At 36.5% G+C, this 255,742-nt stretch overlaps 5 protein-coding genes across 10 annotated transcripts; 2 read left to right on the forward strand and 3 right to left on the reverse strand.

The window, feature by feature from the left end:
• Positions 1-557: 557 nt before the first annotated feature.
• On the reverse strand, positions 558-176,528 carry LOC102228039 (metabotropic glutamate receptor 4-like). 3 transcript variants are annotated; one of them, XM_023325581.1, is made up of 12 exons: positions 173,606-176,528; positions 135,066-136,088; positions 74,638-74,854; positions 44,506-44,641; positions 44,164-44,318; positions 43,101-43,241; positions 29,307-29,507; positions 20,710-20,846; positions 18,566-19,501; positions 6,850-7,096; positions 6,588-6,633; positions 558-3,516 (listed from the first exon to the last, which is right to left on the reverse strand). In XM_023325581.1, coding segments are annotated over exons 2-11 (2,721 nt in total). In that variant the 5' UTR covers positions 135,615-136,088; positions 173,606-176,528; the 3' UTR covers positions 558-3,516; positions 6,588-6,631. The 3 variants fall into 3 exon arrangements, with proteins under 3 accessions (XP_023181349.1, XP_005802285.2, XP_023181348.1); XM_005802228.3 differs by lacking the exon at positions 6,588-6,633 and having other exon boundaries at positions 173,606-176,269; XM_023325580.1 differs by lacking the exons at positions 6,588-6,633; positions 173,606-176,528 and adding an exon at positions 173,344-173,381.
• Positions 176,529-187,155: 10,627 nt separating this feature from the next.
• On the forward strand, positions 187,156-199,747 carry nudt3 (nudix hydrolase 3). Its single transcript, XM_005802202.2, has 5 exons — positions 187,156-187,761; positions 193,398-193,508; positions 195,929-195,973; positions 196,102-196,186; positions 196,454-199,747. The coding sequence occupies exons 1-5, from the start codon at positions 187,663-187,665 to the stop codon at positions 196,648-196,650; spliced, it is 537 nt and encodes a 178-aa protein (XP_005802259.1). The 5' UTR covers positions 187,156-187,662; the 3' UTR covers positions 196,651-199,747.
• A 660-nt stretch (positions 199,748-200,407) lies between these two features.
• On the reverse strand, positions 200,408-203,551 carry rps10 (ribosomal protein S10). Its single transcript, XM_005802201.2, has 6 exons — positions 203,461-203,551; positions 202,962-203,111; positions 201,949-202,123; positions 201,038-201,115; positions 200,596-200,651; positions 200,408-200,491 (listed from the first exon to the last, which is right to left on the reverse strand). The coding sequence occupies exons 2-6, from the start codon at positions 203,109-203,111 to the stop codon at positions 200,450-200,452; spliced, it is 501 nt and encodes a 166-aa protein (XP_005802258.1). The 5' UTR covers positions 203,461-203,551; the 3' UTR covers positions 200,408-200,449.
• A 737-nt stretch (positions 203,552-204,288) lies between these two features.
• On the forward strand, positions 204,289-231,669 carry LOC102220421 (protein kinase C and casein kinase substrate in neurons protein 1-like). Of its 4 annotated transcripts, none has more exons than XM_005802200.2 (10): positions 204,289-204,376; positions 218,815-218,940; positions 222,847-223,003; positions 223,137-223,372; positions 223,984-224,136; positions 224,575-224,750; positions 224,835-224,955; positions 225,363-225,487; positions 225,691-225,884; positions 228,638-231,669. In XM_005802200.2, the coding sequence occupies exons 2-10, from the start codon at positions 218,881-218,883 to the stop codon at positions 228,745-228,747; spliced, it is 1,332 nt and encodes a 443-aa protein (XP_005802257.1). In that variant the 5' UTR covers positions 204,289-204,376; positions 218,815-218,880; the 3' UTR covers positions 228,748-231,669. The 4 variants fall into 4 exon arrangements, with proteins under 4 accessions (XP_005802257.1, XP_023181150.1, XP_023181152.1 ...); XM_023325382.1 differs by lacking the exon at positions 204,289-204,376 and adding an exon at positions 211,324-211,435; XM_023325384.1 differs by lacking the exons at positions 204,289-204,376; positions 228,638-231,669 and adding exons at positions 211,325-211,435; positions 226,801-228,631.
• A 3,164-nt stretch (positions 231,670-234,833) lies between these two features.
• On the reverse strand, positions 234,834-243,036 carry spdef (SAM pointed domain containing ETS transcription factor). Its single transcript, XM_005802227.2, has 6 exons — positions 242,758-243,036; positions 238,371-238,812; positions 237,559-237,756; positions 237,381-237,428; positions 236,991-237,125; positions 234,834-235,974 (listed from the first exon to the last, which is right to left on the reverse strand). The coding sequence occupies exons 2-6, from the start codon at positions 238,810-238,812 to the stop codon at positions 235,796-235,798; spliced, it is 1,002 nt and encodes a 333-aa protein (XP_005802284.1). The 5' UTR covers positions 242,758-243,036; the 3' UTR covers positions 234,834-235,795.
• Positions 243,037-255,742: the final 12,706 nt, after the last annotated feature.

The following is a 255,742-nucleotide window of genomic DNA, read 5'->3' on the forward strand; positions in this document are numbered from 1 at the left end:
CAACCTGCTTTTATCTGATCACAGAATTGGAAATCCACTTACAACAAAGAACAGGAGTAAGGTTGGGTGTTTCAATTTCTTCTTCGGTTTTGACCAATATGTCTACTCTGATGTTCATGGGCTTGTACCATCACATTCCTCTAAACAGCTGTGTCACTAGAACATCCTTTTTTATATTACAGTCATTCAGCCATTGTGTGTCTTACTTTTTGCACATGAACAGCCTGTGCTTTACCGGGAGTATTGTTTGCACTACAGTGACATACAGTAGCTCAGGATTCTGTCTGCCACACCACTCAAGCTTTAGAAGTCTGTCTGTAGTTTCCTCGTCATTATTTCTTATTTGGCACCACAAACTTCCTTTGAGTTGATGCTGCAGACATTGTGATTACACCTGAAGTTAAATACTTATGTACAATAAGATGGCTGGTGTAGAAAAATGCTTTATCCTTCATTTGGCTCAGCCACAGTGAAAAGCAATTGATTTGCTGGTGTAGCTTTCTATCCAAAGAAGACGTGTGGAAAGAATATTTTGAGAGAACAGACAATGATTTATTTAACAATGCAATGTTTGGACATCAACATTTTGTGTTTGACAGAGGTCATGTAAAATGCACTTTGGACAGGCATTTAAGGATAAGGAAAAACCTAAAATATTTTCCTACCTGCTGAGTTTTTTGCTTTATCTTTGGTGGTTCTTATGTTCACTTCCTGTTTGAACTATCTGATTTAGTCGTTTTCAAGAACTGTGTTGCATTGCCACCCTTAAGATTTGGGTTGTTTTTTTCCCCTTAAATCCAAGATTCATATTATTTCATAATCCTAGGGCAAAATGTTTTTTTGTGAATAAAGATATTATTTGGAAGTTGGAAGAGATCCAACTTCTTTACCGGTTATGTTAGCTTCCACAGAGCTCACTCACATTTCCTGCATCCCTTTTTTGTGTTGCCTATGGACACATTCCTGTTTGAAAATAATTTTTTGTGCCCAGAAAAATCTGTTGTGTGAACATAACTATAGATACTGACATGCTTCTGGACAGATCAGTAATATATGTTAAGTCATCATTCACTTATAAATGTATCTGGTTTTGACAGTAATTTAAAAGGCTCTTTCTGTAAAAGGTCAAGTTTAATTGATTTGTTTCATACTATCTTTGTGTGTTTTCTAAAATATACGTAAGTTTTGACTGTTTTGACTTTATCAGGACAGATGATCTAGAGGTTTTATGCAGAATAGATGGTGTTGTCAAATTTGTTAAAACACATTGTTCAAAACACACAGAAAACAGGAGTCGTGATGGTGTATTATGTAAAATCCTGCAATCTCATGAGGTTACCCTTCACTGTCTCTCCATTGTGTGGTGGGAGGATAATGTACACTCCCCCATGTATATTGTTGTAATTGTGCACTGTGGACATGCATTTAGCACACTTGCTATGTAACAACTGTTATTTTCAATCCTTTTGTAAGGAAAGGCAGGAAGATGATGACGGCGGCAAGCATGCTGCCTTCAAAGACCTCAGATTTAAGCACGGCTAAGCCTTGAATTAAAATAATTTTATGTTTCTTTCCTCTGAGTCACCATTTTCTAGTGCCATTATCAGAGCTCCTGCTATAAAATATATTTTTCAGGCAATTGCTGACATAGTTTTCCTTTTTTTCTTATTGCAAAATGAAGAGACTTATTTAACCCAACTGATCAAATAAACAGAAACACGAACCAGTTTTTCATAGACAAAATCCTAAAATTGGACGCAGATGTTTTAAAACATTTTTAATAGAAATAATAAATTTTGTATAAAAAAAAACTAAACATGCTTCACACACTTCTTAAGTTCTCTTGAGGTTTTACAAATACATAGTCATATAGCCAGGCACTGCATCTTTTTGTAAATTTTCCTCAATTTTAGGATATGTCAGGACATAAAGCAGACATCATCAATCTATTTAATAACATACATTAACTTGCCATTTAATTTGGTCAGCACTCACATTTTATTCTGCAACACAAATGGTGTTGAAAGTAATAAAGAGGGAGGCATGAGAAGCAGCACTGAACTCACAACACAAATGACCCCACAACATTTTTCCCAAGACATCAGAGGGCTTTTATACTGCACAAAGGCAAATATTAATCTATTCAGCGAGCTGGGGGTGGATTTATAGAGATATAGCATATCTTTTGCAATTTGATTTTCATTTGTTGAAAAGCTTTACAACTTTCTTACCCCTCCCTCTTATCATGAGAGTGCCAGAAGAGGACATGTACAGTAATGAATTTTCTCTGTAGCCTGCCCATTATGGATATCATCCTCAGGGCAAGCTGTATGATCTCCACAAGGGCATACTTCATCTTAATTCCCTTGCTAATGGATCTGTACAGCTAAGCTTCAGCCGTACGTTTTCTCATGTGACCGGGAGGGTAACTGATGGCAGTGATGGAAGGGTCATCCTGGATGACGGCTCACAGTGAGATCCCCACGGCTAAAACACCGACCGTGGTCCACCGTTTCAAAGTACATACAAGTATGAGGAGGGCAGTGGCAGCCTTTTAGGCTAGCTGTTAATACAAATCATGATCTCACTTAAGCACAGATAAACAATCACTCACTAGACCTTTTCACCAATTGAGAACAGATTTTTGAACGTACAGTAGGCTCGTGCCAAAACAATTTCAACAACGCTGCAACAAAGTTTAAAAGCATTCCAAAGATATTGTAGTTTTTTCTTCATAATTTTTTCCTTATTTTATTTGGTAAACAACACAATACAGGATGTTGAAACTGGCATGCTCAAAAACGGCAAATATCCTCTTATATAAGCGTGGTCCTTCTTAACTCAGTTGGACCTTGACAGAGGACAGAAAAACACATGTAGTCTGGTACAGATCTGCTGCATTGTTGAGATGATCCCCGTTCCCAGTCATCTGAGTCATAAGACTGGAATGTATTATGAATAAAAACAAACAGAAGCCTGTTTTAGAAGTCCATGGATCATGTCTTCATGCCTTTTGGTGTTGATTAATCCCTTGTGATGCCTTTAAAGTACTTGAAGATAACACTAAGAACATTTGGATTCAGTTCCAGTCAGCAGTGCGTAAGATGACAGGAGTCTCTAAAAGACGGCATAACTGAAATGTAAACACTAAAGAAAAACTCCATCTTTCAGTCTCCAGGCCTCTGTCCTGTTAGTATTTTTCTTTTTTTGTCGGCGTGTGTGTACTCTTGGTTGACAGAAGATGGAACCTTAAAATTGTACATTTATCTGTCCCTTCGTCTCTTTTGTCCATCTCCGCCCCTCTTTGTGGATTCTCCTCAGCGTGTCATGTCTTTGGGCAATGCTTGTGCGATCTCCCTCTACACAATGACACTTCTTTTTTTTTTTCTGCTGTGAAATTCCACTGCTTGTATTTTTTTTCTCCGCCGGGGTGGAAATCTTGAGTTGAGATAAGAACCTTTGTCCCTTAGATTGCATGGTTGCTGTAGCTGATGTAGGTTTGCTTTGTGGAGAAGGCTGAAAGAGAAGAAATAAGAGAGGGAACTGAGACTCAAATACAGGGAAAGAGGAATATCTACCATGTGAAGGTTTTTCTTTTGGCTGTTTGTCTGATGTAACAACTATCACATGAAATGTCCAAAAAAAAATGGATAAAAATAAAAGCTAAATAGTTTTCAGCCACCACACAACAGTAATGAAATATCAGTAATTCCTAATATTTCTCTTCTGTTTTTTTATTTATGCGGTACTGTATACATGCGTTGCTTACAGCGACCTCGCCACCTTCTTTTCTTGCAACTGTCAAAAGTCAGCTATCCAGTTGTGTCCCCATACCATGTTAGCTGATTCACTGAGGTGGAGCAGATAAATCCTGACATATTGCAACCAGATCTCGGCTGTTGTGGGAGCTGCCCTAGACAGGAATTTTTCAATTTCATCCACACCAGCGTTGACAATGACAAATGGTTCTTATTGAAATAGCCAAGCACTGTACAGCCTATGGAAACTGAAATCCCATCTGGATAAATTGTATCCAGCTATCAATTCTGTGTCTTTTGCCTTTGCACCACTTATGGTAACAAAAGGCCCAATTAAACCCTAAAGGAACCTTGAATCTTGAACAGAAATACATGTACACTTTCTACTGTAAACTGAGCATTGTGCTTTTGTTACTGTGTTGCATTGTCATCCATTTTTTATACAGTTAAGTTTTTAAGGTAAAAAAACAAACAGCGTCAGCTCTTTTTCTGTATGCACAAGAAAACACTTCCATTCTTGGTGTTAAAATAATAGAAGGGACTGAAGCTTTAATATGTGCAACAAAAGCCCTGATTCCATCTTCAGGCCAGGTTCAGACCAGACTGAGTGAATTGATTTCTGTTGACAGAGAAAACTGATTAAAATTGCTTCCTGCCCAAGGCAAGCAGAAGAAGAGTGCTTTGAACGCAACATAAGTATTTTTGCTCCCTCAGTTGTCATTATGTACCTTTCTTGAATAAATCCTGGTTGTGTCACTGATACCACAGTACACTTTTATGGATATTAGGAATAATCAGAGGACAACTTGCTACTTGTTGAAATCTTCGACTGCTTCTTAAAGGAGATTTTTCCACAAATGCAGATCCAGGGCTAACCAGAGCTGATGGTAGAGCCAGTTCTTTGCTCCGTTGGTTTTCCACAGAACGATTGCTCCATCACTGAAATCTCTTTTTCAATAAATGTTTGATCTGGTCTATGGTTATCTATCTTTCTGTAAGAAAATACCATTTTAATACACCAACTACATTTACCTCACATTTCCATTTTTTAATAATAAGCTTAATTTTTCAGGGTGTTTTAAACAACTGGCTGAATTTGTGAATGCTTTGCACTAATTTCCAATCGGTAGCAGGAGCATTACAAATGGCAGTTAATTTCTGTTTTGTATGTATATTTGAAGCAGGTCACTCTTGAACTCTTCTGTCTCATGAGATTTAATTAAGAGTAAACATAATGTGTTACAAGAAAAAAATCTTTAAACTACCAGGTGATGTTAAAAAACTACAAATAGGTGCAATATCTCAGATCTCCCTGTCTGTTCTTAAGATGGTCAAGAGAAAGTTGGCTTGTTTGTTTTGGATTGCTGTAGAAGCATACTTGATAAAATGGTAAAGAAACTGAATTAAGCACTAAACATTTGATCTAAATTAACATAAAAGGAGAAGCTTCTCCTTTTCCCCATTTGACTAGAAGTGCAAACCGAGGCGGCCTTCCTGCTGTGTTCAGATATTCAGAATTTGTGCTTGTCTCAATTCCTTTGAGATATGTTTGGAAACTTGGAAATAGGCTGTGCATGTAGGAAAATGACTAAAATTGGTTACCAAAGAACAATAATTACATTTCTGATTAATGATTGTGTTTGCTCTTCAAAAACTAAGTTTAATGGCAATTTAATGGGAGTGGGCTAATAGTTTTTTAGGCTTATGAAAACAATCAGTCTTGTTTTAATTTTTGGAGAAAAAATATATACAGTATATATAGTTTTTGGTTGTTATTATCCTATATATGCTTAACTATTTTGATGTGGCAGCTTTTGTGATGCAACCATTGATGATTTCATTCAAAACAAGGCTTTTACAAGATAAACTGTGTCCAGCTTGGAAAGTGGACAAAAGGAACCAGCAGCATTCAAAGACAACAAATAATTGTAAAGCCAGATCAGCCGTTAGTTTTCAGGAAATCTCATCCAAAAAGATTAGGTGTTATTTTTGCAACCAGTCTACAGCAGGGTTTACAAGCTTAGACAAGACTCAAAAATAATTATTTAGAAGAATAATAAGAAGGTGAGAAATATAAATGAAGTAACTGCACTAAGTTAGCCTGCAATTTTGTTTTGAAAAGAGTGACATGCAAGGACTCCTTTCAAATTTAATGCATAGTGTTGACGGTGATGCCGCACAATACCTGCTATCATCCTAAACTGCCTCATTGCTTTTTTTAAATTATAACGTGCATGGTGAGGCCATATATCATAATTTATGAATGGGCAGGGTTAGTTTTTTTGGAAGATGTATGTGGTTTAAAAAGGCATATTAAAGCCATCTCTCAGTTTATTAACTGAAAACATCATTAGTTACTAATATGTACAAAAATAGTAGATTTAATGATAGACTTGTGTTGTTTGTCTAAACATCTAAATGTGTAGTTTAGCAATGTGTTCTGTACACACTGAACATTTACAATTAGACAATAAATGGATGCAACAACAAAATTAAATATTTTAGAAAAAAAATGACTTGTGTGGAGGCGAAACGAATTAATTGAGGTAGATGGTGGAAAGCAACTGAAAGATGAGACTGGGATGGGGTGCAAACAGGACTGTTGTATTTAACTGGTAATCAATCAGCATCATGTTAATAAAGGGAATAATTCATTATTGAGGCATGAACACAAACAGTATAAACAGAGACGTATGAAAAGATGCTTTTTGGAAGTGAAATGTTAAATGGGATAAGATGTAGTTTAGTAAAACGGTAAGAGACGTGAAATGTACAGACATCAGAAAACACCATATTTCTAATTGATAATATAGCAATAGCAAAACACACCTTAAACTCCCAAAGATATTTCTTAACACCAATACCCTCTTGGCCTCTGCATCAAAACAGCAAGAGTGACACATTTACTGGATTCAGTGAAGCTTCAAGTTTCTTGCTACTCAATTTTTTAAAAGTAATCTTTTTTACTTTCTGATTTATATCATAGCATAAATTGAGTTTGATTTGCATACAAAAGGACAGAACACTTCTGGAAAACAAACCATTGTTGGTCTTCAGTCAAAGGGTATCTGATTTGCATTTGTGTTCTTACATTGTGTTTCCAGGCTTTCGCATAGTTCAGTCTTGGCCTCTCCGTTGGGTCTGAGTCCAGCCTTAGGGTTGAACTTGTTGGACATGGTGGCGGCGGTAACCACAGCCTTCAGGCTGCGAGTGCGCTTTGGCACATTCTGCTCTGGGTGTAAAAGAATCACATAGACCTTGGGCATGTAGAGCAACCCGAGGGACACCGAAGCACTCAGGCTCACAGAGATGGTTAGTGTGGTTGTTTGGATGTACATCTGCGGAAGACAAACACCAGAAAAATAGCTAAAACAAACAGATTTTTCTAAATAACCACCATAAAGAACAAGTGACATCTGCTTTAAGTCATTAGAATGAAAGCATCCAATGAGCCAGGCTGCTATTTGAGTAGTTCCTGTTTTCTTCTTTGCCAGTTGAAAATTCTGTAACACAACCAATGTGATAAAAGCTGCTTTAAATCAGCATCTCTTCTTTTATGAAGTCTGTGCTGAGCAACTCAAGGCCAGCATATTTGCTAAATTCCCTGCAATGATAGTTTTAATATGACCATCACGTAAAGCTGGAAACCGATTTCATAACTTCAAGTGAATTGGACGCTGCTATTATTCATAACAAGCAGACTCATAAAAAGAAACAAGCTCATGAAAATTTTACGCATGGTCAAATCCTGCGAACCAGGAGGGAGGGTATCTCTGAATATCAGCCTCACTCATTCCATTTTAATCGTCTGCAAAGCTGCAGCAAATTAATGAGTCATGTTAACGGAAGATTCGAGGAAGAGGAGAAGATTGTCATTTCTATACATCAGCTACACCATGAGGAATTGATTCAGTTTTGAAGTAATTCACTTTTCACTTCTGAGTTCCAACTGTTTATTGACTGTTCATGACAGAAACATAACTCACAATTGAGCCATTAAAAGAAGATATTTTACCTTGGGAAAGTTGCATTTTAGCTTCTACAGACTTGTAATACTGTGGATATCAGGACTAACAAAAAAATAACATTTTATGCAACATAACCATGGACGTTACGGGTGGACGGAAAAGTATTAAATTCATATCAAAATTCTCACGACTGGTTTAAACTGTAGGGTGCAGGTCAGATAGATAGGTGCCCTTAAAGGAATAACTTACATAATTTATGAAAAAAGTTATTTATTTTTTAATATATTTGTGAATAAGGTAAAAAAAATCTTTGGAAAAAGCACATGAACTCATGGCTTTCAGTCAAAGCAGATTTCTGCTAACTACTCCAGTCACAAAATTATATTCAAACAATATTTTAGAAACCCTAGAACTCTATTTTTTGTTTATGTAAATGTGTTTTACATGATAACTGACCCTGCATCAACTCAGTCAACTGAAAAGTAAACGTTTAGAGTCTTGTCCTGTTGGACACTTATTTTGTTAAAATTAATTATTTCTCTCTAATACTTTCTGCTGTTAGTACTTATACTAAAATACTTTTGTCTACAACTGCTACTCAGTGGTGGTTGTTGTTGTGTCTTGTCTCTATGCTGCAACTGCGAAGTAATTTCCCTGCTGGGATGAATAAAGTAATTCTATTCTATTCTATTAAGACTATGGGTTGAACTGAGAGGCTTTTTTGATATATCTTTCATCATTGTTTTACAAACTAGGATATTTTTGTAGTCTCTTAAGTATCTGACCATTTTTGTGTTAAATTGATGTATGGTGTGGAAAAAGTAAAAAAATCAAACAACTCAGATTCCACAGCTTTGTCTTTTAGGAAATTTAATAATTTATTTAAATTGCATCGTTAATGCTAAGTATGTGATAGTTGTTATGATATACACTGTATTCTAATGTTGCAAAAAATCGGGTAATGGTCGGTTTGGGTTGTTTATTTTATCTTGTTTATTTATTCAGTGACATTGCAAACTAGCTAATTTTCAGATGCCATATTTGAATAATCTCAACAAGTTCAAAGAAGCATCATACAATGAGCTTTCGCTACAGCCACGAAAATAAGCCCTCACACCTAAGGTGAGGGCAGAAGAAAAGGTTGGATCTCGAATCTCAAAATAATGTCATTTGAGTTATAATATTGAGAGAATAAAACCATTAGGATTTCCTAAGTGTTGTGTTCAGTGCCCAGCACTATTAGCAAAGAAAGTCAATAAAATACATATCTATTTATTTCCAGCATTTAACCTCACAGATAGAGATGTGTTGGGCTGTGGGCGCCTCTGGTTTAATGAGCTACAAACTGTCAGAAGTGCAAATAAACAATTTATTCCAACACCTTTTAGCTACTCTTCAGATATGCAGCTATATTGAACCAGAACCTAGGGATAATTAGAGGATAATTAGGGAAAATGACGACTTTCAAAGTCGTCATTTACATTTCAAGAGGTTTTGTTTGATTTTCCAAATGTGTAACTTGGAAATTACAACTTCCAAATTCAAAGAAAAGTAAAATTGGTACATGATAAGAACCACACAGATTGTTTTAGAAAATCACTAAGCAGCATTGAATATCATGTAAACAACCTTTTTGTACGATACAAGTAACTGTTTTTGTTGATCTACTCATCTGCAGAATTATCTTGTAAACTCAGAATTACATATTCTAGTTTAACTGGCTGAATGTACTTTACTTATATACCTTTTTATTTGTATACACTAAATGTTCCTTTTTAGGTTATGGTGGAATTACAGATGTTTCTTTTTTTTAAAAAAAAAACGTTTAACAAACTGTACAATGAGTACAGTTCCAACTAAAGTTAAGTTGGCTGTTTCATCTGGTTTTGGTTCAGTCACATTAACAAATGCTGCAGTAAAAACTTGATGAAACTCTCTGGCAAGTGCTCTGATAAGCAAGGTTAATGCTAATGCTAAACTGAGATGTTTAAAGTGGTTGAAGATAGGTTGAACTGCCTGACAGCAGACAAGAAGTACAGCCACTGATGCAGCTAATGAGCCCCAGGATTACAGACATGAACTTTAAAACTAAACTTATGAAAACTATAGTGACTTTTTAACTGTGGTACTGACATCTGAAAGACCTCCTAAAATGATTTCCAGCTGAAACATAGTCTCATACTGGGATGGTAATGTACTTTATTTCCTTTTCAAAATCAAATCCATAAAACCAACAGAACTAAACTGTTTGTGTATGTGCATAAGATGGAGTCCAATTTAAAACTTGTAAAAAGATGAGAGAAAAAGATCTTCGAAATTTTGTCTTATCAGGTTTATTTCTGTGTTGCTTGTATAAGTGGATTTCAATTCATCAGAAGTGTTAATTTGTTACAGTAAATTGATTTTAAAAATAAAAGAAAACCTGACTCAAAAGAAAACCTGCAATGTGTATAGACTCATTGCACAAAGTTATATTTTAAGCATTTATATTTAAGATTATTTCTTCCTGTGTTCACGTGATATAAAAACAAAAACTTCAGATTTTCAGAGAATGAGAATGTTCGATAAAATGAGTTTAAAGCAAACATTTTAAAACTGCACTGTTATGGACAACACTGTTGATTTAACTGTTGTCCAGCAGACAGTCAGTAACAGTTTAATTGCTAAAGAATCAGTTTTTCACAGGGGGTTGTATCCAATATTAAGAAGATGTGGAAGGAAATGTATGATAGAAAAAGGAGTTTTGCTTTTTGAATTATTTAAATGAATTATCTTATCATTGATATCTTAATTTATCCAAATGCATCTGTATCAGATCCAATCATTTAACTGTGTAAATATCCACTGTATTTTGTCCTAATGATTGTGTGAAATAGTTTGGAAATTGTTTCTATATATCAAGTTTAAGTTTAGAAGTGGTAGGTGATAGATTATTTCTGTTTACATGAGGCATTTTGGGATTACAACACAATTTTCAATCTTGAGCTACATCACTGGGCCGATCAATGGAGCAGTAGTTAGCTCTGTCACCTCAGAACACTTCTCTGCAGGTCTGACTCAGCACTGAGCTGTACTACAATGCAAAGGGAATACAATCCGACATTCTCCATGTCTTTACAAAAGGCAAAGCTCCACACAGAGATGATGGTTATCAGAACAGCCGTTAAAAGGTTTTCTTGCAAACCCACGTTTCATTCATTGTGTCCGATGCATAGTTTCATTGGGGGCCGCATGATGCATAATTGGACGCCTGTGCTTAAAGACGTCAGTTACACCAGTGGAGAGGGAAAGTAAAAAAAAAAAAAAGAGGACGGCTGCGGAAAGTTTTGGACAAAGTTGCTGACAATCAGGAAGAAGATGTCAGCATGTTGTTCATGCTGTCAATTTGTAAGTTGGATGATTCAGTTTACCCTCCTGTCAGGCAATGTCTTGTAATGAAGACATTAGCTAAATCACATTTTTTGCTCCAACACCATCTTTATTTGTTTAATCAGTGATATGTTTTCATTTACACTTGTGTTAGCAGTTTATTTACAGGTCTGATGCGAATCAGTTTTTTTATGAGCAAATTCACGGGGTATCCGAGCTCCATTCACTGTATTTTCCCATGCAAGTTTCTAATCAAGCACTGACAAGTGGGCTTCTCACTTTAAGATATGGATTTTTGTTTTTTGTTTAATCAGGGTTGTTAATTTAAAAGTTCATTTTATTTATAAAGAATCCAGGAACAGTTTTGCTTCATGCAACTCTGCCTGAAGGAAAATGTGGTGTGAATCTCAGCTTGAGCAACTGATACTGTTCTTAGGTTACCATGAAAACTGATTTAGAACTAATTAAAGCACGGCTGGCTGAAATAGTCATATAAATGATTTGAGCACACACACCAGCAAGTCAGAATCAGTAATTTCCACGTGGCATGGAATTAGAATCAGCTCATAAAATCCTTCATGCACAGGATTTAATTGTTTTTTTCTATGACGTTACATTTATTCAGAGCTCCTTCTAGTAACTGGATGGAGAGTAGCGTTTAGACTCCCAGATGTGACCTTGGCCTGAATATCTAGTTTGTTTTTATTATTATTTGTAAGTCTCCAGGGCACTCTCCCCCCAGACCGACTGCATCTCATCAGACGCCAACCAAGGTACTTTGTGAGTCTGTTGGCTGGAGAGCAGACTGGAAGAATGGTGGCAGTATGAAAGAAAGAACAGCTGCAGTGGTCCCCTCCCAGCTGCAGAGAGTATTAACCAGTGTACTGCTCAAGGCTTGGTTTTCTTAAGGATTGACCAGTCAAACAAATCTACTCACATTAACAAATATAAAGGACACAAGAAACACACACTGAAATCTGTTACTTTATTCAGTGGTTATCTGATAGATTGAAAGTGAACATTGAAACATGGACAGTATGGTTAGAATAAATTAAAAAAGGAGCCAACAAATAAATCTGAAGTAAGTCTCAAAACCATTAGAATATCTCTCAAAAATCTGTTTTGTGATATTTGGATTTTATAATGTGCAGATTTTCTCTTCCTAGTGCTAACATTCAAAGCCAGGAGTGTAAGATTATGTGTGACAGAAAATGTCTGTATGAGCTGTTCTGTCCAGTTCCCATGTATGCCAAATAACAGGAACATTGTTATAAATATGCACAAAAGGCTACAAAATTATACCTTTGAAAAGGTTGCACATGAAGCAAGACAACAATGAAACAGACTGGACAATACAAACAGGAAGAACACACCCTCACTATTATTAAAGCCTGCTGTGTATGAACATTGATTCTCTATGAGACTGAGATCAGGGCTGTCCTAAACATTGTCCTTTTGATCCCTAAGCTACAATGTTATTAATCTGACACTATGTTTAGGGTTGCTGTTTGTTTGGAAGATCCACTTGTGTGCCAAGTATGACTTTGTGGCTGATGTGTTGGCATGATATGCAAATATAACAAAATGAGGTTCTTTGCTTTTGAGGCCATCCCTTTCGTAAAATACACCAGACCTTCATGCAACATAACCCCCCAAATACCTAATTTTATATTATCATTGCATGATTTGTATCGGTTAAATTACTGCAAAGGTGTTTGAGTCAGTATATTTCTGTCTGGTATTTCATCAGGTGCGGTAAATGTGCCATTAGAAGAGAAATGCCCATCCCCAGTCTGCCTCATGAGGCTGCATTTGCATGGAGTCCTGTTTTTACTGTCAGGCTAAATTCTATACTCAATCCATTAATTTGTTTTCCCGGATTGCAGTGCACCTGAGCATTCGCTGAGTGGAGATCGTAAACGAGGGCTGCTGTATATCTTCTGTTTCTGTCATCATACCACCATCAGCAGATCATGCTCGAAGCAAAACACGACAGAGACGAAGCAGCTCATAGCATCATTAATCACTGAAGTGCATGCAAGAAAAACAACACAAGTCCATCAGTACTTGTGGTGGAGGTGACTGTTTAGAGAAAGAGCAACCCAACTGGTATTTTAAAAAAGTACTAACTCTCAGTGGAGTTTATTTTCAATCAGTGACCCAGGGAGGACCTTTGCTTCACAGTTTACATTATGAGATTAATTTAAACTATGTAATCTCACTTTGCATTTTAGCCACTGTGATTTTTCTCAGCATGCTATGGAAATGTTCAACAGAAGGGCTTGCTGCATGAGAAGTCACTATAATTGCGCTCTAATTAAGCCAATAAACAAATAGAAGCCTAAGGGGACACAATAATGTGTGCTTCACGGGACAGTGTCATTTATAAAGATCACAATTCTTTGGCCTTGATTTGCTTCACGGCCTGTTCGCATTATTGGATTGCCCAGAGGTCAGCAGTTGAGGCCCAGAGGGTGTTGCACATTGCACTGTAGGCCTAATGAATGCAAAACCTGCACTGTGTGAAGTCCAGGATGTCACTCAGCTCCTTCTGCTCCATTGCATTAATCTTTATTATTCATTATTAGGCCTGTGGGACATTAGTGCGAATAATGCTGTTATTGTAACAGATGAGAAGAGAGAACTGGCTTTTTTTCATTGCATGAAGCTTCTTGATTTACAAACTTGATTTTCAGTTGTTTTGCCTTTGAATGCAGATGCTGAAGCCTTCAATATACTTCTTAGATAAATCAGCTGAATTTCTACCAAGTTAAAATGCTGTGATTGAAGAATACAGATTTTTCTCTTACGTTTTAAGTGGAAATTGAATTAACAAATCTCGCAGCAATGTCTGATCGAAGATTGCCATATAAGCATACATGGAAGCTACTAATGTTGCTGTGCTCTCATGACAATTCACAACCTGGTGTTTTTTGTTCCATTCATATTCCTTTATTTAATCAGGTAAACCCCGTTGAGATCTAGATCTCATTTTCAAGAGGGACCTGAGCAAAAATTTGCATTACCTATCTACATCTATATAAACAGATTTCTGATCCAGGCACACATTTGCAAATATGTTTCTCCAGAGAACAAGTTGAGTGCAATAGTTTAAGTTGCTAGAGAGACTTTGTAACATCAACATGTGATGAATCTCAGTGGTCTGCAGTGTTTCAAAATCGCTGTCTAGTATCAGCTTAGCTTGCTTGAAACTTCAACCCAAGTACAAAGTGTTATCTCTAGAGGACAAACAAAGAAAAGAGAGTCGAGTTGAGCTCTACCATGCAGAGACACTGAAAGCACTGGGAATTGGGGGAGTAGAAGCAGGTAGCAGAAATCCACACTGAGTAACACACACATAGCACACACACACACCGCACAAGCACACCCCTGTTTGACTTTTTTAGTCTTGCTGAACTCACTGTAACTCCCACTCTTTGTCTGCCTGGTGTGCTAACAGCATTTTTGTTGACAGTGCCAATAGTGTGGTGGAGGCTTCATGAGGGAAATAAATAACACCACTCAATTAATCAGGCCATTCATGCACTGTAATGGCAGGACCTGTTTGTGTGGGCTGATTGAATTCGAACTGAGCCCATTGTGCTGGAGCCTCATTCCAATGCATGACCATTGTCTGACGCCCCTCCTCTTGCTTCAGTGTTACAGACAGCCACTGATTTAGACTGTTTCTCCAGGTAAGCAGGTGTCACATCTATTCCTGAAGGTAGTATAAAGCCTGATGATGAACCCCCATAGATAGACCAGATGTCCTCATTTGAATGACAGAGAAAGCCTCCTATGGCACTCGTTACATCAATCCCTACACCAGATGACACAGAAATGATAGTGCTTGTAGTGCTGCTGCAGAGAAGCATTATAAACTGGTGATTAGAACGATGAGGCGGTAAGATAAGGTAAATTAGGAAGATGTGAATCATTTTATTGTTCAGAAAGACATGTCGATGTGGGCTGTGAGGCTTTATGGAGCCTGTCATTTATAATGTGATGAAGATAAAGTGTGTTTGCTTTGGCATGTTCCGTCCTTACAGCTAGGGGTGCACAAGTCAATAGGCTAGTAATTGAAATTAAGCAGTATTCCTTTGATTACCAGCAGGTCAAATAATAACTGACCTGCTGGTAATCAGGTCAGATTACCAGCAGGTAATACCTGCAGATTACCTGCTGGTAATCTGGTCAATAATACTAAAAATATTTTTTTAGTATTATTGCCCAAATAATACTAAAAAAATACTGATATTTTGTCCAATTTCATGATACAATATAGTCCAAATAAAATGTTTTGCATCTATTCAATATTTACTTATAGCCTATGATTGTATAAAATTTAGATTTCTAGGAAGTAATAATGCAATTTTGCAATTGCTATTTGTATAATTTCTATAGGATAGCAGATAAATTGATTATTTGTGTTTGAAGTTGAGTGTAATTTAGAATAAGGAAACAGAACCTGTCTAAATACACCTGCAGCGCTCTTCGCCGCTCACTCGAGGAATCGTTTCAGCCCTAATGTGGAAACAACATGACTGTTTATTCAACATTTCGTACAGGGAATATCAACAGTAATGATAACGAGAGGAACTGGAGTGAAATTGGTACCGCGGTTGATAAATCTGGTAACTTTCCAGCTATCATTGACCTGCACAGTTACAATATATACATTATATACTTTTGCAAGCCACTGTACAGAGTATTAAAAAATGTGAGCTTTTTTTTTGTTCTTCATGCCATATTTATTTTTTTGGTTGCATTTGAACTGGTAACCTTGGTGGTGTTAAACATAAGTTATGAAGATAGTTTCTGACGTTAAATGTGGAATACCTTCTTAAGCATAGTTTGACACGCAGCAACCAATTACTGAGCAAGTTCAATTGAGTTTTTTGGTCTTGACACTTAAAATTTGTAGGAACCTGGTTAGATATTGCACATGCTTATTTTCTCTCCAAGGAGAACAGAATAAGGAAAAAATAAACTTTTCCCTAAAGCTAAACTTCCATTTTGTGTTCCATTATGGGTCTTACCTTAAGATTGCTCAGGGCAATGTCAGAACATTTCGAAAATGATAAAAGTAAAACTATCTTCTAGCCATTGTGTACAGTTGTCTACAGAAACTAATAGGTGACAAGCATCTTATATAATTTGGAGCAAGAAAGGGAGAGCAATTTAAATGATCCTGTACCTAGAATTTTTTTTGAGGGTTTGGAAATAAGTTTCATCTGATGGATAATGCACAAAACAAAATATAAGACTTCATTAACCCTTCAAAGAGTTTCCCTTCATTTTCTGTTTATCAATTCAAAGCCATGCTGGCTAATGGATTACCTCATCCTCAAAAAAAGCTGTTTCGTCTCTCTGTGACTGTATAATTCTCTTTCATCTTCAGAGAGACTAGATGGAATGATTAAACAAAGAACTCGCTGATATCCATGGCTCCTGTTGACATGCGACTTAAGATGTGCATCACTCGCATTAAAAAATAATGTGGGGCTTAGCACTTGGACTGCTTCCCCTCAGTCATGCCACTTCTGTTATCATGAAGAATGAGAAGTGATGCTGACTCTTTAGTGTATTTATCCAAGATGTATTCAATGGATACATCCATGTTTACATCCATGATGTAACAAAATGTAACAAAATGCCACCAGAATGTAATCAGCTTGCTTGCTGATTTTAAACATTGCCGTTTTTTTTTTTACAAACTATTTTCAACATTTTGCTCAAAAAATATTTTTTGAAGATGGGACTTAGCACTATCAATTTCATTGTAAAACATCATCATTAAAACCAAAGAACACAATAGATAAGACAGGGATAAAGTTGTGGAGAAGTTTAAATCAGGGTTAGATTATAAAATATTATCCCAAGCTTTGAACTTTTCACGGTTCAATCCCTGCAAAAAACTGCAAACCTACAAAGACATGGCTGTCTACCTAGCAGGATGTGGTAGAAGCTCATTATTCAGACAAGCAGCCTGGGTCCACAATAACTAACTCATGAAAAGCTGCAAAGATCCTCAGCTCAGAAAGGAACATTTGTTGACAAGTAAATTATTCATGCCCTCTAGAACGCCAAAATAGAATAAAAAAAATGTCATAAGAAGTCCCCTCGTAAGTTTGCCAAAAGCCATGTCGGAGACACAGTAAACATTTGTGTCTCCAACATTGGCTGTCAACAATAACAAAAGTGATGTTCTTTTATAGAGGACAATGAAACTGATCAGAGTAGATGGGAAGATGTATAGAGCTAAACATGAAGTTATAAAAACTACAATCATTATCACTCCACTTATCAATTATGCAAAGGTTTGTGATGGCTTATCAGATAATACATTAAAATTTGAAGTCAAAATGTGAAAAAGGTTTAAGAGAAATTTATACTTTTGCAAGTCATTATGTCATTATGCTGACTAAAAATGGAATTTCTGATTGCCACATATAGCTTTATTAATTGGCTGGAATTACATACAAACTTTATGCAATGCTTCACATTTTAGATTTTGTTTTTGGTGTTTTTTGAGAAAAGATTGCATACTCTAGGTCTCTCAAGAATGTTTTTTTTCCCAGAGCTTACTGTCAGAGCCGGTTTTCCAAACCAGCTTTTTGAGGCATTGTTTTGTTAAATCCCAAGAGGAAGGAGGTAAGGATTAATGTGCTGCATCTGTCAGTGTTCATGCCAGTATGAGTCTTTCCATCACCACCGTCCTCTGTTGTAACCACTGAGACCCTTTTGTTACTCTGCCAAAACAACCCTTTCAACTGGATTGACACATTTCTTCTTTGTCATTGTTGTACCCTGTTAGCTTTTTACCCGGACTGTCTCCTCTGAGTGTGAGGTCTACACTCGGCCTTGAGTTTCCCGGGCCTTTTTGAATCCCTTTTGACCTGCGGACTTCCAGAGCTTCCACTGGATATGATCCAGACTCATGGTTCATGAGGCTGGGCACATTGATTTGGCATGGAAATATGAGAGTGAGCTTGTGTTTGTGAAAACAGCTCATGGCCCTCTAATGCAATGTGGCATACAGCCGTCATATATATATGAGTCACAAGCTTTCGTGCAGCCTTCAGAGTCATTAGAGAATGATTTTGTTTATTACTCCGTTTTCATTTAGTAGCTTGTGCAGTTGAAGTCTAAAAATGTCAGATGACATCCCCTCAAAGTTTTGTTTTAAGATAATTTAAGATTCATTTAGAAAGTTCTTGTTACCATAAAATAAACTGTAACAACATATATGATCGGTAAGATCTCAGAAAATAAGTATCCCATGTTATCTGTACATTTTGGTTTTTTTTTTTTACAATTTTTATAGTATATATATATTTATATTTATATATTCAGTATTCTTCTTTTGAGGTTATTTTTTTAGATTATTTAATGAATGTCTAAGACTTCCATCACAGTATTGTCTGTTACCAAAAACCTTGACAGAAAATAAGTTGGACTCAAGCTTACCTTTTCTGTTGATTGTGACGTGCCAAAGAAGATTGGGATGAATGCAAGCCAAATAATGCAGGTTGTGTACATTGTGAAACCAATGGGTTTGGCCTCATTGAATGTCTCAGGTACTCCTCTTGTTTTGATGGCGTAGACAGTACAGGTAACCATGAGCAACATACTGTAGCCCAGCAAGCAGATAAGGGATAGGTCAGAGATGTCACACTTGAGCACACCACGAGCCAGCACAGGGTTGGATGTCCTCTGGTCTTCATAGTCGATTATGGCCTTGGAGGGATCCACACCAAACCAGATGCACACCCCGAGCAGCTGCACTGAAGCCAGTGTGAACGTGATGACAAGCTGAGAGGCTGGAGAAATGAACCTGGGTGCACTTACAGACATGGTGCCCTGCTCAAAGATCCGGTAAATACGGTTGGTTTTGGTGAGCAGAGCGGCATAGCTAATGCTCATCCCCAGGCCCAGGAAGATCCGACGGAGGGAACAAATTCCTACGTCAGGGGTAGAAATCATCAGGAATGTTGTGGCATAACAGAGAAAGATTCCAGTTAGCAGCACATAGCTCAGCTCTCTCCCTGATGCCTTCACAATTGGAGTATCATTGTAGCGGACGAACGTGACCACCACAAACAAAGTGGCCATGATGCCAAGGACTGCGATGAGCACAGGGATGACAGCCCAGGGGGAGCTCCACTCCAGCTTAACAATGGGGATTGGAACACAACCTGTGTGATTCTCATTGGGACGCAAATCAAAGCGACACATTTTACATGTGTAGGTGTCTGCCTGATACTGATATCCATCACAACGCTCGCAATGCCAGCAGCAAGGAATGCCCTTCACAATCTTCTTGCGCTCGCCTGGCTGACAGGGCTGACTGCAGATTGAGGTCGGAACCTGACGGACTCCGCCCGGCCACTGCATTGAACGCACCTGCAGAGAAGAGAGGAACAAAAAAAGAGATAGTTGGAAACATAGAGCAAGATAAAAGCTGAGAAGAGTTTCTAACATTGGAGAAGGTGGATAGTCTCTCTCCTGTAATTAGAGGCATATGGAGGTTGTGAGGCTTTATTGATCCAGAAAGACCCTGAGAACTTTGCAGACCAAGGAGAATCTAGAAGGCAGTTACTTAATGTTCGAGTGTTTGACCTTCGGCTGCTGTAAACTTAGTTGTGAGCATTTATTTTAGGACTAAGTGGAAAAGGTCAGACTAGGCTTCACATCAGCATTCGCTCTAGATTCAGCAAAATGTTTCAGTGGAAGGTGAAATTATCTGAAGGACAAAACGTTAGATGAAAAAGAAAACCTGTTGTTTTCTCCACAGGGATTTGACAACAGTGTCTCTCTTTTTTTTGAGGTTTATAGAGAAAATAACTGTGTAAAAAATCAATCAGAGAAATAAAACACAAATTTCGTTTCCAGATATTGCTCTCCTTTGTGGATTTCCTCTTTTGCAAACATGCTTAAAAAGAAGAATTAAATCCCTGATTTCAGACGAGGACTTTCCTCTTTACTGTTATCAGTTTTATTCAATTGTGGCTGTTTGTTCAAAGCCGGTAAATTTCTCTTTAAATGTGCATTTAATTAAGACCTCAAAGAACACTAATTAAATACTGCCTTAAGAATCAGTACATCCAAGTAGCACAGCAGGTACCAGCTTCAAACCTCAAAGTATTTCTTTTCTCTACAACATGTCAGCGAGTAAGAAATAAAAAAATCTCTTAAGCTGCTGTTCAGTTGCCCTCCTGCCTGTTAAAGTCCCTTTCCTTTGCTTTTAAAAAACATTAACATTTCCATTTCTATTTGTAAATCACCGTTATTTTATGACATTGTCTCCCCACAATGTTCTTTTTTTTAAGTCACTGAATGCGTCTGGAGAGATTTGATTAAATATGTCTGTCCTTAAGCCCTTACGGCTCTCTTTTCATCACTGTCTGCCCTGTTAATCATTCAAAGCCCCCTCTGGATATTTATACCTTTGAAGATGGGACTTAGCACTATCAAATGATTTGGGAGCAGTTCTAACAAGCTGTTTCAGTGCTAAAAAAATGTTTTTCATAGATTTTCATTAGAAACACGGACACAAACGTTCCGCAGAGTGTAAGTGAAGAATAAATTGAAGGGGAAAGAAAAGTACTTACATTCAGATGTAGCTGGTCTGTCCAGTGACCAATGACTTTGTATTCAGGTGTTCGGTTTCTGATCTGATATTGGTAGATCTCGTAGCGTCCCGGGGCATCTCCATTTTCATTGAAGAGCACTGGGTTGCCAGCTATGCCTAGATGAGAGAAAGACAGTTATAATTTACAACACATTTGTTGGTTTCTGTGTACTGAGCAGTGATCTGTGAAAGGAAGACGTGCCATTGCTCTTGTTACACCAGTTGTCATTCTACTACATTAGAACATAATCTGAATCTGAAAGGTTTTCCAACAAATGTGGATATGACTATTGAGCACTCTTGGTGCAAAAAAGTCTTTCCTTTTAAGACCTTAAACACAATCCTGACTTTCATTTTTACCTTATTTATGTTGGAAAGCAGAATGTGATGCTGTGTAGGAGATAGCACATTAACTGTTGGAAAAAAAAACTTTTACTGCAGCCACAATTTATCTAGCCTGGCTCTATATTTCTATATCACAGCCCATATCTCCAATCAGTGCAGTGACTGAAAGGTCTGTTCCATTGTGCAAACTGATACGTAGCTGTTTCTGTCAACTGAAAGGTCACTCCGAAAATGTCTTTTAGGTTAGATAGAACTGTGAAAGGAGACAAAAACTGCTGTAAATGAAGAAACAACCGTGAGAAAACTGACATAATGTTTAAGATCATATATATTGATAAAATATAATAAACAGTGTTTTTAGAATTTAGTAGATTATATGAATAAGGCCTAGTCAGTGGAAAAAATTACTTTATTTTAACAATGATCTTACTTCCTTATTTTAAGACTGTCAAATTGTCTTATGTATAGCTTTGACATTCTTAAAGCTATACATAACAAAATATTTTACCACATTTAAGGCAATACATAATTATGAGTCACAATAAACAATAACCAAGTTCTCTACCAGAATCTGGAGGAGAACTTTATACATAGTTCTCAGAGGAAAAACACAGAAACTTCTTTTCACTTCTGCTTTTAACAACTACCTGACTTCAAGCACCCCCTCCTTCTGTTTTAGGCCACTGATGTGTCATTATTAAGTGTCCCAAACACAATGCACATCCTGTTTAAGACCAGGCGGATAAACATGTTCACTTGCAGCCAAAGTATTTCTGCTGATGAGCATTGTTTTTCCTGCTCTTTGTTTCGACTCCGGAGAATACTGCCCTAATCCATATCTCGATGAGTCAGCCCTACTGGATTACAAGCATTACTGTTTTACCCAGTCTCTGCCTATGTGACAATACCGCCCACACTAAAGCATTGAGTGATCACTGCAGGATTACAGTGACTTTATCAAGCTGAGGGGAAACATGTCTGCATAAACACATTAAGCTATTACCCCACTTCTAAACAGTCACATGTTTTGTCAAAGATTTTAATAGTGATGTGCTTTTTTTTCTCAAACTTCCATGGTTGCAAAGGGATTTTATGGTTTATCTTCAGATCTCAAACTAGAGCCTTGAAGTCTTTGAGTTAACCCATCTCCTGAAGTCTTTCTGGACACAACTGCACCAAAAGAGGAAAAAAAAACTTAGAAATTCAGTTAAAGCTGTCTTCTTCTCCAACTACAACTTTAAGCCACCAAATATGTATATTTATAATTTACAAACATTAAATATGTAAAGGCTTTGAAGTAACAAAGAAGCAGATATTTTCTAAAATATTTTTTGTTTGTTTTTCTTATGTGCAACAAGGTATTTCCATTTATGTCAAAAAATACTTTACAATTCTGTAATCATTGGCACAGAAGAAAAAAAAGGAAAATATTTGTCTTATTTCCTCTGCTTTTTGTAGTAACATATAAGAAGAGAAGTCAGAAGAAAGAGAAACGCTGTTGTAGACAGCATGGCCAGTATTTGAGTTAATGATGAGAAATTAAGGCTGTCATTTTCCATAAAGTGCTTGTCTAAACAGTCCACTCAAAAGTTAGAGGCATAATGAGTTCCACTGAGGCCCCTGCCACTACTGCACTCTCCTGTGCATAACCTGGGGTCACACATATGTACTATGGGCCACTCATCTGCTCTTTTATTTTGTGCTCTTAAAGAAACAGCTGGGGTTAATGACGTGCATGTAATTATATGTAATATTTAATGATGGTGGCCCTCTCTCGTCTTCACCACTGTATACATACACTCTCTAATTATTACTGGGGGAAATAATTAATCCAACCTGTGCTTTTCCTGCATCATTAAACAACCAAAACAATTTGGTGATTGACAAATACATGACAGCTAATCATTAAGCTCTAATAACCCATGTGCAGAATTTGCGTAAACCTCACTTCACATTTTAAGAGTTTTGTTGTAAGTTGTGAATATGTTGTTGATGTAAAGAAGACTTTGAAGAAGAATTTGAATTTTTTTCTCCCCTATCTCCTAAAAAAAATAAAAATTGTAGAGTCCACAAAGAATAGAAGGGCCTTGCAAAACATTCACAGTTATTAAATTTTCACATTTTGTTGCAATATAATTAGTGTTCAAAGTGTAACTATCCCCTGTGTGAAACAGGAAAATTCTTTTGAAACTTTTGAATAATTCAAACAAAGCAGGTGGCGCCAACTGAGAGTGTGGGGCACAGCCAAGTGCAGGAATGAGCGGAGGGGATGTAGCAGTGGTCAGCATGAAAGAAACACTGCTGCCTGCTTGGCACTTTATCAGTCTATTTTTAGGCCCCTCTAGCAACTTTTCAAAAAAGCGATGAGCAACAACTGTATTACGTTTTTTTTTTCTGTATTTTTGGAGACTCTTATGGTGACATGTGAAGCACCAATTGCTCTGCAACTCTGCTACAGTACCACTCTGTTTTGAGTGCTAACATGGGCCTCTCCCTCTTCCTAAGCACTGTAAACAGTGTCACAAAGTTTTCCGTTATGCAGCATACCGCCAGCAGTCAGAGCAGAGGAGATTCCTTCCACTCCATTTATGCTTTATTACCTTTAAGGAAAATCAATCAAAATTAAGTCAATCCATTGCTTTCAGAAGGGACCTACTTAGTAGAGTAGTGGTGTGTAATTTAATTTATCTATAAATTTAGTTGTTCTGATGTACTTTATTAATCCCAGAGGGAAATTCACATTTCAGTATAACCTGTCCAAAGAATAAACACAAACTTTGTACATGACATGATAGACAGGTGCCTAAGGCTGCAGCCCTGGTTGGGAGGGGTGTACCACCCTTTTGTTAGATGAAAATGGCAACATTAGGTAGGATGAGGGGGAAAAACAATCATAAAATATATGACCTCCTAATGTTTGAAAATCTTATTCTGGAAAAACAGAGGCACTAGTGGACAACTGCAAACCTAACAAGATATATCTATCTAGCTAAACTGACAGGCTGGGAAAGTACAGCATTGATGAGAAAAGCAGCCAATAAGAAGCCCGTGGGAACTGTCTAGTTTCATGTCTCCAGTGAGAGAATCTGTCGACAGGAGAACTATTGGTTGTCAAAAATGTTGCCTTTAAGAGAGACAAAAAGAAAGCCATTGTTGAAAGAAAGACAAAGGAAGTCCTTTTTGTAGTTTGCCAAAAGCAATGTAGGCAACACAACCAACATGAGAGGCGTAATATTCTGGTCAGATGAGTCCAAGACTGAACTCTTTGGCTCATATGCAAATTCTGCATGTGGAGGAAAACTAATACTGTGCATAATCGCCATTCCCCCTGTAGTATATGGGGATGAGTGCATCATCTTGCAAAGCTGGTTTTTTATGACACTTCTTTATAGCAAAATAAGTGTTTGCTATAATTTTTTGATTTTTACTTGTAAACATTTTAAAACACCTTGTGAACATATATATTTTTTCTGCTCCAAAATTATAAGGCAAACCTTATACCTTATATAAGGTATGCCTGTGTTGGTCTATCATAAATATACCAATAAAATACATAGAAATCTGTAATGTAGAGAAAATAAAGATCTGAATATTCCACGACTTTGTCTATATCTAGAACCAAAATAAATGCATGTGTCAAACTCATGACTGACTAACACACTCATATACAGACTGTTGAATTATCACAAACATGTCAGCTGGAACAATCCCTTTAGCTACACAACAACTAACACCAAAATCTTTTAGAGAGTGAGGGACGTGTAAAAGAAGGAGCTCTAAAAGATTTCTTTTATTGCAGACACTGTGACGTATGTCCTCCGTGAGAACAAAAGTGGATAAGGTACTGATTTTTTGGTGTGTGATGGAACAGGAACACCACGCTTTCTATGATGTGATTGCCAGAGACATAAAATCTGACAGAAAAGTTCATTCAGCTGTGGCCCAATAAAATTTGAACAACTACCAGACATTCACTGAGGGAAGGATGGTCTAAATGTGGTCGTTCTGTTGTTTTTTGTGGCCATGGCTTAGGTTGCTCCAAAGAAAAGCTGCAGCTCAAGACAGAAAATGTCTCCACAATTGCAGGCACATACAGTATGTGACAATGCTGTACAATCACAGTTGAAAAAAAATATGATTTCTGCTTTTTTCTTAAGGGTTTCAGTATGAGCCAGCTTGATCCTGGCAGATATTATGTGAATAATATTTGTGTATTGTTTGAATGTTTCTTCATCCAACCAGCTGTTTGTGTAGTTTCAATAGATGCAGTTCAAACAAATCTTTTTGCAGATGTCAGCGAAAAACTGTGACATAAAACATAACAATACATCACTCTCATTGCTTGTAAATTATTCATCACAACAAAAGGAAAATAACTGACCTACTTTTGTAAGCATTTTTTTCGATTGCTGATTTGAGAGAAAAAAAGGCAGAACAACAATTTGTTTCCTGAAGTGTAACACATAATTTACACAATACAAAGATAAATATCATCTTTGAAAATGTGACACGTAGCAAATCTACTCTCAGCAGTTTGCTGGTTTATGGATCCACGCCAGATCGATATACAGCTGTGAGCTGATGCAATTATATGGAGTGTCGTGTAACCTCAAAGCAACCCTCCTGGACAGTGTGTGTGAATAGTGTCTGCCTGGTAGAAACAAAAATCAACCAAAAAGTGCTTACTGCACAAGAGCTTCATGTTACTGCTTGCAGGCATCTTAAAAAAAAAATACCCTGTAGGAAACACAACACCACCTCCTGGTCTCCACATTGTACAAACTGCTTTGAATGAACCTACATGTCATGCAACACCTGTGTTCTAAAATAAAAATTGGAATTTTTCATTCAGTTACTGTTTCTTTTATTTATTTTATTTGTGCTAAAATATTTCACAACTCTTGTGATTCGATCTGAACGTGCAGATCTCACAGGAGTACTTTAGATAAAAATCAAGTATACACCACTAATCTAAACACCTACTTATCAAAATGCTTGTCTAGGACTAACAGGAGAACACAGAAGCTGTTGTATGGCATTAATACAACAATGAGGCATGTTGTGAACAACATCCCATCTCCAGTTTTTTCCTGCTCTGTGCTGTGGGACTCTGAGCTGCTCAGCTGGTACATCTGGGACATTAAGGGGATCTCAATAGTTTATTTTGAAGGACACTATTTACTCTGTGTGATTTTTTTCTCACCAAGCTCATACAGCTAAGTCACATGTGATGGTAAGAAATCAACCTATATTGAATATTATTTCAGAAATACATCAATTACCATACTAATTGACAAATATAAAATGCTTTACCATTCACAAAATGAATTTATTTTGCAATTTTCATGTGTTAGTATGATATTTCCTTTGTGATAATGCAAGTAATTCATAACTCATTCAATTTAGGTCTGTGGTGAAATCATTGCTCAACAGGCTTGAAAATAAAACTTAAAAATCAAAGTTAATTTCTGCTTGTGAAAACAGGATCACATTGGAAGATGTCTCTAATTGGCAGTAACCTGTGTTATGCTTGAGCAGCAGCAGCTGGATGAGTCCAGGTGACATCAAGTATTATTATTTTAAACAAGAAAAATTACATGAAAATGTCTGATATATGAAAGCATTTATTACCATAATAAAGTGTGCCTGATCTTTTGTAATGTGAAAGACAGCACAATGACTCACTCAGTTATTTGAAGGAAAATGTTTCCCTTCACCTCTCAAATGTGAATTAAACATTGAACTGACATTCTGTAATAAGTAGATATTAGAATGACAAATTAGCTTGAAGAGCAGGAGTTCAAATGAATAATTTATCTGTATAAACAGTGCATACTCAAGTCTCTGTAAGGAATTTTAATTGTCTTGAGTCCCGTAGCATTATAAAACAGTGTCTACATAATGGAACTCTGGATCAGTGCGTTTTGTGTGAAAGCAGTCAATTATTAACATGCCAGTCATGAAAGTGAACTTGACTGATAAGTGGGTATAATGTAATGCTGCAGGAAGGGAGGGAAATTAGGCCAAAAAATAAAGGGAATGAAGTCAGTAGAGTTGTACATTGGTGCTTGTGTATGCTGGAGGAGAAGGTTAGTAAACTGTGTGCTTGTGAAAGGATATCGTTTCCAACAATGTCACCATAAAGTAGATTATATGAAGCACTTCAAACAGCTGAAATAATAGATTTTTTTTCAACTGGTTTCTTCCCACGTACAGACTCAAGGCCTCGTTTTTCAGGAAGCTATGATAAATTATATTACGTCTAAACTTTACTCTCAAGAACAGGACAGTCTAGAACCTGTGATGGAAATCTGCTTGTGAATTTTTATGAATAAGGTCAAGCAAAACATTCAAAATCTGGCATCTTTTATCCATTAAATGAAAGGGTTTTGAATATGGATTTTCTTTTCATCACCAATAGCCTTCATAATCACAAGCTACAGTGCTTTATGAAGTTACAACTAAGGGAATTTATATTTTACCCAGTTTTTGATAGTCTTTGGTTGCAAAAATTCATTTTAATTTAAGTTTGCAGTTTGTGAATCTAATACTAGAAGTTAGATTTTTCTTTCCATCTATATGAGGCCAGTGGGCTATAAACAAAGTTCTTTGAGCCATCAAGCATCTTAACAATTGCCTTTGGAGCTAAACATAAAATGTTTGCCAGAGGTTGAATCTTAATCCAAATTAGTTGACTTTTTCATTCACAATGCATCAAGGGTGACATTTTAAAATGGATAATCATGAAATTCAGCCATGACTTTCATGGTGCCCGACTGAGTAACTCCTGGTAATTCTTTATACAGAGCGATTTCATCTAACACTTTCATCATGTCAAGGTTAACATAATAAGACCTCCCTGGCTTAATATGTGTATGTTGCAATTCCTATCCGGTAGCGGGTCTTAGCTTTATTTGGGTTTATAGGGTAGGGTTATCACAAACACCATCTTTTTTTTTATCTGAAATTACCGGTAGAACATACAGTATTTATGGAAACACAATGATATCGACCAAAACGTGTAAAAACTAGGTCTACTCTGGGATTGTGATTGTGTTCTAAATGTAAGTGTTTAAATTTAGGCATAATATATCATTGATATTGAAATAGTACTTAACTCAATGTGGTAACACTTGCCAGAGAGTTTGAGGATTTTTTTTTCATGTAAACAGTCATCGACTCAAGGAGAAAATCCAATAAGGTCATAAATGCACCAGCTGGTTCACATTGCACTAAAACTGGCTTAACTCCTGCGCTGTGTTTTCTAGGAAGTGTGATAATACACTAACTTGTTTTCTTAGATCATTGTAAATGTTTACATTTGAGACAGTGGCAGCTTTTACACCAAGAGGTTCTGACTAATTAATATGAAAACTCTAATAGACAGCCCTGAAATTCTTGATGCAGTGGTACTTTGCTTTACATCATGACACACATATTTGACAGTCATAGTGGCAGTGTGTAGAGAATCTGAACAGCTTTATCAAAGGAAGTCTGAAAACGAGAGAGAAAAAACTGTGAAGAAACCAGAAAAAACACTAAAATTGTTATTACTCGCTGGAGAAAGTTCAGAAAAAACAGGTTGCAAGGCACATGGTGACTTAACCTGGTTTCCATCAGCATAGTAAATAACAGCATGCTTTCTCTGGGTTTGCGTTTCTTAGGTTTTGCTGCTTTTCCAAGCATCTCTAATCAGACAATCATGATAATCTTGAGATAATTTCACCTACTTGTTTCAAATCAAGGAAGTTTTTGAGCAAGCAGGATATTAATTTGTGTGAATCAATAGGTTGGAGATCACAGACATATATACAAATATTTGGCTCTATAGCACTGCTGCTTCAGTTATTTGTAACTGCAAAATTGTACTCCAAGCAATTTTGAAAACCTTCAGTAGTTTTCTTGTTTCAGCTTGCAATGTTGCAATATGTTTTACCTAAATTTTATGAAATATGTATTGGTTTCACTCATTTACCGCTTTCACGTTAATTGAAAAAAGTATTTTAGGTGACTATTTATAGGTATGTGATTGTTTGCCAATATGTGCCAATATATAAAATGAACATGTTTATGAGTTTGGCTTTGAAAATGCAGAGTTAAGATATGAAAAAGCATTTCAGCAAATATTGTTTACATGTTAGAATTGGTCATAGAACAAAATGAAAAAAAGTTTTTTTCTTTTTCATTGTTGTCGTTGAGCAGAGAAAGACATTTTTGTTTGAAGGAACTGACCTGAGAAGTTTAGCCGACGAATATGCTTGAGGAGATGGGTACCATTGATGGGATCCATTTTTGTGCAGAGACCCACCTTCCCAGGGCAGAGTTCTTTGTGCATGTTGTGCAAGCCATGAGCCATCGAATATACAGCATCTATAACAAACTGAACCTTTCCTTCTTGCTCAAAATCCGAGTCCTTTCCTATTCGCTCCTGATCTGTAAGACACAAGGACATTTGCAAATTCAAACCATTTATTCCAGTATCTACAGTCATGTTTGATTCATGTTGGATTTGTTTTCAATTACTTATTTGAAGTATTTTTCATCTTGGTGTTGTTTTCCTAGGGAGGACTGACAGCACAAAATACAATTTTGATCATATTTAAACATATAGTGGATTTTCTCCTGTCTCCAAGAGACAAAAGTATAATCCAGTTTTACATATATGCATAAGTCTATCTCTCGCTCTCTCTCTCTGTCAAAATTAAAATGACATAAAACATAAAATTTTAAAATTAGAATTGAAATGCACAGTTACAAAAGAAAAAAAAGAGACCTCATGAAATCTGAAATGAACCCTGTTTCAAGATGCAAATTTTGTGCAATAATAGGAAGGAAAATGTTCATCTTGAGACTTGTTTACTCAGCAACTTAACGATGCTCTTCAAGTGTGCCAACATTTGGTAAAACTTCTCTTTTAACTCATTGTAGAGCAGCTCAAGTTGGACTAATCTGGGCAAGCTATTTGGAATGAACCACCTGTATGAAGGATGTGGCTATAATCCAAAAGACGTAGAAGAAAATGCATTTCTCCTCTGTGAGTCCTATTCTTTCACCACTGAATGGGTTCTGCCTCTTGCAATTAGCTAGAAGGTAAACATTGGGATCGCTGCAGAGGAGCAAATCAATTTTAATATCTGGAGGGAAAGTTTTTCCTCTTCTGGGAAATCTCATCAGTTAAAAAAAAACTAAAACTAATTCCCTCTTAGCTTCTCTGTAACCATTGAATATTGGGCTGACATTCTTTTGCCATTAACTATTAACATCATGTCATGTGGCGTCAGCAGGTTAAATAACCTCATGTTAGTTCAAATTTGAGTGAATTCTGACCTGGCAGGTTCCAATTAAGCACAGACTAAAAGTAGAAATGGAGCCATGCATCCTTAGGACAGGGATAATCTCCTTATAGTCTCAATGTAATAACTGGTGATAAGAGTTGATTAATGTTTTGGCCAAGTTGTTCCATAGCTTTTGTGATAGTTAATTGCTGGAAGAAGGTAATGCTGGTGAAGAAGACACAATATGTCAATCCTAACTCACCCTTTCTCTCCCTAAGCCTCAAATCATGAAGCATTCACATTGTAACTCTGCTGTGCATAAGAGATTATAAACAAACAAAAAATAATAATAAATCAGGTGTGTTCAATTCAGATTAACAATAGACTAATTACTGTGGATGAGCTAATGATAGAGCAGCATAAAACTGCTAAATGGAATCCAATTAGGCTTTGCAAGTTAATAAGACTCTAACAAGGGATATGCTGCTAAAATTTCTGCAATTATGATTGTAATGTTCGGCAAAAAAGACCAACTGTCTAATGCTGTGCAACTGAATTGTCATTGGAATATTTACAAAAACTGTTAAGTGAAACCAACAGTGATTAAAATAGTTTCCTATCTGAGTGTGTTAAATATGACATAATTTAAAATAACAAAGTACCTTGATAAAATGTTAACATATCAAAGAAGCTTATATTATATAGAAAACTATGTAATAAAAGCTTATATCTATTTTCTGATGTAATTATTAATAAACATAAATTGCTTGATAAATGAATTCATTTGACAAATATTGCATCCAACAATTAGAAAATAAGAACTCTTGCACTGTATTTGATTATACAGTGTAACATAAATTAATATATGATTATACAGGAGGGGAGGTGGAGCCTGGCGGGCAGCTTCTCTCCTAATGGTCAACATCAAGATCCAAGCTCTGTGTGCTGAGCCTGAGAAAGGCAGGCTTTCAGAGCTGCTTTCTGAAGTTTGCAAAGCAGGCATTAACACAGCACAGCAGTCTGATTTGAAACAGGCTGCCCATAGATTGGAAGAGTTAAAGGAAAGTGAGTTTTGTGAATGTACAAATGTATCCCTCAGACAATCTCAGAAAAATGTTACACTTTATATGTTTAAAAACAACATTTTGTTTTATTTTGAAGAATTCTTCTCCATTCAGTAGTAATCGTAAAGAGAGACTGGCTCATGGTGTAAATAATATCATTCCGTAACAAAGCATTTCGTAGCAGATTTTTTATCATCATTCAACAGACCCTTTCCTATTGTTCAGGCGATTTTCATTGGCCACTTTAATCTGAGAGAGTCCTGGACCCTGAATCTGAGAAGGTTGCTTTCTGTCAGCTGTCTTTCATTCCCGGTGTCTCCAGCTCCTCGCTTCACACCAGAGGGGGTTTAATGTCCCCTATTATCTCATGAGCTTTTGAAATGCATGAATTATTGTTGGAGGTTACGACTCGGTAATTAGGAGCCACAGGCCCCTGATTGGACAGAGATTGCCACAGTTTTGGCCGCCACACTGATGCCATGGGGAATCCTGTGAGCCACAGTGGGTGTGAGAGTGATATTTCCCTTGGAGGCTTGGCAGGCCACCCACACTAACTTTCTGTTGTGTATTTTCCATAAGACCATTTTCCTTTTTTTACCCCCCTGTTTCTCTCTTTAGCTCCCTCTCATCAGCATTTTGGCTCTCTTACACACATTTCCCCGGCTGGCATTTCAGAGAAACCCTTTTAGATTACATAAAACACAGGCAAAGTGTGGGTGTTCTCCACTGAGAAGTCACACGAGACTTCATGTGACAGAGAGTGTGGGCTAAAGACTTTTGACCTTTTTATTCAGCTTGTGATGAGCCAGAGGCAAGCTAGTCTTTCCCTGCCAAGACAGTTGTGTATCCTCTCTAATAAATCTGACACTACTGCTATATGTCCCACATGTACCTTTTTAAAATCCTATATTTTTCCTTTGAATCTTCTATGTGGAAATTTATATCTGGTGTGAAAAATAAGATCTATCTATCTATAGTATATAAATCATTTGTATTGCTGAGCAGCTTAAGCCTCACTTTGATGAAAAGTCTCAATGGAAATACAAATATTACATTAATGGTAAATCACACGTTTTCAGGAAGATTTAAGTTACTGATGTTTATATTTGAAAAGCTAAAAAAACATATATATACTTTTTGCTTTGGTGTATTGGCATATACATTTGATTACACTAAATCATAAAAAAACTATGTAATTAATTTATTTTAGAGCTTCCAGTATGTATTATGTATTCCTGAATAGATAAATTTGAACAAATTGGGGAATAAGCAAAAATATTTTCTGTAAGTGGAATCAAAGAATTTGGTTGGGCAATATGTCTTCAGATTTTAACCTGCAACCTTTTTGGTATTAAGATGCTGAAATCATTCTCAGTACATAATATCCAAGAGTTCATGCTAGCTAAAATTGTCCCTGAGTTACAGCTTGCTATTTGTCTGAGGAGCTGACTTTAGCATACGGCTTGATCTCTCTGAATTAGCTGCTGATAAAAAAGGTCTGACTTACTGAATCGTCATGGTGATAGTTTTGAATCAGATACCAACTTTGCCTTTGTTTTTACACATGAAAGAGTTGTATGCACTTTTTAGGACAGCCTTTTAGTATAAGTGGAGGGTTGTCAAACAGTATTTCAAATGTCATACATGTCTTGTTTATAATCACATTTTTGTTCCATTTCCATTTCCATTCCATTTAAATTATTATTTTTATTTTATTTTTTTAAACCAATATATCTCCCCCTGATTTTTATGGTATAATTTTTACCCAGAGCAAGACAACAAAAACCTACAGCCTCTTCAATTTGAAGATTTTACTATTTAGCACATTTAGCACGTTTTTATGCTTATGCCAGTTCTTAAAATTAAGTGAAGACAGAGTCATAGTAGCAACATGTGACAGTTATTGCCCCTTTTTATTTGAATGATGAAAAAACTAATTCCAAATGCAGAAGCACAGTTTGAAAACATAGAGATACCTTTGATTCTAATTAAGTGGGTAAGAAGAAGCTGCCTGCCAGTTATTGGTTTCACCTTATTAACTGATCATTAGTGTAAACTTGTTAGACTAATTATATAGATTGGTGTGTGTTAACACAAATACATCTTCTTTTAAAAAAGCATCTACTGAACAATATCAATCTGGGAAGAGAGTATCATTTGATTGGAATTTCATTTTCTTTTTTAAAACAGGATATCACTTAAGTCAATTACCAATATTTTCAGAAGCCAGTACATGTGTATGAATATAATGAGACAAAATCCTGTAAAATATTCTTTGTATTAATTCTTAATTTAAAACAATGATGAAGACATAGTCTTGTAACTTACTCCACTCCTCAGAGATCATGGAGGGATCCAACAGGGCTCGGCTAAGTTATACAAACTGGCTAGCCCTACTGGCTACTGTGCAGTCTTTGGAAACAAGCCGGACTACACAAAATAAGTTTTCTGAACTTTGAAAAAAGGATCAATAGCTAAATCCTATCCAGTCTGATCAGCTATTCCACTATGAAGCACATAACATCATGGATAGGCTGAGTTTATGTAATGATGCCTGTAGCCATGTTGTTGTGGTCTGCGCCCATTACTGGTGACGTTTAATATTATCAAGTGTCTGCCTTTCTGTCTACACAGGAAATTTGGGGATTCCTTCTATCCTTTCTCATGGTGTCTTCTGTCTGTTGCCATCTGGAAAAAGACTCCACAGTCTCTGGGCCAGAACCAGCATTCTTAGCGAAAGCTTTATCCAGAACTCTGTCAGAAATTTCAGCTCTCTCTCTGTTATGCCTTCCCATCTTGTCCTACTGCCCTACACATTTGAACTTTAGGCTCTTACTCCTTTGCTCATCTCTCTGTTTCCCCCTCAACAACAGGCCCCTGGCTTTCACAGGAGTCATTCAGTAATACTCATACACACAAACTGAACTCGGAGACCACACTTTCTACTTTATGCAACGTTGGACTCTCTTCTCCTCCTCTTGCGCTGTTCATCACTTTAAACTGACAGATGCCTTAAGTTACTGGTATGTTATACTTGAATCTTGTGTTCTTCTGTGGGTCTCAGAACCGCTGTGCAATGATTCAGATCCAGATTCAAATGAAAGTATATTCTGCATTTCATTTGGAAATTAAGATCCCAGTATGTGAAGAAAGACTGGAGAAGAACAGAATCCATGTTGCTAGAAGTCCAGTGTAAAGTTTGTACAGTCTCATGGTTTTGGGTGTCACATCATCTGCTGGTGTTGGTCCACTGTGTTTTCTGACATCTACAGTCAACATAGCCATCTGGCAGGAAATTCTAGAGCACTTCATGCTTCCTTCTGCTGACAAGCTGTTTGAAGATGCTGTTTTTATTTTTCAGCAGGACTTGGCATCTGCCCACACTGCCAAAGATACCGAAACCTGGTTCAATGACATTGCTGTTCCTGATTGGCCAGCAAACTTCCCTGACCTGAACCCCATAGAAAATCTATGGGCTGTTGTCAAGAGGAAGATGAGAGATACCAGATCCAACGAGGCAGATGACCTGAAAGCAGCTATGAAAGCAATCCAGGCTTCCATTACACCACAGGGTGATAGCCTCTATGTCACAGGCTTGGGTGCAACATACTAATAATTTAATGATTTACATAAGTTAATATTAGAGCATGCTTGCAAAAAACACCAGGTGCATTTTACTACCCTGATTTGCTGCAAAAACTTACATTTCAGTATCTCTGTTAAATAGATAAACCATGTTCTGTGCTGAATTTCATTTTTACAATACAAAAGAAAATCCTCCTGTTACAAATCCGACAAGCTTTCCAAAATATTTCCTATCTCTTGCCCACTGCATTCTGGGAAACATTCCAGCCACCCTGCAAGGCTCTTCAGGATAAGCGGTTTAAAAAATAGATGGTTGGATGGAAAAGCACATGTTCGCTTTGTCTGTGTTGCTTTGTTTTCTGCAGCTCTCCCACATCATTAATGCACCGGCAAAGCAGAGTCCACAGTTTGACTGGTTTCAGTTCCACCTTATTTCTGCTCTCTGCATTAATCAATATCAGTTTTACCTCTTCTTCACGTAGGGAAAAGAACGGCTTTCCCCTTCTTTCCATAGTGAGTCATGCGCATCTACATTGATCATGCTAAGAAGCAGAGTTACCTCCTCCGGACACAGATAACTCTGCAGGATAGGGCATGTGGCTCTTGCGCAGCTGCCTCAGGGACACTGCAGCGCTCTTCATCTCAGCAGAAACAACACATATGCTACAAAAGAAATCTGACTCACTCTCATTGCCCCAAAACCAAGCAAATAGGGAAACTCGGCATTAGAAGATCTGTATTGTGTGGGGTGAGCATTTGGCATTTCTAAAGAGTCTTTCACCTTCTCACCAAACAACTTGATAAAGTGGAAACGCCTAGATTATTGCTTTGCATAATTTACAGGCCTTTTCACTCTTAATGGAACTTTTAATAATAAAGAAGTGCAAATAGCCTTAAAATAAGATAATTTTTTTACCACATTAGCAAATAATGTTGAGAAAAACAAAAGTATAATCCAGTAGGGGCAAAGTTCAATTAATACTTAATTTTTTCGAATTGCTAAACTTTTGGCACCTCTCCCTTGAACAGTTTTTTTGTAAAGTGGACATTGTTTCACAAGGCTTTCGGTGCCTTAGTCCTTTATATTTCTTTCTCTTTAGCTCATCTCACAAGTTTTCTCTAAGGTTGAAGTGCAAGAGCTGAAATGGACATGGAGAGAAGCTGATAGTGTCTGTTGAACAATGTAATTTGAGATTTTCCAGATATTTAGAATTTTTCTGAAGACAACCTAATGACCATTCTTCTCACAAAAGCCATATTTATATTTGAAATATGTTGCTACTTTTAAAAGTTCATGATTCTATACAGAATAAAAAGGATCCCACAGCCTTTAACAAAGAGGCAGGCCCACACACACAGAGTTCATTACAGTCTGATCTGCAGACTTTTTAGACCTCGCAGACTTTCTTACGCTGGAGTGATATTCTTCTCAGTTGACAACTGAGTGTAAAAAATATGTTTCATCCATATTTATTTTAATAGAATTTGTTAGCAGAAACAGTCATTTTATTAAAAGCTATTATTTCCCTAAGTGGGAATTTTTATCCACTGAATAAAATGCTGGACTGTCCTACATTTTTCAGTTGTTTCCTGCTGCAATAAAAAATTTATTCATTTTCTGGCCCTTCACATATTTTTACCACAGGGCATTGTTTGTCTCCTAAATATTTAGTCTCTTACAGGTTATCCCTATGGGGCTACATTTTATACTTCGTTCCTCTTTTATTGGTTATATTTAACTTGTAATACAACAAACCATCAGAAGACTGAAAATGTTTCACATGCTCCGTAATATAGTATCTAAATTTTAGTTAACATATTTTTAGACACAATATGGGAGTGCTAATCTATTGTTTTAATGGGAAAACTATTTTTGGATGTCCTTAAAATGTATAAGTTTGTTGCTCATAAACAGTAAAAAGGAAATAGTTGAAGAGGAAATTACCTGCGGCCCTGCAACAGCTAACCTGAGTCAGAGTAATGTACATTTTCACAGCACAGATTCCATTAACTAGTGTCATGTAACACTCACCACCACTGTCGTTTTTTTATTTTAGTGAAACAAATATCATACAGGCTGTTGTGTTTTGGCAAAACCCTGATAATAAACTGCTGTAAAGCAAACATATTATGATGTTTAGTTTTGTCATTTAATTTTTCTTACATAGTACGCAGTCCCTGGGAGGTTTGGGTTTGCACTGTAAAAAGAATCAAATGTTTAATTTATTCCTACTCATATAAGCAAGACAGGACAGTGTGTGATTGACATTTTTGATCTAAAATTAAATTAGTTCCTGATCTTCTGTATACATTTACTTGAAAGTTATTACAAATGAGAAAAAATTCACATTTTCACAAATGCACGCATCTGGGAAAGCTACATCAAAGAGTTATCCTATGTTTTATTCCTTTTCATGCTGTTTTCTGGGATGATAAACTGATCTCAGTTTCTATGCTATAATTCCTATAAGGACACACTGCATGAATACTGTCATGACTCAGTCTTATTTAGAAATACCCATGACTGTGTATAGGATTATAGATTGTGTATTTGCAAATCTGGCTCCAGGTGGTGTAGTTATTCAGTGATTAGTGCCTTTAACTTACAGAAATAAGGTGTTGGGTTTTAGTTCCTTTTTGTTTTTCTGAAAGTAGTGCATTCTCTTCTAAAACAGAGCTTAAATATGCAAATACTCCAAGCCACAAAACTGCCCTTCAGTCGAAAGGTGACAGTAATTGTTCAACTTTGTGTCCATTAAAGATATTGATTTATTGTGCTGTTCCTCCTGGTCAATGGTAGTTATGCAACACTGTCAAATTATACTTTTAATATTTTTTGTGTTGCACGTTACTTTCCCCTTACTTTAAGGTAAGAAATGATTTTAGATTTTATTAACCTTTTAAATCAGCTCCAAGCAGGATCTTTGGGTGCAGATGTCAACAGTGTAAAACATCATGTTGCAGGTATGCTATGGTACCAACTTTTTAACACTGTACTTGATTAATTTAATCATTGTAAAAAACGGTTTGCATTTTTCTTTTTCCCTTTAATATACTGTAATACACATAAAATATTATTTTCAGTGATTGAACATAGATATATTCATGTTTACCACTAATTATGTAGGTTTAGTTCCAGTAATAGTTTGATCTTTTCCTTACATTTATGTTCTATATTGTGATTTAGGTTAGAACCCTGCAAGTATTATTTTAACAATACAGTACTCCACTTATTACATAGTCTTTCTTAAAATGTTAGAGGTTACCGCAGCAACTATGTTTCTTTCTTTCTCTATCCTTCTGCCCTTAGGTAGTGGCTCATTCCACTATGAAATATGTTACTCCTTAGAGAAGCTTTTACATCATCGGCTATTGCCCAATTTCTTGCATACATAGTATACCCATTTGCTGCATGTCATGTAACCATTATTAAGCCTGCAGACATTTCTTTATCCTTGTAAAAGGCAGGAATTTATCAATTTTCTTATACATGATACTGTTTTTTATTAACAAAGAAAACATTTTTGTGAATACAGTTTAATGCAAAGTGCATACTTTAATAACGTGGACCTAAAAAACATCTGCATTATTAAGGGGTAGAAATCTGTACCCCATCACCCGCCCCTTAAATCAAAGAAACATTCACAATACTGGTTTGGGGTTGAAAATGAATTGAAAGAATTCCAATGAGATTTAGTTATAGTCTCCGCTAAATCATCCATGTACCGCTATTCTCTGGGTGTGTTTCGTTTTCATGACTCTCTTAGCTGATCTAGAATATTGGTGATGAGGATTCTTTTCCTACATTCATCAGTTGAAAATACTTGGTGAATAAAAATAAATATAAAAATAAATAAATCAAAGAACCAGCATAGGTTCTTTGATATAATTTTATTTTTCATTGTCGTCTTCTCACAACTGTTATTTCGTCAGAGCTGAATCTTTTTAAGACTGAATTGCTATTCTAACACATCTAAAGCAGCCTTGTTGTTTCTAAGTGGGAGACTAAATACGTTTGGACCTCAGTCTCCTACCCACAATCACAGCTTTCTTTCCTTTGGGAGCAATTCTCATTCCAAGCTGCTCTGAAAAGCTGGCAGCCTTAGTTTTGTGTTTTCCAGTCCATATTGTGCTCTCCCTCAAAAACATTTGCAGTGCCACTAAAATCCCCCATTTTTAAAAGAATATTTTGAAATGAACATGTTTAATGTTAAGTGAATGATTGTAAAGTTTTCAGCCTTTAAGTGGCCAGATGTCCTGAACCTTTCAATGCTAGTTTTTAGTGCTTTTAATTCCTGTGCAGATTTTATGAGAATGTGTTGAATAATGTCAGCAAACAGGTTGCATATAGGTATGATTGATACAAATCAAAGACTCTGTCACAGTTCAATAAGAGAATTAAAGCTTAGTCTCCATCTCAAATGGAAACCTGGATTTTATCAAGCAGATCAAATCAGAAATTCCTCCACTGTGCATGACTTTAGAGATGAAGAACTCTGAGAATGATAGTCTAATGTATGCTTCAGGCAGGAGTTATCTTAATTGTATTGTGACACTCCTCAGGAGAACTGTGTTCATAAATATTTTCCATCGCAGAACATTTCCAGTATCAAAGCAATGTTGTAGTCATTAATTATTCAATGTGAGAGTGAGAACAAAGTAGGAGAAATAACTTTTTACCAAGTAACGTGTTGAGTTTAGTTTTTTTCTAAGCAGGTCCACACAATGCTTAGATATTTGGTTTTACCAATACATTCTAAAATTTTTCAGGCAATTTTTTCTCATGTCATCATGATAAGTTTTAGTTCTGCACTTCCCAGGACAACTAATAATTAGATTTTTTCATGGAAAAAAAAATATATTTTTGGGGGTAAATAAAGTTGCACATCACCCTGATCACACAATCCAGAGCTGAAATGTTTTTGTATTGGCAGCATCATGCCCTGGCAATGTTTTTTTGTTTGTTTTTTTTTTAACAAGGACCAGTTAATCAATCAGATTTCATATGAAAACGGATGGAGCAGTCCTAGAAGAAAACTTGATGGGGTGGAGCATGGGAGTTGCAATAATTATGTGTGAAAGGGACGTGCGCCCCTCGCGTTTAAAAAAGGCATTTGTTTGGACACAATATAATGTTACTTTCTCCAACACTGTTTATATTGCTTTGCGAAAGGATCCATACCACTTAATTGATAAGTGGTATGGATTCCTTAGATAAAGAACATATTTGTGTGCTGTTATATTATTAATAAATAAGCATATATTATAATTAATAATAATTGTAAAATACATTGACATTTTTTGCTTTAACATAACCAAAGGGGAGAAAACATTAAGCTTCATGAATACTTTTATTGTATGTACAAGCACATCTTTAATTCTTTATTTTTAAATGTTATATTTTAACCATAGAAATTTTTGTTGTTGGTGGTGGATGAAGATATGTTGTTAAAATTTCACTTTGTCTCTATTTTTATAAGCGTTTTGTGTTTTACCCTCCTTGAGGACTGCAGGTGGAAATTAGCCTATGGCTAAATCCGATGCAGTGCATATGCTTTATAGTGGGATTAATGTTCGTGTACATACTCCCAAATGAATAAGCTTGAACTCAAAATCATCAGCGTAACATCAGAATTGTCTTTTTTTTTTCTTATGCTATGCACAGTTCAAAGCTTTCTTGCATCATAACTTCCTCTCTACAGATTTTGTTGCACTGTGGGCCTCCACCTTTCCCCCCAGCACTATGTGCTCTGCTCTGCTAATGCTGCAGGCATAATATGAGGAAATAGATGCAACCCCAGGAAAAGAGTGTAATAATGGCATTACTCCAGTTGGAAGCACTAAGGTATGCCTTTACCAATGTTTGATGCAGACTAAAAAATCTACTATGTAAGAATTGAAGAAGGTTGGCTAGCTTTTTCTAGAATAAAAAGAAATGCTTTATTTATATATATATATAATTGCAACATTAATGCTGCACTAATATACACGCTAACCTACACTGCAGAAACTCCTGCCAAATTTTAGTGAAAATAATGAGATCCACAACAAATTAAATGTGTCATCTATAAAACTATTTTAATTTCTTTTTGCTTCCACCATTAATGTTGTATAAAAAAAGCTATCTAAAATAAATAAACATCACATAGCCTGTCCCTGCTGAATATACCATTCCCATAGTATGCCATTGTCACTACCATGTTTTACTGTGCTGATGGTGTATTCAGGGGATATGAAGACATTTTGCTTGCAAGTCAAAAAATCTAAATTTGGTCCCACCCTGTCTCTTTCTCCCACAGGCTCTCCTATGGCTTGAGACAAACTGGTAATGGTTCTTTCTATGGCTTTGTCTCAGCAATAGCTTTGTTTTTACCATTCTTTTACAGTACAATGGCCAGATTAATAGTTGTCTTGACAACATTCTCCAACCTGAGCTATAGATGTATGCTGCTTACTTCAGAGTACTTGCCTGCCCTGTCGGTTTATCTGGATGACCTCTTTGAAGTTTGAAAAGTTTCGCTGTGAGGTGGAAGGAATGACACTGAATTTAACATCTGAATTGCAGCTTTCAATTTGGCAATTTGGTGGTGAAAGTCTACTTTGCTATAGTCAAAGAATCTGGATTACCTTTGATCAGCTCTTGTTCAAAACCTAAAATAGTTAGACTGCTCTACCCACCATTCATTTTCTACAATGTCGTAAAATAGCCCTTTACTCAAGTGCCAAATTGGAAGCTCAGATAAAAAAACTGAATTCTGAATTCAGTGTCATGGAATGAGAGTGATTGATTATAGTGAAGTTTTTTTAAAGGATTAATTTTATCGCCCTTTACTCAAGTGCCAAATTGGAAGCTCAGATAAAAAAACTGAATTCTGAATTCAGTGTCATGGAATGAGAGTGATTGATTATAGTGAAGTTTTTTAAAAGGATTAATTTTATCAACACTAAATATAGACAAGGAAATGACAAACTGACGATGGCATGACATTATATCAGTGACAAGCTATGGCCCAGACTGACTGGTCTTATTAGACAGAAAAGTCTGGATAGTATCCTTAATTTTTGCAACTCACATTACTAATGAGCAATTCTTTAGCTTTATTAGAAAAACCCCACATCTTTTCAGATTACGAGAGAAAAAAAAGAACTAAATAAAAGTTGTTTTTTTCAGAGATTCTAGAGTTCCCTCCAGCAGATGATCTATGGAGGTGGAGTTTTGTAAACTACTCTGAGGCAATTTTATTTTTTTTACCCCTCCAGGGGGTCTTTTTGTAGGCTCTAGTGTCCTTATATGAAAGTAGGCTGACAGGAAGAGGGAAGAATAGGGAACATGCAGCAAATGTCGCCAGGTTCGGGAGTTGAACCGGCCGCGTTCGAGGACTCAAGGCCTCCAAATATCCCTTATCCCCTACGCCACCACGGCACGTCCTGAGGCAAATTTAATATTTTAAATAAGTATACATAATGATGGAAAAGTATCAATTTATTTGCTTCTGTATTAGTGCTTAAATTACTTTCAATTAGCCAGATGCCTGTGCTTAGCAACTGTTTGGACTGCTGTATAGAAAAACTGTATACTCTGTTGAAAAACAACAGAAAATCTGTAATATGGAATATGTTGTTATTTATATGAGGTTGTATATATTTTCTTTTAGTTTTGGTAAATGTCTGCACAGCATACTTTAGAGTGGAAGTTACACTTTTCTATCACTGTATATTGTCCCACTAAATAGAGTTCTAAATTATGCAATGCTTTTCCTTTTCCACGCAGTGAGATTGTACTAAAAAGCCGTAAAAAGATTGGCACAGAGCCGGCTTTTTCATGCAGCCCATCTAAGCCTTTCACTCATTATGGCCATATGGGTAAACAAACATGAGTCAGCAAAAGTACAGAGCAGCAATAAAACAAACTGCCAGATGAACTGTGGGTTTGAATTGAGAATATATAGCACTTCAACTTTTTATAGGTGGGCAATGCTTTCCAAAACACTTTCATGATGAGCTCAATGTGTCACAGATGTAGACAGAATATTTTGGAGTCGGGTGAATGTTTAAACAAACACACATGAGATAGCTTTTTCCTGAACAAGAGAAGATCTTACTTGTGCACTTTTTGAGACCGGACCCTTTCTTCACGGCGTGACGGCTGAGTTTGCATTTGAAGTTGTTCTCCCAGAACTCAGCAAACCAGATATTTCTTCTGTTGTTTTCCAGTGTGCGGCTAATAAAGTACCTATCAAACCCTGAAAACATCAATGGGTTCGCTGTCATAAGTTCAGCCAACGTAATCAATACAGGTGATACAATCTCAGAGCAATGGCTAGGTGATAACTTGTAATATAACTGAGTGTGTTTTACAATTAATTATACAGAATATATGCATATTTCAAATTTATTTACTACTTGTGATCAACTTTTCTTAAACATTTTTCCATTACAGCTGCAGTATGTAACTTTTATAAAATTATATATATATATATATATATATATATATATATATATATATATATATATATATATATTTGTTGAAACTGTCACTATGTATAGTATGAGACAGATAATCTGTGAAAAGGTTTATCTCCTCTGCCTTCTCCCAGTGCTCCCAGAAACAACCAATGTGAGCCAGGAAATGGGTCTTTGTGCTGTCAATCACTTCTTCATGTGGCACTGCTCATTCCCCCTTCAGCTCCTCCTTTACCAACTTGTCCTCTGCTAGAATTACTACCCAGACTAACTAGCTCAGGCTAGTTAGTGTAGCCACTGGTGACAGCAGATAAACTGTTTTCCTGTTATGATAAGTTGTTTTGTTGCCATTAGTACATTAAGCAGCAAGAAATGTGGTTTATTGACGGTGCTAAGACATTCCTCCTCACTCATTTTTGTGTTTTTTTGTTAGGATAAATTGGGACCAGTGCATTCAAACAATAGTAGCTTAGGGAGGAGATTGATTTTGTCACAGGTTATCTGTCTCATAACATACTGTCGCGATATGATGACAGTTTTAACAAATGTGTAAAAAAATTATGTTTTGTTATATACTGCACATGTAAAGCATTAAAAGAAACAGAAACAACCTTAGTTCACATGAGGCGAATATTCCACTAACTCGTGCACATAGTTTTAAAAAGACAAGGACACATGATGCCTGCGCAGTGCTCGTTTTACCTTTGATGGACTGGCGCTTCGGCAAGATGGTGACTGCTCCCTCTGCCACCTCCTCCTGGTTCTCAACCGGAGCGCTCTTTGAGCCCCAGCTGTCTGAACCCACCCAGATAAAATGACCCGTCTGGTTGGCCTTTTTTGCTGCATGGAGTAGTCTCCTGCAAAGGAGAGGAAACAGATGTTGCCACGGATAAGGTCAGCATCCCAACCTGCTCCGCTTTGATTTTGATTCACAATCCATTACACGGTGTGCCGATGGACAGGTAGAAACTCCTGTGTCTGCGGTAGTCCTGCTTTTCTTATCTTCAAAGCACTATTACAGTATGTAGCTAATCCAAGCTTTACCTGATATCGTCTTCGTTGGCAAAAAGTATGACGACTCTTGCATTTGTATTTTCTCCGAGTCTTCGCATAATCTTGTCAAACTCTCCCTGCTTTGGTTCTCGGGGAATCTTAACTGACTGTGAGATGCACACACCACCTGAAACAAGAAATGAACATTTAGTGATGTTATATCACTAAATATATCAAAAATGAAAATCAAAGGAAAATAAACACTCAGTTGTCAGGAAAAAGAAAGTTTGCTACCTTTAGGATTTTGTTTCCTTCAACCACATGTGATGTATCTTGTTTAACAAAAAAAAATAAAAATAAACAGGAAAACATAAGGGACTCTGTCAAGGTAATAACATGGATATTGAGGCACTGACTCTCTGAGCAAAACATGTTTGAAATGATACTTTGTGTTTACTCTGTTCAGCCAATTGTAATTGTAATATTAATTTCAATAACATAAATCAATAGTTAATGTATGCATGTGTAAACTTAAGAAATTTTCAATAAAACAAATAAACAAAGTATTTTTTTGCACAGCTTTTGTATGTTAAACTTGGGGATGTGCACTGGCATTATCTTAAATTTAGGAATGAAATGCAGATATGCATAACGTATCTTTTTTATGTGAATACTTTGGTTCTTTACTACAGCAGGAGATGGATGCTGTTGCCCAATGTGAGACTTTGCACAAAATAACTAAAAGAGTAGCTTTGTAATGCAAAGTTAAAAAACCTGCATTTTCAGACAAAAATTGAACACTCCAATTTCCCTGCAAAAGCAAAACTCTTCAAAAGCAACTACCTGAAATTACAGTATTCTTGTGCTTATTATCATTTTAGGCAGGCACTACTTTATTGCCATGACAGCAGTCACAGAAACTGACCAGTGTGACTAGAAGGACAGGACATAATCAATGAACAAATTAATTAGTCACACTTTTCTCACTCTTGGCTCTGTGTGGTGTTTATACACCACCTACATAAATGTCTAGATGCAAGTCTCCCACACAGAAATAAATAGAATGGATTATACTGAAAACCTCCTGTCTCAGTTTTGCTTTAAATGGTCAAAAGATTACTTATGTTTAGATTTTATGGACACCAAAAACAACATTTTGCTATAAAAATGGTATTCAAAAATCCATTTGTAGAGAAATAAAACTGCATTTTACATCACCCAAACATAAAAAAATATTACATACAAATAATTATATTACAACATGTTGTTTACGCAGTTGTGGCATAGCAAGAGAAAAGTAACTGAAACATAATTTAAATAAAATATTAAAATTTGTCAAGGGAATTTATAATCATGATGGAGTAATTATCTCATAAAATTGAGTCTTTCAATTTTCATAATAAGGATGCACAATCTGTAATAGAAAAAGTTGCTTTCTTTAAGCTTGAGCTTATTATTTGGGTATGTGGTTTTCTGCTGGGTGATGTTTGTGTGTCCTGACTGCAGTCATGAGAACCTTTCATCCTTGGGGATGTGCCTGTGATGACCCACTTGTTCTGTTGACTCAAATAGTCTCTATTATCAGCCATTTTAGGTGTTTACTTAAATGGGTGAGTTTCTATCAGTGGAAATCATTCAAAGCAAGCATCAACCTCCAGTTCCTCATATGTCACCATAGATGGCTATCCTGACTTTATCTCTACCATGTCCTTCTCTTCCTTGGAATTAATGGAAACCAATAGACAAATACCTGCAGCAGTGTGAGGCCCGGCACAGTGAGGGAGTCTGTCTTTGTGAGAAAGGACGAGCCATCTTATCTCTAACCTCTTTGTTTTTACACATATCTATCCAACGTGCTGCCTTCCGGATAGAATAAAACATGCAGAGGGAGATGAATTTGAGAACAAGACAAATGCATTAATGGCAACTGAACTTCGGAAAGATTTGCAAATACTTCAGCAAATGTTTCATTTCTGTCCGTTTGAAGTATGTGAACAGAAACAGAAACTATAAATTTACAGCTAAAGGAGGCAATTCATCTATAAATGGATCCAACAGAAAATATGTGAAAAGACATGCATTTCACATCATTTAATGACAGATCGACTGTTTAAAAATGTCCCAAATCTACAAAAACTGAAGTCACACATTTTGGCCTCAAGCAATGTTGGCAAACTTTTCTATATTATGAGACATTTTTCTTATCGCCTTTCCTCTCAGCTTTTATACCCCCAATCACATAAACTTAAGTAAAGCTTTGCAATCAAAGCCAGCAGTATAATGATATATTTAGGTCTTTCCAACATAATGTAATTGAAAATGCTTTGGTTAAGTTTGCTCCCTAATTTTCATTACTTGTATCTCTTCTTAGCAATCCTTTTGTTGGAAATTGTTTTTCTGTTTTAAAGGCCTCTTGGTCACAATTGCGTTGCAGCTGCTCTAAAAGGTTGTAAAACACCTTTTCACTGCTCAGACACAACAAAATGCCACATTTAAGGCAATTATGTGGGAAACACAAGCAAAAAAGTATAACAGACTGTCTTTTTTGATCGTTTAATTTGTTTGATCAGATTTTTTGCTATACATTTAATGCCTTGTGTGTTTCCTCCAATTTGAGAGATATCAGCTCAGCAGTCATGCAGTCGACCTACAAATCCACTGTAATGTACTGCAGCAGTACATTACATCTTACACTGCATCTTAAATACATTTGAAAATTAGGACTGTCGTAAACGAATGTTTTAGTAATCGAATAATCTATCAATTATTCTTACAATTAATCAGATAAAAAAATTTATAAAATAAAATATTATTAAATCTGGCATAACACCAGTGTTACTATTGGATATCAACATCAGTCCAATTTTCCATATCTGAGCATCCCCAACAATAGCTTTTCTGCAGTTTAGAAAATTAACTTCTAACAATAATAGGTTGCTTTCTAAGTTAACCTGAAGAAAAGTTATGCAAGATTCTGAAATTATATTCAAGTTAATAATTAAGAGTCATACTCACAAATTCGCTTATAAAAATGTCTATGCTCCAGCTTTTGGTTTATGTGTTCATCTCCAGTCAGTTTAACAGATGAACTCTCACCTTTCCCAGCCATTTGTAGCTTTTGTATTTATGTTAGCGACGGGATTTGACACCTTCGTTCGTCACACACAGAAACACATCTACCAGCTATGGACCGCCACGATGCGCTCCGTCACCTGTTGATTGATACCGGAATGATATGAAATTTATTGTGAGGTTCTTCCGCAAAGCTACACTTACACTATAAGAATCACATACTCAGCTGCCCACCGTCGTCAGTCTATCCGCTTACCTGTATAAATACTCCTACAGCGCTCTTCCCGCCGTTCGCTTTGAGCCAGCAGCTCCCGGAGGACAAAGACTGCCGTACTCCAGGCATCGCGCCAGTCATTTTAAGGATGCTTATTAGTCCCCAAAAAACGATGAAAACCCGGGCATTATCATCAATCAATAAAATCCCCAAGGGCCGAACTTGAAAATTGGATGTTATGCTGCTAAAACGTAGCTTCGTCAACAACTCATAGGCAGAAGTGAGAGAGCTGAGCAACGCAAATATTGTCTCGGCTGGAACATGGGGGACTAAATAATAAAACATAATTTAACGAAGCTTCGAGACAGATACATTTTAATGTTAATCGAGATAGTCGAATCATTCGAGGAATCCTTTCAGCCCTAGTGAAAATCATCATGATTTATTTCAGAAAGTGAAAGTCATATATTAAAAAGATTTATTGCACACAGGGACATAATTAAAGTCTTCATTTCTTGTAATTTTTATTATCATAACTTCCAGATAACAAAAACTCAGAATTTGCTGAGTATATATTGAATATTTGAATATTACATAAGATCAATAAATAATGATATTTTGAACAGAAATGCCAGACTTTTCAAAGGTATGCTCATTTCTATGTACTCAACAGTTGACTGGACCCCCTTTTGCATGAATTACTATATCAGTGAGGTGTGGCATGTTGCAATGCAAGCCCATGTTGCTTCAGTGGCCTTCAGGTCATGTGTATTGTTGGGTCTGGTGGGTCTAATCTTTTGCTTGACAGTACTTCATAGATTCTCTAAGAGGGAGTTTAGTTTAGCTTATCAAGCACAGTAACACTGTGGTCACTGAAACAACTTTTGGTACATTTGGCAGTGTAAGCTGGTACCATGTTCTGCTGGAAAATAAAATCAATATTCCATAAAATACGTTAAAAAAAGAAGGAAGCATTTTTCTGGTAGATAAACATACTATTCTCTGTACAAACTCCTAAATTTTTATATATGTGTTTATGCTTTTGTTCATTTCAATTTGTTTTATTGTGGAAAAAAATAGTTGGGAAAGGGTCTTTCAGACATAATTCATAAAAATCAGCTGCAGTCCTGCTAATTTCAAACAGCTTTTTAATTCCTTCGCTGTAGCTCTCTTGTTCAGTGCTCTGTGGAGACCTCTTTGTCTGTAAGTTATTCCACGAAAAAACACACGGATGTTCTCAGAGTGAATATAAATAATCCTAAATTACCTGTAATAATCAGCTATTGCTGAATAATTGAGGATAACAGAATGATTTAATGGAGGTCAGCACTGGATAGGATCACGATGTGTGCAGACTTATGATCTAGCAGTTGTGAGTATGACATTTAAAAGGAAATGTTTGAACTATTCACTATCATAATGTTCCCAGGAGCTGTACTTTGCTTTTACAAATGAAATGTGAAAAGCTGAAAAGTCACCAAAGTTCATAGGTGGCTCTACGTTCAAAATTAAAAGAACTTAGAGGTCCAGAGTCATATTCTTTATGACTTTTTTTTTTTTTTTTTGCTGAAGTTTAAAACGGAGACAGTCAAGTTTTCTGTTTGGTGGTTGCAAAGATTTTTATTACATAAATGAAATTATTTTAAATTCTATCTTTACATCTATGTTTCAATAATAGAATATCTGTAGTTCTGTTTGAGTCTCAGAAATCAGGAAAAGAAGAAGTAAAAATGCTTATATATATAGATATATATTACATTATTTATTGTAAATTGGACATTGTTTTATATATGTTATACTATAGTGATATATTAAAATGATTTGGCCATTTTCAGTTCATGTTCAGTTAAAAAAAAACAGAATACTAAAGTATTACACCTGAGAACACAATTTGTTGTTTTTTTTCTGCTCCACCAAGTTTCCTAATTGTACATTTTTCCTCTGTTATTAGTTCACCACTCATGTCTTATTGTTAGTTGAGAGTGTGGAACCACTCAAGTAAATAATTAACATGTGCCACATGCCATCTTGATTTCCATGTTTTGCTTTGGATTCCAAAAGGCTGCTTCTTTTTTTGCTGTTCTGAAGTCTGTAAGGGAGAGCTTATCTTCACATTAACACATTCTCATGAATCCAGTGGGAAAGAATGAGTCAAGTGTCAGTCAGCCAACACGAATTGAAATTAATACTGACTTTTGGGTAATGTGCAATCTACGCAAAACCAACATCAGGGCAAGAAAAAAAATATTTTTATGAAATCTATGAAAATGTGGCTTGTAATCTGCATGCAGTAGTAAATATTTGAAATAAAAAATAGACCAAAGGCAAAGCAATAAGTTGTTAATTTCTAGTGAGACTCTGGATTCAACCAAAATAGTTTGAGAAAAATGTTTCACACTTATTGTCACTACTGGTGACCAGTACTCAATTCATAAAAAGCGGGAATATATAGAATACAGTAACAGAGTAAAAATAAGCAACTCAGGAGAACATTTCCTAAGCAGTGAAATATCCTCCATCTTTGCACACAGTGCTCTTTTTATTGTATTTCTGATCCAGGTTAACCAAACCAATTGTGTCAAATACACCAAATAGTTTTTTTGTGTGTGTTTTAGGTCATTTTATTTTTTCCCACAGACAATCAAGAATATAACTGTTGTGTGTATTAATGTAGCAAGAAGGTGAAGGGTTAAATTAGCTGTGTGTTTTTAATTGTGACATTGGATTAAATAACCTGCCAACAAAATCATTACTTTGATTATAGTAATTTGTTTTAATGTTGGGATGACCAGATTAATGCTGATATCTCAAAGTGATAATGATGTGAAAATCTGTCTTTTTTCATTTACTCACGTGAACTTTTAGCCTGAATTTGTTTCTTTCATGACTGTCTTGACCAGGGGCTTCACTGTATGGCTTCACTGTCTTGCATGAATTCATGGAACCGTGTGAATTATGCAAGGACAAATTTTTAAAGTTATTTTTATATATATATATCATTGTCACGGTTTTAGGAGAACTAATGGGCATTTGCAAGCTTACATTGAATCTTATAAATAAACTGTACAGGAGATAATATGAATATGTTATTGTTTAAAAACATGGGTTGTTCAAAAACTAAAACATGGATTCATGTTTTTGGTTATTCAGGATGGCGTGTCATTTCCACAATCAGATTTTATTTTGATGTAAAAGATAGATGGCATGTCATAATCCACAATAGTCCCTTTTTGTTTGCATGAAAACAACTGAGGTTGTGTATTTGTTGGGATTTTTGTTTGTATTTTTATTAGTGACTCATTCTGCTGCACACAGCACGGGGTGTTTGTATGTTTTTATAATGGTATGTTTTTAATAATAATGTATTTAATCAACATTCCTTGCAATGGAGAACAGTCACACAATTTAACTTTCTTCCAAAAACCCCAATTAAGATGTTTAATTTTAAACTCAGTGGTTAATAGCAATGTTCTGATTATGTCAAAACCAGTAACATCCCTGGTTCACGTACGATTATCCCTGCCCCCTGGTCAATCCTTTTCTTGTGTGTGTGGTTATGTTAACATATAGGTGAATAAAAGTCATTATTTTCACTTTAACTTATATAATATCAATTGTGGTCTCAATTCTAAGGCGTATGTTAATTCATTCAATATAAATGTTGAAACCTCAGCCATCACTGATAGCATATTCCATTCCTTCAGAAACAACTGGCTTAAATCACTCACTCTCCAATCCCTGATCAGTTCATTTAAAAGAGGCACATTTTGAACGGTCACTGCACTGCTGTATATTGGAAGTGCTATATTTCTATTATGTTCTGCTGTCATCTGCAGTGAGGTGTTGAGAGGGGACTGTTGATTTGTTTTCCTTCTTTTCCATTTTAGTTTAACGGTACAATGGCAAACAGTAAAACAGATTAATAAATAATCATTCAATGAATCTTACATCTTTAAAGAAATTTGGTCAGAATCCCAATTATGACACTGAATAAGTTCCAAGAAATATATCTAAGCAAATCTATGCTTTGTTTGCACTAATAACAGTCAAAATGTAAAAGACGCCTTCATATGAGCTTCATGTTAAGGGTGAAGAACAACATTGCAGATGTCAAAACTTGTCGGCTTAGAAGGCTGACCTTTAATTTGCATCAAACTAATCATTGTAGTGATTTTAAACACCAAATCACAGTGTCACAATGAATCTCCTTCTAAAGGGTGAGCAAGACAGGAAGGAGGTAGGGTATGCCATATCAAATTTACATAAAAGAAAGTGAATTTAATTAGAGCCCTCCTCCAGGTCAACCATAAGACACCTTTCAAATATACTATATCATCCCAGACATCCCACTACAAAATGGACTGACACAGGCATGTCGCTGTAATCACTCACTGAAAGTGCATGACATTAAAATGCTACGTGGCAGCGTAATAGCTTCCATGTTATTTTCACCTTTAAAGCAGAAGCCCCAGCTTCAATCAAAACAATTGACTTCTGCCTGACCTCCCTTCTCTAACTACAAACCACAGGCGCCTTAGGCACCGCTGAGTCCACACACACTGTACCCTTAGAATAGGAGTCCAGCAGACTGGAGCGTACCTAATTGACTTTGTAATAGTGCCATAGTTCACTGCCACCAAACTGACTGAATTTTCAAGCATAGTTTGGCAATGCTGATACTCTGAAAAATTACAAAAGAGCCTTCTAGGGCAACTCTACATCTATCATTGAGATTGTAAAACTACAAGAAGTAACAAACAGTTGAACATCTGATTTTCTGTAGAATTGATTGTTTAGAACAAATGATATCATCCTGTTTTAATCAGACTTCTCTCACCAATGTCTGTTCTTGTGTAACTGCATGTGGTTGTTTGATTTGAAAAAATAAAACTATTTGTCCCAAAAATAATATACAGAATACCATTAGCCATTTCCCCTGAGAACTGACATCACCAGGCTCAACCCAATCAGCTCAAATAGACAGGCTTTGTGCTCAGCTTGGGGAAAGATGATAATCATCAACTCTGAGGCAATATCTACCGCCTATTTTCTCATGGGTCTGCCCAGCCGATCCTGACGGTCTTGGTTATTATAAATGGCTACATTGACACCCAAACTAAAGGAGAGGTTAGACAGGTGACAGGAAGCTGGTAAATGAGAGTCACAGTCTTGTGATGGCTGATTTAAAGATTTCAAGTGGTTCTCTGAGATGCTGATAAAGAAATGGAGCAGCTTTTCTTACTGCTATGATCTGATAGTTTAATGGAATAGACAAATGACTTCTTATTGTGAAAATATACATGACTCCCTTTTTAACCTGATACAGAAACAAGAGCACCCAATTGCATCACAAATCACGAGATTAGTAAATGGACTTCACCGGCAAAGCCTTGATAAAAGAAGCAACCAAGAGGCCCATGACAACCTTAACTAGAAGAACTGCAGAGGTCCACAACTTAGGTAGTTGATCACTCCACACATCTGAGCTTTGTAGAATGGTGGCAAGACAAGAGAAGAAACCTAATGTTACATATAACTATAAGCACATCAATTCCCATTGTGAAGCATGATGGTGACATCATCACATTGTGGGGATGTTGTTTTTCAGAAATAAGAAGGTTGGTCAAAGTTATTGGGAAGATGTACCAAGCAATACAAAAGTGTGAATGTACAGCCTGTTTAAAGGTTGCAAAAACAACATGAAACAGGGGTAGATTTTCCAATGACACCAAATTTGCAATGAACTACTTTTGAATTAAAGTGCATTAATATGGTAGCCTATCCTGGTCAGAGTCTTTTTACTTAAATACAGTATAAGTAAAAATCTATGGTAAGGACATTTTTGTGGACTAACTGAAAGTTTGTGTTTGTGTGTTTAATGACACACAAACTTTTGCAAGGTACTCTAAATTAAATTGATTTACAAGCAAAGATTTTATTATTTTCTGTACATAAGCAAAATCTCTGATTTAATTTCATTTCAGGGGTATTTAACGGCTTATTAAATATTTAATGACATTTTGAATTTCAAAGAACCTCACTTGGTAGTGTAATGATTTTCTTTATGAGGGAAAGAGCAGTCATTAATACATTTATACAGTTTTTATGCTGTTAAGTCTGTATGTTTTGACTTAAGCATATAGAAGGACATATTAAGGTTTAAAGACTTAAATGTCAGTTCCATAAGGGCCTACATAAATGATTATATGTTTTAACTTTTACTCATTGTTGAGTTTGACCCCCTGTTTGCATGAGCATAATGGAAAAGAATATTTATAAAGATGTGAACAATTACTTTATTCCTCACAGCGTTTTCTTTCTCTGTCAAACTCACCCTGATTATCTGAACAGTCTCAGCCTCCTCCAGAGACTGGTTTTTCCACACTTTTGTCCTGCCCTCTGCAAAAAGCAGGCCGCTGCTTACCTTCAAAAGGTGTTAATTAAAAAGAAAAATAAAGTTGAGGCACCATATGGAGGACGCAGTGGAGGAGGCAGCCTCACACTGTTTTGGAATTTCACTTTAATGCTCCTCTCTGTGTTTCTGTGGAGAGGAGGTCATCTGGAAGTGACAGCCTGACAATGATTAGGTAATGGGTCTTCACAGGCTGCCAAGACTTCATAAATTGTCCCTGTTGGATCACAAAAGACTCATTCACAAATTTGGCTAGATTGGTTAGTTTTTCTTTTTTAGCACAGACGAACAATTAGATGTTTTATCGGCCACTGGCTTGCATAAAGTGCTTCAATGTATATCATAGAGAGAGAAAATTAAACAATGCAAGAAAGCACTCATGAGAAATAATTCAAAGCAGCTTTTGAGGATTCTTGCACTGTTGCTGAGCATCATATTCTATCAATACAGGGACTTATTGCTCAGTAGCACTGAGGCTTTCAAAGAGAAGAATCTATCCCTTAAACCGCGAGGCCTTGTTGCAAGAGCTGCAGAGTCACAATTTTAGACATTTAAATAAATACAGAGAGAGAGTTTGTCTTTCCTGCTCATTATACTGGATGGTAGGAATCAAGCTCAAGTTTCTTTTGTGCAAAATGAATCCAGCACAGAAGGAAAAGTAAAATAAACCTCTGCTTAACAGTAAAAGACAAATTCAATTTCAGAGTTGATGTGGGAAATACAAGTGTTTTCAAAGTGACTAAATAAAATGCCCACTCGCTCATTTTAAAACCTCCTTAGTCTCCAGTTGTCTGCTTTCTGCCCTTGAGACGCAGGGCCTTAGATTGCTTCTGTCCTAAAGAGAGCTTTGACCGGAGGATGAATGTCCTCTGTCCAATTTCCATTATCACCTACCCACCAATTAAAAAGCCCATGAAACACTACAGTGGAAGCAGCTGCTTTCATTTTCCCACTGACTGATTGATGTGTCAGTTTTCCCATCAGCTTATGAGAGGATTTCATGTTGAGGGTGGTTTGTTTGATTTATACAAAATGACTCTAGTGGACACAGTTGAGTAAGACCGTAAGAGAAATATAATTTCCAAATTCATTTTGTGCTAAAGCCCTCTCTGCTGGGCACACAAAGCAAAATAAGTAAAGGAAACTGTTTTGGTAATTTGTCGTTTCTGTTTTGCTCATTAAGAATGAACATGAGTCTGGGCAGAAACGACACAAAGAAATTGAACACATTTGCATCATATTCATAAATCTTAAAATACGGAGCAGCAGAGGACTAACTGTCAAGTGTGGGAGTTGTTTACAAGATTTTGTTGTTTATGCTGCCTGGTTCATCTATTGAGAGCCGTCCAGCCCTGGGGATGAGCTATTTTGGAGGAATGTTCCATTCATCAGAGATCTCATTCACTCTGTAGGATTAGCTAAACTTAATAAAACATATTTAGTCAAATGATTTATTTTAATCGTTCTTGTCTAGCATATTTCTGGACTGCAGAAAGCATGTTGTTGTTGTTAAAACTACTGTTATTTTAAGATTACTGCATCCAGTGATAAAAAATTTGCTTTGGGATTTTTCAATTTAATCTTTGATTGCACTCAACTTTTTCAACAAAAAAAATGTAAAGTTCAGGTTTCAGTTTATTTTATCCATAAGGTAATACAACCTTATGGATGTAAGGTGATTGATAAGGTGATTCATTATAAAATAAAAACGTGTAACGTTGTTGATTAAAGTGCACTATTACTGACTATATTCATCATTAGATGATCCACAGCTGATCTATTCATTTGCGTTTATGTGTATGTTGGTTTCTCTGTCATTTGGTGTTAGTAGCAGAACATGAAACACAATTAGAGTGTTTCTTCGCCCTAGAGCACAGACAACTGTGAACTTAGCAAATTGCCAAATGCTCAGCTGTGAAATGAGGCATTCTTAATTAAAAGGGTAATTTTAACTGCTTTACTGATATAAAACAGTACTCTGTAAATGTTCTTTGTTTATTTTGTTTTGATGTGTGCTTGTGTTTTCCGATGAGAAATATATGGTAATAATCCAGCAAAATAATCGAAATAATGATGATTATGTGAAAAAGGATTTTGCTGTTATCAATTTACGTGTGCTTTAGTGCTTCTTGTACGTGATGCAGATTTTAGTTCTTTCATCCGTTTGTCTGCTTGTATGTTGTCTGAGTTTTATTGCCTCAGCATATTCAATGAATGCATTTTTACCTCTTTCATTATTGTATTTTCAGAAATACACTTTCTTTTTTCAATACTTTATTTCTAAATTTTCAGATAAATGATACAATAATACAAGATACATAAAAAAGTAAATATCATATGAGATGATGAAGCAGAAAAAAACATGCAAATAATAATGATCATATTATTAGCGACAATCAATAAGAACAGATAATTCACACAACAAGCTATAAATGCAGGGACAGTTCTTAAACACATATCAGCAGATTGAAAAGGTAGAATATGTATTTCTATGTCACCTTTAAATGTTCACATATTCTATATGACTCTTCTACAGCTCAGTTGTTCATTTTTTTTAATGCAGTTATTAAAGAAATTAGATTTATCAGATTTTCACTGAAGAAAAATAAGCCCTCGAGCCTTTAGCGAAGCAAAGCATTTTTAATTGTGATGACGAAACCTTGGCATCTTGGAAAAGGATGATGATGATATTGTTTTACTACATTTGTATGAAAGAGCTACACATACTTTTGACCAGAATGTGTATGAACAGGGACAAAACCCAAACATGTCTTAATGTGGCCGAGTCTGTTCCAACTTTAGCTTAATTCTTCTTACTTCTCATCAACTCTGTACCAGTGACAAGAACTTTACATAGTAACGTTTTAATGCCAGTTTTTTTTTTTTTTTTTTTTTTTTTTTACTTTAACTTTCTCACTACACCCCCTGAAATAAGATTTGGGAAAAATGTTGCGTCACTTAGAAAAGAAGCTCAAAGAAAGGTAAGCTCTGTTGACGTGACGTTAGCAAAGCTAGCTGTACAGAGACGCATAAGCATTTGTGATGAAAAAAAAGTCACTCACTGTGCTGAATTATTGTGCAGGGGTGCTGACTAAGGTTCTGCATATATGGGACAACACTGTGTCCAAAAGTCTGCAATGTAGTGATGAGACATTCACGAACGATCCGAGTCTTCTGAACTTCTCTTCTCCTCTAAGAAGATAGGACTTACCTCACTTACAGCCCTGATTTCTGACAGGAATGATATGGGCAAATGCCCAGGGCAAATCTTTTTATATAAGCAGAACAAAGAATGCATTTAATATTGGTTAAATTTGTTTCAGCTCTAAGTATTTAATATGTAGGTGTTTTTATGGGAATGTGAATCTTTCAGATGAATTTGATTAACAATTTTGATCATATTTCAAATTTTATTGTGTCATGTAGCACGGGGCACTGGTCTTGGTCTTGACTCGGTCTCCACTTCCCTCGGTCTTGGTCTTGTCTTGGTCTCGGGTTAGGTGATCTAGACTACAACACTGACATATAGTATGAAAAATTATTTAGGAACATTGCTATGATGGTTTCCAAGAATTGTTTTAGCACCAATCAAAGAAAAACAGCAACTCATCATCATAAGGTTTCATGGCTGGTGTTTCAATACTATTCTGACATCATTGTGCCCTTTTATGTGAAATTGAAAGCATCTTGTCAACTTAATTCACGTGATGAGTCATGTGAATTAAATGACATTTTCTTGTCGTTTTCATTCTGAACATGTCCTCAATATTTTTATTTTTTTATTGGTGACAGACAGTCTACAATCAGTCTTAGTGTTTCTCATTTACAAAACAAACCATTGCCCATATAAATTATAATTCTGTTTGAGTGACACCATTACAGAAATGTGTGTTATTGCTCACCAGAACAACCCCTGAAGCTGGATTGTGGGATTCTGTGTTCAGTGTATACCAAAGAAAAATATTTTCATACAGCCTGTGATGTTTAGTTCTCAGCTACATCAAACCATTTTTTCTTTATCAAAGAAGCTAGATGAGAAGAATGCAAAGCGACAGTGATATATATATATATATATATATATATATATATATATATATATATATATATATATATATATATATTATTTTTTTTTTTTTTACAAAACCTCTTGTTTTTCTTTGGGAAAACAACATACTTGATTCAGCATGTTTCTTTTGTCTCACAGAATGTCAACACACCTCAACGTTGTGCACAAACAAATGTCTTATTAGTTGTCTCTTTCAAAGTCTGACCTTCGGTTCATTATAATGAATCGTTTGTTTAGTGTTTATACTATTCATGCGCTGACGTCCTTTTCATTTTTAATTACCAGCCAAAGCTGTTTTGCATATTTTAAATTTTTCATGCTGAGAAAGTGTTGTTTAGAAAGCCTAGAAAACAGGGTGGTGTGCTGGGAAACATGGCCTCTCTGTGTTTAACTATTTGGGTGAGGATAATTATGTTTGTGCTTCTTGTGTTGTTTTCATATTTGATTGAAGGCTTCAAGATGACTGAACCTCTGGAATAATCCTATTACAGTGAAAACAAACCTGTGAATCTCACGCCTACAGAGGATGTTTCTTTGTGTCTAGTAAATTCATAAACATTTTTGTTTTTATACAGTGTTTTTTTTATTCAGGTTTTTTATATTATTCTTTAATTACTATTGAATTCCAGTGATATTCCAATACAGGAACTCAGAGGACAATGAGAAAAGTTCAGCTACCATTTTTGCATATTATTGTTTCTGCACATACTGTACATTTATCCATGCCATTTGTTGAAACTTTCCTCTTTCGAACTCTGCATTATTTTTCATTGAATAACTTTCTATGATGTGTGCATCTACCTTAGTCTATTTAATTGAGACAATTTTCCTCTGTACCAGTGAAGTGTCTCCTTTGCTGCTGGGTGCACTGGCCTACCACAAGCCTGATCTGAACTGGAAAGATAGTTTCTTAATGCAGTCCAGCTTGTTCCACTTCTTTAGCTGTCTTTCCTTATGGGCATGAATTTTGATTTTCAGAAGTCTGTGTAGCCATTCCTCACTAGATTAAGGTCTGAGTATGGCTTGCATCTCATACCTTTTCTTGATTATAACTTCTGAACAAGCAATACTGTAGCTTAAAGGAGCAAGTTACATGAGACCTTGAGAAACATTAGAAAGTGTTCAAACTTTTGTAAAGAGGCATGTTGACCTTACTGTTGCTGATACAGTAATTGCAATAAAAATGTTTGTTCTTTAATCTTTATTTTCTGTGTTTGTTTTACTGCTGGCTTCTTTTATCAAACTCTAAATCAATTTGATTATTACATAAATTACTTAACTTTACAGTAACCAAATTTAAGTCATGTTTTTTTTTTGTTTGTTTTTCTAGATACAACTTAGCGTTCATTACCATGCAGGTTACCAGTATGAAACAGATGGAGATGAAACACTTTTGCTTCTTTTCTATATTTCAAGTCTTTTGAGAAAATCTATGGAGACTTTTTTGGTGGAGTGCACTTGTTCATTTTCTATGGATTCGTTTGCAAAGAACCTTTGAAGAAAAAAAGAACAAACAATGACTAGCATGGCTTTGATTCATCGAAAGAACATCTGTTTACTAAGAAATATTCATGAATCAAAGATTTATAGATTTTTTTTTAATTTGGGGTTTCTACTGTTTTTTGTGTTACTGTTATTATGCAGTGCATAGTATGTGTATAATATGTAGTCTGATGGGTTACATAAATGATTTCTAGATTATTATGTTGATGTGGTAACTGCTGATTTGGATACTCGGTGATGTAACACAAATTTATTTCATCCTTTTGTCCAGATAGAATGACAACAAACAAAAGATAGCACTATTATGTATTTTATTTTTGTATTTTTGAGTTTTTCTAGACTATAACCAGGGTTGACCTCTTTAGTTTGTTCAGTGAAGGAGACAAAGTCAAACCAGACTAAAATTTTATGTCAATGTGTAAGATCTGTTTCAATATGCTAATCTTATGATCATGGTGTTGTACCTTTGGGTCTAATCTTTTTAAAGGCTTAAGAGTGGGAAGCAACGCTGCAGAACAGTCAGTGTATACTTATGCACAATTACCATTATTTGAGTCTAAGTGTTACTTTATGTTTTTTTTTCCATGGGTTTCAGCTATCTTCTTTTGCTAATAAATTACAAGTACACCCTGGACTTCAGATCAATAACTTGTAAATAGAACTACACTCAGTCCAGACACATTTTATTCATCTCTGTTCCTAGATGTTAATAGCAAACTCAGATAGTAATCTCTCAACCATCAAATAGCATATCAGACCACTACATCTTTCTCTTCACTCATTTCATGTACTCAAGAGTGTTATTTGACAGTCAGAACAAGTAGATTTGTTCATTTGTGCTGCACAACCACAATATTTGACTGAAGAGAAATGTTATTCTTCAGAGCTGCCACATCCTGCAGAAACAATTCAAGTGCCTTGAAAAGCACTGTGTGTTTTTCACTGCTGTCTTGGGGAGCAGATGACACGTTCTCTGACTCTGAGTTGGAGAGCTTTTTTACCAAAGGGAAATCTTTTGAATGCCATGAGCATAGGCTGCACCTGTTGGTGGAAAACGCTAGCTGCCTTATGGCTGTATCCTGTGTGACTGATGCTGTTGTCAGTCATGAACAGAAAGAAATACCTTTTAAAATTCATGAAAACTCTATTGAGCTGCAGCTCGGAGCCGTGTGAAAGAAAGTGAATTAAACTGAGACTTGCATCGTCACTTTTGGTAGCCCTTAGACTTTGAGCCATTCTACATCATTTGTATATCTTGGCAGCTTGGCCATATAATTGATGCCATTCATTACATGATTGAGGGAGGTGTTTATGTGTGGTGAGTGAAGGTAGCCAGACCATTGCTGAAAGCAATGTAGACTGTAGTGATTGATAGAAAGCAAGGTCCATAAATGCTAGTGTTTGTTTGTTGTTTTCTTTTTTGCCTAAATGCAAGTGTTACTCTCTTTGCCAGCTTCAGGCAACATCATTAATAAACTTCGTAAATGATTATAGCGGCTTTATTGATTCCAATTTGCCTCTACTATCCGAGTTGCCCCTCTTGATCCATTGCATTGCCTCAGTAAACACAGCCATTGAAACTGTGGACCTGCTCTGTCTCGGCCATCGATCACCCCTGCTGATGTTGGAACATCACATTTTCCTTGTTTGTCTGGTAGCTTAATCCATTCACAAAATGTGCAGAATGTGGAAAACTGGATCAATACAACAGGGAAAAGTGTGTGACTTAATTTCGTCAATACATGGGCTGATCAGGATAATGCCAAAAATCAGGTGGCACAACTTAACTTGTAAGGTTATAAAAAAAACAGTGAGAGATATCAGTTAAAACAATTTAGGGATCTTGATGTGCCACAAACCAGTGATCTGGCAATCCACCTGCCCCACAAAATCCCACATAATGGTCTGTTTTGATAGAGGCAACATGGCTTTCTTCCCAGGGTGGCCCATCTGGGGCCACAAAAGTTCTAATAAGAAGAAGCCCCCTGAAAGCTTTCTTTACTTTCCTAGTCACATGTTGAATCCCAATTTATTTATGCTGTGCAAGTGCTGTAGGGAAAATAGACCAAGTGACACTATTGTTAATATGTGATCCAAGTTGGTATTAAAGTGGAATTTCATAAGTAATTTTTTGTTGTGTTTTAAGAAACTGGGTCACATTTGATCATCTCTAGTTTATAATCCAAAATGCTTACATGTATACCTGAATTATCAAAGAACTATAACACAAGTATCAAACAGAACAATAGCTTTTTAGTTTTTGATATTTTAATAAGTTACACATCTGTAAGTTCATGTTTTTTCATGTGCATGTTCTTTGCAGAAAGGGGTCACAAAAGCAAGAACTTGCCCTCTATGTTATTAATGCAAAAATGCCACTGATCCAACATACGTGCTCCCAAATAACTGGTTGAAACACAACTGACTCCAACTATTCTCCACAGAACTATCAGCATAAGAAAAAGAAAAAAAAAGTGCAATACTTACCTTATTTTCAGATCTTAAAACCCACGTCATGAGCCATGAAAGAATATTATTCTGACCTAGCACCAATGCAGTTCTGATAACTAAGTTGCCTATGTATTAACTGGCACCAAACCAGCCTGACAGAATATGCACAAAAGTGAGAAAAATAAGATACACCTAAGTTTCAGCAGCCAATTGAGCTTTTTATTTCAATAAACTAAGTTAAACTAAAATAATTCAAATAATATACTAGATACAAGGCATATGTGTCGTGTTCTGTGTTTTCTGTGTGTTAATTTCGAGTTTTCTGTGTCCTTGAGTCTCTTCGTTGTCCTGTCCTCCCCTTGATTGTTCCCAGGTGTGTCTGGTTCTGTGATTACCCGCTGTGTATTTAACTCCACCTGTGTTCCTTGTTCCTCGTCGGGTCCTTGTCAATGTCTTGCCAATTCGTTGTCAACGTGCGTGCTGCCAGTTGTTTGGACTGTGCTTTCTTCATTAAATTCAACTATTCATCCTACCTGGGTCTGCAGCGTCTGCCTCACCACCCCTCACCGCACCACTTCATGACAATATGAGCATGAGGAAATCAGCTATGTATGGTGTGGATGTTTAGGTTTATGTTTTGACTAGGAAACACAGGAAGTAAGATTCCCAGAGGGCATCTGTTTTCTAGTAAGGTTTCATCACACAGGATGAACAAAATCCAAGGAAATCCTTACATACTGTGCACTACCATCAGTGAACTGCATTTAGAGGACAAATAGTTTCATTCTAATCTAGCTCAAAATAGAAGAAATGACAAACAAAATTTCAGCTTTGTGGCATCTTCCTGCCCACTGGCATATTAAACTCTCATTTTGCATTCTGCAAACATTTCATGTTTTCCACCTTAAAATCTGATTCTATATCATCCCTCCCACTCTTTTCCCCTCCACCTCTTTCTGTTTTTCATCAGACTGTTAAGCTGGTTGTCATTTCTAATGGAAATGACACACCCTGAGTCAAAGTGACACTGTGTCAAGAACCCATCCTGTGATTCCTGCTAGGCAAATCGCTCATGCTTTATTCCTTATTCAGAATTAAATTAAAAACCCTCTCCTAGGCCCTTATAACTTCATAAGGGTTTCAGCGTAATGTCTTCAATAACAGTTCAATAACAAACCCTGAGAACAACCCAGTGCCTTCCTCATTTGCAATTTTGCAGAGAAGCCTGAAAACGCCCAGACTTCTATCGTGAATTTGAAATATGCCAGGAAAAAAATAGAGGGATTATTTTGATATAACTTAAAATGGCAACACAAAGAAAGTGTGTCTGTTTTCTTTCCTCTCCCTGGAAATTGTCCCCTTTTAATGTATTTGGACAAAAGAGATTTTATGATAGTACCTTTGTGTTTGATGAATAATGGGCAGTTTACCACTTTTATAAAGCTGTCAAAGGTCTTTTTCTATATCTATGTAACTCTGCCCTAACAGCTACAGAAACGAGAAAAACGACAATGAACAGATTATTGTATTTTAATAATTTCCTTGAAGAAGATTTCCACCGAGTAGTGTTTATAACTTTGTATGTTTGTGTTTTTGTGATGTAACGCACTTTGAACTGCCTTGTTGCTGGAATGTGCTATACAAATAAACTTGATAGATTGAAACTTGAAATCCAAAGCACATTCATTCATGGCTAAAGTGTCTCTTTCTAAGCCAATGTCAGAAAATCAAACACATTTGGTCTGGAAAAATTACAAATCTGCTGACATTCCCTCCAGTCAGCTCTCAAAGTTTAGCTCACTCTAAATATTCCGCTTATTTCATTAGGGCTAATGGGACAATTGGAAACCTATTTGTAAGTCCTTGTGTAGCCTATTACTGTATGGAAATTTTGCTCAAAACACACCATCACTGATTTCTCTTTTTTCCATTGCTAAATCAAATTCAGTTTCCACTATCAAGGTTATTCCAGCATATTGTGCATGGAGATTGGCTGTCCCTGACAGTCATTGGTTGGTTTATGCCAATGTTGCCTCATTAGCTACCAAAGTCATTATTTTGGCCCCTCATGGCAGTGATCACCATGCATCAATAAAACAGGAGTGGTTCTGCCATTTCTTTAGCATAAGCACTTCAGGGTCCTTGGCCAGAAGTAAAACTGCCTCCATACTCCATTAGAGGACATAGATAGTGCAGTAAAAGAGTATTTGTTCACACAAATTCCTCCTGTCTTTTTTGTTTATGACACTTAAATATTTTAGATCACCACACAAAATTTTATTTCAGACAAAAATAGCCTGTGTAAGTAAGAAAAAAACAGTTTTCAGTTGATGTAGTTTATGAAGGCAAGAAAGCTATCCTAAGCAACCTGTCCTGCTGAGGGAAGGTAATTGCATCCCTTGTTAAATCATGAATTAACTGTGATTAACCACATTTTTAAAATGCTGAGCTCAGTTTCTGCTAGACCGGTGAATTTAGGAAATCACTAGAATGGAAACTGTCTGACAACATAATGCAAGATAAAAGATCCCAAAATGGTATGCACTAAACATATAATAATTATTGTTTTATGAAATTAAAGATAATTATAAAGATGTGAATATATTCTTTTTCAGGGTTACAGACTGTGGTTTTGTCTTCTTCTCATGATCCGTTGTTTTCTTTATATGCAGTGTGGTTGGTTCCATTCTTTGACTTAGGTTGGTGATGTTCCTACCAAATCTAGACTTCACAGAGAGACATCTAACAAACCCTGGAGGTTGGAGAAAGATGATAATATCTTAAAACACAAACTGTCAAGCAGATAGTAGAGGGGACTAAGAGATATGTATCACTCTACTTAATTTTAAACAAATCTCTAAAAAAGTTTCATGTTCATGTCAATCAATAGAAAATTAAATTACCATCCTCATCAAATGAAGTCAGTTAAGGATATTTTTGTCTAGAACTTCTAATCATTTAATATATCCAATCCCACACACAAACTTCTTCATATATGCTCATTTGAGAAGGTTTTTTTTAAAAAAGGTTTGTACTTCTTTTACATTGTCTATTGTGAGTCCGCAAACTCATTCCAAGTGTTCATGAGCCACACTATAGTAGTTCAAAGTGAAAGCAGTCTCTGATGTTTTTATTTGATTCAGTCTTTATAATACTGAATAATACAACATGTAAATCTGCTCTAATGACGATTATAAATTAAGCCATTTAGAAACTCTATGTCAGAAGCTGAGAAAAGCTCATCCCTTGGACAAAAGTGACATCGGTATGTAATAATGGAAATAAGTTGTATGGATTAGTGGGAGAATTGTAATCCAGATTAGTTGCATGAGCACTCCCATTTATAATATTCTCTCATGACTTCTAATAAAATGTCTCCATAGAATAAACAAAAACCAATCTAAATATCATTTAATCAAAGATTCATGCACCACTGTCCGTAATTTTAGATTATCTTTTCTAAAAAGGTCCTCCTGCAAATATTACCTGAAAAAAGTGCACTAATATTTAAAACCCTATTTTGATCTGAGTTTGTGCAGTTTTACATAAAAACATCAGGCTACAATTGAATGCAACAGCCCACACAGCATCCCTCACAACCTAATCCATTGCCATGGATTTCTTTGTACTTTTGATTTGATCTTCACGCACATAATTTGCCCAATTATCTTCCCTGTTTGAATATGTATTATTTCACACTTACATCAGAAAGTACAAGCCCCATGTGGGAAATGTCATTATGTGAATTTACCACACTGCATTTCACGGGTGCAGAACAATGTCATGTGAAAATCTGAGCTGGGGAACAGCACATTTCTACTGGGCATGCCTGAAGATCAGAGTTCAAGCAGCAGTGTTTGCTTTGAAAAATTGACTTTACATTAAGAGCAATATATGACCATCATGCTTGTAACAGAGAGGGAATAGCTACCAAGAGAAAATTCTTCAGATGATGGATGATTATTCAACTATTAGCTTTGCCCAATTAGGCAATGACAAGTAACTGTTTAAACAAATTCTAACAGGACATATCTGAGGCACTCAGGGGTCGTTTATATGGTGTCACATAATAAATAACACTATAAGTGGCCGACACACAGCACAGGGTGTGAACTCGAGATTTAAAAGGCCATATGGATAAAAAGAGGAACATTGCTGAGTGTGCTGTGATCTCTTCCCTTGGTGACTGCAGTCATTTAGAGTACAGATGTTCGAAAACCTCCCAGGCTGCTCTGGGTGGAGCAAAGTTTTTCTCTCAACCAATCGCTGAGCTTTCAATATTTTTTTCCATTAAATCTCCTTGTAGGCTGTTTGGCTTTTAGTGAAGGAAGACTCTGATATTTCATGTTTCTCTGGGACATCAAATTTGAGAACAAATAAAAAAAAAATATGTCTGCATGTCTAAAGCCTCGCCTGCAGAAGCATACTCTGGGTTTGCTCAAGTGTTGTCACACCATTCCCATGAGTGTCATATTCATCAGTGCAATATAATGAATACATGCCCTGTCTAACCCTCACACAAAAGCTTGCTCATGTTAACACCAACAGTTCAAGCATGTTCTAATCTGAATTTTAAAATGGTCCTTAACTCCGCCCTTGCATCAGTGAATGGCATGTCTGATGTTTTGGGAAATTTCTTTTTATGTCCTCATTAGACAGGCAGAGGGGGATGGGAAGTGCATGCAAGCATGTATCAGAAAAAGTATTCTGGTATTTTTATCAGCTGTATTATCCAAATAAATACATAATCCCAACACCTAATCAATGGAACAAAATCAACTTTTAATTAACTCATTAGGATCTGATAAATACGACATAATAATGATTTCCCTCTTCCAGCTGAGTTCTTTCTTTTTTTTCTGTTACCAGGAATAACATCAACTCTCTCTATTGTCTATTTTCTGAATCTTCAAATAACAAGCCTCGAGCAATTCATCATTGTTGATGCTCCCTGATTTCTTTTTCTTTGTTTTGCATTTCCTACATGCACTTTTCCATGCTGACTCTATTTCTAATGCTTGTAATCCTTTGCGTCACACAGGGGTGGCACTTACTCCATTAGCAAGGATTCTCATGTTAATGTCAGGACGGTCATTGGTTTGTGAGGGAATCTTGTTAGGGCTCTTATCGACATTGAGTTTCATTAACTTGATTAATGATGTCTATTGGGGCAAGCTCCATGTTAATGAACATCTTTGCAAAGATGGGCTGTCTGCAAGATGTGCTTCTCCTGCCAACTCTTGCTGGGCCACACAGTTGCTTTCAGAAAGGTTGCACAAAAAAAAAAAAAAAAAAAATCATAAATACTGAAGTAGTAAGAGTGCATGAAGTGGACCCCAGATAAACATTAAGAGCTTTCTGTTTCTGAATCTATGTTGTTTTCAAAAGTCTTTCTTTGAAATTAAACAAATAAACATCCGGTGTCCCTAGATCTTCAGCATACATTATGTAAGGATTCTCCCGCTAACTCTTTCGGTGACACAGGACTTTATCTTTCGATGTTAATATTGTTTCTGAGGACATATAGACTATATCTATATTTATTTATACCACCCTTTGAAAATGACCATGCTTCTGCCTTTTCTTTTAACTCCCCATCATCCTGCACTGCATCAGTATTATTGTCACATGATCAAACAAATCCAAAAAAAATTATCAATTTAGACTTTCCTTTCAGAGATTTATTAACTCAAGGATTTAAATGGAAATTAAAGTTGACAGCTCAAATATGGCTGTTTAATTAAAATTTATTGGATTAATCAAAATATTTTTTTGTCAGTGATCCAGAACACAACAGAGTGAATAAGGAAACAGAAGAAATAAGGAGGATGCTGGAATCTGAAGTGAATGAGGTCAGGAAGACGATAATAATCATCATCATCAATCAAGATTACAGGAGATGCAACCTGAACACGGCTTGTAGCTTTCTTTTACTACGCAGAATGTATGGATCCTTTCCAAATGTTAGATGCCATTGTGAAACTAGTAAGAATTCATCTTAAAGCTCTGAACAGAAATGGATGGATGCCCCCTGCCAACACAAAACAGTGCTTGCATTCTTAAGCATAGAAAGAGGTGAAAAAAGTTGAGTTCCCACAAGACAAAATAACAAAAATATCCATTAAATGAGTTATGTTTATTTTCCTCTGAGAGAAAGAGAAAGATATGTATTGTTATCTGACAGCAGGAGAAATACAGTATCCCAAAAGTACAAACCTATCAAGAAATTAAACTCATACTAAATTTGGTTTGTCACCTTACATTTCAATCTTGTATTGATCTGGTAAAATGACTTATCCTGATTTGTCAGGTGATTTAAATGTTTTATTTTGCTTTAATATTCACATTGTCTGGACAATGAGACATTACATCTTTTATCTTGAACAGACAATTTTTTATCTCATGTTTTTAACAAGCATTATATGCAAAGTTGTAACCCTATAATTATCTTGCTTAATACCTTTTAATTTACAAATGGATAGGCACAAGTCTCTTTCCATGTGATTTCTTTCTTAGTGCTTGTCTCTGAATTTTACATCTTATCCAAAAGAGGGAAACAGGGGGTAGAAGGCTTCGCATTCAGCAACAACACCTTAGAGATGAAATACTGGTCACCTCCAAGAAAAAAGAAAGACTGAAGGTTACCAATTCACAGCTCTATATTCCTTTTTTTCTCACCGGGAAGAGAGGCTAGCAAAGACCAAAACAACCTGGAATTCATATTTACCTTTCATCATCTGCCTCTTGCTCACAATGTGCACAGATATGTTATTATCTCTCCTTAGAGAGAAAAGTCTGCTGGTACAATGGCAAACAGGTGACTCTGGGCCATCTGGGGTCATTGGTATGGAAGATGATTCAAATAATTTGCCTCATCAGGTATTACCTTGGAGTATTTAACTCATACTGATCCCGTGTGATTTGATAAGAGTGAAGCAAGTGCAGCGGTCTTGTTACTATTTACAGACTGTGTAATATTTTGTAACAGGCTGATTAGTTTGCTTACTTAATGCTATTGAAGCAGAGCACAGAATAGAATTTCTCTTAATACCTCAAACTGTAAGCTAATCATAGGTAGAACATTATCTATAGATTCTTCTGGGCCTTTTAAATTGATTTGATTTGTTAAGTGTTGATTGAAGAAATTTACCCACTCAGAAAGAAAATCTGATGAATTCTACGGGCTTGGCTTATGAAATCTTGAACAGACAATTATTTGTCTCATGTTTTTAACAAACATTAAATGCAAAGTTGTAACCCTATAATTATCATGCTTAATACCTTTTAATTTACAAATGGACAGGCACAAATCTTTTTCCATGTGATTTCTTAGTGCTCGTCTTTGAATTTTACATCTTATCCAAGAGAGTGTCAGCTTTTTTTCTGTAAAAAACGTTTACAGAATCAGCATATTTTACATGGTCACTGAATAAAGAGAAACTATAAAGGTTTATGCTGACAACTACTCAGGATAAAAGAATACTACAGTGGGCCACCTGTATTAGTGGGGGTTAGGAACCACAACAGATTGCAAATAGCTGAAATCTTCAAATACATGAGACATCCTTTAAAAATGTTTATGATTCCCTGTTTTAATAGTGGAAACACCAAATGTATGTTAGTATGCATTTATATACACAGTGAAAACCATTTTGTCAGTACTTCAGAAGTTAACAGCCATGGTTTTCTTCATCTACGCTGCTGGTGGTTCAGCTAATCAAGGAAAATGAAAAGCACTTCTGGATTGGCTGCTCTGCAAACGCCAGCTTAAGGCGTGTCATGAAGCATTGCACAATATTTAATTTTCAAAAGCTACATTTTCTTCTGAATGCTCAAGATGAGCTCTACAAAAAAATCTGCAAAATGGCCATTTTTTTGGTGAATAGGTGAATCGATGAATACTGAACTGTGAATAGGCGGGCGTCCACTGAACTGTCAGTGCCACGACAAACAGTTATCAAGGCAGAAAAATTCCAATAAGGTTGCTGAATCAGCATTTTTGTTTACTGTATCACATAATATTCCTGTGATAATACAACATTTTTTTATTGGATTGTTGTTCTGAGTGTCCACACTATCTGCTATACTACTAGCAATCCAAGGAAATAAGAAATTTATTTGCATTGTGTGTATTCATACATTAGAGGAACTTTCAGATCTTCCAGACACAAACAAGAAAAAAATACTGTTCTTACGTTGATAAGGAAGTATGCTAGGCTTAGATCTATTAATCCGCTTTGAGTTATTTGAGCCAGTGCTACAAAGATCTGATAGTATATGCGGGTAATCCTGTATCACATTTAGCACCTTGCAGTTCAGAGAAACAAGATTCGAGATCCAATATATCACCTACAAATGTTACATTTAACAGTAGGTGGTTTTTGGATCATTTTGCTGTTGTTTTCAACACCTTCCAAATAGGGGTTTAATGTTATTTGTTAAAATACCACAAGGCATCGAAAATGCTAATGACACTTTCCTTTGTATTCTAGAGTGATGTTTATGCATATTATAAACATCTACACTATATCTTAGTATCAACAGGACTTTGTACCACCTCACCTTGCTTTTTTGAATCTTTCCAAACCGACATGACTATTTCACAAAATGAGCTTAATTTCTTTGTTTTCTCCTCAAATTTGCATACAATTGGCTGATTTGTTGAGAAAAAATAAGACATTTTCCAAATTTGAGATTCTTATTAAAATCTTGTTTATGTATATCTGTGATGATATTTAAATGAATGATTTTAAAAAACAAACACTGAGCTCTGTCTATGCTGTCTATGCTCACATCTTTGTTGGCTGGAAATCCCAACAAAACTTGTGTTGTTTATACCATTTTACCTGCAGCCATGTTAATTTGTGATAGACTGTCACCAATAAAAGTAATGTGCTTAGAAAACATGACATTCTAAGTTTTCTTCATGGTTGGAAAAAAAAAAGTTTTCTAAATACTTGATTTGAAGTGCTACAGTATTTCATCGTTTTTTTCAGAAAGTGAATGGAAAAATATCAGTTTAAAAATATCCATGGTCAGGGCCTCTGAGTGTGGTGCATAAGGCCTCGAATGACTGCCTCCTCCAATTGCGGCGTCTGGGGTGGAAAAATAAAGCTACTAAGAAGGATGGAACCATCTTGATATATTTTAGAGCAAAAGCTCTTTTACTGGGTAACATTCCTCACAGAAGATATTTTTCAATGAGGTCATACCTTATTTTATGAGCATAGCTCGCCTCATTTGTTTTAAGTGATGGTTGGATCTTATAGTGTAGATATGTTTATGAATTTCAGATGGATCAAGTAAGGTGATTTTGGTCTCCTTTAGAAGAAATGACACAGCAACTTCCAGCTTGATCCACAAAATACTATGCTAGAGGAGCTCCAAAAGTATTTCAGTGGGTTGGCTGATAAAGTACGAGTAACTTTGGGATGCTCCATCATCCATCTCTCTTGCATTGGGACAGGACAGAAAGAGACTTCCTGTTTTTATGCCTTCATGCCTACCCTAAAGGTGATAACATGAAACAGAACTGGATTGTCTTATTTGGAGACAATGCATTCTTTCTTTAAAATACACAAGAGTACATTAGGCATGCAATATTCATTTTGGGGACAGACATTAGCTAAGCAAATTTGATCAAAATTATATTTAAAACAATTTGCAGGGAACATATACTGTATATATATATATATATATATATATATCTTCATTGCCATACTTGGATAAAGTCCTGGGGATGCTTCATGCAGAAAGAAGGTTTTTTTTCTTAACCCTCAGCAGACTTGTTCCCAAGAGATTAATAGAACAAAGTGACAGACTGAGCCGATAAACAACATCCAAGTTGTTTTTTGTTTTTGGGGGGGGGGTTTGTAGGCACAGTGCAAGACTGAGACATCACTGGGGTATCTTAGAGTGCATTTTTTAATTACAGTTGCACTTAGTCAACCAAAACAGTCAAACATCACGGGAACTCTTTCAGTAAAACAGAGTAAACACACCTAAAGCAACCTAAAGAGTCCAAAAACACTTATTGTTAACTTTGTGTAATATGTGTAGGAATTATGTGTTTTTAATATACAGATTATTGTCTATCTCTAATAGGAGGTGTTATGTATGACATGGAATCACACTACTTGATCATTCTTCTTGTTGAGTACTTTGCTGATTATAGAAAAGCTATTAGACCCTCATAGATTTCTTAGATTTATGCTTTTTTTGTCACACTTAGAGGTGTCAGATAGACTATTATATTTTTCCAAACAAAGACAATCATAGCATGTATAAGAAACAGTTTTTTTCTAAACCAACCTAGCTTGATGAGAAATATATAATTCCATACCCAGGTCTGATTTCTTACCTGCAGAATCAAAAAGTCCCTTTTAAACAACACATTTGACAACATGAAGAAAGCTAACATATCTCAAGAACCAAAACATCACACACTGATCTAAAGAAATGCAAAAAAAAGAGAAAATAGTTTATTTCTAACAACCTGGAAAAAGTTACAAGCCATCTAACTTTGGGACTCATATTCCACAACTGGAGAAAACATGGAGCAGAGAATGCACCAACAATTCTTCTAGGATGTCACAGATGAGTACAGAACAGCATATAAGCCATGAAGGCCTCACATTCCTCAGTTAGGGTCAATGTCTTTGATTTCACAAGAGTTAGACTGGAAAATGAGGCATCCGTATAGGTTTCAAGGTCAAAACTAATGCTAGCCATAACAAACACCCTGATGATCCCCAGCATGATTGGAAAATTGTTCTATTGACTGATTAGACAAAATTCCTCCACAGAAACGTAAAAGGCGTATTTCCAGTTAGAAGACAATAAAGTTTTTCAGATAGAGCCAGTTTGCTTTTGATAGCCATTTCCCTTATTGAGTGAAACCATAATTTGAAAATTGCCTTTTGTGTTCACTCAGATTATCTCTGTCTGATATTAAAATTTATTTAATAATCTGAAATATTTAATTGACAAAGCAGCAAAAACAGAAGAAATCTGTGATGGATAAATACTTTTTTTACAGCCTTGGTGTTATTAGGGAAAAACAATATGCAGGGCGTGATTCAGAGAAAATAGAAATGAGCCAAAAATATAAAAAATACAGCAGAACATCATCACTGTTGTTTCTAGCTTCTGTTTCAGGTGCTAAACGTAAAGACTTAGACCTGACATTCTTTCAGAATTAGTATGACAGCTAGAATGTGCTTACTTACACATTCAAACAACATAAAGCAATATCTCCTCAAAATGTTTGGCAGCTGTGAGTAAGAATGTTACATGGGTTTTCATTTTGCCACAATATGTCTTTTTTAGGACGTGAGTTTAGAAATCAAGCAGTTCTTAAAAAAAATGCACCTTTTTGTTCACTTTGTCTTGGTTTGTTATATATGTGCATGGTTGGGCTCAGTGTATGCACTAAATGTAGGCTTCACACCAGTAGCCCAGTGAAGGGTCAGAGGGTACCAGTAGGTCAGCAAGCAGAAAGACAAAGGAATCTGAGAGCCTGATTAGTAGTTTGCACCTTTTTTCTTCTGCAGTTTCTTATTTTTATTTTTGTACTGACAATAAAGCTGCCTTCAAGCGAGCGAGCACACACATACATGGATGCACTAATAGGTGCATCCAAACACACGTCTTGCCTAGCAAAATGGCAAAATCATTATTTATCTTTTTATTTATTCTTTCTTTCTTTATCATTTTTAGGAGTAATATAGTAGGTTTTTTGAGAGAATAATCTGAAATCTACTCCCAAGCACATCTGTTTATTTTTTGACAATCTGAATCTTTTTGTTTGTCTGATGCTGAATCATGTTAAAGAAAACTGAAGTACTTTATGTCTTTAAATTAAATCTATCATAATTTGTAATCTGTCAGTTTGCTCCACGTATGAGAGTTTCTGCCTCTGCTCCTTAGTTTGCTTAAAACAAACTAAGGAGATGCACAAAGTTAAGATGCATCTTTTTGGGGGTTTTTCACTATAAAAGTAATTATGTCCTCAAAGTCCAATGATGTTAAATAGTTATATTTATTTTTCAGTTTTACGTTTTGTGGGTAATTTACAGATAATATCTCTAGAATTATAGCACCCTTACTTCCTACACACACAAAGCTGAAAATCAAATTATAGTAGAGAAAAAAATTGTATTGATAAAAAGTACATTGAACCAAACCAACCCATATATTTTTTTAATGATTCTACCTTTAATCAGCCTGTTGCTAAAGAAATGATTAAAATTTTAACTATATACTTTACTTTCTTGTAGTTATCTTTAAAGCTATCTCTGTTTATCCAATGGTTCTCCAACAGGTTTTGTCCCCATTATTTACTTTGTAATAACAGTAGAAGTAATTTCTTCTTTTCCTTGATGAAATTTATGAATTTGACTTATTAAACAGAGTCAAGAGAATCAGCGTTGTAAAATGCCATATGAGGACATATGGTGTACTCACCGTCCTCCCGAGACTTCTGAATGAAAGCATCAACTCCGCTCTCTCCGTAGTTTCCCTCTGAGGCCACAGTGGAGACAAAGTTCCAGCGCATGGCCTTAACAATGTCCACCATGGCCTGGGCCTGATACGTGTCTGGAGGCACCACACGGGAGAAGAAGTCGTAGCGGGTGTTGTCACTCAGCTCCGGCGCTGTAGAGGCGTAGCTCACCTGGGGTATCTGTACACAGATATACCGATAACATTAAAAGCATAAAGTGGCCGTCAGTGCAGCTGTGGGGAAGGATAGCGTACTGGCACAAGGCCACATGCAGTATAAACCATGTGAAGAGGCAGTTACACAACACACAAAAAAAAATGTTTTGCATAGGATGTAGTGACAGAAATGATTCTAGAAGTGTAAAATAAAAACACAGAATCTACTATCTCAATAGTATAAAAAACTGTAGCAATGGTAATTCTGCAAAAAGAAGATAAGAGTGGTGAACTTAAAAATTATCTTGGAGACCCAAGTTTTTCTTCTTTAAAAGTATGGATCTTGTTGTATTGAAATAAATCACTGTTTCTATTCAAGTGTTAGATGTGGAGCATAAATGTAAGTGAATTTCTGAGAGTTCTGTTGTGCAATAACAGTCTGCTTTGGCTATAGATAGCTATTAATAAAGGCCACATGCATTTATTACCAAAATTAGTTATTTATCAAAATTACCAATTTGTAGCACTACCTGGTAGTAAAGCAGTTCCAAACCTGATAGGGTTTGGATATTAGAACAACAATAGATGAAAGATCAAGTTCAGCACATTCACAGACAGTTTAACTTTACAAACGTATAGAATAAACATCGCTTATTTCAAAAATAAGACAAGTTTGTTAATAACAAGAATTCCACCCTTCAGTTAAGTAGTTTGATGAGCAAACTCACAAAGTTAGTAACACTCAACTTAATATAAAACTAAGGAACTGGCACTTCTGAGCCAGTGTGTGTGGAGCTGTCTTTTCTGTCAGGATGTTGGAGGAAATGCTGGTCCGTTGGCAAGATTAGACAGTGTGGTTTTTTAAGAGAATCTATCATTATTTAGATTTCTTCTTCCAAACTGCAATAAAGCAGGATCAATGCTTATTTTTTGGAGAGGGTACAGTCACGGGATACCTTCAGTTAGAATGAATATTTACTTTGGATCCAGGATTGCTTTGAAAATGAAATACCTCACTTTGCCGTCAAATAAAAGCCTAGGCATGTAGAAAAAAGGATTATTTTCATTAGACTCAGATAGAGTCGGACAAAACTATTGGTAATTTTGTCCAACTCCTGTAAAAATATCTGTGATCCACTAAGGAAAGAGAAAGACTACATGCAACCCTCATGTAGATCAGCTAAATCCCAAAGCTTTGTGATAATTTCAACTCATCACACACGTGACTTTTCTAATGGATAAAACTGTGTTTGTGTAAATAGAATTTTTCATCCACGTGTATTGCAGAGAACAAAACAGAAAGGAGGCAGCAGGGCTTCCTGGTAATGATACAGAGTGTGCCTTTTTTTTGATGCCAACTGGCCATGTTTTTTGTGTGTCAAAACAAAACAAGACTGAGGTGAAGCCTGCAAAATATGATTTTAATGAAAACAGCCCTGTTTTCTCCTAAGCTGTGTCTTCACCACATGCACTATTTCACTAATATAGACAGCAGACCTGAAGGCTGTGGCACACCTAACCAGATAAGCTTTGATGTGAAACATCTCTCTTAAAGGGAATGTCTCCCACCCTCTCGCAGTATGATGATAAGTCCAACTGGGGCAAAAATAAAAGGGTATGCTGGTTACAGTTATCTGGAAGATCTGTTGTAGCTTGCCATTGGCCACAAATTAAATGTGAAGCAGTGAATACAAAAAATGTAAATAGATTATTGAATGTAAAAGCTACTTCAGAAACATAATTAGACATGTTCATATTGAAGCTCAAAAAGTAACTAAAAACAATGTACTGTAAAATGTGATGCTTTCAAAGAAGAAAATATAAAATAATATTGATGATAAAAACATTTTTAGTGTAACATTGGTGAGTGTTACACCTATACATGTACTGTATTTAAATGCATCTACATTTGAGCATTTAGCTATTTCTTTCTATGGCAGAAACGATAAATCTTTAGAAATGATGTAATATTTTATCTTCTTATTGAGTTCCTGAAAAAAAGCAGACACACAAGTTTAAAAACGTCTCTGTTGCTGACTTATTTTTTAGCTGTTTTCCTGTATGATGAATGTAAGTATCAGCATACTCAACTGAGAAGTCCCCAATCTGGACAGAAGCTGGCCCGATATTTCAACATGATAAATTAAACCATTGGAAAAAGTTTTAAACAACTGCACAGCACTAAGAATAGACAAGTCCATGATGAAATGTTGAAAGTGTTATAAAACTGGAATCCCAGTGATGCTGCTTGTTATGCAAAAGATTCCATTAGAAATGCCTACTTTATTGTTAAATAAAATAAAAAATAAAAAATAAATAAAAACAGTTAACTAGTAAATAAAACATGTTAATACAGTAACTATGAATAAATCTATCTATCTATCTATCTATCTATCTATCTATCTATCTATCTATCTATCTATCTATCTAATCTATCTCCCTTCTGTAATATGGTGTACTTTTTGTTAAATATGATTCCATTACCTGCTAACATTGTTGCTCTCAGTATTTTCAGTATTTAGGCAATAATTTTGAACAAAATTAGATGTCACATTGTGTTAAAAACACAGACCAGAACGTGTTACTCTCCAGGCATTGTAAGTCATGATGACCATGTGAAAAAGTGGGTAATGGAAAACCTGCTAATTTTCTGTCTAAAGGCTGTTTGGTAGCTACTGTAGCTCCTGCCCAAGGGAGAGATTTGTAAGAGTTTGTTGGCGTGAGGGGGTCAGGAAGGATAATCTCCAGCCTACTTCTTCAAGCTTGAGGTGTAAAAGCCTTAAAAACAAGGCACAGGTTGCCTAACTGACACTTTTGGCTGCCTCTCATTTAAAATAGTCTGCCTACTGGTTGCCCAAGAAACATAGAAGCTGAAAATACCAGTCAAATTGATTAAGGAAAAAAAAGAAATGCTTTAACATGTCAATCTGATTTCTTTTCAACCAACCCAAGAACACAGCAGTAATGAAAAAGGAAAAAATGTTTTTGGAGTTTGCTTGGTGTTTTCTGTTTCATCCACAGCAGGCTTATCCGTTCTCATCTAAGCCACTGTAGCAAGTTATGAAATGTATTCATAAAGACAGGTTAGAGGCCACGCTTCCAGAGATACTCCAACTTGATCCCGGAAACGTAAGACGATTTCCTCACAAAGACATAGGACAACAAAACAAGAAATGGAAAATGGAATATTCTTAAAAAACTGATTTTTCTCTAGCTCACATAACCATTCAGGACAAGACTGGAAGTGGTGGTGTGGCTGAAATAGATGACAATTTTAGGTCTAAAAAAATCTAATGCACTTTAATTGAAGATAATTTTCAACAACAAAAAAAGGAATTTTAAACAGAGCAGTCTGTTCCCCCTGCCTGGTCTCAGATTTTCTCACTCTGACAACCAACATGTGCTCAGCTGAGAACTCAGCAGAGTGCAAAGCTGTTTAATTGTTGTGACTATTATCAGGTACAGTGTGGGGGCAACGAAAGCAGATTTCTCTCACACTGCTTCAGCCTGACAATCTGTCAGTTGCAGTGAAGATGACAAGTAGCTTCTCGCAAACAAAAACGTCTCAATTTTTCCTCTTGACAGGAGTATTTCAGGATTCCCTGGTATTAACACAAGATTTCGAGCTGTTCCCAATTGGCATTTCAGCTTATGAGAGCAGTGGAGAAAAAAAAAAATTGTGACAGCAGTTAAGGCATCTCAGTATAATTCATATCCCAGTGACAGATTGTGTTTTGAATATAAAAAGGAAACTATTTACGCAGACTGCATGTGTATTCACGTTCCATTTCAGTCTTTTAAAATGTAATATAAAACCATACCTTCTAGGTCAAATTCTCAGATCAGTCCGTGATAAAAAAGCACGTGATTTATTTGTTTTTTCTTTAACTATGAAGCTAAGGAATATACACATTTTTCTACAAATATACTTTTCTTTTACCAATTTAATAAAAATCGCAATAAAAAATAAGAGTAACAATTTTGACCTTTTTCATTTTTAGTTATGACTTCTTTGAAGTTAGCACTAAGACTACATAACAATCACTCATCTGGGTATAACTGTTTCTCTTTGACAGACTAGAGGGCACACTGCAGGTCACTTTGTCAACATAGCGGCAGCATCGCTGTGCTGCCCAAACAGATCAAGAGTGTGGTGTCATGACCCATTGCCAATACTTAAAATAAATCCCAAAATTGACTGATGTGCTGAGAAGGAAGGATAAAGTGTGGGTTTGCTCATCCATGTTTTTCATGCGCTGCTTGATAGAAAAAGGTGCTTACCATTTGGTTCATGAAGCAGGTCGTAAAGAGTTGTCAGATCTTTTTTTTCATCTGAATTACAGATTCAAACAAAGTTAGTTGTTTTTTAGAGCAGTAACATTTGCAATTAGAGACAAATGTAGTGTCTAGGTCTAAAAGAATGTAGTTATCAAGATTCTAAAGGGAACAAACATTACTTGCATTACTTACATACAATATAATTTCACTATACAGGAATTGTTTAAGTATTCATATAGTTAACTGTGAGTTAGCAATACACAATTCTATAACTAATTCAATATCAATAAATCTCCTGAAAGATGGCCTCTCTCCTTTGTCTGCCGGCAGGTGTCTTCAACTCCTGCTTTTTGAGCATCTGGAGCAGAGAGTTCACTGCTCAGGTTATATTAAGGGGAGCAGTAAACAAGACAGACACAGAATCAAACATCAATAAAATTTTATGTAATCCATTTTTTCTACTGAACACTTTGACAGAAAACTGCTCTTAGTCAGGTTGAACATACAAGTTATAATAATCAGCTTATTCTCAGGAGTGTTTTAGGAACATGTACCTAAAATTATCCAGACACCAATATTAAAATGAACATTTTACTGAAACTGATTCAATTTTCTTAAATGAAGGGGGAGAACCCAAATGTCACACTTTGCTGAAAATTACAAAGGAAAAAAAAAAAAAATCCGTCACCAATTTCTTTTCTAATGATTATCTTCATTCCTTTATTTTTAGCTAGAATTTTGTGCAATAATGTTTTTACTGCACTACATTACTCTCTTTTGCATTATGCTTGGGCTAATATCAGTTTCACTGACTTCTTTTAAATCTTGACTAAAAACCCACCTGTTTAGGATTGTATTTGAAATGTAATCAATTGCAAATTTATTGATGAAACTTGACTTAATGCTGTGTTTTGATTGTTGATTCTATGTTGCATTGTGTTTGTAATGATGTAAAGCACTTTGAAATACCTTGTTGCTGAAATGTGCTATACAAATAAAATTTGATTGATTGATTGATTTCTTTTTAGTTTCTTTTCCATGCTTTTTTTTTCTTTTAGAAAAAATGTCAATTTAGATATAAGACAAAAAAAACTTGTAGTCAAAATTATTATGATTTTCTCCTGGAAACGTCTACCAGCTGCTGTCACCAATCTTATTCTGTAAAACTACCAAATGTGTTGATCACTTCACTCTTGAGTGTTCTTTTTTTTTTAAATGTATGCTGGTGGATGTCTTTTAGCCTTTGTGCTGTTCTTTATTCACATAGAAATGTGCCAAACCACTTCTAGATTACAAAAGGAAGCCCAACGAAGAAGAATGGATCATTCTCAACATGTCCTTGGTTAAGAGATAACACGTCTCTTTAAAACTAAATTGTCACAAAATGCAAAGCTGTGTGAAACGGCTACACAACAAGAAGCCCCCTCAGCTTCTGCAGCTAATAAGCAGACATCTCTTTAAACACATGAAAGATGCTGATAGAAACATGGAGAAAAAAATATCCTTCTCCTACTGTTTGAGGCAAGTTTGAATTTTAAAACACGGTTTCGTGAAGTCTCATGTTGCTTGCTGTGAGCTCTGGGCTTCAGCACAGTTTTTCTCTGACAGAGGAAGGAAAGCTCACAGTGCAAAAAAGCTCTTTGCTCTAACACAGCAGGAGCTTTGTGTGTTGGCTGCAGCACAGCAAAGGCTGCATTATACCCAAGCACAAGTGGGTAAAATGGCAGTGTGCTCGCTTTACTCCGGCAGAGTAAAACCTGCAGTGTTCTAGAGCAACATGCATTAAATTTACTTAGATTACAACCCCAATTAATGATTAACTCCATAAATACCACAAAATAAGAATCTAGGATCAGCAAAAAGTACAAAATCTAATGCACTTTCATTTCAGCAAAGCAAACATCAGCACAAACCCAAATAAGGGAGTAATTATTCCCTTCACATAGTGCCTTGATTTAGTTTAGAAATTCAGGCCCAAACAGAGCGGACAGAGGGTGCAAACATAACAAGAAGTCAGTGAAGTTTTGCAGCGAGTGATGTGGGTAAACAGAGCACCACTTCAGCATCCAGGCTTTGTCCTTAATTGCTATCAGCTGCTGCTGCCACTGAAGAGAGATTAAAGTTTCACTTTGGAGATGTCAGGGTAAGTGGAGCAGCAAATAGCAGAGCTTCTTGAATAGAAAAGCAATTTCTGCATAATGACATAACAAAACAGATATTCTCTGGTACAAAAATGAACAATAGTTAAACACAATAAAGCTATGTGGCCAGGATTCAGATCTGCAAATTAATAAATTAGAATTAATGTGTCTCATACATAAGTATTTTATCACTTTGCATATTTTCCTGGATTTTCAGTGGAAACGTTATAACTTTTTTAAAAAGTAGTTTACAGATCAATGTTGTGAGTGCTGGGAACAAAACTGTTATCAAAGAAAATAAAGTATGGAGAAAGGAGTTTAATTGAAACCATCCTACAAATTAAGGCAATCCATGATGCTGGCTGTTTTGTATTAATACTTTGCTTTAATTAAAAAATGGCTTCTATTACTAAGATAGTTCTTATACTTGACAGATTGGGGCGCCTCCTCTTCATATTTTCTTTATTTTTGTTGAATTGCTTGCATCCCCGAGGCAACTTATGCACTTTTCTTTTTTTTTCAAAATGCATCCAGTTTTTTTTATAAATACATTTTCATTAGCATTGTTACCATTATATATATATATATATATATATATATATATTCCCTGCATAATGTGAATATTTGAGTGAATTTATGGCTGTAAATCAAAGGGACTGACTTTGTTTTTTTGTTTTTTTAAAGAAACCAGTAAAGTCACTAATGCTGTCATTAAGCCTACTGAAAATAAAACCAGGCAGGAATCTGTCTTTGTCCTGTTTTGTCAAAAATATATTCAGCAGTGGTTCTCAGATAGTAGTAATCTGATTTACCTCAATATAAAAAATTGGTCTAAATTCATGATTACAGCTAGTTTTTGTAATTTTCTATTTCACCTCACTAAGTCTAGTTGAGTGCTAATCTCTAATCTTGTATTATTATCCTAACAAAGTGACGTGAACATATAAAGTTCATCAATAGGCTTCCATAGATCAGAAGATGTTGTGGTACTCCATAATTTGAGCTAGCTGGAGCATACAGTGTAGCTGTTGAATTACATTTACCTGTGAATACAGCCTTATAGAGATCCATGTATAGTTTGCTCAGATTTGTAGTTGCTAAGTAATACAAGGAAGTGATTCCCAAATACCATCTGAACCATTCTAGCACAGTGAACCAATCTTAGTCACTTTTCCATTGACATTTAATGAACATGTCATGATCAACATTGTCAATTGCAACCGTGACATTCAGTAATACCATTTCAGATTTTTATCCACATCACTAATAAGATATAATGGCATTTGGAAATTTTATCAGTCGTATTTCTGTTCTTTGGTTTGTTAATCTGACTGAAAACTACAGAAAAGATTGTTGAACTCCCCATTCATCAGCAGTTGCCTTCTTTGGTACAGTGTTAGTTATTAATGACCCTTTGTGCTTGTGTTTTTTAATATTTTGAAGAAGGTATCCAAGCAGTTTGGTAATATTGTCCACTGACATGTTGAGCCCCTGGAGACTGACAATAAAAACTCTGAGCATGTTTCAGACCTCTTCATAACATTTCAATCTTTCCGGGTAAACCTTTAATATTTTGGCACTCGACTAAATTGAGAGAAGAATTTCATCCTGCTTTGTCTTTCACACAGACTGACATCAGCCGCTTGCAATCATGCATATCATGCTTGGGAATCAAAATCTTTTTGCTATCTGCTTTAGTGCTAATCAAGTGATGGTGACTCTTAAAAAATGGTTTTGTGAACTGAGCTAATCTCGCTAGTTATAGGCCATTAAACACAGAGGGAGGCACTGTTTGTCCCCAAATCTTTACATACATGTGGCACAAGGTTTCTTCTTCATTTTTTTCTAGGACATGAGTGTGCTGTGTTGAAGAAATTTAGTTTACTTATGAAAAAAAAGCATGTTAATATATCTCAGAGCAAAGGCAGAAAACATTGCCAAGATTAGAAAGAAAATATTGGTACAATTTAGAATCATTCTTAAAAGCAAAATTTGAACCCAAGTATCACACTTGGCAGCCCAGAGAGCATAAATGCTGACCTAAACATTGAAGGGTGTGTGGGTGTCTCTGTTTACATGGATGAGTACATATCTTAGTTTCTTAAAGACTTTCCAAATATTGATTGCTGTGCTGCACTTCGGCTTTGCATGGTCAGATGGGATCCAGAAGCTGTCATCACTTTGATTTTGTCCAGTATTGATGAGACAAATGACCTTTTCTTTTTACTGAGTAGAGCATTTAGTTTGACCTCAGACTGTATTAAAACCGCTGATGGAAATGGAGAGAACATTGCTCATATATTCCAACAAACTTTTTACTTCTCCAAAATGTTTCGGCCTGTGAGGGTTTCTGGAAAGATATTAGGGCAATGCTTGATAAATGCTTATTATTTTCTCCATGGTTACTGACTGAGTTAAATCTTTCTGCTGTAATAAAGTTGTAAGATTGCAATGGGATTTATAATATCTGCTCACAGCATAAAGATTGTGAGCAAATGTTCTTTCTGTAAAGTCAGTTAATCAATTTTTATCCCGGCCTGGGGTCTTTTCTGCTTGGAGTTTGCATGTTCTCTCCCTGTTCATGTGTGGGTTCTCTCCGGGTACTCCCTGCTGTCTCCCACAGTTCAAAAACATGACCAGTTAACTAAATTGCTCTTAAGTGTGAATGTGCATGATTTTGTTGTCCTGTGTCTTTGTGATGCTCTGTAATGGACTGGATCCTGTCTAGGATGTACAAGGCCTCTCGCCCAACAGTACTTGTTCAAGTTGTATCAATTATTTCTGATTTTTTTTTCAAGGCTGTGGACATTTCTGTTCTTTATGGACCTTTGCTACCACACTTTTTCATTCCACTAAATTTTTTAAAACAATAGACCAACAAAACAAAAAACAAAAAATCCATTATCACAATTGTATCCAGCACTTTCTGAAAGAGTCAGCTTCTTTGGCACCTGGCGTTTTTGGCTTACTCTCCTATTTGAGAGTGTTAATCAATGTCTGCAGGATAACTTTAAAGAAAGTTTTTGACATGAATGAGGAAGCCAGCGGTCTTCAACTCAAGTCCTTGAGGGCTGGGGTCCTCCAATATTTAGATGTGTCTCTGCTTCAACAAACTTGAGTTAAATAATCAAGTCATCAGCAGGATTCTGGAGAACTTGACTCCCTACTGAGGAGATAATCCATCCATTCGATTCAGATGTGTTGGACCAGGGACACATCTAAAAGTTGCAGGACACCGGTCCTCGAGATGTGGAGTAGAAAATCTTACACTCGTCAAAGTCCTTTTGTTTTCTTTTTCAGTCGAATTATTGAAATGACTTTTCAAGACTGTTATTTCCATATATCCACCTTTGTGTACTCCAATTTCTTTGGTTAAGAGTAGGACCCTGGAGAGTGAAAGGGATCTTATGAGTCAAAATTTCCCTGTGAATAGAAGGTAAATTGAGTTAAATTATCATACAATTTGTTTTTCATCTGCTATTATTTAATTGAACAGCAAAAAGTGGCATAATGCTAAAATACAGATACATATCTGTGATTATTGTAGAAAAAAGAGATTTATGGAAAAAGATGTTTAAATGTCACTTCATGATCTAAACATAAAAATAGAAAGTCAGCTGTTTTATATGTACAATGTAATGAGAGACATATGACTGCGTAACTAGTTAAAAACAAAATAAGCAAAGTTTGGAAAAAAACTACAAAGTCAAAATCATGCAATGAAAAATGAACACGATTTTTTGTACTGTTTTTTCTTAAGTAAAAATGTAAAACGCTTACATTATGCTCAGTTTTATGAGATGGAATTCATATATTTAATTGGTTTTATTTTATCATTGCACTTCCTACAGATGTTTCCATTTTTTTTCCATTACCACACTTACTGGTATTACATATAAACAAGGTATTTTTTTATTTCAAAGTGATCCAGTGTTTACCCGAAACACCTAAACCACTAGTTGCTCTTACTGAAACAATAATTGAATCATATAGTAATTTCTTTTTTGTTATTAGTTTTTGTCTTTCGTTCCATCTTACAATTGTTTGTATGTTGCGATGATCCATTCATAAAAGCAAAACTGAAAATGTCTGGGTGATTTGTAACCATAGACGTAAAACGATAATGCTTTGTCTGCAAGTGTAAACAGGCGTTATTCCAGATCCCACTGGATACCTACAGTGCTTCAACTTTCTTTGAGCTACTTATCATCGGTGCTAAACTTAGCAACCTCCATCTGTTACAGACCTTCTGACAAATTGTATGAGGAATCGACTCCCTGTTATCTGGGTCTCTGTCTCTGCTCTCTTTTCAGTGTGTACTAAGGATTGCACCTCCAGCGACCCTTAATTTAAGATGAGGTGAGTTGAGTCCATCGTTGAGGAAACGAAGGGATTACTGGTGTTTTTATAGAACCGAAAGGAAATGAAAACTCAGGTTGGTGTATGGCTGAGAGTTAGTGTCTTATTTACTGCCTAAAAACCCAGACCTATATCTCGATCTGTAATCAGTGTTCAAAGTGAGACAACAGGATGTGAATATCCGCTATCTGACCACAGAGGCTGTTACTCCAGCAGCACTTCTGTCAGCGCAGTGAGCCACAGTCAGTCTTAGCTCAGTCCTACAGATCCATCATTGAAAGCATCCTCACACCATCCATCACAGGCTGATATGGCTCTGCCTCCTGCTGCTTCAAGGGAAGCGTGTCATTCAAACCACAGAGGGGGTTATCAAGAGCTGACTGCACTGCATCACACACATGCACACACACACACACACGCACACAAACATCTGCACAGTAACAGAGCGGGAAAAATGGTACAAATTTCTCTCAACTCCCAACAATGTAAAGAGCCACCCAACAGGTGGCCTAAACATGATACTTCTGTGATGGGCAAAAACGTTTTTGTTTTGTTTTTATTCACAACACTAAAAAACTCCAGGCTGTTTCTATGGGGGTTAAACTACATTTATCTGCAATGTAATGGGAGGATTTACAGCAGCTGATACTGGCTTTAAATTTATGCCACCCCTGGTAAAAATATGGAATCACTACTTCTAGAAGTAGTGATTTTTTTTTTCTCGTATGTAGTAAAACAACTAAGTGAACATCCTATAAGAGTGGTCGTTTATTTTACATTGGTAGAATGCCTAAACAGTTTTAATGTATTTATTACCTTTTTATTTTTACATCCTATAAAGCAATATTTTCATCATTGGTTAATGATGGTACCCATGATGAATGAGTTAAAGATATATCATATATAAAAAATACTTTCCAGACTGCTTATATATTTGTCTCTCTTTAAAATCTAAATGGTAGTGAATATTAAAACTTATTTGAAATGTTGTAAACAGATTCCTGTAAGCATGACTGGAGTAAAGTAGGATTTAACAACAAAACTTGAAATCTAAATATTACTAAGTCTGTTATTTCCATATAATTTTTTGTCTTTTTTTCCCACAAGAATGTGAATAATATTGTCATATTGTTCAGTTGTTTGTTTTTGAATTGACAACTTACCTAATGGGTTGTGCATTTAACAGTTGAGTTTCCAATAGAAATTCAACATACCAAAATTTTAAATGTTTTACTACATATGTTCTTGTTGGGAAACAGTTGAACACTGGAAAGTGTGATAACAAAATACAGAGACAGCAGAAAAAATAGTGGTATTGATTTTGTCAAATATTTTCTTGTTGCTGCTTCTTAGATTTGATTAGTTTTCTGTGAACATAAAGAGATATACGGTGCTGTGAAATTATCTCTCGTCCATTTGATTCACTAGAGTCCCAAAAATTTTAAAAATACTTTGCAATGTCAATGATATTGTTGCTCATCAGTTCTTGAATTGTTTTTGGAAGAAGGCCATGATGTTTAACTTTCTGATATCTTTAGTTATTTTTTACTATCTTTAGTTATTTTTTACAGATTCTATTTAAACTATTTGTTGATTGTACTGTTCAGGCAGCAATCGGTCCAGGGTGTAGCTAGTAAAATTGAACTCTTTTTCCAAGAATCTGGTTTATCATTGATAAATTCTGATTTAATAACGATGGAAGTAATTATTGTTTTGTGTAAAACTGGGTTGGCTTTGGTTGCCTTTTTCCCTGAATAAATTAAATCATCTTTGGAAAACTGCTTTTTGTATTAACTCCAGTTATCAGTGTTTGATGTTAATATTTGTTTGAAGATCTGTAAGCTTTAAGTAGGAGGAAAGGAAGAAGAAATTCATACCAGACAAACACAGCACTGGATTTGGGTGTTTTGGAGTGTACTTTAGGGTTTGTTTGTTTGTTGGTTTATGTCAATGAAATGTATTCCCCCAATCAATTTAAACAAAAATCAAATGTGCAAAGGCTCATGTTATTATAATATATTATTTGTACGATATACAGTGGTGTGAAAAAGTGTTTGCCCCTCCATATTTTCTACTATTCTGCATGCTACATATATATACTGCTCAAAAAAATAAAGGGAACACTTTAAGTGTTAAACACCTGTTTAAGTGTTCCCTTTATTTTTTTGAGCAGTGTATATATATATATATATATATATATATATATATATATATATATTACAGACCAAAAGTTTGGACACACCTTTCTAATTCAATGGGCTTTCTTTATTCTCATGACTATTTATAAGGCAAGAAATCCCACTTATTAACCTGACAGGGCACACCTATGAAGTGAAAACCATTTCAGGTGACTACCTCTTGAAGCTCATCAAGAAAATGCAGAGTTTGTGCAAAGCAGTAATCACAGCAAAAGGTTGCTACTTTGAAGAAACTAGAAAATAAGGGGTATTTTCAATTGTTTTACACTTTTTTGTTTAGTGCATATTTCCACATGTGTTATTTATAGTTTTGATGCCTTCAGTGTGAATCTACAATGTCAATAGTTATGAAAATAAAGGAAACTCACTGAATTAAAAGGTGTCCAAACTTTTGGTCTGTACTGTATATATCAGAATTGATGTTCTGATAAACATCAGAACATCAATGCAATTTAAATACGTAAAAAGTAAACTCAAAACGAAGTTTGTCAAAGAAGTTGTCAGTTATTAACAGAGCACAAAATTCCAAACCTACATACTGCTTTGACTGAGCCACTCAGTCAAAGCCTTCATTTTGCTTTTCCTTCTGTCATTTAGTTTTTAATTAGGCTCGAGCAGCAAAGCACTGCGAAGGCCTATTGTTTTCCTACTGTTTTTTGGTAATGTGTTTTGTATCATTGTCCTGCTGCAGAATCAATCACTTCTTTCTCACAGGGCCATGTAAATTTGTATTTTTACCCTTTAATAATAAACAACTACATTTAAAAACATTTTTTGTGTGTTTTTATGTTTCCTTTGGCAAATATTTAAATTGGTTTGATGTTCTGAAACACTCAACTGACAAATGGATAAAAGAGGGAAATCAGGAAGGAGAAAAACACTTTTTCCTGTCCTCAGTGAATTATGCAATTTCTTTGCAGTCAAAGCAAAAATAAAACCAAAAAGCAAATTTTGCTGCCAGAACACTCATTAATAATTGTTATGCATGTACTGCACCAGAACTCTGAAATTAGACAAACTAAAAGTGAATATTAAACATCATCAATCCTAATTACAAATGTACTTTTCCTGCTGTAACAAGTCAAATCTCTGCTGAGAAAATAGGCTGTAAATGTGATTTGGCACACTAATTTACTAGAGATGAATGATGGGCACCAATTAGAAGGCTCCTCATCCAAACAACAAGTCAGCTTTCATAATGGCTTCTACTTGAATCTTATTTGTCAGGGTAAAAATTGAAAGGCTGACTTAGCCTCTTTTATGTTTCTTCAATCAAAGCAAATCCAACCTGACAGGGTACAAAACTGACACCAAACAGGAACTTCTGTGGCTTTTAACCAAACATGCACCAAACATGGTGGGGATTCCCTGCTATGCTGTATGTCTGATCATCTTTTACCAACAATGATGCAACCAAAAAGACATCAATCTGGCCATTGGAGGTTAAAAAATAGCCACAAGCACAGAAAAGATCATTCAAGTCTTGGATGGCAGACGTTTAGATAGACAGGCATACACCATACAGCAATAAAATGAAATACAAGGTTTCTGCACACAGACAACATGGATACTATGAGAAAAAAAATGTTGTAGGTGTGTGTTGGACTTGTTTAAAAGAAATATCCATCATAGATCGTGGTAATTCAGTGCTTAAGACAAAACTTTATCCAATCTTTATCCGCCTCCCACCCCACCCCCGAAACATTTGGAGGGGGAGGACTGATTACACCCCCAGACTTGGGTAAAATTGATATTTATCATCAATCAATCAAGGCACGTGTCTCCCTGCTGTGTCCTTAAAAAATATGAAAAAAGATGAACCCTCACACTCCAGTAAAATATCACTTAATAACTGTGGAGGAAAAATCTTCACAAAGAGCCCGAGGTATCATCAATAGATACACAACCATCAAAAATATTGCACTCCTGAGGACAGAGTGACAGGGAAGAGGCAAGATGTTTATTTTAAGTCCAAATGATTTTTTCTAAACTGAACAGACTGCAAAGCATCACAGTGTGTCACTTCCATTGCCCCATAAAAACTGCTGTTGCTAGTACCCTTCAATACTGCCCTTTCAACACTTGCAGGTTAGACTGTGAGCTTATTTTTGTCTTTTATATGTTAGAAGTCCTTAACATCCCAAAGTTTCTTTTCAGCCTGACATTACCATTCACTAAATGCAAACAATGGTAGAACAAGGGGTTTAAGAATTTGTGGAAAACTGCAAGATATTCCCTTAATATCATGCAAGCTCATGTTTCTCTTTTGTTTTCATACATTTCACACACTTGACAAAAGTTAAGTGAATACATTGGACTCACTTTATACTCTTGACATGTTTTACAGCTTGTAAAATCATAATTGTGCGCAACACACACTGTGTCACAGAAGGTTAGTCATACTGAACTGATTTATTGTTTGTGTTTGTAAAATGAAGATGAAGACATGGATGGTTCTAAAGTTATAAATGATCCTGAAGCTTCATCATTCCCACCTCCAGGTTGGTCAATAATCTATTACACTCCACTCATAAAATGGCTCTTTTTGCATGGCTGCTTATAAATCATTGGTCTTTAATCCAATTTCTTGTGACTTTAGAAGTTTTCAAATTGTGCCTGCATGGTGTTTTTTGATGAAAAATCTGTTTGACATCAGATGTCTGTGTTTTATAAAATCAGTCTGTTGCCTTTTTTATCTGTATCACTTAACCTCAGGAAATACCAAGAGAAGATGAGAGTGTTTGGACACTGCAAGCCACTTCTCTTCAGTGAGAGATGTCTGAATTCCACCTATTGCGTCTTTAAATAAACATGCAGAGTCAGTTACAGGTTTGTGTGCATATCGGCACTACTAAAGACAGATTTATGACTCTATTAACTGCTGTGAATGCATTCAACCTTTTACATTTTTCATTATGTGATAATATTATTAACACTTCACAGTAGTAGTTAGCTGTTACCGAGAGACAAACTGGCGCATATTCAGATCCCTGGGGAGACAAAAAACCGTCAGCATATCATTTTAGGAGTTGAATGTTGTCTGCAGTCAATGGGACACCAAAAATCAGTCATGTGTTAGATTCTTGTAAAAAATATTTGTTTATGCAGAGATCTCTATTCAGTTTGCATGGATAAAACTGGTACATATGAGCTTGAATTCAAACATCTCACCACATTTGCTGAGGAGACAAGACACTGTTTGACTAATGGATGTTCCTAGAGAACAAGAATGAGTGGTAAAATAATTCTCATAGCTTTGTAACTCTGCCTAATTATCAAGAATGGATTTTCTCTGTGAGTTAATATTTTTCTTCTTTTGGTAACTTTGAGCCACTATTAACTAAAGAAAAAGAGCATTTTGTTTTTTTGACTGAATTGTGGAACAAAATCAAACGTGCATCCCGAGCACTGTGAAGAAGACAATTTCCGAATTTCAGATGGAGAGCTTAAAAGCATTTGCTATTTTGTATTCACAGTCAGTTGAGAGCATACTGATGCTTTTTGTAAAACACCATTTATACCTGTCAGAATTGTCTTTTGAAAAATTGCCCATCACAAACACATTACCAAGTGTATCCCAAATTAAACAGTTAAATCCCACAGTGCTTTCCAGTATTTCCATGAAGTGTGGATGGTGCAGGGAAAGTTTTTATCTTTACTATGCTGGTTTCTTTATGTTTTATTCAATTCATTGGATGAGTAACTGTTAGCTGTTAATGGTGAACAAATTTGGATGGAGCAATAATAAAAATGCATTTGCATGCTAGCTACTTATTTCAGCAGTGTGCAAAGTCAAGGAAAAAGGAGACACTGTGGTAAAAGAAGGAGATATATCCTGTTAGTGGTCCATTCAAACTTGTCTCATTTTCTTTATGGTTCTGTTTTAAAGTAAATGCCATGGTCAGCTTTGCAGTAAAAGTAAGTAAAAGAGAGCGTACTGCAAAATTTAACAATCATTAACTTCTATATGGGCAAAAGATGAGACTAAATTCTTAACTTTTTCCGTTAAGCAGTTACTGGCAATACATTTTCGTTCTTTATTTAGAAAATGTATGGTGAGGGAGGAAGACGCTGGGTAGTCCTAACTGAGCTGTCAAACTAAAAGCTGATTATCTTCATTAGATGCCCAGATGACAGTTATCACCAGCCCAATTATCCATGCGACATATCTGCCATCCAAGCAGAGAACCTGTCTGGGAACCGTAGGAGAAATACCTCCCAAATTACAATTCGTAACTGTGTTTAGTCCAGTCTCTAGCCAAAAGATCAGGCTTTCCTGTCGGCTTGGGATGAGCTGTGCAGTATTTTACCTGAACCTGCCCCCTGGTGCTTTCCGTTTGTTGATTAATGATTAAACACATCAATTATTGATGATCTTGGAATTCCTCAATTATTTAAATGAACCTGTAAGTTAAAAGCAGACCTGGGGTTAATGTGGGTGATATCATGGTGATCTCTTACTGTGAAGATTAACTCTGCATGCCTTCTCATTGGGTTTGAGGTGCCACCTTTAAAAGAGAAATACATCATTAACAACTATGTGTTCCATTTCCTTTTGAACCTAATATAATTTTAACAGTATAATAATGTGCTTTTTTTATTTAAACACATATGGATTCTTCTTTCCAAACTCTTTGTATCAGCATCTTTTGCCAGTGGTCAAGTTTCTATATTTCACAAAAGAGTGAACAAATTAAATACCATTTAACTGTTATGATAGCTGCTAGTTGAAAAAGCTGCAACTTCCTTTGAATTTAGAATACAACACATTATAAAATTGAGACTTACAATTTTCAGCTGATTTCAATTAAATTCAATTCAACAAAAATAATACACAGATCCAGCATAAGCCAGGTAGGAGACACAGCGAACAGAAGAACACTGAAAACTTAACACTGCAAATCACCCTAAACACATCATCTTCACTATGAAACATGTTAGTGGCAGCATTATGATGTGAGCAGGTTTTTCCTCGGCAGGAACAGGGAAGAAGGTTAGAGTTGATAGGAAAATGGAAGGAGTTTAATAAAGGGCAGTCTAGGAAGAAAACATGTTAGAAGCTGCAAATTATTAAGTCTCACCTTCCAGCAGGACAACAGCCCTACAACACACACTTTCATGGAATAGTTTACATTAAATTATATTAATGCTTGACAATGACATAGTCAAAGCCCAGATCTACATTCAATTAAAAATTTCTTACAACACTTAAACATTGCTATACAGAGACGTAACCCATCCAATCTGAATGGTCAATTTTCACAGCTGTTTTTTGCAGTTGCTTCAGATTACTCGACATTTATTTGTAAGCTTTAATACATACTTGTGACCTGAAAGGGAAATTATAAACACATTTCTATTTCATTCACTGCATGTTTGCAGCCAATGTGACTCTGTTTTCGCTATATATAACCCTCATCAAAATAAAAAAAAAATTGTAAGTCAGTTGGGCTAAAGTAAAATTACATTCAAGCCACAGGCAAATCAGATTTGTTTCGTGTTAGTAGATAATATTCACACAGAGCACTGTCTGGATTTCTGTGCAGACATTTACAATCTGTATTAGTTGTAGTAACAGTGAGACCATCAGCAACAAAAGCCCTTTGTTGTTACCTTGGCTTTGTGACAGTAAGACTATCCAGCTGGGTCTGTGGAGCAGTTCCCTCATAAATACCCAAATGTTTTTGCTTTAAGCCTCTCAATCTGTTCTCTATAGTTTTCTCTACAACAACAATATGCCAAAAACTGACGTGCAAATTTGAGTTTTGCATATTAAAACCATGGAGAAAGGCACTGCAGCCAGCAAGTCAACCTAGATATACATTCTTTCCTGACAAAATAACATTTCTGAGGGTCACATTCCTTCATACACAAACACTTGATTTATCAAAATTTGTAAAGAAATTAGATGCTATTAAGGCACCATCATTTGTTTCTGAATGCCAGTCAAAGTCTTTGTTGAACTGTTTTTCCACTTCAGTGCTTTGAGTGGAAAAGATCTCATTTCTGCAGCTGCTTGCTAGAAGAGCAAACCAAATATAAGGAATTAGAAGAACAGAAACCTAGAGCAATGAGCTAAATAAAGGTGAATGAGCATGTTTGCTCAAAAAGCCCTTAGGATTTTTCCTCTGCATATACTGTGCAAAAGTTCAATATCTTTTCCACATTTTGTCACAATACAACCACAAACCAGGCAAGGACAGTATTAAACCGAGAAGCCAGAGAAATCCACAAGAATTCATGTTTGCAGTTTCCCACATGCCATGTAGGAAATGCAGCAAACGTGTGGAAAAATGACAGATGCATAAACTATTGGATGTAACAGTTAGTGAAGAAAAACTGACCTTACCAAGAAAGCATCATCTTCACTATGAGATACTGTGATGGCAGCATCATGGTGGGTGAATGATTTTCTTCACTGTAGACAAAGAAGCTGGGAGATAAGATAAATACATTGCAGTCCTGGAAGAAAAGCCATTACATCTTTCAAAAGATGTGGCACTAGGTCAGGGTTCACCTTCTAGCAGGACACATTGTCTACTGAAACAACCACATCTGCAATGAAAGGGTTTTAGATAAAAGCATATTCATATTCCACAATCAAAACTTTGCTCTAAATCTAGTAGAGAATGTGTGGTGAAACTTAAAAACATTTTCACAAATGATAATCCAGCCTAATGGAGCTTAAAGTGATTTTCTAACAAGAATGTGAAGAAACCTTTAGCCACACCCACCAAAAGTCTTGAAGCTGTATTTGCAGTAAAACGTCTTCTTTCAAAGTATTGACAGAGGGGAGGCTGAAGCTCTTCTCTGATTGCTACTTAAAAAAAAAAAAACATTTATCTTTCATTTTGTGGTTGTAAAGTGACAAAATTGAGAAAATCAAGGAGGCTTGGTTGTTTTCTTGCAAAGCACTTTATTTTACATGTTAAAACCCAAATTAGTTCAGTATAATCATGACCATATGTAAAATGTAAGCATGTCAAAAACAAAAGATGCCATTTTTGGCTATTATAAAAGGATAATACTGTCGTTTTGAGCAATATTAGCAAGAAATATTTTTCCCTGAAGCAGGCAGGTGTTCTGTGCTTTGCTAATTGGCAGTTTGGCAGCTTTACAAGTCAGCAGGCAGCTTGTCAATAACTCAGTAATTTCCCCAACAACTCTGCAAGAAGAGAAGTTTCTTGTCAGTTTGCCTTGACCTAACATATTTTGCTGCTGATTGTATTTTTTTTGTAGTCACACATTACTATCAATTAAATGTTAAAATTCTCTTAATTTGTGGGGTAACAAGGTTGTGTGTAGCTGAAGCATCAATGCACTGCCTGTTTTGTGACATTTAAAGAAATGGTTGTGTTCAAGGGATATGGAGGCACTATGTTAGAGAGAGCAGAACACCAATGAGGACTACCAACAGTTGAAAATAGCAGCCTTTGAATGGAGAATCAGGACGTTGGATTTATCGTGCTCTCAACATGGTCTCTTTCGACTTGAAAAACACAAGTCCTTTGATTGCTACCGCCTCTCTGACACAAGCTTTCAATCAGATCCTTTGAGAGTAATTCCCCCGGTCAGGCTTTGTCATCCATATTTCCTCAACTGTTTTGGAGCTCTGATTTTTGAAGAGCACTCACAAGCCGATCAGTTCTTCCTCACCTGACCTCCTCTCATCTCCAGAGATGAAGAGATTTTGGTCCTTGTCAAAAAGTGCATGCACACTCAATTATATGTAAGATGATTATCATGCAATCTACTTAGCAGACACAAGATACAATCAAAGTGTTGATATTTAAGGTACTAATTAAATCAGTCTGAAATTCAGTGCAGAAAAAAAATACAATCTTTTATGTTTCCATTTACTGAATGCAGTTTCTCATTTCCCTTGTGTTAGCCAATGGATGATCATTAATTTTAAGGAATTGAATACATTTTTGGGGTGCACACAGAAAATTGTACACATATGTAAAAAGAAAACAATGAAAACTTGCAATAAAAGAGAAATGGGTAGAGGCATGAAGTCAGCAGAGGCATGTTTAAGGTAGATAAGGTAAAACCAATTGACAGTTCCCGCTCTTTCCCAGTGGCAACACACATTTTATTGGCAAGTCAGTAAGATAGTCTCCCCAGCCGCAAGAATAAGTTGGAGAATTGCAACAGCTGGAGAAAATGCTATTGGTCACAGTCAGTCATTGAAAATGGAAGTCTCAGAGCTATGAGCTTTTTCCATGAAATCCTGCTTTTCCCCTCCATAAAGGTGCAGCATATTTCTAACAAGATCCCTCTATCACACGTCAAGTCAGATATAGTAAGTAATTAGCATGTTCATTGTGATGTACTCTTTTCTCTGCTTTGCTTAAATAAACTTGTTAAGCCCATAGTGGCATATGTTGTTCGTTTATTTTAAATCATTTTATTATTATTATTATTATTATTATATTTATTTTGCATGTGTTTTCCATTTTCTTATACATTGTCATGCATTGTATCATGAAATGCAATTTAAACTTTGAGTTGATATGTTCCCATTGTCATATTTGATTTGATTTGATTTGGAGAGGGTGGGTTTTGTCCAATGTTCCAAGATGATTGTTGTACACTTAATAGGTAAGTAAAATTAAGGTTATTATGTAAACAAAATAAAGTAAATATTTACATTTAAAAATGCTATACTGTCCTAAGCTTAAAGGTTCTATAAAATAAAAAAAAATCCCTTTCCATTTGGAAGGAAAATTATATTTTTATGTCAATGTCAAATACTCAGACCCCACACCAGGCCTATATGTGATAAGGGCTAAAACAGACACATTAGAAAAGGGTGGCAGAGGAAATGTGTCACCGCGACACTAAAATAGCCCTGGGATGGAGTCCCTGGACACTCTGTTTCTGGCATGTGTCCCTTGATCAGCAGGCTCAGGCAACCAGACACATGGTGGGAGGGCCTGGCAGTTCACACATAGCTTTCAGAGGAGGACAGAAAAAATAGATAGATTGATAGAGAGATCTTTATTGTCATTGTACAATTTAGAGTAAAACACAGTCTGGAGCGATCCAGCAGCAGCTTAAAAGTAGAAAGAATGTGTAGTTACTGCATATGGGAAAACACACAGACCTCATACGCATACACAGCAGTTGTACAAAGTTTCAAAATAGAATAGTGGGCTACTTTATAACACACAGAGAGGCACAAAAGGTAATATATTCTGAAGATAAAAAAAAACACTCATATGGCTTGATATTTTTAATCAGATGGAAAAACAAAGTTTATTCAAATATAATCCTGTATTCATCATGACGTTAGGATAAAAATAGAATTTGATATTGTGCATGTAAATAAATTAATGAGTCATTTAGAGATTTATTTATTTTAGTCATTAAATTCATTCAAGTTTTAGTCATAAATAGTTTTTTGACAGAATAAGTTTGATTAGTCTAAAGATTCAAAAAGGCTGTGAAGAGACACTGTGTTCTTTCCTTCCAGCTGACAAACTTAATTTGGGAAATTCTGGATCACTAGTCTATTAGACTAATAGATTACTTGATGTTCCTAGAAACTGCCCTTCTTCGGGAGCTGAGATGATTCTCACACATGGACTCTGTTGGAAGAAGGCCTAGCAGAGCCTGTACTTCCTGCAGCAACTCAAAGAGTTCATTCCTCCACAGGACTGGATGGTAATTACTAAAGTTTCATTATTCATTCTGTATTGTACACACCCATCACTGTGTGGCGCCTCACAGCTCGGTCTGCAGAGAGAGTTAGCCGTGATGACCTTCCCTAAAGCCTCTGCCAACCTTACACATTCTGGACACAAACTGTAACTTGGTTACTTGGTTTGAAAGAAAAAACAACTGCCTTGGATAATTTCTCACCCAAGGCTTTCACTTTGATCACCACTTTGCAGTCAGTGTCCAAGTCGATACCATGCATATTTGCATAAAAAGTATACAATTGCCAAAAGTTTCTTTTTACTTTTTATTTTATTTAAAAAAATAAACTTTTATATATCTGCATTTCAAATGTCTTCACTGAGCGCAAAGTGGAACTAAAGTCATATTATTTATTTGTGTGCACAAACTAAGTAAGCTGAGACTGATTATTATTTGAAAGCCATAAACATGGAACTGGCTCCTCCCTTACAGTTACAACCACTTCTTTTCTTTTAGAAAGGCTGTTTATGGGTATTTCTGATAATTCTTGAACAACATTTCTCAAGTTAGACACTGATGTTGGACAAGAAGACCTGGCTCATAGTCCCCTGTCTTAATTTGGCCCAAATGTGTACAATCAGCTTGAGGTGGGCTCTGTGGTCGCCAGTTGTTCCATACCAGACTTGGTCATGTTGTGTCCATATGGACCAAGCTTAATGCAATGGTACACAGTCATGTTGGATCTGAATGAGCCACCTACGAACTGATCCCAAAGGACAACAGCACTGTCCAAAATGTCTTCAGATGCAGCAACATTGTGAGTTTCTTTTACAGAAACTAATAATGTGTCACAGCATAAAGCACTAATCTAGACTCCAGAGACTGTGGTGTGTGTTGCACCTCTGAGTCTGACACTTTGCATTGTACTTAGTGAAGTAAGGCTTGGATACAGCAGTTCAGCTATTGAAACCTATTCTGATAAAGCTATTTATCTACTGTTTCTGACCTAATCTAAAGACTGCATGATATTTGCCATTGAATCTGCAGGCAGCTTCTGCACACTGGGCATCTCAGCATGTGCTGTTCACTTTGTTTTTATTGTGACTGAGTTATTGTTGTTCCCATTTGCTTCCACATTGTTACGATGCTACTGTAATTCAGCCATATAATATATGCACAGGGAACAAACTATGGTACCACAATGAAATTCACTGACCTTCTGAAAGTGACCCATTCTTTCACACATTTGTAGAAGTAGTGTGTCTTTTGACATTATAAAACATGTATTTTTAACTTCCAATAATTTTAATTCAAAATGATAATGTAACCCACACATTCTTGTGAGATTTTTCATGTTTGTGTTCTATCTAAATACTGTATTGATCTATAGCAGACAACATTCATGCAGGGTAAGATGTATACATGGAATTAAAATCAAATGCTCTTTTTAAAATTAAATTTCTAACTAACATGTGTGGTGTTTTTATTCTCTTCAATTAACTGAAGAAAATAAAACAAACCTGTTTAACAATCAGTAAGTATTTTTTTATATTGATTTATACAAGAGAATCTTTTTGTTTATCTTGTGAATATTAACAGTGTCTCTCTACTGGAGATGGATGTCAAAAAATATGCCAATTCCAACTCAGAGTGGTTCCTATTAATTGCCTTAATTTGGGAGAAGATTCTTGTTAATCAACTAAATATTTAATTACTAATCAGTTATTAAACAAAATCCATTCTAAATGCTCCTTCTCTCAAATGATAAAACTTAGGAGAAACATCTAAAACTGTTACAGCCACATCTTTCCAACTTATTACTAATCCTTCCTTTGAATCTTAGTTTTAACTTAAAATTTATTACCATCTTTACTTCATTTATGTTTTAATCTGAGTGATTCACCCCATAAAATGTATATTGCCCCAGCTCTTCAAGCAAACCTGTTAGAACTCTAAGCCAAGGATCAGCTTTGCCAGTGGAGACAACAAAAATCTGAGAAAATTAGTTTTATCATAGCCTTATTCAGCACAGAGTTTACTAATCGCCTGTAAGCAATGTCCCTGCAACAGTTAGTTGGTAAGCTCATTATTCCTTACCAGAGATCATTGGGTTCATGCATAATTATTATTGTACAAGGCAAGTTCTGAAAAAATGTTAATTAGTAATGACTGTAAGCAAGATGGCCCAAACAAGAAGATTTATGGAGTTTTCGCTTCAACCAGTGAATAAAACAGGAAAACAAATGTAGATGTGGTCAAACCCACCTTGAACACCTATCATTTAACTTTACTAGAGGAGCAATTATCAGAATGAGCTTTGCAGCACACAGTAGCCATGAAATGCAAATTACAGCCAGCGAGGGTATTTCTACCGTTTTTCCATTCATTTAGATAACATGACCTGCAGATGGGTTTAAATGAGGCACCACATCAACAAGGCAGACCATGAGAGGGCTTCTCCTGATCAGCTTGTCTGAATGATTAGTGTAGGTGGTCTGGGAAACGCTAAGGTCCTTGTGGAAGTTAAACCCTGATTAGAGGGTAAAGAGTCTCATTTGTTATAAGAGCTGCTCTGTGGTGTCAATAATGACAAAAACAGTTAAACTCAAGATGGTTTTTTTCTGTTTGCAGCATTCATTTATTTAAGCTTTTACCTTTGAACCACATTTGTTACTTTTATTTTTTTTGTTAATTCAATATGTCTGCAGCTACTGTCTGTACCACATTATTAGGCTAAAAAGAGAAAATGGATGGTTGTTTTTTTCCCTCCTTTTTTGGGCTTGGCTAAATTTATTGCGTGTTCTGCCTTTAAGAACATTCTTTTCTGTTCTTGATGTTTAACTCCATAATATCCTTTTGAAAAAAAAATAAGACCAATAATAAGAGAAATATCTAAATATTTTTCCCATGACTGTTATTTCAATAACACAAAAGTCTGATTTAAAAATTTTACTTCCAAGACATAAATGTAAAGGAATTTGTTTGTGTATGACAAATATGAAGTCACAAATTAATGCATTTTGTCAGGTTGTTAGACATTACAAAGTCAACATTGGCCAATCAAATTATAAAGAATTAATGTAAGACATGTAATAATTTTTCTTTTATTACTATTTATCTTTATATCCTACTGTAATTTAGCATAACTTCCAAAGTCATGTAGAAAATGTGGTGTGTTGCTAAATTGTTTTTAACGCTAAATTGTTTCAAATTTTTCCACATTTTGTTGTATTACAACTGCAAAACTTAACCTATCGTCCTAATTTAGTCAGTATTTTTATATGTTCTACCTAGAACACTGAAGCTGAGCAAAACATTTTTGTGGGTTTCTTTTAGTGTTTGTTAGATTTTTTTCATTATTTGTCTATGGTTTCAATTAGATTTTTGTTAATGTAGCCAAGTTTTAAATTCTAAGACTTAGACAAGGATCTGATACCTACTTATTATTACAGCAGTATATTTTTATGTATAGATTTAATCTAAATTTACACTTCTATGAATAAATACTTGAATATGGGCACCGTGTACACATTTTACTTTCACCTGTATTTTTAACAAATAATTTCTAAAGATATTTGACTAATTTGAGAAGTTGTTATTATCAAGATTGCATTTGATTACGCTATCATACTGCAGTGCTTGAGAACATCATCAACATGTTGAATCTGTCAGTCAGACCTCAATTCCAAATGGACAGGAATTGCGTTGCCAATTTGCCCATTTCACACTTTGCAACCCGTTTGTAATTCAGTTTTGTGCGAACAGCTGTCGTAAAATGGGATTGCTCTCTCCTTTTGGCTGCCTAATTGTTGGGACATAAAAGCTGGCTATTGAAAACTCTCCCATTTTGTGCAGCCAAGTAAAAGCACCACACTTATGAGAGAGAAAACTTGCACTCAATCTATGTCCACCAACATGTGATTTCATTTTAGCAGGATTTTAAGTTTAGTTTGCAATTATTTTAAATAAACATACCTGACATCTGCTTAACATAAAATATCACACATGTAAGACATGCATGTGTAATTGAAAACAGGAAGTGGACTGTCACCCAAGACACCAAACAAATAAATTAAGAATTATAAAACACTGAGATGCATAAGAACCAGCTCTGAAGCAAACATGACTGATTAATTTTGTTCCTAAATGTCTATATCTTTTTCTGAAAATACACAAGAACTGTCTTCTACCCATATGATTTTTTCTGAAAATGCATTTCTAGGTGGTCTTTACTTAAACTAAGGATGTACATACAGAAGTGCTTTGATCTAAAGATAGATAAACATGAATGTAAAATAAACAAAGTAACTTCCATTTGCACTTTGTAGGTCCTGTTTTAAAAGATTAAATTTATTAGATTATTATTCTGATACGTTAATGGATTGTTTTAATTGTATTTTTGTTTGTGTAGTCACTTGGTTGCAATTAATAACATACTTCTAAAATGCCTTGTGTGAGATCTTCTTGACTAGAGGAAAAACACAGAAGCTCTTTATACAAAATACCCCAGCTGTTGTTTTTTCGTCGCTGAAGTTTCTCTGATTTTGTTATCTTTGATGAACTGAACATAGATTACTGTAAATGACCTTGCACCAAATCTGAAGAAGCTAAAGCTCTTTATAATAAAGGCCAGAGGAATTCAGCTAACTGCTAATTCAATCTGTATAATTACAGTGTCACATATTGCCTACTCTGAGGATGAGTTCAGCAAGAAAAAATGAGTTCAGGGCAGATATGTTACACCCATCATGCAAGACCATAAAATGGCTCCTCCTGTGTACTGTACTTACTAATCTCATTACATTTCATCCAGCCCTATGGTTCATATAGCTACACCCACCAGCTCCAGCAGGACTCTCTAGAGACTGGGCTGGGAGAATTAGAGATAGGCACTTAGCTCTGCTTATATTCCTCCCTTCATGGCCAAATCCCACATCTTTTCTGAGTGCATTGGGGAGAGATCAGATGACATAATGTGAAAACCACTGGACAGTAGGGCTATTTTTTAATTCCTATTTAAAACTTGAAACACGTTTCTGTTTCTTAAATTGACATAATTTGATGCCGAAGCAGGAAAGTCGCTCAGCTAGATTTTCTGTGTTGCAACTGTAAGACAATACAGTTGCCGTCAAACTGCGGTCGTAGAAAGTGACCATATTCTGGTACTTCCTCAACAGTCATAGCTGCAGGGCACAACCATTGATCCAAGGCCTAAATGTTTGAAATGGAAAAGATCAATCAAAAGCAAAGGGGTTATCAGACTGTATGAAATCTAATAATATGAGTCTCACAAGGAAAGCTCTCTTTTCTTTTGTACCCATCGATCCCTTTCTCAACTTGCTGTTTCAATTAGACAGCTCTTATCAATGGCCTGCCCATATGGAATTATAACAACTAAATAGATCAGTATATTTTATGTGCTGTCCAATATTACAGATATGTCCAATATTGTGAACAGGCCCACCTGGGATATAAATCTTTAGCAACACTGTAGGCTGCATGTCGAATTGTGGCACAAACGTGGGGCCCAAGGTGGCCGAAGAAACATAAATATTAGGAAGTGGGAGCTTTCTGTTTGGCTGCGGTGCCACCTGTTGTAATCTCAATGATTCCTTCTGCAATTCCCTGACTGATGGGAAGCCCTGCAGATTTTGGCAGTTGGCACGACAGTAACCAGGTTTAAAGTTGTGGAAAAAATTATTTAGGGATTGTACTTTTTGACTTGAGTCTTTTAAGCAGAAGTATCCATTTCTCAAAGAGGAGACATTTCAGAAGCAGTGATCTGTGAGGAATGTGTAATGACATCGTCTCCTTTCCCACATAAGGAAATGGGGCAGTGGGCAATACAAGCCATCAAAATGGCAAAGTGGTTTTCCCTGCATACATATTCAAAATTATTCACTTGCCTTCTTTAAAATGTGCTATTAGAGCATGGGAATTCACTGTTGTGTAGGTAGCTTTATATAAATCCTAATTTAATGTGACCTTTTTCCTTCCTGAAACAGGGATGAGTCATGAAAAGAGCATTTTAAATGACATTATACCAAGGAGATTTGCCAAGGATGTACTAGTGAAAGCACAGCGATAAGCAGTCAAAATATGACATCAAATAAATAAATATAGAGTTAGCAATTGTGCAAAATATGTGTGAAACATAAGTGATTAAATACAATGCCAAAACCAGTCACCATTAAAAATGGTCAGAAACTCCGGACTGCCTTTTGCTTTTATTATGGCATGCATTCGCCACGGCATTGTTTCCATATGCAATGTTGCTGTCCAGTGCTACAAATATTTTTGCCAAGATTCTTGAGTCGATGATAGCAGAGCCCAAACCCTGTACAAAACCTTGACCGGAACATCCCAAACATTTACACTCAAGTTAAGATCTGGACTCTGTGGTGCCTCCCTGAAATACTCTTTCACAGTTTGAGCCTGATGAATCCTGGCCTTGGCACCTTGGAATATACCCGTGGCATGCGAAAAGGCAAAATTCATTGTTGGAACATTGTGGTTATGCACTATAACTAGGTAGTCAGCTGATCTCATTCTTTGGACACATAAAGTTGCTGAACCTACCCAAGATTACAACATTGCCCCCACAGGCTTTACACAGCCTCTTTTCTTACCCTGATGCACCCATCCCTCTGTAACAGGGTCAATCTGGGCTCATCAGACCACATGGCCTTCTTCCATTGCTCCAGGGTCCAATCTTTCTGTTTCCTTTCAAACTGAAGGATTTTTCTCCAGTTAGCCTCGCTGATTAGTGATTTTCTCATGGCTGTTCAGTCCCAATCCCTTTGGTTCCCTTGACATTGAATGTTCTTACTTTCACAATTAAACATAACTCTGAGTTGTACTGTTGTTTTTCATCAGTTTGATTTCTCCAAGTGTTTAAGCGATTGTTGATCACAGTCATTTACAATTTTTTTGTCAACCACATTTCTTGCTCAAAGATGATGGTTCCCGATTATAATTCTGGATTTTAATATGTTGGACAATTGTTAACTCAATTTTAATAGTGCCTGCAAATCACCTGGGATGTTTTCTCTGCTTGATGCTAATTATTTGAGACTTCTTAAACAGACTAAAATCTTTTCCACAACCACAGGATTTGTCTTTTAACATGATACGAGAAGCTTCCCATCGCATCAATTGGGATTAAAGTTGTTGTAAGATGATGGCCCATGCAGTAATTATTCAATAATAGGCTTGTATCTAATTGCTTAGTTAATATATAATACTTCTAAATTTATTCTGACAAGTGCCTGAAGATCGTTATTGCAGTGGCAGATAGGATAATCTACACTTGTTTCAGTTTATTTCATTTATCTGTGCAATGTTAGGTGAACAAACTTTCACACATGTTCCCTGAAGGATTCGTTTGCTGCATATACCAATATTACAATCGAAATCATCACCCACTATTTGCCAAAGATGCACCATGTCTTTCAACACGGTATTAGACTTAGTTTCAGCTGGTCATGAATTTTCTCCCTTTTGATGGAAGGAAAAGAGAATAATTTACAACATATATTATAATAAATATTTTTTGTCTTCTAGCTGCTGCTTTGATTAAGATTTTTAAAGTGAATGCTACCTGTGAAAGGTATAAAGGCTTGCGTTTCCCAGTGGGTTAGTGATGCAATGCAAAATCACGTGCTGCTTGGGGAAAAAAATTGTAGAAAAATATCACCATTGTCTTCAAACAACAGTAACCAAGCTTTGCTTTTCCTAGGTTGTTCCTTTTTTTAACATCTGTGAGATTAGATCCAGACTATGTGAGTATCCATGTTCAGAGTGAAAAATAATAATTTACATTTTATGTTGCTCTACTTCAAAGACATGTGGGATAGATGAAAGCTAATGATCAGTAATTTAACATGCAACAAGGAAAAAAGGAACAATGAGAGCTTTTCAACACTGCTCTGAAAGGGATCACAAAATATAGTACATCTGCAATTTGGTAGAGGTAACGGATTCAGCCTAAAGCACTGTAGCCAGCCTCAGTGAGTATGTAATCTACATACATAAGCATGCACTACGCCCACACATTCATTCAGAAACTCTTCTTCCTTATCGTGATCGTGACATATTAGACCCTTGTTTGTCACTGTCATATTTTCAGAGACTCAGCTTAAGGGAGCATCCATGTGCAGTCTGCACTCATGCATTTTTCATGAATACCCACTGGAGTTCCTTTGAAGGACTACATTCTCTAGTCACCATCAGAGTTTGGTTACAGTGGCTGTGATATGTGGTAGAGGGGAGAAAATTGCATTGGCCCCAGATAAAGGCCACCGAAGATGAATACGCCCGACAGAAGTGGAACCTTTTAAAGTAGGGCAGATTAATTGGAGTAACTTTGACCAGAACGCCTTCAGAAAACAGGTAAAATCTTTGTTCGAGGATTTGTTTATCCTTCTAAGTCAAGTCAAGTTTATTTGTAAAGCATATTTCAACAACACGGCAGTTCAAAGTGCTATAAAACATAACACAATGAACAAACAAAAGAAGAGAAAATAAAGAAAAGTTGTCATTCACACTAGAATCAATGTTAGTTACTAATAATCCAATTTAAAAGAACTCAGTGTTTCAGCAGTTTTGCAGTTTTCTGGAAGTTTGTTCCAGATTATAAAGAGAAAGGCATTAAAACTAAATGCTGTTTCTTTATGTTTTGTTCTGACTCTTTGTTCAGAGTGAACCTGATCCAGAGGACCCGAGAGGTCCGCAAAGTTGATACGACAACAAAAGATCTTTAATGTATTTTGGTGCTAAGCCATTCAGTGATTTATAAACGGACAAACGTATTTTACTGTATTCTTCTGGGAGCCAATGTATTGAGTTTAGAACTGGGATTTTCTCTATTTTTCCAGTTTTAGTCATATAATAACTCCTCCTCTCTTAGTGGTCTTTCGGATAATAACCTTGCTGACACAATGAACTTTTTATTATTTCATAGCAGAAGAAGCAAATGCTATCAATCTCTGCAATATGGGAGTCTGCATCAGACACCAGCCACTGCAAAGCTGAACGTCAGAGTCAGCAAAAAAAAATTCAGGAAAACAGAATGGGAGTGGGCCTTTATGCCACAGAGGAAAATACCATGAAATAATGTGAGCATGGGGGAGGCGCCCGAGTTAAGTGAAAATGGAAACTGACAAAACACATTTTCTGATAAAAACAAAACTGTTGACATCGAAGTTGTAAAACTGAGGAGGCAAAATGGAGGCAATGATGCAGAAGTGGGAAAGGAGGAATTTTGGTCTTAAAAAAGTAAAGTCCTCATCCTGATACTCCCACTTGTTCTTACAAAGGCTAGAAGGCGGAGACGCTTAATTAACTCCATCTCGTTCACCTCTGAGCTCAGTTTTTAAGAAATAAGCTCTTGTCATCGAAATGTCAAAAATACAATTATATGCAACACTTATTCCAGACAATTCAATTATCATCAAATTCATAAAGTCTTTATTTCCCACATTGAACATCTTCAGTAGCTCCGTTGTTAATTGCTTTCGCTCTCGTTCCTTTTTTCCTTTCTCTCTCTCTCTCGGTGTATACATACATATATATTAGGACAGATTCAGAAGAGTGTTATCCCTTTAGGCAAAAGATTTGGAAAAGTTCTGCTCTGACTTTTAGACCTGGAGTTGACTGACTTATGGCTTACAAGCTCGTGGGGCTGTAAGGGCCAGATAGGATTCCCTCCCCTCAGATCATTTTCTTGAATGTCAAAGGTAGCTAGTGTTAGCAGTGACTTCAGGAAAATCTCCTTCCTCTGCATCACATCACAAAAGATTTGATTTAGAGTCACATACATCTGTGAGAAGGTGATAAACATGTCTGCTACAAGCTATTCAGGGGCTGCCCTCTGTTGTCGTCGTGGTTGGAAATTAAGAATATGGAGAAGAAAGATGAAAGAACATGAGGAAACAGCTCAGGACTGTGGAAACATGTTAAACAGGATTGGGTTTTAAAGCTCAGAGACAAAATGGTGTCTGTAAAAATGTGACCATAAAGTTCTGGTATTTTTATGTAGATTTGGAGAATATCCATTAGAAAAGTTAGCATTGCTTTGTTAAATAGAAACAAATAAAAAACGTCCAAAACCATTTATGAAACAGATATAACAAGAAAATGTCTCATTGTGGCATTGGTTAAAAAAATTAGAAATGCTCATTTCTTCTGACAGCTCTGTATCTCAGATTTGTCAACACATAGATGAGTGAATGTTATAACACTTCAGAGTCGTAAGCAGTGTTCAAGTTTTTTCCCCAAAAGCAAGGAATTTATCTTAATGATTTTTAAAGTTGTTTGTATTTAAGCCCAAAACAGATTTACTTGGCAGTAAAACAGATAAATTATTTTCATATTACTCGTTTTTACTTGAAGCTGAAAAATAAGTAGTTTAAGTCAAAAGACTTGTGGACCTTATTTTATTTCTTTACTAAACCACCCACACATAAACATTTTTATCCTCAGGTGTCTCTAATATTAACTCTTATGTTGTGTTAGGACCAGCCACAGACCTGACCTAAATTCAGTTCAGAACTGGTGGGAAGAATCAGAAACGGATGTTCACAGCCACTCTGAATTCAATCTTACTGCGCTTTAACAGTTTTGCAAAGTGTGGGCATCTTTGGATGTGCAAAAGTGGTAGAAACGTACCCAAAAATTCTTAAAGTTAGAAGAAATAGGGGGTAATACAATGAAAAAGCAATATTGAAAAGGCCAACGTGCAAAAATACATTTGAATGGCATTCTGGCTTACAGATGCTGCTTGTTTTAGTTTTATACCAGGATCAAACATGTAAGGATAGGCTCATTAATGTTTCTTTTTGTCAATTTCATATTGTTGGTCACACCAGCATTCAATTTCACCTAACGGATTTATGAAAAATGATACATTTGGAAGAACAACATTATAGTTAAAGGCCTACATAAAAAAAGTCTTAAAGAGTCTTAAACATGTCTTTTCATTTTCACAAGTTGACTGACTCAAACATTTTGTTCTTTCCTGAACCCAGGTTGTATTGTTTGCATACCTACAAAGCAATATGTTTGATCTGTGAAGAGGATAATAATTTATCTATAAATTGTAGACATAAGCGACATTAATGATTTCTTTTATTTATCTGTCTTTCATTTGAGCCTGGTGAGAGAATGTTGGCAATCTGGAGATATATCTGACCTCATTTTCCCAGAATGCATCAGTTGGTGTTGGATGGGGTGCTGTTGCAGATGTTCATACCTCTAAGGAAGTGTAAAATTGCAATAATGACTAATTAGCGATTCCTTATTATTCCCATTCAGGTAACCTGGTTTTATGATGTCATCTGTAGAAAGGCTGACTGCTATTCTTACAGGGAAACAAATAATGTGGTTCCTTCATAATTGCCTGTTTAGAGAAAATGTGCTTGGAGTCAAACTATGTAAAAGACAGGTCTCATAACTATCTCACAGCTAATACTTCATTTGAATGTCTAAATTTAGGCAAATTTAAGCATAATGTTTCCCAGTGCTCATACTGGTGGCAAACAAAATTTGCATTAGTTCAAGTGGGGTCGGTCTTATTTATAAGGTGCATTTACAACAACAGCCACTGATCTAACCACTGCACATATGTTGTATGTAAAATACAGCAAATAAATATTCTGAGAACAATCTATATTTAATTTCTGACACATTCTACAAAGAATCAGACACATAATTGCTATAAAAATTGTAAAATTGTCAACAAAACAAAAAATGTGAAAAGTGTTGGTTTCACAGCAAGTTTAACTGGACATACATGTTAATGGTACTCAAGTAATATCTGAAATTCAAAGAAAAAGCTGACCATCGATCACTTAGTCATCATGGTACATTAGTGACTGCACAAATAAATATTTGAAACATTATACATTATTATCAACAAGCCTTTGTGTTTTTGTTTCAAATGCAAAATAAAGTAAACGCAACCTATATTAATGATAAAGATCGCATCAAAAACAGTTTCAATATTAATTTGATTTCAATGACCATTCATAAATTAAAAGTAATTACTTAAAATATAATCAATCAAGAAGGTAGTTGTTATTAATATATATTGTGCTAAAGATTGTGAGTAGCTGGCACATTTTATATGTAATTTCCTTTATCAGATTTTCTTGGCCATATGAAGTAAATTCAAATAACATATTAACAATATCAGCAAATGTAAAAAAGAAAAATAGTTATGAAAAATTATGAAAAAAACCAGCCAATGTGTCATTTCTCAGAACACTGTTTTTTGTGTGCCAAAACTGTGCATTTCTTTTAAATCTATGTACAACTATAAAATAAGACTTGCATGTGTTTTGTACACTTACATTTTAGTCTATGCAACATTTCACTTTCATATACATACACCTTGTTCAAAGTTACAACACCCACACTGCATTTGTCATGTAATCCTCTCTTTCCTTAAACTCTCCAAACTGCTGGTGTAGTATTATCTGTGCAGCTCCTAGCCCAACAGTGGCATTAAAAGCACATGCCCACATTTACTCCAACATATCCTATATTTGGCTCACTTACATTGTATTTTTCAGAAGAGCGAACAGATGCACAACTCATTGCATCATTCCATAGCCCTCTGCCAGAAGCTTTTCTGCTTGGTGAGCTTTTCTCTACTTTGTTAAATGTACAGTGTGGGTTTGACAGTTTGCTGAAGCTGAAAAATAAATCCAAAAAATAAATAAATAAATATATGATTGACAAGAATTCACATCTTTGATGTAACACCTGGGAGAGCTGAGGAAATAAAAATGAGTCAACTACCTTTCCTGAGAAAACCTGACAGGCATGAGCATCAACTGTGCCATTACTAATATGTGGGTAATTTCAAGTCGTCATAACTCCTCAGTTTCAAAATAGTAAAAAAAACTACATCCTTGCTGACACTCATAGATATATAAACCCAATGTAACATATAACTTTAGGCTGCAGAGACCAAGTAGAAAGTGAAAAATGTGCAAGACTTGAGATAGTTGTTTACCAAATGCAGCCAGAACAGAAAATCTCATGCATGAATTTAAATAGTTTTGAAGCATTACTTGGATCCCAAAGGTCTAGGGCCCCATAGCATTTGACTCAGTGTGCAGCAAACTTAGTCATGAACTCAGGATTTGATTGATGTTTACGTCACAGCCTCTTGTTCAGGTATGACCATCACACTCAGACACATGCCCCAAGTCAGGAGTTGAAATAGCAAACAAGGTGAGTATTGATCAATAGTGTTTTTTTTGCTTTGCAGGTGTGTATCATTTCCAAAGCGCTACACAGGTTGTCACTAAAATCTCCAATAACAGAAAAAAAGGCTCAACACTTGTGGCTAGTTGCTGTTTTTGTTTGTTCCTTTTCTTTCTTCTTCTTTTTGAAGTTGCCAGTGGCATCTCAAAAAGTTGCTAAAGATAGCAACAAAGTCACCAAATGTGTTTTCTCTCATCTTGACCACAATGCTGCCTAACCCTTACCACTCATCCCCACGCTTGGCCGTTCCATCAGTGTCTCTTAGCACTGCCTACTTTGGAGAAATTTTTCAAAACTTAAAAGGTCAGGGCTATGCTTTCACATTGGGTTGATTTACAATTTCACAACCAGGATATTTGCAATTGCATCATTATTACATTTCACCAGCATGTAGCACGCTTTCCTTTGCTGTTTGGTTGTTGCATTATACGTTTCCAAACAATAACTTTAACGCCTAAAGTGTTTTAAATGCATTTTTAAACAGTTTTTAGGTGGTTTATTTTCAGTTTTTAAACCGTTTTCAGAGACATGCCAGTGAGTGAGTCTTTTATTTTCTTCACTTCTCAAAGAAGTGCTCCATATCGCGTAACATAAATTAAATAAGAAAGCAAGTGTTTTTGTTCAAGTTTTTCCTGTAATACAGCAGCTCTGCCCTTTTATTCTTATAAACTATTTATAGAGTTCAGACTTTTGATTTGGTGTCAAACATTTCATTGATACTGAAAAATGAGACCTTTCATTTTTATGTATTTACGTTAAGTGCTTTTGTCAGCAGATTTTTTTCAGATCTGCTATACGAGTTTATTTATTTTTCCTCCAACCTGACCACAGTCTTTGTCAGTATAAATTCTGCTATTTGCTGGAGATGGATAGAGTGAGACATTGAGGATGAACACTGTTCGTTATAAGTGATCCTTATTATCAAATTAACCGGTTTATTGTTTCATAATGAAATAAGGGCATGGATGCATTTCTGTATGTTATTTACACAACACCACCCTTTACAATGTGCTATTGTTGAATGTGTAAGGTCATTATGACATTTGATTCTCCTTGTGAGCCTTGATTATATACTATCATCCATCTTGGATGGATAAGTTCACATAGGTGATGTCCTTGTGCTGACAGATTTGCTCCAACTTTTCTGTTTTTCGCTCTGTTGAGTAATTTTTAGTTTTTACGACCCCCTACAAACACAAACACCTCCAAATTAAAATGTATTTTGGTTTTGCGAGGGTTCCTATGTGAGTGATACAATCAAAGTGACAGTGGCCTTTATACATGCCTCTGTGTGTAGTTAATCTGTATAATGTGTTTCATGTATTGAATTGTTGCGTTTTTCACACTTAGCTAAGGCTAAGCTGGCTCTAATGCTAAAAAATAATCTTAAAATCCTATTCCTTGTGTTTTTAAAAATCAGATTAAGATTTATTTGATTCTTGGAAGCTGTGTTCAGGACACAATCACTTAGTTGGAGTCTCAGCAGTCTAATTGCATAGATTTTGAACCAGAGAGGTAGTCAGGACTTTATTAAAAAATAGTTATTTAATTTGTCTCCAATACAAAACCAAATACCAACTCTAAAGGGTTTTTGTCTCTACTGGTAAAAACTGATTTAGTTTTCAATGCTAAAGAAGAAAACAAAATATGTTAACCCTACTAGTTATGGACTTATTCTTATTTTAATTAACATTGTTCATCAAGAGTATGAAGAAATACATATAATTTTTTAAACATGCTGTTTGATCATTTTAAAGGAATCACAGTTAAAGTAAGATGATGGGAAACTTTATCACGATCTGTGCTTGTAGCCACCCACACACAGAAACACTGTCTCTACTGAGGCAGCTGACAAGATATTGGCCCGAATTGATCAGACGCACCATGTGACTACTTAACATTCTTTAGCCGTCAAAAGTCCTCTAATTGCTTCATTGATGCTGTTTTTCTCAAACAGAACATGAGCCTGGCATTTTGTGCCACAGAAAGATGAAGGGAAACCCAGGAGACTTATAAAATTGTCTTCTGTTGAGATTAATTCTTTTCCAGAAACCAAATATGAAAGGTATGAGTTTATCATGTTAGCTTTGAAAAAGAATTGAATAATCATCATTATAAAAGTATTAAATACTTCAATCCACATGATATTAAATTGACATATTACACATACTATATGCAGAACTCCTGAAATAATTTTTAAAGTCTTTTCATAAAGTCACTTTTGGAGAACCTATTATTTTAATTCTATTGTCCCGCCTTAGCTGAGACCTATTATTCATTTCAATAAATTATTAATATTTGAGACAGGAGGCTGTCTCCAGGAAGCCTCCACCAGGAGTGTGTTATGTCAGCTGAGCCTTCTGAGGCTTGACTCGGGTCTGTGTGCACTGCATCCAGCATCTTAGCCAGAGGCGGTTTCCATGGGAGGATGGCTTCCCAGATCTCTTCATCATCTGGAGCGTGCTAGACATGTGTGTAATGGTCTTTCTCATGCCTCACTGCAGACTGTCTTCAGTCTGAGAAAACTACATAAAGATTTGGATGGCAGAAGACTTGACAAACGCTCTTTCCCAATTCCCTACTGGTCCGGTGGCCTTTTCGCAAATAGATGCTCAGGCAGCATGCGCAGGTTGAAAGCACTTGAGGACAAACATGCACACATGTCCATACTAGAGCACATGCACAAAGGGGAAACTCAGAGGCAGAGTTTGTTTGCAGTTTCTCTGCACTGTTTGGCATTTGTCGACTTTAGTGTCAGACTGACAATCACTATAGGTCAAACCAAATTGCCTGTTGTCTAAAGTGTCTTGAAAACAAGCTTGCCTAAATAATTACTCACTCCATTCTCCATTCCCACATTCGCCAGCTGTGAGTGGAGAAACACTAGGCTTTTAGTTTTTAGAGCTTATGATCTGTCCAACTGAATGAACTTAATGATATCCCTGCAAAAAGTAAAAATGGCATAACAAGATCTCACTTCTCTTCAACTCAACAATACACCATCTTGACAATCGATCTGCTGTTCAGTCACGCTCACAATAGGAAGTACCCAGACTTAGACTTCCTGTGGACTATTTATTATGCTTTGTGGGCAAAGCCTGGTATTTTCCCTGCATGATATTAGTCTATTTCAGCAGTCATCAGTAAGCATCTGTTATCCTTTGGATAGGAGTGGGAATGATTGGGTATAAAACAGAGCACAACAATTACCAACACTGACCAAGAATGTCAAAAATTAAATGCTCTCATCAAATATGATCAACAAAATTATATAACGTCAGGGGACAGAATGACAGAGGGCTTTTATAATAAACTGACATTTGCAATCAGATCTTTGGCCTGAACAGAAGATTTACACATCACATAAATCATTTACAGTCAAGTGTTTTTCAAAAATGTGTTTCAGTAAATCACATTTAAATTGTACATTGTTAGGTAAATATTAAAGAAAGTTATGCAATCATGGAGTTCACTGTTTCACTTAGTAAATCATGTGAAAGTCAATACTGAATCAATAGAGTGCCATAATTTCACATCAACATTAGCACATGTCAAACATTACCATAATTACTGAAAGTATTTGGATATTTTGAGCCTGTTGGGCATTGCTGGCATTCACCATAGTAGTTTAGCAATGATGAAACAAATATGGTTTCCCTGAAAAAAAAAAGTTTAGTTTATACACTGCACAACATGGATGTCTCCTGGATGTCAATGCTTCTAATAGCCAACCGCCTGTAATTACTATATAATTAAATGTTTCATATAACAGATTCTTTTATAATTTGCAATAATCTGATTTTAAAAATGAAAGGTTACAGTTGGAACAAAAGCCTTGCGGTTACTGAGAAGCTCTAGCTACACAGCATTTTGGTGCTAAAACACAGTAAATTTGTCACTATGTAAAGGCTAAAAAAGCTGAAAGCTAAAGCTAGGGGCACCTGCTGCAAAAATGGCAAAAGGGGGTGAACGGATGAGGAAAAACATGGAAGACCATCAATACTCCCACACCAAGCTCATGACACTTATTGAAACAGGTAAGCAAAGATGTCACAAACTGTGAAAAAATGCTTACATTATTATCTACTACAGAAAATGTTTGCTGGACTTGGATAAATTAATTGAGAAGGAAACAATGATAGATGTTCTGGATTCCAGATTCCACGAGCTTCAAAATTTTAGTTCCAGAGGAATGAGAATCAGTAATTGTGCAACAAACCAATGCAGATAAAAGTTTAGGCAGATGACCTACTGGACAGACTATTAAACTGCCAGTGTTACATATAGAAAAATGTAATGGTGAAATAGATCTGCGGCAAGAATTTTGGCTTTAGAATAAAACAACTGTTCAGAACAATGACACATTGTCAAGTTCACTTATCTGAGTTCTTGACTGGATCAGCAACAATAGCCATAGACCTGCTTAGTAGCTGCTTTGGAAGAAAATGTATCGTGATCAGTTTGCACATGTCCAAATTATTGAACTTAGCACTCATAAGAAAAACATCTGATGTGGTGGCTCTCAAAGAGCGCTGTGATGAATATGAAATCAAGATTTGTAGCTTGGAGACTAAGTGTTTTGGGTGATATATATGAATCTTACAGTTCATTTTAGAGGACTTAGCTCTGGCCCACGCTAGAAAATCATACTACTCCACTAAATGGAGCACACTTGAACTTGGACAGGTTCTACAGAGGAAGACAGGAAAACTGTAACAACACAGAATCTGTTCTCTGATCAGATCATCTCTACAGTAAAGTGAAAATATCATATCTAGCATACTGTAACTGCTGCAGACTTTTAAAGCACATGTTGTGGGTCCAGCAGGAAATAATATATACACCGTCAGTGAGATGGAGGCAGCCAGAAAAGCGTCATTTCTGCAAAGGTTGTTAAGTACCTGAGATTATATGTGATAAGAAAACAAACACTGAATATTTACACATAATTTGGATCATCTACTCCAGTCATTATATAGCACAATATTGTAAGGGTTTTGCTAGAAAATGTACGGAACACTAAGCAAAGATTAGTTGTGATAAAGGTTCCTGGGGGCCAATCCAGGAAAAGGTTACAAATCAGAGGGCTCCAGCTTGCTGGTTTTCATGTGGAAGGGTTCATGACACAGAGCTTTCAGTGTTGATAAGAGCAGACTGTTACTGGCAGATTGTGTCTGGCAAAGTTAAGAAAATAACAGACTCATTTGTAGCTACAGACAGTTAGTTTGGATGGATTTGCAGGGGTCAGTTAAAGCATTCAGTGAAATCAATGCCACCTTCAAGCACGTAAGCCTATATGAGGAAGCTCAGATCACCAAACAGCTTCATGCCTTCTGGGAAGAGGAGTCTTCAGAGTGAAGAGGAAATTGAGAGGAAAAGGTGGCCACTATCAAGGGGAATTACTATGGCGACCTGACAAACCACATCTCCCGAATAATTTCAGAGTTGCTAAGAAACAACACAAAGTGGGGTATTATGTATTTTTCAGGCACATAGTGGCATTGTATAGTACAATCAAGTAACAATGTTACCTGCAGTTGTTATAAATGCTGAATATATCAAACATAACTACAAGAAATTTGACTTTGCAATTTGATGCCTTACAGTTGGCCTCTATCTCTTTAAGAAACTCTTATTCTTTCCTATTCTATTGCCATTGTGCCATTTACAACCATTCATAAAAGCATTGGACTAAGAAGTAGTTTGTATGATGAGCTCAGTCCCACCAGGTGTTTGCTAATTGCTGCTGCTAGTCTGGAGGCCTGAAAAATGGAATCATTGTTAGTCAGAGCTCCCACAGGCCTAATTTGTGGTTTTGGCAAGACGGTATCAAATTGAAATCCAATCATGTTCACAAACAATAAAATTGAATATCCCCTGTGAAAAATAGATAGTGCTGTGGCACATTTTCAAGGACACAACAAGAACAAAGAAGTTATGAGATGTTTTGTAGTTTCCAAGTCAAAGATTGTACCACTGAAGATAAAATTGCCACATTTTAAACCTAATAAATCCACTGACCAGAGCAATGTTGGGAAATATTTTGTTTCAAAGTCTTGAGCATGGAAAGGAATCAACTAAAGTTATGGACAGATCAAATGGTCGTTTTTCATTGGGTACGCTGCACAACATAGATGTCTCACAACACAGAGACGTCTCATGTACCCATAATCCTTGTCTCTCTTTTCTAGCAGAACAAAGCCAGCAGATCTGTCTACAAGAGGTCAAAGGTTAGAGGAGGCAGTTGTGATGACATGGACCAGCTTCATTATCTACAGCTACAGAGACAGAGAATGTTGCCATGGACAGTGATTCAGAGGAGGTATGCACTGAGCTGCGGTCAAAGTATCAGGTGGTTATACAGCTTGCTAGTCCTAACAAGTCAAGCAACTATTTGATCTTGAGAAATACAGTAACATCAGGACCATTCTAAAAATAACTACATGGAACATTTATTTCAAATGTTTGTTTTGAACATAAGACCTCACATCTGAGAACCTTACTGATATAGAAATGTATTCAGTAAAAGTAATGCAAGAGCACAGTTTTACCGAAGAAATCTGTCTATTAAGATGTTGCCAAGGAGTCAAGAACTGAATGATTTAAAACCCATCTCACATGAGCATGACCTTGTGTGTTGGAGGAGGGCTGCAGCGCTCCAATCTTTGGCTTTGAGAACGTCATCCATAGGCGCTGCCAACACGTCACTGATATTCTGCTAGTTCAGAACATAAGAGAATAATGCTTTCTGCAGTGCAAGACATACTCAGGCAGTTGAGAGAAAATAATTGGATTCTAAAATGCAGACAATTAGTAAAACTGGTGTTGCCACTGCTCTGAAAGAAAAATCTGAGCTAAAGCAGCACAGCAGGTAACAGACCATTTAAATTGAGATTGAGTGACTGACTCACCACCGTTTCAAATCATAAATTTGGACTTAAGTGCCCTTGTATGTAAAAGCAGGTGGTCAGTCAAAAACACATATATTGCTCTCTTGACTTGTGCTGCCACAAGAGCAGTTCATTTAAGGTTAGTCTAAGACCTGAGTGAACATTAACTCCTGTGCTTTACATGTACTGTAAAGCACAGTCCATGTATAAAATTACTATTATATGATTTTATTTAAAAGTAAAACTGGACTGTGTAAAGCTATTTTCTCAGGCATTGCCAAGACTTTCAAAAGAACAAAGCAAGATCCAAAAGAATTATTGAAGTCATTTAAAGTGTTCAAGTTTCTTACAGAGAAGGGTGTAATATGGAAGCTTTTGGGAGAGGATTGTGAGATCTGCGAAAACATGTTTGAAGAACTTGTGGAAGGCTTCACTGAGCTTTGAGGACATCACAACTCTGCTGACAGAGGTCAAAGTCATATCAAACTCTAGGCCCCTCGCATACAATAATGATGCTTCAGAGCCCCAACCACTTTCATGCTTTCATTTTCTGGTCAGTGGAAGATTGTTTTCCTTGCAAACAAAATCTATGATACCCTGCTCTCCCACTGGAGATACCGTCACAGACTTTTGAACAGCTTTTGGAATAACTGGTGAAGGGAAAATTTCAATCACTCAAAAATTCACTTACACATGTGAGACAACTATATGCATTGTGCCCAAAGTGAGAGATGTTGTCATGATCGCAGAAGATAACACACCCAGACAGATATATAATATAGGCAGGATAGAGGAGTTGTTTCCAGGGAGGGAAGATTTATTTGTTGAAGATAAGTTAAAGTCATTACTAAAAAGTAATTAGCAAATTTTGCTGTTATTTGAAATTCAAATCTTAGTTTTTTTTCTAGGTAAAATACTGTGAATATGATGAATCCTGTACATTTTGTTTTGAAATTACTATTATATGCTTTTATTTAAAGTAAAACTGGAACACTAACAGTTGTCTTGTTCCAATGCCTTGTTGCCAGCGTGATAAAAATCAGCCCCTTGTCCTACAATATTTGTTTTGTACAGAGGGTCTGGGCTCTCGGCTGTTGAGAAACAATTGCTTCCCGGAACATTACATTGAAATTTTACCCAATCTGAAACATTTTTCCTCAATGTATGCAAGTCACCAGATGGATGCTATAAAAGCTTTCCAGAAGTTGTCTGCCCTGTAAACAACCATGCTCCTATGAGAAGAGCCGAGCTGAACTAGGCTGCTGTCAATGTTAATTCAATATTTGGGAGCATGGCTAACATGGACTGAACAGCTTCGTTCACTTCCTCCGCTGCCATTGCTAAAACTATAGGCAGACTACAACTCTAAAACAGCACAGAAAGTCAGCATCATCCTATACGACTTCTGCTTCTGTTTGCCGATTGCCCCAGTAGAAAAGCTACTGGAGAGAATTCAAACGATAGCCCAAGCTGTGCTGGAGGAGAGAATTTTTTGGAGCAGAATTGCACATTAAGCCAATGGCCAGGCTACCTTGTTGCAAAAACTATTAAAAATGCAGTACCTAATATGAACTAATGGTATATGATCTGTAAGGGTTAGAGCAAGAGCCTTGCAGTTGTTATTGAAAAGCTCCAGGAACACAACAGTTAGATAGTACAACAAAATACAGAAAGAAGTACAAATACAGTATGTTATCAGCAAACTGACTAAATAAATGATGCATTACTGAAAACGGCAGTTCGGCTTCGTTTTGCATTATTATTAAGAGATGCTTCCATTCTCTAAGGTGGTGTGTGGTTCCAGATGTACAACTGCCGACAGAAAGACTCTCCAGAGAGTGTTTTAGGCAGCTCAAAATATCATTGGTAGTTAGAAGAAACCAGAGGACATTAACCAGGATCTGATGTTTCCATTGGGTTACAAATATCATCAAAGACCCTTTTCAGCCAGGAAGCAAACATTTAACACTGCTGCCCATAATTCCAGACCAGGGCCACAAATAACCTTTTCCATTTTTTTAGCAACTAATAAAATAACAGTAATAATGTAATTGATAAGTATTTTACCAGTCCTTGTTCAGTCTTAAAATATCACATTAGTTTCAGGCAATAAAATAGTACAATGCTTGCAATGGTATTTTTAAACTATCTTGGACAAATTAGTCTAATTTGGTACCTGTTTTTTTCTCTATTTAGAAAGAAGAATACCTAAAGAACAATCTGTGCTAATCAACTGCTGTACTTTAGGGGGATGACAATAAATACCTTGACCCAAACTCAGTTTTCCCCACTTGATCTGACAAAAGTTCCCCAATCAGATTGTAAGGACATCTCTTGTCCACTGTCCTCTTCTGGCAAGTTCACAGTGTTAGTCAAATTTAGGTCTCGACTCATAGATATATTTGAATTTGGATGAAAGTTAGAACTCACATAAATGCTGAAAATTAAATCAATTTAGTATCTTCAACGTTCTAGCATATTTTGTTTTAACATTGGTATTAGGAAATGCTCACAATTTTTTCAGCTTTGATAAAATCCATAGTTCCATCTGAAGAAAAGATTATGATATTGTCACCATCATCTTTCACTGAGCTCAGGGTGTTCTTTTGTTGATCGATGCCAAATATTGTTTTTGTGTCCAACGTAACTTTTTAAAGTGTTCCCAAAACTGTTTATTTCAGACCAAAGCACAGTCTCCTGAAATGTATTTAGCGATTCAAAAACAATGTATTTGAGGGGTTTTTAATGGAAGAACATAGTTATGTGTTATAACCTCCCCTTTTGCCTAGACATATGGACAGTACAGGAGGATATTGTTATATGTAGGACACAAAAAGCTATTGCTGCATAGTCTGTCAGCTCCTTCAATGTTGCTGTCCTCTTGGCAACCTCTCTGACCAGTTTCTGCTTGTGTTTTCAGTATTTCTGGAGAAGTGCCCCGTTTTTGTAATGTCATTATTGTGCTGCATTTTCTCAAATATTCATGACTTCATTTTTTTTACCATGGTATATAAATAATGCTGTGGAACTTCTCATCCCCTTCTCCTGACTGATATCTTTGTACACTGAGATCCTTCTGACAACTCCGTGCATAGCAGGGGTTTAGTTAAATGATGCAATGTGAAAAAGTCAGAAAGATTGAACAAGAACAGCTCAACTTCAATGCAGGTTATATTCAGATTTTTTTTTTTTTGTGGGGGCTATGGGGGTGGGGAGGTTGTGTTCCTGGCAAGTTAGGGTGGTAGGTCAAGAAGACTGCTAATATTTTACATTATAGTTGACATTTACTGTACATTTTCCCCTTAGAAAATATGTTTTCTTTACAATAAACAACTTTTGTGAAGTATTTTTTCAATTCTATTATTGGAAATAGTTTGTATGTCTAGATTTTTTAACAGTACTCATTGAATGCCTAACATTAATGACCAAATATTTTCAGGATACTCTTATTTATCTGTTGTATTTTTTTGCTTTGTTTTGGGATTTTTTTGAGTCAACGGTAAGAAGGAGAATTATCTTGGATAAAAACAGTCTGAACATAGTTTTTACTGGACGTCATACAAGGACTGCAAAGAATAAATCACCAAAACTAAATTATACTATTTTGCATCACTTGATAACATTACAAATGTGAATCTGTCCAGAATTTTTCAGTTTATTTTAGAATAATTAAAAAGCTTCATTACCAGGTACATACCAAAATGCTTTTGATGCAATCTAAAACAATTAAACAAGTGATGCAGCATCCAGAGACATGCTGCAAGAGCGATCCTGTGCACAGTCTGATTGAATCAACCCCACCCAATATTAGATAAGCAGTTATGACTGGCCCTGTCCCAGTCCAATAGAAGTCTGTTTGAAAGGAAGGGGCAGCCAACATTCTGCCAGAGAAAATGAAACATGAGCTCTCAGATTCATCGGCTTTCCTGGCAAAGAATCCCAGCAACACAGAAGGCATCTTAAAGTGATTTTACAGCTACAGTATCCTCAGACTTCACCTTGGACACTGTGTGATCTTACATATTCTTGCCAGAGTGGTGACTATGTTTTATAAATGAGGGTCAAAAATGCTGATTAAGATAAAAGCCACCTTAAGAGTCCAACTAATCAGTAATGTTGGGTCATATGCTTGAGACAAAATGCAGCATGTCTTCCTATGGCCCAGCTGAACACAAACTCATCTTGTCGATCTTCATCTAACAGTACTGTATAACGGAAACATTTTACTGATCAGACTGGGTTTTTTTCTATTAACATTACAGAAAAAAGAATTACTCCTGGGAAACGACCCTCGCTTTGTTCACTCTGCCATTGTTTCTATTAGTTTCTCTCTCCTGCTTTTCCAACTCGGGTCTCTAGTCATGTTCCACTCAGCAACCATCAAAGATCTTAGCTTTGTGCAGACAATGTTATCTCTAATGCTCTAGGTAAGTTTTTTGAGCATATCTCCTCCTTTGTGTTATACCTACTTTAACTCCACCTCTAGTACTCTCTGTGTCCGTCTCTTCATTAAAATATACTCATCACCAGGGGGAAAATGGGGTATGTAACAAAGGGTTATATAAAAAGCTATATTAAGACAGTGTATATAACAGGTATAGGGGGGAAAGTTATGACAATTCTAAGGGCCCTCCACAATTTATCTATTTTTTGTTCATAGAAATTAAAAAAAAACGGGGCCCTGTCAATTACAAAATTAATCATATTGTATTTTCAAAGTTTGCTTTTAGCAGTAAAAATTTTATGTTCCCACTCCCAGACCAAAACCCACACATCCATATTCTCCCTGAAGAACCCCCTGGATCTGCATGAAATGGTTGGTTCCTGCTTGGAGCGCTTGAGGTGACGGTGTTCAGCAGCAGTGGCAGTTACTATGCTGCTAAGAAAAATAATAAAGTGAGGTTTTCAAAAAATAGAGAGACAGAGAGAGAAAAAGGCAAAAGTGTCAATTCTTACCCAGTTTTTCTCCGAGAGGTGGGTAGGCTGTGTGAGATTATCAACCATTTAGCATAGTTAGCTTAGCAACAGAGTACTGTTTGCCTCCATTTCACTAGCATCTAAAGAATTAAGGAAAAAAATATTCATATAGATATTAATATATTTAACTTGTCCCTGTACCTTTTACCACTTAACTATAGATGAGTCAGTCAGCAGCAGCTCTAACCCCTGTACCTTCACCGACTTACATTGCCTTGCTTACTCGGGCACCGTCGTGTTTGAACTTGAGGGAATAGATCCAAACTGGTCCTCCAGACTCAGGAGCAGATGGAGCAAAATGTATAAAACACATGAAACCTTTAGAGCTTTTTTCACTTGAACTAAAGGACCAACTCCAAACCCAAAAGGGCACCATATTCCTTCCAAATTGAACAGTTGACACAATGCAGTCTCTAAAGTGCTAAACTCCTGGAAACCTCCAAACCCTGACATTTCCACTGTATTACCAGATGGTAAACTGTGATTAGTCACTCTGGAGAACATGTCTCCGCTATTCTACAGTCTACTGGTGGTGTGTTTTCCCCACTGTGTCTGACTCTTTGCAGTGCTCTTGGTGATGTGAGGCTTTGATCAAGCTTCTCAGCACCAAAACTCATCATTTGAAGCTTTCTACAGGCTGTTCTTGAGCTAATCTTAAAACCACTAGAGGTTTGAAGATCTGTAGTTATTGACTCTGCAAACAGTTGGATTTTTGCCTACAATGTTCCTCGGCATACTTACCCAGCTCCATGAGTTTTCTATGGCTGAGTTGCTGTTATTCTAATTTGCTTCCATGTTGTTGTGATAGCACTGTCATTTAACTGTGGAATGTCTTGTAGCAAAGAAGTTTCATGAAATAGTTTCTTTTCCACAGACGGCATCCTGTCACAGAACACTAGAATTCACTGACATCCAGATAATCTTTCATGAGTTAAAAGTAAATAAAACACAAATAAATCTAATGATTTGGAGCTGTAAACCAATACTTTTGGCAATATATTTACATCTTGCTGATTACCGTAATTGAATTTTTGGGAGATAAAAAGAAAAATCATTTAGTAAATTTTTACATTTTGTTGTAATTTTTGGAAATGTTTTTTTCTTTTCTTCCCATATTGTCTTGTTTGGCATGAGATAGTCTTAGGGATAAAAGGAAAATAGTTTTGGTAACACTTTATTTGACGGGTTGTGAATAAGACTGTCATGACACCGTCATAAACATGACATAACATGCTAACATTATTCACAACCCGTCAAATAAAGTGTTGCCATAGTTTTTCATAGCATGTGTTTTATTACAAGAGTACCTCAAAACAGACGGAACAAATGTAATTCTAATGATTTTTGTTTTTATTTAGATTTCCAAATAAATGAAAATGTTATTTTAAATGTCATTAATACAAATTTCAGCACAGAAAGAAACTTCTTGCTCACCAAACATTCACTTCTATGTTAAAAGCAGAAACCCAGATTCACATACAAAACATATGAGCGGTTGGCATCTCAGAAAAACAGACAGATGGCTGAATGTCTGGATCAGGGTTCTCAATGGAGATTTGTCAGCGCTTCAAAATACAAAAATGTTATGTCTAATTTGTCTCAAGAATGATTTGGCTGGATTTGGCAAGGAGAGATTATAACTAAACAAAATATGATTATGAAGTAAAACAATTATGCAGGAATAAACAGCATGTGGCTGAGACAAGTCTTACAAGCCAGCACCTGCCTCCACTAATCTATCTTTTATTGCATAAAAACAGCAAAGAGAATGAGGTCACTCTTAAGAAAATGGATCACAAGGATTTAATTGAGAAATTGTTTTCAATTATGAAATCATATTAATCTGTTATTACTATTAAAATGCATGCCTTGTTGTAGTCTTTGCTGTCAGGCCTTTTTTTCCCCAGAAGAATGAGTCACAATGAATCAACACTTACTCACCAAGCAGCAAAATAAAAAGAAAATCAGCAATAATAAAATAGCACACCATTTTTTTTTTGAGTGCAAAGACTGCACTTGAAGCATGTTTAATCAGTTAATTACTTATGTTAGTGCTGAATTAATTATTTTTATTTTCAAGTCAAAAATATAAACAAGAAAACATTGAATGATGACTGTGAAGCATGAAACCCCTGGAAGACCATGTCTCCTGCAGAGATTATTTATGAATTAAAACACTGTGGGAAAGGCAACAAAAAGGCATAGGCTTACATGCCTTTTTGCAAAACTGTTTGGATAATACACAAATATATAGTGTTCAAACAACATCAAGGATGATAAAGCTAGACTGTACATGTCATTTTTGAAGAATTGTCTTTGTAGGTATAGTCAGTCATGTTCAGTTTACATGATTCATTAGGTGATTTAAGGTGGATAATTTCAACCAATTAGTCTCATCTGTCTTTGATCAAAAGCTTCATTAACAACAAAAGCTTGAATTAAAATGCAGATTTTCAATCTGATTATCTTTTTGGGTGCACATTTTTTTCTATTACTAAAGTCATATTTGTTAAAACAAGATGCTTGTGTGTGATTAGAAATGACAGAGGCTTTTCTAAAAATAAGAGTATATTAGGGATATATATAGGAATGCAAGGGGTAAGTCATGATGCATTGCACTTTGCGTTCATTCTATGATCGAGTTAAATTTCTGATGATTTAGAGTTGTAGTCTTTAGTTTACGATTTTCCTCATTTATAGTTCCTGTTTTAGTTTAGTTAGTCTGGTCCTTTCTGTGATCAGTCCTCTTTACACTGTGTGGTAGCTTCTGTTTATTTATTCTACCTCAGTGTCTTCTTCTACTGATCATCTCATCTAGTAGATATTTCACTCTGTTTTTGGATAAGCATCTTTCTCCCGCCCTTTATGTATTTTTAGCTTTTGAATCAAATTGTTGATATTTGTCTTCTGTAACTTTTTCATTAAATATGTTTTTTTTTAATCTACCTTTTGCCTGCTTTAGGTCTTCCATACAAACCACTGACATGTATTATACCATTAAAAAAACATAAACTTTTAATACTCTTCTCAACATTAAAATGTAACAGCCTTCATTGAGATTACACCAATTAAACACTTAATATGTTTGCCAACAAACCTCTTGCATGTTTTCAATTGTATTTCTGATGTTTCAACTTCGTCAATGTCTCCAAGACCCAAATCTTATCTTGAATTTAAGTCTGGATTCTGGCCAGGCCATTCCAAACTATATTGAAAAATGTTAGTGAAATTTGAAAATTTCCATATAAATCTGCAAGGAGTATGAATAATTTTAGTTGTAGAAATATCTGCCAGAAATTTATAGTGAACTTTATTAACTACCAATTAGAAATTGGCTTAAAAAGCAGAGAACTCTATTTATTAGAGTCTAAGGGAAGCATTGAATTTTGATAAGATGACTAGAAGGCCTGTGTGTTGAAGATCTATAACACACAGGGATAATTTGGTGAGAAGCTGAATTTTGGGGGTTTTACTAGATCAGAACAAAAGAAAAACCTATCAGCAGAATATTTCCTTCATGTTGAGGTCAAATCAGCCTAGCTCTGTAGGTGCAAGCAGCTGGTGCATGAGCAGAATGAAATAACATGGATAATGCTGAAAAATCCTCTGGCAAAAATGAAGAGGTGATCACATCTGATGATATCTGACTGATCAAAGCATAAACATTTGACAATTGAAATCTGTTACTTTATGCGTTTTAAATACCAAAGAAAAGACAATTGTAATAAAACAAAGTTGATAGCTTATCAATCAGTGAACATTTTGGTAATGGCATAGCAAGAAAACAGAAACAACAAAGGATGGGATACAGAAGAGGAAAAAATAGCATTGAAAATGACTGAAAATGGAAAAACACCACCCCGCTACACCAAGCAGGATTATCATCTGCAGCTTCCACAATGACTTGCACTACTCTGGCCAAAATGGGTCTCATTGTAAAATTACAAAGTAACAGCACTCTATGCAATTTTTCACTGTCTGCTGGTTTTCCCATTTTAAAGGAAAAAAATGGTACAGACAAAATCATTTGTCAAAATGTAATGAAATATACTCATACTGATCCCCTATGAGTAAACGGGACAGTAATTTATACCATGAAACATGTCTCTGTAATTAGGCGTCACATTATATGCAAACAACAATTCACCATCACCAATATTTCTCCCTGATGTTTAAACATGACACCTTTTTAAGGTAAAGTCCACGCAAAAATATGAAGTAGTCAATGTGAACAATCATGTTGTCATTTCCTCACTAAATGAGAGGGCCTGGTTGACACGAGGCGCTTCGATGGGCTTGGGCTAGTTAATCTTGATATAAGTGTCACTCCCCCAAATGAGCAGCTAAATCAATTCTGGCACCAGGCCGTCATTAAACTATGTCACTGGAAGGTTTATGAGGGGAATAGAAACCATCAGAACAAGGTGAGACAAAGCATGAAATTTCATGACCCATTTTTGGGGTTTTCAAAATTCATCATATGGGGGAATCATGCTGAGGGAAAATTAAAAGAGGAGTATTGAATATTTAAAAACTGATTTTAAAAAATACAACCATGTAATCTACTTTAATCCAGAATCCATAGAGCTGATTAAATGCTCTAACAGGGTAACCCACTTTCACCCACTAAGTAAAATGTGTGTATAGAACACAAATTCATGCCCTACAACTAATACTACATGAATTTTATTTTAAGCATGTGAACATCCTTATTCCATTTTTCATACAATTATCAGAGGTCTGATCCTTCATGACTTTCCTGAGTTAACTTAGGAAGGTTTAATCAAGTAATTCCACAAGACAAAATATTGCCAAAAAGAGTATTTGGTGAAACAGATTTGCCTTTATTGTTACAAATAATAATCATAGTTATCACAATGAATACAATTTTAAACTTGTCTTACCCCTTCTATGCATTTTCAGTTAGTGATGAGATTCCTCATCCGCTATTTTCCCAGCAGAGAATAAAAAATACATATCTGAGATTTTGTGGCACATTAGTTAATCATAAAAGCTGAACATTTACTGATTTTACGCAAATGAATTGAAGCTAAAATGGGTACAGTCAGGAGCAGAATATCAACTGGGGGCAAATAACCATTAACTTGCTGAAAGAGAATGCAACAAAGCAGATGGTGAAGACCTCTGGGAACGGAGGATTCGGTGCAGCTTTGACCACAAGACAGCTGCAGAATAGATCAGCTTACTCACTGAAGGAGCTCAAGAAAGACACCGCTGGCTCTTCATCCCCTTTACAGGTTTCTGTGCTGCTAGGCTCCTGCTGCAGATAGATACTTTGAATCGGATCGACACCGACCGCGCTTATCTGACATGTTGTTATGTAATTGCAGCTTTACTATAAGTGTTTTCTTCTTAAGAACTTACTCCAAAATGAGTCATGACCAAAGCAGAAAAAAAAAATCATGAGTAAATGCACACATGTGCCACTTCAGGCTGAATTAGATTATAAAAAGGGATTTGTGTAGTCTTTTAACTTGAAATATATTTGCTTTTAATGTGCATCAATCAACTAATGCTGTTTTATGTTTGGAAAATGAGTCATTGTTCAGCTCTGACATGTCTTGCTTCACCGTATTCAATACTTTTCTCCTAAACAGACAAGATAGTTGTATTTGCTGATGTTCCATAAAACATGTAATTTTGCAACACTGTGGCTCGGGATTTGATGATTTTCCAGGGAATGTTTATTCAGAAAAAAGAAAACTCATTATAATTTGAATGAGACACAAAACCCCAGCTGGGGGGAATGTCTGACAACTAGTTATAATTTGTATAACAATCCAGATAATTACATAAAATATACTTTCTTTCTTTTCACAAGTATTGAGTTTTGAATTTTTTGTTTCTGAAATCTTTAGAAAATAAAAGTTAAGAAAAGTTTTGGTTTTTGTTCTTGCAAAAAATATATACATACACTTTCTTGCATTTTTCTCCAAATGCATAATTTAAAAACCAGTCAGCTAATCAGATTCTTTGTTCAGGGCAGCAGCAGTCTGCAATGTCAGAATGAGGAGCCGGTGAAATGATTTCCAGTGAGTGTTAAAGGGTGAAACACTCTGAGCTTCTTAAACCTGGGTCACTGCCTGGCTTTTGAGCTACTGATGTGCACCACAGAAGTCAAAAAAGCAAATGTATAAAAACAGTTTTATTTTCCAGTGAACAGGAACGAGGCTTTTGTTATGGTTGAGTTGAAAAGAAAATCCTTTTTTCAGAGCCTCCTGCTGAGCTAAACGGGTAGTGTAATCTGCCTTGTAGGTGATGTGTGGCAACTTTATGAGCAAATCTGTAAGGCAAATGAATAATGTAATCATCTGACATAGCTTGTGTGTGATCATGAATTATCTTTTCCCTGAATGCTTGTCACTGCAGCTCCCACTTCTCTGAACAACAAGAAAATATTCTTGAGTTGCAGCTGCAAGTCCCTGTTTTGGAATTACATAAGGTTAAAGTAAAATATTCATCGAGCTGCTTTGGACCACATCTGTATGCATCTGAGTGTGCTGAGGAAACACTTTACTGTAAACCTGCAAGCTACGCTAAGGTAGTGGCTGTTGCTTGGTTAAAAGGAGTTTGCTTGCAAATGTGCCTGATTGCTTTTGGTGTTCACTTGTTTCTCTGTGTCAGTCAATTATGTGCACACTGTGTGTTCCTGAATGCTGCCAGTTTTGCACAGCGCCTGTGTGCCTATGCAAGTGCGTGCTCATGTGCATGCCTATATGTCCAAGAATCCACTTGTCTTCATCAGTATGCTGAGATGGTGTTTATGTGCAAGCATCGGCACCATTCAAAGCAAACATTTATGTCTGGCTGCAGAGCTAGTAAAGGCAGTTGTCCTTCTCTGCAACCTGGGTCCTGCAGTAAAAGACTTGCTGATGCAGACGACATTATGAGAAGGCTGTAAAGTTAAAAACCTCAGCAGGTTCAGCTGAGCCATATGGGATCATGTTGACCTAAATATATATATATAAATTCATTCATATTTTTCAATATAGTTAATTGTAGTAATAAATTTGTCAAAACTAATTGAATTTTAATCAAAAACCATATGTTGACAAAATAAACATTTATAATTCAAAAAACAATTTTGAACAGGCACATGAGCTCAACAACTTATATCAATCATTTTATCTCATCTCAAAAGTTGCCTTCTTTTTTAATATTATTATGTTTGCTACTCAATTAAATTGGATGTTGAATAATTAGCCAGAGAATTAGAAAATGTTTGATGTCAATAACGTGATTCAGAAACCCAAGTGATCGTCAACAGTAAAATCCCATCACGTTGATCTACTCGGCACGCTGACAGACAGGATTTGCTTCGATAATCCTCAGCTTTTTAAATGTAAGACCAGGAATTTATAAAGAATACAATGAAGCTGAAGTGAAAGAAGATCAGAGAAATGTAAATTCAATATGCAAGGATAATGCTTAGGCACATTAATGAATAAAGAACAAGCAGTGTGTTAATGACAAAGGATTTGAGGCTTCCATGTGAGAGTGGGATCAGGCGCACGCTGCGGGAGATGCTCATTACTGCGGCCCACACTGAGTACTACCTGTGTGAGCAATACTACTGAAATACTTCATCCACGGAAGATAGCAGTATGTTCAGAAACAACAACATTGTAAACTTGTTTGTATTTTCTTTTAGTACGGGACAGCACCTAATTGGAAAATAAAGCCAATAGTTCTTATTTTGAAAAATATATAAACAATACAGAGAACTCCAATGTGTGTTTTACACTGGGTTTACTGACAAAGCTGGAGGCTTTCACAAGCAGGAAACATCCCATGAGATTTTAATACTTTTGAATCATGGAGATTATCCAATAATACATAGACTGCAGGCTGTTACTGAGATATTGCATTAACTTATACATAAATAAACATAAAAAACAAATATGTGTCATTTAGCTCCTCATAAAAATTTAGAGCTCAGCCAAAAAGCCACTTATAAAATTGAATGAATGGATTTGATAAAGTCATAAACTGATAGACAAAAATATAGGTTTATGGGTTTTTGTGTCATATTCTTTTGGTGCTTTATAAGTTTGTCTTTCTTCAGTTTAGGAATTTGTTGTGGTTATGTTTATTTATGTGTGTAACTCTGTGTTGATGTTAATTTAATACAATCTGGAATACGGCTGTACAATAATGTGGAGAAAGTGAAGCTCTGTGAGTAGTTTCTGGATGTACAGTACACATGATGTACAGTGCATTGTGCTGCTTGGTTTAAAGTCAGCAATAATAAATTTGAGTCCAAACTGTGTCTATTTCTAAAATTTGCTGTAGTCATAAATAATTCACCTGTAAATTTCTTAACTTCTAGTTCTAAATAATGAGAAACCAATTATCTCATATTGTAAATAAGGCAAAACAGAAATAAATGTAACTGAATTTAAGAGAATATAGATGATTTTTTTTGTGTACTGTTGCAATACCGATGAATGGAGCACACCAGGAAGCTGAATGTAAAGCACACATTAACACACACTCGAAACAAGTGGTAGCTTTATGGTGTTTTGCGAGAAGTTGTGCAGTTTAAAACAAACCTTGAGAGAAAAGTTACAAACTAGCTAGTTGTGTTAGAGAAGAGGCTAACAGGAGCTTCATCATCCTTAAAAATCTTGCCGTTTGAACTATTCATCATCCTGCCTTTGACTTCTGCTGACAGGATGGCACCTCGCAGCTTATTATGCAGGGTGATAATGACCAATAAAGATCTAATCTAACCTACTCTATCACACTCTTTCTGATCAGAATCCAATTATTCCCCCAGTAAAATAAAATAAAAAATGGTTTAGACAGTGAATTTATGCTACATAATAAAGTTTTAATTTTCTGAGTTGACACTAGAAAACAAGCTTGTTCATTTAAGATGCGGTTTATGGTGAGGCCAGACAAAGATTTACCTTTTTTGCCACAGAGCTAAAAAGTGTATTTGCAGCAGTCAAAACAAGGTTGTCAAGCATAGGAATACTGCACTCCAAGCATGGTAGTGGGAACGTTATGTTGTGGGGATGCATTGTTTGCACATAGTAGATGAAATAATGAGGGGGAAAAAAAAAAAAGCTACGTCCAAATTAACAAACCCAGCAGCTAGATGGTTGGAACTTGAACATATTTGAATTTTCTACTAACATAATGATTCCTAACCCACAGAATTTTTTTTGACAAAGAAAACCAAGCTATTCTTAAACTGATGAAAATATCCCATTACAAACCTGGTGAATATTTACCTGATATAAGCCAGGAAACAAAGAAAGCAAGAATGCTTAAATATCCAGCAGGAATTATAATAGAATAGTCTTCCTATGTTCTCTAAGATGTTTAATCAAAGTCTCATTTGTGAAGGTACATCTAATTTAATATCAAATGTGTTTGAGCTTGGATGTAAAGCATCATTTCCTATTTTGAATTGTCCAGATCAAATGCATAGTGAAAAGGTCCAAATAAGAAAAATATGTCTATATGTGTATGTAAAGTTCTCACCAATACTGTAGTTACATATCAGTTGTGGACAATGTTTCACTTGGACTATTGCATTTTATTGACTCCACTCTCACAAATGCAATTATCACTTATGACAAAGATTCCTACAATCAATGAAAGACTATATCCACTAATCATAGCTCAGTGATAATATTGTGTCCCACTGCAGACTCTCTCCAGATGGCAATGATCACAATGAAATGCAAAAGATAAATCATTTAGTATTGCACAGAATACCTATACTTGGATCAGTATCAGGAACAAAATATTCTAATTTTGTGACACCTGATTAACTTGGATGCATTCTTTCAAAAAAAAATAGCCATTTCCTCTGTTATGTCTGTCAGACAAACAAACATTCTTCCTAATCCTTATACCTCAAGCTGTTGTTGAATGAGATAGAAACAGACAACAAATACACTGATGTTCATCTATAAAAGATAGAACAATGAGCTCCAAATTTAACTCTTTGGCTCATCTTTAAATGTCACTTTAAATGAATAACTTGCAAACAAAAAACATGTTTAACTGGCAATAAATCAGCACCAGACATTATTTAATTATAAGCATGTTCTTCCCATTTCTGGCTTGCACTCTAAAAATATGCTTATGAATATTTCAAACTTAATCCAAACTGAAACATCACCAGTGATATATGCTCTTGCATTTTTGCTATCTTAGCATTTCATCTAATAGATATACATTAGGATTGGGAGACACAATCTATTTTTTGATACATCCATGCATGGATAATTCTGGCTTGATTAACAACGTTGAAACTCCAATATCTCAATGTTAATTTATGATCTATCATTTTCTCGTTTTGAGCAAAGCTAAATCGGACCTCAGATTTGCATCAGTGAGGCACCAGGACAGTTTCATCCCAAACTGTTTGCATCAAAGTGAAAATGACTTTAAAAAGAGCCATCCCATATTAACTCTGAGCTAAAAGTAATTATTTTAACCAGGACAAACATATGAAATTGTTTTACATGGTTCCATGTAGTGGTGAAGGTAAAACAGTTTACCTTGTCTTACCATACCCTGGAAGACCATTTAGCTAACAGCATCACACCTCCTGCTAACTCAGAGAAGGTGAAGCTAATTTAAGAGTTTATTGCAAATATTAGCCTGACTTATTCATGACTATCATGGGTTGTAAATCAGGGTTATATGTCTTTATTTGAATGTAACATATTACCTTGGAGATATTTTTACTGTAACTGCAACACAACAGCAACACCAAACAACTTTATGAAAGTGGTTGCAGAGAAATTCTACATTCCTAAGAAGCAATGATCAGCTAATTGTTTATTTGGAATCTGCAGCAGTAAAACTATTTTCCACAACTGTTAGTATGTATGTTTCATATATATTCTGATTTAATTTTGAGGAATATGTTTGTATGCATATGGGTGAGTTGTTTTTCTAAGGGTGAAGACATCTTACATCAATAACCGAGTGATGAAGTGATTAGAAATTCAAGCTAAATATCTTGAATATGAACACAACTGTCTCAGGTCTAAATGAACTACGCTTTGTGAATAACTAAAGTTAACCTTCAGATAATTATAAAGATAGTAAGTAAACTAAAATTATACTTAAAATTAACTAAAAAAATAAACTGAAAAACAAAGAATCACAATTCGTCTTCCATTTATTCAGTTTGGTTGGCCATGGTATAGTTTCGCTATCATAATTGTTTGGTATGATGATATAGATGTCATAATTTTCTTATTGTGATAGCACTTCAAGTAATAAACGTATTAAGTCCATTAACATTTGGCAGGAGTGCTGGGGGAAAAAAATAAACCAGGCAGACAGAGAGAAATTCCATGCATTATAATCTCAGGCCTTCCAGCTGTAATATCTGACAATGTAGCTAATGATTATTTTCATGGTGACTTATTTATCTGCAAATATTGTGGAGATTAAAACAATTTTATGGTTCAGCAAAAAGCCTATGCCAGTCTCTGGAAGCTAAATACTTATCAGACAACTGTGAATTTGACTTTATTTACTTTAAAATCTACTTCTTTTATTCTGCCTACACACCTTTTATAAACAATGTATTACTTGTTGAATAGCCGTATCCTTTTTTTACACCTGTAACCCACTGCAGAGTTGGAGACAGCCTCACATTCAGCAGTACTTTTAAAGAAAAGGTGAAGTGGAGAGTGTTTGTGTTAGACATGTATTTTTGTGTAATATCAAGACATCTCCCTGCTCTCCCAACCCCGTTACGACTAAGGCACAGGATTATCATAAATTTTAAAGTCCAAGTGTTCACTGAAATAAAAAATAGTTTTTTGTCTCAATTGTGACTGAATTATGTAATCCACTGCACTACTGAAATAACTATGAATTATGTGCAATATCCACAAATCCGTAGCAACATCATGACAGTAACTCTTTTTTTAAAATACTGTTTTCTGGCGAGCCAACCTGTATAAAGGAATCATACCTTCAGCAAAGAAAAAAGAACTACGACATTTGCAACAGCTGACTGGCAAGAAAACAAAATGTGTGTTAAATAATTCATCAAATGTCCAAATGCGTATGAACAGAACATATTTTTTCTGTAGTGTGGGCAAATGTAAACACCTAACTGATTGTGTGAAAGGCTTTGGGGAAAAAATGAAATCAGGAATCTTATTAATCACTCCTGTATTGTGACAGGTAATACCTCTCATTGCCTAGCAACCCAGTCCTCCGGGGCAACAGTCAGAATGATGAGATTTACAATGGGATCTCTTCTCTGAAGTTATGGGACTGTCCATTGTGTTGCTGCAGACATGGCGCACAGACATCCAGTGTTCTTTTATACTTCAGCTACTGCTGTTCTTTTTCAGTTATTAATTATTCAAACAAATACTGTGTATGAGATTATCAATAAAGCAAACGCATCATAAATCTTTTCTCTGCTGTATTTTTCTCTGCTTTGCATTCTGGCGGTATCTTACCTTAAACAGGCGCAGTATGTTGGCCACCATGATGGAAACGGAGCTCGAAGACGCGCCGATGACACCCACCACCCTCTCAGGTTTGGTGATGATTGGCGCCCCCCCGCCGAGGCATTTGACATCTGTCCCGTCCTTCTCGATCAGAGCCTGGACGAAGGTGAGCGACTGCTCCAAGGCGTGAGTGTCCCTGGAACAGGTGTCCAGGATCCTTGCTCCCAGTGTGATGTTAGGCAGGAGATTATTATCATTATTTATGCGGTCAAGGGCAAAGAGCATGGCTTCCAGTCTGTGTATACCCTTCTCCTTCTTCAGCTCCCCGCAGGGTTTGCCATCATGGCCCCTGGCATGCACAGGGAACAGCCCACCTAAGGAGATATCTCCGTCAATGCGGATGGAGTTCAAATGCGTTTGTCCTGGCCCTTTGGGTTTGGCAGCCAAAGAGGCCTTGAGGGAGCTGTAAAGAAGCAGCAGCACCAGCAGAATGTGGATGTTTCTCTGACAGCCATTCTGATTTGGTCTACAGGCTGGAGGCTGAAACATGATCACCATTCGAGCACGAATCCACACCAGCAATCAGGAAACAACAATAGCCAGGTATTATTTTATGATGGCCAGAGGGTTAATTGCACTGCCTCTTGAAGCAGTTTTCACAGAAAAGGATTCCTCTCATGTCTATGCCCTCTCTCAGGCATTCAATTAGAGTAGAATATGAGCTTGGTTCTTTCTCAGGATGTAATCCTGCTTCTTTCTTTTCTTTTACTCACTCCATCCTTTGACCACTGTTGTGGGCAGCTGTTTTTGTGTCTTCTGTTATTCTTTGGAGATCCTTCACTCGGGGCATTAACAAGAACAAAGGTGAACGATAAGCTTTTTTCCTCTTCCGTCTCTCCCTCCCTGTCTTTGTGTCCCTTTCCTCTCTACCTCAATCAGAAGTTTTTAATCTCCACCATTCCCCTGGGCAGGGATTTGGTGTATGTCAGAGCCCTCGGGCCGTCTCAGGTCCACAGGCTTCAGAGCGAATTCCTGAAAGATGAAAAAGAGTAGCGAAGTGAGACAGTGCTCAGAGAAAACAGAAAAGGGCAAAGGAATTTGAATTTGTACGAGCTTTTCAATAGTGGTTTTTTACTTAACCTTTTAACTGCAGCGTTATGAAGGAGGAGACAGTTATATTTAAAAATGTCTCTTTCCTGCTTTTGCAGCATTTGCCCACATTTCAAATTCCGATCCTTTTGCTTTGCTTTTAGATGACAACCTTTTCTGAAATTGATGTCAAAATTCCGCAAAATTCTATGTCTCTTTTGTTTCCCTTTGCCTTCACATCAGAGAAACTGAAAAAGAACGACTTTTAAGTTGTTCCAGAAACAAAGCCTGTGTTATGAGTAGTAACAGCACATAAAGTGTTAACATTATCGCCTCAATGCCTGACAGATGATTAGTCAGATTACAGGTTTAAGGAAAAGCTCAAAAGGTCTGAGTAATCTATAAATAAAGTTAATACTATGAACCTTACCTAGGGACATCTGTTCATGTCGGGCAAAAGGAAATTACACATATTGTAATGTATGGGACTCATATGTGGGTCTTAAAGTCTCTCAGGCATTTCTAAATCTGTGGCTCACAGGCAAGAAAAATACAAGAGAAGAGCAAAGGAAGGCTCTGAGAAATTGCTCTAAACCTCTTATAGTGTTATTAAAAAATAAAAAGTAGATTTCATTTTCAAACAAGCCCTGAAATTACTTATTTCCACACATCGATCTGCTCCCTGCAAACACTTCACATCTTTTAGACAGATACACACTGACCATTGTGCTGCTGTGAACCAGGCAAATGAGCTTTATTTTTTTTAAGGTTTTTCACACATTAGTCGCCCTTATTTGCAGCAGCTCAGACAGGAAATGGGTAGAGGGAGAAGAGGGTAAGACATGCAGCAAAGGCCTCAGGGTCGGGAAATCAAACCCCGACAGCAGCGTACAAAGTATATTGTTACAACAATTGGGGTTAGATCAGATATTTACCAACTTGGAACACCTGGTAAAACCTTCTGTTATTGCCTTGTCTCTGCTTTCCTCCACACATATGCTGCTGCCTTCTGCTCTCTAGATTATTTTTGATTGCACATGACAAATGTGTCACCTACATCATCCACTCAAACACATCATTGATCTCACCGAGTTTTAACCTCTATATAGGACACTTTCATTTTGACTTTAGTTTGTGGTGAGTAAGTGTGTACTTCAGAAAACTCTTCTACATATAGAAACTGCTCTACCTCTACACCATGCACCGCCCCATTGGAGCAATCCTGAACAATCAGCGTATACAAGAAAACAAATGTTAGGCAGTTAGTAAAAACACCTGCCTAGTTTGTCAGAAATTGCAATTTTAAAAAATTATGATGAAGGTTTTTATGGCCAATCAAGCCGTAGCTGACAAAATAGAAACTGAGAAAAATCAATGAAACTCCCTAAAATCTTTTACAATAGGCTTTTAATTTTGTCTAATATGTCTCTTGGCCTTTGATGATTATAGTTCTTATACAACCACAACCCCCCCAATATAGATTATGCTGTAATTCACCCACAAGCCGATCAGATGAGCTCACAGGGCACAACCTGTGACTCAGCAGGACAGATGTGTGCAGTGTGTCATCACATCCCCACTCCTTCCGACCAAAAGCAATTAATGCAACATTTTTCCCAGCATGGTTTTTATGTCTATATCAGATTCTGCTGACACTGTAAGATCATAAGGTTGTGCTTTTCTGATTGTGATGAGAGGAAAACAAGTGTAGATACTGAAAGTGCTTTCTGGAATATGCTTTATTCGGCCAATACACAACCAGGATGATGATTTTATTTCTCTTTTTCTTTCCCTATGAGATCTTAAATGTAAGCTTTGGGTTTGCATGAACTTGCTCATACAGCAAAAATCAAGTTGAAACTGCTTTTCTAAATTCCTGTAGCAGCCAACTGCGATGCTGTGCTACTGCAGGCTTGTGGCCTGTGTTAGTTATATTTCCAAAACTTATCAATAATGTAACGGCACAAAACATTTTAGTTAACATCCATGAGGATGAAATTTAGTTTCATTTAGTGTACATGAGTCATAAGTTACTGTAGCTGTCACCCTCCAGTTCCTGCAGTGATTGACAGATCTATAATTTGCACAAACTAATAAAAGAATCCAGTCTCGTAATGTAACAAACTCAGAGAACCTCTGCATATCTTTATGCTTTAATGTGTTTTTTATTTTCATTTCAGTTTTTCTGAAAAAGTTCATGTTTACTTAAGTTTTACCCAGCCCATCTGTGTTCTCATACACAGTAATACCTTGGGTGTCGCATGTCATTATGCAGAATTTTTATCTGAAACAGTTCAAATTCATAGTTGAGTTTGGATCTGTTACATTTTGACTATTGACCCCTTTTGCAGGAAATCTAATAAACCGTTCCCTCCAAGTTATTTGAGGAAACTTACAGTAGAGGATTTAAATCTCATTTTGATTTAAATAAGATTTAAATCAAAATAAGCCAAGACAACACAGATCGTGGAACTTGGCTTTGGAACCAAATCCATAAAGTTAATTTCAATAGCAGCTTAAATACATCAGATCACTCAGAAGTTGTAGTGCCTTGAAATAAACATCTGGTCCTGCTGCAGCTCTTCCCTTAGATCCAATTAAAGAACAGAAGAAAAGCCAACTTAAAGGACGGGAAACCCTCAAACAATGAGCAAGGATGGGATTAGGCCTAGTTACTATGTTAAAACAATTAAACATCCTGACGGATCTTGTAGGATGTTAAACAAAAAATATTCTGTATATCCAAGCTAGAAAATTCATATATACAGTGGCATTATGTATATGCTTATAAAGCAGTACTAAAAAAAGTTTTTTTTCTCTAAAACAGTATTTGTTTTAGATCAAAAGCTGTGTCTTTCTCATTTATTTCACTACCTGAAATTTGAATCTACACACACTGACACAATTATTAATGCTATTTATTTTTTTTGTATCACAGAATCAAAGACATTCCCGAAAGATACACAAAGTATGCCACTACCAGCCACCTTGTGAGTTGATGTGTGCAACCTGTTAAATCCTGCCATAGTAATGAGCTCTGAAGGAACAATCTCCTTGCACACTGTGGCAGAATGGGGTTGTAGACATTGGTTTTCTAGCAGAGTACACCGAGGCCTTGGATCAGCAATGGCTGAGATTCATTGAGAGCATATTGGAAGTGACAAGGTCCTTTGAATACACTCAACTATCTCCTACTGAGTGAGAAGTAATTTTTCAGACTTGATTCTCTGCAGGCCGACTTTAACTGCTCGCAGAGCAAGTGACAACTGGGAGGCCGGCCAGCTCACCTTAGCCCTGTAACCAAATGCAACTGTACATCTAAAATAAGAGCAAGCACTGAGATTGAAGGAGTAAGTACTGCTGCGAACGGACACTCCAGGGTATGAATAGGACAAAAAAAATCCCAGCCGTAAGAACTAAACTTTTCAAACAAAACAAAAATGTTCTGCAAGACTGCAGAATCAAAGACAAATGTCATCAAACTACATGATTGTGGAAAAGAATTGCTGGCAGCATGACAGTCCATAAGTCTTCTTCAGACTGAAAAACATTTGCCAATCTATGAAAATACCTCATCTGTGCAACAGCCGCAGAAAGAAGTCACATAAATCACAGATCACATAAAACACTTTGTTGATGAGTCTGTTTTGCTATATTCCAGATCAATAGCTTATGGTGTTCCATTACTGGAGATAATGCAAAACAACTTTCAGTATTACCTTGAAAGATCTCAGTGCATGATCTGCAGTCCTCCCATAACCCATGGGGAAAAAAAAAATAATCTCAGAAACTGTCATCACTTATCTGACGCTCAGATATTCCTTTTTAATGAATCTCTGAAGTTGGGACAAATGCACCCTTCAGACTTTTATTCAATGTGGCATGCATTGATGTACAAGCTGAATGAGAATAGAATGTTGGAAACCTGGTCGTATATTTTTGTCTTCAAGTAATTTGTGTGTGATAAATTGTTTTAAAACACAAAATGAATGGCAAATCTCATCTGTCAGAATTTTTAAGCTTTGTTTTAGCTTGCTTTCAGCACAGGAAAAACAAATACAAAAAAGGCTCCAATGATACAAAGACAAAATAATTGTATATTTAAAGATGGCTCTCTAATGGCAAATCTCAAACATTCACTGTAGTGACACTGAAAACAACAAAAATGTTAAGCAGCTGGAAAATGTCAAAGACAGCTGCAGGAAAACTGGAGATTTATATCAGGGAAGCAACCTTCTCCTAGGTGAAAAAGCATATTTCAGAACATTCATTCATTTCAAAAGGCCATAAAATAACCTTGAGGCAAATAAGTACCTATTACAGCACAGACTTACAAACTAGAGCTACTAAAGCTACTCTAACTTATTATTACGCCTGTAACCTGTAAAAATAAAGATCATACACTGAGCAAGAGATACATCAAAAGGATGAAATGTGACCTAGAACTCTAACTATGACAGATAGATTTGGTTCCTCTTTCAAGCGTGCAAGTTATCCAAATATCAACAAATTCTCATATGTTTGCAATAACAGAGTTCAGAGTGGTGGAAACTGTGATGCACTTACCTATAATGCTCTCAAATGTCAGGCGAAGTGTGTGAGATGATTGATCTTGTGCTGTTTGGCAGCTCAGAATAGCCTGGTGGTAGATTTGAGGTTTGTGACCTATTGTTAGCCAAATAACACTAACCACCTCTTAAATAAGAGCCCAGCTTTTTTTTTTCCTTTGTGTAACTTAAGATAATTTCTTGGGTAATTGAGGTTATTAATTTGTACCTACTGTCCATCAGAGCAATGTTTGTGCCAGTTTAATAGTTGCATCCTGAGAATATGCATTGCTATTTCATCGCTTTCTTTTTCCAAACTGTTTTGGACTCTTTTTTTTTGCTTAACACAGTAGTATAACCCCTGATCAAACCTCATAAGTGACCTTTTGCTTAAAGATCATTTTTATTGGAGTCACATTTACAATAAACTACAAGTAGGTTATAGAGAATGAGTTTAATTTGCTAATTTCATGGACAGGTGTGAAACAACCAGAACTGCAGAAGTACAAAAAAGTAAAGCGACAAAAGGAATCCATATGGATGAGTGTCAAGAGGAAAGGAAAACTGGCCAAAAAGTAATAAGCATATCCACAGTGAAACATAATGGAGATATAATTTTTATGTGACACAATATGAGTTTAGGCGGTATAAGTACTTTTGAAAGTAACAAAACAGTTTTTAGTCAGTTTAAAGCTGCCATAATGGTGTTAGTTCAAAATAATTGTAACAATAGTCAAACTATCTCTCCTTCATCAGTAACTATGTATTTGTGCAATAATGAGCATATTAGATAAAAGTTATGATTTCTCCACCAGAAAGCTTAATACCATTTTTCAAATTTTCCCTCAGAGATAATTTTAATTCACAAATGTTGGTTGGTAAATCTCCTTTGTTTTTGTTTTTTTTTTTCAAGATGAGAGCTCACTGGGGAAATTATGCTTTACTACATGGTGCATGTTAAGATTGTGTAATATAGATGAGAAAAGTGTTAACGCTGCAGCAGGTAACTTTTATAAAAAGTACATGTTTTTTACGCATTTGTAAAAACTATCACTATGTTGCGACAGTATAATATGAGACAGATAATCTGTGAAAAACTCAAGCTCCTTTGCTTCCTCCCTGGTTCTACTGCCATCTGCAGAAATACATGGCTCAGTCAGAAATAACCATTAAGAACCAGGAGGTAAATTACATATTTACAGTAAATATGTAAAAAATAAATAAATAAATCATATATATAATATTAAACTTACCTACTACAGCTTTAAGGATTGTCTGAAGGATATTTATTTTTACAAGTAAGGTAAGTGGAGCAGATTAATATTACAGAAAAGAAACTTGGACAAATTACTTTTTCTTTCATAAGTGAAATCAAGTATAATTCAACTCAATCTCCCCAATAAACTGTACACATAGGCGACTGCTTTTGGCAACATTTGCAAAAAAATACTTAAGCTGGAATATTAAATTATTAAATAGATATATGAATATGAAATCTAGGATTTACTCTTACAAAATAGACAAGATATGTTTTATCAACAAAGTCTTTAAACTATCTTTACCGAAATATTACCTGATTGCACTTCAAGAGCAATTTTCCAGTCATGGAAAGAAATCAAATTGTGTTTTCCAGTACATCGCGTTCACCGATTCTCACATCCTTGTAGTGCTGGATTTAACTCTGACATACACATGCTTAGAGAAATCACAATAAAGTCCACTAAAGGTGGATTTCAGTATACTGGCTAAAGAAGCACGAAAACACAACCTCCCTCTAAGCCGATGGAGAACTGCTGTACTTTCTGAGACATATGATCTGTAGACAAATAGAAGTTTTCTGAGATAACATTTATCTAAGACACTCCATGTTGCCGAAGCCTTTTCACGAATAAAATTGAACCATGAAATAAGCTAATAGTTGAATGGATCATTGTGTAACTTGTCCCATCAGTCACATACTCACACCTTCTCTTGACAGCTTCTTAAAGCGGTCATTTTTTCTGACAGCTCACACTTTGCAGACAGTTTTTTTGAGTTCATCATCTTCCTGGTTTGGTTGACAGACATTGTCCCTGTTCTCTTCTGCACTAAAGATGCTGCAAAAACACTGAAAACTTACTTTCACTCATCATTAATTAATTTGCTTTTCAACAACAGAACATCACAGGATAATAAAGCATGTACTTGCGTATCTGACGGTTCACCAATCCACCAAAAACATCTGAGGGGGAAATGTTTATCTTTCTACTGACTGATCTCTATTATATATTAGAAGAAGAATGACAACATTTCTACATGACTGTGGCTCTTTGGAAGTTGTCTTGCAATCTTAAAGTTGTGAGTCTGATTCCAGCTTCCCCTTGCCAAATCTTGAATGTGACCCTGGTCTAAGCACTTTAGCGACTATGTAAATGTGGTTCTAATGTAAAGTGCTTTGAGTGACTGGTAAGGCTAGAAAAGTGTGATATAGATTCAGTACATTTAGAATGAATCAAAGATAATCACACTAACAAAAAAGATTAATAGAAAAGTCATGAAGGATAAATTCAATCAAAACTGAAATGTGCTACTACTAAAGTTGTCTAGTCATATCCGTTGGATTGTATTATGAGTTTACCAGTGTCTTGTGAGACCAAAAGAGATTTTTAAAGTCTGATTTTCAGCCATAATGTTTAAATATATTATTTTTGAAACACTAAGAAGAGGAAATAGTCCTCTTTTTAGCATGTACTAATCTGAAGGTTCACAAATCTACCAAAAACATCTCAGGGGAAAATGTTTAAGAATGACAACATTTGAACATTTCTACAACATTTCTGACAAGTTTGGATCTGTGAGCTTTCAGCACCAGAATCATCACAGTAGAACAGGGAAAGAGTTCCTAGCTGGATAAAAAAATGACTGTTTGCTTTCATATACCCAGCTTATTGGATCCCCACCCTGGCTCTGATCAGGTTTTCAGCTACAACAGCCAGGTATCTTAATGTCAAACACTGACATTAAGATACTTGTTTGTTTCTCACTTTGGATTCACCACCAGGTTGGATACAATGAGAGGCTTGCCTAATAAACCTACAAGAGGCGTGTTTTAAATATGAAATATTTTTTAATGAACCAGTATGTGTCCTTTGGGACATACAGTATCTCTCTTTCTTGAGTTTGATGTGATTGGAATGTAGTTCTACAATGTATATGAAATCGTGACAAGTTTCAAGCTAAAACACAAGAATTTAAAAATGAAATTCACTGTTAAAGAGACAGAATCAACCCCTTCACAGAGTTTGTCTGTAAACAAGAAATTCAATTGCAATAAAACTATTTCATGTTCTATGCTACTCTAAGTGATACACTGATGGTTTTTCTTATTGTTTCAGAAATGTAACAAAAATGGTGGTTGATAAGACAATTTTAGGACAATTATTTTTACAAGATCTTGTAAGTGAAAGATCAAATCTGATTTGCACAAATAACAATTAACCTAATGAAACTTAACATTACACTCCTTTGGATTTGCTTTTCTAAACGGCTCCCAAAGCAGTAGTTTGGTCAAGAGTCATGAACCTCCTCCCTTCATAAACAAAATTCAGTTTGGAAATGGCTTGTTATAAATCTACTTTAAAAATATCTCTTGCATTTCAGCATGCAGAAACAAGTCAGTGAAGATCCAAAAAAATACTCTACACTTTTGTTGCCATGAGTAACAATGCAACAAGAAGGATCTCTTCACTCAGAAAAACGTGTCTTTCTGATCTATTCATTCTGCTTGCCCTTACAAATGCACTTTACCTGAAAACAAAAAAGCCTACAGCATGTGCTCTTTGAAGGAGACAAAGCTCCTCTGCAGACCTGACACTGCACATTCACAAGGTTGCATGTTTTTTTATCACATTACATTAGAGAGTTCACAGCTTCACACCAACCATTTTACTGTCCTGTCTATTTTGCAAGAGGATTATAAAAACAAACAAGGGTCCAGCTGGAATAAGGGGATATGTGCGGATGAAACCTGAGGACTTGCTACGTGGCAAACAACCCAGAGAAACTTTTAGCTGGAGCTCTCTTCTCATACATGGGCAGGAGGAGTTCTCTAATTGACACTCCAGCATGTTGATGCTGCACAGCAGATCAATAGGAAGGTAGAAGTGCTGCTGCCCAAAGGAAAATGAATGGAGAGAGCAGGGCTTAGCTGCACCCAAGGACTGGAGAGCTTAGAGGAGACTGCCACTTTGTTTCTAATGAAAGAGTAAAATGGCTGAATTATCCTATAAAAGATCCATCAATAATCTGAATCAAACTTGTAAGTGGTCGAAGGGTAATGCTTTTTTTTTCGAACAGCAAAATTAGAAAACCACAATGCAATCATTTTAAAACACAGCCAGCAATCTGTCATGGACCTACTTTTTTAGCAACATTACTGTTTAAATATAATCTTGATCTTTAAAAAAAAAAGTATACATAGATTTCTTTTTTCATGAAGAAATCTATATATTTCTTTTAGAAATTAGCAATGTTTCAGAAAGAAGGTCTTGGGTGCAAATCCCAGCCAGCAAATTTCTGCCTGGCCTCTGTTTGTTCTCCGTGAACATGCATGATTTTTTTCAGCTCCCAGTGATTGTCTTCACAGTCAGGAAGACTTTCATTTTAGGTTCATTAGAATTTCTAAGTTTTACTTTGTCAAATGTTTTGTCTTATTCTGGACTAATAACTTATGCAAGGCACCTACCACCCACTTACTACTGAAGATAAAAACACCAGTTCTTTTACGTGTTATGCTCTACAATCCTGTGCTGCTTTATTTTCAATAAGACATATACTGGTTTTATGTCATATTTTAAATACATAAAATAAATAAACAGAATAATAATAAATAAAAACATGAAAAGATGAAGGCTCCACCCCATGCACATTTTGTTTGTTTTTAGTACATGAGCTCTGTTAGATAAAGGATCTGTTATGCCCAGTACAAATCATCTGACCATGTGCAGTTTTTTGGTCGTTTCAATTCACTTATTTTACCTGAAACTTTCACCTCTGTTGCAGTTCGGTTCAGTTCAAAAGTCTATTCTGCGTCAACAATTATTAGAGGTACTGTTTACAAAGTTGGCACTGGTATAAATGTGGTTGAGTCAGGATACAATTAATCAAAAATCTTTTTCCACAGTAATAACAGAAACAACCTTTTCCTGACCCAAGTATCTTTTCAATCACTGTGAAAATAGGTAGTGTTCATATTAATGCAATATTCAGCATGTCAATATCAATTCCAGCAAATTTACACAGTTCACTTTTCTGTACACTTGTATTTATGACTTAATATTCTCTGAAAACAAAAAAAACATGTTAAACATTTTCACTTGCAGGAAATATTCAGTGGTAATATGGTAATATGTTTAGGATATTTTACCAACTCTTATTCTGGTGTGAATGAACAAAAGTAACATGCTGGACATCTTTTGACTGAATTTTATTAATATCCAGCTCACGCAGCAACTGGTGGTGAGATTGAAGCAATGGGAGCAAAAGTAACATTAGCTCTCTATTTAAAGGGGATTTATATATCAGGAGGGGGCGAGGTGATTTGAACATTAAAAGCCTTGGCTTATTGGTTTGAAATCAGTATGGAGCACGCACGTTAATTATTTTCCTTCCCCTTGCTCATTTATTAATTAGCGGTAAAAACGCCTCCTGTTGCTCAGCAAACATTTCGCTTTTGGCTGGAATTGTATTAAACACAAGGAGGTAGAGCTTTTTAAAATAAATAGGGCAAAATATATCATTCAGAACTGCTTAAAGAAATACCATACAGGGATGTAAATAAATATTACCCTCTTCCCAGATATATTGTTCTACTTTTTTGACACACTTAAATATTCCAGCTTATGGAATATTTTTATGTCTGAAAGGTAACCCGAGCAAATACAAAAAACATTATTTCCTTATGGAAGAACAGTTATTCAAACCACCTTAGACCTGTTTGAAAATGTAATTTCCCCCCTTGTTAAATTAAACTTAATTAAAACTCAATTAAACATGATTAACAACCTTCTTTGTTCAGTTTCACTAGTCACAACCAGGCCTGATTTCTGGCCTGGCTGTGATTCTATAGAATAAAAAAACACTTAATAGAATCCATCTAATAACATGACTTAGGCTAAAAATGAATAGACCAGCATCGTGCCTCGCTCTAGAGAAATAATAAAAAAAGGATGTCAAAGTCATTCATCTCTCAATCTGGAAAGCATCAAAAGTTTTCCTAATGCTCTGTTGCCTTAGTGGGGACAGTCAGAACTTCATGACTTTCCTAGGACACACCAGGTTCTCAAAGTACTCTAAGATCTAATAGGAACTCTTCCAAGAGGTCACAGAAAAACTCAGGACAACATTCATAGCACTGCAGTCCACACTTGCTTAAGATAAGGCCAGGGTCCATGATTGTCTTGCTATGTTCGCTAAAAAAAAAAAAAACATTTCTGAGAAATAATGTTATACCAACAATGAACCACAAAGGTGGCATAGGAAACTAAAGGTCTTCTAAAACTGAGAAACTTACTAAATTGGGATTTCAAAGTCACTGTTCAATATGTTTCCACTTCAATCAAAAGAAACCAATTTTTTTTTTTTACTTCATTCAGCTTTGAACAAATACCTTCTTCGAGTTTGTGAAAATAGTCTGACTGTATGTTTATGTTTTAGAACTGAAGAGAGCAGCTAGTGAAGAACTTCCTGAAAATTGAATTGATCATTTTCAATTAATCCTGAATAACCAGGTATAATTGTGTAGGGATTTTAGGATGGATGAATGCTACTACAGACAGTAGTTATTGGGCCTTTTCTCATTTTCTTCAGTACCAATGGGAATGAAACAACCTTCCCATGGAAGTTGTTTCAGGAAAGTAATTAGCTTAAGCATTTAAAAATGCTGACAAACCTTTGGTTTGGTCCTTCTCTATTTCTTCATCATCACTATAGCTGGATAAGAAACCTTAATTTTCCCTAAATAGCAGACTTTAGTGAGTCCACACTGTTTTGGACTCCTGATATGTTTTAAAGTTATGCACTGGACCTTCTGCTTCTGTTCTGCACATAAACATTCTGAATGAGTTCAGCTTTAAACAATGCTGTACTCTTTGATACACATATAAATGTGTACCATTACCTCTGTATAGCGGCAGTTTGATGGTCTTGATGGCCTTTGTTTTTATGACCAGTAGCATGCTGTAATAAATAGAACTATGAATTATTTTCTCACTAGAAGATGCTAAAGGTTCAGCCATCAGTTTGTGACCTTATGTTCAAGTGCATTTGGGTTATTCAGCAGGACAGTGATCAAAGGCATCAGCAAGAACACCTCTAAATCTAAAAAAAATAAAAAATCCAGAATGTCTTGTAGTGGCCTCATAAAAGTCAGAACAAAACTTGATTCAGGTTCTTAGGTGTGACCTTAGACACGCTCTTTTCTGCTGGAAAAAAAATTACAGGCTGGTTTTGACATATTTTCCCTTTAAAAACCACATACATTTACTCAGGTTATCTTCAACATTCAAACTGCTTGATGGTTTGAAACATTTAAGTGTGAGAAAAAAGCAAAAACAGGAGAGATTTATGAGGGTGCTAACAATTTTTCATGGTGCTGTAACACCAACAGTAATCATTTAAAATGGCAACTGATTCCAGTATTTAGCTTAGATTTCCATCCAACGTCCAAAATAAACTATTTCACTCACGAATGATGGGAGCCATCCAGAAAACTTGACAGGCAAAGCATATTTCTTGCCAGCCAAATTAGCTAATTGCCTTTTTGTGTCTCATACTAAATTGCTCTCCATATTTTATAGAGATTGTTCTTGTTTGTTGTGTGTGTGTGTGTGTTTGTTTTGTAAAATACTAGCATAAGGAAGAGATCTAAGCTAAAATCTTGAGAGAAAAAACCCCAGTAGCTAATAGATTAAGCCTTTTATCTCTGATTGCCAAGTATGGGGTGCTTGTAGTCAGAACATTAAAGCTAGACAGAAATGCCAGATGAGTTCTTGCAAAAAACACTGGTAGTGAAAAAATAATTCTGTGTGTTGTGTCAAACTCAAGAGACAGCAGAGCGAAAACCTTTGACATCCCCAGGCTGGCGTGACATTACATTCCAATCACAGATAATGGCTATCACTACAGTTGTTATCAGCTTCCTTTGTTGAGCTGTTTTTTTTTTCCTTCTGCAGACATGCTCCAATAAAGAAGGTGTTTGATCATCATTTGACACTTCTTTCACGTTACAAGGACCAGTCGCATGCAATTTTATTCAATACAGAGAATAAGGTCACTGGGGCCTTTTCTGAATACTAAAACATCACAAGAAAATTTTAACATGGTGACCTAAATTCACTTTAAGTTCTAGCTGTCTTTGTTATCAGAGCATACATGCCTTTTAAACTGTCTGACAATGTTTCATAGTTAATTGTACACAGAAATGATTGTTTGAATAGGTTTTAGTGTGATAGACATCCTAGGCAGTCCAGTTTTAATAGCCTGATTAATTTTCAGGTATTAAGAGTATTGCGAAAACTGCAGTACATTGGACTTGGCAGTGTGGGACGAGGAATTTCTGCCTTAACAGTTGAATAAAGAATCTAGATGCGTTTCTGTGGAAATTTTATCAACACTTTCATCCATCATAGGAAGGGTGTCACTTTTTACAATAAATTTAGGTCAGAAACTCAAAGTAATAATTCTTTGTGGGCAGCATGCAGCATCAGTTGCCATGGTGAACTAGCCAGGTAAAATAACAGTGAACCTTGTGGCACCCAAAATTCTACTAGTTTCAAAATTCAATCAGCAATTTTGACATAAGTAGACAAAGCACCGTCTTAACAGTTTGAGGTGTTTGAAGTCAAAAACATTCAAACAATGAAAACAACAAAAATAATTATCCTCCAGAAAGTTTTGTGAGATTTAGACTTGGAGAGGTGTAGAGAGGAAAGGTTTTATGACTTTCCAAAGAAATTCTAAATAAAAATCTTAAAAATATGGAACACATATGTGTTAAGCTCCTTGATTTCTGAAAGTCTTTTAGGGAATGTTATCACCAACTTCTCTCATCTTAAGTCAGATTTTCTTTGTGTTCTTCTTAATTAAGGTGGACCAAATTAAGTAATGCGACACTGTGAACATAAATTTTATTATTTAGATTTAAGTGTTACTCTAACACCTGAATACGCATCGATCTAAACCATACCATAGTAGCTCTGTGTGTTTAGGGTCATTATCCTCCTCCAAGGTAAACCTCTCCCCTGTACTCAAGCCTTTTACAGCCTCTAACATGTTTTCTTCCAGGATCGTCCTGTATTATTGTCCATCCATTATCTCATTAACTCTAACCAGCTTTCTATTTCGCTTAAGAAACCATCTCCAAAGCATGAGACTTTCACAGTCCACAGAAAGTCCTTCTAAGAAAGGCTATAACAAGGGAAACCGAGTTTTAACAAATATCTGCATCGACTAATTCAATAAATACTCAACAGCTGTATTCATTATATTAATGAAATTACATCTAGACTGATGTATTGATTTTGTAAAATAGTACAAGAGGTTAAACTGGAAAAGTGTAGCAGAAAACAAAACAAAATCCTAATTTGTTTCCCTTAAAATCAAAGGATTTTGAACATTAAGGCAGATGGGAAATGAAAGTCAGAACGTTTAAAACCTCAAGCGTATTAATTACAAGAAATCACAAAAACCAGCCGTCGACAGTTGTTATTTATTTGCTGCCCTCAGATAGTATGTGGTAATTCTGTCTAAGACATATTCTCCAACTGCTGGCTGTGGATGTTTGATTTCACTTCACCAAAAACCCCCCGAGGAAGCAAGGGTGTAATTTATCTCATGAAATCTCAGCTTTATGACATCTGCACTACAGAGCTTTTTCCTGTCTATGCTGGGTACAGAAATTTTAAGACTTGCATGCGGGGGTTCAATAACATAAAGCCAGAGTTGTGCTTTTGTGGCGCAGTGGATGTAATGTGTTGTTTTGAAGATGGTATAAGTGATTTGGAAGACAAGGTTGATGACAGGGAAAGGGGAGAAGAAATGAGCCATCCCTAAAATTTCTGTTTACTTGCACAGGATGCTTTTCGGAGCAAGCTAATGGAGGGCTAAGATCACTGAGCTGGATCTAGCAGGAGATAAATGGACTGAAATGCGAGAACCAGCTCTGATTCTCCTGCCCTGGAGGAGAGGAGGCAGGAGGCGCATGCTGCTTAGAAAGGATGTAGATGATATGAGGGAAAACCATCAGGGAGTCAAAAGAGCATATTAAAAACTGTTGACTTCCCGTTCACTGACCGGCTGATTCAATGACCATCATCTTGCAATAACAATGTGAAATAGACACTCCCACAAGTCCCATTTCACCCCTGATCTTTAACAAGTCTTATACTTTATTCACAGAGTCTCTCCTGTAAGATTAAATTTTAAGGGGAAAAAAGCACCTATCTGCTTGGTATTCATCACCATCACCAATTTCCTTTCCTGTAAAGCTTTCTATTCCTCCCCATCATGACATGCACACCTTGGGGCCCTGGATTGAATATGACTCAGAGGGCAAGTTTAAATGTTGAATCCACAGGTTAAAACATATCTAGGTCTCCTAAGCCGCTGGCACTGAAGACAGCTCTTGCTAAACATGTGAGCCTGCTTAATGGCCCAGTGAAAAGATAGCAAGAAGGAGGTGAACCATCTCAAGCTTCATGTTGACTCCAAGCGTCGCTTGGTAATGATGCCTAACGTACTTCGTCTTGCGGGTCAAATACCGTCTTTTTTTAACCTTGTATTTCAGAATACCAGCTGCTGAAGTATAGAATTTACAGGGGCTGACAGAGTAGACAGTCTATATCACAGGCCAACGCTGTCTAGCATGTCTTTGCAAGTGTTATTGGGTGACAGGAGAGGAGGAAAGGGGGGAGCACAATCGATACGAAGAGCTGCTACTTCTCAGACACATTGATTGATTTACTGTATCTGTTGAGCTGGTCCTGACTGTCTGTCAGGATTAAGGAATTATGTTTTATCAAACCTGCACCCCTCGCAGACCTATTTCCAACAGCATTCCCTTGAAGCCACATCACATGGAAAACCAGGGGACATCAGAGAGAACAATGTGTTCAAAGCTGCAGTTCGTGCTTGTTGGATGGTCCAGGAAAATGAAAACAATGTGATTAGTGGCGATACAAACATCAAAAGCTTGTGTGACAGCTGCAGTTGGGGCTGTATGACGTAAAGTGTGTTTAGTGTTAAATCATACCTCTTCCAAGAAACTGGCAAATGATGGGAAAGACTTAAAGAGGAAAGCTACTTTGATTGCAACAATGAACAAAACAAAGACTTTGGTAAATACCAAAAGGTTTTATCTGCAGTAATGCGGGCATCGCTCCTTTATAGTGAAGAAAGAGCTAAATCGAAAGGGAACCTCAGACTCTCAATGTCATGATCCGAAGATATGGATCATGACCAAATGAACAAAATCCTAAATCCAAGGAGATGAAATTAAAGTTTTGTATGGAGAGCTCCATCATAAAAAGGGGCTCAGAGCAGAGCTCCTGGTGACCTGCTTTGAAAAGAATCAGCTATGGTAGTTTGACCACCGGATTATATTGCCTTCCTACAGACTCACCTTGGGGATTTTCTGGACTTTTCCCAATGAGAGGTGGCCTGAGAATAAACCCAGAAATTATTGGTCTGACTGTTTTTCTGGGAACACCCTGGGTTTCCCTGTTGGAAACATTTAAGATAAGATTTATTTGTCATTGTCATCAACAGATTACAACAAGATTGAGATTTGCTCGACTCGAGTTAAGATGCAGGTTATGTGTATATTCATAATATACAAAGATAAAGAAATAAATAGTACAAAATGAGAAATAAATAGACATCAGAAGATGGTTGCAGCGCCTGGAGGTGTCGCAACAGAATTTACATTTCCAAAATTTCAAATCAGTTTAAGACAATAAAATGACAACTGGACAAAAGTTCTACTTTCTGAGAACAACATTGGCTTCTCCAATGTGCTTAAAGAAGATTTCTTCATATCAGAAAAAAAAATGCAAGTGGCCCAAGTGAGAGCCCCAGACACACTAATCCAAATGTAATTTTAAAAGTTGATATATTTTTTCCTTAGTTTTTGGAAGAAAATGTCTACATTTTCATGCTTCTTGGATTCTATTCAAGAAAATGCTGCAATACTTATAGCATTTACCTGTTTTTGTTTTCTGTAATTATCTCATTTTCTTCTTTAGTGTACATTTAAAAATCAATGGAAATGGAGTCAGGTGAATGCCAGAGAAATGTGGAAAAACACACTGCTCTGCCGTCGTGCTGATGCATGGCATGTGTGAAGAGGTCCTCTATGTTATTGTTTTTAATCATCTCTCGATATAAAATCCACACAAACACTAAAAAATAGCTTTTGTATGTTTCCACTTTGAAGAATTTAGAAGAATCTATTTTTCTCACCACAAACATCTTTCTAATTTCTTACACTTCAACATTGCGAGTCAGCAAACCTATAATACACATTTCCACTACTCTTCACAGTAGACAGGCATTTCATAGCTAGATTTAAAGCTTGAATGATTAAAATAATTTGTGAAATCAAATCCAGTGTGAGAAGTGATTAATAATGCAGGTAAACTTTTAGCCTCTACTCTGTGACATTTATCTAATTATTTTTGGGGGAAACGTTGGGACAAAGGGGGGGGGAAAAAGAGAGAAAATGTCAACTTGACCCTTGGGAATAGATTTTCTGACTTTGTGTAAATGGAGACAGAACAATTAATCAGTCAGCTGACTAGTTGGCATTTTGAGATAATCAGCATTGGCTGCAGATTACCTCACTTGGCTGGAGAGAAAAAAAAAATCCACCAAGTTAATGCTGTATTATTTTTATTTTTTTCTGTTGCTGCACTGGAATGAAATTTCTGATTACCAGTGTCCACTCGTTAACTTGATAAATGATTTTTGGTTCAATTAAATATATTGCAAACCAAGAGCAGAGTCTCATATTTTAATCACATGCAAAAACCAAATAACAACAGCATGAAATTGATATAATTTCTCAGCCAAGCACAGTCCTGAAATAATCTGCTCAGACAGCAGAAACATGCCTGTCCGAATGGAGCCATTAACAAAAATAAATCTAGAAAACAGCCAATTTATGTGAAATTATATTATAGCTGTAGACCTAATCAGCAGCTAGCAAATAAGAAGAGGAATAAACATGAAAATAAATATTAACATTAAACTACAGTAAATAAATGCATATATGAAATCTTTGTATTGTTCAGTTTATCAAAGTAAGTCTTTATTCAAGCAAATAAACAAATCCACACATTCAGTGTACTGTAGATAACAAGCACAATAAGGACAAAACACCATCAAAGATCAGCCAATAAATACAAGATAGGACTTCTGGCACAACCAACTTAATGAGCTCCATCCCTGGGCTTTCTGGGCGTTGTTAACTTCAGCTGACATGGGCACTACAAATCCACCCAAACAACCAAATAGGGCAATTTAAGCAATAAAACCTTCGCTGGAGTAACAACCTGCCAGATTATACCTTGTACCAGTCAGTTCTAAAACAGGGAAAAGAAAGATGGAGAATGCATTTGGATCATCAAGTGTTATTTTCTTCAATCAATGTTGAATCGAAGAATTGCCCTGAGTAGTTTTTAATTATAACTTTTTGTCACACTGAACAGCAGCGTTTCTCAGATAACTTTTTATTTTTAGAGCAATACTCTTCACTTTTCTCTACTTCATCTTCTAAAGTGTTTATGTTTTACCAGTATTCTTTGGAAACTTCAGCCATTTATAAGATGTAAAACAGGGTTTATTAGCTTTGACTTACACATACCATTATCAGCATTTTGTTACAACAATGTAGTTCAAATATAGAATAGCTACTCGTTGTCGGACCATAAATCTTTTTTTTTTCCTTGGTTTTGTAGCTCTACTTAATGTACTAAGGGACTAGATGGCACATAATATCAGAAGACTAAGTTCATCTACTGGAGCTGTTGTCAGTCATCAATAAAAACAATACAAAAGAATAACTGCTTTCAATACCATGTATTATAGAAGGGAAAATTAAAATGATCACCACAAGACACAAACATACATAGAACCCTCCAAAAAAGAATACTATATATATATACTGTATATATATATATACACACACACACACACACACACAGTACTGCAGTAGATCTTCCACATAAATGTGCACAAAGTTCTAAATTTCCCCACCGGTCAGCACAATGTCTGACTTACACTTATTTAAAAAGTCCATGGTTTGATTGTCCAGTTGTTTGAGATAAAAATGTCCAAGCGCAATTTGTTTCCACCAGAAAAGAAAAGAATAATGGATTGTGTGTCTGTATGATAAGATGGAGGGGGAAATGTTACCGATCGTTAGCCTCCTACCAGATCAGTATGGAGTCAATTTCAGGTTCTCCTGGCCCCAGCCAGTTGTCAGAAGCTCGCCATCCTTTAACCCAGGGGTGTCAAACTCCAGTCCTCGAGGGCCGCTGTCCTGCAGTTTTTAGATGTGCCATGGGTACAAAACACTGGAATGAAATGGCTTGATTACCTCCTCCTTCTGTAGCTCAGTTTTCCAGAGCCTTAATGACCTGATTATTCTATTCAGGTGTGATGCTGCAGAGGCACGTCTAAAAGTTGCAGGGCACCAGCCCTTGAGGACTGGAGTTTGACACCTGTGCTTTAACCCTAAAAAGGATCACCTGGCCTGTATTGAAATAAACAAGACCAATAAATGACCAGCCTGCTAGCTAACTAGACTTGTTTCAGTTATTATATACAGAAATAAATGCAATTATATCCACAATCCAGTCTTTCAGACAAAATAAAGATATCAGCATTTATCTCATTATCTTAAACACATATATTGAATTTAAGAAGTTAGATCATGTGACAATTGATAAACAATTAGCATTGGCTACCACTACCAACATGCTGCTAAACAAACAAAACAACATTGTGTTCACTACTCACCAATTCCATATATAGTTCAGTGCATGACAACTTCATGGCTCCAAGCTCACTGGGAATTCAGATCTACATGATTTTTTATATTATGAGTTTTAAAAGTGCATAATAAACAAAGAGATAAACTAATTGTTTGGAAGAACAAACCTGTGGCTCCTTTGTCTCCAGCTCTCCCCCTCATACCTGACTGGGAAAGCTGGAGCAGGCCTGATTAACCACTGCAGATGCAGTGATTGGCTGAATGCACTGTGTAACTGACTGTCACTCTAACCAATGGAGCACCAAAGGCGGGATAAAGGGCAGTTTTTACCCTGAGTTACAGTTTGGATACAAACTTTTCTTGCCTGGTGGTAAAGCACTACTTTGTCAGAAATTACAGTCATATTGTAATAGCCCTATTGATATGTATATTCAATTTATTACTTTCTTGTGTTGTTTATATGCATCCTTGCAACTTTAAGTGGTTTTATATCATTTGAGCATTGCAGTGTATTTTTCTTGTTATGTTAAACACAGTTTGCATTGCAATGACCTGTACAATAGATTTCTGTTTCCTTCTTCAATAACTCAGAGGTGTTGTTCTCTTTAAGTTCTCTTTAAGCAGAAGCGATAGTTTTTTGTGTTCACCGTTGAACTGGTTCTAAATATGGTGAAAATCTCTGTGGTATAGTTCACAGATCGACTCCCTGCAGAACCTTGATATATACAGCACCTGCATGTCATCATGATGCATGTAAGGAGTCATTTTTAATACATGGTTAATTACATTTTGCTGCTTCTCAGGAGCACAAACACCTGCTCCTTTACCTCAAAATGCAGCTTTTGAGCCATTTTCTTGAAATTATGCAGTGTGGATTTTCATTTTTGAAGCTTGCACAGGCAGAGCTCCTTCTATCTGTCAAACTTCGAAGCAGATCAAAGCCAAACCTCCACAGTAAAAAGGAGCAGTCTGCAGCCCACAGCTCCTTTGAGATCTACAGCAGATGTTGGCAGTGTGAAGACTTCTTCCAAAGCTGCAGGTGGTGGAGGCCGTTCGTCGTGAAATGTGCGGTCAGTGTGTGGGCTGGACAGCTCTTTTCTTCACTCATTTTACCTGCCTCTCCATACCACAAAACCAAAACTAATAGCAGTATCTCTACTTTTCCTTTAACATTATACATTTATATCAATCCTTGACAGATCATCTCTTAATTATTTCATGAATTATGATCATTTCACTTAGATCAGGCTTTGATTCAAGCTTAGTACAAAAGTTTGTAAATATTGCAGGTTGCAGTACAAACCTGAACGTGCTTGCACTATAAAGTTTTAGAAGCAAATTTAAAGTGTGGGCCATCTTTTACCAATTAGCTTAACAAAAGATTGCTTTGGGGGGTTGTGTAGTTCCTGAAAATCTTTTAAATAATGTTTAATGTATTTAAGGTAACTAGGACTCCACAATTTTAACTGGCAATCTTCATTTCAACACTACTGTTTGCAAATGAAGTTTCTACAGATGTGCAAAGAATTGCACACACAATTGAATACAAATGCTTGCCACACTTTTCAGAAATTCTATATGTAACATTTTTAAACTTTTTCTTGTATTCCTTGAACGTCCGTTGTACATCAGGTGTTGGTTTGCGTCATAGCTTCCCAACCAAGTTCAAGTTTGTGGTTGTAACATGTAACAATATTAAACAGTTAAAATGGCTTGAATCCTTTTGCAAGACACTTTACATTTGCTGCATCTCAAACAAGTAAATCTACATATCAGAACTTCCTGACACATAACAAGCGGCAATAATGTGCACCTGTCTTAACTGCACAGACTATCTGAGGTCTTTACAAGTGTAATTGCTATGTGACGCTGAGGATGACAACACAACAATGCAATCTCAAGCAGGATAATCTGAATTTAAAAAGGAGGAGACATTGTTAAATAAGAAAGATGTCTTCCAGAAGAGAATGGTTCCTCCCTGTCTGCATTCATGTCACAATCCTAACATCAGTTTACACTGCCATTCCTTCACAGGCTGCCTTGAGCACTGTAACAAGTCTTCGGGGGTAGAAGAGAGGGATGTCACTGACAATTTTGTAGCACATTAAGCTCGATTGCTAATGAGATTTTTTTTCTCTGTCTTCTTGATGCAAATACAACAAGTCATTTTCTGCAAGAAAAAATATTTATAAAGAGACATAGCTCATGGCACCAAATAATATATCTAATGTGTTTTCTTGGGCAAAACTAAATCAGGTGAAAGATCATAATTTTTTTTCTTTCAATTTTCACATTTTTCTCATTTGTAGCAATATTTTTGTTTTATGCAATAGGGTCTTAATGGGTTTGTGAGCATTAATCTGATGTTTACAGCATCTTCCCACAGAAGGATGTGGACTTCTCTATTGCCCACTAAACTGGGAGCATATAAAATAAATTAACAATAAATAAACCATAAAGCCAAGGTGATGCTTTCTGCTCATTTCACAGTCATATATATGTACATAAATCTGCTTGGAGAATTGCTGTATCTTGTTACCAATAATTAAACTGGAAATTTGTTTGATTTTTCAAAGTTCCTACAGCTCTACTCCACTGTGATGAGAGTTAATATTTAACTAAAACTAAGCTGTTCCTGCTCAGAACAATAAACAAAGAATCTGAGTGCATTCAAAATGCATAAATGAGGGAGAGTGTACAAATTCATGAACAGGTGTTATTAAATCAGTAAAAAAAAGAAAGGTATATTAGCTCAGTGAGAGATTGTAAAGATTTGCTGCTAATTTGTAAAAGTATGTCAGCAAAGAGCATGAAAATGACTACTCTGTATCCTGAATAACAGCTTTGAAAACAGATATTCAAAAGCAGTAAATGATTTTCAACAAAAGATGAAGTTTTTACTTCTTTACAAATACATTTTAATGGCTGCAACACCTGAACAAAGGCATACGAGCATTAACTTTTGTCTGGACTGGAAGTAGGCTGCATGCCAATGACTTCAAAAGAGCTACGGCTTTTTCGTGAGTCAGAAATGTATTGATCTGATGAGAACAACAGACACATACAGTTAAGCTCAAAATGATTAATATCCCTGGTTGATGTACATTAAACATTATTTTAATTTAATTAAGAAGTTGGATTCTGACAGCAAATGATAACAACATTCTATCCATCCATTCATTGTCTATACCCATCTGTCCTTGCTAGGGGCTATCTCTGAGGTGGAGTACACCCCAGACAGGTCTACAGTCCATCACAGTATATTTTAATTATGTATGTTTTATTTTAAAAAATTGTATGTCGAAAACTCTGTGTGCTAATTACGTCTGTATGGAAAAAGCATTAGTCTGCACAAATTAATCATGAGCAAACAAAACATCTTTTGGAAATGCAACTAGGAGCTGAAACATCTTCTTTTCTTTTTTTCAAATACACATTATCTTACTAAGTACAAATCAGCAAGACCAATATCTTTGAATCAGTTGTGACAAAACTGAGTCACAAAAAGGCATCATTAAAGATGTCATTAACTTAAACAACATGTGGTTGCACAAAATGTATATACCTTTGTTAAAACACAATTTATCTGTGATGAATGAATAAAAGCAAAATTAACCTCTTCATAACTTTAACATGACGTGTGTTCTGTACAATTAATCCTCATACTACTACTACTACTAACAATAACAATAATAATAGGCTTCTAGTCTTAGTGGTACACTCTTATCATCAATTTAGCAAATCTAATAAGCTATAAATAAAATTCAGCTGCAGTTGTTGAATATATTTTAATTTCTAAATGTTTGAGCTTGTTTATTCTATGGGCTTTTTCATACTTGTTTTTACATTATTAATAATATCAGTGTGATTTCTGTTGCACAAAGCTTTGAGACTTTGTTTCTGTGAAAGGTACTTTATAAATACACTTTACTTAATTACTTTTATCCGAGAATAAAAATAATAAGAGGGAAAACATTCTTTCACTCATGGTTATTGGTTGGGTGAGTCTTTTGAATCATAATGACAACAGAAACTATCCAAATAACCGTGATCAAATGTTTACACAGTCTGGTGCTTAATACTGTGTTTCAACGTCTATGACTCCTTCTACTCAAACAGAGCAAACACAGTTGTTTGATAATAAATAGCTTCATTCAATCACGACTCATGAGGGAAAGACTAGAATTTCTATTATTCATATATTTTTTTAAAAGCCTTTGTGGCATTAGTGGCCTCTTTTGCAGTATTTACAACTGGAAGTGGGCAGAGAGAGAAGCGGGGAAGACATGCAACAAAGGTTTCAATGTCAGAAATTGAACCCTGGATGCCTACACTGACAACTCATAGCCTCCACATATGAGGCACTTGCTGTACCACCACACCACTGGGCACAATATGATAGCATATACTTGGGAAAAAATCTGCAATTTATTTTATAAACAAGTTGTTTCCTCCACTTGCCTTTTTATTTACGGTGCACCTTTGTAGCCTGTGAAATACCAGGCAGGATTTAGAAGGTGTGGTCACTGAGGCGGTGAGAGCAGAAGCAGTTCTCTAGTGTTAAACTGGGAATAACATGCAGCGTCATCATCATCCTGCATTTACACGAGCCTGCAGCTATCCAGAGGTAGCAAAACAAATTCTACAGCCTGATGGCCTGAAATACTGAAATAAAATTTGAGGGTATGAAAAGGCTCTGTGACTAAAAAAGAAAACTAAAGGTTAATCGTAGAACTTCCTTTCTTGGTGAATCTTGTTGTTATGGAGATGGTTCTGAGCTATTTTAACATAAGAGGGTTAAAACCTGCTTGTTATGCCTATAGTAATTTGTGCCTTCTACCGGCAGAGATTCTTCAGGTAGTGATGTTTACTGAAAGAGCCAAGCTGGTTTATTGCTCCTAATGCCATAATTTACATCCCACCTTAATGGAACATAAGCTTCATATCTTCCCTTTTTAAACAATCAATGGAAATGGAGATTTTAATCTTCCTGACCACACAGCAGGCTCCGCTTTGCTTATAATGGTTGTTGCTTTGCTTTGACTTGCAGTTGCATGAGTAGCTCTTTGTTGTTTTTTTTAACTGTTTCCACAATCAATATTGTTTCCTTAGCATATTTTGGATTGACAATGAAACTTTTATAGCTGGTTCAACATTCTTCTTTTGTCTGTGATGAGCCTTTGTTTAAATTCAGGCTGTGATGCACTTTCATGGCACACAGTGTGACTCCTGAACCCTCTAACAGAATCTGAAACATCTGTCAAAAAATATTCATAGCGTGACATTGTAATAATAAAAACCATCACTATCTGAACTACAGCATGAAATATTCATTCAGAATGTAATGGGGGCTTCACCTTACATTTGGAAGCCCAAGAAGACACAATTTAAAATTGTACCTGTTATACCTGTCTTCACACCAGAGGCCCTCATTAAGGTAGAAAAACACATTGATCAACCCTGTTTGTTCAAACTGAATTCATCCAAAAGAAGATCCACTGAAATTAAAAAAAGAAAATATGGTCTAATCAACTGCAAAACAATTCTCTTAATGCAAAACTGTTGTCTGCAAAGTTTTATCTAGCTCAATCCCTTCAAAGCATTCTCAAATCAGAAAGTATTGCTTTGGCAGTTTTATAGCTTCTCAAGTCACAATTTCTACATAGTGAACCATAAACAGGTACCTGCCACTTCCTTTTTGGTCCTTTATTCCCTTAAGCAAAATAAATCTACATACCATATTTTTATTTCAGCATCTGTATCTCTGTTGGCAGCTTGTGACATTCAGTCATTTTCACTGGAGTACTCAAATCCAAGATGAAAGTTTTTCCCTCCTTATGATTGTATGTCCTTTGAATTTTTTAAACATGCAGGATGATGACATGCAAAGAATTCCTGGTGGGGGAAAACATACAGATATTGGACCTCATAACTTTCTTTTCCCAGCTTCCTTGTCTTTTTTCTGCTGGCATTAAGAAGCCTACAGGTCTTGCCTTTTAATGAAAGGTGTTCATCATCACCTTGTCAGCAACAGTGTGTGACTACCACAGGTTGACGCCACTTAGTCTCCCTACGGGGAGCTTGTGCTGTCAAGTAGAGTTTGCAGTTCTGCCATTTTAGCCTGACATACAAACCAACCTGGACAGGACCAGAGAGTACGGCCTCTGAATGGACCCGCCAGTTGTCTTCCAACTAAAAACGTGAACTGGAGTCCTGAGCTGTCCCCCGTTTTGCTGTGGAAGCCACTCTGTGTTTACACCAACAGATAAATCTGAGCGTTCCTTTCACCGTCACTCATCGCCTACTACATTTCATCACAATTCTTAAAAATCCGCAAAAGGTCATTGTGGAAGGGATGCCTGGTTTCTGCTTGGCTTCATGAGCGAGTGCCTTTTGCTTTGCCCCAGTTCCTCTGCCTGGTTGAACCCTGATCACAGGCATAAGGGGGGGGTTACTGTAATGCCAACTGACATCCCGAGAAGTTGCAAGTGCTTAGAGGGCTGCATGGGCAAGCTGGGCAGAGGGTGTTGGTGGCAGAGAGGCAGAGGCTGTGGCTCGAAGGGGCCCTACGAATCCTTCTAAAGAGCTCAGAGATGACCAGCCCGACGACCATGGGGGTCGGGGGGAATGCTGACAAAGCTTCAGCAAGGCAGGAGGCCAGGGGGACAGAAGCAGTGAAAATGTGTACCAATTCCTAGAATGCTTCTAAATTCAACACATCCTGTGATCCATGCTCTGATTTAGACACACCACAATCTAATTGCCCTTACTTTAGATTCAGTGTAATTACAACCATTTTCTCTGAATAATTCACCAGAGGCAGCAACTGAAATAGCATCCAGCTCTTTTGGTATTTTCTTCTTTGACTTGTCCACTGCAGCCTATTACATCATTTCAGTTTCTGTCAGCTTGGTGTAAGCACTGACACTGAAACATCCTGCATTATAAACTTTTGACCTGCTACCACTCTCAGTGCTCTCACAGAATTCTGGGTTTGACCTTAAAGAGTTTGGCTAAACATGCTGAAACCATGCTGTGAGCTAGTGAAGCCTCTGTTTCTTTGGACAATAATTTACTCAGTCCTCAGGAAGCTTTATTATGCTCACTATATTCAATGAGTCCTTCTGACTTCCAGTTGTTTGCCATATTTCATCTCTGCTCTGACGAATGAGTTTCCCGACAGTGAACATGAGGAATGCAAAAAGACTCAATGGGCACGTCTGGAGGGGGGCGGCTTACCCACAGAAGATCTCAGCAGTGGCGATGAATGCATCAGAAAACACTGCTGTAGGCAAGCATAAGTCAACAGCGCCTAATGTGAGCCCTTGGTATGCACAATGTTAAATAGATTGTGAAAATGCTCTTTTCATGACTAAGATGGAGCTTTTCATTAATCTCAAAACTGAACCTGCCTCCGCAAAACAACGAGGATCCCTCGCAGGGAAGACAAAACACCCACGCTAGACTAAAGGGATCTCAGAAGAGCTCTCATTTAGTTCTCTCTCCATGCATCTACCCCCTTTAGCAGTGCGTGCATTTGTGATTTGCATGTTTGTCGTCACATGAAATGAGTTCAACATGTAGCATGTTGTAATAATTGTTTTCAGTCTGAGGATGAATGTTTTTTCTTGTTCTGACCTGTAACTGTGCATGCATGCCTCTCTGTAGCATATGGTTGTTTAGCTCTACATGCAAAGAGCAAGTGGATGGGTCAAGACAGAGATTCACACAACTCAATAAATAACATTCTGTCTTTAGAGTGTACAAATGCCACAGTTAGTTGGAGATGTGGTGTTTTCATTTTATTTTTGGAACGTCTTGTTAATGTTAGCCACGTGCTGAAGATTGAAAGACCACGGTTCAGAAAACATTCTCGTGTACCTAGAGATAAGTCTGATAAAGCTACCTATTTGGTAAGATGACAAAAATACAACTGCTGTACATTATTTTAACACGTTTGTTCCTTCACTTTTCTCCAACGTTGTTTGTTTTCACACTATGGAAGCTGAAAGAAAGCTTGAAGAAGAATGAATGTGCGGGTGACATGTTCAAATTCATTTACAGACACAATCACAAAACAGAATTGCAGTTTACAAGTTCCAGCTGAGTAAGATCATCCCTTAAATTGAATCCCGCCAGTTCGCCTTTGTGGGGCTGCTTGCACATCTGCGCCGGTGATTACAAGTTTTACTTTCATACACAGGTGCCACTGATAGCTCTAAACGGCGAAGTGCAAATTCAAAATGAAGCAGGTTCCATATGTCAAAGTGTCATCCCGTCATGCTCTGTTAAAAGGGTGGCAGAGACAGTTTAATCAGCCGTTGCAAAGTTAAATGAATCACCACAGGCCATCAGAGGATTCAGGCTTCGCCTTAGTGCCCAGAGATGCTAATTTTAGGGTATATCAGCCTTATAACCGCCATAGAGCCCCATCTACATGCTGTCAATTCTCCCAAACTTGCAACACACTAATCTCATCAGAGCAACCCCAGCAATCTATTTCTGAGCCAAGGCATTTTTTGAGTCAAGCGCCTTCCTTCCAGCCAGCAGAGTGTATGAGAACCTGTGCTGTCCCCATGTAAAAGCCCAGGGTTCCATTTGCAATGCACATGTCTGAGTCAATAATTGCAGCCACTTTATCAACACCCATGTTGAAAAGTGATGGCTGCAAAGTGATCTCGATTTCTACAGCAGGAGTCCAGAAAACAACCTAAAATCCACATCTACCTCCATCAGACCTGTGCTTTTTTTTCATGGGTTTTTGGAAAATGATGCTAAAAGCAATGCATCAGCACAGCTTCATCGCTAATTGCAATTACCCATCTGAACTGAAATCCACTCAATAAGCAGGTTGCTTAATGGCCAGCCTCAAGTTAAGCTCAAAAGTGGAAGAATAACAAAGATATTTTTCCATTATACCAAAAAAAACAAATTGGAGCACATATTTTACTGCATGAGCCTCCCTGACATCGCTGTGCGCAGAAGGTACCTTCATCACAAATCCTCGAGGGACGTTGCCACTTGAGAAGTAGATTACTCATGAAAACAATAACTAGAATAAAAGCAGCATTTTAACCACATATCATGGGATTTTTGTGAAATAGTTACTGTATTATAATAGCCAATTATAATGCAGAGTGAAAACTGACATTTTTCATGCTATGTTGGAGCATATAGCTTTAATGATCTTAGGCCGAGTCATTTCCATCCTTAGGATGAAGTGTGCTGGAGGGGTGAAGAGAAATGTCATTAAAATATTGGATGTTTTAATGACATTGCTGAAACACACAACTCTGGTTGCAACCTTAGCAGTACAGTTAAAATTTTTCTGAACTGTATGTCTCAATGACATTTCAGAAAAATATGATCACAACAGATCTGTTCACCAAACTCATCTGTCAATGATGGCAAGTGTTTACAAATAAACATTATACTTACAATACTAAAAATTTTTAAGTATTTTGCTGCATTTTTTTTTCTTTTAGCACTTTCCACTCAAACTTCTATTTCCAATTCAAAGATGAAGGCAGATTTATAAATATTTGCACTCAGTGAATGGGCTAACTATTAGCAATATAATTGAGTAACGCTGCCTTTTTATGCATTCAAACACTAAAGCTTTTGTTGACAAGTACAGGTTGCACTGTACTTGTCAAAATATTTTATGTCATCAAAATTAAAACTGAAGAGTTGGTGAAAAAAGCCTTCAAACATGTCCAGTCTGTATTCAGAGCTCAGAAAGTGTTGAAGGTTTTTCTTTAGCTTGAAAATTGGAAGTTCTGAGGTCAGAATGTGAATGTAATACAAATTTAAAAGCTGAAGGCGACTTTTTATTCAGCATTACTTCAGTCAGTCCTTGCAATTTCATAAAGGTGCATCTAAAACATTTTAATATCATAAAAAAGTTCAAAATTTGTTGCCCCTCATTTTAGAAAGTGATCCCAGATATTATATAGATTCATTACACTTACAAAATACCTCAAGCTTTTATTTCTTGTTATTGCAAACGTTTGATAGCAATTGTTGCTGCTTAGGGTGTCTAAACTATACATACGGTTTTGGGGATAATGGCTTTTTCACGCTTCAAAACCATGTAGATTTGTGATTTTAAGTCCCTTTTTTGAAAACTTTATTTTATGATTACTGGTACTTGTGTTGTCTTTGACTAATATTTAAATTTGAAACACATAAGTTTGACAAACATGCAAAAAAATCAGGAAGGGTGCAAACACTTTTTTACACCACTGTACACTCCATCTGCCAGGAATAAATCACATTTATAGCAATTTTTTTCCCAACTTCACAGGAAACAATGTATACAATGGAGGACTTTCTAATGAGTGCTGTTACCTTATACTAAATTAAAATGCCAATGACAAGAAATATAATTCAAGAACAGATAGAAAAAGTTTTACTTCATATATTAAGCTATAAACCTATTTGTTATATTTGAAAAGCACAGTTCATTTGTAAGCACTGCGTATATCTACTGGTCTTTTAAAAAATGTTCCCAGATCATTTTTTTTTATGTTTTATGTCAATAAGTATATTTTGCTTGGTTTTTTTTTTTTTCTAAAGCTGTGCCCTTAATTTACTGCTCTCCCCCCAAACACATGTAAAAAAAAAAATAAAATAAAATAAATAAATAAATAAAAACATACAGCACATATCCTAGATAAATTACTATCAGCAGAAAATCTGGTGTTTTCTGACCTTCAGTGGGTTAAGGTCTCCTCAGCTACAAGAATATCGACATTTACTCTCACTGTTGGGTGAAAATAGAGAAACAACCAAGCAACAAAACAGTGAAATACTCCCTTTCGACCTGATGTTAAGTTACTAGCAGAGCAAACTGGAACTCTAGCTGTAACAAAAGAGATATGATAAATAAGTGGGAACAGTATGTATCACTATTATTACAAGAACTGAGGAAAAATGATAGGGTGCATTTAAAGATGATTATTTCAGAGGAGCTTTTGATTCAAAATGAGCACGAACAGAACATGCAGAGTGCACTTCAAATTACACAGTTCTCACCCACATTCATAGGTGGAAAGCACCACCCATCCATCCATCTTTCTGTCTGTGGTTACACATATGGTTCTTGAACAAGGAGTATGTGTTGGCTTCTTTTCTATTATTTCATTATGCAAATGCATCACAGGGGAAACACTGAAATCAGCAAACATTACACAACCGTGCAGGAATAGCAGGAAAAGAAATTACAGGTGATAGTTTGGGAAAATAGGATGCAACAGCTAAAGGTAATATCACCAGTGACACATCTCTCATTCTCAGCCAAGCCTCTCATCTCTGGCATCATTGTGAATGTCATTCTTTTGGTAGAAAAGGAAGAAGACTAAAATAGGCTTAGCACAAAAGTCTGCAGCTGCTTTGTTTGTTGCAGCCATGATTTTGTGTAAAGGAAAGACTAAATTTGTTTGTTGCTCATTAATATACAACCTTTAGTTCTGTGGATGACTCCATGTGTTTATGTCATGAGATTTACTTGTTTAAACATGGAAATAGGAAAAAAGCAGAGAAAATGGGTGGTCTGGAGGCTTCAACAAAGAGAATGAAGCAAGACTAAGGTTAACAATGAAAAGTAACATATAGATGCTTTTCAGTCTTGTTCGTTGTTATATGTTGGAACCCTGTAGTTAAAACAACAATCAAATGAAAACCTCCAGTAATGTTTTAATGTGTTTCAGATAGTGAAAATATGTCACATGGAGAATAATTCCTGAAACTGTAGTTTCAAATATTTTAGAGATTTTTTTTTTTGTCCAACAAAGACACACTCACAATGGAAAATGGGCTGGGGAAAAGACCTGTAAGGATTAATTACATGAGGAAACTGAAGCACAGTTTAACATCAGAATGTATAAAAGCCATTATTTCACAGAGCAGAGTGTGTCATTATCCCTTCACAGTGGTGAGATACCTATAGTTTTTGCAGGGTATGCTTGAGGCAAGATTCATTAATCTGGCAAAGTGAGAATAAAAGAAAAATTGAGGTTTCTTGCATGCTATTACTGCTGTGAATACCAACACTGCATATTATCTAGCTTTTCATCATGTTTTGATCCCGGAATGACACCAAAGTGCTCACACTACAATAACAAAATCTCTGTTTTTCCATGCACATTCACATTCACACCACAGAACAATCTTGAGTCACCAATTAATCCGGCATCCAGTCTGACATTTGAACCCTTTCTGCATGTTAACTACTAAGCTGCCACATTGTTTTTGGAATCCATGTCTAAAATAGACAGTCCATTTATTTATTTATTTATTTTACAAAATATTATATCTAAGAGAGTGACTAAAGCTTTTTAAAAGTGTTTAAATTTGGGATGACAAAAGAAAAACGGAGGGAAAAAAATACTCAATCTGAAAAGAGTGCAAAATGTGTACCCTTCTGGTATCAACAGTCTCTTTAGAAAAATCTTGTATTTGAGCTGTGCTGCCACTGTTTCATCATGCATAGTTCAGAAGTATTTAATAAATAACAGAATACACACGTACAGTTGTCCTCAGATGGATTTACTACCTACGTACCCCACCTCTCGCCAGACCACCAGAAATGTCTGGCTCCCTGCCATAATTCACTGATGCAGTAATTAGTGCAAAAAAAAAAAAAGAAAAGCCTAGAAAAAGAACTACTAAGTCCACTGTACAATACATGGATGTACTTTTAGTAATCTTTTAATTCTATATTAAAAATACTCCTTTACATTCCTTATGTAGCATTCAATGAAATTTAATTGTGGATTTGCTGTAAACCATAATCGTCTAAATTACCAGAAATACACATATGAAATATATCAGTCTATATTTATAAATCTATGCAATATAAGTTTTTACAACTGAATTACCTAATAAAAAAAACTTGAATTATTACTTTTTTAGGCACACTTGTATAAGCAGACATAAATGTTAAACTTTATTTTTCCTCATACAGTCCAGTATGATAGACCACCAGAAACGGGGACGTTTCCATTTACTGTCCCTCCGTTTCATCTTCCCCTGCTGCAGAGTTTGTAGAGTTTCCAGCATGATGTTTCCTTGTAGCTCCCTCACAGGGGGAAAAGTGAGCATGTTCCACTCATTTCCAGCAAATCTAGACCTGTGGGCAATGAATGCAGCTACCTATTGCACCATTTTTTGAAAATGCGGTTGTAGCAGTGATCTTGGCTGTCCTTTTTACTCAAAATGCAGTATTTTTCTTGCACCATTGTGGCCCGCTGAGGCCACTTACACTGGAAAAAGTACAATTGAAAGTGATATCCATTTCTACTCTGTGATGGGGGCTACTGCTGCCTGTATATGTGAATAACATTGGTGCAAAGAGTGGTACCTCTTTTGGCAAAAAAAAAAAATTAATAAATAAATACAAATCCTCAGACAGATTTTCATAAAATATTGACGCAAAAAAAAAACAAGTATATGCCTTTACTTTTTATTTGCTTTTTGCAGGCTGTTGGTGCAGTGCAGGAATTTCAAAGTTGAATCATTCGTTTCATCACAGGTAGTAGAAGGTAACAAAGTTTATTTAGCTATGTATGGCACTAAAATAGAAGGCACTAAAAGAAAGATACATTTGTAAAAATATTTTAAATTTATTGTACTTGATAGTTAAAAAAAATGCACCTTCACTTGCAAAAGTGTGCAATTTCTCTTCAAGATTATTCAAAAATCAAAAGAATAGATACTATTTGATTGGAAAAAGACCTTTGTTGTAAACTGACAGTCAAAATTTAATTGTTTCAATGAGTTCTTCATTGACACAGCTGCATTAAATAGCAGCTTTTTACTTAAATCACACATATTTGTTGATTTCAGTAAATATTCAGCTAATCATCATTAGGATTTGATTGGGATTAAAAATCAAAAAGTTAAATGAAAATGAAATGTATCTCAGGTCTACTTTTTTTCTTTCTGTCTGTGATGGTTAGAGAATTATTCAGGGAATTCCTAATAACAGAGGAAATGAGAAACAGAAGTGTCCCTGTGAATAAAACTGCATATCAAGTAGTTCAAGCCAATACTTCAACCTCCAGCAGCTCCAGCTGTATAAATAATAACCAGCTATTAGTCACAGGGACAAAATCAGCATGAGAAATTACAAGTTAATACCGTGCCTTCCAAAAAGGAGTCATACTCCTTGAAATATTTCAGATTTTACCATGTTACAACCACAGACTTGAATGAATATTATTGGATTTAATATGATAGACCTGCAGAGCGTAATGCATAATTGTGAAGTGAAATGAAAAGAAACTAGTCATCGATTTTTTTACTCAGTGAAACTCTCGAAATTGCAATGTCCTTTTGCATTCAGCCATTTTAAAGTTCACCTATAAATGAAATCCCGTACCCACCGATTGCATTCAGAAGTCACCTAATGAATAAATAGTCCACTTGTGTGTAATTTCATCACAGTATAACAGCAGATATTGTATCTATTAGAGATAAACAACATCAGTGAACATACGGTATCATGAAGACTGATGAATACACCAGATATTTAAGATAAAGGGTTTTGGAAAAGTTTAAATCAGGGTTGAGTTATAAAATAATATCCAAATTTTACTCAGGGCAACAAAATACCACACATTTCAGATTTTCATTTACTAAAATACCTGAAAATTTTGTTTTCCTTGCCATAAAAAATGCAGCTATAGCATGACAGAAAGGGAAATAATTCAAAGGGTATGAATACTTCTGCAAAGCATGGTTGTTAATTATTTTAAATAATACTTACAGTTTTTATGTACTCTTACTTGGCTCATTTACAATTCCTGTGTAATTGGCAGTTTATTTCAACAATATGGCCTTAAAAGTAGAAAATACTTTGAATCTGCAATGGTGTTGAGGTTCTATAAAAGAGAAGATGCAAGATCATCATTTGTTTGTTAAAGTAGGTATTGCACTTCCTCAATAGCTTACACTTTGCAGGAGAAAAAAAACAATTGAGAAATAAAAAGAGTTTGAGAATGGGTTTCTGTGTTTACAACAATGAACAATTGTGGATTCAATAATGATGCACCAATGTGTTTTTTAGGTAAACCTCAATAGTTATTTCATGGTAGTTCGGTGTGGATGTCTGAGAATGAACTGACTGAGAAAAACACTGAATCTACATTAGGGAACATTGTAAGAACTTCGGGAGAGGTGAATTTTAAGGGATGGCAGAAGGTAAAATGGTTTCAAACCCTTGTGTAAGATAATGTGCATAATCCACTGCAAGGATGTTAAGTGCACTCATTTCACACTCCATTTCACACAATGCCGCTTCAGGAAGAATCTGTGTTTGTGATGACTCAGGAAACACACAACATACCTCGTTTGCATCTTTTTTCATCAATGTTAATAATTTTTATTATTTTGACGTTAATATGGAATAAATGACTTAATAGAAATACAATAAGAACTAAAACTATGGTTATGTGGGAGGATCTGTCTGATAAGTGGAGGCCAAATAACAAACACTGCATTCATAATTGACGTTAAGCTGCTAAATGATAGTTTATTTTGTACCTGTTGCTTTTTCACATTTAGATCCTTATACAACAGGAAAAGTAGAACAATAAGAGAAAATACTGTCTGCTTATGTGATATCTTGTTACGAGGAGAAAAAAATTCCATTAACCCAAGATAGAGTTCATTTCCCCGAATGCAAACTACTCATTATCATAAGGAATAAATAGGTTTTCAGTACATGTCCCTGTAAAGACTGTAACCATGCAAAATAATAAAAACAGATAGACAGGTTTAGGGAAACAAAATCACTGGCATCTGCCAGTCTAAAAAAGAGGAACCATTTCTAAGGCTTTAGGACTTCATCAGACCGTAAACATCAGCCAAGTCCCCCACGTCGCCTGTCTTTACTGTATGGAACGCTTGGAAAACCTCCCTCGGTGAGCAGATGGCATCTGCCAGGAGGAGGATGAAGCTGGAACCTGGGCTCCACGGTCTGTGCACACATTTTGCCCCACAAGCTTTCGTAAAAGGGGAACAACGCAGATCCGTGGGGAATTTGACCACAGGTCTGTTTTGGGAAGCAGTGCACATGTTTGTTTGTTGTAGCCTGTCTGAAAGATCTGTGAAGCAGCTAGAGTAAAATCTTTGACTGCTCGGGAGTCTGTCTGAAAAGCAGGATCAAACATCCCTATTTCTCCTAAAGAGATTTCACACACTTTGATCATCATAGTTTCTGTGAAATGAGTGCAACATGTTCATTATTTGACCTTTTTGCCAGTGAAATGCAGAGAAGTCTGCATTTTTCAGGCTTGCTAATCCACAGTGTGCTGCTGAGTCCTCCTGTATTATTAAACAGAGAATGAGGCTGTGCTACAGTATCTCTTCATAGCTTCTTACATTCTAGCACATGACATATTAAAGATAACTTCCCATCAGGCAAAGCAGAGGCCTTATTTGCTGAGTCTGCACTTGCTAAACTAACTCAGAGGACAAGATAAGCAAAGCAAAGCTTGGCAAAGTAAATCTAAGGCTGGTTGAAAAGCCTCCCTGCCAACTACACAATCTACACCCAAAATATTCCCCTCAATCTCTCTCTGGGGGAGATTTCGTTGCACGCTTTGTTGCTAAAGCCAGGTAGGTTATCGGTCACTCAAGAACACACCAACAAGAAAAACCCAACACAAGACAGAAAATCCACCTCATGGGACCTCAAAGCCTGGATGAGGCCAAATTAAAAGCCCTTTTCTGCTGAGTCTCACTTTTGAGATAATTATGCATTGATATGAAGAGCATTTCCCTCCTCGCCTGTAAGTTCTGAGGGAATGCATACAATAGCATATTTGGCTGTAATCATAGCAGCACCCCACCATGAATTGAACCTGGGGGAGCGCTACAGCACAAAGCTAATCTGTGGCACAGCAAAAAGGCCCTTGGGAGCACCTCAAAATGGAAACTAGTATTAAAACCAGGGTTTCTTTATGTGTCAGGTATTTACTCATTTTATGAACCCTGACAACAAACTCTAGCCCTTGGTTACATGCCTTTAGCCAAGCATAGAGGGTGCAAATTCTGTATAAAATACATCACTGTCAACAGAACAACCCATTAAAGTTAGCTCTGGGTTGCAGCTTCAGCACTGCCTTGTGTTCGGCTATTAATAAAAGGTTGCACATCTGCACATCTCCAGTGATTGGCAACCCTTCACCACCTCCAGCGCACTCTCAGAGAATACCACCGAAGCACTATAGGGTGCCCCACCACCCACAACCCCTCTCCTGGATTCAACTTGTTCTTGAGGCTGACAGGGGGGACCCGAGGTGAGCGATGGGGGATGAGATCAGATCAGATCTTGGGGGTGATGCTGAGGAAGCGGCTGTTTGCGCCCTTTCAGATTCAAACAGGATTGGTTCATGCACAAAGAGAAGATTCATCCACGGTTAATCAGGTCGTTCAGAACTGTAACTATAATTATATGAAAACCCCGCGGCTGCAGCAGTTTCCACGTTGAGTCATTCTTTTATCATATTTTGTGAGACTTCAGGCGCCTCTGCAGCGCAGCGAGGCACAGAGCTCCACGCATAACGCTGCGCCTTAGCACGCTAAAGAAAAAAAGAGAAAAAATCAATACACTTACAGTTCAGGGCGTTGCACTGCTTTCAAATCCAATGCGCGGGTTTACTTTGCGCAACTGATCCAAATCTGTTAGCTGTTAATCACTTAAAGACGCATTCAAATGTTTTAGGTGGTTCGCACATTGTCATGTAACCCAAACGACCAGAAATGCGCACATCAAACATCTGCTTTGACAGTTAGGTAGATGGAAGTCACGATGCTTTCTAAACATTTGATTACAATAAATAATGTTTGTTGTTTGTTTGTATTTTCTCTGTACTTACCCAGCTCTCCTGCCCACGGGGAATCTACATGGAGTGACCCATATCCAAGGAAAAAACGTTCATTTTTCTGCTGGAATATTAGGAGAATAGAAGGTTTCCTGAAAAACTACGGTTGTGCTTTCAGTGAAGAAACACTGTAACTCAATTGTATCCAGCGGGAATCCAAACGCATTTCGAGGCTGCGTCGGTCTCCGGAATTCATTGCGAGCGCTGTCCACGAAAAAGTGGTGCTGAAAACTCCTCAAGTCCCAACTTCAGGCTTTGTTCGAGTGATTTGGAAAAGGCAGGTCCGGTGGAGCTACTCCCCAACGCTTTTCCAGCGAAAAGGGCATCCGATTTTTTCAACAGGATAAAACAGGAGAGGAGCGCATATCCGACACCCCAGGCGAGAGCATACACTCTCCAACTGATGGACTGAAGACTGTGTGCGCTCCGTGCACTGGATGTGATTGATGTTAAATGCAACCCCAACCTACCGCCTTCATCAGGGGAGGAAACACAGCATCGCTGAATGGGAGAAACGTTTGAATGACAAACTGCAGCATATCAACAGCACTTTGCCGACGTTTTAATCAGTAGCTGACATGCAAAAATATTAATTTTGACATTGATTTCAGCACCTCGTTTCTTCTCCATGAGCGCTGCTGGACCTCACTGTGAGGGCTTGCATCTGTCAGTGTCTATAGATCAGTTGAAACCATGTAAACTATTTTCAAAAGTGTAGCTACATGACATCTCACGTGATCATGTTGAAGCAAAATGCATCAAACTCATAATTAACACGCTGCATGGATAAACTGTAATGAATTCAATTTTTAAGCTCCTAATGAAACAGGACTAGTTTTATTGTTTCCACTATGACAGTTGTGGCTCGTCGCGCACGTTACAGGTGTTGCCGCAGCCTATGCAGTATGTCGAGTCTCAAAGCGGTTGGGATGCTGTGCGTAAACCATGACGAACGTATCAAGTCCCATCACTGAGTGCGAAAACTCAATCTGGACACTATAGGTTTGTGTCGTGTAAGTGTGCGTGTGGGATGCCACACTCTATAGCCTGCTTGTGAAATTATGTCCGACCGCATGCCTCTGTGTGTCCAATATTATTCTGGGGAAAAAAGAAGAAAAAAAGATAAATTACTTTTTGATCAAGCGTGGCTAAAATCTACTTAATGTTATTACCTGATTGCAGTTATGTCGTAGTTTGGTGGAAAAAGAGCAAAAACAAAAGACGTTCTTGTCTTTTTTTTTCTTAAATATTGGCTTCTGTACAGGACTGTTTCAAGCTTGCATGGCGTTATTTGAGGGCCCACTACCTGCACAGCATTCCACCACGGTTCTTAAGAAAACTTAGGATATTTAGTCCTTTAAGTGGGACAAAATATTTGAATATCTGAAAATATTGCTGTTTGTGTACCAAACATGATGTGTGATTACCTAGAAAAAAATGTAGAGGGTAATCATAGGTAATCATGGCTATAAGGTTTACTTGAAGTTTTGTGGAAAATATAAAAATCTCGCCTGTCTCAAGAGAACTTATATTTCACACAGATACTGGGGTACTTCAAATAAACAAACAAAAAAGACCAGTGAGCTCCAACTCCATTCTTCAATGTTGAACCACTTCGTTAAGCATTGTTTCAGAATCCTGATTTGGGGGAAGTTTAATGTTTTGTTCACAGAAAAATGGGAAAAAAAGGCTATCAGAAAATTAAGAAATGCTTGATTTAATAGGGATCATGATATATTGGCACCAACATTGGTATCAGCTGATATTAGGAATTTTTTAACATATCGATATTGGTCTAATAAATAAAACTGGGCTGATATGAACAACCAATATTTATTTTTATCTGTTTCTGATGGGTTTTTTCCAAAGGTGCCAAAACCGCAGTGAAATATATATAATATCGGTACATATTGATTATTGGCCATAACAGTAATATTAATATTGGATATTGATTTCAGGCCAAACTTTGTATTGGTGCATCCCTAAGATTTACATAGCACTTATAAATGCAGTTCTCATTGGTCAAAGTGTTGAGCATCATATCCAGAACAAATAAACAAGAACAAAAACTGAAAAACAAATAAGCTACAAGAAAAATTCGAACTAAAATTGAAATCATACACCCACAAGCAGCATGTATACCAGGCACATGAAACAAAGACAATAATTTAGTGAGAAATATGTGTAGGCTTGGAAAGCCAAACTAACAAAACAAAAATTTTAACATAGACTTAAGGTTGAGGATGAAAGTAGGTAGAAAAGGGTCTGACCAACATGAAGTAACAACTGAAAAGACTCTTTTGTGCTTGAGACATGATTTAGTCACACGGAGGTCAAGTTTGTTGATTTGAACACTCTGATACAAAGTGTTAAAGATATTTAAGGGGAGAGTAATGCAAAATTATTCAATCAACATGTTTTCCAAAGAGCTTGTTTTGCAGATTAAAAGCACATTTATAAAAAACTATCTTTAAGCAGACAATAAACAACATTTTAATTACATTGACATTTCTGCACTAAGGTTTTATCCTACTAGTCTGATGTAATATTGTAATCATGTGTTTTCATTAGCTGTAAGAGTAAAAACATAATTAATGGCAATAAAGGCTTGGAAACATCTAACTATGTGTGCAATGTGTAATGAATCTATAATGTGTTTCACTTAATGAATTAAGTTACTGAAATTAATGAACTTTTCAGTAATGTTACAATTTAGTGAGTGTAACTGTATACAAAGGCCAAAAATACATCCATCCATTCATTTTCCGTATCGGCTTGTCCTTGCAGGGTGGTGAATTTTAAAGTAGACAGGGAGCCAATGCAGAGGTCACGAGTGATGAGCTCATACAGATATCATAAAATACTATCTATTGATTGTGAGATGCTAAAAAGGATTTAAGTTTTGTGATTATTCTTAGCTGATGGTTGCTATTTTGGTGAAATGCTGATCTAAAGTAGTGGTTCCCAAAGTGTGGGGCTCTCCCCTTTTGGGGGGATGGAGGGGGGAGCGCAGTGCCATTGCAGGGGGGACGCGGGAAGCGATATGGATGAATGGAAAAAAACCCACTTACACAAAAGTGTTTCACTGTAAAGATGGTTTGTAGTGTGTTTTGTTGCAACCTGAACTGTGAAATAAACTTCAGTGGAGTTTGAAAACAAAATATGTGTATAGGTTTATGTCTGGTTGAACGATGTGTGTGCCCAGTTCATTTTATTTTTCTTTTTTGGGGGGGATTTTATTGTAATACATAAGGGGGCCCAGAAAATCTTTGGGAACCACTGGGGGCCCCAGAAGAAAATCTTTGGGAACCACTGACTTAAAGAGATATCTGAATCTAAAATAACTTTCAAGTTTTCCACTTAAAGCTTGAGATCTGGAGTAATGGAATGAGATATGAGATAACTTGTTGGCCAGAGTTCTAGCAGAATGATGTGGGCCAAAACGTAAAACCTCAGTTTTGTTGCTGTTTAGTTTAACGAGGTTGTTTTCAATCCATTCTGCTCTTTCGTTAAGGCTGAGGATGAGAGATTGAGCACAATACAAAGATGTTTTGAGAGAGGTATAACAATGTTTTCAAGTGAGAGCACAAACGAAACAGACACCAGATGTCCCCCATAGCAGAGAAGAGCAGATATTGACTTAATATGCAAAATGGTCTTGTTTTGGATACATGAGATTAACCACTCAAGAGCTGAGTCATTATGATCAACCCACTGCTTCAGGAGGATAATGTGACAAATACCTTTGACTTGTTAATCCACTTAAACATTGTCACTCTGCATGAAATTATGCCTTCAACCTAGACATAAGAAGAAATAACCATTAATCATTAACTTAGGTATTTAAGCATGCCTCTCATTATGTCACTTTATAATGTCTGTCTTGGCTCTTGCGACAAGCAGGAGGTCCCTAAGCAGCCGTGCAGTTTGCTTATTCCTCAGGCCAGCTCTGCTACAGTGACCGCTGCTGTCCCGATTGGCACGTCTCCCTGGTGATAATTGAGCCTTTGCTTTCTCAGATTTGTGCAGCTGCTCCTTTTCCCTTCCTGATCACAGGCCGGAGTGTTGTGTGGAGCCTTTCACAGGTCTGAGTGGGTCACACCTGTGGAGTGCTGGACCCACTCCACCAGATCAAAAGAAAAGTGGAGGGAAGTGCATGTGTGTAGAAGTAAAGACTAGGGAGGTGGGGGTCCTTGTCTCTGAGGACCCTCGAGGCAGCTGAGCCTCTGAATATTCATCAGCACCTCTGCTGGAGCAAATTCCAGCCAAACGTTTAAGCTGACTATACACTCTGCAGGGCTGTGGTGTCGCCGTACAAGTCGTCCGAAAGAATAACAGAGCTGGCTTTTGTACATTATTGAACAGCATGCTCTATGTCATTTCATTATTTATCAAAACATTTGATTACCTCCATCTGTCAGCCCCTCAAACCAGCGTTCTGTTTCTGTTCAGCATGGTTAGCACAAATCATTTATTCAACTGTGGCGAATGAATGTAAAAGTTATTTCTTCCAGGAGGCCCATCGTTGCTTCACTATGCTTCCTGCTAGCAGAGCTGTTGTCTTGTTGAACGTGTCTGCAGAGAGGATAACGTGTAATGCAGCTGAGTCCTCCCCATGCCTCTATGCAAGGCAAACTCTGGAGATTACTTGTTTCAATTAGCTATGGGGCGGAGAGAATTTAAGCCATGTTAATTCCAGTCACTAGTGAAAATCCAAGTCGAAAGGACCAGCCACTCAGGCATAATCTCCTGCCCCCAGACGTCTCCTTTTCCATGGAAACATTAAGGGAACAAATCAAAATGTAAATTCTAAGATTTGAAAAAATTACTTTATTGATGTCTTTCAGGAAAGAATGTAAGTTCTGCTGTATTTTGTATGATTGAGAGAAACTTTGTTTGTGGGACTTTTGTCTTCAATTTAGAGTCTGGTATGAATACTTTTTTCAAACTGCTGAATTAAAATCTAAATAAATACGTGAAGTCTCCTTTTCAGTTAGCAGAAGAAAAATAAATCTAATTACCAGATTTTTGTGTAAAATATTCAAATAAGCCTCCAGTCATTTAATATTGAGAATTTAAAAGCTTCAAATGTTTGATTCAACAGCATCAAGACACTGAGAGTCTAGCCAAAACGTGGGAGGACGCTCAAATGAGTCACTTTTCCACTGTTATTTGAAGCAATATGTTACAACAATGGAGCATGGCAGCCGGGTCATGCAGTCTGAAAAAATGCGCTCCACGTGTGAGGGATATATTTTGTTCAGATAGTTGCTGGCAGTTGTCGCAGGTGTAGCCTTTTGACCCCTTGCAGCTTACAATGAGTTTTTCTAAAGGCAAAGAAAGAAGAGAAAACAATCCATTTGATGTGAACTTCCAAACTCACATATATTAAGCCCTTTCTGTGATGTTACATCATTAAGATATCAATCAAGAAATTAATAAAGGAGATGAAATTGTCGCTAGGAAATTTAGGTTTTATGAGACCAAAGACAGTTTAATTATTAAATATTTCACAATAATTATTAAATTATAAATCTCTAGTTCTCAGAATATGTAACTGATTTTGTCTGATAAAAAACATCACAACTCTATAAACAATGAAATTACAGATTTACCATTGTAGCTTCTTTTGCTAAAGTTTGTGGTTGTGTGTTACGGTGCACATAATTGTTTTACTCTTGAATTGTCAGACCAGTCTTCGAATTTGAAGTGAGTGACAGTGTGGGATTTCTGTAACCAGAATAAGAGCAGCCCCTGGTGGTTAACACATTTATCAACACCAAAACATTAAAAGAGTCTCAAATTTTCATCCAAACACGGTATTATCCAAAAGTGTTAATACCACTGAACTTTTCTGATTCTGTTATGGTATAGCTACAAACTTCAAAGCATTTTATTGTGACTATTTGTGACAAAACCAACACAAACTGGTGGGTTTTGAAGTGGAAAGGAAACAATTTGTGGTTTTCAAAATATTTTGCAAATAACCATCAGAAAATTTCAAATCACAAATTTCATTGTATTGCATTATGACTTTATATGATTGATGAACATATATCTATGTACATTATTATAAAGTGGAAGAAGGATTTATTTAAAAAAATACAATCTTAAATGTGTGGTGTGCATCTGTTTTCAGATCATTTTATACTTCAAAATAAAATACTGTTCAGCTGAATTCAAAACCAAAATGTTTGAACTATACTACAAAATCCAGGTAGGTGGCATAAAGCATACCCAGCACATGCTATCCCCAGTATTAAATGGAAATTGGGCCACATCATGCTGTGGGGCTGCTTCTCTTAAGCGAGAATATGATAGCTGGTAAGAGTTAAAGACAGGTGGAGCAAAACAAGGCACCCAGGGAGGAAAAAAAACTCCAGAAGACTTGAGTTTTGGTGGTAAATGTTTCACCAAACTAACAGCCATAAACAATTACCTAGCCCTCTGGTTCATCACCCTGGTAGTATAAATCTCCTCACCATACCAATGGTCTTCAGAGACCTGCTAATAAGCCATGATTAGATTCAGGTGTGTCAAAAAAAATAAAAAAATATGCAGGATACTGACCTTTGAGTCAATGGCTATCCACTGTTTAAGTCAAATCATGGTTAGTGTTAAAATGAGCTAAAAGTAATCATATGAAGAATCTGTGACATTACATTACTACTGATGTTCACTCTTCACTCTCCATCCAGTCTGACCAAGCTTGAGTCATTTAAAAGAAGTGCTTTTTGTAAGACACTATATATGAGACACAAACCCTATTTTTGCGTTAAAAAATCATTTTTACTAAATAAATTTAACTTTTGACACAGTTTGTTATAGACAGTGATTGTAGCAATGGATTTAACTTTCTTTTCTTTCAGAACATTTAGAAAAGGCAAGTTTACACAAGATCTTGAATAATAAAGATCCAAATGAAGACTCTGTGCACAGGAAGCAATGCCACATTAGGTCGAAAAAAGAAAGAACAAATTAAACATGGTAACTTCTCTTATCTTTGAAGCCAAGCACAGTCTGTTCTGGCCTTGGGCAGGACTGCACTGTCTCCTGCTTATTTAGTCATTAATGTGCATATTTACCTGGAGAGAAAAAAGGAGCTTAAAGGTTAATGTTTCCAATATCCTCACACTCGTCTGTTAAACAAACCTCAGCTGCTGCATAGCCCTTGGTGTCGTTTTATCTTTAGGGATTGCCCTATTATGAGATACAGCACTAAAGCCGAATTTCCCGGCTCATTTACTTTTCTCCACACTCCAGTTGCGACAGTTCTGCTTATCTTTTATATGACTGCCAGCAATATGCTGTCTGTTTTACATCACACTTTCTTATTTGAGTATAGGATAAGACGCTCTAAGTCTAATACACATTTTCACTACCTAAATAAACTCACTCCTATATGTGAAATAATGCAGTGCATTACCTGCTTTTGTAAAACTACTTTGTGAAAAAGTCTAATGTAATTTCATAGCTTCACTGAAGCAAAATGTGTTCCCTACTGAAGACTTGAATTATGTCATTTTGTCAGCTATACTTGTGATCAGTTTGAAGATGATGGTAGAGAAGGTAAGATGTTAAAAGTTATTTCCTAATTTACGTAAAAGGAAAATTGAGGCTGCACACTAACCATGCAGGCAGTCCTCCAACAAATTCAAACCAAATCCAAAATAATTAGAAGAGGTTTGAAAAAGAAAGAGAAAGGTAGAGGCTGAGACACATAATAATGGAAACTAAAGGCTTGTAACATGGAGACAATCTGACAAATGAGCCAGGGGATGATGGGGGATTATAAACCTAGAGGGCTCATTAGCAGAGAGAGAACAGGTGAGCTATGGGGTGGAGAAGGTCAGACCATGGAGAAAAACAACATGAAGGGTAAGTGGGAGTGGTTATTCCGAAGTGCCAAGAGAACAGGATGACTCAATCAATTAAGAAAGCAAAACTGTAGCAGAAATCCTTCCCATCCATCCATGCATGAAATTAGATTCACATTAATTTACAAGAATCAGAAAGTTTAAACCAAGCTGAGAAGCTGGAGGGTGTCCAGGCTTTGCAAGAGGGAGATTCAGACGGACCTAAGACCTCAAGACACCCACTCTTGTGTTAGCTGCATAGTTAGATTCTCTAATTACTTTTTTAATGAAATTGATAAACAGCTTACTGTTTTTCCCCCCATACTTTTGTTTGTTCTGGCTCAGCCAAGGTTTCAGATGGACAGTTCAGGATGGACTGGCATCATCTTCTCTAAGGACCAGATCAAAAGGTTCACCTTCCCAATCGGAGGAGTCCAGTTGGGACTGCATCAACTAAATCTAAAACAGACCTCTTGTTCACTTGTTCTCTTGAGGAGAAACCCAGTCTATGGGTGTCATGTTTTTTTACTGTGTAGTACATTATCTGGAAACATTGATGAAGTTTTATTTTGCTCCATCCTGTAAATGTAACAACACGTAACTTACCTGAACATTTCTTTAGACAAGCTTTGAATTTTTACCTTTCCCAGTTCAAAAACAGTCACTTAAAGGTTCAGTCTTTGGTGGGAAACAATGCATTAAGTGGAAAATCTATCTAAATGATTACACTTATAGACTTCCCAGTCTTTCTCCAAATCTCTGCTTGCTTGGCAAACAAATCTGGTTTGTTTGCCAGTGCTGTTTTATCTGATCGTGTGTCTTACTGGCATCAATGCCAATTTAGTTCAACAAGTTAAAGCAACTTCACAGAAATCGAAATCATGTCCTCAGATAGTTTCTAAGAATAAGAGCTTTTTTCCCCCCGGGATTCTGTCAAGTCTGTAAACACTGCATTTTCTCCCAGCTCAGAATGTCTGGCTGACAGTAGCTCTGACAACACTGAGCAAAGATTTTAAACCACTTTTTGTTCAAGGAACCAGACTTGAAATAAACAGTGCTTAAGACTCCCTTAGGGTCCTTAATAATTTTTTTTAAGACTTTGACTGCTTTTTCACTCATTGTCTGATTGGTCCCAGTACTGGCCATGAGTGCATATTGTGCAGTGTGTGTCAAATAAAAATAAAGACTCTGGAGGAAAGAAGCATCAGAACCTAATATAATACCTACAACAGAGGAACAATATGTAAATCATGTCTGTAGGACATGAGACAAATTCCATACAATAATTTTCTGCTCACAGCTAACTAAAACAAGTATTTAAAATTATATATAATAAAATAATATTATATATATATTATATACATATATATACATATACATATATATATATACCTAAGACATGTGTGTGTTTAAGAAACTGAATGTAAAAAAAAAAGATTGAGACTGAAGACAAAATACTTCATGATGCAGTCATATGTATAAAAACCTACTGAGGTGTATTCACTTATAGCTGAGGGCGCCATCTATTGGACAGGAAAGGGACTGTAATCTCTACCCTTGCATTACACCAGAGATTTGCAAAGAGAACAGGTTGCCGTGGAAACAGCAGAGAGCAAAAGTGCAGCCTTTAGTGTGACCCTGCACTGTTATGTTTAATTGTCTAAGGCATGCTCTTGTTTGCCTGAAAGACAGAGAGAAAGAAAGAGAGAAAGGAGAGAGAAAAATAAGTTAATTTGTCTCAATGTGAAACTGTTGCTAATCCTAAGATCTTTTAAGTTTACCTTTTCAACATGTTATATACAAACATTCATTTTTATATAATTATTGGTGCCTTCCCACAACTCAGTTTGTTGGACTGGTCTTCTCACACTCAACTGCTGTTTTGTAAATTCACATCAAGTTAAATAATTTACTGAATATTGTATTAGTCTTCAAAAGATACTTTCTGTATCTGCTTTTCTTTATCAACATCTGGAGGAAAAACTGACCACTTCTCTGGCAATTCTGCAACATTCAATTATACAACTGTACATTAATATACAGTACTGTCCGTAGGTTTTCAGTAAGTTGCTTACTGGTTAATGGAAATGAAGTTGGAGTATGCAACTTTTACAGAATTGTTTTTTCTACATATTTCTTAAAACTGTTACCATGTTGTGACAGTAATATAAGACAGTTAATCTTTGAAAGGGTTGAGCTCCTCAAGCATGGACCTTACCAAGCTCCGCCCACAACCGACCTAGTGACCGCAAGTCTCACAAATAAAGCCTTGCAGCGAGTTGTTTCTATGTAAACATGGTGTCTTCCACTTCGACTGATTCTCTGCAGTGTATTTCTGACTCGATAAGTGCATGATTTCTACCGGATTTTCACAATATATCAGCTACTACAATGGACAGAGGAACTAAGAAGTTCATGACATCTTTTTTGGATGAGATCAAGGTGTTTGCAATGCCTCCAACATTGTGCACGTCACAGCAAAATGCTTTCGCTCGATGAGGAAAACGGCAGATCCACACACCCTCTACATTAATATAGCTGTGGACAAGATCATTGATGCCTATTGTTTTTGCAAGACTGGGTAAGTCGGGCATTCATCATTTTGTAAGTTACTTTTGAAATCAGTGGGTTATTCCTGTGGTTTGTTGGCAAATGTTTGGGTGTGCCTAGGCCTGATACACTGTACTTGGTGCTATAGTGGCTAACACGAGTAACAGTTTAGTTCAAAGCCTTTTCTGCTCAAATAAAATCTTTAGTGTATGTCAGATACAGACACATTGCATATTGATCTGTTTAGCTAACATAAGACTGTGTAGCAGACAGGCTTCAAGGTGTAGAAGTTGTATCAGTTCTGCCATTATGCTGTACTTAGCTAACAGGAAGCGTGTGTTTGTGAGACGGCTACGCACGTGGTAGCCGCGCTACCATGTAGAATGGGCATCAGCCAATGAAAAGCGGCCCCTGTGGTAAGGTCCATTCTTTGTATTTGTGACAGGAATCAGAGTTTTAACACAACTATTTTGTGGTTAGATTCAGTGTTTGTTTTTTTTAAAGCAGATTTCTTTTAACAGGGAGCCATTTAAAAAAATGTGAGGCAGTAAGGAGCAGCTTCAAATGTCAGCACCTGTGGGGAGAAACTTGAATAGAATATAATTAATTAGATTAGATAAAACAGTATTGATCCCTGGCAGGAAATTGCTTCTGCAACCAAGGCAATATGGTTTAGTAAGAGAGAATGAGAAACTAAAAACAAAGTAATATAAAAAGAAAAAATTACAAATAAACCAAACAGCTAACACATTTAAAGAACATTGTTGAACTACGGAAAAAACATTATTTTTGATCATCATAACCGTGTAAAGAATGATGAATGTGAAGGAACTATTTTTGAAGATATGTCTAGCACTCCTAGTGAAGTGTCCGCTGCTACTGAGAGATTGATTTTAAATACCGGTAATTCTGGTGGCCCAGACTAGACTTCTGTACTGCTACTTTTGTTCTTTTCTGGATTTCTGATTGACACTCTGCCTTACACCTTGTAATATGCTGTCTTTCGTGTTGATCCTTGTTATTAAAGATAGAAGTGGTAAAATTAATAGTTCAGAAAGCCATAATTGAATTATGTTTATTTACATAGTGCCAATTCACAACATGTCATCTCAATGCACATTACAAAAAAAGGTCCATTTAATTCAATGAAACATACATTCCAATTATTCTTGTTATTAAACAATGAAGACAAGTTCAGTTTGTTATTTAAATTGATTTAAACATTTTTATATAACAAAACCTATACATTGAATTGAGTCATTGACTTGCAGCATTCATTCCTACTGGATGACCATCTAGTGACAGTGAACAATTGTTTGCATTGTGTCATTGACTTTGAATCAAACCCCGATGGAAAGATAACCTCCCTTTTTACAGGAATAAAACTCGAGCAGAACACGGCTCAGTGTGAATGATCATTTGCCAGGATCGACTGGGGTTTGAGTAGAAACAGAAAAAAAGAAACCAAAGTTTCTTTTACAACTTCTATAACGAGTAAACAAACTGAGAGAAAACATAGTTAAAAGTTGAAATAACAGTAAATATTGAAAACTGAAGAGAAAGACGTGAATGTTGCAGAATTGCCAGAGAAGTGGTCAGTTTTTCCTCCAGGAGCCCAAGCCAATAGCAGCATAAATATAGAGATAGCTCACGATAAACTCACTCTAATTATAATCTTTATCAAAAAGGAACATCTTAAGCCTAGTCTTTAAAGCAGACAGTGAATTGTTAAAGCTCTGGCCAATATACCGTCTAAAGTCTTTAAACAAGTTATCTTGTTCAGGATTGCATATTTGGGTTTAAAGAGAGCACAGATCTGTGCATTCACACACTGGAGCAGGGGTCTCAAACTCCAGTCCTCGAGGGCCGCAGTCCTGCAACTTTTAGATGTGCCTCTGCTGCACCACACCTGAATAGAATAATTAAGTCATTAGCAAGGCTGGGAGAACTGATCTACACAAGGAGGAGGTAATTAAGCCATTTCATTCCAGTGTTTTGTACCTGTGGCACATCTAAAAACTGCAGGACTGCGGCCCTCGAGGACTGGAGTTTGAGACCCCTGCACTGGAGGAAGTTGTAAGTTACCACAGACAGCATAACAAGTTAACGAGCCTTCTAGATGTAAAGTAAGCCTTCAATTGAGTCAATCATGGCAATTTGTTTTGTTTTTTTATCACTAATCAGATTCAGCAGGGAGGTATGCCTACACTTAATTTATTTAATTTCTACATGGATTATCAGACTGTTAAACTAAGAGATTGTTGGACTGCTTGCAAAGTGGGAGACTATGCAATCGTTCCTCTCACGCATGCTGAAGACTTAGTGCTCTTGTAACCTTACAGTGCAGATCTGCAACAGTTGCTTAGAGTGTGTTCTATGAAGTGCAGAAAAACCTCAGGTTCAACTCTGGAAAGAGTACTGTCATGACTGCTAGGAAGAAGATCGCAGGTAAGCGTTTCCTTCCTTTTATTTGTCCAATCCGTTTCTAAGCATGCACATAAAGAGAAGAAACAGAAAATCTATTATATCGATTCGCTTTATAGAGCGAATCTATGGTGCAACTAAGTGATTATAAAAAGACTTTAGGACACCAAAGTCAATGTTTTGGCATGACCATCACAAAGCCTTGATCTTAAATTAGTGGGCAGATCTGAAAAGGCATGTGTGACCAAAACAGCCAATAAACCTGACTTGGGTCAGAATTTCCAGCAAACTATTGGAAGAAGGTTATTGTGGAGGGAAATGAAAATGTTGACCCACATTATACAGTTAAAAGGGAATACTACTAAATGCTGAGAAAATGTATGTAAACTTATGATTTAGAAGACTTTAATCAATAAATTACATTTATTCTCCCATTATTATGCCATTTATAAAGTAAAAATAATTTTGGTAATTGTAACTAACCTAAACAAGATAAGTTTGGTCTAAATATCTCTAGACACTAAGAAAAAAGTGTATGTGTATTTTTATTAAGTGTATGTAAACTTCTGGTATCTATCTATCATTGGACTGGAAATAATTTAGAGAGGAATAAACACGAAGTGCTGATTTATATGTATAATGTCGTAACATATATTCCAAATTTGTGTTTTATAAATAATTTAGTTATTTAAACTTGTCCTTAAGTTGTAATTCTATATAGATGTAGAATTTTGTACATGTAAAATAGGTGCAATATCAGATGTAATAATCTTCTGACGCTGTCCGTTACCTACAGTGCTGAAGCCGTTAGTTTCGCATATCATTCCATTATGTAATTTTTGACAGAGTTTTACTTTAACAACACTCTGTTTTTAATAAAATAACATGAGAGGGAAACGTAAACGAGGCTCACAAAAGTGGTCTAGTCGAGTTAGTTTGAGGACAAACTGTTAGTTTTTCTCACCGGCTCGCTCCAGTCAGAGACAGCGTGGTGTTGCATTTCCCCCGCTTCAGTCACTGCTACTCAAATTCTTCAACTCTCGTTAGGCAATATCCTTACGCCCGCAGAGCTGCTAAATGTTACATTACGTCGTGGGCGTAGAAGAAGTTATTTCTTTTAAGTAAAACGCCGAGGTTCCCCGGAGGAGGACTTTGCGTCGATAACCGTCATCTTCATACGTGGTAAACAAAGCTGTACTTTTATACTTTTGTGCTCCCGAAATGATAAAACTCAAGTCCAACCAAACCCGGACGTACGACGGGGATGGCTACAAGAAGCGGGCAGCCTGTCTGTGCTTCAGGAGTGAGTCGGAGGAGGAGGTGAGCTCGAGGATGTTGCTGCTTGATAGGCCATGCTAACACTAGCAGCAGGGGGTGTCTTCAGTATCTTGCGTATCTGTAAATCGATACATTTATTAACATGGTCACAATTTTAGTGACCACTCAGCTTAATTCCAAATTCTCTTTTTACCCTGTCTATATGTATGTTAAAAGTTAGTTTCTAGCCCGTACTTATGCTAGTGTTATATAAGCCTCTTTAGCTTTAGAAATGGAAACCCGTTGCATGGAGTTAGCTTAGTGCTAATGCTAGTTCTAGCATGCTAATTGGGGCCTGCCCATAGCAATGCATAGGGAGAGCACCTATTGTTCTACACCTAATAGAATGTCTATATCTTTATTTATTTTTCTTCCGTCACTGTTAATGCGGCTCGTACCACAGCGTGCACCCCCACAAATGTGGTATCAAAACGTGCGGTTCGTTGCCGGGAAGGGAGCTATTACTTGTAGTGGGATTCGGAGTTACCATGGCGACGTGAAAAACGACCCCCCCAAAACCCCCATTGTAAGTCAATGGAGCGAAGAAAGAAAAATCCTAAAAATACCCTATTTTTGAAGATTATCTGTGTCGTCATTAATTCACGTAGAAATGCCATTCAAATTTCATTTTGTAGATTCGTCCGTGAGGCACGTCGATAACATTATGGTTTGTCCACAACTTGTCTCTAAGCTACGGAGCCCTCTAGGGGACATGGGATTTTTTTTTTCTTTTGCGTTCCCTCGCAAAACCTTTGCGTTCCCATTTTACAGGAGCAGGCACCCATATCAATGTCATGACCAAGTTTGATACCAATCGGGCGATATTTGTGGGCGTGAGGGCGAGTTAAAAAATGATTTGGGGTCAAAATGGCACTCCGTCTCCGCAGTTGGTGTCAGTTACACTCTAATTTTTCGAAAAATCAAAAACTTTGGGTCACTTAGTACGAAGCCCTCTAGGGGGCATGGGGAAATTTTTTTCTTTTGCGTTCCATCGCAAAACCTTTTGCGTTCCCTCACAATACTGTACTGGTCAGTTATGCATGTTTTCACTGAGGCTCTGTAAGAGCCATATGAATGAAATAAGTAATTATTGATATGACAGGAGCACGCAACTTTGACACTTAGGTGGTGGGTGTGTTGATGTGGGAGTATGAAAGGAAATGATACCGGCTTTGTGTGTATGAGGAAGCGGTGAGCGGCGTGGTCAGTCTTTGCAAAGTTTGGAGCATGATCATCAAAATGGAATAAATCTATAATTGTGACAGAACAAAGAAGTGGTTTGGAGTTGATTGATACACGGACAGATGAGATTCCCCGAGTTACCCTAGTGCAGCCCTTTACCATCATTAGTTTGTCGTGTTTTTAATAATAAAACGTGTTGATTATTATTAAGTCTTTGGTGCAAAATACTGATTGAAAGTTGATTTATTCACTGCATGTTTATGTCTGTTAAGGTTGAGATGGAACTGAACATGAAAACGGCCCTTTAAACCATTCAGACTACGAACACAACAGAGACACAATCAAACTGTCAGATGACTTATTACCCGTGATAATAACTCAGAAATAGTCCAAATTAGGATGTATTTTTATTTCTTTCCTACTTACGGAAAGTTTCTGTTTATATCATAGGTTTGTGGTGCCTTTCTATCCTAAAGAAGGATATAAAACTTCAGATATTTCACAAAAAGATACTAACATTGATGGAAAAACCTTACATAACCTTATATTAAAGCAGAAAGTACGGCACCCACCGTAAGAAAGGCTTACAGTATTCAATTATGCTGCATAACTGACCAGTATAGTATTGCGAGGGAACGCAAAAGTTTTGCGAGGTAACGCAAAAGTATTGCGAGTATTGCGAAAGAAAATTTTTTCCCCATGTCCCCTAGAGGGCTCCGTACTAAGATTTTGATTTTTTTGAAAAATTAGAGTGTAACTGACACCAACTGCCGCTCCGCTAGAGTGAGAGACGGCATTCCATTTTGACCCCAAATCATTTTTTAACTCGCCCTCAAGCCCACAGATATCACCCGATTGGTATCAAACTCGGTCATGACAGTGATACGGGTGCCTGCTCCAGTAAAATGTTTTCGAAATTTATCTAGGGCTTACGGTTTTCTGTCAAGGTGCTTCAGAGCAAAGTGATGCGACAGGATTTTCTCACGCTCGCTCAAGCTCTCACCCATGTATTTCCATATATTTCTCAAAAAGTTCAGACCTTGGCGCACACCTTCTTTCTCTCATCGCTGTTAATACTGTGAGTGAGGTAGAGATATGAATCGCGAGACTATCGACAACAAATAGCCCTCTCATACGCTTCAAACGGTTTTCGAATATGTATTACGGTTCCCAAACAGGAAGGAGTTGTTCGGATTGCTTTTTTTTAGTCAAACTGGTTGGCTCAAACAGAGAATGGACCTTACCACAGTGGCCGCTTTTCATTGGCTGATGCCCATTCTACGTGGTCACGTGCGCGGCCGTCTCACAAACACACTTAGCTTCCCGTTAGCTAAGTACAGCAGTACTGATACAACTACTACACCTTGAAGCCTGTCTGCTACACAGTCTTACGTTAGCTAAACAGATCAATATGCAATGTGTCTGTATCTGACATACACTAAAGATTTTATTTTAGCAGAAAAGGCTTTGGACTAAACTGTTACTCGTGTTAGCCACGTTAGCACCAAGTACAGCTAGTCAATCAACCATCGCTGTGTTCAGGGAAGCGCTGATTAATAATCGAGAAATAAATATCAAGCCTGGAAACTTGATATCGTAACGGACTGAATGTTATGTTTTTAACGTAATCATTGCTCGTCTTGCGGGGCGCAGGCGGTTGCCACAGTAACAGGTGTGCTTAAACTACAAAGAGAGAGAGAGAGTATAAAGGTACGAGTGGTTTTGAGTTGATCACCTGTTTGGGTTATTTTACCTTTGTTTACCTTTGCCGTGGCGCATTACAGCCGCTGTAGTTTCTAGACGTTGGACTAATTACCTTGTTCCTTTGTGAGTATACGTCATTCACAACAAACATCAAATAGAACAAATATATGTCAGAAAATTTTAACAAACAAATGGCTTCTACCACAATAATTATGTGAAATTAAGTTAATTATATCCCAACTTCAGAAGATTTGCCTTTACCTTTACAGAGCTCTTTGGTTCCTCCTATCAGTCTGTAGCTTCTCATATTGACGTCATCAAACCAAATTTCAGACCTACCATAACTGACTGACACCTGCTGGCCTCAGGTTTGCAACCAGCTTGTGACTGAGAAACCAGTAACCTCCTCCCAGTGACAGAGTCTCACTGAGGGAGAAACTGTATTAGGTTTTCTATCACTTTAATATTTCTGCTATAACTGATGTATATTCGCATATAAAATAAGTCAATAGAGTTTAATTTACAATTTTTATGTCTTCGTGTCATGAGGCAGATCTCAGCCGGCTGGTGAGAGATAAAGTAGATCTTGGTCTCAAAATGTTGGGTACCCCTGATGTAGAGGGTGTGTTGATCTGCCGTTTTCCTCATCGAGCGAAAGCATTTTGCTGTGATGTGCACAATGTTGGAGGCATCGCAAACACCTTGATCTCATCCAAAAAAGATGACATGAACTTGTTAGTTCCTCTGTCCATTGTAGTAGCTGATATATTGTGAAAATCCGGTAGAAATGATGCACTAATCGAGTCATGTTTACATAGAAACAACGCACTGCGAGGCTTTATTTGTGAGATTTGCGGTCACGTGGGTGGAGCTTGGTAAGGTACTCACAGCTGACAGTTGGCAGAGACTATTAATTACCATAGCAACGGAACACAGAGCAGGGAGAGCTGCTTAGGACTACAAATACGCCATCACTGTAGTTCTAACTATGGTGTAACACTTAGTTGAAACAGAGGACGACTGAGCTGACCTTTAGAACTATTTGTCTTTTGAGCATTATATAACTGATTTAACCCAATCACAATAATAATAGCCTGCATTATCTTTTTTTCTCAGGTTAGGGAACTGCCTTGCACAGCAGCAAGGCGGTTCATTAGCATTAGCCATTAAGCTTAAATAAGCTATTAACTATTTTTCTGACTTATTAGCCATGTCTAGTATACTGAATGGAGTAAATAAATTATAGACAACATCCTAGTGATGCCCCACATGTTACTGCCAGCATTCACGCTAACATTAGCATTTTCACTAATTTTAGCTGATACACTTACTTTATCATACTGAATGGCTCAAGTCCATGTCAGTCAACATTCTTGTGATTCTTCTCATGCTATTGATTACATTGCAGCTTTCTTTAGCATTGATGCTAATTTTTAGCATCAGGACGCTGGGCAAACCGACGGGCACACCTTGGCAGGCCCCGGTTAAATTTCTTCAGGAATTTTCTAGTTAGGTGTACTGCTGCTCCGGGGAGCCAGCTGTCAGCCAGCAGCCACAGTCTCATCGAAGGAGTATTTGCTTTATTATTGTGAGCCTCATGACGATAAAAATATGTATATTTCATTGACTGACTAAAATACTGATGTAATTTAAAAAGCCATGTTATGTATATAATTGTGATGGCAAAAACAGTTTGGGTGGTTTTTCCCACCCATGGTATGTTGTTGGAATAGTTTAAGCCAGGGGTGTCCAAAGTCGGTCCTGGAGGGCCGGCAGCCTGCATGTTTTAGTTCTCTCCCTGGTTTAACGCACCTGCCTCAAATGATGGCTCGTTAGAAGACCTAAAGGTTGTTGGTACCACCAGGGAAAGAACTAAAACGTGCAGGATGCCGGCCCTCCAGGACCGACTTTGGACACCACTGGTTTAAGCTATAAGATCGCCTTGTTGTGTTGGTCAATTTGTTTCACATGTTGATGTACTTTTATGAGATAAACTATGGGATCTTGAGTTTAAAGCATTGGACAATGAGGAGGCATAAATCCACAAGTTTTGCATTATTTTATTCTGTTGAAAGTTAACAATGACTCCCCTGATTTTTAAACTATTTAAGAAACTCATATCCCTTCGACACGCAAGCACAGAGGTGTCTTTGTAAGAAAAACATTACCAGGAGAGCAGACAAAATAAGACTAAATCAGTTCCTCATTCTGGTCAAGGAAGAGCCAGACTGTGAACAACATATGCCTCATTGATTTCAGGAAATGCATCATTATCACACACACACAAACTTTTCCCAGGAACAGTAGTTTACTTGATTGGCTCACAGCCAATCCTCGCCTTTTGTCATATCTTACTAAATAACTCCTAACTAATAACTCATAACTCCTCGTTAGTATAGTGGTGAGTATCCCCCCCTGTCACGTGGGAGACCGGGGTTTGATTCCCCGACGGGGAGTGAGGTTTGTTTCAGGTCCCTCTTGAAAATGAGATCTAGATCTCAACGGGGTTTACCTGATTAAATAAAGGAATATAATAATAATAAAAAAATAGATATAGAGAGTTCATATTGCTCCTTGCATTTCCTCTGCATACTGATCCTCTTTGGCACCTGGCACACAGTCACCTAAATAATAGGAGGATTACATTTAGCATCTTGATTGGAGGGTTTTTAAGAAGTTCTTTATCATCTGTACTGCAAAGATAAGTTAAAAAAAAACAACACAAAAAAGAAATTGTGTGGGATTCATTCCAGGTGCTGTTAGTGAGCAGCAGTCGATATCCTGATAAGTGGATTGTTCCTGGAGGGGGAATGGAGCCTGAAGAAGAGCCTAACGTTGCTGCAGCTCGAGAAGTGTGTGAAGAGGTCAGTTCAGATTTTCTTTTTATCTCATTTAATAACCTTAGTCTTCACCTTTTCATATTTGTATTCTACCAGGTCTTATAAGTCACCCAAATGTAGAATATTTGTTACAAGTCTTTTCTTAAATTTTCTGATGAACAAATACAAAACCTGTCTTTCTTCACGTCAACTAAAGACCAAAATGTTATTCTGAGAACAGCTTTCCATTCTTGGTGTGACAAATTAGTCACTGAGTCGAGTGTAGGCTCACAGGAGTGTTGTATTACAATCATGCCTGTATTTAACACTAGGAATACGGCCTTGCTCTCAGAATCTTTTTTGTTAATGCAGTCATCCTGTTTGCACAACCAGAGAGACTGGGAGCCTGGCAACATGTAAGCAGTATCATAGCATCATGTTTCAAGGCAGTGTTGTGGTGTCATAAGGGTCACACTGAGATTAAATGCTAGCTGCACTAGCACTGTACTGTCCCAAAAATAGAAAAAAAATGAAGAAAATTTGATTAAAGTTTTTGAGAAGCTTTTAATTCTGCATCTTAAATAGCAAAATGTTGCAGTTGTTATAATTCTTTGGAGGAAATGACTAAACTAAAATTCTGCTAATACAATTTATACACTTATCCCTTGTGTGTGTGTGTTCCATTCATTTTCCTGGACATTTTGATTAGAATACAATATTAGAATACAAGTACTGATACTGAAGATGTAGAAGTTCTCTAAGCACTTAGCTCATGCCGGGCCCCTGACAGGTAAAGCCTGCTCTTTGTGTTTGATCCATCACACTGATGGATGCTGATATAATCTCTTATACTGGCTCTCATAGTGGCTGCCGGACACTGCTTGTTGCCAGCACATTTTCATTGACTCAAAGTGTCTAGCCACTACTAAGGGTTATTTGAGCACTTAAAGCAATCACCCAGAAATATATAGTCATATACTCTATTTTTTCGCCTTATTTTGGATGCTGGTGTAATTCTAATCCTTGTGATCTTAGTGTGATTACCCAGTGAGCGATTGCTTGTACTTTCTGACCTGGAATGTTGCCAGATACTATTCAGGACCCAATTGCAGTCCAGATGTTACTCCAGCTTCACTTGTCTATTTACCTGCTCCTGGCCTGACCTTATTCTGTTGTCAGTGATACGCCCCAATCCTGCACCATTAGGACACATTGCATAACCATAATGCAGCCTCAGTGCTGTCCATCGTCTTCCAAGATGATGTCCTGTAGTTTTCAGTTACACAAATGCCTGAGCTAGGAGACATTTTCCACTTCATAAAAAGAACACACAGGCTGACTTTTGGCCTATTACTTAATCCCTGGCATGGTTTATGAGTTTCTTTTGATGGGTCTGTTCTTTTCCATCAAAACCTTCCATCAGTTGAAGACTTGAAGAGTGTAACACAGAGGCCGTGGCGCAGTATGTGCAGTCCAACGTTTATTTATAGAATGAAACTGGAAGCTGAAGAAGCCTCAAAGATGTCAGCAAGCGGCCCAGCTCTGAATTTGAATCTCTCTAACTATTCACCTGGGAGTTAAAATGTTGGACGTATTTTTTATTTTATAGAAAGCCTGAATATTATGTTTAAGTTTCTGTATCTGGTGAAAAGAGGTTTGCTTAGTTGTAATATTGAGAGGGGAATAGAAATATCTAACAACAAAGAATTTATTATGTTTATTTTCCGACCTTTTTATACAATCTTGTATTACTTTAGAAAGATTTTTGTCAGAGGAGCTGCTTACATAACCACATCAACTGAACAGGCTTGTTTTATGTTCTTGCTGCCCTTTAAACAAATAATTAAATTGATTTGTTAGGTGTTAGGTCTGTTAGGTCATTCAGTATTATGTGATTTGTTAAACTAAAAGATCATGTCATTCCACCTTTTAAATAAGATAGAATACTACCTGCCAACCCGTTCCGCAAAAGGTTGTGATTTCCATCTCATAAATTTTTACAGAAGTTTGTGCAAAACAATTATTTTAAGTTTGACATGCAACTTTCAGCTGATTTCCTATTTTGACATTCTGACCTGATGTTTGCTTCGTTGAGTCATTGCAGAAAAGTGTGATCATAAATAATCTGAACATGGCTTTTATTCTGCATTTGTTATTTGGAGGACTGAACACACACACACACAAAGGAGTGAATCTGCGGTGTGAAAATGTGGTCTTATGTAACATAATCCACTGCAACACAAACTAGTTTCAAAATTACCATACAAATTACATCAGCACTCTAAATCCAGCTCAACAAAACACACCGAAGTTTAGATGCAATATTAACTTTTGCTTTATCTGGCTGCATTAATTTGAATTGTCTAGTTTTTTTATTGTATTCATTTTATCAGAACAACCCTTTGTCCTCTTTTGTGGTTTAATTACCATGGTATTATTTTCTAACCTTTCCCTTCATCTTGCAGGCCGGTGTGACGGGAATCTTAGGTCGCTTAGTTGGAATATTTGAGGCAAGTTTCCTTCTGCTTCCTGTGGATTGTGTGTTTGTTTTTTTTTTTCCCCCACATTTTTAATCTCAACCAACTGGCTTGTGTGTGACTGCAACGTAAAGATCCAAATTTGTAATTTTCTCCCTCAGAACAAGGAGAGGAAACACAGAACCTACGTGTATGTTCTAATTGTAACAGAAGTACTGGAGGACTGGGAAGACTCGGTCAACATTGGTAAAGCACTTTGTTCAGTTTGCAAAACAAGAATCACACGCAGTCACATGCTTCTCTGTGGCTTTGTTGTTGTTGTTTTTTTCTTTTAGAACTCAGGCTCGGTCATATTGCATTTCTAGGATCAGCCCTTGTGACTTTTTTTTTACACAAACTCTCTGTAGTCCCGATCATTTGTCCAATTTATTTTTTATTTTGTTTTCTGTATCAGTTGTTCTTTCTGGACGAACTGTATCTACCACTCATGTTTCTTTTTATTTCTGCCTACAGGGAGGAAAAGGGAATGGTTTAAAATAGACGATGCCATACGAGTGTTGCAGTGTCACAAGCCCGTGCAGGCCACCTACTTCGAGGCTCTCCAGGAGAGTTGCCTGACCAGTAATGGAACGCCACTGGTGACCACGATAGGCGAGGATCTCTCACCAACCTACAGCATCAATCAGAGCTCTGGTTCGGGTATCAGATAACTAGAACCACAACTCTGATTTCCCCCTGGAGCTTTTTCCACCACTTGCGCTCTTACTTGTGTCACTTCTTTCTCTTCTCCTCTCTTCTATTTTTTTTTTTTTTTTCAGTAACATGGTTTGCCTTGCCAACTCCTTTGTGCCAGAATTGTGGCACAGACTTGATGACAAGTGTTGGGTGAATAGACTGAAACACTTTGTAAATGTAATTTTTGATCCCTATTTTTTCCCTTTTTACAGAAAATGCATGAAGTATCCCCTCATTCCCTGTCCTGATGCACCCTTAGTGTGGTATTAAATGAATGCAAGAACTACTTTTTACTGTTGTAATGTAAAAGTGTATGCATAGTGCTTAAGCTGAAGGCTTTTTGGTGGTCTTTTTAATGTCTTCTCCATTATTTTGGTTGTTTTCTGTGACTGAATGTGACCATAAATGTACTCCCTCCCTCATTGTAAGGATAGGAAATAGTATCTGTATCTGAAGCAGATTTGTGGGAAACGTCTTGCATGAGCACCATTAATGTCGCCTCGCTCACTTGAGTGACCCGATGCTGACTGTGCGACAGATTTGTGGCAAGGTCTTTGGCTTTTCTCCATGTTCTCCTAGCTGTGTTTATTTTATATTTTTATTTTAAGCTCAGCTTTTTAGCACAGCCCCTGAGTAGTTCTTCAGTTTCGATAGACTTTCAAGTGTCAACTGTGTTTCTCTTTTATTTGGGAAGCTAGCCAAGCACTACAGGTTTCACCCTCAAGCTGAGCGTATACAGTAAACCGTACAAAGAGTGGAAGAATGTCAACTTATAATGTAAAAAGGATCCCTTCTTCTCCTTGATGTCTTTACCTCATTTTAATCCCTTTTTTTTCCTACTCTAAAATTCTCTTGTGATGACAAAGTCTTCCTCCACGTACTTAGAGGGTGAAAGTAGGTTTAAAGAATTTTTTCAGAATTCAGCACATATCACTTAAGTTATTATAACCCATGTCCATATCTTACTCCTCACATTCAGTTTGGTTGAAAAACAATTGTTTACATTGCGTTTGTACCATAGCACAGATGACTTTAGTGGTCACTTTCATTACGTACATGGCTTTTTTTCTTTTGCTGTTTTTTTTTTTTTTAAACCCTTATTTTTGTTAGCATTTAAACTTCATCCCCAGAAACACTCAGAACACCTGATTGACATTGAAAGTAATGGATCTGTAATGTTGTCTTCGGAAAAGGTGCAGAACAAACAAGCCTTGTACAGTTTGAGAACTTGTTTTTACTTGTAAAATGCTTTTGGATACCTTTTTTTTTTTCTCTTTTAGTTTCTCTTCTCTAACTTGTCTGGCGACTCTTTAGCCGAGCTGTGTCACATGACCTCAATGCGCCGTGTGGCAGCAGGCTCAATACTGTGAAACTGGAGGCGCTGTAGATAGCATGCAAGAGGTTTTTATTGTAAATTGTTTATTTCTGTATAGATCAAAGGTGAAGAGTACAAATGACAAAACACCTTTTACACTTCTGTGAGTGCTATGTGTCATTTCAGCTGTGGCTGGAAAACTGAAAACTTCTTTTGTTGGCTTTGGACCTGTTTAGATTTTTTTGTGTAGAGGTGGCAAACAGCACATCTGAGACTAAAGAACAAGGAATGTGGTTGTGAGATATGAGCCTTTTAAATCATTTAAAAAATAGTAAATCCCTTCTAATTCTTAGCTGTTAGGGTTTACCCATGAATTTTTTTGGTTCAAGTGTTACAGAGAGTAATTGCCATTGAAGTTTTCAAACTGCTACATGGTGAAAAGATTGCCAAGACTGAAATCTATGTATTTTTCTGTAGAGGGTTTCAGTCATTGCAAAAAAATTCATATAAATTACAAATTAAAGCCAGATCAATGTTTGTGTTTTTACATATGTGGTAAACTCATCATTAAGCTCGTTTGAGATAATTCTGTGTAGTTTAATTTCAGTCATGTTTACTTTCCTATCAAATACTGTTTAATGCAGTAGTTCAAGACACAGGCAAGTCTACATGTTAACTATAAATATGGTAAAGAAATAACAGCTCTGATGTGAAACCCCTTACAGAAAATTGTATTGAGAACTGAAGCTTCATGAAAAATGTCAGAGAAAAAGCAGCAGAGCAGCATGTTCAGCGCTGATGATAGAAATGTGTTCCTGCTTGGTGAACCGGGTCGATGGTCTCCTGCCTGAGACTTTGAGCGGGTTTTATTGTGCATTGGCAGGGTGTGGTTGCTAAAGTCTTGCTTTATGATTCCGTACCTGGCAATAGATTTGTCTATTTGACCATTTATGTAAATGTGCTATTATCTTAAAAGAAGTCAGTAATTAGCTGAGATTGAATTTGTTCATTTGGTTCAGTTTTAATGATGGGTACTGTCAAAATGAATGTGAGGAGGATTTCCATAAGTAATAGCCAACAATGTAATTATTAATGACCTTTGTTTCTAACCATCACCTAACGCAGCTGTCTGTGATGAGCTAATGCCTTGTATATAGGTAGAACAACCTTAAAACTAGAAGAAGCACTTTGGCTGTGGATAATTAGAATTACTGTTCCTTAGTTGGGAAATTTCAGACTGTTCTGATCAGAGGTAATGAAGTCTTTAAATACAGAACTGATAAATTCCACATTGGCAATTATGGCATAAAATATCCACTTCATTTTCAAGAGCTCTATTTTATGCTGAAGCAAAATAAGAGCATGTTTGTTACACAACAGAATCTTGAAATGACATCACTCCCTTCGAAGTTTGAAGCTTGTTTGCTGTGCCAGTGAAACAGCTCCATCTTGTGGCTATGGCAGAAGTATTAAAAGCACATCTCAACAGCTGAGGCTTGTAAACATTCAGTTTCCTGTATCAGCTGAATGACTGCACAAAATTTTTCTATCTAGTTAAATCGGGAAAACAAAAAATGTGTTCACTTCCAGCTACAGAGTTCAGCCTGGAAGTTACATACTTGTAAACATTTTGTGTTTTTGTGTCACTGGAATATGGTTTTCCTCTTTTGTCATTTGGGACTGTGGAATAAAACAAGAGCAAGACTGAAGATTGTAATATAAATGTGCCAACAAATAAACACCAGTATTTCAATTTCTGTGAAGTGTCTCCGTTTGTCTCAAGAAATCTTTCTACTTCAGTTTAAACATACAGTAGAATACTGTAGAGCGTACAATGAAAGATTAAAATCTACTAGTATATGTAGAATAATTAAAAATGGTCATCTTAAACAGGAAAAACAGCAAATCAAGTTAAGAGGTGAAAAACTTTCCAACCCTATTGAACCATTCTGGGTATTTGTCTAACAAGCACATAATTGAACACACAGCTAAAATATAAACATTTCTAAAGGCTTTAACTCATACAGACATATCCGTCTTCTGATTTGAAGTTAAACTTCTCTGCACTTTGACAGTTAAAAAGGCAGACTGGTTCTGGTGGAAAAGGGAAAATATTGGCTTCAAAAGCACTTTTGGTGAATAATAAATGTAATGAATTTACTCCTTTGGGCCTTCTGTATTCTGGATAAGTGATCATTTTGAGATAGAGCTGCACTTTTTAACCGAAGCCTGTTATTCTATTCAGTAAACTCTGAATTGTGCCATTCAATCTGGAGGCTTAGGATGCATATGTAAGTGAATCAAGGAAAATCTATTACAGCTAATTTATCAATTCTGCTTGAGTGATGTCACCAGACATTAGGTCAGGAAACTAAATTAGTTTTACTTGGGTCATAATGTACTAATGAAAACAGACATAATTTGGAATTTGAGTCTTTATTTGTAATAAACAGTAAAATTTACTGAGGCTGCTGTCCTCTGCCACGTCCAAAGCCACCTCTCTGTAACAGAGAAGTTCAGTCAAAACAGAATCAATTTACTGAAGCCACAATGTTTCAGCAGAGACTGTTAAAAGTCCTGAACAACAAAACCTGAAAGTACTTACAAACTGGAACTCTGTAGCAGCTCCAGCGCCAGCCTCTGCCTTCTTGTCAGCACCAGCTGAGGAGAAAAAGGTAAAAATTAAATCTATATATTCAAAAGCTTGCCACAACTAACATCATTCAATTGGTCCTTTTGTTACTTTTTCACACATTTGACAAACAGGAGAAAAGTGCCTTGCAACACTATTTCTTAATCTTAGAGAGAATTACTTTCATTGAATATATTGAATAGACAACCGAAATCAAGCCATGCAGTTACTGAAAGTGAGCTGAAACATAAAAGTTGGATTTTTTTTTTTTTTAATTTTAAAATAAAGTTCTGTATTTTTTTAAAGATAATGATTGAATTGCAAATATCCCATGTGGAATAACTGGCTAAACAGACTAAATTTAACACCAAACACATCATGCCCAGATAAAATGTTTAGCCAGTGGTATACATACGGGGTGCAGCAGATCGCCTGTACGCGTCTCTGTCAGCCTCGCCACGGTTGAGGCGGGCGGGTCTCTCTCCCTCCATACCTGCACAAAGAAAAAAACACAGAAGAAAAATATTTACATCCAAATCTACATTAAGACTTGAATCCAATCACTAATAAGTCAGCATGGACACAATTTGGCCTTTGATATTCAAAGTTAACTTCTGAAGATTTTTAAATACGTTACTCAGATGTTTAAGAGCTAAAAAAAAAAAAAAAAAAGTAATGAGATCACATCAATGGCTTTTGTGTGAAGACTGTTTGTTTGTTCCACCCCAACAACACAGTTGTTCAGAGTTGGAAATGGTTGTGGAGGAAAAAAAATATTTTCCATTTCCTCAAATTTTGGATTTAAAATTTATCAATTAGCAAACAGGATTTACAATGTAGATGCCCAAGATTACTTTCTATGCAAGGCCCTGCTCAATAGTTGTTTGTTAAACTACGACAGTTTTCTGTTTTAACATAATTATAAATTAGTCAAGTGCTCCCAATTACACCAAATCACCTCAAAATCTAAGTATTTGAACTTTGACACACAAGAAGTATTACAACTGATTCCTTATTAAAACTTTTTAGCACCTGCATTATACTACAGTATCAGAAGCAATCTCAAACATTTCAATAAGCATGAAGCACATTGCATTTCTGCAGGTAAGCACCCCCAATACAATTTAAAGTAAAGTTAGGTCATTAACAGCCAAACAAAATAACTGTCTGATGTCACTCAATTCTTCCTTGAGTCCAGTACTTTCAAATTTAATTATGAGTGGTGTATCGATTTGTGTAAGATTTTTTTTTTATATCACCAAAACATGTGAAAGTTCAATCATCAGTTTCCCACCCTGCACTTTAGCAGTGGCTTTAATATCTCACCCTTGGGCCTGGGCCTGGCGGTCTCAGGGCGGGTCTGGCGGCGCAGGGTGGCGGGGACGATCTCAGGGGGAAGGTGGAGGAAGTCTCTCAGGTACTGGATTCCCTCATTGGTGAGATACCAGTAAAAATGGCGCCAGGCAAATTGCTCCTTGACGTACCCACAGGATTTCAGTGACTGAGAAAAAACACAGGTGAAAAAATTAAAAGCAAATCTACTTCATTAAATAGCCTTTTATCCTAAAAAGAAATTTTACATCTGATCTCAGGATTCACTGTCACCAAAGCTGGTGATGACTAAACTCGTCCTGACCAGAATTAACTTCTCCGACCAATTAATATGAACCTAGCAGCCTTACAAATCTCTTGATTTTAGTCTCGTTCAGGCTTGTAATAATGTAGAACACTGTGAACATTTACAACACATTTAGCACATTGATTTCATTTCTCTTACTTCTATAAATCTTTCAGATCTTGACTCCATTGCATCTGCACAAGTTTTTTTAATTGTTGAAACTTATTTCGAAATCCTTTATACAAACTACGTGTAAACGCTTTTTAAGCTGACAAATTTTGCATTCTGTAATTTCACTGTGAATTTTGATTTAGGAAAACTTATATGGAACAAAAAAAATCTGAAAATAGATGTGGTTTTTGTTTATAACCAACAGTTATACTCAAACATTGCATGGCAGGTTTTCCCTCATATGCTGTAAAAATTATAACAAAAGGACACTATTCTGATAGTTTCTAGATATTTTTTCATAAGCTAAGACATGTACTTGCTTCTAGCTCTTAATCCAGATTTTTGGAACCACTGAACTACACAGGAAATGCCAACTTCCATGAGACAAGATGTCCATTTCTACAAAAACAGGTATTCCCCTGGTATACAAACTTATTACTGATTTTTAAGTAACATCCTTGAGATCTGAAGTAGTTAAAGATGGATCGCCATCACCAACAGCACCCAGGTATTCCGGAGAAGTGTTCAAACTTGTGTTCAGCCGTCTCACCTGCATTGCCTTCATAACATGAAGGTTGGGGACATTCTTGTCAGCAAGCTCGGGATGCTTGGCCAGGTGGACGTCTTTCTTGGCCACCATGACTCCCTCTTTAAAGAGGAGCTCGTAGATAGCAATGCGGTTCTTCTTGGGCATAAGCATCTGCGCAAAGTAAGAAGGCAGGTTTTACTTCCCTTATGTTTTAAAAAACACAATAAGCTATTGTTTGCTTCATATATTCACATCAATAGCAGGACATTTTCACACACTTTACAGTTTAAAACAGACGCCCGCGTATTACGGCAAAAATGGCAGCCGGCCGTGATGACCAAAGCCGGGAATACTTCCTCACTCCAACACTAAATATCTACAATTATTGGATATTTAGGACTAAAATATGTCAGCTATTTTAATAACAACAATAACAGAAACCACACGCCAAAGAGTATTTTCCTCTAGAACCTGAGATGTTAAAGATTTATTTAGATTTTGACACCATGTCTAGCTTTACCTTTCCACTAGAGAAGGGACCGGAGCCGGAAGGAACGACTGTCCTTGATCAGGAAGCTATATCCTCCCAGCGCGAACCTGCTGGAATATGCTGCCCCCTGCTGGTGTGGTGGTGTACCACCAAGAAATTGTGAAAGTCTGTGCCTTCAATTGGAAACTATACGTACATAAATATGAACATCGTCTCTTTAATATTTTTTCAACAGTTTAATTAGCACTGTTTCCAGTTTGTGCTGTTCCAGTTTAAGATGCCAATTGTTTCTTATTGTTAAACGAAATTATCAATAGCAAATCGGATTATTTGCAAGTTTAATTGTTTTACAACTGAAATAAGCAATAAAATGTTAAATTTGAACCACGTTTAGTATTGTTTCACATTTTTTCACAATCGACAAAAGAGAAAATAATGCACAGTATTTTTCTAAAACTGATTTTTACAAGATAAAAAACTGTTTAGTTTGATATACTATGCATACATAAAAACAATCACTCGTATACGCACTGTAAAAGTTTTTGTAACGTTTCAGATCATCAAAGACATTCTAATATAAGACAACAATAATCTAAATTTCAGGTGATAAGTTCATTTGTAATTTCTGTATCCAATATATATATATTTCTTATATATATATTTATGATATAAAATATATATGTTTGACATATTTATGTCAGTTATAACTGTATAAATTGTGATGTGTGGAAATATTGTTGCACAAATGATTAAAGATCTGCTCTAAATAAATACATGGTACGCCTGTGGAGCCTTTATTTTGGAAGAGCTTCCCGGATGTAGTCGCTGATCATTTAGTTTACTTTATTCCAACTCCCTCATCAGCAGAACATTTCCAAAACGGAGGCAGTCCGTACTGCTGCAGGGCGCTATGGTGACATATTAAAAAAACTGCTAACTTATCCAGGTAAGAAATATGCATATATCTTTTTACATTTTTGCAGGGTTGACGTGTAAACAGTCGGTTACGGTTTCATTTATAGCTGCATTACATCTACTGTTGAGAGGATCCTCTGGTGATATGATACCCTCTTTACTGTAAGAAATAAGTCCCTAAACTCAGTGTGCTATGTGGATGTAACCTGAACCACTGCCAGTATACACCTTGCCTCATTATATAAATGTTGCATTAAAACTCATTTCCAGTTTGTCTGGGGGTGAAAAAAATCTATCGGGTACACAAATTTATAGCAGTTTCGGTGCAGAACTCGCAGTGGGTTCCGGATTTTATCAGTGCAGGCTGCAGTAGAGTGGGGCTTTTTAAGTAAAAAGAAAAAGCTTGTCTCAGGGGAGAGCTGCGTTTCCTCTGATTTATTCTAGAGAGCAGCTGGTGCTGGATCAGGTCAGAGCTGCTGACCTCCATCTCAATGCAGACTCCCCTCCCTGATAAGTGAGCTCTGTCCACGGTTCTGAACTCAAATCAGCTAACAAACTGAAAGTACAAACATCAGCTTGATCCTGTAGCAGTGCAGGCCTCTTTCTGTTAGATTGATCAGTAAGCATAAGGTTACTTACTGGTTAAAGTTGGTTCAGAAAGGCAAATTAATGAAGAAGAGTTGCTGAATTTATCCAAATATAAAACAAATAACAGAAAATGAAAAAAAAAATTCCGCAAATAAAGTAGTCTGATTTTTTTTTTTTTAAAGTGATATAAAATTGAGTTGAATTGTATCTGCTCGTCTTTATTTTTCTTGTTAGGCTTTTGTTTTTGTCAGTATGGATCTATGTCTTGTGACAATGTTTTATCTCAGGGCAATATCATGGTTAATGCTTTGTAAGTGACTCTTTGCATATGGATTTCATAAAAAATGTCTTTGCATATACAGATTTCATAAAAAAAATTAAATGAAGCAGAAAGGGGTGATTATTCTACAAGTAATTCACAAAAGAACCTCCTGACTTCTGACATAGGAAGTGTAGGTGCCGTTGCCTTTGTTGGAATGGACTGAGCAGTGGGTTGGACTGAGTGGTTAAAATAAAGACTTCTATAAATAGTAACAAATGCGCAACAGGGCGGTTATGATGATGCGCCCTGGGTTGGGCTCCAGCACCTCCTGATCAAAGGTCAGAAAGGTACTGGCTCATAATCCTGGTTCTCAGTCAGCCACATTCCCCCTCTGATCTGATTGAATTTTAAAGTTTTAACCTTAAACATGGAGGTTTAAGGTTAAAACATGAGGAGCAGGTGTAATTCCAAAATGGCTTCTTCAGAGTCATTGTGCTGAGTCAAGCTGAGTATTTTTTACTGATACAGTATTATCTTCCTGCTTTTAGATATGAGGGTTTGAATCTGTTTCATCATCATTGGTTGTTCTGACTTTAAAGAAAATTTTACAGATGTTAAAATAACTGATACTTCTTCACACATTTGTCAAGCTGAACTATGAATCTGGACTGGAGATAAAAATTATTGTAGTTGTGATGATGTCTATCCAAGGATTTACTTACTGAACCTCGCTAACAATGCGAAAAATATAATAATTTACTCTCTTTGGATTTGCTGCCATCTGTTCTAGAGTTCTTTATTGTGAAAAAAGTATTTAAACTCATTTCTAAACTCATTAAAACAAACTCTGATGAGAAAGTGAGCTACTTTTATTAAGTGCCTCTACAGTAGAGGAATATCTGGGGTTTTATTCAAGGGTGGATTCCTCAGTGGGTTTCTCTTTACTCCTGAGTGATTTTACGAGTGCCGATAAGTGGATTAATCCACTTGAAAAATTAGTGACACTCATCTGATTTGCAGCTTTCAGTTCCACCCCTTATTTTGGATGATAGATGAAGTGTCACTGCTAATGGGATTCATTAGAACAAATCCTAACTTGTCTTTCAGCTCCATCCTTCTCACTGTATAACTAATTGTGGGTGTGCTGGTCCCACTGGGTTTAGACAACAGTTTGCAAGCTGTTTCATTCGTATTTACAAGCTTGGCACATCACATCTGGTGCTTTTTGTTTTCAGCCATTGTTAGACGACTGAAAGGATTCAGCTCAGATAGCTTACTCTTTTTTTCCCCACATTATTCACACATTCATACATTAAAGGTTTTTCCATCTCTGTCTGGCTTTGAATCAATATAATTTCCATTCTGTCTGATTCTGAGAATCACCATAACATTAACATATAATGCTGTAGGACAGATGAGCGGGTTTGGTACGTGTTTTACAACCTGCCTTGTGTTATTTATTGACTAACAAGATAATTTAAATTTAAATTTGAACTTTTTCAGCAGCTCACACTGAGAGGTTAGGGGTTGGTGTGCAGGGCCCTGACTTTGCCTCAAATTGTGATGTAATTGGAGCTGTGACGTAATGCCGAAACATAATGCCTCAGTTTCGGCATTATGGGAAACTGAGAGGCTGCTTTTTGTTGAACGTCTGCAAACCCATATTAAAGTTGCTTTTGTTAGCTTAGCTGACAGCAATTTTTAGTATCATTATAAATAATTATAATGAAAAAAATTATGTCTAATTCAAACTTTGATAATGTCCATTAACACAAGCAGCTACTTTGTATTTGTTTCCCATTAACTCTATGTGGCAGATCAATGTTACTGATACAATTTTTTTTAATTATTCTTTTAACACAGGCAAAATCCTCCATTGTACTATTTCTATTGTTCAAAGTCTTTTCAATGGGATGTCAGAGAAAGTGCTTGGGTTTTCAGCAGCTCTACAAAACATTAAGTTCAACAGCTGTCCCTTCCCCACCTGTTGCTGCCCACTGCTGCTCAGTTGGTTGGAGACTCCTTCTGCAATTTTCCCATGCTTACTAGAAGAATACAGTCAAGCAGAAAGATAATGATTGTCGGTGAATTACAGGCATTTTTACTGAAATAACAGATTTTAATTTTTTTTTTAAATCAGTATTTTGGCATAGGACTCCTCTAAGAAAACATAAATTGTATTTATGACATTGATCATCAATCATGTCACTCAAAAATATATACAGCTCACACATTACAACTCTAGTTCTACAATCTAAGTGCATCATTAAGGAGAAGCAACAGTGGTCTCAGGTGTATCTTTGTTGGAGATGATACATTACAGAGATCATCTCACTGTTAAAGAGGAACAGGAAGAGGCTCTTAGAGGTTACTGGCCGCCGATTGTCTTTGCTCTCCTGGGGATCCTGTACATCAGTTTTATACAGTCAGTGAAAAAGCTCACAGCCAAACATTGGATCAAAGAGAAGCCCATGTTGTTATAGTGACTGTGTTTGCCAAACATTGGGATGAAGTGTGGCTTTAATTTTTAATGTATGTGTTTGTGGGGTTTACAGTCGCAGACATTTTCACTGTGTATTAATAAGCTGGTTTGTTGCTTAAAAAAACAATCTTAGTCATATTTTTGATTTTTGGTTCAAATAATACTTTGAGATGAATGTTTTGTCCCAGTAATAACCAGAAGCATAAGCTTTGCAGTGATGTTGTAAAACAAGAAATTAATTTTCAAATTAATTTGCATTAGGCTGCCTTTTTAAATGAAGGTTTCTATTCTTTGTATGACAGTAACTCTCTTTACACTTTTTACTCTTAACCACTTGATACCTTATAGACATTGTTTATTGCACACCAGTATTATATATGACAATACCAAGGATTTTCACAGACTTTTCATCTATGATCTGCCAACAAAATCTAGCTACAGAACAGAAGTATGGCAGGATATTGTAGATGATTCGAACCAGTGACGCTGCAGAGACTAATAGGATTTAATAATCATGGCTTTTTTCTGCAGCACACATCGATGTGCTGCTAAGCCACCTCTAGTTCTCTGTTTGCTTCGCAAGGAGCCTGTTTGGATGACAGTCAGGTGAAAAAGATGCATAAAATGTTTTTGTCAGACATCTAAGTGTTTGTATATCTTGCTTTTATATACAAAATAACAGCTGTATTAAACATGGATGGAAATGATGCTTAGAGCCTTTTGGGAACATTATGAGTCATTCTTGGCACTTTGCTGATTGCCAGCAACCTGTGTAGTTTGCAATCACTTTACTACATCACGATGCTCTTTTCTCTATGGTGATCTTTTAGCCTGAAGAGTTTTCATTCATGAGAACAACAACAGAGGCTTTTATGTGTGTGTGTGTGTGTGTGTGTGTGTGTGTGTGTGTGTGTGTGTGTGTGTGTGTGTGTGTGTGTGTGTGTGTGTGTGTGTGTGTGTGTGTGGGAGTGTTTACCTCTTAGGGCTTTTAGCAGCTGCACTGTCTCTGAATGAGTCACTTCCATTTTGGCCCACTCAGAGTTGTGCTCAGCTAATGCTGGGCTCATTCAGGGCTCAGAGTGTGTGCACACTTAGACTCTAGCAGCTAAATAACAGGCTTCAATAAATTCCCTCACCGCTCTGCCACCACTCATTGATTACAAACAAACATAGATGCAAAGCAGCACCATGAGAATGTATTGATTCAATTCTTCAGACTATAATTTAAGAAATAGGCTTTGCTGCACACACTGAATTATATTCACAACCACAAGTTTCCACATCTTATGCACAGTATGGATTTTTTAAAATGCATTCCTTAAGTTAATTAAATTATTATCCAATACCACTTAATATCATAGTAGTGTAATGCAAATATCACTTAAATTTCCTAGTCCCAGTCTGAGGAAAACAAAACCCTTCTGAAACTTTTATCTGATTCAACATTTTTCGGTTCTTTCTGTTCATTATAGGTTTTGGTAAAACTTCGACTGTCAGTCCCTGGATAACTTTTTTCCCCCAAACAGCCAGACAGAATTTACAGAACAATAGCATATGTAATCCTCACTTTACAATCTCTCCCACGCCTGAAGTCCTCCCCCTGAAACAGGGTGAGGTGGGAACCACAAACCACACGGTGTTTCACTAATAATAAACCCTTATCTAAACTATACTTAAAGTCCCAAAAAATAATTCACAGAGAATACTTGTAGTTAAGCGTAAGAATACAGCTGCAAAAATTAAAAGTAAGCCAAGTATTGACAGTATAAATTAATCAAAGTTACTATAAGAAGACATAAAAGGTAAAATATTTTTGCTAGCCTTGCTTTTATGATCAATCAATAATTACTTATATGAGGAGTAGAGGTGATTTAATCAAATGTAGCTGAGATTAAAACAGGGTTTTAGAAATATTTTAAAAGAATGAAAAAAGATGTCTTTAGCAACAGATATTATTAACTAGGGCACTTAGCATGGCTAGCATAGCTAAAACCAGCTAAAATATGTTACAGTGTACATCCTTATGTCAAGCAATTCTAAACTTAGCAAACTTTTCATAACCGAGAGAGAGAGAAACTTAGCTGTAGTATTCTTGTAATCTACTGAAGGTTTTATTTACTCTCGCTCTCAGCCTCAATGTCTTGAAAAATAGGTTTTCTGTTTGAAAAGCTACCTAAGCTTTTCAAAGCTTAGGTAGCTTTAGGTAGCAATTGGTGTGGTGACCACAATTGTTCCACAATGCCAATTGTGGAACCACAATGACAATTAAGTCATTGTGGTTCCACTGACTTAATTTAAAACACTTCACTGATGCTGAACACAGTGAATTTAAACTCTCACAGTTACTGTGTCCACATCAAAGAGTATTATAGCACATTGGTGCAAAACTGATAGGAAAAATGACTAACTTTTGAATTTCCAACTGGCTGGTTAATAATCAGCTCTGATCAAGCTGGAAATTGACAGAATTTGTGCAACAGTCAATTTTTTAGAATTTACTTCTACTTATTATTTTATTTGTTACACCAATGATTGAGCTTTGTAGCTTAATTCACAAAACATCAAACTTTGCTTGATGGCATTATGTTTTTATGGTGAGTTACCAACATTAGTGGAACATAATGACATTTGATTTGATTATTCAGATATGAGACCTAAGATCAATCTCACTTGGAAAAACAACTGCAACGTTCCAGCACAATGTAGTTACCTTGGTGTTACTGTTATGAAATTATAGTTTTAGTTATCTCTCAGCACTTGGTAATCTTCATAGAGCATCTAAATTCTCTTCTTAAATTAGGTTTAACAATGTTTTGACCAGCTCTAGTCTGTATACAACTAAATTGCTGCACCAAAACAATAAAAAGGATCTTAAAATGAAAAGAAAACCACAGCAGACAGAAAAACAAACTGAATTTTGAGATTGCTTTTCAGTCTAGGGGAGACCTGCAGCGTTGGTCGTTGGCTGTAAATTACTTCCTGAGGTAATAGGATATAACAGTGGGGTCAAACGGTGTGAGCCCTGTAGGGAGAGACATGATTAGATGATACACAGATGGCTCATACTGGGAAGGAGATTGTCTGTGTGTGTATACTGAATTTTTTGTGGGTTTTGTTATCACATAAAGTGGTTGAGGGAACCATCTTGATCAATGACACAGCATGTGGTTATTGACTTTTTTGTGCGGCCATCATTGTAAGTGATTTAATTTATTTTGCTGTCATTAAATTAAACTGTTGCCTAAATATTTTTGCAGAAATATTTTTAATGAATTTCTAAAGGACTAATGAAAAAAAAAAAGGTTCTCCTCAAACTTTCAAATTTCCACATCACAAATTCATATTGATCTTGAAAGAAGCAAGTCTAACTGATACCCTGATGCTGACTCTGTGTGTATTCCCACAATGGGCTTTATCTGACCACCCATGTGGATATCTCCTTTATCTGCCCTTCTTGTCCATCTTAATCTCTATCATAAACGCAACTTTCCAAATCATCTCTGCGTGATGTTGAGGTTTATTTTTTAAGAATGACTGCATGCGTCCAAAGTCTCCACCTTTACACAGGAAGCTAATTATTGACGGGCTGATGTGCCCTCGAAAGGGAATGTCAAAGTTCTTTCTTTGCTTAGTGGGAGTATATAAAAGGCAGGTGAGACTGCTCGATGTGTCAGGTTTCTACGTGAGCAAAGACGTGAAGTTGTCAGTTTTCTCTGGGAGTCACATTATCAAGGACTTTGCAGAAACAACACCGAAGGGTCAGTAACTTCTCTGATCTGTGTTGATATATTTATATAGTAATATAGGCAAGGGATTTTTAAGTAACCATTTAATGATTCAGGTTAAAATCAATAATTTTTTAACAGACCTACATTTCTGCTTATACAATTCAATGTATCAGCTCTTCACTCTTTGAATAATTTTTGCACTTTGTAACAGTGATAACGAAAATTAAAAGCTTAGGTTTTAGAGATTTTTCAGTCCGCCCTGAAATGCTTTGAGAAAGGTGGATGGGATGGTTACATACCACTCAGTGGTCACCATATTTCCCCAGGACAGTTGTTATTGTTGTACAGGAAACTTTTCCTTAATGTTTTTAGTGAGAGACAGCAGAGGCTGACTGAATAAGTCAGAAAAAAATACAACAAGTCTTTTCTGTAAACCTGAATTAGCTTATTGTGAGTAAAGCAAACACTTTATGTATTATCAGATGTCATTCTTTGAAGACCCAATCGGTTTTTATAGACCTCAATAAAGGGACTTAGCAGACAATTACTCTACAGATGCAGAATTTAAAAAGTTGGAGGCCATGTCCTTTTGTTTCGGAAGAATATTTTGAGTCAGATGGTTGACTATCATGGAGTGTTCAAACAGAACAGTGATCCCAAACACACATTCAAGCTACTGTAAATCAGAATACATAAAGCAGAAAAGCATTAGGCTTTTAGAAATGCCTTCCCTCAGCTCTTCTGAAAAGAGTCATGTTGAAAACCCGGTCAACTCCAGAAAACTAACTTCAAAAACGTCTACCATTTGTGCCAAGAAGTATGATCAAATATCCAGTCAGAAGATCACTAGATATTATTTTCTACTACATGCATATTTAGGGGATAGCCCACTAAGAGATTTAGAGGGAGCCAAATATATAGCATATATAGTGATTTATATATATGCTTCATCCTGTACGTACACTTTTGTGATTCATGGGATTATAGAAAATCTACACTAAATTCAAGCATTTTTGCCCAGTTCTTGAATTTCTAAATTGAATGTTTATTGATTATATGATCAGTTCACTTTTGAAAACAAATGGCTCAAATAAATCATTCAAAGTCCCAAATTAATTTGACGTTTCAGCTCTTGATCATGGTATGTAAACTTCAGACCAGTGCTATACTTGTCACAGATTTCAGTACCTTCTAAAACATATTAATATAACTATATTTTGGGTGCAATAAAGAGCTTCAGTGGGAAAAGAAAATCTTTGTTTGGGAAAACTTGTGTAATATTTGTTTAATCAATTGCTTTATTGTAAACATTTGTTGCTAGAATATGTCTACATTATTAGAATGTATAAAGGACGTTTGCTTGCCCTCAGTGAATTGTCTACTTATGTAACCACATCTACCTTCATCACTAAGTGAAGACCTCATCGGTAATGAGGCTGTAAGAAAACTCTGAGAAGCTGATTGGACTGCATACAACAACCCACACACCAAGTTGTTGTGTGTGTAGTTGAAGCAGGTCTTGCTATAAATTTTAGTATCTTCATGTGAGATGGTGAGATCATTTAACACGTTGATAAAATGTGCTTTGCCCACTGATTTGTAGAAATAAAAATCTTATCAAAGAATGATTAGATTAGATTATTAGATCATTTTCCAATGTTACAAACATCCAATTAAACACTGAAGCAAATTTTTTCTGAATTATTTGGCTCAAGAGCAGATGTGCAGAAATAACAGTTTGTTGTAGCTGCAAAAATGTGGAAAATATCTACTGAGGAGGCACAAATGCTTGGCTGGGAACCAGAATTTTCTGGAACTCATCAACGACACAAAGATTAAATTTTTAATATATAATTTGGGTCTACGGTTTGCTTTTGCTGATCGACTAGACATTGAATGGGTCATTTCAGGGCTGTAGAAGGAGAAAACATGATCATGTGTGTCAATTATTGATGACACATGAATTAAAGAGGACGAGGAGTTCAGTTGGAAGGTTGTCCTGTTATGACAAGCTGTTTTTTTGTGTGTGTTTGAATTGTAATATAATGTGAAAGTCTTTCATCTGTATTTTGTCTATTGCCACTACCATTCATACAGTTCTACACAGTTCTACACATTTACATGCCAACAAATAGCGTGACAAACTCACTATGTGTTTGTTTTATGCAAACAGTTCTGCTTTTAGTCAGATGAAATGACTCAGATATACATTTGTCCTTCTGGGTTTCACCAACATTGAAATTGTCTTAGTGCTACTTTATTGGGTCAGTTCATTTGTTTCTGTGACTTGTCTTTGACATTAGGCTGCATCAAACCTTAAAGAGTTTTAGCCCATGAGTCCGGTTTGCTATCACCTCTATCTGTTTACACAGCACTGCAAATTATTGATGAATGTGGCTCTAAATATAGGCCTTAAATACGATGAGAGCAGCAGCACAAAGTTTGTCCTAAGGGGAAAGGAAAAGCTCGATTGGAATAATACAGCCAAGAAGTGTGTGTTCAGGGGCCTAAAGAGGGTGGTTGTGTGTGTGTGTGTGTGTGTGTGTGTGTGTGTGTGTGTGTGTGTGTGTGTGTGTGTGTGTGTGTGTGTGTGTGTGTGTGTGTGTGTGCGTGCGTGTGGGCGTGTGAGAGAGAATGTTTTAAGGGGTATAAATCACCAATTGATCTCTGGCCAATTAACAGGCAAGTCAAACAGAATGTAAAGCAAGAGGTATGTTGCTTTGCATGTTGCTTGCATTTGTATTGAGGCCCTGAGGGGTAAGTTGGTAGGACTGTAAAACATAAAATTGAAACTTCTATGATGTTTCCGAGTCATGGGTGTTCAGCAGGGGAAATTTAAAACAGGTTTAAAAAAGATACTGTGGCAAAAAAAAAAAAACTCATAGATTTTGAGTCTCAGTCTCAGGCAGAGTTTTTATGTCATGGATTTGTTGTTATATCTTCATTTTTGCTTTAAACCTGTAATTTCTTTCGGTCTCCAGAGCTGGAAACTGCATTTGTGTCCTGAATTCCTTCTCAGTCTATGACACAAGGATTAGGATTAAGCCATGACATTACAGTCCTGTTAGTCTCCTTTCTTCGAACTTGTATTTGTTTGTCTAGAATGTTTAGTTCATTTTGGGGAAGTTTGAATGTTCAATCGAACCCTCATGCAGACCAAAAAACGCGAAGCCTGGTACGCTTGAAAACCTATGTCTCAGCTTGGTATAAGTAAACAGGAGGGGGGGTTAACAGGTTTAGTTGCAGTGTGAAAGCGAACCGCACCACCTAAAATCTAACAAATGTTGTAATTTTGATCCCCAGTCAAACCGAGTCTGCTGAAATATTAGATGCGAAATGATCCTAAGTAGTGGCCAAAATAAGTCAAGCAATTTAAACAAACACACTATACCGCTTTCCTAGGACAAAGTGCAGAAAAAAAGGGTTGTGCAGATGCTTTGTGTAGGTGGAGAACGACGGAGGTGGAGAGCGACGGAGGAAGTCTTTGAATGCGGTAGAAAATCAAACGGCCTGTCTATCTTCCGCTCCACCTGTCCCCCCCACTGAACTGGACAGTCAGCAGAGACTGAAGGCCGTCTTTGCTCCTCTTGTCAGGCTGTGATTCATGTCAGCCTGGTTGGCAGAATGATCATTCTTCAGCTGAGACTGCCATAGAGGCACAGCGCTCCTTAAAAGCTACCAAAGCTGCGGATCAGTCTCATTGAGCATAATATGTTTTTGCTCTGAATGGCAACAGAAGTTAATTATTTATCATTTTATAGCTTTTATGTCAACATCGCTGACATGCTCACTGATCACAAGGGAATTCCAAAGAGCTTAGGTATTTCATGTATGTATTTATTCTGAAATTGTGATAGATATTCTGAAATTGTGTTGTAGTTTGATAATTACTGGATTTTATTGATAGTGTTAACCCAGTTGTCTTTATCAGTAACAATCATGTTATCTTTGGTGTTCCACCAAAGATAACATCTTGAACATCTCAAGATGTTCAAATTGTCAGATGCTTCCTGTGGAATGTTTTACTACCAAATTCTAAGATATCATAAACAGAGTTTCTGTTTTTGTGTCTAGGAGTGTTTCGTTTTTAGAATTAATTGGCAAATGGTAAAATGTTTTAAAGCATGTTATAAAATATAAACTTAAAACTACAGTGTAAGTCTTTATTCTTTGGAGAAGTTTTTAAAATAGCATAGAACAGAAAAAATGCTCTGAGATTTTTAAATCCATTTCAAATCAGTTCAGACACAGTCACCTTTCATTTTGCTACATATTTTAAAAAACAAATTTGGCAGAAGATAGTTGATTTTCTTTTATTTTTCTCTTGATTATAATATGTGTGCCGCTTTTAAAGATGGATGGCCTGCTTTAGCTTTGGTTAAAAATTGTTTAAAATGTTAATTATTCCTATAAAAGTAAAGCTGCAATGCTGCTTGTGCACTCTGTTGATTGAGCTCCTCATGCACCCACACCAAACCTTCTGCGGTGCCACCCCATAGCAGCCGCACACCTACCCCACCCCCCTTTTATCTTTGCCCCTGCTCTGGTCTCAGCCATTAAAACACAAGGATTATTGCTCAGTTGGTGGGAACACAGACACATGTAAACTTTACACAGAAGTCCAGGCTGAAAGACGAGAAGACACAGACCTATTTCCCCCGCTCTGGATGCACCACTGAGACGGCTGGCAGCACCGAGCAAAGATCAGCAGACAGGAGGGGTGGGAGTGAAGAGCAGGACTGCCTGCTAGAGGAGCCCACGTGCTTCTTTTTCCCCTCTCTCGCTGCACCCTAAGCTGCTGTTCATGGAGGACTGGAGGTAGGCTTTTGTTGCTGTTGTGGGGGGCTGTGTGCCCCTGTTCTCGGAGCGTCTTTGCTGCTTTTGTGTTGGGGTTTTCCTCACTTAGACGTGTTGATGCAGCTGGCTTGCAGTGATGGGGATCATCTGAACGCTTGCATTACATGGATGCTCTTGCTTGTTTGTGAATGCCATGGATGCTGAGCAGTAACTGCTGTCTAGTTTTAGAAGAAAAGGAATGAGTAAGTGGAAGTGATGTGATGGTAGCCACATATTAAAGGGTGCTGCTCGGATTTGAGTTTTTCCCTGTTTGTCTGTATTATATTTTTAAATTCAGTCAGTTTATTGTCCTTGTGTTTGGAGTGCTTGTTTTCATATTCTGCAATTTGCCTTTAAAATAAGCCAAGGCTGAACAAAAGCCCCCCGCTCAGCATGTAGCTAATGGCTCAACCAAGCATAATAAACACCCACTTCTTAAGCTCACTCTCTGCAGAGCTTCACTGCAGAAAAAAAAACATTTATTTTTTCCCCTGAAACTGTTGGTTTAGAAGGGAATCCTCTCCCAATTTAAGAAGATTTTATATTGTTTTTGGGAAACAACTTCCTTGTTTTAACTCTGCGTTTCATTGTGAACTGTGTTGTTCCATGCTCTGGTCCATGGTTGACCCAAATACTCGCACAGCTCTCTCCCCTCCCCCTGACCTCAGATCAAAACAAATCACCGCTGCTTCCTTTTCTATTGTTTCACATATGCCTCTTCTGTATCAAACTGATTTTTACAGTAACAGTTTTTAATTCCAGATATTTTTAATTCTACCTTTGTTATTATCAGACAGAAAAAGGAGTTGGAATCCACCAGTTTTCTAAAAAGCTGCTGAGAGGAGATTTCCTTGGACAAAGAAACCTAAAGAATAAATGGTTGGCTGCTACCTAAAGTCACAATGTCTAAGACACAACAACAAAAAATGGCTTCACTTTATTTTAGGGGACGTTTATTTTGAGCTGGACACTTTAGACAATGCTGATTGATCTGTTTGTTGTAAAGCAAACAGAATATGTTTAAAATATTCACAACTAAGTCCCAATTTTTAATCATGTGAAATTAAGTGTTACTTTCATTTCCATGCTTCATGCTGCTTATTGGTATTTCTGTTCTGTTGAGTATGCATACTAAACTAATACTAAAGGTTGACCATCTGTGAACCAATCAACATGTAAAGAATTAAGTAAAATGTGGAGAAATTATTTGATAATCACAAAATAAAAGCTACTTTTCATAATATGTGCCTGAAAGTAATAATATAAAATAATATAAATATACTGCCTCATTTTGTTGATCCCTGCTTATCATTCATGTATTTGTGGAGGAAGAGGCCCTCGTGTATTTATGTAGCTTATATGCCTAATGTTTGTCTCACTACACTGTCAAAATGTTGAAAGTAAAAGTTTATTTAGATTTATTAAGAGTGAACATAGTGTCCTGATAAGTAGATTGGGTTTTTTTTAAATATTCTTTCTATTCCTTAGCTGTTTCACTTCTTAGTAACTCATGCAGTAACAGACATAAATACAGCATTGATTCTCTTATTTAGCTCTCAGCAAGAAAGTAAATAAGCTCATTTCTCAAAATGCCAGCCTTCATATTTATCATGCAACATCTGCAATGTATCTCTGGTCATGGTGGTCCTTCCTCTACACGTTAAAAGCCTGCAGCAGAAATGGCATCGATCAGCACGATTTCCAAAGAAATGCTTTTCCTGTCACATCATCTGTTTGTTGGTGTTCAGTATTCCGCAGAGGCTCCATGTAACCTGCTGTCTGCCCAGATGCAATGAAAGCAGCTTGTCTTCGTGTTGTTCTGTTTCATATTTGCCATCCAGTTCATTTGCATTTTCACTTAGCATTTTATTCTGATCTCTTTCATGCAGGCCATTATTTGTCTGTGTAATGTAATTATGGTTTGCACCTCGTGCCTCAAATGCCTACTTTCGTGTCTGAGATCTACAGTTTGTAATCTTATGTTACATAATGACTGGGATTCATGCACGAGTATTTAAAAAATGTAGAGTTTGTTGCATTTATTTTGATGGTTTCATCTGCAACAGCTAAGTGGCCATCAGTTTATAGCTCAGCTCTTCCAGTTTTTTATTAGATTGACAAACATGTATTCACTACTACAGGTGCAATATTCATAATATGATAACTGTGTTTTGTTTGAAAAACATAACACAGTTAACTCCCTTTCATATCATAACACAATTATCAATTGTTCAATGATCTTTTAGTTCAGGTTTAGGTTTTGGCATAATGTGTGAAATAACTTGCCTATCACCCATATAATCACTGTGGCTATCATTGATTTCATTTGCATTGATTCTGTGTAAATGAAAGCTCTTTTTAAATCTATGTCATCTCAACATTACTAAACCCCAATAAACAGATGATGTGACAGGATTTCACTTTGTATGTAAGGAAATTTGATAATTAACATGTTAAATTATGAGAATGAAACTAAAACTTAAGACATTATTCAAAAGCTCTTATTTGTTTTGAAGAAACTCTTTAAAAAAAAAATTCGTTAGGGTTCATATTTCTCTCATTTTCCCCAACAGTGCATGAGGAACACCACTCTGCTGCAGACCCCTACATCCTGAAGCCACCCCGCCAAATCTGGGACCATGTCTGGAGGCTACGACGAGTACGCCAGCCAGGAGGAGGCCACGGACAGTTTCTGGGAGGTGAGCAAAAATAGGGCAGCAGAGTTTGACAGATTAAACCTGAGCTCAGAGTGACACTGCATTGTGATGAACTGCCGGCAGACCAGCCTCCTCTGGGTTGGTGAGAAGAAATACGATGCGTTGTCTCGTTTATCAGCGTTGTGTAGAGTCACAACTGTACATAAATCAGGCATGTGCTCGACAGTAAACATAGCATCAGATTTATCATGAGTGTTGCGGCACGGATCTAAGAATTGCTCACACTTACTGAGCTGGTACAGCCACACTGATTGTCAACAAAGTGACAAACTGTCGCATCTTGAGGCCATTATTTAAGAAGGAAATGAGTAAGCAACTAAATACATTCATTCAACTGCAACATTAGGAGGTTTTCATCCTGTGTCACTATCTTTAGCCTTAGCCACTCTTGTTTTATTTTTCCCTTCATAGCTTCATTATTATTGGACCCTTTTCTCCTGTTATAAGCAGGGAGAAAAACATATATTTTCTCCCTGTTTATAACTACTTCAGTGGGCTCCTTTGCCTCTGTGCTGACTTTTATCTACTTCTAAGGATTACGCTCATTGTAGTTGTCTGCAGTTGTAGATGCTTCAAACTATCAGTCTCTTATTGTTCTGAAAAGTTTCAGACAGGTTTCCTTTTCTTAGAAGAAAGATTTTATATGAGCTGTAAAGTGCAAAACATCAAAAGCTGATGCAAAGCAGAGAGTTAATAAAACTGTGAATTAATGATGCAAGGAGGAGATAAAGTGGCTAAATGCACAATGACATCTAGCAGTGAACAAAGAAAAGGAAAAAGGTGAAAGAAATAAACTATCATAATTCTGAACAATAAAAGTAGAGAACAGATGGAAGTGGAAAAAACAGATTCATTTAAGGATCCCTTCATATGGATTAAAGATTCTTAATAAAGAATCTTACAACAGTAGACATAAATTATCCAGAGTGTAGGTCTTTACAAGGTATTGGACCCTTATCAATCCTGCAAAATTATCTGGCAAGTCATCAAGTAAGGTTCTGTAACGCTATTTGGACCACAGCTGCTATTCTGACTTCAGTCAAATTGATCTCAACAAGCTATTCACACCAATACGGCAGATACCTCACCAAACATAGGTTTGCTGCAAGTCAAAATCAAACAGGTAAGAGACCAAATTGCACATACATTTAGATGTGCTGGTTGCTCAAGGAATGAATGAAACCTTAAGTTTTTCATGCTGCAGTTTTAATGCAAAATATACCTATCAAGGAAAAAAGTCCTGGACATGTTTGACCAGTCAGTTTTGTGGAGCCTTTTGGGCTGGTCCTTTCCTAGTGAGGAGGGGCATTTGTAACTGCAATAAAAAAGAAGTAAGAGAACCAGAAGATACATTTCCAACTAAAATACAAAGCTCAGTAATCATGACACAAAAGGAGGTCTGGAACATTTGGGTTGAAATTACAGTTTATCATAGTAAAATTTGATTGGTGACTGGAGAAGGAGTTGGGGGCCAAATGAAGAAGTTGGTGCAGGGACTGTTTAATAGGTGAGACGGACTGTTCTGTATCCTGCATAGCACCACCTGGAATAACACTACAGATGCAGCACATCAAGTTAAAACTTTCTTTCATATAATAACACATTTGTTATTTATTGGTAATTAATAAATTATTTGGTAATTAATTGTTCTATAACCTTTTAGTTCAGCAATTACTTAAAACTAAGTTACAAACAGTAGAAATGTTGTCTAGAAAGAAATTTGTGAAGATAAAAATTGTAGGGTATATTTAGAATTACTGAATAAACTGATTCTAATATCACAGAACATGTTGTTAAATAAAAATGTTACTATGTTGCGCCATTGGTGTCATGGTAGTTTTGGTTTCTCTCACGAACTTACATCAGCAACAATGTTTCTTCAGCACAAAGAGTCCCATGTTATCTGAGCCACAAGTTTCCTGAAACACATCCATTATTCATGGGAGCTGGTGACTGATCACAATGTGCAAAGCTGGAATAGATGTACCTCTCCTCCAAGAATACAGCCTGCCAAGTTCCTTTACTCCCAGACATTTCACATAGAATAAAGATCCACAGCAGATGCTATATTTCACATTTTTAGATTTAAAATGAAATCTCATCTTAGACTCAATTTTCTCCTCCGGTTACTTTGGTCTGTGCCTTCAGAAATCAGCAGGTGCGGGGAAAATGTCTCCCTCCAGCACTCAGTCACTTCATCACAGTCTCTGCATCACAGTAAAGATGCTGCAGTACCGCCTGGTGATTGCTGACTCGGCTGGCTGCTGCTGAGGCAAAGGTCTGGTGTGGAATACTATTATACGGCCTCAGCTGCTTCCTTTTAGTCCACACTTACGGTTTGTTGAAAGTCATTTACAGGGTGACTTGCAAGCAAACACCGCGTTTAAATGTTTTCCACTTTTCTCGGTCATAAAGGTGGAAAATAATGGTTGTAAGCAGAGGTTTCAACCTCTCTTTATCAAAACAGCTTTGTGTCTCTGGGGAAAACTATCAGCTCTCTGGGAGGTGGCTGCTCCTGTAGCTGTGGAGGGTTGTAAATTATATGACATTAAACTACCCCTTTCTTTTGATTGCGTAACTACTCACAGAGCAGCAGCAGCAGTGTCTTCCCTGCTGCTCCTCCTGCTGATTCAGTTCATCTCCCACAGGCTGCGAGGAGAAAAGAAGTGACATCTCACACAGTGAACTTTGGAAGAGTGAATTCACAATGCCTTTTAAGCAACCACCCAAAATCTGTCACTTACAAAACCAGAAACAATTTGTATTATGAAGATTTGTATGTAATTTACAAACACATTCAATAAAGATAACATAAGAACGAGACCTGCTTCACAATTTCTATATAGGTAGAAAATATTTTCTGTGGTTATATAGAGTTTCTGATACTGAATATTAAAACTGACCTAATAAGTAACAATTTAAACGCCTTTAGTTGGATGTGGTTTGGAATTGTGCAACTGGATGTTATTCAGTTTTACACACTGGACCTTTAAAGTGATAATTTAGTTGTTTTTTTAAGCAGTGTTCTATTACAAAGCCCAGAGATGCAGTTAGACAAATTCATTTATATTAATTTCAAATTATTCCAATACAGTCCAATGAAAGACTCATATTTACATTCCACTCAGTCAAATTTGAACCCAAATGTGATACAGTAAAATACTGAGTTCTTTTTACTGGGTAGCTCATGTTTTTTTAAAGTTGAGTTTTTCTAAGGGGTTATCAACAGTCATTATCTTACCTGCAGTAGGTAACATTTGTTGAAAATGACATGGCAGTTTGTATAATAGGTTCTGTAAAACCTTCAGGACCTTTTTTAGACTGGAGTTATTTTAATGCAGTTACCTCTCTGGACCAACTATTGACCGGAAAACTAACCTCTGCTTTTTTGATGTGAAGACATTCAAAGGAAATATCTTACCTACAATGTGTAAACATTGCTGGTAAGATATTCACTACTCATTCCCTCTTAACAGAACCCACCTCAAAAATTTGTAAAGGTCCCAGAAATACTACAGTATATTCACTGTGTTAAAAACAACATCCAATTTTTGTGTAATGCAATTTCAATAGGACTGGACTTTGAACTGAAACAATGTAACTTGAATTTAGACAAATTGAATTCCATATAAACTGCAAATGAATTGTGCTTGTTTGCAAATGCCTTGAGATAAACTGGTGCTGAATTGGTAGCATATACTATATATATTGAATTGCAATTGAACTGAAAATAAATGTAATGCTAGGAGATCGTACGAAGATTAATAAACTAGTGATTGATTTCAGAAGGATTAGCAGTGAAATCAGCAACATTTTATTTTGAAGATAGCAGTCAACTTGTGGAGCTTCAGTAAACATATTGTGCTGGTGCTTTGTTTTGTTTTTAAGGTTGGGAACTACAAGCGCACAGTGAAGCGCATCGATGATGGTAATCGACTCTGCAATGACCTAATGAACTGCATCCAGGAGCGTGCCAAAATCGAGAAAGGCTATGCACAGCAGCTCACTGATTGGTCCAAGAGATGGAGGCAGCTGGTTGATAAAGGTATAATAGCAATAACAATTGTTTTTCTATTAAGCTATTAGTTTGTTTTTTGCCAAATAAATTTAGAACGGATATATTTGTACTAGAGTATTAAATAAAAAAATAAGGCTTCAGATCTTAATTCCCCCACCAGGTCCTCAGTATGGCTCAGTAGAGCAAGCCTGGATGGCAGTGATGACAGAGGCAGAAAAGGTGAGCGACCTCCACACAGAAATGAAGAACCACCTAATGAGTGAAGACTTTGAGAAGGTGAAGAACTGGCAGAAAGATTCGTACCACAAACAGATGATGGGTGGATTCAAGGAGTCCAAAGAGGCAGACGAAGGCTTTAAGAAGGCCCAGAAACCCTGGGCCAAGAAGCTGAAAGAGGTGAGAGTGAAACTGTTGACATTTATTAAAAAGTCACTAAAATGTTACATTGTTTTCTGCTGTATTCTAGTCATGAATCGGTCCTGTTTAGAAAGGTTTTAAAATCCTATTTTTCAGGATGAACAAAATTTGTCTTAGAACTTCATGATAATGCTATGTTTTTGTTACTATTCTAACCAGAGTCTGCCTTTGAAGACATTTGTACTGAGTGAAACTGAGTTGAAACTGACTATGATTAAATGACTAAATGTTGGACTTTTTCAACAAGCAGCACTTTACAGCGTCAATGTTTGACAGATTTATTGCATAATTTATAAAGCTACTCAATTAATAGATCGCTTAATCACCTTAGTGTTTAAGTATTTGAGCTGATTATTAAAGATTTCCTGATTAAACTCAGTCATTTATCAGTAATGACAGTAATCTACTTTTTTTTTTTCCATATACCCTATGTCAACCATAAACCAAGCTCATTATTTGCTGCATATCATTTATCTGGTTTCATGTTGGGAAACTATGTTTATGATATGCAATACTCCACCTAAATAGTACTTCTTACTTCTTAATGCAGATTCTCTGCTCAGGTTGTTTATGTTACCTTTTGTTGTCAGGTCGAGGTTGCTAAGAAGTCATACCACATGGCCTGCAAAGAGGAGAAGCTGGCCACCACCAGAGAGGCCAACACTAAGGGAGACGGCACAACGCCGGCAGAGCAGAAGAAACTGCAGGACAAACTGGAAAAGTGCAAACAAGACTCACAGAAGGTGAGCTCATCAGCTGCAGTGCCTGTGGGCTCATCATTATGTAAATATTATGTCCAATAACCCTAAACGCAAATGAGCTGCCATCCTATTTCAAAGTATCAGGGTTTGAGTCAGTGTGACTTGGTTAATGAGTGACTGAATGCCACTCCTGCTCTTCTTTGAATCTTTTCTTTTCTTGAAGTGGACTCTGATCACTTTTTATTACCCGAATCATCAAACATTTGATTCATTTCCTGTATCAGAAAAAAGATAAAACTGTTTCTAGATTAATGTGGTTTATGTGTGATTGGAGAGACAGAAGAAGAAGAAGTCAGTAAAACACCAGTCATCCGAATCATTTTTAGTAATAACTTTACTAAAACTATAAAAAAAATGAAAGTAGTAAGTTTAATCATACTGTTTTCTTTGTTTGTTTTGGGTTTTTTTGCTCTGATGTAGACGAGGGAAAAGTATGAAAAGGCTCTGGATGAACTGAATAAGTGCTCCCCTCAGTACATGGAGAACATGGAGCAGGTGTTTAACCAGTGCCAGCAGTTTGAAGAGAAGAGGCTGAGCTTCCTGAGGGAGGTGCTGCTAGATGTCAAACGTCACCTCAACCTGACAGAAAACCAAAGGTGAGTCAACCTAGCGTGAGACAGAAAAAGAAAGACAACATCTAGACTCTGTGCTCACACCAAATTCTCTTTTTCTGTTCACAGTTATGTCACAATATACAGAGATCTTGAGCGGGTGATTACTGCAGCTAGCCCTGAAGAAGATCTGAAGTGGTTCAGTAGTATCCATGGCCCTGGCATGCACATGAACTGGCCAAAGTTTGAGGTGCTGTTGCTTATTTTTTCCTCTTCTCGAACATGTTGTTTTTCTAATTATTTTTAATTAGAAAAATAATTAAAATAATAATTTTAATGCTTTTTTTGGGGTTTAATGTGAAGTACTTTGTGATTTTAACCAGAGCTCAGTGCTGTTTAAATGAACCTTAATGTCTTTGCATAGTTACATCCATAATAAAAGGATTTACAGAAACCATTAAAAGAAAGAAGTACACATTGGAAATGAAAAACTTATGCACAAGATTTATGTGAATGTTATATTTTATTTTACTTTACTGCAGCGTGGTGTGTTTATTTATGTACACTTGTTCAATATAGATTGAAACTAAAAAGCAATTCATTTTTCACCTTCATTCATTCAGTCTTTTACTGTTCTGTTCATTGACTTTTTTGCAGGAGTACAATCCAGATCTTATCCACACCATCTCTAAGAGAGAAAAGTCAAAGAAGTATAACGATGAAGTCATGCTGACTAATGTTAAGGCTCCAGGAAGCAACGTTCAAGCAGAAGACAGGGGAAGGTCTGATCTTTATCCTTTTTAGCTCATCCAGTTTATTTCACTAAGCTCTTCCAGGCACCAGTTACAGTACTTGTCTGTAATATTCAGCATTTTCCTTCATTATTACAGTCATTCATTACCCAGCATAACAGCACAATCAAAAACAATAGACATATTGTGTCAACAATACCAGGACTCATCCAGGTGTTTCCCCTTCCTTATAGCGTGAGCAGCTATGAGAAGAACCAGGCGTACTCATCCAATGAGTGGTCAGATGATGAAGGGAAGGGCCTGAACTCAGGCAGTGACACCAACGGAGGGTCAAACCCTTTTTATGAAGAATCGGGCGAAGGCGTCAGAGTCAAAGCGCTGTACGACTATGAAGGCCAAGAGCAAGACGAGCTTAGCTTCAAAGCAGGTGAGTGCTTTGAACAGGAAGTACAGTGTATCTGCATTTTCTTTTAAGCAGAAGATATCACATGACAGAACCCAGAACTTTGGGTGAAAGTGAATACAGTCTTGTGAAATGTTCCAGAAGCCTGTGTGCAGACCTGTGGACAGAAAGGGGGTCATTCAATGACTCCTGCTGACTTTCTAATAGACTACAATTTTTTAAATATATTTCAAAATGTGGGATATTTTTATTCGCTGTATAAATGCATTCAGGATCAGAGGACAATTCTTTTTTTCTTTTTTTTTTTTTTTTACTATATTTTAATCTGAAGTTCTTCTACTGCAGTAAAAGGTGAATTTATTTTAAATATTTTTAACACATCTTTATGGGTGCCAGTAACTGTGGAGGGGGCTGATTTTAGCTTTGCTCCAAATTATAAGTTAGAAAAAGAAAATCATCTGTTTGAAATAAATTGAGGTGAGATATCATGGCAGCTTAGGTTTTGTAGCACAGTTACTTTTCCAGTCACACCTCTTATGAACTGTCAGGTCGTCTCTAAAGACAGTTACCTTTTCAGCACCATTTGTCATGCTGCGGGGACTCGACACTCATCGTTCTCATCCCTTTACATCCTGATCACCCGATTTGTTCCTTCCTAACCTGCTCATTTAAAACTCCAACTCTTGTCATCACACTTTTTCAATCCAATTGTAGTTCACTTTTTTAACAGATCACAACTTCACAACTTTTCAGAGCACCCAAAAAAAACCCTTAAATTAAACCATAAGTAATTCATATCAACTCACAAACTGTCCAGTTGACTACCAATGTTAATCAATCCAATCCATCATTCTCCCTTGTTGCTTTCACCCTTCATTGCTTACCTCATCTCCCCCTTCTATCCATTCTTCTCTATTTTTGCTGTCCTTGTTTTTTCCAGGTACCATCTAGGGGAAGTCCTAAGTTGACCAGGTCATTTGGCCCATCCTGAGTCTCCTAGACAGCAATAACAAGACTCCCCCAGATGAGCCTCAACCTTCAAACTCATCCATTTTATCACCCTGTCTTCCATAAATCACAGACATAACTGCTTATTTTCACTTTATTTCTTATCATTGTTGCTGATGCCACCCAATGGCTCTAACAAAATATTAGCAATGTTAGAAATTTCACCAAAACCATTTAAAATGCAATAAATGCAATCTTTACAGTTTTTTAGATTTCTTAAATTTTAGAAAATAACATTTTAAACTCTTGTTTTGTGACATATAGTCAAATCCAGATTGATCTACTTGATGCATTTTCATTGATTTGTTAGGTTTGATGCATGCACACTATGACTGGGTTCTTTCCATATTTGAAGATCACTGTATTGGACTGTGAAGCTGAGACCTCGACATAATGATAATCGCAACAAGAAAAAAAAATATATATTTTTTTTTAAATAGAAAAGCACAGAAATCCAAGAATACATTTAGGTGGAGAGTTTAGACTCTCAGAGTGGGTAGCTTCATATTTGTTCACCTGGATAAAAGTCAAAGAAATGTAATCAGCAATGATAGTATGAGGAAACACTGTGAATGTGGAGCAGCTGGTACCTTGTATTAACATTTCTGGGTGGCTTATAGTTCTTTAACTGCAGTGAACGGTGGCAAAATTTGATGCTGTGATCCACAAACCTAGTTCTGTGTCAGTCTTGGGTTTATTCCTGTTTGTCTGAATCATCTCAAAGCTTAATTGTGTGGTCCAGATCCTGCAGATATGTTTCATTAAAAATAATATTTCACTGCTGTCCCGATGTTTCCTTCATGTTTTAAATTCACCAAAAAGTTTATTTAAAAAATGTCTGCTGCTGTTTGTCAGTCCCTGTTGTTTAGCAGGAAAACTATAAATTGCAGTGGATAACTTGAAAGGAACCCATGTAAGAGTAGTGCAACTCTTAGAATAAGAAGGCCAGAAATACATTTCGAGTGATATTTATGCAACACAACAGCATATATTTATAATCTGTAGTCTTGAGGGGAAAAGTGCCATAATTCAATACATTAAAAAAATATGTGATAACTTTATTTGTAGTAATGTGACATAGTACTACTGCTAAATCAGTATTTCAAACTTTATATAATGATTTCATGGTAGCCATTGGAAAAAAAAGACCTTTTCTCAGAATTTAGATTTTTTTTTTCTCAGAATCAGAATTATTTCAATTATTTATGCAGGATCAGGCAAATCTAGTCTAGTCTTAAAACTCAGTTCTTCCAAATCAATTTGTGTCACTCCTTTAATGTGGATAAATGCAGATTTACAAGCCCTGCAAGAAAGAAGAAGCCGTTATGCGTTTATTTTTTTTTATAATAGACCACAATTTACATACACCTGATAATGTTTCTTTTATATATTTGGATTTTGACATAAATTGACAAAGAATCAGCATACTGAGAAAAAAGTCAGAATTCTTTTATTTTCAGTCGCCATAAGCCTCTTCCATATTTTAGATGCAGTTCTTCTTTTTTTAAACAATTTTTTTGACAAGAAATTTATTTGTTGCATTGTGTTCCTTTTGCACATCAATAACATCTGCGGAGCTCAACATTACTTTAAATTTCATTAACAAATTTTTAGAAGTCAAAATAACTTTAACACAAATATCCACATGAAAGGAAAATACATCATGCAAACATAAAACTTGAAAGATGCTATAAATCGGCTGCAAAATACAAGAAAGAGGCATTTCATTAAATCCCCCTCCCTCTTTCTGTCCCTTTTTATCAATCAAGGTGATTTGCTGACGAAGCTGGAAGACGAGGACGATCAGGGCTGGTGTAAAGGTCGCCTGGATAACGGCCAGCTCGGTCTTTACCCTGCCAATTATGTGGAGCCGATCTAAACGTCCCAGCCGAGGATGCTCAAAATCCAGACTGAACTGTCCACTCACGCCTGCACATTGCCAGAGACTTCAAAGCAAATCTTTCTTTTCCCGAAAAGGAGCAGCAAGCTGTCGTCATCATAAAGAAGATTGCTCAAACTCACATCACCTCCAGTTAGAACAACTGAAGCAACACGTTGTTGTCTCTGAGTTTCTCTCATGAGAAATCGAATAAGGCGCCGGGGTATCAAGAATGAGCTGTGCATTTATGTATTTTAATCTCTTTTTTACCATCTAGATGCTTGTACAGTTTGTTTCTTTATAAAATACGCTGTTTTCTTCCTTAGTATTTACAGTACGTTTAGCATTTTTTGGAAGTGTATGTGCATTTCATCTTGTAAAGTTCAATTGGAGAATTTAAACCACTTTCAAAGCTGCATGGCCTGCAGAATGTTAGCTTTGCTTAAAAATTGGCATTCAGGCTCACGCAAATGTAACACAAATGCCTCCCAGTGACCAGAGGGCCAGGAACAAGACAAATATACCACAATTGTTTAAGCACTTCATTTTTTTCGTTTGTCATAGAATCATGTGTGAAGTCCTGCATATAAACTGAAGGCACCAGTGTTAAGCTCATGATTTCATCAGTCGAAAGTGGAACTGACCTTTGACCCTTAAAATAAACAAAGTGAACTTGTTCAATGTCAAATAACTGTTACTCTTTCTGGATAAGTAGGCTTGGTTATTTTTGAATAATCACTCTTACAAACAAAACACATAAAATAGCTAAACGTAATCATAGATCAACCGTCCTGTTGAAAAGTTTTTATGCACTCACCATGGGCATGAACAAGGATGTGGTGCACAAGTTTGAATTTATTCAACATTGGGTTGAAATTACACATATAAGCTCAAGTATATACATACACATCCAGTACCATTTGGTTAAATATCCCATAAAAAGTTGGTTTTTAGAGATATCAACAAGCTTGTGGCGTAATCTGACCAGATGTTTGACTCTTCTTATTATTAAAGTTTGCTTAAACTGTTTGGTTTTTTGTTATAGATCCAGCTTTTTAGTATAGTTCATAGAATTTTAGTGGGGTTGAAATGACAATCTGCCAGCCTGCTTCATTTATTCTGTTTGAATTCCCAATTTTGTCTATAAATTTTGACCATCAGAGTCAAATAATAATATTGACATGGAATGAAATTTGGATCTGACCAAAGATTAAGGGATTAAGATTAAGAAATGTAACCTTAATTTCAGTAATTTCTTTAGTAGTAAAAGTCATGCTTTCAACTTTGAACCCTGTAACTACTGTAAAGAAGGTGGAGGCAGATTCATGCTGTGGGGCTCCATCCAATTTGTTCACCTTCCTTCCTCAGATCAGTATCAGTGGGTTGTGTGTGTTGGAGCTTGTATGTGTAATTCTGACCTTCTGTGCATTAGAATAACTGAAATGATTTCAACAAATTTGTGCACCCAGTTCTTATTTTTTATTCAGTGAATTTGCCTGTTATATAATTAGTGCTCCCTTGAAAGAATCCCAACGTTAACATGACATCATGCCTATTGTGAGAATATGCAAACCTTCCATCAGCATGGGCTAAGTTACTACCTGGAGCGTACAAAAGAACAAAATCCACTGTGTAACCTCATTGAGAAGGTTCTCTACCAAGAATACTGAAGAGTGCAGAATTGTCCTGGCTCGTTTCACAGGTGTTGCTGCGTTACTCTATTAAAGATAACAGAAACTCACAGTTACTCTCAACAGAGATTTTCTCGTTTGAAATGGAGTTCTCTATCAAAAACAATTTTTTTTAATGCAACGCTCCACTTTTCCCATTCACTGCGACAATGTGCCTAACTTCTCTATCACCTTTTATTTACTCTCTTCTCTTTCTCCCCCAATCAGATGTGTTGATAATGCAGCCTCCGTGATCACAAGCTGCCTTGTAAACATCAACTCGTAGCTATTTTATATGGAGATTAGCCACATTTACAAACCAGTTTTATAATTTATCTGTTCCTGTAATCAGTGTGGATTGCTTATTTTGAGCGAACGTTGGTGACTCACGGCTCTTACCCCCTGTGATTTTGTGCATGCTGATGCGCCCACACGCTGTTCACTGAACTGATCCAGCACATGGTCTTGATTAGTTTCCATCTACTTATTGGCTGAGGTTCATGTTAATTAAAGCCCCAGGTTGTGTTAATGTTTGTTTCTTTTTTATATTTTATCTTCAGTCAGGAAATTCAGCATATGTAGCAGTGCTGTATAAGAGGCTGGTTTGATAGCTGCACATGCTGGTGCAGATTGTTGTTTGGTCTGGGTGGCAGGCTGCTGTTTCTCACGCAGACAGGAAAAGCTGCAGAGTTAGAACCAGAAAGAAGATCCGTCTGAAATATTGATGAGACACCAGACTTTTCTGCTTTGAGAGCAAAAATTATTTTTTCACACAAACCCCCAAAAGTGACACATTTGTTGTGTTAATGCCTCTGTATGCTCTTTTTCGTGCCTGCCTCTGTATGGTGTTAGCGCTCAATTCAGAGAGGTGAAAGACCTCTCCAAAGACTCTCAGCCAGAGGTAATCTCTCAGTGACGGAGAGCTTTCCTCTTCTGAATCTTACTCCAGCTCATCTAGATCAGTTTACATCAACACAAGGACTGACTGAAGAACCCATAGATGGAAAAGCTTCCACATCTCAGCTGTTGTAACTGTATTTTTGTCTGTATTTGAAACAGGATGGGACTGTTTACATCAACTGTGAAACTCCTGAAAGCCAGTAAATGACAACTTTTTCTCTTGTGCTTTATGCTGCAACTTCAAAGGAAACTTTTAGATAAATAGAGGGTTTTCTCTGTACTTTTAGCATAGTGCTGTAATTTCCAAACTGTAGTGCCTGTTCTACATAAATAAAAAAATATTTCATCTGAAGTTTGAGACGTACATTGAAGTCTTTAAATACAGTTGAGACTAATTTAAGTACAGACATACTCCTAAGACACCAATGGGTCACCAGTTAATCTAACAGACATGTTTTTATAATGTGGCAGAAGCCAAAATACCACTTCAAACTTTAAAATTGCACTTTGAACATAAATTTGTCAGACTTAGATATCTCCCTGAACCAAACCTGGTTAAACAGTAAAGAGCATGTCAATGTCATTGAAAAGTGAAAAGCCATCCACTTGAAGACATCTGTTGCAGTGGCAACTAGATAGATAGATAGATAGATAGATAGATAGATAGATAGATAGATAGATAGATAGATAGATAGATAGATAGATAGATAGATAGATAGATAGATAGATAGATAGATAGATAGATAGATAGATAGATAGATAGATAGATAGATAGATAGATAGATAGATAGATAGATAGATAGATAGATAGATAGATAGATAGATAGATAGATAGATAGATAGATAGATAATGTCTCATCTAGTTAGTTGAGTTTTATCAGGAAACTCAACAGTTAGAAGAGAATATTTTCTGAATTTCCCAGACATTTAGTGTATGAATTTAAACTGAGAAAAATCGCCTTTCCTGGATTAACATTTTTTAATCATGATTTACAAAACATTTTCAGTTCAATACAAGTCAATATCTATTGCTGCCACTAGATGTCACAAGATATCTTACAAACAATTTTATAGTTTAGGCAATTCTTTATAGGAAAAAAGTATTTGTTTAGTTTAAGTAACTCTCTTGCTGTCGAACTAATCAGCTTATCTCCAAATTAATAACAGTTTAGATATTCCCTCTTCTTATGATATATTAATATGCTTAATACGACTATATTCACAAACTTTCAGAACTAACAGTTTAACTTTTTAAAAACAAATATACAACATCATGTATGGTGAACTAATATTTTCAAGTTCTGGAACTATTATATAAAGTTGCAAAGATTTTATTTATTATTTTTTTTTACTTTTCGTCTTTGTTTACATTGTAGGTGTCACTCGAATTTCAGATAAATCTTTCAATGGAAAAAAGAAGAAAAACAACTGCTACCTGCCTTTCTAAGTAAATGTTGCGGTTGGCCTCTGTTTTTGTTTCTTTTACTTATTGACGGTTGCTAAAACACACACTGTTATTTCCTTCAGTCATTTTTGCCCTCTAATTATCACCGCGTAGCCTTGTGCACTATGAGAAAATCTTTGATCCCGTGCAACTTACATTAATTTTAATGTAAGCAGTCGTATGAAATGGTAATAATTACCCCTCACCACAGAGGCACATTTTAACTGAGAATGCATTCTGCATGCATGTTGTAGCTTGTTAGCATATTGGTATTTTACAATGGTGTAAACTGCTCCCATCATCACAAGACTGACTTCTCATTAAACATACTAATTTTTACTCATATTTCCTCTTAGTTCCTTTGAAGCTTGAGCAGCACATGAGGTAACAAGTTCACCTCTTACCTGCTAACCTCAGAGCAAGAGGTGTTTTTTTTTTACCTGCTTCATTTAGCTCAAAACCACCTTATCTTGGCAGATCTTCACTCACCACTGGAGGAAAATGGTAATTATGATACAAGTCATAAGAAAGTCAGTTACAGGAGAAAATGTCAGTAAGGACATTCATCAGAAAAGAAAGGGCTGTGAAGCTAAAACAGCTTGATACCTCTTCAAACAAAATGTGGTTGTTTTTACATGTGTTACAAACTCTTGCAAATTACCCACAGATAGAGTTCAAATTTAGTTTCTGTCAAGGCTTGTGTTCTGCTTGAATCATGAAATCTGCCTTTGCACAAGAAGTAGATTATTGGGGCATTTACGATCTAATGTGATCAAAGTCATTGTAGTTCTTTTGAAGTAGACATTTGCATAACTGTTTTAAAATCCCACAACTGGTAATAATTTGATTTTGATGTGATAAAAGATTAAGTATGACCTTATTTTTAAAACAGATGCCAAACTATAACTTCACGAGGCATGCTCAACATGCCTCAGTTTATCTCAGTTTTGTGTTGGAGTTCCCATAGCATTACTGCGTTATTCTTTGGTTATTTTGTCGTTATTCTGGGACTATTTTGACTTCATTCTTCTAACATTATGACATTTTTGTCATAAGACTTTGTTCCAATATTAGTGCAATATGGAAACAATAGTCAGAATATTATTCTCAGAAGATTCTGACTTTATTCCAGTAATTTAAAAACAGTACTCCATTGCAAAGTTATGAATAACTGAAGTGAAATAAATTCCATGCATGGTTCAAAATTTTGGAAAATTAGACTTAGAAAAGTATTACATGTGTAAATATTCAGACATAATCGTATAACTGTAAAGTCCAGTGCAGCCAAACATGTTCAGGAGTCACCTAATTAGTATCCAGAGGCTATTTGTGTTTAATGTTGGAATATAAATTTAGAAGTTCAGTAAATGACTGAATAAAAACAGGGAATACACCAGACAGGTCAGAGGTCAAGTTGTAGAGAAATTTAGAAGAGGGTGAACAATGTGGCTCCCTTCCAGTCATCATCTGAAAATCTAATAAATATACCGCAAATCTACAAAAGACATGGATGTTCACTGTGTCACAACCGTCAACAATACTACTGTCAAGTTTGGCTTTTAAAGAGAAGTGATAACGAGAATCCTATTGCTTAAAAGAAAAGTATTGTGATTTTTTTCACCCTTTCTGCAGTTGCAGAATTTTAACTATTTTCTTTATCATTTTTCCCTCCTTTCTTCTTATCTCATTTCCCTTTTAACTATTTTGTCCAACTCTCTCCTTTTGTGTTTTCCCCTTTCTTTTCCATCCATAACCGCAAGTGTAAACAAACAATCAAGGCTACAAGAAAATTGTTTATATCAAGGCATACTCATATGAAAGAATGGCACAATGAAGTTCCAGATCCAAATGAATGTAGGTAAGCTTTTCATTTAATCTGACTGTACCCGGCATATTTTTCATTTAATCTGACTGTACCCGGCATATTTTGGAAAGAAATGGGCAAGATTTTCATGTTCAAAGCTGGTAGTGGCGTTCGCTTCAAGGTTCGCAACTGATTGCACAGAGAGGTGGTCGATCACAGTATGGACTCAGCAGGGATGAATACAAATGCACACCACACTTTTCAGAATTTTATTTGTAAACATTTAGACAATGTTTCCTTTCACTCCACATTTACTGTGTGTTCTGTAATATAAAATCATCCTAATAAAATACACTAACATTTGTAGCAATAATATAGGAAAATGTGAACGTCTTATTTTCAAAGATGCAAGGCACTCCACTTGACGTCATGGTTACTACCCACTTCATTTAACATCTGTAATAGTTGGATTAGGCTGTTTTCATGTTAGCAACATGACAGTGAGTTGAAAATAATTGGTTTCAGCATGTTGGTCCTCGAACATCAGCAACTTAAAATGCAATCTATATAAAGCTATATAAACCACAGCTGACAAGCTAAACCATGAAGCGCCTCAGCAGTGCTGTTGGAGAAAATGTCACTCTTATCACAGACAAAAGACAAAAACAAAATTGGCCTTATCATCTCCACCACAGAATGGAGAGTTTTAAGTGCAAGTTTTAAGAATTGCACTTGTGCATCCAAATTCATCAAAACTGCTGAAGTGTCCTTTCCTGTCCTTCCCAAATGGGATATAGAAGCCTGCTGTGGCTTAACAGGTCCAGAAACACAAGATTACCTGGTGGCGGTGTGGATGACTGAAACAGAAGTCATAACAAGCATAGGTGTAGGAAAGGGGCGACTGCATGAAGCTTGTTTGTTAAAGCAAAGGCGCGGAGCTGTGACATCTGAATTTAATCATGGAACCATCACCAGGCAGATCATGCAAACAACAAGGCAGTTTGTTTATTGTAATATGTGTTTGCTTGATTCTGCAGCAGGAAAAAAAAAGAAGCATAAAACGCATTATTTTCTCTCATCCTCATTGCTTCTGCAGAGGAAAGCACGTTTATCAGTGCATGTGTCCAAAGTCACTTTTCATCTTGGGTTTAATTGTTCAAGTGCATTGTTAGATATAGTTTGGTTTTCTTGTCATAAGTCTCCTTCTCATCATCCCAGTCTCCTGAAGCCTCATATTGGGTGAACAAACTGGTAGACCAGTCTCTGAGACACGTCAGGCTTGCGAATGATTCCCTTTTTGTAGTACTGCCGAATGGAGCGGCTCAGCTTGTCATAATTCATAGCAGGTCTGTTCTTCCTGAGTCCCCACAGTCGCGCCACATGAGCCGAGTCTTCGATTTTAAAAATACCTGCAGGGAGAAACGGGAATCTTTAAAAACAAAGCAAAGCAAACAAAAAACACCACAGCAACAAGTACAAAACGGAGTGTGAATAAATTTTTGTACTTCAGTCACTAGTCAAACACATGAACTTAGGAAGAAAAGTATTGCAACTTTTTCCAACCGCTGACCTGTAGTTTGTGTTTTTTTTATTAAATAAATAATAATTGAATAAAATAAATTGGAGAAAAATATACAAAAGTTATATCATTGGAAACTAATCAATTATTTTACTTATATAAGCAAATAATCATTTTTATGCACAATTTTTCAGTTCCAGAAAAACTGCAATGACAATGAATATGTGTTAAAATAAAAATTATTTTCGTTTAAAACGCCTAGCAACACATGGTTTGAGATTGATCCAGTTCTACTGTTATATATTAAGGTACAAAAATTCATGATTCACAAACACCTTAGTTCAGTTTAGTTCAAACTGAACTAAAATGTGCGGAAATGGAGAATTTAGCTTGCCAAACTTAGCAAATGTTTAATATTTATTCATAGACTTGTCTATCCTGCATATTCTGGCAGCATATAACTCGCTGCTGAAAGAGGGTTTTTTTTCACGGAGTTTGGGAAATAATTAATAAATTCACAACAATAACTATCTCTCTAAGTGGTCTAAATAACCACATGGCAAATCTCAGTAAATGGATCTGAAACGTTATGTTATACTGTCACTTTTCTGACCTCCTGCAGCAGCTGACTGTGCTGCAAGGCTAACACTAGCTTTACTAAAGCAGGAAAAACAGATGAAGAGTCTTCTCTAACCAAGTTAATTTTATTTCTCTCCTCTATAGCAGGTCTTCTGCATAAAACTTTCTTGTTCCACTCATGAAAAAACTTCTTTCTTTTGAGTTAAATTACAGTATTTTTGTGAACCACAAACGGAGCCCCCAGCCCCGAAACCTCACTACTTTTTGCATTCCTATTTGTCATGCTACTTTAAAATACATTTAGTAAAATGGCAGGAGATGCTGCACCTTTTTCTTTATTGAGCCAGCGTATGCAGCGACCATAGTTGTGAGGTTTGAGCAGCAGCTCTCGGAGGAACTGCCACAGATGAATCGGTTGACCTGAACAGGATGAATCCGCCTCGGACCAAAGCTCCTCACAGCCTGCACAACAAAACACAGGTCCTTCAGGTTTTTGATATCAACCAGCTAAAATGTCACAAAGACATTTATTATTTGAAATCCACATAATGTAATAATTAAAATTGTGAACTTATAAATGGTGAAGTAAAGTGAAGAGAGGCGGGAAACTTGCATTTTAGATTTATTGAGCCTCCTTCTGTTTGTGTTAATGCAGCTTTCATTAAGGTTAGGTAATGTAATTAAATACAAGAAAAAGCAGTAGGAAATCAATCTTACCTGTAGCTTTGGTGTCTACAGCTGAGCACCTCTCTTTCATCCAGGCAGCTGGAGATAAAGGTGACAGACAATCAGTTAGAAGAAACAGTAATTTTCACACAGCTCAATTCCACCTAAACAAAAGTCTATTTGCTCATTTCTTTTTGTGGTTTGTTAAATAAACGAAGACATCATATACCTGACTTCCATATGTCCAGGTGAGCGTACAGCGTGTCTCCGCACAGTGGGGAGCGCTGCCGAAATTCCTCTTCGCTCATGGCACACAGATCCTTCCCTGTCACCTCCTGGAAGGCCTTTCCTGCGTGGGGCAACCTGTACAGGTGTTCAGTCCACAGCATCCACTTTTGGACATTCCCCGTGTTCCACTCTGTAGGGTCTGTAATGGGGTATGAAATAGAAGAAATTCAAGCAACCTGTTCAGAATAATCATAATACAGTATGTGCAACATTTGGCTTACGCAAAGCCATTTTCAAGTGTATGTTCTCCGAATGTTGTCAGGCTTAACTCAAAGTACAAAAAGTTATTATCCTTTTTATGTCACTGCAGTCCTAATCAGGTGAACAGATGACTGGGGATCACGTAGGTTTATAACAGCCAGCAGCAATACAATGCACAAAACCGCTTCCTTTGTTTGCTTTCCAAGCAGGCGAGACCTCGCCCTTAAGACTGTGTACACGGCTGCTGCCAGGAGAGAATCATCACTGTCACAATTCAGGGAAACTTGTTCAAAAGGTCAGGATTAAACAGATCCTGGAGCAGGCAAACATAAGTTTGCGTCAGTAAGGATACGATTGGGAACAGCTGTCATCTTAGCTGGGCTATTTACACAAAAATGTGTTGGTTTTGGGAGTAAGATTGGTTCTCCAACTTAATAATTCTTTTATCTGCAGATAGTGAGCACTGCTCATTTCACTTTGCCAGTTAGATGCATTAAGGTTCCTCAAAATGATGAAGTGCAGCAACAGGTGTGGTAGTGGCGAACAGCCTACCTGGGGTGATGTTGAGCAGTTTGCAGGCTGTTTCAATGTCCTTCAGCACCTCCCCTACGACCATGCTCTGCACCTGCTCCAGAGAACGATCCTCCATCTGACCCTCAAGCCCAGGGGAGAGTCCATGCTCCTGGCTATCAATGACAGGGCACTGCTCTGGCTCCTCTCGGCTCTCCATGCGATTCATGGGTACGGCTAGTGCAGTGGACCCCTCTGAAACTTTCACCACCCAGGCGGCATCTTCAGTGAGGAGCATGTCGTAGCAGGACAGATAGAGGCCCGCTCCACGCTCCAGAGCTTCTATGTTGGGTTTGATGTCAACTGTGTCCCAGGGGTCTTCAGAGCACCTGTTTCGCTCGCGGAAGACGAGTGAATCCTCTGTCATCCCAATCCGGGACACAAAGTCAGAGCTCTCTGGTAAGCCGCTCACTGGATTCGACATCTGAGGAGAAAGACAAAGAGAAGATCTGAAATTCATGCAAGCATCAGAATGGGCTGAAAGATGCCAGAAAAAAGTATCAACATAAATATACCACTAACATCTGAACCTTGTAGAAGCTTATCTTGTCAAATTATGTCTTATTCTTATTCCTCCAAGTACCAACTATACTCCCAGAAACACCATCCTGTGTTACACAAGGAGCTGATTTGAGTTCTTCCTTTATAGCTTCCCCAAAGTCAAAATGAGATTCTTGGGAGTTAAACCTCAAGGGAGAGTAAAAGGACACCCACCCCTGGCAGGCATGAGGCAAAATGGATTTGACTGAGTCTCTTATTTGTGGGTCAGTGGCCCAGAATGGTTCTCATCTTGGGGGTGGATGACTTGTATTGAGACCTGAGGTAGCCCTGCTGCCACTTTCAGGCTTTCAAGGTACCGTCTTGGCGGCCCTCTGTCTCCAGAGTCAGCTGGAGATTTTAATCAAAAAGATAATAAAGACAAGAACATGAACAAAATGTGCCCAAAACCATGTGTCCACAAAAAAGAAATGAAAAAAATATTATTCAAGTGAAAACCTTTATTGATGGGCGTGGGGTTCTTCCGAACAGGAGATCATCCTCCAAAGTGAACATTTGCCTACGTAACCTGCGACAAAAGAGTAGTCTCGCATATGGCACCAATAATTACTACCTGCCACATCTGGCATATGGGAAGTCGCACTACTGCCACACACCAGGTTATCAGTGATTGTGCCTGAGGTGGCAGTAAAGGAAGTGTGTCCCCACTGAGCACATGTTCAGTGGAGTAATGGCTTGATTCAGTGTAGGGCAAACAATTAAAGTCTCATAAAGTTTGGATAACAAAAAATTATACTTTTTAGGCCAAGTGCAACTGTAACGCTGAGCTCTGAATAAATGCAATGGGATTTATTCAGGTTATGAGCAAAATTTTAGATTTGATTTCTTTTCTATCAAAAGTTTATATTGATAAAAAAAGAGATATCTTCTTTTCCAAACCTCTTCAAAGTTGAATTATGTTATCATTCTCGTATTTTGTAAAGATTTCTCTTTCAGCCCCTACTCCTTAACCCCCCAATATAAGATCATCCTCCTTGCTCTTCCTTTTATCTCCAAACTTTTGGTAAACTCCAGCCCATCCTCCACTTTTCTCCGTCAGGAGTGAGATTAAACGCCTCTGGTATCCCAGCTTGCTGCTGCGTGTCAACTCTGCTGTGCAACAGCTTGCGCTAAACCCATTAGCGAAGCAAATTTAGCCATATTACCTTCTTCCAAAAGGAAGAGAGGACACAGGAAAAAGATACAGGCTCACACCCCCTGTTGAGAGAGGGATTAAGACTCTGACTGATCTCTAAATGAGTTTGGTCAAGACGCTGATATTCATTTCAGGAGCTTTAGAGCTTGCTCCATTTACTCTGCAAAGAAAAGAACTCCTTCCTGGGAAGCTGATGTGTTTTCACCATGATTGGTAACATTTTCTTTCCTACAGTCTCGAATGTTATTTATTGCAAAAATATCCTCTATTTTCATTGGAATGAAAAACAAAATTGCTAGAAGGAATATTTTTTTAGGCCAAGAAGTAAATCCTTGAGTTCTGCTTCCTCCTGAATTGAATGCGCTTGCAGACCTGTGAAACTTTGAGCTTAAAATTAACCAGTGACCTCACATGACTGATGTGAGAAAATGTGGCAAAATGTTCAAATTAAAGTTAATAAGTCGACATTAAACAACCAAAAAGTATGGGCTTTGTTTAAAATAAATACTCAGAGGTGAATCAGAACAAAAAAGGCCATAAATGCCATTTGAAATTCTTTATCTAATGGTGAAAATCATGTTGGCAGAGAGCTCTGCTGGTGTCATTTGAGTGTGGAGTTAAAGGAGTGTGAACAGCCAGGCGTGACTGTTTGCAGTGTGAGTGTTAAAGGGAGACCTCTTTTATTCTCTTTCCTTGTTATTGTTTCTCATGGGAATCTTGGGTGAACTAAGGAAGTTATTTTGCAAAGAACAAGATTGAAGGAAGGAGCATCATAAGGCTTCATGTGATTATTTACTGGATGAACCTCTGTTGGTTAGATTCGCTCATTTAGATCCTTTTTATGGCAATACTAATAAAGGCAGGTGCTCAGCTCACACTGTAAATTGCATTCAGACATAACATGAGACTGTTTATGGATATTTGCTTATTTTATGAATCAGAGATAGAAGCCCATTTTCCATTATCTGCAGAGCCTGTTCTGAATATCATGTTCAGACCATCACAAAGCTCTTTTTTTTATCTTTTCAGCAGGATTGTCATTATTAGCCCCTATGTGGGTTGTTTTAACTGGCATTGGGGGATGATGGTCCACAGGATGAATCATTCCTGCAGTCAGGTGCACAGGCGTCGGGCCAATATCCTTGGAAACTGAACTTCTGCAAAGACGTTTTTTTTTTTTTTTGCTAGTCCTAATTAATTCTGTCAGAGGATTGTATTTGTACTAAATGGCTGAGATAAGCCTTCAAACCTACATTGGTAGATGAGCAAATAAACCTGTCACCTGGAAAGATGGATGAGGGAGCGGAAGTTATATGACCCAAGCACCTGAAGCCTGGTCCAAATGGTTCATTTTCATGATTACTGAGGATATTTATCATTGTCAGCATCTACAGTACATCAGAATGGGATTTTAAAAGCTCTTTATTCTGCCACCTGCTCTTTTGTTTTTTATGTGATGTAACTGCAGCCCCATCTCTTGTTTATATCTAGATTATAGATTCAATTGTAGATTCGATTTTGGCCACAACTTCCCATTCCTGGTTAATACAAAGCTTTTTTTTCTCCAAGTAAATCATTTGCTGTTACGTTAAATTCACATGCAAGTGAAATGCAGTCGTGGTTCTTTTTCCATTTTGTTCTTCTAAAAGACGAAGATCAAGACAAATTTCGGATAAGAATTTAAACTGAAAGGAAACCCTAGAAGTATTTTCACTGTAATAAAAACTCGTTAGAGAAAAATAGCATCTTAGTTGGGCTGCCACTGTCCAGCAATAAAGGAATATTATTAGAAATTAATAGCACTGCTGAGAGCAGATTGTGGATGATTTTAGGTTTCAGATAATAGTTACTTCCTTAAATGATTAGTTATTTATAGTTTATAGTCAGTGCACAGATATCCCAATCTTTTTTATAACACACAATTTTCTCTGCCTCTTCAAAACAAATAAAAATTATATGGGGAAAATTCCCCCATAAAAATACAACTAATGTTCTATTCTCAGATTTAAAACGTTTTGTCAAGATAAAATTAAGTTATACTTTTATAGTTGTAAAATTGAAACTGTCTGGCTGCAAAATCGCTCTTGAGCAGCCAGCCATCTACATTTCTGATGATGATGGCACTGCAATCCCAACTTGGTGATTATATCCAACTAATAAAAAAAATTAACACAGAAATGTGAGCCTAATGAAAAGTAGGCTTAATATTATATCGTAAAGGTTATTTTTCAAAAGGCATTTTTGAACTGATAAAAGAGCCTTGTTGAAATGCATATTCTAATTTATTGAATATGCAATGTATCAGCAATTTTAGAAATGAGGTGAAATTTTCAATGTAGGAATCAACAAGTTTATTTTGTAATGCATAGATGCAACTGTGCTAATACAGTTTTTATCATTAAATGTCTTTATAAGAGTATAAAATGACATGGATTACGTACTTTCTGATGAAAGAGTTTAATACAATTAAAATTTAAAGGTTTATTATTGTTTCTATGCCTGTTCAATTGTGCAGCAATCTTCTGGTTTCTAAAAAAAAGATGAAATGATGATATCATTGTAACTCCTGACAAAGAGCTGCACAGTTGTTCCCTTTTAAATTGAAATATTAAAGAGAAGAACCACAAAGACAAACATAAAATATTTAGGATCTAGGTTTGAGTGGCGTCTTCTTACCTCTGCAAAGATGCTCTGATGGAAGAAAGCTTCAATGTAGATGCTGTTCTCTGCCTATGAACGAAGGTGAAGCAGGCAGTCCACAGTCTGTTTTTCCTTGATGACTGATGCTGAGCCCCAGGCTGAGGCCTGGGATCCCCCTCGCAAGCTTTTTTTTGGCACAATTTCACTGAACCTAAAAGACACAGCCTAAAGCACAACAGCAAACTAAACCTCAAGTGAAAGCACCTGCTGGGGGTGTGTACAAAGTGAAAGGGAGAGAGGACAAGTGACTGGGTGACTGAGTGCAAAGGAATTCCAGCACCATTGACTGCAATTTATATTTATAAGGCCGTTGTGTTTACTTACGCACACAACTCAGAGCGTGTGTGTGTCTTCATTTTTGTGTATATCCACGCAAGCACGGTTTCCTTCCAAATTAATAGCTGACTTCAGAGCTTAAGTGAGAAAATTGAAAGTGCCACTTTAAGTGTTACAGACAAATGCCTCATTGTAATCATGCTCAGTTGATAAGTACACTTAGATTTATTTCCAAACTTTTTCTTTTGGTTGTATTTCTGGCCTTGATGTCTTGTTTTACTTTAAAATGTCTTTTGAATTAGGGCATCTATTAGTTAGTTACTATTCACTTGTAAAATGTATCTTTTGGTGACCATAACAGTGAAGAGGTGTACAGAGCCCTGTGCAGGAAGAAAAACGGCAAGTGACTGAGGGTCATTGTGCATAACGGAAACCCTGTAAATTCCAGAAAACTAACAGGTACCATAGAATTGCACAAAAATCTGTGAGGGACGGTGGAGTCCCAGCTCGAAATTCCGTGAAAGAGGTATACGGCGCCTTGTGCCAGAAGCTCATTAAAATGCTGATTACATCGTTTTAAACTGTGTGATTGTGAGCGTGAGTGGGAATAAAAATAGCAATAGGTATTTTGTTCCATATAACACAGTAGGAGTGTAACAAGTAAACCTTTATGGATTCAAACTCGACTAAAAACCCACCTGTTTAGGATTGTATTTGAAATGTAATCAATTACAAATTTATTGATGGAATCTGACTTAATGTCGTGTTTTGATTGTTGATTCTATGTTGCATTGTGTTTCTGTGTTTGATATGATGTAAAGCACTTTGAAATGTCTTGCTGCTGAAATGTGCTATGCAAATAAAATGTGATTGATTGATTGATTGATTGATTGATTGATTGATTGATTGATTGATTGATTGATTGATTGATTGATTGATTGATTGATTGATTGATTGATTGATTGATTGATTGATTGATTGATTGATTGATTGATAGTAATGGCAACTTGGTGTGGCTGATGCAATTATTCAAGGTGTATGCATTCAAATTGTGCTTTTATTTTGAATTTGTACTAGCATGAGAGTTTTCAACTTGCTCTTTGTCTCATTTTATGCAAATCCCATTGCATTGCTCACTGCCTGGATTGAACGGCAGAGTGTCTTTTAAAAATATTCATCACCCCTGAACTTTTTCACATTTTGTGAACCTCAAACTAAAATATATGGGACTTTATGGACCAGACAAACACAAAGTAGCACAGCTAGCCAACTTTACACACCTAAAGAAATGTTATTTTTGGTAAAATAGATCAAGCCCAATCAGGTCAAACATTGGTTTTACATTTCTAATACATATATTTATTTTCATTCAAGCCATTCCTTTCTTATTTTACCTTTATCTTTATTGTTGTTGTTTCACTGGAAGGTGATGCTCTACCTCTTTTGCTGCCTCAAACATTTCTTCCAGGATTTCCCTGTATTCAGCCCTAATCTTCCCATCAACTCTGACCAACTTCCTTGTCGCTGGTAAACAAAGGTTCCCCCACAGCATAATGCAGCCACTACGTCCCTGCTTCAGGCACTGTATGTTTAGAGCAATGTGCAGTTTATGTATTTCTTTCTGCCACACAGAGCAATTTGCAAGTAAACCAAAAAGTTACATTTTGATTTCTTCTGTGGTGAACATCCTATTCCACATGTTTGCTTCTATATGACTTGTGGCAAATTGCTATGATCAGATTTTTATTTGTAAATAATTTTAAAATAATTTTTCTTTAACTGATTTTCCAAATGAGTTTCTAAATCTTCTCAAAAATGTTCCATAATTCTGAACATGCCTAATTTTAGGCTATATTTCTCCTATGTATTCCAATTTTCCAAGATATCCTTTGTTCAGCTTTCGTAAAACAGCATATTACCAAATGCATGATGAGAAGACACTGAATTGTTTCTGTTTCAATTCAAATTCAACTCAGAAATACTTTATTGATCCCAAAGGAAAATTAAATCACTTAAGTTGGGCATCAAATGATAGGAATTTTTCCAAGCAACACTGAAACTGTGCTAAAACAAACCCTTTAATATTAACAACACAGCCTGGCCTAACCTGTTCCTGGAACTCTTCTGTAATTTGATATGTATCCTCAATGTTCTCCTTTGGCTGCCTTGTGCTTTGGAACGAATCCAGATGTCAGCCTATCTTTAGATGATGCAAGGCCTCTGGAGCTGTTTGTCTTATTTTACTGCTTTGTCTTATTTTATTTTACTATCTCTGTCTTTGCATGCAGAACATTAGAATTAGTACTTTATATCAGCAGTTGTATCACTTTTTTTTATATTGTGGTTGTACATGAAACCACAGCTTCAACATGTCCAAACATCTCCACCATGTCTTACCCTACTGCTTTGTTTTTAATTAAAATGTTTTGCTCAGTTCCCAAAGAATGCAATTTTGCAAATTGTAAAGCTTCATTTGCATACATTATTGACTTAAATGAAATGTTTGGTATTTTTAAAGTGTGCTAGTCATTAGTGGTCAAAGTCCTACCTGAAGCAGAAAGAAAAATTTCAGTTTGCACATACTGGGAAAATAAAACTAATCCAAGAACCAAATGAATAATCTATTTTGTGTCTTCCTGTTGTTTTTTTTTCATTCCTATTAATATCAGTACTCAGCGTTCTCTCACACAGGCCTGACAGCAACGGCACATGCTGGATCAACGGTTCCCAGGCTTACGTTGGCAAATACCTTGATTTAGTTTTGAAAAAAATGAATCTGACATGGTTTAAAAAGGTTGTTGGTGTCGTTTCCTCCCATTCTTTTATCTGAATAAACTGGATTATTGAAAAGCTTTTCATAAATTTTGCTTCTTTGAAAATGTTAAAACAACATTTAAAAACTCTGTAATTGATTCTACATAATCAGTAAAAAAAAAGTTTTGAAATACAGAAATGAGGTCCAAATAAAAAAGCATTCATTTGTACTGCAAAATGTATGTACATACATGTTAGAACTATTTTGCATAAGTTGCTGCAGAAGTGCAGCAGTCACTAAGCCCAGGTGTGAGTATTTCTGCCAGTGTGGGCAGGTGCCAAGTTTCTCACCAGACGGGAGCAAGCGCCACTTGTTTCTGTCTTTTTATACTGATAAGAATGTTAATTTGAAGAATGAGACTACATAGTTATTGTGTAGTCAGACTAAAAATGTGTTGCGTTTTTGTTGTTGCTGTTTGAAGCTGAAAGAAGCTCCTTCACACAATTGTCCAGTGTTTTTATTTCATCTGGCTTGCAAATTTCTTCCCTAAGGTTCTGTCTCTGTCACTCACCAAGGCTAGTTTGAATAACAGATCTTCAAAATTACTACTACTATATTCTGTTTATTTAACCTCCTGAGACCCTGCATCCTCATATGAGGACATTACATTTTTGTAAACACAGATGTAAATAATAACATTGATTGAATGGTCTTATCGTCACACAGATAGACCCAATGTCCTCGTCTGAGGACATTGGGTTTTGAGAAAACCACTTATTGTAGAAAGCTGAAATTTCATTTTTAGGCCAATTGGGTCCTTATGATCCCAAATGACAAGGAGAAATGTATATGCAAAAACAGACCCATTGTCCTCATATGAGGGCATTGGTTTTGACATAGTTCAAGAGCACATAGAAAGCTAAAATTTAATTTCAACTAAAATTAGGTCATACTAATCCCAAATAGTAAGGAGACATAAAAAATGCACATCAAACAAAAGCCCGGGTCTCAGGAGGTTAAACAAATACTTACGGAATACAAATACGGAGATAATCCATAATGAATGAAGCATTGCATACTCAGCCTAAGTTCAGTCAACCAGAAAAAGTCAAAACACTGTGGCGGGTGTGTGAGCTTTTATCTGACTCATACAGATATAATGTGTGGTGTTTGTAGGCCCTATGTGAGGTTTAAAAGATTATACACAAGCGTGAACTCGAAGACAGTTACCATAGGTGATCTTGGAAAGTGAATGTGTCTTTAGCTAGATTTGAGCTCTTATGGAGCAGTCCAACAACATTATCAGTTACCAATTAGTTTTTTATAAATGCATGGAAAAGTCAGCAGCACACCTTTTTCTTCTTTTAATTGTTATTTAAAAATGTAATTAGCCAAACTATTTTCTTAAATATGAAAACATTTTATATGGAAAAGACAAAACGCTGATCAGTTGTCTGAGTCTGGCAGATTAATAAGGACCTTTATTTTAAAGAACACAAAAGATTCTTTAAAATAATAAGTTTAGAAAAATAACATCCAAATAGCAAACTCTTAATTTGCATGAGAAATAAAAGCACAACAATGTCCATATGACACAGAACAAAGCAGACCTGTCAGGTTTAATCAAAAAATTATTACAGATATCAAACTTAACATTATGACTACTGACAGGTGAAGTGAATAACATTAATTATCTCTTCATCATACATCATGGCACCTGTTTGTGGTATATATTAAGTAGTGAATGGTGAAGTAAATAAGATATTATCTTGTTTTGAAAGCAGGAACAATGGGCAAGTTTAAGGGTTTGAAGAAGTTTGACAAGCTCCAAAATATGTTGGCAAGACAACTGGTCCAAAACATCTGAACTGAACTCTTTGATTTCTGATTTGCAGTGGTCAGTAGTTATCTAGAATGTCACAGAAAGCATAACAATTCATCCTTGAATCATGCGTTGTGGATGGAGAACCTAAAAAGAATAATATCTCAATGAGGAGACTTCCTGGGGAATGACTCCAAGTGGAGATACATGGAACATAACTGAACATAAATGAATACTAAGCAAACAGAGCCAAATATCCAAAAACTACGATAACTCAAAACATAAGAAACAGAACACGCAATTCAAAGTCCACTAAATTCAAAGTCATGGGACAATAGCAACTTGCAAATATAACATATAACACAAACTGATCAGTTTTCTAAAACGAAAAACAAATCTATGAAGTTCTTTACCTGATTTGATTCACTGCTGATTTGTTTTCCAGAACTTTTCCATGCTTGGTCAATGCATTTTAATATGAGAATAAGATATATTTTTAACAAAACTGTGACTTGTTGAATTTTATTGTCATTCTGTGACCTCATTGAAATTTATTATCTACTTCCATAAATAACAAAGGGCCTCTATTTTTTCATGTTCAATTTGTTAGACATATAAAATGATGTGAAAAAGTTTTAGAACTGTTAAAAATTTCTGAGCATAATTCTTTGACAAGGGCTTTAAACATTATTGTTCTTTTGCACATATTGACTAAAATTATATACATGATGTAACCTTTGACATAGCAAGTTATTTTCTTTTACTTACTGCAACTCTACAGTTGCTGCAGCACAATGAACCAAAGCAATTTGTTAGACTTTGCCTGTTAGTAATTTAAGTGATTAGATTTCATTCTGGATTAGGAGGGAACAGCTGAATAAAAGTTTGAATTATCACTGAACTGTGACATCTGAGTTCCAGTTACCGTTAATCATGTGGTACCAGGAAATGACACGTGTTTTGCCTCATTGAACATTGTTTTTCAATGTGTGCATTTAAACAAAGTAACTGTGTTTCAGCTGTACAGGTGATTTCATGAAGAGCAGACGGAAACAATGAGACACAACATGATTATCTCTGCAGATTAGTCTCTGCCATTTAAGCATAAATAGTAGAATATTTATTTTTTCTTGAATGGATGCAATTTAATCAGTGTTCGATCTCTTTAGGAGATATGTTTTGTGAAATTCATTGTCACTCTATCTCATGTAATTAACTTTTTTTTTTTTACTGAAAACAGTTACAAAATGTGCAACCCGTGACAGACTTGTGGGAAAAGTCACTAAATCATATAATTATATATCCACATATAAGGCAAATCATTTTTTACATCTGAAACACAAGGGAAAACCTTTCCACATGTTACATATGTGGGAGAAGAAGCTTTAGTTTCTGAAGACTCAAAGTCAAACAATTTTTACTGTTTCAGTAAGCAAGAATGGCCCAAAATACCTTCTGAGATTATATACGAACTGACTACAGAGGGTTATTTAGCAAATATTAAGTCATGCTGGGTTTAAAAATCAAAAACCTTGTGTTTTTTGTGTTATTTCTGTTTTGCTTTTAATCTACGTACTTTCAAAAGCCCAACTCCTCTGGATATTTGATGCAATATAATATTCAATTTATTTTTACATTTCCTTGTGACTGTGTTGTGTATTGATATTGATTCTTTATGGATATTATTTAACTGTTCCTAAATAATACAGTGATTCTACTCATTAAAGGGTTTTATGAATAAATTTGACTTTACTTTACCTGCACTGCATATAAACCAGCTTTGCTGAGCAAATAGGAAAAATAAAAATGTTGCTCAACAGGTATAAAGTGAAATAAAGAATAATATTTTGGAACACTGGTATTTTAAAAAGAATGAAAAAATGTTTTTCAAATATTTCTTACTTGCAAAAAATCCTTCACTAATATTGTTCAAGCATTTTAGGACTGATATTTTTTAAAATCTTACCTGGAAGCAAACACTAAATCTTAAAGATTATTGCCTTTTTAAAGTTTATCCACAATGGTCTTTGTTTTATTATTTAGCTGATTGCTGTCAGTGTGGGTTTAATGTTCGTCACAGCTGGGATAAATGTGAGAGGGTGTGCACAAACTGTGTCAAGACTTTGCAGTCGTCAGAGTGTTTGTGGACACACCAAATCAAACTGAGGGATGACAGACTCCTTTCTTCAGAGAATTCAATTTGAAGTCAGACAGAAATGTATGCATTTTTTATGGAGAACCCTGCCATAGTGCATTCTTTTTGCTCATTCAAATATAAGTGAACATTACATAAGATACATTTTGCAGTATAGGACACCTCTCAATCAAAAGTATATCTAAAAAGAAAGTACCAATTTGTACTTGAAGAAAATTTCTGTTTGCTTGTGGCTTCTCCTGACATATATTTCTTGAACTTCATTTGCATGGCAGTTTCTTTATGTAACCTCACTGACCTTTTCCCTGGCTTTGGAACAACATTCGCACAGTTGAGAGGCAATGTGCTAAAAGATGCCAAATACCAAGTCACAATTGGTGTACAGTGAGGTTGATATGAGTAATGATTGCGCAGGTGTCCCTACTGTAAACAGGTCTCAGTGACCCACCTAAGCTGTCTTAGCAGTGTCAATAAAAACTTTTTGGTTGGCCTCAGTGTGATCTTTGTTGGGTGCCGAGTTTACTTTTGTCAAGTATGCAGTCGGTTATCATCTCATAGTGGCCATGACACCGCTTCCAACTGTTATCTAACTCAACAAGACACAAAAATTACTTTTAATTCAGAAATATGTCAACTAGCAATTTTAAAATGTGTGTTGGATCACATTAAGCACTTATGCAAGATGCAGAGTGAATGCACATGAGAAAGAATGACAGATGAACTTTGGCTTTGGAAATTTTAAAAACTGTTTATCAATGACGAAATCCCCTGAAAAATACTGACAGTGTAGTAATAAAAAGGAACATTTTCTTCTCAAGTTTCTTCATAGGTACATTTTTCTGGTGATTTAATATAACAGTCAGGCAGCATGCCAAAAGCGCAGTGCAGCTTGTAAAACAGTGTTATGTTGCAGAGGCATGCCTGATCCTGCAGATGTTTAAAAAAAAAGAAATCATTTCAGGTTAAAAGATAAAAATTTATGGGATTAATGAAATTTTGAAGTAGAAAGCATGGTGAGTTGAAGAAAATGCACCAACATGTGCAAAAAGTTTAATGTTTCATCACTGGTGTGGTCTGGGCTTTTGCACACATAAAACATCGCCTTACAAAGTGAGAAAACACGTTGTCCTTTAGGCAATAGTCAAAGCAGCTAGTGAGGTTTCTATTGAAACACCCATAAATAAAGGTTTTAGAGTATTCTGCTCACCCAAAGCAGCTCACTGGTAAATTAATGGTGTAAGGCCAATCACCACATTTAGACTTTTTGTTAGTCTGTGAGTAAGAAAAAGGTAACAGTGAAGGGCTGTGTGCGGACAAATGGATATCTGACAGATATTAACAGACAGGTGTCTGACAGATATCTGGGACTTTTCCCAGAGAAGGACTGAACTGTAATTACAACCCTGGCAATGTTTACAAATAGGAAATACCAGAACTTCAATGTCCTGTGCCGCTATAGACAGAGAAACTAATTAAACTCATCATTAAAGGTCATCTTTTATTAGATAGAAACGGCTTCAAAGGAACAACTGCAGGTAACATGGTTTTGTGGTTTTATGTCGTTAGAGTCAGCCTCTTTCACTAATCATTTCCATCATATGAGTCAGACGATGTCAGACTTGTTCCGAGTCATAGATGTAAAAATTCCCCTCATTAATAATGCAACAGTTCGTATACAAAGCACATGGAGACTGCATAAAGGTGTCTTAATATATTCTTAAAGTGATACATGAAAGGAGCTAATATCTTTGAATATCAGGATACCAAGTGTGGTATTATAAGTAAATTAAATATGAATTGAGCCAAAGCATAGAGGTGGTAGTCTATAAACCACTGCTTCTGGTAGCAATCGAAAATTTAATGTGATATAATTTGGGCAGTTGGATAAATAAACTCACATAAGACTCAAGGAAACAAGACAAGTTTAATGGTTAACAATTACTACATAGGACAAAATTGGAAAAACCATCAAAATAAGAAAATAAAAATAGCTTGAAGAAATAATTAATAATAATGATGAATTACAGACAGAAATATTCTCCTGTGTGTTTTCTAATTTGCTCATCAAGAATACCTCACATGAAAACTTGTTGATTACTATTTAATAGATAGGACACATCAAACAGTTGTTTAAATCCCATTCATTTATATTTCCTTATTTGACTTATTTGACCCCAATGACTTTTTAATGTCAATATAAGCTTCTTACTTCCTGTCATTTGGTTTTGGAGGCATTCTCAAACCCTTGATATGAATTTCCTTATAAGCTTATCAGGTCTGTTTGTTCAGTTGCACCTGGTGCTGTTGACACCATCATTTTAAGATGTATTCAGTCTCACGTAACTTAATCAGTTGAAGGTTTCCATTATGAAAGACAGCACCGAGTATAAGAACAGCCTGCCAAAATGCAAATGTTTTGGTCACAAAAGTTGCTGTGAACTTGCCAGTTGTTAAATTGGGCCTCTTTGTTTATCCAGGTCTGCCTGCTTTGTTAAATGCTTGCTTCCTCTGTGACACTTTTTTTTTTTTAGTGCGTGGACAATGTTCACCAAGGAAATGATTGCAGCAGCTAAATAAATACAATTGAAACAGCAAATAATGTGATTTTGCTGATATCGTAATCTCCCAATCAAAGTGGAGTCTGGTGTTTTCATAACATCCCTCATATAGCTGAAGATGTTTAAGATGATACACCTGAGGTATCAATTGTCTGCTGTATGTATGAGAAGGGAATAAAAAGTGAAATCTTAATTTTGTGTGCATCGCTATACATATTTAACTGAAAATGTATTTGGAAGATGTATTAGTCAAATATCACTAAGAAGATTTCTGGGATTGAGAGGTTACACAAACTTGTCAGATGACCCCCAACCACCTAATTCAAGACATATTATGCTGGGAAGCTCAGAGGTTCAAGTATCATAGTGTCAAGCCCATTTATCACATTCCATTGATCATGGATTGGTCTGAATACATGCCCCCTGAAATAGGAGTTTCAAACAACACATCAACCCTACACACACCAATAAACAAGCAGCATCTTGGTTCCCCACCCACAATACTGTGGCCATTGACTGGGTCTTTCCATGATCAAAACCCATTTGTTGCTGGAGCAAATCCTTTAAGTCAGGCAGAGTAACAGTTTGGCTGAAAAATTTAATAATAATAATAATAATACATCAAGTGTATATCGTGTTTTTCAAAGACGCTATATAAAATACCATTGTGGTACTATAAAATATCACAAGTCTGTACATGGAGGTACTTCTGATTCTACTCAAAACATAAAACCAGTTCACTTTTTTTTTTTAAATTGATGTCAACTTTTAGAGAAAAAAATTGTTTACTTCCCAAATTTCATCAGGATGTTGTAGAATATGTTTGTTTTTTTATTACTGTTTTAATCTAAGGAAATGATTATCCACTGTTTGTTCACCTTATGAGCTCCTTACGCTCTGAACCAGTCACAAAAAGGCTGGCACATGTTGCTTGTCATTTATGATGCCTTTAGTGATCTCCACCCAGACAAATACAATCTCTAATCTAATACTCATACTTCCAAAGACAAAAGGTTCTCTGGTTACCAGATGGTGCATTAAAACATGACCACTTCCTATCTACAATTCTGACTACACAATTACATTTTATTATAGATAATTACTTCAACTGGTATAGAAAATCTATCATGCTTGACATTGAAGGAAAATCATGATACTTTGAGTGGAAATCCTGATAGGAGGTGATCAGAGTGTCTGGTTAAAGGGACAATCGACAGAAATTTGTCATAATTTATGCTTTTCTTGTGGAAAGTTGTTGTTTTTTTACTATGAGGAGAATTAAGATTGCTTGCAATATTTATACTTGCATTTTAGCACAGTTATAAAAAGAAATATTAGTAAAGACCTCTGTAGCAAAAGTTGAATAATTTCTTATTTGAATAAAACCCATTTTGTCCATTTCTAACTCCTCTATTCCCTCAATACCTTCACTTAAACTTCATAAACCCCTGAGGATAAACTCCATTTCGACATGACAGGTATGATGGGCAGTTATCAAACATGTGACTGTTGACACAAGCATGGTGGGAGACGAGATATATGATAGGAGGTTTGGCAGAATTCACGTTGAGACAAAAGTCAATATTTGCCTTCAGTTGCCCTGTCACTTATGTATGCACAAGCCCCATTCAAGCTCCATTCAAGTGCCTCAATGCACCCGGCATGCACACAAAAAGCACACAGATGACAGGGTGCTGGTGTTACTGTATGCCCCTCTGGTTTCTTCCAGTATCATAGTTATTTGGATGCAAACACAGGAGTGAACACATTTAATTCTTGTGAAGAATTAACAAGCAAAAAAAAAAAGTGCTTTCTTTGGGCTACAGGGGAGTTGAAGTTTCAATGGAAAACTTACCAAGCAGGACTAAAGTAAATAATCACTGAATAAACAAGGCAACTTGAATGATTGGTATTGTGTCTTCTTTTCTTCAAACTCTTCTTTGGAACTGAATATGTGTGTGTGTGTGTGTGAAGTGTATTATTCTGCTGACACTGGAGGGATTTAGATCTGGTTCAGTACAGATGAAGACCAGGTAGAGAAATAATTAGATTTTCAACAAGATGGTATGTCTAGAGCAGACATAAGAGCACCTACATGTAAGGCTGTCGCAATAAGCAATTAATCAATTAACCAATTAATCATACAAATAATTAAAATGAGCTCAATTATTTCCATTGTGATAATTAATATTTGTTTGAAGGGAAATTGTGTTTACCAACACATCATAATCCATTTTATGTTTCAGTTGTAAGCGTTTTTTTATTTCCTTTTTATTTATTATTGTTTGTTATGTTTTATTTTGGAACTGTAAAATATCTTCCAGTGCCAATGTTATATGTTCTTTTCAAAATTAAAGTGTATTAATATTTAAGAGGGTGATCTTGGACTACTATGGCATTATCAATATATTACTTGAAACAAAACAACAATATTATTGTTTACTGCAACAATTATTTGGGGTAATTTATCATACAGGAAACAATCTTAAAACAGTCAGGCAAAACATGTTAAAGTCACATAATTTCTTATTTGATTTTAAATATCCAAGCTCACCACACATACAACCCACACTCTATGCACTGTGGGTAATGCTGAGTAATGCATCAACAGTATTACTGTCAACCAATAGCCCTTCCACTATGCTTCTGTTGACAGCGTAGATGCATTCTTTATTGCCATTCTGCACATGCCATCATCTCCTTCCCAAGCAAATAATTTACTGCCTATTGACGGCCTGCACAAGAACCACCCCAAGGCATACATGATGAATGGGTGTAAGGTCCAAAGAGCAATTACAGTTTCAAAGATTCAAAGTTTCAATTGTTCATAAAACAATGATCTCAAAAAACTCTATATTTTTATCATTATTACAGTTGCATTAAGATGATTTTACTCACAGCACATATCTAACTATTAACTAGGTTCAGCCTCCAGGAGAATCAATACTTTTCATACAAAATCTATGCAAGGAGAGTTATGGAAATATGTAATATGCTGTTTGACATTAGCTTAAATATAACTTTAGACCAGCTTTTGTCTGAACTTTTACTGAACTATGTCCAAATCACACCTATTCCCTCCATTGTTGTAACTTTTTTTCTGTGGTTTATATTCACCAAGTTGTGCATAGAAGTAAGTATCTACTTGGGAATTCAACAATAAGAAGATTAACTCAATTTAAGAAATCTGATTTAACTTTACAAAGAACCTCACAGAACCTAACATTATTCAACCTTTATCACTATTGATCTGCATGCTAACACTTTGAGGGAATGGTTTCAATCTGTTGACCGGAAACAACAGTTCCATCAAACTAAATGCAAACCAATGCAGAAAAAAACTTTCTCCCAGAGTTACAACTGAACATCCCCTTTCACTCGTAACTTATCTTTCT

This window comes from Xiphophorus maculatus, chromosome 20 (assembly GCF_002775205.1).
Source record: "Xiphophorus maculatus strain JP 163 A chromosome 20, X_maculatus-5.0-male, whole genome shotgun sequence".
Taxonomy (NCBI): Eukaryota; Metazoa; Chordata; class Actinopteri; order Cyprinodontiformes; family Poeciliidae; genus Xiphophorus; species Xiphophorus maculatus.

Bases quoted from the DNA above. Each gene is read 5' to 3' on its own strand.
- LOC102228039 (XM_005802228.3), bottom strand. From the start codon at position 135,614: ATGGTGATCATGTTTCAGCCTCCAGCCTGTAGACCAAATCAGAATGGC. The intron at 44,642-74,637 runs GTGAGTACACCA...TTCTTGTTTCAG, and splicing joins TCAGAAGTCTCGGGAGGACG to GTGGTGTGTGCATCTCACAG. The intron at 20,847-29,306 runs GTCAGTTCCTTC...TCTCTCATCTAG, and splicing joins TCGTCGGCTAAACTTCTCAG to GCATAGCTGGCAACCCAGTG.
- nudt3 (XM_005802202.2), top strand. From the start codon at position 187,663: ATGATAAAACTCAAGTCCAACCAAACCCGGACGTACGACGGGGATGGC. The intron at 187,762-193,397 runs GTGAGCTCGAGG...GATTCATTCCAG, and splicing joins GGAGTGAGTCGGAGGAGGAG to GTGCTGTTAGTGAGCAGCAG. The intron at 196,187-196,453 runs GTAAAGCACTTT...TTCTGCCTACAG, and splicing joins GGAAGACTCGGTCAACATTG to GGAGGAAAAGGGAATGGTTT.
- rps10 (XM_005802201.2), bottom strand. From the start codon at position 203,111: ATGCTTATGCCCAAGAAGAACCGCATTGCTATCTACGAGCTCCTCTTT. The intron at 201,116-201,948 runs GTGAGATATTAA...TTCTTTGTGCAG, and splicing joins CGCCAGGCCCAGGCCCAAGG to GTATGGAGGGAGAGAGACCC. The intron at 200,492-200,595 runs GTAAGTACTTTC...TCTCTGTTACAG, and splicing joins CTGCTACAGAGTTCCAGTTT to AGAGGTGGCTTTGGACGTGG.
- LOC102220421 (XM_005802200.2), top strand. From the start codon at position 218,881: ATGTCTGGAGGCTACGACGAGTACGCCAGCCAGGAGGAGGCCACGGAC. The intron at 224,137-224,574 runs GTGAGCTCATCA...GCTCTGATGTAG, and splicing joins GCAAACAAGACTCACAGAAG to ACGAGGGAAAAGTATGAAAA. The intron at 225,885-228,637 runs GTGAGTGCTTTG...TTATCAATCAAG, and splicing joins CGAGCTTAGCTTCAAAGCAG to GTGATTTGCTGACGAAGCTG.
- spdef (XM_005802227.2), bottom strand. From the start codon at position 238,812: ATGTCGAATCCAGTGAGCGGCTTACCAGAGAGCTCTGACTTTGTGTCC. The intron at 237,757-238,370 runs GTAGGCTGTTCG...ACCCCATTACAG, and splicing joins ACTGCTCAACATCACCCCAG to ACCCTACAGAGTGGAACACG. The intron at 237,429-237,558 runs GTATATGATGTC...CTTTATCTCCAG, and splicing joins CCTGGACATATGGAAGTCAG to CTGCCTGGATGAAAGAGAGG.